We start from the raw sequence: 268,066 nt of genomic DNA, 5'->3' as shown, positions 1-268,066 counted from the left end.
CTATTAGAAAGTAACATATACAACTATTCCTCCTCCTGATACACCACACTTTCTTCTACAAACTTTAACTCAAACTGCTGGATTCAAGTTATGCTGATTTACATATTTTAAAGTAAATAAACTGAGCTCATGTGGCTTATCTTTATCTGTGGTTAAAACAAATGTTCAGGTGTGGATGAGGAACAATTGAGCTGCATGCTGAACATGACCCCACTAACGATTGTTTTTCTTTTTTAAATGATGATATTTAAGCAAACAGAAACAAAACAGACTAAAAGTAGACTACATCGTATTTGCAAACATCTTAAATCAACAATCATGACAAAATATCAACTAAAAGATTAAAACTAGGTGGAACCATGTTAAATGACAACTGCTATGGCACAGTTGAAGTATTGGTTGCTAGTAGCAACAAAATACTTAACTGAAACCAGGTGCCGGTGGCAGGACAGTCCCGGCAGCTGCTGAGAGATCTGAGCACATTTCTAGGTCATAGTCTATTGGAGAGAGACAGCTTATCACACAGACTGTACATACATTCCCCATTTAAATACATTATCAGGGCGCCACTCATTGTTTTATGATCAAATCAAATCAAGTTTGATTTATATAGCACATTTATAAACGATTTTTGGTCGAGCCAAAGTGCTGTACATATAATAAAATTAGCCTACAGTAGAGACACTTTACAGCAAATACAACAACACAGATTGTTCAGAATATCAGTATGAGAAAAACGACACCCTCTGTCCTTAGACCCTCACATCGTACAAGGAAAAACTTCCAGAGAAAACCCACAGTTTGAGGGGAAAAAATGGGAGAAACCTCAGGGAGAGCAACAGAGGAGGGATCCCTCTCCCAGGACGGACAGACGTGCTATAGATGCCGTGTGTAAATCGAAGAGATAATACATTTTACAGCATATAGACCGAATGTTAGGAAATGCATGTGTCTGCAATAAGAAGATGAATCCACGAGGATGTCAAAGGTCACTGCTCATGCAAGAAATAGTGTGTGGGTGCAAAACTGTGGTATATCTCAGAGTTTAATTTGAATAACGGAAGCAATAAGAAAATCTTTAAACTTCTTAATTCAATTTGTCTTCAAAATAAGTATTGTACAATGTGGAATTAAATCAAACACTCTCTCATGGCTGCGGGGTTTTACAGTGGCAGTGGCCATGTTTTTAAAGTAATAATGTGAGTAATGTGCTATTTTGGCACATAGTAATGAAGGCCAAATCTACCTTGATGGTGAAAAAATAGCTCTTATATATGCAACTTGTACTGCCCTCTACAGCAGTGGTTCCCAAACTTTTTGTGCCCAAGGCACACCAAAGGACAAGTAAAAATCTCAAGGCACACCTATTGTGCAAAAATAGCCCTTATAACACGTGTTATCACTCATATCATGTAAAATATCTATAAATGTGCATAATTATTTACTAATGCCAAATAAAATGTGACAAAGAAAACTATATTACTCATGAAATATTTATTAACGAAATATTTCAGAAATTATTTTGAAACTTTATCAAATTAGGCTTCATCAAAGCAGCAACACACTCATTTAAACCAGACAGATTAAAAATGAGGCAAAGGAAACTCAGCAGAAATTCAGCACAGAGAACTGTCAATGCAAGGAAGCTGCATTGTCCATGGTCCTGAACTACAAATTATAAATGTAACATTTCAGCAATCAGCATTGAAACATGTGCTATTGTAAATATGTTTGCCGACTTACAAATTAGTGAGATACATGTGCCTGTCGGGGCGCGCAGAATTCTGTAATCTTTGGTGGCACTGAGGAGAGGGCCACTCGCAAGTCCAGTTCAACAGAGAGCCGTGACCTCCTGTTGTTCTTCATGTAAACCAGAGTAGAGAACGCCAACTCCAGAGATGCGGTCGTTACTAAAAAAATGTAATATATTACATATTACTTTTTTTTAAAAGTAATATATTACACTACTTCGTTACTATCTACATAAAGTAACTCGTTACCTTACTCGTTACTTTACTCGCCGAGCACGTACGAACTGCGCATGCGTGAGTGGCAATAACTTTCCTTACCAGCAGGCGGCGGTAGTGTGTATTTGTCATTCAAAACAGGCAACAACCGGAAGACAGAGAAGAAGAACAGACTACGTGATATAAACAAAAAACAAATAGTGTGTGCGGTAGCTTCACCTTAGCATGTGTTCTTTGCAGGTGTTTGTTGAGGTTTGACGTGGTGTTTCCAGCAGTGGATAACAGCTTCTGGCCTGGACACAGTTTGCACCTCACCGTCACATTCCTGTCTATTCTTCGGACGAACTCAAAATAATGGGCATACCTCCACCCCTCGAAAGTTATCGCTGACTCAGCCATGTTTATGCAGTAGTGATGGGAATTCCGGCTCTTCTTGGTGAGCCGGATCATTTGGCTCGGCTCACCAAGAAGAGCCGGCTCTTTCGGCTCCCAAACGGCTCTTCAGTTTACCACTTATTATACCCATGGCCGTATCTACCATTGAGGTCACCGAGGTCCGGACCTCGGTAATATTTTTCGAGCTGTGTAACAAAACTTGTGAAATAATTACACTAAACGGGATTATTTGTAGTACTTCCATTTACTGACCTTGGGGGCGCTGCATAACTACGTAGCCTCGATTATAGCAAACAGAAGAAGATGACATGTATCAACAAACCACCGCAGCCCGGACTTGAACCGGAGCAGCGGAGGAGTGATGAGGTATCTAGAGATCTGAGTCCAGCGGGCTGCTTGTGTTTCTGTTCATCAGGACATCATATGACCAGCAGATCCTGTGTGAACGCTCTACGTTAGTCAGTGGACGTCCGACAACATGCACACTAACTTATATTGCAGCTATAGGCTATACTTTGGTTTAAATTGCGTGAATAAACTAGCTAGAGAGCTAAAGTTAATTACATTCATCCAATGTCAGAAGGATTACCTTTTAACAAATGTTGTAATAATTTTCTTTCATTTCAATTTGAGTAAAACATCGAAGATATAACATTGTATTGTTTTCTTTTTACACTGACTCAGATATAATGAAAAGACTACGTCAGTCGAAGCTCAGCTTGAGAGAGAGAGAGAGAGAGAGTAAGAGAGAGAGAGAGAGAGAGAGAGAGAGAGAGAGAGAGAGAGAGAGAGAGAGAGAGAGAGAGAGAGAGAGAGAGAGAGAGAAATGTATCTATAACAATAGTCTTGTCATAATAACATACAATTGTATAAAACACAATTTGCTTACATCTTTGTTCTCTTTTGAGAATCAAAAACAAAACAGATTTAAATAAAAAAAAGAATACAAACAAACAAGTGAAATGAACTAAATAGCTGAATTGCTTTTGATTCACTGGCAGGAGCGACAAGTGAGGAGGAGCAAAAAGTGAACAACGAGGGAGAGATTGAACAAAGAGAAAGCGTAGAGGACAGAGAGAGTAATGAACAGGAAGAAGACAGAGACTCAAGAAAATGGAAGAGAGGCTGTAGGTTAGCCGTCAGGGCCCTCTGTGAGGGCCTAAGATATTCTACAAAATAATATTTAAAAACATTAAAACAAATTATATATTTTTTAATATATTTTTTTAGTTATATTTTTCATTAGTTTTACCAAAATAACTTGATTTAATTGTATTTAAAATAACATTTCCAAAGAAATAAATCCTTCGAATCTACCTATTCAGTTTATGTTGGAATGTGAAGAGTTAAATGAAAGAAGCTCGTCTCTGCAAGTTACTGTGAAGACAGGAGCTGTTGGACGTCCAGGCGGTCCAGCTATGAATTCACAGAGGGCCCCGCTATAGTAACTGAACGAGAGAGTAATGTCAAATGACAGTACAATTGACCAATCATATCTTCCCGCTAAATGGGTGGGTGTTATTATCGCGGACTTTATGACAAGTTCTGCCCGCTGTGAAACAACTTCCTGTCAACAGCGTTAACTCGCCTTCAAAATAAAAGCATGCCAAATTACACTTAAGACATACAACTGCAACGAAAGTAACAAACACAATAGAATATCCTTTTCAATTTCAAATAACACAAATAGGGTTATTTACAGGTGTTGTTTTGTGTGGTAGAGGGTCGCTTTCATTGATGCGTTTTGCACCCCGGGCCGTTGTTTTGATATTCCGCTGAAGTATACGTATATGCTGTGACGTAATAACTCGAGGGAAGGGGTGGGGGTCAGAGGGCCTAGGTATTAAAAGTCACGGCTCGCCACTGATGTTGACAATGTTTTGTGATCATTTTAGCCTCTTCTGCATGTCCAGATCATTAATAGTAACAATCAACTGATTATTATTATGTATTACACTTTCAAAATAATTGATGCTGACATTGTCAGCCCACTGACATGGTTTGAAATCGATATATTATCCAATTTGTGACCCCCCATAGGACTTAAAAAGCACCATAACTAGATCATGAAAATCCCAAAAATCTCGGGGGGTATCCCCCGAACTCTCCTAGCATGTTTGGACCTCGGTATTTAGGAAATCCTGGATACGGCCCTGATTATACCTTTTAATTAAATCAAATGTAGCCCTGTTTTGACTAATGATTTATATGTGTACACATATATCACTTAAATTATTCAATACATCCTTTGTACTGAAGTATTCAAAAGTAAAAATGACATGTTTAATATAAATGATTTGCTGTGGCCAATTGTTTTCATTGCATTTACAGACCCATGCAACTCTCTGATACCACCCAATGAATGCATTGACTTGCTTGTAGAACCACGCTACACAAAACAGATAGCAACACCTATAAAAACTATTTTTAAAAAAAGGGGCTACTGTATCGACCTATATAAATATAGTTTTTTTTTCAAAATACCAAAAATATCCTGCATTTTAGCCATGCCTCATTTCGCTCCATTTGCTCTTTCCAGCGCTGTTTTTGCAGAGGGCTGATTCTGTGAGCTGCAGCTGACCACGCCCCCCTGCAGGAGAGGGGAGCGTGCTCTGAGATCAGCTGCTGGGCTGTCAGAAGACGGGGAGAAAAAGAGATCTCCGTCCTCCGTGCAGGGTCGGCTCTAGAACAAATCGAATGGGGGGGCAATCATTTACCAAGGGGGGGCACACACTGCCGTCAACAACCAACACACAAACACCAACGCAACTTCAATTAAAAAAAACATGCTGTAAAGTCTATTGTCTTTCACACACATTGAGGGGTGTATGTGCTATTTCCTAGCGCACCTATGACTTGTGCATACATGCACGGTTGTGGCACGACCACCAAAACAGAAACATATGGACATAGGCCACCATATAAAAAGTGTGCAAATGTATTTTGTATCCTATCCATGTGAACATGTTTTAGGTGGGGGTGGACCTAACCTCCTCTAGGAGGGTCTGGGGGCATGCTCCCCCGGGAAGATTATTTTTAAAATATTGAAGTTAAATGCATCAATCTGGTGCACTTTGAGAGCAAAATGAAGAGATCTATGGATAGCCTACATCTCTCAGCATTCATATGAAACAGAACTGTACACAGATTTACTTTTTCTTTATGGATATTTTACTAATCACTCCCCTTTTAAACTATTCTTGTGTTACTGTCCTATAGTATTTCATACCCGTTTTTCATGTATTCTCTTGTTTTTTTAATAACTAGGCTATAGGCTAATGATCATATACATGTGTTCCTCGCAAATACTTGTTTACATAAATGGTGACCAAACCGTTTGAGACCCACTGAGATAACTTACACTAAAGTGAACTATCTAAACACTGAGAGAGTCCTTACCTCACTGAGCTGAGGTTATACGATCCGCTCAGTCTGACAGGAGAGGACTCTCCTCCTCCTTGGTGTAGAAACAGCTCTTTATATCTGTTAGCATAGCTAGCTAACCGGATGCTAACAACAACATTCCACGTTACCGCTCGCGCACTCACAAAATGCGATCGTGCCACACACACAGAGAGCCGAGCTTGAATGAAACACAGAGACCCAGAAGTAGGCTACTTGTACTGTACTGTATATCATATTATTTTCGATGGCTTTACTGTATAATCAGTGTAACAGATGAACAGATTGCCACCGGCTTTCATCTAAAACACACAGCCATGTAATGATAACAAAACAAAAGTCGGGGGTCATTGGTCAAGCAACACACCAATCAGAGAGCAGCAGTGAGCACACCTCAGGCTGTGTTTTATATTTGTATTCTTTATTTCTGATGTATTTCACACAAAAAACCTTTAGTGGAAACGTTTTCACTTATATGATTTAAAAAAAAAAAAAAACGGCAAAGTGGCAAGGCTTTCCCACCCTGCGTTGGGGGGCCACAGTGACTCATTTGGGGGGGCATGGCCCTCGAATGACCCCCCATGACGCCGACCCTGCCTCCGTGTTTTATTCTTATAGAAGTAAGAAGAGAAGTAATGGGGCAGAAACCCTCCTTTTTACGCAGCGGTCCAGACATAGACATCAAACGGCGATATTCAGTTGCCAGTTACTTTGGCATTAGGGCAGGGATATCTAGATACTTTCCAAGGTTTGACATAATGAATTGTGCTACTTTTAAAACAAGCAACGATGTTTTCAAATCTGTAATCAAAAAGCTCCTCAAAAACACTATCGAAGCAGTTCCTGCCGTTGCTACGTTAGTTCAAACAGTAACAACAGACTACTTTTCTTAGCAGATGCATGTCAATTTAAATCAATACATACAACCAGGGGCGTCGCCTGGACCTGGAAACATTCGGGGCTTAGCCCACAGTGGCGGCGCTACAGTCAAATGTTCTACTGCAAGACTCCCCACACGCAATTGCGCCATCTGGTGTCACAAACGTATGCCTGCATTAGCTTTGTTACGGCAATGGATTGTGGGAGATTCTCATAGCATGTGAGGATCTCTTGAGGGTAAGGTGCCTGTATTATCTCGGTGGACAAAATGTATGTTTTTATTTTATAAGGACAATAACGTACTGTTGTGTTTGTTTAGTTTAATGTTAATTGTTTAATGCTCACAGTCACAGCAACATGTTTTTTGTGTGATTGGCTATTTGTTTTATATGATTTATCAACGTGATCATCAAGAGCTAATCTGAGCACCAGAACCCAGCTCAGAGTCCTTTTATGCTGTCCATTGAAATGCAGGTATGTGAGTTTTGTACACCAGTTTATTTATGTTTAATGTTTCACATTGCTCCACATGATGCCTTGACTACAAAGTCTTCCATGTTTCTACGCTTCTTCCTCTGTGTCACAGTTTCGGGAATATCAAGATCATTGCACAGGGCCTTGGTCTTGTCATAGACCTCATGTGCTTTCTCGTTACTTTGGTAACTTTTCAGTGTGTTCTCAACTGCTGTTTTGTAATCTACTGCCTGCACCAAGTCAATTGTTTCTTTCTGCAGGTATTCAAGCAGGCCCTGAGTGGTTGAGAGCAGTGTCTGGAACATGACAGCATGTAGATGGTACTGCATTTTCAAAGCTTGCTTTCCAGTCCCTTTACTAGAGGGGCTGAAAGGCTCCCTAAAGTCTTGATCAAAGCAGGGAGGTTTTTGACATGCCCAGCGAACAAGTTGTTTGTCCCCTACCTCTAGCTGTTTCTGAAATGTTTGCAATCTCTGATGGTGGACAAGAGATGTGGAGAAGAAAAAGTAGAGACACTCCAGGAGATCAACGCAGGTATGTGAGTTTTGTACCCCAGTTTGTATAAGTTTAATGTTTCACATTGCTTGTGAAAAATATACTACCACTATACGATCACTGATGTTTTGTTGTTGACTGGACACTTATTTTGTAAAAGAGATAGCATGAGAGGATCTCTTAAGCAATGCAGCTCACGTGTCCTTTTTATATGCTGTCCATTGAAATGCAGGAAAGTAATCACTAGCTTTGAGTGATCTGTTGCCAAGGGGACACTACACCGGAGTTACATAAGCAGAGATAAAGTGTTATTTTGGGGGGAACTCACCTCCTCTGGGGTCCCCCAGGAAGATTTAAAAAAAATATTGAAGTTAAAAGCATCAATCTTGTGCACTTTGAGAGCAACATTAAGAGATATGATACATCTCTCAACACCCATATGTCAAAAATAAATCAAAGAATCAGAAACGGGTTTATTATTTAAAAACACTTCATTTTCCAATTAAATCATAAACTATGTCAAATTATTAGAAGTTGTTAGTAATCAGATTAAACAGAAAAAAGGGATGGAAGGAGGAAATAATAATCCCTCATCTCTTGCTGTTTGCGGTTGAAATGATCTCTTTTGCTGGCCAAATGGAAAGCAGTGATGTCTTACTTGCCTTGGCCCTGTATCTGCAGTAGGGCTGTAGCGATACACTAATCTCACGATACGATACGATACGATACACGATATTCAGCTCACAATAAGATATATATCACGATATTCAGCCAACGATACGATTCGATACACTTATATCATTTTCTGAAAGATTTTAAAGGGACAGTGTGATTTTGGTGACATCTTGTGAGTGTTCCATTGACTTGGATTGAATTAATTCAACTGAAAACTGAAAGCATCAATTATACAATAGCCTATATGGCTCTGACAGAGAGTCTACAGCTTGCAAATGCTGGACAAAATGAATCAAAAGATGTGGTGAGAAAATTAGTTTCATTTATTGAAACAGTGCAAACTGTAGCTTACAATACTTTGAAACGTAAGTACATAAAGTGCAGTATCACAATGGAGAATGGAGAATTAAAAGGTGCAGCAGGTGGTGGAACACGGGGGATTTGAATGGGACTTGTTAGAAATTAAAATCAATGTTTTGATGGCATAAAGTACCTTAAACATACCGTCAGTTTAAATGCTGTTTTATACTGAAAAACCAGAAGTTCTTGTGCACAACCAGTTGTTAAGCTTTTATTCTGAAAATCCTTCATCTCCGGTTAGCATTTAGCATGTGGCTAATATACCATTTACTATAGAGGTGAATTTAGTAGCGATATGACACGGAGTGTTGCACACCGAAACCTACTGATTTCAACACTACAACTATAGACGTCGAGATATTATTATTGCTGAATATTAAATGAAGGTACAGTTTATTTGAATACGTTTGTTTACAGACGTGGGTAGCATGAGACAACATCCGGAACTACCGGAAATGATACCAGCCGTGAGGTATTTTTGGAGTATTGATTACAGCGTTTAAAATGTATTAAATGAAAAGTCATGAAAGAGATAAGGAGGAGAAAAGGCGTGTTTAGTTATATATTTTATGTACAATGTCTGAATCCTCTGTAATGCGCAACAACGAACATTGGAGACGTGGAGGGCCGGCCCCCAGCAGCGGAACACAGCTGTTTTTCTGACTGAACCATCTTCTGCTTGTAACATTACCGCGCTTTTTATTAATTAAAGTATACATTTGAACCTTCTCAGAGACTCAATTAGTCTCCTTTTTAAAGCTTCTCTCCTGGACGCGAGAATAACGAACACAGTTATCAGACTTAATGTATCGATACTTTCTCGGAAAACTAAATATCAATATATATCGCAGGATCGATTAAATTGCACAGCCCTAATCTGCAGTCCCTAAATCAGTCATGTTACCCATTGACTCTCGTCTGTTCTGGTGTTCCTGTTCATTGTTGTCCAGTGCTTGAATTGGAATGAAAAAGGTGCCAGTACTCTAAAATCAGCAACTTTTTCAAGTCAATTTTATATATACAGCCCACAAACAAGAATTTGGCTACTATAATGCTGGTGGGTTTGTCTCTTTACTACTGTATATTTTAGAAAGGTTCACTGTACTTACATTTTTTTATGATAGGCAGCGGATATGGCTAAAGCTCAGTAAGGTCAATATTAACTGAAAATATAGCAATCAAAGTCTAGATCTTCTGCTGAAGACACATGAAGCAGAGACCTTTCAGGTGAGAGCCCCTCTGGTGGTGTTCAACATTAATGACAAGGAAACAAAGCTCTGGTCAGAAGCATTTTTTATAAAAAGCTTTAACAAAATTAAGTATTTCTGTACATTTTGAATGCAATCTAACTTTCCAACTCAGAAAACGAAAAACGAAAAAGTGCCAAAAGTCTTCTCACATGGCTGAGCTGCTTTGCAATATACTTCACCACTGAAGAATACAAATATGTATAAAGTAAACTATGATGCAATCTAACTTTCCAACTCAGAAAAATGATAAAGAGCATGAACAAAGAACATGTAAAAACAAATGCAAAATTTGCACAATCTAAAATGAGAAACTGTAACTGCAAGTAACAAAGTCTGAGCCATGGTAAAGAGTTACATTGAACACCAAGCTGATCAGATAACTCCCTGGTTGGTCTGAAGTCCTTCTATCTCCAGGATCTGTACAAATCGGCACATTATGCCAAAAGTCTTCTCACTGGGTGAGCTGCTTTGCAATATACTTCACATTGTTAGAAAAGGCTCCAGAAGGCCTTGGGGACATCAGTATCAGGGGCTGGAGCTGGACAGGCTCTTTCATCAGCACTTCTCCTTCCCTTTGCCAGCCAGGACCTCACATACTGTTCCGGATTGAACTGTCCTAGTGATGGTCCATTACATTTAATGAAAACCAGGCTGGACAGTCGGCTGACAGAGAGAGCATTCCTTTTTGCAGTAAGGATATCGTTCATGCAGCTGAATGCCCGCTCACACTCACTAGTGGAGACAGCGATGGTTCGGACTGCTTTCAGTAGAGGCTCCATGGCAGCAGGTGTACGGGATGCCCTGGTTTCCTGGTTTCCTTGTATTCGCGAAAGCCCTGAACAGTCTCTCTTCTGTCCACTTTCAGCACTTCGCACAAACGTAGCACCTCTACGTCCCCATACTGTACGTCTAACTCCTCTTCAGGCCAACTTCCAGGATGGATAACTTTCATGTCCTGGATTAGCTGATTGTCCCGGGCCTCCCGGCCATGTAATGGGATTTCTCTTGTGCTGACATGAGAGGAGGTTGTGGAAGTCATTCTGTGTCTCAGATTATCTACCATACTGCGGAAAAACTGACCTGCATGAATCTGTACAAGCCTGCCATTCTCACGCAGGGCAACACCCTTGAAGGACTTCTCAGCTAGAGCTGTATGAACTGTAGTCATGTGTGGGCCAGGCATGGTGACCATGGATTCAAAAACTCGTATTTCTCGAGTTAAGAGCCTATCTGCTGTAGGCAGTGTCATCTCTCTTTTTTGGAGTTGCCGAGAGAGGTCGCTGAGCTCTGTGAGCGCATCGTACATCAGTCCCAGATTGCTGACAAACGTTGCAGATGTGAGCACATCATCCAGGCCCTTGTACTTTGCTCTGTCTCTGGAATCCCTGCTCGTGTCGTTTGCAGCATTTGTGAAGTGATCATGAAGCACTCGGTAGTTTTCCCAGACTGCTCTGACGCTCCTTTCACTTGAAGCCACCCAGCGGATGGACAAAACACGCCCTATCACCAGGAGACGCTGTCCGACTGCTTGCGCACACTGCGCTAACTGCCTCTGATTTTTGGGGGAGGCATGGAACAAGGAATAGAGTTTGTCAAAAAAGATCTGGAAATGATTGAGCCCTGAGACCTCCTTGACCACATCCCCAACTGCCAGCTCTAGACGATGATTGGAGCAGTGCCACACAAACAGGCTTCGGAATTTACTACACAACTGGGTAGCAACGCCTGTTCTCTTCCCTAGCATGACTGAAGCCCCATCACATGCAAAAGAAACGAAACACTGACCTAAAAAGTCCTCGTTAAAATCTCTTCCAAGACACTCCATTAACGCCTTTGTGATGTCATCAGCCGTTGTTCCATCCAACTCGATCAGCTCCCAAAAAAACGTTTCGGGCTCAGCATCAGCTAATGCTGAGCGTAGACACACAACAAGCACCGTTTTACCACTAATAGTGGTAGATTCATCGACCAAAACACAGAGTTTTCTTTGCTTTTCTGTAATGTCTTTTGCCATTTTTTTCTTTAGCTCATGAGCTATGTGGTCGATGATTTCGCCACAGGTTTTATTGGAGTGCAAAACCCTGCCCACGTTCAGCCCGTATCAGTTTCTGTACATTCAAATCAATTGGCATGTCTGTGAATGGCCGGCTATGTTTGCCAATTTTATATGCCGTTCGAAAAACTCTGATAGTGGTGTCTAATTCAGATGTATGCATAGACTGCACTTGATGTTGAATAGTTTCACGTGAAGCAGATGTAAGGATGTCAGCAGCTTTTACATGGGCTTGTGATTCTTTATGTTCTTTGATTTTTTTTTCTCAGGCTAGCTTGTTGTTTGCCCTTGTCAACACCGAAATGAGACACTGCACACTCACCCCATTCAGTTGACAGTTTCAGTCCTTGTCCAGTGTGTATTCCCAAAGATTTGACATCTCTGCATATCCGACATCCTAGCTTCTTATCTTTAAGAAGGAGCCATGCATTGGTCTTGCAAAAATATTGCACCTGGTCCGTTGTCCAGCAGTCAGGTGCATCGCTTTGCCCGGTGTTGGTGGTGGCAGTTGCGCCAGCAGCAGCTAACGTTAGAGGCTCTGGAGGAGGCGGCGGAGCTAGTGCTAATGCTAATGCACTAGAACTTGGAGCAGGAGGATCAACCAAAGAAAGCTCCCCATCAGACACAATTTCCAACACAGGCACAGCATTCTCTGTATTTGAAGTTTTCTTCCGGCGACAACCGCTGTCTTTTTGCACTTTTATTAATCCACGCTAACATTTTAGAAATGCTAATTTGTGACGTGACTTGCTTTCCTTCTCTCGGGGGCGTGCCTGCTCTGTTCTATCACTCTACATAGCCACCCACTGGGTGGGAGTTGCACTGCATAAACACAACACACGTGCATCTAGGTATGTAAATTGTAAAGCATTAAAACATGGTTTTACTAACAGTTTTCAGTATGTTGTTACTTCGGCATTATTATTATTATTATTATTATTTTGAAACGTGTATTACTATTAAATCACGGTCAAATAGGTTAATTTTGACATAGTCGTTTCCACCACAGTATTTACATGGAGAAGATAAGCCCCGCCCCCTCTCCAGCACGTTCTGTTTGAATGACAGGAGTAAACAGCTGACAGCCGCTGTGAAACTCCAGCGGTTAGAGCGATGAGAATGTCCGTTCGGCACCTCATGACGCATCTACTGAGTACCGGGCGGCTGTATATATATATATATGGATGTATAATAAGAACGGCGGGAGAGTGTTGAGTACTGGCACGGTGCATGAGTACCGGAGTACCGCCAGCATGCCGGTACTGAGCAAGAAGTGCCGGTACTCCATGGGTCAGAACCAGAAGTGCCGGTACTGCGTACCGGTGAGTACCGGCCCAATTCCAGCACTGTTGTTGTCTCCATTGTTGTTCTTGTCTGTTGTATCTCCTTCTTGTGTGTCCCTTTCTCCTGTTCCCCTTTCTTCATCCTCTACTCTGTTTGGCTCATCTGTGATGACTGTGTAGGTAAACATAAACAAGTATGTAAGTCAATCAGTTTCCAGCTCTGTCAAATAAATGAATTTCAAGATACACACATTTGTCTTCATTAAAATGAGTGTCACCACACTGTCACACAATGTAATACTAACCAATTGAAAATAGTTAAATTTACATTGGAAACCTCTTGTAGATATCACTGTTAAGAGTAGTTGTCTGCCAATAGGACAGAATCATTCCTATACAAATGCAGTTTGAGTAATTCACTTAATATATTTACTTAAAACTTTAATATAGTCATTTTCACTTAATACTCTAATATAGTCATCTTTCTGCATTCAACACTAAGGAAAGCTGTACAATTTGACATGATAATGAGGAAAAAAGGCCTCCGACAATGCAGATCATTTTTTTTATCATATCAATTTTAAGATGCGGGTCAAGGCTTAATATTTGGGAGCATAGTGTCCCTTGCTCCCTTTCAGGAGCCCCACTGGATTAGCTTTGATCTGAAATATTTGTATAACAAGCTTGTTAGCTGGCTGTCCATCTCATAATGTTCACATAGAAACTAGCTGTCAATAGGAAATATCAATCAGAAGAATTATATTTTCATGCAAAATCTGTCACAAAAAGAGGTTGCACATTTAAATGCAGGTGTTGTTATGGCAACGTCAGTGGCCAGACAGCCACATTTACTGCTGCAAATACGTTCAAACATGCTGTCGACACGTAAAGCAGTGGCAACTATGCCACCATTTCAGCTGACTTTTTCTCAGAAATACTGTCACATAACATCCATATATATTTCAGTGCTAGGTTGATGCTTAGCTAAGCTAACTATGAAACACTTTAACTGACAGCACTCAGGAATCAGGATCAACTGTGTACTACTGTAAGGTAGCTTCTAGCTTCATGTCGAACACAGACAGTAAGTCAACATTTCCCAGAGAGCTTTCTTTGAAATCACCAAGTAACGCTAAAAAAACACAACATTTAGATTGTATGACAAAGTGTTTATTTAATATATCTGGCTAGCTATAGCTACTTGCTAACGGTTTAGCTTACCCGCGCGATTCAAAGTAACGTCAACGTAGCTATAATTTATGCTTTGCTTACATGTTCGCATAACTTGTAAGTTTACTGACAGGTACATACCTTGTTCACCTGGCTCATGTGGTGGCTCTGGGGTTGTTGTGTGAGCCACCACTTGAGAATTGCCGTCTTTTTTATTAAAGAAATATCTAATGTCCATCTTCAGAATCTCCGCGTCCGGGGCTGACAGTTTAAAGTTTAAACATTGTCACAGAGGAGAGGTACGATAAAGAGCCAACAAAACACGTTTATTTCCATATAACTCCCTGATTGGTCTGGTGGCGTCGTCTTGCCTCTGTGTTGCATTCACTGAACATGGGAAATTACAATTATGCCGTCCGTCCTATAGGTAAAGTAGGTTAATGTATTATATTATTGAGGGAGAATTTGTCTGGGGCTAAAGAAAAAACATCCAGGGCTAAAGCCCCGGATGTCTACCCCAGGCGACGCCCCTGCATACAACTATTTTTTAAATCAATAAAATCATTTTCTAAATCCATAAAAGCATTTCCATTAATATTGGGAGTCATGTCGTTACTTTGTTGAGAATGTGGCCATGTAATAAGCGGGATAATGTGCACATTGCATAATGTGCCTTCATGCCGATCTAGATCCCTCCGCAAAAATGGCTCGTTCGCGGGCGAGAGCCGGCTCCCGTCGTTCACTTAAAAGAGCCGGCTCTTTGAGCCGGCTCGTTCGCGACCGACACATCACTATTATGCAGCACTGCACGTGGAGATGTGGACGCGCAAGTTGCGCAGATTACGTACATATAAACCTACAAAGTACTGATAGTAAATTAAAAAATAATAATTGTTGTGTAGTTGTATATTGCAATAATAACGTATGGTTGTCACAAAATCCCACGGCACACCCGGACTTGTCTCACGGCACACCGTTTGGGAACCACTGCTGTATATGAGCTGTCCGTTGCGTTTTGGCCAGGCCCAGTCAGTGATGTCCCAACAGATGTTTTGAAATCTGATGGAAAACACTTGGCTGGGGCTCTTTCAATCTGAAAACGGTGTGCAAACAACACCTTTTCTCCAAACTGCACATTTTAAAAAGATGTGCATTCGTTGCTGTTACTTTAAGGAAACAAAGTTACAAAGTGTAGTTTTTAATACACATTTTGCTGTGTTCGTCTCGGCTGAAACGTCCCCCTGCTTTAACATTACTGATTTTGGGAGCTCCTACACTTTATTCACTAGCAGTAGCTGCATGAAGACTCTATACTGGCCTACTGTGTTGTTAATGGATCAGGCTCTTCCTATTCCCAGAACATTGTTAAAGCATACTCTCCTGCCCACTGTCTTTGCTCCCCATCGACCAATAGGCCTGCTACTCCCTCATTGCAAATACACAAATCATAAATTACATCAAATAAAAGTGTCAGCTTAATCAAAATGAATACAATATTGGTAAATGTGTGTTGCGTAGGGTTGCGTCAACTATAGTTACATGTCCTAAGCACAACGATGATAACGTTAAATCCAAGGCTCCTTCAACAAGGCATCATAAGATATGCTTAAGACAAGAAAGGAAATAATGTTTTGAATAATGCAAGAAATGTGCAGGCATAACAAAAATATATATTGACACAGGTTTTACATTTTCATAAAAAAAATTACAATATGGATTTCATTGATACGTTTTCAGATTCAATCTTATTGTCGGATAGCAATGTTTTCAATATATTAATATGAAGGGATTAATTCATTTCCAGAAATACAGACTGAGCTAAATCATGTGGACAATCTGTATAAATTATTAACTTGAGTAGAATTGCCTTAAGCAGACCGACTCCCACAGCTGTCTAAACTAGGTCAGTGAAACTAGGATAGAGGAAGCTCATTGCTATCAGTAGCACATTCCTAAAATCTGTCATAATAAGTCGGTCAGGCCACGAGACTCATGACCACATTTATCTCTCGTATGCAAACAAGTGATTAAAGGCTATGGATGCTGATGTTGTTATAATAATAATAATAATAATAATAATAATAATAATAATAATGTATTCATAGCTGATCATTCTAATCCAAAAATATATTAATAATGTTTTATCAATGTAATTGCAATTTCTTGTTCAGAATCAATCACTTATAGATTCTTACTGAGCTTAACTAAAGCACAATGTAGTTTAATGAACATATGGACACTAGAGCAGGGGTCAATTTCATCTCGGGTCACATTAGCATCATGGTTGCACTCAAAGGGCCAGTTTTATATATAAGACTATATAAAAAGAGATATATAAATATTTAATATATATAAAATAATGCATTATATTACATTATTGCCTAAATACAATCCCAAATCCCCAAAAATAAGTGACATTTTGAAAAAAAAAAAAAAAACATTTTGAAAAAAAAGTCAGATTCTGAGAAAAAGGCAAATTCTGAGAAAAAAAGTCACATTTGAGATGCATTGTGGGACATGTAGTTTATGGGCAACGTGCTTCTGTAAATCGGCATGTAACCGTATAATTAACATATGATATTCTTTGCAAGCTCTTGTGGGCCACATAAAATGAAGTCACGGGCCGGATTTGGCCCGTTGTTGTTGACTCCACCAAAAATGACCTTTTCCAGTATTTACTGTTTGTCTGATTATATATTGTGTTAAATTAATTTCACACTGCCATGCCAAAACATCGGGATGTTGTTTCCTCTGCCTGGAGTAGCATGAACCTAACTGAACCGTGCCAGAGGGCTTCATTTGAGAGGAACAACTTCAGTTTGTATGTGTTGGCACAAACGTAATCCAGGTAAACTCACATTTCAGTCTGCAGCAATGGCAGAGTTAGATTTGGGTCCTTTCCCAGTGCTCATTTCCCAGTTACTTATGAGAAGTGGAATTATTGTCTGCTTAAAATTGTTTTAAGTTTGGCCTCAGGGTGATTTGGATAAATCTGATCCATCCTTACAACTTTAGCTGAATATTAAAAAAAAATTGATTCCTCTTTGCTTTAATAAGCAATTGTTCTGCATGTGTTCCTGCAGGTGCTATAACATTAGTAGTTGTATTGACAATAATACAGACTTTTGTTTAATGCAACATTTTCAGACCTGCTGTCTTTAATTCATTACAAAACAAAGATAACATTCTCATTTCCAACCAAATCAGGGGTAATAAAAGTTTCAGTGCATGCAAGTAACATTCGTTGTTAAATATATTTATTATATTAATATACTTTTTATATCCTGGATGCCTTTTATTTCCTGAGATTTGCAAAGACAATATTAGATAATCTTGCCATAATCATGGCCTATTATGACATAGTCCAGCTCCTTTATGTAATATGAAAGGCCAAAGATGGTTTCAGCAGGTTATCAAGTTCAGCAGCAAACAGCTCTTTGTTCGTTGTGGGGACTGAAATTCACACATTGTTGTGAGGCTAACCCTCAACATGGCTGTGTGAACCATCTATCTGTCGCTGAACGGATGGTTGATTGAGTTGTGTGATAGGAACAGGTGGGGATCTCCTGATGCTACCCGGGTCATCTGCCTCTAATGCTCCCTCAGAGTTTATCTTAATAACCCCAATATCGACCATATCCTGGACTGGGTTGTCGTCAGTCAATAAACATTAAATGTTTTAAAGGTCACCTATTATGCAAAATCCACTTTTTCATATCCCCTCTGCATTAAGAGAGTCTGAAAGTTTCAGGAAAAAAGATTCTCTCACTTTTTGTCCTGATCCATTTATATAAAAACCTGTCTCAAAATTAGCTGATCAGATTTTGACCATTTCATAACGATCACCAACCAAGTTAAGGTAAGGTTTTTTTGTCTGTCCATAATGTAAGTTAATCGACAATATTCCAAAACAAGTGTACTATAAACAAAGGTCTTTCTGCAACTGCAAAAAAGAAAAATTATATATATTTTTAAAGGTATCCCTCCTGGAAATCAGAAATGTGGCCAAGTTATTAGTCAACCTGTGTCTAATGGCGCATTTCCACTATAGCACAGAGCTCGCTTTAAGCGTGCCGTGCACGGCCCGTTTTTGGTTGCGTTTCCACTTGGCGTAGTTGCGGCTACCGGGTACTATTTCACAGTTTTCGAGGTTCTTTCCGGGCCAACAACCAGGCTGAGTCGGGCTGAGTATGCTAAACTAGAGAGAGAATCGCTGGCAAGGGGGCTACAACTACAACAAAATGAACATATTTGACCGTGATTTCATTGTAATACACGTTTCAAAATGATACCGAAGTAACAACATACTGATACCGGTTAGTAAAAACCATGAATTAATGCTTTGACAAGTCTGCAGACAGACGGCAGGTGAAACGCCTTTTAAAATGCGTGTTGTCTAAATGGAGATCGGCTAAGCTAACACAGTATGCTCCGACCGTCCACACTCACAACAACGGCCTATACAGACATAAAAAAAACAGCGACTGTATTCGCCATGACACAGGCAGTCTGTGGTTTGTACTTGTTTAACTTTTGTCTCGTTTCTGAACAGATATGAGGAGCTGTGAACTTGAGTGCTAACAGCTAACGGCTGATGTTGTTTTTCTGTGGTTCTCATTGAAGATGATGTCAGGGCTCCGCCTACACTGCGTTACTATAGTTACTGCCCCAGCTACTAAACTGTAATGGTAACGCAGCATAAAGTGAGCCAGTCCCAATAAGGCCTAAATAGGCCTAGCCATACCGAGCGAGGCCCTGTAGTGGAAATGCGCCATAAGTGTAGGGAACAGAGTCTCAATAAAATACCCATAAAATGAACTTTGATTTGTATTAGTGTTATCTTATCAGAGGCATACAAAATAAACCAATGTCATTACCTTTATCAATTCAGCTGTAGAGTTAGTGTTTCTGCACACCACAAGTTCAGCCAAAGTTAATAACATACTGTTACTCCAACCCAGTCACATGGCATTTCGTGTTCACCAACACGATTTTTAATCTATTGATTCGTGTTCACCAACACGATTTTCCTCTTTTTTTCGTGTTGCACAGCACGATTTTAAAAGCAATGTATTTCTACTGGTAATGTGTTTCGTGCCTGCAGCACGTCTTTTTCTCCGGTCGGGTCGTGGAAGACCGGAAGCTGTGTGGTTCATAAAACATGTTCTTACTTAATATCAAGCCACAATTATTGCTTTTATTTTAAATCGTATAATTTCTGACTTTTGTTGCCGTCTGTGAGGAAAATAAATGGGGCTCAGAGCCTCAGAATACTGAAATCTGTATTTTTTAAATCTTTTTTTCCTTCTAATTTGTTATTCTTTTCAAAATAACACACTGTTATTTATTCACCAATAACACACAATTATCCTTGATTTTATTTATTGGTTTAATTCCATAATCTCGGGCTTTTTTGGCGTCCGTCAGGAACTGAATTTCAAAATAAAGATAACCGGAAACAGACGTAGGCCTCTAGGAGTTTAAGATGGCCGAAGACACTACACTACCCATAATCCCCAGCTATCGTTTAGGACTACAGTCTCCGTGATTAATCTTCAAGCTCTGGGATTGGATATTGGAGTGGTAGTGCGCCAAGGTTACGCCGAGCGTCAAACAGCTCTTTGAAATGGAACGAAACCACGCCAGACTATCCAAAACTGGAATCGAACGCCCCCCCAGAACTACACATGCTGGCTATTGTGTTTCGCAAAATGTTCTATGGGACGTCTCTACTGAACGTTTTCGTTTTTCCCACAATTAGATGTTGTCAGTATTAAACACATTGGTGTTATCAAATGTAAAACACATAATTAATAAATGGGTGAAAATCGCTTGTGTCCATAATGCGCAGCATTAATATACCCACATGACAGCTCATTGTTACTTTGTAATTCTACTCCACTACAATTCAGAGGTTAACCTGGTATTTTTACTCCACTAAACTTATTTGAGTTACTTTGCAGATTCTGATTAATGACGTGAAATATAAACAACCCGACAATAAACAATATAAATAATAAACAATCAGACTTTAGTTATACCTGAGTAAAATTCAGGTAAGGTGATTGTCAAGTGCCAACAATCAGGAGAGATATTTGATAGTTGGCGCGTCGAAAGGAGCCAGTTGAGGTGGTTCGGGCACCTAGTTAGGATGCCACCTGGGCGCCTCCCTAGGGAGGTGTTCCAGGCACGTCCAGCTGGGAAGAGGCCAAGGATAGACCTAGGACCAGGTGGAGAGATTATATCTCTTCGCTGGCCTGGGAGCGCCTTGGGATCCCCCAGTCAGAGCTGGTTGATGTGGCCAGGGAAAATAAAGTTTGGGGCTCTCTGCTGGAACTGCTACCCCCGCGACCCGACCACGGATAAGCGGGAGAAGATGGATGGATGGATGGATGGATGGATGGATGGATGGATGGATGGATGGATGGATGGATGGATGGATGGATGGATGGATGGATGGATGGATGGATGGATGGATGGATGGATGGATGGATGGATGGATGGATGGATGGATGGATGGATGGATGGATGGATGGATGGATGGATGGATGGATGGATGCTTGAGAAGACTAAACATTTATCTGCAATTGACATGAATGGAAACGAGTAATAAAGTATATTCATTACTCGTTATTCTCTACTAATAGTTAATTAAAGACTGTATATTATGGCTATTTTGCACATCCCTTTCAAGATTTTCAAAGGTTTATTGACATATCATATACACAACTACGGTGTATGCAATTAATGAAAATCTTGGGTCACAGGTTCCTCAACAGCGCATTACAAGACATCTATCAATATGTGTGTACCTCCACCATTAAACTGTCATATTCTGCACATTTATTATACTATCTACATACATAAGAGTATAATTCATATGTATAATATCAGTTAAAATAAGTGCTTCAACATAGTTAACATAGCAGGAAAGCAATATATTAGACGTTAAGTACTTTGTCAGGCTTAATAATATTTATCTGTAGATAGATACCCCCCCCCCCGGTTTTTTTGTTATTTAAAAGAAGACCTTAATCTAAAGTATGTTTAATGTTTAAATAAAGGTTATTTCGTTTTTCTGTTTTGCACCTCCTCCTATTAATATCTTTGTACATCCTGCACTAAACTGTTTTATTGTAGAGATCGCTTATAGTATCGTCTTGATTTTTTATATTCTATATTTCTATCACAGACCTTCTACTTTCCCCCTATGAAAGTATGTACTCTTAATATTTTTTTAATCAAATATAACACATAAAAACAATAATTCAATAACGTGCTTTAACCACTATGCGGTGCACACAAGGTACACACAGCCCAGCCATAATAACTTTGTATTATTAGTGTAGGACACTTATGTATGTACAACATCTGAAGGTGTGTAGTTTTATTCATGCTTTCACCTAATTTTACAGCATATTGCTATACTATTTCAGACTCAGTATTTACATTCTTACATTCAAAAAAGTCCTTTTATATCAGCTGTGCACCGTTATGGTGTAAATATAACCTATCTATGAATTAGATCAAATGTAAAAGTCAGCCGAATTAGTGTTGATATTGCAAGGAGACGTATTGTGTGAAGAGAAATTGAAGATGTTGTTGATATATTTATGATCCACGTCAAGTATTCAGTTTCGGCGGTATTTCTTCCAGTTTTTCCAAAGGTCTTCTCATCAGGGCTCTATAAATAAAGAACTACGGCAGATCTGTAATATGTAATGCAGCCGAACCGTGTATTACAATGCCGTTATGTGATGACTTTCAAAGAGAAAAGCAAGAACACTCGGAATTAAGTATTATTTTATTCTTTTAAAATGTTTTTCGGATTACATATCATATAAACACCAAATCCCAGCATGCATTGCGGCTAAAACATCCAATCAGCGAGCTTAAACCATAGCTGAGGATCTTGGGTAATCGCTCGAAATGCCTACGTCTGTTTCCGGTTAATTTTATTTTGAAATTCAGTTCCTGACGGACGCCAAAAAAGCCCGAGATTATGGAATTAAACCAATAAATAAAAGCAAGGATAATTGTGTGTTATTGGTGAGTAAATAACAGTGTGTTATTTTGAAAAGAATATCAAATTAGAAGGAAAAAAGATTTAAAAAATACAGATTTCAGTATCCTGAGGCTCTGAGCCCCATTTATTTTCCTCACAGACGGCAACAAAAGTCCAAAATTATAGGATTTAAAATAAAAGCAATATTTGTGGCTTGATATTGAGTAAGAACATGTTTTTATGAACCACACAGCTTCCGGTCTTCCACGACCCGACCGGAGAAAAAGACGTGCTGCAGGAACGAAACACATTACCAGTAGAAATACATTGCTTTTAAAATCGTGCTGTGCAACACGAAAAAATGGGGAAAATCGTGTTGGTGAACACGAATCAATAGATTAAAAATCGTGTTGGTGAACACGAAATGCCATGAGACTGGGTTGGTTACTCCCAGTCTGTGGCCCACCAGTGAAACAACAGTAATGATCTTTGTAAAAAAAAATGAATGCATTGCCCGTAAGTTATGTAAGTCAGACTGTTATATTATTTACATGTTTATTTAGTTGACACTGGTACATAGAGATACTTACCTATAGGTCTGTCCAATGAAGAGAATGACAGACTAACATGGATATTGTTTTACAAATAGACAGAAGGCAGACCTTTTATTAAATAACTGTCAGTACATAAATCAATGTATGCATAATATTTTTTTTAAATATGCCGGAATATGGCATTACCGATGATATAATAATGTGACAATGAGACATGTTCAGTAGATTTCAAGTCATGCCAAAGTACTGCCACTAGAGTGCAGTGATGGCAAACAGAAGAGACCTACAACTAAGTGCTTGTAGCTTCATTAGAGGCCAGTCTGCGTCCTAATTTGATCTTGACACTGTTGTTTTTGTAGGTGTTGGTGTAGGTTTGTTTTGGGGTTCTGCAAGTTGAACCTATATTGTTTTTTTACTTGGTGTCCCGTTTTTCTGACATTTTATTTTGGTGAACTACAATGCCAATTAGAGCAATGTAGACACATGGTTTGCAAATAATGATGATGCAAAGCATGGTTTTCCTTTTCTTCCTTCCTCCCGAATGGGAAAAGGAAAACCTGTTTTGGGTTTTTGTTAATAGCACGGAAATAGAGTATTTCATTCTTTTTATTTATTCACACTTGTCTTCCAACAAGCCTAACAGATGAAAGCCATTATGCTTTGATGCCCAACATTGATTTGACAGACGCTGTCATGCTGAGGAAGTGAATCCAAGTGGGCACAAAATGTTCTAAATATGATATAAATATTTGATCAAACAATCCTATCAGCATCTTTAAAACTGACATGTTAGGAGTCTGTGGTGTAAAAATCCTCAACAACAACATGAAATTGATGATGATGATGGTGAAAATAGATTTTTCCTCAGGTAATGTTGTGTTCTGCATATCAGTGTTAAACCGCTCCTTTACATCCAGGCTATCATATTGCATAATTTCTTCACTGCTGCTTTTCCCCATGTGCATTTGATCCTCTGCCTGAGGCTGTGATTGGCCAAGACATTGGGGCCAGACAGGCTCAATTCCTCCAATTGGCTGGTGAGATACGGCACATAATCCTAATCTTCTCTCACCCCTCTCAGGATTAAATTTGCTGTCCAGTCATCTTTAAGAAGTGTGCCCCACTGGTTAGGCTTGGATTGTGTAAAAGTAAAGCACTCTTTACAGGCAATCTCTCATCACAGGAACATACAGTGCAGAACCCGAGAAGATTCAGGCCATGAGTTAAATCAGGGAAGTAATTACTGTTGTCATGAAACCACGGCCTCTCTTCCCTGCAACTGTCAAGGCTCGGTCTCACACACCACCATACTATCTCTCTCGCTATTCAACTTCCATGCTCTCTTCCTTTAACATGTCCTCTGCTCGGTCTCTTTCGGTCTGTTTTCCTGCCGTGTAACCGGTGTTTATTCAGTGCAAGTACCTACCATTTATTAGACCAAGATTTGTTTTTATCTTGCTTTTTATCAGAACCCTGACTTAAATTATCACGTCTCACATTTTCTCTTAGTGGTCAAACCCCCTAACATTAAAGACACTGATCTGTCACTCATATATTTATCCACGGGAACTTCCTTAGAGGACATTGAGCGTTATCTGCTGCTGCACCAATTTAAGACTTCAAGTGATTAAAGTCCTACTGCACATCCTTAGACAACGCTTTTTCATATTTAAATTCAGGGAAAGCCTTTTTGCTTCTCTTAGTCAGAAGTGGGGGTCGATTTTGAGCTCAGGTTATATATAGCCTTATGTGCTGTGCAGGAGTCATGCATTGAAACTGATTGATTGCACTAAATGGATCAAAATCTACATAAATCAATAATTTAGTGGAGTGTATTTTATTCAGACCAAAGCATCCATTTAGTTTAGCTTAAATGTTTTTAATTAAAAAGTCAAAACTATAGAGAACATTATCTCTATTCTGGAACAAAAACAAGACACGGAAACATTGAAGTGTTTCCACTCGTGATTAACTTGTCTCTGCAGCCAGTGTTTGAAGTGCTGCTGCTTTGATTTCTCTGCTTGATCTCTCCTTAATGTTTGTCTCCAGCTTATTTGAAGTTCAAACACATGTGTGGTGATGTACTTTCAACAGCAGCGTTATTGAAAATTGATATCTTCCAAAAAATAATATCCTTAACATAGAAGAAAGTAATTAAAGAAAAACTCATATTTGTTCTGACACTGAATTTATACTTTGGTGCCAGTAGAGCTTTTTAAAGTCATCCTTCCAGACTATTCACCTCATCCCTTTAAATATCATCTCTTTAAACAGTCTATAATACCATAATACAAACTTTTACCAAGGCTTTAGGCATTTCTGAAAGTAAAATTGGAGGTGTTGATTAATGTAAAAGCACATCGACATGAGCACAATATCACTCAGCTGTGAATCTGCTACCCGAATGGTCATGTGCAGAAACATAGCACAAAGTGGAGCAATCAATAGCAATCAATGGAGTATTGATTATCTTTAATGGAGGCAAAATAAATGAAACAGCCGCAGCTAAGACCATGCGACAAACGATCTTCCACATTCAAAACGTGTCTAATCTTGCACAGTTAAGATAGTTCAGCTCTAAACCAAGGGTCAGATATTTCAGACCTCAAATCTAATCTTCTTCATCGTCTGCTGCTTTCACATGCATCAACACGCAACACATTCACAGACAAAAACATTCAAATTCAAAGCATGCTCTGAAATACATGTTGTGTGTGTGTGGTCATACATTATGTATACTTGTTTTATATTTTCTTCCCTATAAAATGGACCATGTGACAGGAGCATACATTAGTGTCTTTGATGTTCACAGAAAAACAACCACACGAAGAAGACAATATGTGTAATGAGATGCAGAATGCATTTAAAATGGAAAGCACAGCGGAACTCTCCCTGATTGACCAGTCTCAGTGGCTTGTGTTAAAAATAAGAGCCCCCCTCCCCCCCTGCACACTGTCCTCCATGTGGATCAGCATTGATTGGCCTTCTCTGGCTTTTAAAGTCCTCCTCCTCTTGGTTGACGACTGCATATCCGTCCCTGTAGTAGAACAATGGATATGTTTATTTACAACTTTGCAATTTGTTTAGTTTTCTATGTGAGTGATGAGGGATATGTAGGTAAAAATAGATTTAAAAAACAATCTGTGGCTCCTGAAAGCTGTGGTGCGGTGACACTTTAGTGACTGATTGACACAGCTGATGAATGTTTCCTGTTTGTTCCTGTAGCACTCAGCATTTGTTTGGTCAGTCAGAGAGGATGTGTGTCCTCAGTGGTAGGTTGAGGGTGAAATACGCAAGAGTCCAGTTGAAATAAAGTCCACGCTTACTTTTTAGGTCATTAAGATGGTGACACAGCTACATTTGAGAGTAGCCTAATTAAGTCATGGAGTACTCAGTGCAACTGACTAAGCCCCTCACAGTGGAAGTACTAGGGTTAGCAGCTATGTCTACTTTGCGAAATTCTCTGACATAGTCCAACTTGAGCAAACTAGGCTGTTTCCTTTCTTACAGAAAGATTTTGCTTCTGTAATAAATCCCACAATCCCACAACTCAGATGAAACTCTCTGCACTGTGCAGCAGAGTTGGATCCTGCGTGACAGGATTAAGAAAAAATGCTGGGAGAACAGAGCGCCGCAGCTACCGTGCCCTGTCACTCACTGTTAATTAAATCCCATTGGTTGTTCCTTGGAGAGGTTCTAGTCTTTTTTGGACAAACACTATTAGACCAAGCACACAGGCAACAGAAGATTACACTCTAAAACTGCTTTTTCAAAGAGTCCTCCCAGTGAATTTTATTTTTTTGTCATGTGCTTTGTCTTCAATTAATTCTCAGGTCATCGTAAAAGAAGCAGCCTGTCTGGGGCTGTTTTTAATAGAGACAATCTTTTGTGTAATTTCCCTGCATTTTAAACGGTGTTGGGAAGACAACATTTAGGTAATTTGCTTTTTAACTTGTACTTTAAAGACTCCTCTATCCTTGGGTCTCCCTTGAGTCTGTTTGCCAAAATGATTGGTTACTCTAATCAAATCTTACCTCGGATGATTTACTTCAATTTGTAATTCAGTAAGTGAATTTGGAGAAGAAATGTTATGAGAGGGAAGACCAGTCTCTCTCGTGCACTCTTGGGGGATTTAGTTTGTATGGTGGCTATTGGATTTACTGTCTCAGGTGCAATAAACACACTTTGATTTATGTTTTTGTGCATTAGAACTAGTGCTCAGTCATACAACACACCGGAATAGGGAGTGTGTCCTAATAGGTGTCAGAAACAAAGTATACACTTGAGATGAGGTTTTAATTGAGATGCACTGGATACTTTGTGTTGTATTTTTCTTGTAAGTTGACACAGAGACAACTGGCATTTTCATGTATGAGTAGGCTATTTAAAGATAACCATGTATTCAGTTTGTATTTTATCCCTCAAGTGCTTTGAGTTAAAATTGTTACACTTTCTTAAATGACCTGAAAACCCTTTGAAAAGACAAAGCAAGAAAATGCCAAGCCTCTAAAAATGTGAAAACATCTTCACCTCTCTCCTCTCCCTGTGTGGCTCGACCTCTATCCCGCTAACTTAAGTAATGAAACAGACGGTGGGTATATCCTCAAATGCCGCACTGGGAAGGGGGCTGTATGGGGTTGCAGATGTCGGTGGGATAGTATGACTGAGGTCAAAGGTCAAGACAACTGTGACAGATTCCCAACTGTGATACTGTGTCTTGGTGCTGCCTTACATGACTGTGGAAGTAAATAAAATGCCACCTCTCAGCAAGCAGGATGATATAATAGAGATAAGGTGCTGAATGATTAGTGCATTCGTGTTATTTGTATCCGAGTGAGTATTAGTACATGCCTCGGTTTTGTGAATATGTGCTTGTTTGTGTACATATGGAGGAAGCGATGTGCCGCTGGGTCACTCAGTGTGAGGGAGAAACTATTTGAGGCCTTTGCCTTTGATGTCTGTCCAACAACACAGCAGGATCTTCTTCTGTGTGCTGTTGGTGTGGTGGCAAACAACATTCATGCTCGCTATGAATTTCTACTCTCTTTGTTTCGTTGTCTCTTCCACCAGCTCAATGACATTTTGAAATTGTGTCACGCCTCATTTCCTGTAAATTGATGGCAAAACCACAAAAGATGATGTTTTTTTGGAAAATGTTTTTTAAGCCAAGCATTCTTTGAAAAGGTTTAAGAGGAAAATGTTGATCAATTGATTCAAATCTCATGAAAACATTTGCATTATATCTAGTGCAGGATTGTGCATAGTATAATTTGCTCACATGTGATAAACCAAATTGTTCCCATGACAATATTTCTTAAACTGATGTACAGTAACGCAGTAATTCCTATTATAGTTGGGTCAGAGACCCCCCATTTGATATAATTTTGCTTTAGGACCTCAAATAAATAAATGTCTATGTGTCTATTTGCACCCGGGTGTAAATAGCATTGTTAGCTACAGACACCCAGGTGCAAATAGCATATGCCAATAAAAAAACATGTTGGTTGTTAGTAGGGCTGTCCCGAATACCATTTTTCGGGCTCCGGATATTCGGTAGTAATCAACAGCGAATATTCGAATATTCGGTGCGGAGAGATTTTATTTTTTTTTAATAAAAAAAATGTGTTTAAACATTTTTTCATAACACGCTCCGAGACACCTGACAACACGCTGTTAAGCAGAAGCGCAGAAAGAGCATACTATTACGATTTATATGTATTTATTGTCTCAGTACTCGCATACATTAAAACTAAATATGTCCTCTGCATGTAACCCAGCCGCAGTGCAGTGCAGCGCTCTGGGACCAAATCTGGTTCCAAATTTCGTCTAACGTTTTACAACCTGAAGATACAAAACACATATTTCTGTTATAACAACAATACTTTTAATAACATAGCCGTAACAGTAGGCCTAACAGTGTAATACTTGTTACCGATACAGTAAACAGTATTTAAATAAATGAAGAACGAAAAATAAATGAACGAACTGTAGCCAATAATTGCCTTAGCCCCAGATGTTCCCACATTGCTCCTATTATTTTCACTATTCGGATAAAATTGAAAAACTAATATAAAAAAACAATTCGGTTGCTTGCTTGCAACTATTTTCCAAGCAAAGTAAGTGCACGATTTTATCATGTGTAACGTTACTGTTTAAACGGCGGATAAAGCAGCTTCATCATGGCAACTTGACAACAGCTAAACTAAGCTAGGCTAGTACTTACAGCATCCGGTGACTTTTCAGAGTTGTTGTGCCACCATGGTAGGCCAGTTTCTTGTCGCATATTTGGCACACTGCCTTCTTCTTACCGTCGTCCAATTTAAAATAGTCCCACACAGCTGAAGTCTTCGGCATTTTGTGTTCAGGAGTGTGAAGCGAGGTGAAGCGTGCCGTTTGCGTTCGTGACTGAGTGAATGCGATGTCAGGAGCACAGGCTGATATTGTATATATTTCCGCATTTTAACAGTGCAATTCAAAAGTATAAATATAGTATAAGAATATGGCAATTCGCCTTTATTGATAGCATACATTTAGGGGGAAACAAATGTTTTTTGGAAAAAAAAAACAAAAACGAATATCCGAATAATGAAATTGAAACCCGAATAGTTGGCCAACGAACGAATATTCGAATAGTCGAATATTCGGGTACAGCCCTAGTTGTTAGATATGATTAGGAATTTAAGGTAGTAGTAAGGCCCTAATCACAAAAGTCCCTTTTATTACTCTTACTCACATTAGGCTCACTTCAATTGTAAATTAAATAGTGAAAATAAACTCCTCCCCTTTTCCCCCGAGACCTCAGAGTCCCCTGGGAATCCATGATTCAATGGTTGGGAACCACCGCTGTTGTGAAAGTGATATGTGGCCACAGAAATCAATACTAAAAAAAAAAATCCTACGGAATCTTATGTATACATTTGTTTGCAGAAGTTCTTACCATGAGGTTTGTACTTTACACTACCCATAGTAGTTTATAAACCATTATTCCTGTTTGTGCTTTTCTATGCAATGTATGTTTTGTAATGTCTTCCATCTTATCTGGGCCCTGAGAAAAGTATTTGATTTGGTACTTGTGTTTCCTCTTGCTTCCTTCCCTTTTTCTCATTCCCCAGGACAGCTGATCTGTGGCCAGCTGAATGCAGGCAGTTCCTACCTGGACTGACAGTTTAGGAGATTGTTTGGTAGCCACGACAACGAGAGGTCCTGACCCTCAGGTTTGGGCAGTGAGAGCCAGTCTCCTCTCCTCATGAAGAGCTTTGGGTCCGCAAAGTGGGAATGGCGTAGCAAAGAAGAGGGACAGTCCAGAGCAGAGGAGGCAAGGCACGGGGGAGTTGAAGTTAATGGGCTGTCACTTTGTACCTTCCTCTCTGGGGTCCCCAAACCAAACCACTAACAGCCGGGGCTCCAGCACTAAGCAACGTCCTACTGCAGTAGTGACTGTTTTGGTCCACACACACATTGCTCCTTTTCAAAAGCCCTTTATCACAGCACAATCTGGATATATTGATATTCTATAAGCTTGATGTTTCACTAGAAATTAGTGTGCAGCACTATTGAGTACATTTTCCCTCTTCCATTTCCTCCCCCACATTTTGCTTCATAGCATGAGGCACAAAAGCACAGATGACACTGGCCAGTTTGTATCTCTCCATTGATGGCAACTTTAATGTACAATGCCCGCAGAGCTTCCATGCGCACAGAAACCTGACATGTGTATGAAATTGATTTTCTTTGCCCTGAATCAAAAGCTATATTGTATTTATTTATTTTTTTCTCAGACAAATATAGTGTTTTTGAATAGGGAATGGGGTTTGTTTGGGAACACAGAAGAAAATCAAAGAGACAGATACTGTACAATGGATGTCAAAGTTGATCATGAATCAAGCAGCACAATAGGGCTACACATGCTTTTCCTTTCACATTAGGTTCTATGAAAAGGCCATCTAAAATGCAGACAGAATTTGAAGTCAGCTTTATGGAGTCAAAAGGGAGTTGATATGACATCTCTCTTATTCTGCTACAGGGTTACGGCGTTCCCACAAGACCGCATGCATTCAGTTTCTGAGGCTGAGATTATACTTTTTTCTCTTATTCAAGACAATACTTTTGCAATCTTTTCCTTTAAGTTCTTTTTTTACATAAGCACCACCATAACTTCGTAAATTTGCAATCACTCATTTTTTATTCAGCCTATAGGGCTGCAGGTTTTTCATTTAGTCAAAGTTTGGCACACTTGAGGTCGACAAAAACACTTATTCAGTGATGGAAATTATTCATGTTGATTAAATTCCATGAAGAAACTCCTGAAATGTGAATGTATTCAAAAAAAAAAAGTTTAATATAAATTGGCCTTCAGGTTGAAAAGTAGTCTTTAAAACCTGAATTTCATACTCGGTAATAGAAGGACAGGATAGAAATAAGCTGTTTGGAGTTACTGAAGCTTCTTACTGTCTCATTGTCAGTATAATGGAAACAGCATGAATAGCTTCAGGCTCTTTTGTCTGCTGTGAAACACCATGCTCCATCAACAGTATGGCAGATGTTTTATTATCAGTTTAGATGTTTCACGAATGGAATCTTTGTTTACAGAATTAACGCCACAGAGATACTAACCTAAAATAACCTCCTTCCCATCATTTGGTCTTAACTGTGTTCAATTCTTCGTCTTTATCTCCCTGTCTCTCTCACGTTGTGCTCCGCTGCCTAGCCTTCTGCCTGTCACAACTTCCTGGCGTTTCCCCCTCTATCTGATTCCATCACACTGAGAGCCAAGCCTTTAAACCCATTAAATCCTTCCCAATTCAATTTCAGGATGGCGACACTGCCTTGTGTGCCACTGCCAACAAGGACTCTTGTCGTAGACGGCCCCACGATAATCACAAAGCCCTCCAGGTTTCCTAATCTGGCGATGCTTTCCTGGGCAGGCAGGAGCAGATGCTCGGATATTCTGTTCAACTCTGCAGTGACATGAGACCACCCTCAGGCCCACTGCAGCTGGGAAAAGTTTGTATCCTGCCCAAACGAGGCTGCCGACAGGCACTGGACTGGGACATTTCATCAGCTTGAGAATTAAATGGGAACATGTTTGCCTCTACCTCCTGCTACACCCAGGTGCCTTTCATTTTTCAGATGAAAACAAAACACTCATGGCTTACTTTTGGAGTTTGGTACAAAATATTTAGCTCCCTGCATTCCTGAAATAAACAGCAACCTAAGTTTTTTTCAAGATGGCGCCTGTGTCTGCATGCCGCTCCCTCATCTCTCTGCCTTTAGCTATCCTGTTTTTGTTTTATGTTTGTCAGAATGTCCCTGCTCTGCTTGTCTATGATCGCCAAGCTCTCCTCCACCTAAGACCCTCACTGGAGTTTATACTAGTGTTAATTTCGTTGACTAAATCTATGACGAAATATGTTCGTCAACGACCTTTTTTTCCATGACGAAAACGAGACGATGACGAGACGGCACCAACGGCAGTAAACAATAACTGTAACGAAATCATCATGCAATATCGTTGACGAAAAGTGACGAGACGAAAATGTAGTTCACTAAATAAAAACTATGCCAAAATCTCTCTTTACTTTCGTTGACGAAAAATGAGGAGACGAAATATTATCAAAGATAACGTTACATCTCTGATAGTCAGTTTTTCTCCCAGCAGTTCCATTTCCGGGGCTGCGGCAGGGCAGCAGCTGTGTGTGTCTGCGGTGCGCGCGGCGGTAGATTTGAATTACACCGGGGAGCGGCACAATATGAACTGTCAGGAAGACTCTGGTCTAACTCATGGTCTAACGGCCCGTCCACACAGCGGCGTGCGTTGAAGCTTCCAACGCTTCTGCCGATTCACTTTGAATGGGGTGACGTCACTTTTAGCCGAAATGCATTTTGGGAAGCGACGTGGAGCGTTGCTGGCGTAGCTGGCGTCAAAAGTTGAGCAATGTTCAACTTTTGACGCCTCGACGGAGGCGTCAGCCAATGAAATCCCGTTTATTCAAATCTGCCAGTACAATCGCTAGCCAATCAAACCGTGTGTATGCTGGGAGAGACTACGCAGGTCATTTCCTCATATTCAAAAAAATTGAGGGAAAATTAATTGTAGCGGTAGTGAATCACCCGATGCTGTATGATCAGTCTCTGTTCATCTACCGGGATACAAACCGGAGGAGCGAGGCATGGAGGGAGGAGGCAGAGACAGTGGGTGAAACTGGTAGGTTTTCGCCTGTTTGGGAATTTTATATCCAGTTTACTTCGTTTTAACATTGCTATTGCTTTGTATGTCGGGGGCGGGAGATTCATGTGATTGGTTGTTGGTCGTGTTGCTCGCAAAAAATCCCCAAGCTTCAGATACGCACGCTGCTGTGTGGACGCTCCGTAACTAACCTTATTTAACAGAAAATGAAATGGCAACAGGCAGGGTCGGCGTCATGGGGGGTCATTCGCGGGCCATGCCCCCCCAAATGAGTCACTGTGGCCCCCCAACGCAGGGTGGGCAAGCCTAGCCACTTTGCCATTTAAAAAAAAAATCATATAAGTGAAAACGTTTCCACTAAAGGTTTTTTGTGTGAAATACGTCAGAAATAAAGAATACAAATATAAAACACAGCCTGAGCTGTGCTCACTGCTGCTCTCTGATTGGTGTGTTGCTTGACCAATGACCCCCGACCTTTGTTTTGTTATCATTACGTGGCTGTGTGTTTAGATGAAAGCCCGGTGGCGATCTGTTCATCTGTTACACTGATTAGTGATTATACAGTAAAGCCATCGAAAATAATATGATATACATATACAGTACAGTACAAGTATCCTACTTCTGGGTCTCTGTGTTTCATTCAAGCTCGGCTCTGTGTGTGTGTGGCACGAGCGCATTTTGTGAGTGCGCGAGCGGTAACGTGGAATGTTGATGTTAGCATCGGGTTAGCTCGCTATGCTAACGGATATAAAGAGCTGTTTCTACACCAAGGTGGAGGAGAGTCCTCTCCTGTCAGACTGAGAGGATCGTATAACCTCAGCTCAGTGAGGTAAAGGACTCTCAGTGTTTAGATAGTTCACTTTAGTGTAAGTTATCTCAGTGGGTCTCAAACGGGTTGGTCACCATTTATGTAAACAAGTATTTGCGAGGAATACCTTTATATGATCATTATAGTTATTAAAGAATAAGAGAATAAATTAAAAACGGGTATGAAATACTATAGGACAGTAACACAAGAATACAGTTTAAAAGGGGAGTGATTAGTAAAATATCCATAAAGAAAAAGTAAATCTGTGTACAGTTCTGTTTCATATGGATGTTGAGAGATGTATCCATAGATCTCTTCATGTTGCTCTCAAAGTGCACCAGATTGATGCATTTAACTTCAATATTTTAAAAATAATCTTCCCGGGGGAGCATGCCCCCAGACCCTCCTAGAGGAGGTTAGGTCCACACCCACCTAAAACATGTTCACATGGATAGGATACTAAATACATTTGCACCCTTTTTATATGGTGGCCTATGTCCTTATATGTTTCTGTTTTGGTGGTCGTGCCACAACCGTGCATGTATGCACAGGTCATAGGTGCGCTATACAATAGCACTACACTCTGCAATGTGTGTGAAAGACAATAGACTTTACAGCATGTTTTTTGAAGTTGCGTTGGTGTTTGTGTGTTGGTTGTTGACGGCAGTGTGTGCCCCCCCTTTGTAAATGATTTCCCCCCCATTCGATTTGTTCTAGAGCCGACCCTGGCAACAGGGCTTGGGAGCAGTGGTCGCACTCGCGTTAACCGAATACCCCCCCCCCCCCCGTCAGCGCGAGTGATTGATAAATTGTGCACTCGACGGATAATAATGGATTATGACGGAAATGTTACGATCCGTCAAAATGACTGACAACGAAAAAGTCTAAAGCCACCACTGCTTGGGAGAAAGAAACAACGTGATATTTGGGCCCATTTTCGCTACAATGAGGCGGAGAAAAAAAGCGAATGCATTGTTTTATCAGAAGGGAAGCAATGTGGCCATAACACAGCTGGTAAAAACACCACAAACCTGAGCAGATACTCTCTGCAAAGCTGCATTCTTAATCGTTCAACCTGTGTTTTTCATCAAATAAGGACAAGATATAATCTTATTTATTTATATATACTAAAATGACAAATTATTGGTTTTGGCTAGACTAGTTTGACTGAAATGTTCTATATAATCTGATGACTAAAAAATACTCAACCGTTTTTATTGACAAAAGTAGACTCAAATAATTAGTTTTCTTTGACTAAAATATGACTAAAATGCTCAGACTTTTAGTCGACTAAATCTTGACTAAAATGTTTACTGTTTTAGTCGACTAAAATAAGACTAAAATGCTCAGACTTTTAGTCGACTAAAACTTGACTAAATAAAAACAGGATGAAGGTGACTAAATATGACTAAAACTAAAAAGGAAATTTAACACAGGACTAAGATTAAAACTAAATTAAAAAATAGCTGACAATTAACACTAGTTTATACTGCTGCCCAAACCTATATATGGCAACCGTAAATCGACTCCCCCACCTCTACTGTCTGATATTCCCACCTACCTGCGCCGGTTGCCCTCCATCCTGCCTCATCGAAAGCGCTTTAGGCGACGGGGAAAGCGTGGTGGCGCGCTCGTCCATCAAAAAGCACACCTGACGGCTTCTTCCGTGACTTATCCACTCATTAGATGTCACGGCCCTCCCGCTGCACGCCATCCGAGGGTTCGGTGGATTCGCCCTGTTTTTCCGGAGCTGCGGCCTCTGCTGGGCCCGCTGACAGCTCCTCCTGCTCGACTGACTGCTCCTGGTCCGCGCGGCCTTTAACACGCACATCTTCGTCAGCTGAAACGCACTACACCTTCGGCCAGCCCGGAGAGAAAACTCTGCATGGCTTAGCTAAATGCTAGGTGAATAGCAAACGAGACGTTCCTGTTAAACGACTTATTCACCTCTCATGATCTGGATTTAATGTTCCTGACGGAGACCCGGGTCCACACCGGCGAGTATGTACCGTTTTCTGAACTTCTTCCTCCCGACTGTACTTTCTTCAGCTCCCCCCGTACCACTGGCCGTGGTGGGGGTATAGCTTCAGTGTTTAGAGCTAATCTCCAATGCCGTTTGCTTCACTCAGTAACTAGCTATGCTTGCTTCGAGTTGCAGCTTTTTTAGTTGAACCTGGCCTCACCTATACTATGCGCAGTCGTGTATCGCCCGCCAAAATACAATAATGATTTTATAACGGACTTTTCTGACTTTCTATCCGGGATCATAGTGAAATATGATCGTGTTTTGATCTGCGGAGACTTTAATGTCCATGTGTGCTGCGAGTCTAAACCTCTGGTTAGGGATTTTTTAAACCTCCTCGACTCTTTCGGTCTCATTCAGTCTGTGGCTGGCCCAACACATGATAAAGGACACACCTTAGACTTAGTATTATCGTTTGGATTGTCTATCTCTGTGGATGAAATATGTGCAGGAACGCGTATCTCAGACCATTTACCGGTTCTGTTTACAACCTCGATCCCTTCTGCGGGAGTCGAATCATGTGCCCCTGCGCGTTGTCTGCGTTCAATTAACCCCTTGACTGCCTCACAGTTTTCAGATGCTTTTAATACTTATCCGATTTGTAAATTAGAGGTGAACTGTGCTTTTAGTGCGGATGAGCTTATCTCTTTGTTTGATTCGACACGTATTGAAGCAAACAAGAGACAGAAGTATTTGAATTTTATTAGACACCGAATTTATAGCATTGAAAATCATGTATCTGAATGTTTTTGCTCCGAATTTACCTATGTGAAATAAAAATGTAAAAATTCGAATGTTCAAATTCAGATCCCAAAAATTCAAGTGAAAAAAATTCGGTGTATAAAATTCGATGTACGGCTTTGTCAGTCATGTGATCACAACAACCCGGGAGAAAAATGACGGAGAACAGCGGGGCTCGCCGCTCGGGTCAGTAGTCAGTTTGTGCTCTTTATTTTACTTGCTCGACAGCATTTGTATCTTACATTAGCTAGCTAAATGAGTGAAGTAGCCTTGTGCCTTGCTGTTAGCAAGCTCCGTAGTTATCATTAATTGAAGTGAATCACGTTACTGTTCCTGCAGAAGCCTCGAGATGTAATTGTTTTCTTTCCCAAAAACTCTAGGAGCATTTCTCAGTAATGCTAACTCTGTTGCTACAGTATAGTATATCTCGAGCTCTCCTTGCAGGGGAAAGTGCATTTTGAGATGGTTTCTGTAAGTTTATGTGTGGACTCGTGGATAATTGATAAGGCTTTACACGTATGTCTGTGTGTGCTCTGAGCAGGGAAGATATTTTTTTATGCACATTATACATTTCCTCCACTTTTGTCCTTTTCTCTTCACTGTGCGTGTCACTTTGTGTGTGTGTGTGTGTGTGTGTGTGTGTGTGTGTGTGTGTGTGTGTGTGTGTGTGTGTGTGTGTGTGTGTGTGTGTGTGTGTGTGGTGTGTGTGTGTGTGTGTGTGTGTGTGTGTGTGTGTGTGTGTGTGTGTGTGTGTGTGTGTGTGTGTGTGTGTGTGTGTGTGTGTGTGTGTGTGTGTGTGTGTGTGTGTGTGTGTGTGTGTGTGTGTGTGTGTGTGTGTGGTGACGGTTTGCAAAGTAACGTAACGATCACTTCGGTTAGATAAGTCAAGTAGACCATGCTACACTATACGAAATACACTCTTACAAAAGCCCTGCATTTAAACATGTTAATGTTACTTTAGTAAAAGTATGCTGGTATAATTAGGAAAGTGTTGTTAAAGTATTTAAAGTAGACACAAGTTATACTATTATATTATATCATTTGATTTATTGTTATTACCGATGCACGAGTTGACTTAACTGTTGTAGTTGGAGCTCATTTTGAACAATGAGCTAACTAATTATTAATTTCATAATGGTTTAATGTGCTGACTATTTTCTACATTAATAGATTAAGGTCTGGTTTGTTCAAAGTCTCAAACTAGTAGGACATGTTGTCATAATTACCCAGAGTCCGAAGTGACACCTTTACAATGTTAAAGCTGTTAGATAAATGTAGTGACGTAAAAACTAAAGTATTCAAGATAGTGTAGTGGAAAAGAGATAATGTTTTTTTTTTTAAATGTTACCAAAACAAAATCTCTTGTTTTGGACTGACAGTAATGATTCAAGAAATAGTAGATAAATAAATACACACATCAATGTGTTGTGGATGGAACACAACAAATGGTGCTCTTACCTGTGATGCCTCCTCCAAACATTATAACCAGACTGTATCATTAAAACTATAAGTAACAGTTCTAGCTACTTGACTTCAGACAAACAATTCAAAAGACAAAATCAACACAATTTATTGAAAGACCAATCTTTATTTCTCTCCTTTGTTTGTGTTATTAAACCCTGTCAATCTAAAAAAACTGAGCAACTCAACAGTTAACTTTATATTTCTTATCGTCCAAAGCATCTATTACACTATTTGTTCCCCTCTCATATTCACAGGATGGATGATTAGACTTTGGGGTAAACCTCAGCTTTATGAACGTCCTGTCTGTTGGTTTGGCCGGAGAGGGCTGAGGGTCTTTCCCTGCGAGGAGTCCTCCTCGCAGGCAAAGACCCTGCAGGCCTGAGGGAGGAGGACTTGCACCAGCTGCACCTACAGAACTTAGCCCATGCTGGGCATAGCTGTTACCACCTGCACAGGCCTAGCCTGTCAATTAACAGATTAACATTGAGTGTAACTTATGTATATTATTTCGTTTTTATTTAAAAAACATGGTGATGGTTTATGCTTGATAACTTTTAGTTCACATTTCAATAAATTGTATTTGCACTCCTTTTGTCCGTTATTCTTGCTGAAAATGTTAAATTACACATTCACATCTGACTGAAGATTGGCACCATTTATTTATGACGTTGCAAACTCGGCGGTACAAGGCACAAGTATTGTGAAGCTCATAAAGTGAGGCAAATGCATTTGATCAGCTGACTTTTATCACATCAGCTTCTCCTTTCCCTCTTGGATGTTCTTCTGGACCCTCAGAGAAAGAGAACATGGTGAAGCAGTCCTGTCTCTCAGGCATGTCCTTTCCTAACAGAAATATCAAGAAACATATTATTGCAGAGCAAGTGTGTTATTTAAGAAAGAGGTGTGTTTGTTTGTTCATAAATATAATGATTTTCTTATTTGAATGTGTTTTTTAAATCCAACAGTGTACTACAAAGATAATCAGATTATGAATAAACCGTTCTAAATTCATCAACATTGAAATAAATGTATTATTCAAATAATATGTAACTGTTATCAAAACTTAGTGCAACTGTAGAAGCTTGCTCTGTCCGGGTGGCTCACTGAAAGACAAAGGGTTGCAGCTCTCACTATGTTCAATAATATTTGCCTTAAATACATTGAAATGTGAAAGTTGAACAAAAAAGTGATGTTGCTTGGTAAAATGTAAATGTAACCTTTTTCTTAGAAAGTACACTCAACATCACTGATGTGTAGGTGATCTAGTATTCAGTCATGTTTAATGGCATTTATATCAGTATATTAGAGTCATTACTTTATGCATTATTTGCAAAGTATGAAAAAGGTGTACCTTGGAATCCGTGCTGAAGTTCTCTGCTGGTAGGAGTCCAGATCTGTCTCTCCTCCTCTGGTCCAGCCTGTCTGGATCACCTTGAGGACACTTTGAACAAACCGATGTAAAGTTACATGCGTGGCTTACAGACTTCTTTACATGCAAACTACTTTTTATCTTCTTTTAAAAACAGGTCATAATCTTATTGTTATACTTAAGAAATTGCTGGATATCAGTCCTTATACTGTATCAGTTTGATTGAGCATTATTGTGTAGGTCCTATTTATTTTACTGTTACTTTGGATGAGGTTTTCATGAGTCAGTCAAATTAATTTGTTTTCATATGCCATATTCATATGCATCACACACGTAAGGGTAAGACACAAACCTATTGAACAAATGCAATGCAATGGATAAGCTTCATTTCCACTGAAGTCACAGATAACGTCATATCTACTATTTAAACATAATTTCCTTGTCACTAAAGCATTGACTACGCTATTCATCGTCCTTAAATGCAGGAATTAAGTTACATGTTCCGTTGTACAGCCACGATAAGGCTGTTTCTCAAGTGTGATGATAATACAATTAAAAGAGGCATTGGTAATAATATTAAAAACAACAATGTTTGGGTCGTTCGTTGGATAGGCGGTTAGCTGCAATAAATAACTCCAGTTCAACAAACCATATTATAATATCTAAGGGAGCGTTATTTCTGGACCATCTTGAAATGTGACGTTCATATTTTAAAGATACACACATTTCATTGTGAGGTTGATTTAATATACACTAAGCCTCTCTTCAACAATACGTTGACGTTAGCTAGTCTATTTTATGCTATAGTAGAGCATAGCGAATTTAAATTAACCTTAACAATGCATACAGTAACCTAACTAGCAAACTAACTATCTAACGTACAAGGATGACCTTATTTTAGCAACCTCGCACAGAAGCCTTTTGGTATACAGTAACATCCCACTTAATGTTATACACTCTTGGATGCTACGCATAGCATCGTTAGCACAGATGGAGCTACGATTGCTCAAATGCTAACCCAACTCTAAACATTCATTAACGTTAGCTCAATAAAAACACCAGTAACATAACATAAAGTACGCAGGGTTGACTTACCGAAGAAACTGCATTCATGGACTATTGAAACAGACCGTCGTCTGTTTCAACCGCAGATAAATCCTATATTTGCATGACGAATAGTCCACCAGGAGCCAACACAACAAACACGGCCGAGTTCAAGTAGTGTTCTCCTCATGCGCTGAGCCCCTGTAGCATCACGGAGCTAACAGTGAGACAGAGGAGCTAGGAGCAGCAGTCCCGTTGTCATGAAGGGGGAATCTAACTATATACAGAATATGTTTTTGTGGATCCAGGCTAGAAACATGTTCATTTTCTGATGTTAAGTTGGACATTTTAACAAAGGGTCTACGGGAATTCCTCCCATCTGCATCCATCGCCTACAGTTTGCAGCATTGGGCTTCACCGCACTGTCCCGGGGTTTGCCGCTTGGCTCTGATAGGCCAGAAGTCGGTTTGATTGCATTCGGACTCGATTGCTTATCCTGTCTGAGTAGCCCGGATGAGGCTGCATCGCAATTTTTGACGTCGAATTTTATACACCGAATTTTTTGACATCGAATTTTAAACACCGAAATATTTGACGTCGAATTTTTTTCACTTGAATTTTTGGGATCTGAATTTGAACATTCGAATTTTTTTAACTTGATATTTTACATTTTTATTTCACATAGGTAAATTCGGAGCAAAACAAATTCAGATACATGATTTTCAAAGTAATTATTTTCGATGCTATAAATTCGGTGTCTGATAAAATTCAAATACTTCTGTCTCTTGTTTGCTTCCATAGACATGCACACTAATACTGGATTCCGTTGCTCCTTTTACGCTTAGACGCAACAAAGTTCTCTCAGAGCCGTGGCTCAACGATTGTACTCGCGCTTTTAGACGCGCTTGTAGGCATGCAGAGAGAAAATGGAAAAAGGATAAACTTCATGTCTCCTTAGAAATTCTTCGCGCTTGCCTTTCCGATTATCAGACGGCAGTCAAAGCAGCCAAAACAGTGTATATTTCTCTGTTAATCTCCAAAAACAGCCATAAACCTCAAGTTATTTTTAATGTCCTCAATTTGATCATTAATCCTTGTGATGCCTCTCCAATTGTGCCATCAACTACTCTCTGCGATACATTTCTTACATTTTTTATTGAAAAAGTCCCTCTCTTCTCTCTCGGAAGTAGTCAAGCACCTGCGGCCGACAAACTGTATCTTAGACAGCATTCCCTCTCGCCTCCTTAGAGATGTTTTTGAATCAGTTGGAGCAAGTGTTTTATTGCTTGTAAACACCTCTCTTAGCTCAGGATGTGTCCCAGCTGCCTTCAAACATGCCGTGGTTAAGCCACTACTTAAAAAGAAAAATCTCGATCCCTCCTTTCTCGCAAATTTCAGGCCCATCTCCCAGCTACCCTTTTTATCTAAAGCCTTGGAGCGAGTAGTCTACGCCCAGCTGCAGTCGTTTTTAACCACGCATGGCATCCATGAAAAATTTCAGTCTGGCTTTAAACCTATGCATAGCACTGAAACAGCCCTTTTAAGAGTTTTTAATTATCTGCTCTTAGCCGCCGATTCAGGCAGCCCAGCTGTCTTGGTGCTGTTAGACTTAACTGCTGCCTTTGACACTGTGGATCATAGTATCCTGTTGTCACGGCTTGAACAGTCTGCAGGCATTACAGGCTCTGCTCTTGCATGGTTTAAGTCTTACCTGACGGACCGTAGCTTCTCAGTGCAGTTGGGTGCCTTCTCCTCTGCCAAAGCCCCTCTTACCTGTGGGGTTCCCCAAGGCTCGATTCTGGGCCCCATCCTTTTCCTATTGTACATACTGCCCCTAGGTTCAATTCTCACAAAACATAATATCCCCTTCCATTGTTACGCTGATGATGTACAGATGTACCTGCCTCTTAATCAAAATGCCAACTCACTACAGCAGTTGAAGGACTGCTTAATGGAGATAAAATCCTGGCTGAGCCAAAACTTCCTTACCCTCAATGAGAGCAAGACCGAGGTCATCTTTTTTGGACCCCAACCAACAGTCTCCCCGGTTGATATTCTGGGCTCCCTCAATAAAAATATCCTCCCCTCTGTCATGAACCTTGGAGTGACCTTCAACAGCGCCTTTAAATTTGATAAGCAGGTTAGCACTGTAGTCAAGACCTGCTTTTTCAAAATACGACTATTGGCTAAGACCAAGTCGTTTTTATCTTTTAAAGACCTAGAAAGGGTTATTAACGCCTTTGTTACCTCGAGACTGGATTACTGCAATGCTCTGTATGTGGGTATGGATCAGGCCTCAATTAGACGCCTCCAGCTAGTTCAGAACGCAGCTGAACGTCTTCTTACTGGCCATAGAAAGCGTGACCATATCACCCCAATTCTGGCCTCACTGCACTGGCTTCCAGTTTGGTTCAGAATAGATTTTAAACTCCTTTTATTTGTTTTCAAAGCCCTAAATGGGCTGGCTCCTGCCTATATAGCCGAACTCCTCCATCGCTACACCCCAGGCAGAGCCTTAAGGTCGGCTGATCAGCTGCTGTTGATAGTGCCTAAGACCAGGCGTAAAACCCGAGGGCATCGAGCTTTCGCAGCGGCTGGCCCTAGGCTCTGGAATACTTTGCCCCTCCATGTGAGGTCGGCCCAGACCCTGTTTTTTTTTTTTTAAATCAACACTTAAAACTCACTTTTTCTCTCTGGCTTTTGTTTAATTATTTATTTATTTAGTTATCCTCAGAATTTATACTATTTTTAATATTATTAAATGTTATTAATATTATTGGGGTTTTATGGGGTTTCAGTTTTTTTATGATTAGTAGGTTGGGGGCGGGGAGACCTTAGAGAAGGTTCTGACTAGACTGACTGGTTGCTTGGAGCTGAGTTGGTATAACCCTGAATTAGATTAGAACATTTTAGAAATATGACGAATAACCTCTTGGTTTTATAAACCGTTTTGTAATTACTTCTTCATCCATTTTTGGATCTCTGCTGGGTTTTCTTTTAAAACCTTAAACCCCCCCTTGGGCTTGGTCCCTCCCCTCTCCCTCTGCGGATTTAAGGTCCGGTAGAGGGGGATGGGGCACAGAGTCGCTTATCCAGGCGGGGGAGTGCATCTGACGAAGAGATAGGTTGTTGTGCTCTCTATCTCTGTTTTCTTATCCTACTTTTTCACCCTGGACTAGAGGGAAAGCGTTCTTGGACGCCTTTTCAGCTCTGTTTCTCACTATATTCTTCCTACCCCGTTTACCTTGAACTATTCTAGGAGAGTGTGTTGACGTTGACTCGTTGGGCCTTTCCTCCTGTACTTGTTTGTTCCCCAGTTCTTTCCTTTAACTGAATCTAGGAGAGGGCATTTAGGCCTCTCTACTTCCTTCTTTTGATTAGTTTAGTTTTTCACCCCCTTTCCCTTGAACTAATTTACACGGGAGAGTGCATTTATGTAGTCACGTTGTGCCTCTCGGCGTATACTTTGACTTTCTGTCTCTTTGGAGAGTGCTAGTACGTTGGATACGTTGGGCTTTTTCATTGTTGTCCCTCTTCACTAGTATCCCATGTCCCCTCTTTATAATTTGGGTCTTCATAATTTCCACCCTATTCTAAGGGGAAGCATGATGGTGCCTTTTCTTTTCAATTTCTGGCTTTGTGTTTCTTCACCTCTTACTCGTTTAATATTTAGGAGAGTGCATTTACGTAGTCACGTTCTGCCTCTCTTCCTCTGTTTCTGGCTATTCTTTTCATACCCTTGTTTCTCTGAGAAGAGAATAAATTATATTCTAAAAGGAGCTGACACATGGTGTCTCTTCACTTGTACACTTGAGGGGTCAGAATTCATATGGTGAGGGATTCCATGAGTGATATGCGCCGGCCTGTGCCTTTACCTTGGACTTCTAATAGAACTGCTCGGGTCTTGATAGATTGAGTGGGGAAGTTCATGAGATCTTTCTAGAGGGTTATCAAGAATAACTTTTATCCAATGACCTTTTCCCTCTCTGTCTGTGTCTGTGTATTCTCTTGTTCCGATTAACCCAGCCAAATCTTTTTTCTTGTTTTGTATCTATATCTACGCCGGGATCCGGAAACGAGGCTGATCCTCTTGCTGTAGTCCTGTGTCTTGGATCCTCTATCCCGAGTTCTGGATTAAGTCGTGGACGTTTCGGGTCGTGGCTGAACCTGTCTCTGCGGTCCTGCCTTGGGTCTCGCCATGCTGCTTCCCTGATGGCTTCCTCAGGATTGTAGCTGACATCCTCGTGGACTCATCTTCTTATTACAGTCACATGCATTTCCTAACATTCAGTCTATATGCTGTAAAATGTATTATCTCTTCGATTTACACACGGCATCTATTGCACGTCTGTCCGTCCTGGGAGAGGGATCCCTCCTCTGTTGCTCTCCCTGAGGTTTCTCCCATTTTTTCCCCTCAAACTGTGGGTTTTCTCTGGAAGGTTTTCCTTGTACGATGTGAGGGTCTAAGGACAGAGGGTGTCGTTTTTCTCATACTGATATTCTGAACAATCTGTGTTGTTGTATTTGCTGTAAAGTGTCTCTACTGTAGGCTAATTTTATTATATGTACAGCACTTTGGCTCGACCAAAAATCGTTTATAAATGTGCTATATAAATAAAACTTGATTTGATTTGATGGGATCACCTGCTGCAGTTACAACATGTGTTTTAAAATGAAACGGGGATAGGACAAGACTAAAGATTTGTAAATCATGCAGACATTCAATGACATACTTACATCAATTTCCACCAAATATGTAAACAAAGTGTGCAGACAAACATTTTCTAGATGTGTGTATGTTAAATGAAAATAAGAAAATACAGTTGTATTATATTATCACAGTACACAGTACAGATCTACCCTAGCTCCTGTATACCTTGAAATACATCCATCATGTTCACAAGGTTAAAATGATAATACCGCTGCTGCGGCTAAAACAAACAAGTGCTTCAGGAATGATATCGGCTATGCACGCAGTGGAATAGTAAATGTGTACAGAAAGAAAGATAACACTTTTCCAGTTGACAACCCACATGGCAATCTGTTAAGCCTGCGTCACACTGTCCCAAAATTGACACCAGATGGACACACGAATATGGAATTGTGAATTTCGCACGAAGATGGCCCCGAACTTGGTCAACAGCCAAGCAACAGCCGATTGAGCCGAAGCAAGTACGATGCCTACAGAAGGCCACACGATGGCACCCGAACCACACACGAAAATATGGTCGTAGACTTTAATTACTGATGATTTAGAATGTATCCAGACTCAACGTAAGAGTGTGTGCCTCTTCGGGGGGTGCTAACATTTAAACATACACTTTATTCTTTACTTTCTCCGTCTTTATATGTAGATTAGAAGATATTACTTATCTCCGTCATGTTGTTTCCATAGCAACAACTTCCTGTCAACAGCGTAAACTCGCCTTCAAAATAAAAATCCTGGTGCTGAAGCACCCCCCAGGATAGCTATAGCACCCCCTAAGCACCCCCAAGAAATGTATGTCTTTTTTTTATGTGTGAAATTCATCATTTGAAAAATTATTGATTCGAAAGTAATATGCTACAGTACAGTACAAGTAGCTTACTTCTGGGTCTCTGTGTTTCATTCAAGCTCTGCTCTGTGTGTGTGTGGCACGAGCCATTTTGTGTGCGTGCGCGAGCGAGAGAGAGACCGGTGGGTATCTACCGGAGATCGTTGTGGTTAGCATCTGGTGCTAGCTAGGCAAGCTAACGGATATAAGGAGCTTTTTCAACAACAAGGTGGAGGGAGAACTCTCTCCTGTCAGACTGAGAGTCTCAGATAACCTCAGCTCAGGTGAAGTAAAGGACTCTCTCAGTGTTTAGATAATTAACTTTAGTCTAAGTTATCTCAGTGGGTCTCAAACGGTTTGGTCATGATTTATGTAAATAAGTATTTCCGAGGCACACGTTTATATGATCAGTATACAAAAATAAGAGCATGAATGAAAAACAGTTGTGAAATCCTATATGACAGTAAAACAAGAATACAGTTTAAAAGGGGAGTGATTTGTAAAATATCCATGAAGAAAAAGAAAATCTGTTTACAGTTCTGTTTCATATGGGTGTTGAGAGATGTATCCAGATCTCTTAATTTTACTCTCAAAGTGCACCAGATTGATGCTTTTAACTTCAATATTGGGAAGCTACCCCACAGCACCCCCTAGAGAAAATCTCTGGCGCCGCCACTGGTCGTGTTGCCTTCCTAAGACAATCGGGCAGCTTCTTGTTTCCTTCGTATTGTCTTCGTGAGGCGAAAAATGCCCGATGGCACCGATAATCCCACGAAGATGACACGATTTGACAAGATGCCCTCACGAGTGCCTTACGAAGGGCAAAATGGACACACGAATGCAACACAGAAGGGTGAGGGTCTAAGGATAGAGGGTGTCGTTTTTCTCATATATCTGATATTCTGAACAATCTGTGCTGTTGTATTTGCTGTAAAGTGTATCTACTGTAGGCTATTTTTATTATATGTACAGCACTTTGGCTCGACCAAAAATCGTTTATAAATGTGCTATATAAATAAAACTTGATTTGATTTGATTTGAACACGAAAATGAACCTTCGCAAGGTCCTTCGGCAATTTCTTGGCATGCCAAAGATTTTGCCATGCCAAAGATTTTGTTGCCGGAGCCTGAGAAACTCCACCGGCGGTCATACGATGGCTTAAGATGCCCTCACGAATGGCCCGATGTTGTTACGATCAGTGCCGAATTTGAAAATGTCCTTTATCGTGTGTCCATCTGATGTCAAATTCGGGACAGTGTGACAGGGGCTTTACAAAAAAAATCAACTCTCTAAATTCAATATCTTTTCAGTGTTTATCTTTAACCTGTGTTTAAGAATTCCCTCCCTAAAACACATGCTGAGGCAGTGACACAACATCTCACCGAAATCTGCAACAATTAAATAATTTATTTTAAATACATTCAGACAAGGGATTCACTAATAATGTTTTTTTACATTGACCTTAGCAAGATATATGTCTAAATTAATTAGATTTGTTTGCAGAAAATGTAATGTCTATACGAAAAAGGTTAAGTCTATCAGTAATTATTTTCATGATGTAAATGATGTTTCCATTTGGATAAAAGTAGGGTTTGCTTAGGGCGCGGTCACATTTTGATCGACAATTCGCTATAAATGTGTTTTCCATTCTGGGTGCTCTCCGTGTTCACGTCTTACAACTTTATCCCTTTCACAGTCAATTTAATCATTTGGCCAAAAACTACTTATTCAGTGTCTAGCTCTGAGCTGGTGTGATAGCAGGATTGTATTTGATGCTTCAGAAGCGAGGCAAAAATCCTTCCTAGCCTCGGAAAACGAAGAATGGTGGAACAGGCTAACAGGTGGGCGTCATTTCCGAGGCCCCGCCTTAAATGGAGCGCGATTTCTGCCAAAGATTTTGGAAATTGGTCCGTGCGCAAAGCATTGTGGGCCTCGGTAGAATTCCAAGCATCCTGGACATTGGAACAGTCCTTCGTAGGGCTGAACAGGTACCAGAAAGCCACAAGTGGGACAGAGAGAATGTTTGTGTGGGACATGTAAATGCAATGTCGACGCGTGAACTGTCAATCAAAATGAAATATGGGGGACATCGTCTCAATTCGCGGGACGCACCAAAAGTCCGCACAAAGCGGGACATCTGGTCACCCTAGTGTCCTTCGGCGGGACTCGATGACGTAGCATCCTTGAAATAGTGGCTCTGGAGCAGCCTTCCTCAACATTGAGAAATACCCTGAGAGAAGCGACTGGACAGTGAGCTAAACAGCTGCATCTGGCGGCTCCTTACATGAACACTGATCATCAGAAACCACAGACAACGAATACAGCAAAGTCCTTAGCTGCTTAAAAAGGGGGTATTTTCAAAACTTTAAATGCAAAAACATGCACAGTTGGAGAGAAGAGATTGAGCAACTGAGAAAGGTACATAATATATAATATCCAGTATGCTGTCCTTGGAAGCTTCCACTGCCATGATGTTGTTGTTTTATCCTGCAGGCACACAGATCAGAAGTTGCAAAATGTGTTTAGCTTTGTTTCATTGTTGTGACTCCTTGTGAAAATGTAAACTGACAACCATCCTTGTTTAAATAAAAACAAGCAATTTTTTTTATCAGGGTTGAAAGATTCCCAATAGTTTGCGTTGACGCTTGCCAGCGGGCGTGTCTGAAACTCGACCAACAACCAATCACATGAATCTCCCGCCCCTGACACACAAGCAGCGGTTTGATTGGCTAGAGCTTGTACTGGCATATGATTCGATTGGCTGACGCTTCTGCCGAGGCGTCAAAAGTTGAACATTGCTCAACTTTTGCAGCGAACCACGCCAGCAACGGTCCGCGTCGCTTCCCACGATGCAGTTCGGTGAAAAGTGACGTCACCCCATTCAAAGTGAATGGTGAAGCGTCAACGCACGCCGCTGTGTGGACGGGCCTTAGGCAAAAAGCTAACAATATACTCAATTTATGCCCAAGCAACATCATGCAACAAACATCTCTTTTGGTTTTACTTACTGTGTAAATTGCATTTCTACAAATTGTCTTTAAACATAGTCATATTTCAAACAACTTCAAAAAGGGGTCTTTCTTAGTGCCGAAATGTAATTAAGTATCCTCCCACTGTCCCATCGGCCACATTAATTATTACTTTTCCCCTGCTTCAGTTATCCCTCTCAAATTAACTATTCATAAACCCTGTAATTATTAACAATATGTTTTGGTCTAATCTCTCTGTATATTAAGGGACTATTGTAAGAGCCCTATTGAGGGTTTGTTGCTATGCTCCTTTGTACATTAGCAACACCAACTGTCTATCAGCAGAATAGATGGTAAAGGCGGCAGGAAGTGTATCCCAGCGCTGGGATGCTCATGCTTGTTAACTAACCTGTGCATTATATTTTATATAACAATACAGAGAACCACTCACAAATACCAAATGTATAGTGTTAAAAGTGTCCAGGGTGAAACTTAAAGCTTCTGCTTTATGTATAATTTGTTGTTTGAAACAGAGGAAATGTATTATAAAAGGGCCACAGAAATGCTTTCCATTCACACCTTCACACAAGCAAGACAGTGGAGGCAGTGGCTCAGTCAGTAGGGGCTTGGACTGTGAGCCGTATGGGTCGCCGGTTCAAGTCCCCGACCAGACCTAAATATGGAGTGTGGACTGCTACTTGGAGAGGTCCCAGTTCACCTCCTGCCGTGCCGTGGAGCCCTTGAGCAAGGCACCGGACAACCCCCTTCCCCCCTCACTCCCATTGCTCCCCGGGCGCTGTACAATAGCTGCCCACTGCTCCTAGTACTAGACTCCTGGTATTAGGATGGGTTAAATGCAGAGAACAAATGTCACTGTGTGTGCTGTGTGCTCTGCATGTGTGACCATTAAAGAGGGTTTCATCCCTCCCCTATTCTCTTCTAAAGAAGGACAAAGACATCCTAATGTATGCTCTTTGAAAGGATGAATACTTTGAAAGTCTTTTCAATTTAGAAAATGTGTCATTGAAACATAATGCAGCTAATACATATGGAAAAATAGTAGGGGTACATTATAAGTCAGTGTTACTTCTTGAAAGCAGTACAAATGAGGTCAGGGGTGACTTCTGCATCTGTCATTGTGTCCTGAATTGACCTTGACAGAGAGGTAACCTGCCTAGCTAGCAACACATGTCCTTGAGGGAGTTTTGCAGTCATCACACGCCAGCACAACAATTAATCTGCCACCTTTGATATTTAGCCTTTTGGACGCACTGAACCCTGGGATACTGTGTATCAAATTTCTGCATAAACATAAATGGTGGAAAAACTCCTATGCCCTCATCATCTGCCTTACCACACCTCAGAGTGGTCCCATTTCACAAATTGTTATGCAAATATTCATAATCTAGCATGCTGAGAAGAAGGTTGCTGGGTTTCATTAAGCCCCTTTGAAATACCGCTTCCCTATGTGCATCTCAGAACTGGGGACTTCCTTTTTATGATATATATTTCTATATATCCATGTGGAGATGGAGATAGATTTTGAAAATGCCAAAGTAAAAGGCACGTTGGAAAACAATGTGTTGTGTGTTGAACATGGCACATTCAGTGTACAAAATCCAATCAATAAGGATCTGTAAAACGGTAATTGTAACTGGCAACGTTTGGGAAAAAGAGACAGACAGAAAAAGAGACAAAGACCACCTGTCAGTTTCCCCTGCAGCATTAACTTGTCCTTCTTGTCAACACTGAATGAGCACCTTGTCACAGAGGAACTAATTAAGATGCCAACTTGCACTACTGTACAGCTCTGCTTCTGTTTCACTGTTTTTTCATTTGCATTTCAGAGAGGTAATTCAGTAATTCAGTTTGAAGGCAGTAATTCAGCAGACAAATCCCTGTTTCTCAGCAGCACGCCCACGTTAGCTTACCTACGGGCTTTGAAAAGACAGTTCCTCTCATCTTCATTTCAGGACCATAACCTCATTTCCACAGTGCTTCTGCAGTCAAGTAACTCAAATCTTAAAATGTATGTATACAGTATAAGATCCACACATTTATCCGCCCCCTTGTTTTTTAAGTCCACATCAGGGCCGCCTGAAAAGGCAATTACTTTATCCCCATGAAGACATCATGCAGTTTTTATGAAAAGAAAAGCTAAATATTATAGTATGGATCTTTCATCTTTTCAGGCTTACCTTCACCTTCACCTTCACCTTCAATATGTGTTGGACCTGACAATAATTATCGTGTTATACCACAGGGCCAAGGTTTCCATTTCTGAAGCAAGTTGTTTCCATTGTGCACGGAGAGCAGACTGACATCAGTAATGATGTGGCATTACCCTGCCTGCGTGTGCACAGCCGGCTACAAGCAATGCTGTTTCCATCCGCCCACCTTCAAAATCTGACCACAAGTAGTTGAAGAGGTGGGTTTAGCCTCACAGGTCTCAATTGTTGCCCTACTTTAACTGCATTAACTGACATCTGAGAAACACAGACTAAAATCCCAAATATACAAAAATAAGAAGGTTAAACATTACAAAATGTTATGCTGCTTTTCTGATTCTAAGAAAAACCAGTTTACACAAATGCTGAGCAGATTTACTTTAGCTTTTCATATATTTACACAGTTGAGCTTGACATTAACGTAATCTGTTTGAGACATTACTACATTCACTTCATTTTAAATATGTAATTTCCCAATGGTCAGAAGTTAACCAGGTCACAACTCAATCCTGTTGCAAATGCAAACTGTACACCAGGGACATTTTCTGTGGTGTTTGCCTGTTTGTAGCACTTCTAGTATTCCTCCATGGTCCAAACCAATAAACATTTGTTTTATGCAGAGACCAAATGGGGTTTATTAATATAACATGCACTGCTGAATGGAAAACCTAAACTTTGCATCCCTTTCTCAGAGTTGTTTACATTGCCTACAGTACATCTTTGAATAATTGTACATGTCTGGATTCTACACTTTGAAACTTTTGCACACTGACAGTTGAAAAAATAAACTCCTGCACTTATCATGTGAGATATTAAACCATCTGACTATGGTCACGTGCTACTGTATGTCAAAAAACATCAAAGGGGAGTGGAATGCATTTTAGTATTAGGTTTTCTCATAGCCTCAGACTGACTTCTATGAATCCCTCACTGATGCCTCAAACATAAATCAGGCAGGAGTCCCAGGTATGTCAGATAATTCCAGATATATCCTAAGGGAATTTCTGGCTCAAGTAAAAAAGGAGGTAAAAGCAAATCTCATTATATCTTATAATAAAATGTTGGGTAAGGTAAAATAGGATCATCGGTGGTTTTTCATGTGTGCTCTTTTGGTGGTGTTTTCTGAAGGCTATGTTACTTTTATTGTGTTAGCTAGCATAAAGAGTGTGCTTTTATTTTGAAAGAGTAATGCCGGTAAAAAACGGCAGGTGTGTCTTTCAATATAAAGTTTTGTTTTGTGTTGTTTAGCTCCAGGCCGATAAAGTCACAAGGTTTACCGATATTTCGTTACATATGGTGATCAATGTGGCTATCTATTTTAGGAGTTTGGCTTATTTGGGGGAGCGTGGCAGAGCTAGCAAGGATGCCATGTTGGCTTATGTAACGTTGCCTAATTTCATGCTAGCCCTCCTTGGTTTTGCTACATGGTCTGAAGAAATGCTACAATGAAGTTTATTGTCAAGAAAGAAGTGTTTATATTTGTTTTCCTTCTTTTAAGCCCTTCCGTTGGGTTCAAGGCATGATTTTGGAGTATTATCCAAAGGCTTTTCAGCCGAGGATGCTACATGGTTATCAATCATCAAGTGGCCAAAGATAAGGTGCCATATTGGTGGATCACCAAAACACAAGCTAATGATGTTAAAGGTAAGAGCAGACCTCCTTTTCGCTAACAAAACTGTCCAATTCTGTGAATGTGAGACTGACTGACTAAAAGGAATATATATATATATTGCATTATTGCTAATACCTAATACCTATACCTAACAGTACACACAGACACATTCATCTACCAGGAATCAGCCATAAATGTATTCTACAATTATACTAACGTTGTTCTTTTTAAAACTCTAAACTCTTTGTATGTAGTTATATGAACTATGGCATGAAATACTCGTAGCTAAATAAGCAACTATCAAAGTTAAAGTTTGTTGAAAGAAAATATTTGTATATCAAACAATACAAATTGTGAATCTCTTGATTATTTTGTTTTTGATTTTAAGGTACTGTGGCTTTGTTTAGAGTTAAACATAAGAAAGACAGAAGAAGAAAGAGATAGCTTGGAGCACTGCTTAAGAACAAGGTAAGTAATCAGAATAAATCTACACCAAATAACACTTTATAGCCTAATAAATGTATTTAATGTTAGGGTCTATACAGTATTATCACAACCACTCAATCTAGCTGTGTTACATCTGAATATTGACTCTAGACAGGTGCATTTCCACGTAGAAATCTTGCCTTCTGTCCATCTGAAGATGAAAATGAGAGCGACACCGTCAGGCCACTGGGGATGGGAGAGATGGAGGAGGAGTGTGGGTGCACACAGCTAGAGTTTGTTGCACGGGCAGTGGAGCAGCGGTAACCGATCCCAGCTGCTGCCGTGGGGGGGATTAGAGCTATTTCAGTCCCCCTTGGGTTGATCACGTGTCCTTGGGGAGCGTTTAGATTTGGCACCACGTTCGGAGAAGGAGGAAGCGCACCGTTGCGCACATCCGAGTTGGACAGCAACATCTTAAACACGCGTTAATGGTCCGGCGGCGAATCAAGCAGATCAGTTTTGTTTAGGGGCGTAGTCCTAATCACTCCACGGTGGTGTCTGAAACAGCATAGCACAGACACAACGTGTGTGTGATCGATCTGTCTCTGACTCCTCAAAAACTTCTACGCTTTCCAACTGTGATCCGCGGCACATTGTTGCCCGCCACTGCTACAAGTCGACGTGCGGAGCTGTCACGGTGAACCAAGGTAGGCTGAGCTTCTTTCTTTTGGGTTTTTAGGGAACAGGCAGAGTAACGTGCAAACTGTTTACATAAAAACACTGTTAGTTGCTTAATGTGCAAGGCTGTTGAATGGATACGGGATTTGCAAAATGATTATCAATCATATCACTTGAACGAGAAGCTTGCACGTGCAGAAAGAGGCATAATGAAAACAATAAGTGTGGACTGGGAATTTGGAAAACAAGTGAGAGAGCAAAGGTGGTCTGCAATTCTCGTGTGTACTACGTCAGCATTACATCATGAACTTAATATTAATTAATTAGTATTTCAAAATGGCACACACATGCATGGTGAAAACTGAAGAGCCCCAAAACTACACTATAGGCATATTTAATTGTTGTATCTGGATAATGTTGCTGTAATGTTGCTTTCTTGTGTGATATCTATTTTGTTAAACTGTGCTCTATAAGTTTGAAGCTTGCTGAAAGTATGTTTATGTTTCCAGCAACCATAAGTCCAAACTTAGTGTAGTAGCATACTGAAAGATCATATAGGGACTGACCTGAACTTCTCCCAACCACGCCCCTGATGCCAGCCAGAGTCAGGCACAGTATAGTAGATAGTATTCTAGGTGAAACAAATTTGAAACAGCCATTATAGGCAATTGACCTTCAAAGTTATGAATGTGTTTTTGTTTTTCATTCTTCGTTTGAGAAACAGAATATCACTGCTACAGTGTATAGGTATACTGAGCGAGATACAATATAGAGTGAAGCACATCACCACAAACTCACAAATACAATCCAATAGTGTCCCTGAAAAGTCCCCATAGCCATATTGCATGATTTTGGAGCACTGGCAGTATGTCCGTATGGTTATTGTGGAGACAGAGCTTCAGGTGACAGGCACTGTGTGTCCAGAAAGCAGAGTGTAAAGTGTCAGCTCCACATCAATAATGCAGGTTGCCTAAACAACGAGAGCAAGAAAGTGGACTCCAGTGTTGTGCCCTGCCTGTCCCTTTCTCTAATTTTGCTATTCAACACTACTAAATAACAAATTACGTGTTAAAATAAATAGTTATTACCAAAAAAAACGAATTTAGTCCAGATGATCATGACACACATATGTTGCCCTCTAAAGTGTTAGATTATATAGAATGAGCAGTGTGTGTAATGCATTGAAACAGCTATTACACTTCTGGTAGTTCACATATTAAAGAAAATTATGTACATGTCTCCACTCTATCCCTTTCTCTTGTTCTCTTGTTAATGCATGATCACTGTGTTTAATGAGATAGGTCTCAGAGCATGCGGTCAAACCCTCTCAGAGACTGTGCTGCTATAGTTGGGTGAAGACAGCTGACACCCTCATTCATCATGCATCTACAGGGTGCTGCCTGCTCTCTCTGTCTATATCTCTCACCCCCCAGTTACACCCTCAGATGATAATTATTAAGACATTATAAAAATGACAAGAGCAGTGCCTTTTTCGAAGGGAAAGCCAGGTCATCAGCCACCTGCTCGGATGATTATAGCTGTGACAGAGAGTTGGCGTTCCGTGTTGATGTTGCAGGTGCAAAGATATCCAAGAATAAATGCAAACACCTACTGCACAGTGGCGTTCCTGGTGGACTCTGCAGCTTGAAGCACATTTACGTCTCTGCGAGCAGATTGGTGAAGTTTTGCCTCGAGCAAACAAAAGCCCCAAAAGAGGGCCACCAAATTATTTAAAGAAGGGACTGAGGACTTATGTCAATAGTGAACTGTGTTTTAAATGTATTTATATTTAGATATTTACCATACATAATTATAAGCATTAACAATTTGAGCTTAAATTGTGGATCCCACTTCCACTACGCCACATCAAAGCCACCATTAAATATGAAAATGTCACAGATGTAACTGACCCACATATAGTGAAGCCATGCATAATAAGTGCTCTTTTGATTAAAATATGTTAGCTTTGTAATAAAAGGAAAGTACTCCTATGCGTCCTTTTTAGATTGACTCTATTAAACACTGAGTAAGAGATCCTAACGTTGCAGTGCAGTTTTACTTGAAGTTAAATATATCTTAATCTCGGTTTTGTTGTGCTGCCTGTCAGAGCAGTTCATCTTTAAAATATATTGGTCACGTTCTTTGTTTTCTTAGGGATGTACATTTTAATCACATTATACTCACAGAACAGTTAGCCTGAAAGGACGCCCGTCACAGGGATGTTTTTATTCTGGGCTGTCTGTCAAGATCTGATGCCAGTTTGAGTCTGAAAGAGGCATTTATCTAAGAGCCAGCCTACTGGCTGTGCTTCCATGGAGAGCCTCTTGAAACAGCAGGGGGCTCGACATGTTGTTTCAGCTTTGCTAAAGTTGGTGGAAGGATAACACTCCAGCTTCCTGTGAAATGTGTTTGATGTGGTCTGCTTTGCTTTGTTTTGTTTACATATTTCCATGATTGCCACAAGTACCAACGGCACTGCATACACGATGTTTAGTAAGTTCATGGTAACTCCAAAAGTTGACTTTAACTTTAAATCATAAAGGAAACCATTCAAAAATCATCTTACTTCTCACTCACATTTTAACTGTCACCCTGTGAATATGCTCAGGTGTAAAAAAAAACAATGTTCTCCCCTATAAACATTAAGGTTGTATCTCTGTTGCAAAAAATTATTTTTCATTCTTTTGAAGAACTGATTTGAAACGTTACACAAAGTATCCTTTTGAACTTTTCAAGAGTACCTTCCCACATCATAATCCAACTCGACATCCATTTCAGACGAGATCAGATTTTGTAGATAATAAAAACTTCTCTTTCAAATACCAGTCTCTCACCATTTAGCTTTGGTCTATGAGACATTACATTTGTTTGCAAGAGCCACAAGTCGCTGATTAATGTCTCGTTAAATATGTTGCAGTCTACAAATACCCTGCTTGTTATTCAGCCTGCTGCATTGAACAGGGACCAAAAAAACCACCTAAAGCCACGTTTATTTCTTGATTTAACTGAACAAAAGGCAATGTCTTCAGGCTTCCTTCAACAGCACCATGCGTGCAATGTACATTCAGCCTACTTGCATCTGGGGACCCGGTGTGAGTGTGGGTGTGCGTCTGTGGACATGTTGATGATGTTTCTTATCTCAAAGATTGAAATTATGACAGTGTGACAGAATAACCTCGGGGTTCGCAGGATGCCACTGACACTCTTTTACATGCATCTCAGCTAGCAACATATCACAGGCTCTAGTTGGCATCACAGCGGTTTGCCTTGCCACTCATCGGGGGTTTAATATTCAATTATGAGGGTCATCTAGTTCAAGCTGCGTTGGATTGCCTGTAAAACAGCCCCGCTGATTGATGAGTCAGCATCTTAGCTCTATAGGCTCACAGTTTTCTCCTGAAGAAACGAGGCAGATGGCTTGTGGGGGTGTTTCACTGACGTGGCAAGAGTTTCTTGTAGTTTTGCCTTATAAGTAGTAGAAACAACAACAACAGCATTACAAACATGAATCAGTATTTAGTCAGATCAAACTCTAAGTATCTGATTCAAAGTGTATTTCTTTTTTGAATATCATTATGTATATGAGCATTATTTTTCTGAAATAATATACCTTATTTTTCTTGTTTTTCCCTTTCAAGTATAATGCATACAACTTCAATGCATGTATGTCTAGGTTTGATACAAAGTATCAGGGGTGAAGGTTAAAGTTGTTTTGTTTTCAAATGCCTGCAGAAGGATACAGTGACAGTGTCATCCCACTGCCTTTTAGTTTGAGTCTGTCAAACTGAGCTGTGTCCAGAGAAGTGTAGGTCTTACAGTGTAGTGCTGAAAATAACATGTAAAAGGAAAGAGAAGCTGAGAGTGAGACAGGCAGCACTTGGGGACAATGTCTGCCTCTCCTCTGTCCTCTCATGGCAGATAAGATATCCTGCAGTCAGGTATTTGGACCTTGCTGGTGGGCTGTTTCCCGGCTGAATGCTGGTCCAAGCTGTCGTTCAGATTAGCGCTATGAGCCTTTGCTGGGAGCGCACTCCTGTCCTCGGGGGGCACAGCCGTTAGACAGATTTGCAAATCCCCAAGCATGTACACAGCAGTGCACGCACACACATGTGCACGCACAACCCCCACCGAAGAATGGGGCAAGATCAACCCAGGTCATGGGAGACTCTTTTCAAATAAATTCCTCCTTCGGGAGACATTTATCTTCGAAAACACACACAGACTCACACACACATACACAGTCAGATATCCTGACCCGTCCTCTAAAGACTGACAGCAAAAACACTGACAATCGGTTGGCTTTTCAATGTTTATGGGTCACTGATTCTAACTGCTGTTGGCTGTGTGTTGCACTAGCCAATGTGCCAACTGCCATTAGATACATTAAAGCTCAATTTTAGTAATACATTGTTTTTGCTGTATTCATATTAAAAGTATGTCTGGAATACGGATCATTGTACTGTAGGGCTGTCTCTTCATGCAATCAACTAATCATTCAAATACATCCATTGTTGTTCTGCTCCTATGCCATTAAAATATACTTCCATATTTGTAGATCTAAGCATTTTATTATAGGATATCTCTAATCTATATTGGAATATTTTAGATGAAATTTAATTTATTCAGCATTTTATAATGCAATTTATAAATGGTAGTATACTGTTGGCAATAATGTAAAATGTCATATTGGCACCGTTCTTATTGTCTATGCATTCACAGAACCAGCTAAAGCAGTGGTTCTCAAATGGGGGTGCGCGGACCCCTAGGGGTACGTTGGAGTACTGCAGGGGGTACGTGAGATTTATTTTATGTTAATGAAAAAACATAATGAATGCATTTAAACAAACTACTAATAGTAGATTAACTACTTTATTCAAAGGTATACAGTAATTCTGGATAATAAAAATGGGAAAAATAAACAGGGCGATCTCTTTTCCTCTCCCTCTCCTGACAGCCCGTCAGTCTCGTGCAACTCGCTGAACCTGTAATAAGTGACCCGACAGTAAAGAATAAATATATTTATAACTAGTTTAGCTAGTTCAAGAGTAGATATACCAGCTAAGTGTGTTAGGTCTAACTCTTAGTGTATTTTGGTCTGCTTACCGGTTCGTCAGCAGCAGCTGATCTGATCTCTGATCTCTCTCTCGCGTCCGGTTATACTTCACTCGCATTTTTGTCCAAATCTATCAGATCTAGCTAGTTCTAGCTAATGATATGACTGCCTGCTTATCGAAGGACCTAAACAATAAGCGTTGCTTGGCAACGGCGTGTGGCCGCAAAGTATAGCGCAGCATTATGCATATGTTTATATGAGGGGTCAAAATCCCATGCTCATAAAATGCTCATATATTTGTTTCTCTTCATTCCCCACGCCCCAAAATAAATAAATATACCAATTTTAGGAAAAGTATCTAAGTAAGTTTGAGCAGTGTGGGTATTATATGAACAGAGTTACACATATTTCAAAACGCGAAGTGTAATAACTGCAGTTTGCCTCCCTGTCATCGAGAATGACAAAGATCCTCAGTGAAGCACAAGCCCATGTTTCTCACTACATTCTAAGTACAACTTATTAAAAAGATCAGTTCAATGCAACTAATGTCGTCTTAGTGTTATTGCATGATGTTAAAATTGGTTTGCCATGAATTTAGTGATAGATTGTAAACATTTGAAATGTAGCCTATCATTTACGTTTTTCTCAGTTACAATGTTGTTGTTTTAATAAATCAGACACTGATGGTGCAGCGCTGTACTGTACCTCTTTATATAGGCATTTTGTCCCTAACAAATTGTTTTTGCGCTGATCAGGGGGTACTTGGCGGAATATTTTTTTCAAAGGGGGTACATTATTGAATTTTTTTTGAGAACCACTGAGCTAAAAGGACACAAAAAAAAGACCCATGATATTATCGCCCATCTCCTCAGAGGCAGATTGCATGACCTAGTCGACATTTCCTGCATTAAGAGCAGGGAGGCTGAAGCTCTGTATGACACAGGCGCAAATGTGCTGATGAGTGATGCTGTGATCCTCAGCAGGGACCTGCTTAAAATATTTCTAAACTATCTTAATTATGTTTCGTTGTCAGAACAGCTAACATAAATACCCTGTTGCTTTTGGATATATGTAAATATAAACCTGCACCTGTTCATTGCTTTACCTAATGACAGGGTTTTCTAGGCAAATGGCCTTTCATAGCTTTAGATTGAAATGTTCCATAGTGAGTTGTTATTTTTCTTACGACAACGTACAGAACTGGAACAAATCTCTAACATAGCCTGGATTAAGAGCTATCCAATTTTTCCACCTACTCTTCTTTAGCTATTTTTTTTGAGAAATCATTACCTATATTATATGGCATGATGTAATAAAATGTATTTGTAACGGTAAGCCTGTTATTTCATCCTGCACCTGTAGAAGAAAAGCTATTTCTTCATTATGCTTGATCAGAGCAGTCCTTTCTTGTGCTGCTATGATGGCACCTGATGATCACATGCTGTATTAGTGCATTTCTGTACAGAGTGTAGCCGCTACAGTAGTTTGAGCGAGAGCTAAATGGAAGATGACAGCGAGGGTTGTCCTCTGTCACCACTTGTTCTACTTATTATCACAGCAGGGGAGGAGACAGTTCAACAGTGAAATCTCCTTTCCCTAATCCACTGTGATAAATTACCCCTAACCTCTCACTGTTTTATTGACCTCTGCTGCCAAACTGCAATGTAAGGATTTCCACATACATGCACGAGCATACAGACATCCCCTTTCCTGCTCCTCTCTCTTTCTCCCTCCCCTCCCCCTGCCTTTCCCAGTGTACTTCTCATTCTTATTCTGATTAATTTGACACACATAAACACACAGACTCCGCCCACAAACATGATCTCAATCTTTCATTTGTAGTTTTGGAATCATCTCTCTTGCAGGCCCTATCCATTCTCCACGCAATGCTGGCAGTTTACATCCAGATTATCTGTTTCATGTTCTCTGCTGTGTTGAAAGGAATGTTAATTATTGGGCTTATTGAGAGAAAAAATAATATGTCTCTCTCTAGCATACGGTGCTGAATTAGAAGGTCAAGTCGTTTTTTTCGAGTGACCCCGTGCTAATTGCTTAACCTCATAGTCAGCCAATTCAACTGCCGGAACAACTGACCGACCAAACATCTCCGTTTAACTGACACTTTGAGTCCACGGAGGCAGCTCTAATCAACGTGTCTTGTAAATGAATAATGTCCTCTGCACTCAGTCTTTACAGGATAACGTAGCCATAAGTAAGGTGATAAACTGGGCTGTTGTGTGCCATATAATTGCCATATGCTATCTGAACCTCTGTATAGTCTGCATTCCACATAATCATTATGCTTGCATGATTATAGTAGCATACATATATTTGGAGGGACTCTAATTTCAAATTTATTTTTCACCGCTTTGCTATTTCCCTCGTCATTTTGAGATGTGAAGATGCTTGTTTAGTAAATTTGTGTCTTCAACATCATAAATTGTAGCTCCTAAATTGTTACATATTTAGACTGAAGAATGATTTGCAGGACCAACTACAAGTCATGTTGTGCCTAATTATTGGTGTTCAGTGGAATATTACCACTAATAGACTTTGTATGGGTAGCAATTTTGCATGGCGTGACTTGTGCCAACAAAAATAGAACTTTTACTTTAAAAATAGAGGGCATGAGAAACTCCCTCCCTAAACCTGATGTGACATCTTTTAACAGTAATTGCCAGGCTAAACCTGAGACTGCTGAAAGCTTTAATGCTGAGCTCTAGGATCATATGATCAGGTCAGATACAGTAACTCCATAAAACTCAATTGTTTGTAGCCTTTATTTAACCAGGTGAAAGCCCCTTGAGATCAAAAGATCTCTTTTTCAAGGGTGACCTGCAATAAGACTGGGGCTGTAGTAATGAGATTATCACTTTTATTTTAAGAATCCACTGAACCTGTAAATGAAAGGGTTGACCTCCTTAATTTACAGTAAGGCAGTTATAAGTGTAGATTGGATAAAAAAAGTTTATTTTACAAAGTTGAATTGAAAACCTTTGATCTGTGTTTAAACTTTAATTGAATGTTATAAATCAAAGATGACAGCACTTTCTAAAAGAGTCTCTGGAGGATCTAGTGAACTCACAGGCCGTCCCATAAAACCGCTCAGGTCAGCTGTGATCATACAGGCTTTTAGCACTCCTACTCTTAGGACAAGCTCCAGCTTTCTGACCCTCCTCCACACTGGGTTTTTGTATGCACAATATAAAGACTCGTTCTGTTGCATCATTTTCAGATCCCATGGTAAAATTCTTCGACCGATGATAGAGGAAACTTATCCTCAGAAATCCCTAACAAAAGCAAACTTGCATAATCCACCCAGCCTAGGCATCCTGGGAAAATGTATGCAGCCCAAAACCTCATATCTACAACCCCCCTCCAAGCACTGCGGCCTGTGTGAGTACATAATCTCACCATTTACAAATTCACATCTGAGTTGAAAGACCAAAGTGAATTGGTTAAAGGCTCTTTTCCTTTTGATACTCTTTCATATTCATATAGATTTTACACATTCCTGTTCTTCTCATTTCCTGGAGGCCCGGAGATACAAAAGCTCCTTATCATTTCTCTAAAACATGTTGGAACTGAGTTTTTGTAACTGGATCAAGAAAATGTTTGTCCTTGGAAAGTTTTGATGACAGATTGTGTCAGCATCTGACACATCTGGGCTTATCAGATTGCCGCATGATTCTAGTCTGTGATGCTTATCTTGGTTGCATCCTTAGTTTCTGATAATATCAATTTAAATAGTAAGAAAATGAAAAAACAGATTAGTCATTCACTTTTAAGTTTGTATCTTTATGGTTTATTGCCAAGCAGCAAACTCTGGGGCAGAGCCGGGAGGCCAATAAGGAAGTGCCACAAACTGCAGTTCATCTATTGGCCGATAGGTGATGACTGCAGAAAGGATGCATTCCCATGTTAAAATGCCCAACTTTACAGCAGAAATAAACATGTTTCTACCCCTGGATGCAATACAAATTATTCGGGATATAGTTAGATTCCACCTTAATGATTATTAATTATAGTGAATTGTTTTATAACGCAACCCTTTTATTTATATTAGGTCTTAAAAGTTTTTGCATAAATTAGGGCTTGGTCACTTTGATGGACGTGCCTCACTGTCAGCTAACAGCAACTTGTCCACTCTGCTAGGCTACAACGTTAGCTAGTTGTAGTTACTGTACTTGACCCTTTAGCCGTGTTCGTGGTGATTGTGCCTTTTAGGGTATGTTGTTGCAAATACCAGACAATTAAAATGGTGTGCTGTGCGGTTGAATGTACTAACAGAACTTCCAAGAAGTCTAAAATGATAATATTATACATGTTAACCCCGTTAGCAGGTGTTTGTGTGCTTGTTAGCTTAGCTTGGTATATAGCTTATTAGCCAGCTAAGGACGTAACCCTTTACACATGCATATATATAAATATACAGTTTAGTTTATGATTCAGCCTTGGGTAAGACTTTTACAGTCTATGGCTATGATGCTAATAATGCTAAATGCTCCATAATGCTAAACGGGAGCACATGTTAAAAGGGGCCCCAATTATCCCAGTGGTGGCCGCCGGGACGCTAACGGAGCCGCAGGGGGCTAGTTCCGGCCTGCGGCTCCGTTAGCGTCCCGGCGGCGGAGTCCGCCGTTATAACTGGAGATCAAGGAATGCAGCGAAACGCGAACTTGGTTCGCCTGCAGCCCGCTGTAGTATTAGCCAGCGCCATATAGATAGAAGAGTTACGACAACGGAAGTCCAAAAACGGTTATCGTCACGTGGTTCATGTAGACGAGGATCGTTCCCCGGAAGTTCATGGCGGGCAATGTGAATGCATTGATAACAGGAGATAGAACTACGATTTTTGGTAATTATTAGTGAATAAAGGTTTCGATTTGCAATATTTATACAACAAATCGATATGTGTATGTATTTACATCAATATGTTTTAAAAAATAAAATAGAATTTGCTAATATTAAGTGATAATATTAGGATTAGTGTGAACAAGGAGTTTACATGTTTAGGCTAACATGCCTTGGTTTAAAGAGCCTGTTGCTATTTATAGCTTTTAATTCTTTAAAACCAATATTATCTTCTTAAACTTGTATGGTAGTCAAGGAGACATCACGTTCTAATGGTATTGATATATTTAGAGGGAGGGGATCTAAAGTAATGCTTTAAAATTCAGATTAGATTAATTCAGTGGTTCTCAAAGTGTGGGGCGCGCCCCCCCAGGGGGGCGCAGAGGCATGATAGGGGGGGTGCGAGAGACCAGAGGGAAAAATGGTTATAAAAAAAAAAAATCATATTTTGAAAAATGATTGATTGAAAATAATATGATACAGGTGGTTGTGTGGGTGTGTGTGGTGTTGTGTTGTGGTGTTGTGTGGTGTGTGTTGTGGGTGTGTGTGTTGGTGTGTGTGTGTGTGTTGTGTGTGGGTGGTGGTGTGTGTGTGTGTGTGTGTGGTGTGTGTAGTGTGTGTGTGTGTTGTGTGTGTGATCGTGTGTGTGCTGTGTGTGTGTGTGTGTGTGTGTGTGTGTGTGTGTGTGTGTGTGTGTGTGTGTGTGTGTGTGTGTGTGTGTGTGTGTGTGTGTGTGTGTGTGTGTGTGTGTGTGTGTGTGTGTGTGTGTGTGTGTGTGTGTGTGTGTGTGTGTGTGTGTGTGTGTGTGTGTGTGTGTGTGTGTGTGTGTGTGTGTGTGTGTGTGTGTGTGTGTGTGTGTGTCCATTTTGTGTGTGTGCTCGAGCGAGAGAGAGCACCGGTACCGGAGATTGTTGTTGTCAGCTTCCGGTGCTAGCGAGCTACGCTAACGGATATACAGTAAGGAGTTTTTTCAACAACAAAGTGGAGGAGAGTCCTCTCCTGTCAGACTGAGAGACTCAGTGAGCTAAAGGACTCTCATGCGGCTTTCACACCAGCGCTTTTCCCTTTCTAGCTCCGAGCTAGAGCTTTTCTGGTTCAGCTCCGGTTTCCCTTTTCTGCTCCCGCTCTGTTCACACCGCCCAGCACCCGACTGGTGCTGCCGCTGCTGCGTCATGACGTCATCGTTTACATCCCCGATTTGCTCCCCAACGGCATTACGGCGCTCACAACAACAACGGGGAACTGCGTCGGGTCGATGATCGTGTTGCTTTTAATCACACGAAGCCAGATTAAATTGAATAACGACTTCTCCAACCTTATACTTTGCTCCAGAGTGCCGTGGTTCATTGTTTATTAATGTGTTTCTGCAGCATTTACCGACCGCTGCTCTTCCACGGGAGTTTATTCTCCTCCGTTAGCTCCCGGTTAGCTCACACTGCTGCGGCCGCTCTAAAGTATTCACTGTCCGACTCACACAAGCAGCTGATACATATCCCCAGTTCCCCTTAGCCTAAGTGAATGTGTGTCAGTCTGAATTGACGCTGTTTGGTATCACAACGCTGTTATGAAAGTTTCTCTGGTATAAAATGGGTGATGTTAGCATAGCAACCGAAGCTAAACTGACTACTTGCTATTGCTATCCTATTGTGGCATACACCGTTTTCTACAGGCACATTTTACCGGCTTATTTTTATTATGTTTCTACTTGTGATAGTCGGACACGACAACCTGTGCAGCCCATGTATTGATTCCATCCGATAGCTGCTATAATACAAAACAAAACGTCTGCCTCTCTCCACAATGATCAATAACAATGAACGGATGGTCAAAGTAAGGTACAAATAAACAGAATCACACGAAGCCTGGTTAGTGTTGCCTGACTTTATAAAGTGTGTTTATAAGCACTACTGCTTGTAGGCAGGCATGACAGTCGACCCATGTTCAGGGGAGGAGGGTTTAGTTTCCTGCACGCCTCGACGTAAGAGAGACGTAAGCGACGCCACCTCTTAGCTCCGAAGCTCTTGCCTGAACAGGAAAAACCGGCGCTTTTCAGGCTCCAGCTCCGAGCCGGAGCTGAAAAAGCGCTGGTGTGAAAGGGGCATCAGTGTTATCTCTGTGGGTCTCAAACGTTTTGGTCACCATTAATGTAAACAATTATCTCCGAGGCACACGTTTATATGATCATTATAGTTATAAAAAAATAAGAGAATCAATTAAAAACAGCTATGAAATACTATATGACAGTAAAACAAGAATAAAGTTTAAAAGGGGAGTGATTTGTAAAATATCCATAAAGAAAAAGTAATTCTGTTTACAATTCTGTTTTCAAATGGGTGTTGAGAGATGTATCAATAGATCTCTTCATTTTGCTCTCAAAGTGCACCAGATTGATGCTTTCAACTTCAATATGCCGTGAGCTGTATATCGAGCCTTCATTGTAACAGTCGCGGGTACATTGTGTATATGCGTGGGGAGTGTTGCAGTAGGACATTCCACTGTAGCGACCGGTACATTAATGGGAAACCCTAAATGTTTGAGCACCCTCTATGAAACGTCAAGCTACCCCACAGCACCCCCAAAATAAATCTCTGGCGCCGGCACTGAGCCTGACTATTTGTGTTGGGGGGGCCCGACTTTTTTTTTTCTCCAAAGGGGGGGGCCTGACAGAAAAAGTTTGAGAACCACTGGATTAATTGCTACCATTTTCTTAAATTCATGGTAGTTTCAGTAATCCCATGGTAATTGAGGACACAAGTTATCTAAATGACTAATTTCATCTTTATGGCTTTCAGAAAGGACAGGAGACCGACAGGTGACTATCAAAGGACTAGCAGCAGCAGCAGCAGCACGATGATGATGATGATGTTAAATGTGTTGTTTTAGGAACATCCATTGCAAATACATGGAATTCAATAAACATTGAATAGCATATCATGCGGTTTGTCTGTGCCTTTTCCTCCGTGTTGTCCTGGTTTGCTGTGCTGCCTCCTAGTCGCCACCATGGTTTGCTGTGCTGCCTGGGGATGCTCAAATCGCTCCGAGAAAGGAGTACGAATGTATGGCTTCCCCACTGACAGAGAGCGGAGGAAAAAATGGCTGGCTCAAGTCAGCAGGAGCAATTTCACGACCAACAGCAAAAACATATGTGATGTAATTATATACAAACACTGCATTTGCACTTTTTCACAAAACGAAAACCATACCATTGGGAAAGCTTAATGTTTTGTTTAATACAAAAAACAGGGAAAGGCTTGAAAAACACAGAGTTGAGACTCAGGGTGCAGGGTGAGGGTCTCAGTGCAGGTATTCAGGCTCCATTGAATCCCCCTCTGGTTCTTGTGCTGAAAGAGGGAGTAACAGACAGGAGAAAGGGTTATACACACCTATATAGCACACCTATTGGATGGGAAATTGCCTTGGGGAGATAAGGTGTTTACTTATATAAAACACTAGTATTAAACTTACCTTGTGTTTTCACTCTCACTTAAGTCCCTCTCCCTTTGCCATCAATCCAAAATCAGCTGAGCTGCAACATTATACAGACAGGTAATAATCAACATAATCACAAGGACACAATATGGCTCTGCTAAAAACACTCACTCTTACACGCACCAAAGTTATATTTATCTAATATTTAACTCCCTCCACCCCCACATACAATCCCGTTTAGAAGCCCCTCTTCTCTAATTCAACAACGTTGAACCAAATAGACATTAAGAGAAAGGAATTTACAATTAAAAGGCTGTTCAACGTGTGTTGCTAACTTGCTTCGGTATCCTAGCTTAATCTGTTATCTGTAAACGTTCCCTACATCTACTAATTTAGGGATAATCCACTGACATCCTTTAATAAACATGTTAATTTGAATCAGATGTACTGATAATATCCACAATATAAATCTTTAAACTTCTTCTTACCTTTAAAAGTCCGTCACGAACGGTCTATTATGCTGCAACTCTATAGCTCTGCTAGCTTTGGCGCTAACTTCCGGGGAACGATTGAGAGGCTCCACGATCCGCCATTGCTGTAAAAAAGTGATCCATTGGAGTGAACGGAGATGACATAACTCTCAGTCTATATGGCGCTGGTATTAGCTAAGTAAAATTATGTTGAACAAGGCTTATTAAGCTGAACACGCCACAATTGTTCTGCTATGTATCGGTACTAATTGTATTTTATTAACGTGTGAATGACAAGCATTAAGAATAACAAAAAATGGCTAATTCTCTTGCAGATTGTCTCGTTTGATTATGAATGTAACGTTTATATAGTGGAACTACACTGTTTTATCAAAACCAAAGTGCCACGCAGTAACTTGGTAGGCCTATATGTATTTCATGTTAACTTTGCTTCTTAGCTTGTGCTAGCTCTGTTACTTCCAGCTCGGTGGCATTAGGTCCCGCCTCCGCCTTGTTGCCCTTATTTGGATCAGGCTGGAGCAGGCGGGAGTTAGACTCTGACGTCACTGTCGAGCCGTTAGTGGCCGACTCCGCCTACTAAGGGCTTCTCGGCAACTCTGCAGAATCCTATGGGTGACGTCACGGACACTACGTCCATTTATATATACAGTCTATGTTTATTGCACTTATTTTAAGTTGCGTTGGATAAAAGTGTCAGCTAAATTAAATCTACTTACTTGTGTAACCGGTGTGGTTAAGCGGTCTCTGCGTTATGTTGTTAATGGACGAGACCCGAGCCAGCGTAAAGTTGAGACGATCTCTGTTTAATTACTGACAACAGATAAAACGATCAGTTTTACATCAATTTCCCTCACAGTGACTCCTCTCATTTGGAACATTTTCAAAAAGGGAAGAGGAAACGTGAGGGACATAATATATAGGGGGAAAAGTCCTCACAACAATAAACTCCTGAGCACAGCGACCACACTTCAGAGGTTCCGCCCACTGGCCGACCTAGCCAGGTATTTAACATTCAACACAATGAAGAACACAGAATAAAATAATATAAAACACAGAATTTGTGTGATTATACAAAATTTAATTAAATAAACCCCACTGCATATTTACATCTTTTACACTTTGTTGCTTTTTGCTAACTTTGCTTTCAAACATAAAATAAAGTTTAAGAATAGATCTGCAATAAAAGATTATTTTCATTATTGATTAATACATTTATAGCCAGACTAATTGAATCCCTGAATCTGAAATTGATTCCTTGTATAGTAATGTCGTAAATTGTACGTACAATCGTACAAAAGCAGCAAAACCCAACTTTTGTGTAGCAAAATGGCCAGGTACTTTTGGCCATTTGTCTTGATGAATGAGTTAATGATAAAGCCATTATCAAATTATTTTCATCATCCAACTAACCACTAAGTGTACCTGACCACACAACCTATTATACTGTGCATTAGACCTTTTGTGAGATTGACAAATGGACAGCTGCAGCGCACAATACTTGAACGTTTCCCTGTATGAAATGCAGCTGTTTGTGGCATACATGTTTTTAACAAATCCTAAAAGGAGATACTTACTGTACTGGTTTATTTAGATATTTTCTGTTTTAGATTCATGCCGAGCCATTTTCCAGTTTCATCTGTGAGAAACCCAATCTGATTTTGTATTAGTTTTTTCTGTTATTAAGAGTGTTTTATCTATATGCATAACAAGCCATCAATTCTGCTGGACAGGGAGTCTCTTCAGAATGACAACGTTTGAAAGAGATCCAATCCAATCCAATCCATTTTATTTATATAGCACATTTAAAAACAACAGAGTTGAACAAAGTGCTGTACATCAACAACTGTATAAAAACATAGCATAAATACATAAAAACAGACAGGACATGAAACAAATGTAATACGAGACAATGAAACCAGATCAGAAGCCACCGACTGAAAAAACTCTCCTATATGACGTAAAAACAATACAAAACACTAGTAAGGTAAAAATAAATAAATAAAAACCACATTTTACAGCACAAGTGTCATCTGGTCTGTACAGTAAAAGCCAAGCAAAATAAGTGGGTTTTTAAGCGAGATTTAAAAACAGGCAGAGTTGGAGCAAGTCTAACCTGGAGGGGTAATTTGTTCCATAACTAAGATGTGGACAGCATATCGAGCCGGAGTTTCTCTTGTCGTTCCCAAGGGGTCCTTGATCTGCTCCCTTCAAATGGAGCCTGGCATACAGTATCTGGCCTGCCTCTGCTTTGTAAATTGGATCCTCACTGCTTTACATTATACTGCAGCCCAGAGGCTTGGTCTCTCTGTCCCTTCATTGAGTTCTGCTGGTATATTTCTCACACAATGATGAGGCTTCACTGTGAGCCTTTGTCTTCAAAGGCTTGTTCCCATCCATCGCCACTGGTCATGTATCTCTCTCTTGCCAAATTAGTTGAGAGGAAAGATACTGCATTTCTATCGTAAATATTAAGCTATTTTAGGCAAATGGTTAGCTTAGCATAAAGACTGAAAATGGGGAAACTGATAGCATGGCTTTGACAATTATTTACTGATGTTCCAGCTCTGAAGCTCAATTTATTAGTTAACTCTTGTTTGTTCCATACAACAAGGTACCTGTAAAAAGAGCAAGTTGCAGGTTTATGTTTCTTGGCTGGGAGCAGTAATTTCTTTCAAGCTTCTGAGGTGCAGGTGGATTTTATTATGTTTGGATAAGGCCATGCTTGCTGTGTCTCCCTGTTATTCATTCTGTATGCTTGGCTAATCTGGCAGTCTTTTCATATTAAGCTCCTTACACACCAAGCCGATTTTCGGCGTCGATATATGTCGATAGATGTCAAAGAAGAAATCACTCTGATTGGCTGTTCAGCTTAGCGAATCAGTGCATGAGAAGCAAAACGGAAGTGAGGGACCCAAACAAACTATTAAGAAGGCAAATCTGAGATTTCATTTAACTCCAGCTCTCGACACAGGTTCGGGAAAGCCCCACGAGCTTCTTGTTGTAAAGTGAAAATGGAACGCACACGCTATTTGTTGTTTGTTTATATCATGCAGTCTGTTCTTCTTCTTTCGGTGAATCACGCAGTCTGTCCTCCGGTTGTTGCCTCTTTTGAATGATGAATACACACTACCGCCGCCTGCTGGTAAGGAGAGTTATTGCCACTCACGCATGCGCAGTTCGTACGTGCAACTTGGCCGTCGGCTGAAGTCTTTGCGGTGTGTTCCAGTGCGAAACATGGCCAAGACGCAGGAGACGTGAGGCGACGTTTCGTCGGGACGTGTTCTTTGGTGTCAGTTTGGTGTGTAAGAGGCTTTACACTCAACACCAAAGTGAATAAGCCTATAAAGAAACTGTTAATTATTCCTTTAGGAAGATTGACCATCTATATTAAATCAAGTTTCTTCTCAGTAAATGAGACTTTCCTGGGTTTAAATCTTAATGTTAAACCAATCATCAACTGAAGAGGATGCCATATCGGTGTCCATGTCTGCCTCCACATTTGCCTAATTAACAGAAACTGCTCACATCTAAGAGAACTGGACCTCAAAGGGTCAATGGAGAGTTCATTGCTTTTCTAAGCAGCCATCCAACAGCCTTAGCTAGCTTAACATTAGGAATACAACTACTGGATTTTTTCCTCCAACTACAATTGCTCAATAAATCCTCCTTTATATATACATTCCTTTATAAATATAGCATGCATTTCCTGGGAACAAAATAGTCATGTTGTCATGACGGAATTTGAAGTTTCAATACTCATCAAAGAGAATCAACCTTAATGGATCAAAACAGACTTTTCCATCATTTGTTTTCCCACAAATAGCTTTCTTTAGACAGTTTGAAGTATCCACTGGGCTGATGAGTTACTTTCATTCTTGAATCAGGGTAGGGTTTTACTGTTTGCCAATCACTGCAAACCCATTAGAGATATAGACCTTTCCTCTATCCCTCAAACAGAGCGCTCTCCTGACGAGAGAGATGCTAATAATTAATGACAATTTTGAAATTCCTTAAGATTCTCTAGGAAACTGCACAAGTGGGAAAAAAAGGAAGAACACAAAATGGCTTGGAGCTTATCGAAAGATAAAAATCAGCCAGAGATTTAACAGGTTTTTTTATTTTTGTAGATCCACTGGAAACATCTTTGTGACCCATTTCCTTTCCAGCTAATGATTGAGAACACAATTTAAAGAAAAAAAAAATCCATGAAAGATGTTCCTGCTGAGATGTCATAGCCTAAAAATGAATTCTAAAACACGCCCAAATCATTTGAATATATCTTTATAAATACAAAAACTAGAATAGTGATGCAAAAATAATCATTCCCCAATGTCATAAGAATAATTACTTTTCCAATTCTAATTTTCCAAATTCTTCTAAATCAGCCCTACCTCAAGGTCAAATACTACTGTGATGAAAAACAAGTCTTTAAAGAAGTGAGGTTTTATAATAAAGGATCAGAGCTCCCTGACATCTCATGATACTCAAAGACATTGTGTGCAAAATAACATTTAATTTAGCTGAAACCATCCATTGAAGTCATTTAAATCCTGAAGGGACTGATGAGGCGGAGCGGAGTAGACATGGGAGAGTGATGCAGCCTGGAGGACAGCGGAGAGATGAAACAGAGGGAGGAAGAAGCAGAGGAGCAGGGAGGACACTGATAGGAAGACAGAGAGGAGGGTGAGGGACAGTTTGGTACACAGTGTGTGCCCCCATAGGCTCAATATCCTCGGCAGCATTTACACTGTATTCACACTCGCAGAGCTGTGGCTTTTGCTCACCTAAGTAGATCCATTTTTCATAATGGATTTTGCAGAACATAACTCCTGCCACCCGGAATATATTAAATATCAGTAGCAGCAGAAACGGCTCCTATATCATGCTATTCACTGCTGCTGTGCATCAGAGCAGAACATGGCTGTGTTATCGATGCTTTTTATTTTACTTCAACAGATGACATGTTTATGTTTCTCTTCTGGTGAATGAACACTTTAATTTGCAACCTGTGTGTGTGTGTTTATGTGGGATTGCAGCATCAGAGGAAATGCTCTATTTTTGATGAATGCTTCGGAAATGTAGGTTGACGGGAACATTTTAGTCACGGTGACACAAATATTTCAAGGAGTAAGGATATCTGACGGTACCATGTCTGATTATAATTAGAACTGAATTTTTCATGTAGTTAAATGCAGCCACTTAATCTATCCTCAGTCTAATGACGTTTTATTTATCTGTACTTTTCCTGTTGCTTTAATAGTTTAAAATGTTTTTTTGTTGATAGGTTTATACTAGACATAATGCTCTAAAACTGTCGCACATTAGTACATTTGCTTGCCGTCTAACTGGTTGATTTGATCATCAAACATCAAATACATTTATACACCTCTTATTAAACCTTTTACTTAATGCGATTGCATCCTCAATGATCAACTAACGCGTGTCTCATATCCCGTTTGTCTAATTTTCTGTTTAAGGCAGACTCAAATATTTGAACATTGCCCATAACTAATTAAAATAAATCAGTTTAATTATAATTACCACACACAGATCAAATAACAAGACGTAACTCCTGAAAATAATTAGTGAATGTAGGATTTGATTCATAATTAAATAAATTATGAATAATTGCACTAATACATTTTTATTAATACAGAGTTAATCTCCTCTGAGAACTTCTGCAGATCTCCATATCTATTCTTCATTGCTTTCCTGCTCCTTTGATTTGAACCTCAATCCTGTCTAATTTACCTTACACATGTTACATATATGATATAATGTCAGCACTCTTAAAGCCTCAGCGTTCTTGTGGAAAATTAAGACTTTTAAAGGAAATGTCTACTATATAAATGGCTTTACTTCATTTTAACTCCTGTAATATGTTGCATGAAAAACCTTTACATCATAAAAGTCTACTTTATTTAGCATAATCACAGCTGCAATCTCGTGTTTGTGTGTGTTTTTCAAGGAGACACTAGATGGCACTATCGATGTATAATCCCTCTGAAATCTTAGTGCCGTTCTCAGCCTCCTCCTCTCCTCCTCCTCTCTTACTCGCACATAATGAAAATCATGATTTTGTTGTGTCATGTAAAGAGTGTGATTGGAAAACATTTTCATATGTTTTATAAATGGAAATTAGAATTGTTACCCATCTTTTTGAGTGATGTGTGCACGTTTTTGCTCTTTTTTAAATTTGCTCTAATGCAATGAACAAACGTTTTTTGTTTTGCTATTGCCGTCATGTATCAAATTATATTTGCTCAAGAAACAGCCTTATCTAATTGTTTTACTTTGGTATGATGTAACCAAATGTGAGGTTGTGTGATTGCATGCTACTGTAGGTGTTCCCGTCATCAAATCTGTGTGAGTTTGTGTCTTCTCTCGAACACTTTGTGTCGGTTGCTTCTCAGTTAGTAGCTGTCTCTTAAAAATGCATTTTGTGTCATGAACCTAATCTGCTCCATGTTTGGGATTAGCCCTCCCATCCACAGAGAGGATGCTCTCTCCTCTCCCCTCCACATCTCATCTATCTCTCCACGTATCTTCTTTCCTCCTCTCCTGTGTCGTCTTCTCTGCTGTTACACATAAATCTCACTTTCATCCCTATTGCTGCTCTCATTCATCGGCCCTATTTTCTCTTTTTTCCCTCCTCTTCCTTCTCCCATATGGTTCCCCTCAGTAATAATCAATGCAATCTAGCAGGCTCTGCTGTGATACAGCTGTAAGCATTCTGAGCTCCAGCGTGTAGAAAAAAAGAATTGTCAAATGCACTGAAAGACCCATCAGATGACAAATTGTGCTGCAATATGATCAAACGGTGCATTTTGGTAGGAATATATTTATCATGGAATATTTTTGCAGATCCTTGAAGCATTTACTCAGATCTCTAGCATTACAATTGCCCCTCTGAAAACCACCTGCCAATGGTGTGCTTTTACCAAACATCCCATTTCTATTCTATTGCTGATCCTGTCATGTGTGTGCGGTCTGCATTTACACAAGAAGATCCATGGCATGGGTTCTTGGTAGTCTACGACAACCTCAAAAACGTTGTTTTGTTTGGAATTTTTTGTTTTGCACCCCAAGAGATCATTGCGATGTGCCAGTCTGATAGTCAGTTCTGCATTCGTCTACCTAAAACTATGGGATCATTATTATATTAGATACAAATATATTCAATTTGAATTTTTTACTAAAATATACATTTAAATGTTTAAAATTGTTAGAGTAACCTCACCAGGTGCCGGTTGACATGATCTCACTGGGCGGCTGTATTTCTTATGAGTGATCAAGCAAAACTGCGGTTCTGGTGCATTCGATCCTTCAACACCAAAAATTGGGTAGACAAACAACATAATGTAGAACAAATATTATAAACGTGTTTAAGAACACGCATGATGTTTAGGAAGAATCAGCATTGTTGGAACCATTGAAGAAGCGTGAGAAACATCCTTCAGACAGCAATAAAACAAAACTGATAACAGAGAAAAAAAGAAGAGAAATCATGGATGACAAACCCTCTTTCCGTGGTTGAAAATGTAGTGTTTGAACTTTTAATTTAAATCTCAAGCCTCGTTACTAGCTGCCACACCAACAGGAAACGGCTGGGCAACATCTGTTCACTCGAGTCAGTCGATTCTGTCAGTGATCAGTAACAGTGTGCCAAGTAGTAGTATGCACTATGCAGTGTGCTATTGATGAGAGCTTACGCTAACAAATAGTTCAGTAGAATTTTCTGTAACTTACTTTACAACAAACTTACATACTCGGGTCTGGTGGTGACCTTTTATCTCAAACAGAGTTAACAGATCAATGAGAGAGGAATCTCTATTAGCTTTAAACAAGCACATAGTTATCAACTCCAATGTTTATCCACTAATTAGACCACTTCACATTCAAGAGAGTTGTCTGTCAGTGTTTGTGTTTGTGTCAGCGTGTGTGTGTGTGTGTGTGTGTGTGTGTGTGTGTGTGTGTGTGTGTGTGTTTGTGTGTAGACTGATGATTGTTGAGCCCACAACAAGGCCACTAGAACTGACTCAACAACAGAGGGGCAGCTTATCCACCTGATGCAGAAAGAAGGAACTCTAATAATAGATTTTAATCAATTTTGATCAAAATAATTAACCTTATTCTCAGATTTGCCACAGTGAGTCTTGTTGGTTAAGTTATTAAGGTTATAGTTAGTCTCATACTGTACATATTGCCATTGGAAGACGTGCACTCTTCAAGGTTTCTTGGATTTAAGTTGCCAGTCCAGCAATATTTTAAAGAGGAGAATATTGAGGAAGGGCCTTGAAGAAAAACACTGCACATCTCCCTTTCCAACAATAAATGGAAACAGCACAAAAAGCTTTACTAAGCAGGATTTGCTGATGCAACCATTGAAATGAATTCCTCCCTTACAGAAAATACATTGATCAGATGGAATAAATGAAGAAACGTTATCATATTCACCCACTCCAGAAAGTTAGATGAATGAAATGATAATATTTCACAGATTTCAAATGTTTACTGCAAATGCTTTGTATTCACGTTGTACCTCTGACGGTCTAAGATGGTCCGATCAATAGTTGTGATCATGAGCAAATCTCCCACATATCCAGACTCTAGAGAACTGAGATTAGACTGTGATCCAATCATTCTGTGTTTGAGATGGAATTATTTATGAACACAAACATTAATTCATTCCTTGTAGAAGATTTGAATTACACTGGATCTCAGGTAACTAGTAATCTCTATATTCATAGCAACTATACATTGTTTATTGATGTGTTTACAAAGTTGATATTATTATTTTGTTTGGCAGCATCTGATTTAAGTATACTTGATATACTCGGGTAACAGTTACAAGGTGTGGCTTTGTTTGTATATATGGAACAGGGTGTATTTACAGTTCAGTGACAGTAATGTAATCATAGTTTATGGCTCCTTACTGGCACTGTTTCATAGAAAATCTTCCTCTAGTGAAATGGCCAAAGTAATCCTAAACCATTGCACCTGTAGAGCAGTCTGACTGTCCCATTGCGTGATGTGGACGCCTAGTAAGCTCTTTGAAGCAGAGACACATTACTACTAATGGAGAGTAACTTTTCCAACATGCATGTCAGACGTTTTGGCAAAGAGACTGCTTTGGAAACAGTCCTTCGGGGGAAATGAATGAGAACATGTTCTTATATATTCTTTCATCCATTTGGTAGCCTATACACAATTTAGTCTCTCACATTTCATGCATTTAAGTCAAAGTGGGCAGATGGTTCTCGTGATATCTTCCTTTCTAGGCATACAAGCCGGCACTTTCTAAAAAGCGGCAGTGTTTGAATCAAATATTAATTTCCTGTTCTAAAAGGCACCTTTCCAATATCTCTTCATAGCTAAGGTCCTTGTTAGTGCCTATCTAGTTTCCTGTCATTTAGACGGACAGAAGGAACCTTTTTGTTGGATCCGACAAACAGGAATTTCTCTGTTTGTATAATACAGGACTTTGCATTTCCTGTGCGTGCATACACCAAATGCTCATGCAAATACATGGGGTTTTGGATATGTGTGTGAGTAAGTACCATTTCAAACGTGGCAGAGTTGTAGCTGAAGCCTGTTTCAAAAGGCCCTTTGATAATGGATGTAAGATGGGCTTGGGGTGTTTGGCTTCTCTCTTATGCTGCATTGAAGGACAGTCCATTTATTCATGTCCGTTCCCAGAGTCCCAGCAGCCTGGCTTCCCAGCGCTCCCTCAAAGAACATTAACAAAGGGCATATTCTGTCACAAGAGAGTGGAGAGGGGAGCCAAATGTGTGTGAGTGAGAGGACATTGAACTTGAAGTGTTGAGAAACTCATGCATGTATCTAGTTTAATGGGCCTTGTGTGTAAGTGTCTTTTCTCTGACACACAATCACACATACACCATCTCTGTGTATATGTGCTTCTGTCATGTGCATATATGGCCTCCCCTGACTCGAGGGGAAAACCCACCAGATATTATGCCACTGTTCTCAGTAAAACGTTGTTCTGCACAAAGAGCCCGTTTCATGCTCGGCTCTTTAGAAGCTTATACATCAAAAATGCGACTGGGTGGGACATGGCTTGCATTGTGACAGATTCTCTTGGGGCTTTTTGTCCTTGGTTTGACTCATGGGAACCAGGTACTGTGGTTTTGTGGGTCTCATGTTTCTGGTTTCGTATTATAGTGTTAAATCCCACAGTATATATATGAAGTCATTGCAGGTCATTTTTTGCTTCAGTCTCTGAGCATGTCTCAGAGGGGAGATCTCTTGAACCTCAGTCCTGACACCTGACACAGCTGAAACTCTAGTCAATGTCTTCCCACTCAGTAAATACTCTCACATTCTCCTAGGGCACTTTAAAGCATTTGTTGAACAACAACGTCTTCGAGTGTTGAAGCAGTCCTAAGAATACTAACATCTCAATACAGGAGTTTGTATTTATATAAATATTAAATATGTGCTGTCATGTCTGTTCTCAGAGCGCCCCGCAGAAATGGCATGCCCATTTCTCAGTTTTTTATTCTTTTATATTTATTGGAACAAGGATGTCAGAAATGTCAGGTTCCCACAGCCCAAGGTCTTAATGTAGCATCTTTTTTTTTGCTAAATAATCCAAAACCCGAAAATGTTTTACTTGCTATACATAAAACAAAGAAAAAAGGCAAATGTTGATATGAGTGCAACCAATGAGTTTGTGTCATTTCTACGTGACAATTATCCTATTGTCAAAATGTTTTCTGTTTAATTAGCTGTCCGATGACTAAAAGATGAATAGACTAATCTGCGTGCGTGGGATGCATAGCAGCTATTGAGTTGGCCGGATTCAAATGTTTCTTCTTTTTCGGGTTAGGAGATAACTTAAAGCAAATTGCAACAAAATAAAGGAGTACTCATATTGGATTGTGAGGAAACAAAGCCTTTATCGACTGCTTAAAGGGGACCTATCATGCAAAATGAACTTGTTGATGTCTTTTATACATAAATATGTGTCCCCGGTGTGTCGGGGAACTCACGCCGCGTCAGAAAATAAAACCCTCTCTTTTTTCCTCTGTACCCAAATCTCTAAAAACGGGGCTTCAACAGAGCTGATCCAGATTTGCGTCCGATATGACGTAATATCAGAAATGTAGGCTGGCTTTACACCCACGTCCCTATCAGAAACAATGCCGACTGTTTTGGACGTAATATGGTCAGTGCATGTTTACATTAGCATCGCTAACACTCAGAGCTAACCTGTACTGGAAAGCATGTGTGTGAAGAAGCAGGAAATAAAAAGGAACTCACCTTGTGGTATAACCGGCAAGAGAGAAAGCCTTTGAGCTCCATACTGTTTCAGAAATAATCCTTGATAATCCATGATATGGCGTTTCATCACGGCAGAATCTGCCGGTAGAATCTCCCGCATGAGCTTTTTTTAAATTATTTTGTGTTTTTACAGGCTTCATAATTCCCATCATACTGTATACTTTGGTGTGATTACAATCAATGGGTGGAATCCTACAGTGAACAATAAATCAATATCGATCCTGGAGGCATCTTGGTTCCTTGGCATAGAAGCATAAACCCAATTTATATCCTGGGGAATGATCCTTGGTTCTACCCCATTGCCTTAAAAATCTGTCTCTGTCTGTTGTTAACAGAGCAACTCTGAGCTTATCCTCAGGGGGACTTTACAAAAAAAAGAACCTGAACCTGAAATTTCAGTGAAAATATTCAATCTGTTTAGAGGGAGGATTTTAACTTAAAAGGCCTATCTAACATAATAATACCCTGCTGGGATCCCAACTCTACTGGGCAATATCAACTGAACTGCTAACACATTAAAGGAAATGGGGAGACTTGTAAAAAAAGTACTTGTCCCTATTAATTATGGGCTCTTTTAAAGGCAACATTACACTACAACTTTTACATTTCCTATTTTCTAAACCCCCCAACCCCTCTTTTGTCCATTTTTAAAAGTATATCTTTGCATACGAATTTAGCTTGTTCTGAATTTAAAACCACAACTCATTACAACTAATTTAAAAGTATACTTATTAATGTTCATATTGTGGGCACAATTTGGATGTCTAAAGCATTGTGACGTGCATAATTTTCTGCGTGCATGCAAACATGATGTTACTGTCTTTCGTGGTGCCAGGGACTAACGGTAACCTTTCCCGAACCCCATCAAGTGTTCTTTCTTCCTATATGTCTGCACTGTTCGGCCTTCCTTTTTCAATCCACCACGCGGCTCCATGCGTCATTGTGACCCTTCACAGGCTGCGTGCCCATGGATAAAGGGAGAAAATTACACTGAAATGAGCCTGAAAACATGCTCAAGCACCTCTCACAAAACCAGCCATCTGTAATCTTCTACTTGGCATTGTTCGGAACCCTAGCACCCGCTCCTTTTTTCCTCTCTCTTTTTTTGTCTCCCTTGTGCTGTTTTCGTAACACCACACTGAATACATTTAAAAGTGTGCCACTTATGACTGTGTTTCACACCAGTCGTTTTGCTGGAGGTTGGAGCAAGCCCTTTAAATGGTGGTCATGTTCCGGGAGAAGTGCAGGAAATGTTCACATCAGTCCCCCTGCCCCAAAGAGAGACTGAAAATTGGGGGGATTTTTCAAGGACACGCAGAACAGCATTCATATTCATGCATGGTGATCAAATGTAAACGATTACCCATAGGATTATGGCAGCAGCAACATTTCCTCTTACTCTCAGATTCAAGGCCCGTTTTTAGAACACTTTTTTCCTAGCTGTGCAGGACCGCAGTTTGAACATCAAAGCCAGAGCGACAGTTTTGGCTTGCTAATGCGATTTTGTAGTATTCAGCTTATCCTGCCTGACTCAGAAAACTATCCTTCTGTAATTACTGCTGCATTGGCTATAGCATTTTCAAAGAGCACCGTCAAGATGCTTAATGTAGTATTTTAAACCTTTTTTTACTACTTAAGAGTACACGTCTTACAAGAAAAATACAAGGAGCTATTTACAGCAGCACAACTAAAGTATTGGGCTTTTAATGATTAATAAAACAGCTGAAGACAGGCTGGTGATGCATTATTTATTTATTTGCTTTTCTTCAGTGAGCCTGTCTTCATCTCCTTTTCCTATGTGATGAAACAGTCAATGCCCTACTCTGCTCCAGCAACAAATCAATGACAGTCTGTCTGATCAAAGAGTGGGACACATCCCCAACATAACATCAGGCTACATATACAATATTTAGATGGCGCAGAGGAAGACAGTAGAGCAAGAACAGGAGCTGTAGGAAACACTGCAAAGGAGCGGGATGACTCCCACTCAGCAACCTTCTCCTCTTGGTGGTGTGTTTGATGTTGGCCCATATATGCAGTTTAAATGGGTTCCTACTAGCTTTTCTCTAATCTTCTTTTTGAACATATATCCATTTTCTTATATTTACCCTTGATCTTCTTCACTAATGTTAGACATCCATCCATCTCACTTGGCCTGAATATGACTCAGTGTGAAGTCCATGTGTTCTCTCTCTCTTGTCCTTTTTAAGTCCTGTGCTATTTTTTAAATATCACAATTAAACATTGAAGTTTTTCAGAAGATGAGAAACTGGTGATTTATTTTTTCGGCACAAAGTCTGGTTTGCACTTCAAAAAACTAAGGCTATTAGCTGTTCTTAACAAATAAGAAACGTATTAATAATGTAACAGAACTGAGCCAGTGTTAGCATGTTGTATTCAGGCTATGCTTTCATCTGTGATGAGATACTGTTCACTGAAGCTGTTTGCTCCCTTACTGAGGAAATAAACAATGAACCATTTCACACAACATTTACATGAAATTAATATCACCCCGAATGATATATGTGTTGGTCCAGATGGTGACATGAAGAGTTCTGTAAAAATCAGACAGTGAGATTATTTCTTTGTTGCATCTTATCGACCTGTACTTCACTAGAAGAGAAACAATAGCTTTGAGTACATTCTGTTTATTTTAAAAGATGAACCAGGAAGATGAGCCTGTGGCCTTTCTTTTGAGAACATTTCTATTTGAACGATACAAGATAAAACATGCTGTTTTGGCAGCCCAGCAGCTAAGAAGGCCGTTGCTCAGCTCCATCTTTAACTCTTGTCTGATTATCCAACACAGCAGAAGAATAAAAAAAGCCTGTGGCTCAAAGATGTTGATCCAGCTGTGTTACCTGCTAAATAAAACATTGGCTTATCCAGCAAGATTATTCGCTAAAATGTGTTGTCCTACACACCGTGATGGTTAAGCGTATCTGTTTTTTCGAATGAAACTGACCCAATTATTGAAGTGTAGTTTGGTTAGTGAGAGTGTAGATTAGTTTCAGATTAGGTTCACTTTTTAAAACACAATAAAAACATTTAGAGTGCAATCGCTTTTTGTTTCCTTCCCAACCTCCCACAGTATCATTATTGACATTGACAGGCTAGAAAGATCAAACCACAGAAGAAGACAGTTGAGATGAAGTAGTAAAAGTTGTTCATCAAATCAAGAGCCAGGGTAGTAAAGATAGTCCAATAAATTAATAATAAAGAAAGCAATACTCAAAATAACCAACCACTGACCACAGCAGGTACAATCATAAGTCATTTTTAGCAGTGTGTACTGTATTTTCCCATATCAATTATCTACTGTACAGTTGTTGCATAAAAGAGAAAATATCACAATTAATGATATTTTTTAATTATATGAATTTTTCATTGTTTACAGAAGTATTTATGTGTTGTGCATCGAGGAGTATGACTGTTGAAATAAGACTCATAGGAGAAGCAGTGATGATTAATTCAAAAGCTGATGGAAGAGAATGTGCTTTGCAATAATAGCGAGTTTCAGCAGGGAGAGAGAAACAGCTGCTTGGTGGAGAGCCATTGTTGCTGTCTGTTTGGTTGAACCGCAGAAGGAGGCAGAATATGTATGGGATTAGTTTTGTATCATAAAGATAAAGCAACACTTTCTCAGAATAAAGCAAAACTATAAGTTTAAAAGAAAAAAAAACGAAGTCACGCAAAATAAAATACATTTCAAAAATAAAACTATAAGTTGCAAACAAATCATTTGTGTAATCAAGTCTTTTTTCTTTGTTTTAACATAGGTTTTTGTTTGCAGTTCTTGTTTCTTCTTTCTCGATGCCCCGGCCACACGAGGACAAAAACGGTCGTTTGCGTTACTGTTTAGTGTCATATAGACGGTTCGGCCACACGAGGACGACCGAATACGGCACTAAACGACAGCGGAAACGATAACGGGTCCCAAGGTAGATAGAACGGCATACGCAACGCTCTGGGGGTTCCAACGGCTCCGTGTGTGCGCCCTATACGATCATTTTCTGATAATGATGAGGCAATAGCCCCGCCTCTGCTGCTCACCCCCGCGTCAAAGTAAACTGCACACTGAATTCAGATTATTTATCTTTCTCTCGATATGGACATAAACGCGAGTGAAGTCTAATCTGACAGGACGGAGACACCTCTCAAACTACCTAGTTATAAATATGTTTATTTTTACTGTCGGCCGGGTCACTCATTACTGGATCAGCTGCTGCATGAGACAGACACTGGCGCTGTCCGAAGAGAGGGAGGAAAAAGAGAGGCTCCGTGTATTTTATTATTATATTATATAGAGTCGTTATTCATTTGTTTTAAAGCTCAATAAATAACAAAGAAGACATTTGACCGGCACTTTTATAATTTTGTCGGAAGATTTAAACTTTAATACACGTTGACTGGCGAAAAACTCTGCCCGGTTCCCTCGGCCCCCACCGCGGAGAATAAACAGAAGGGCAACCATGACAACCATGCTTCTTTGCTGCTTTTGTGGAGGAAGTTACAGCGCCACGTACAGGCTCTTGCATATGTACTGCAGCTTCTTCAGCGGTTGGAGCTAAACGGAGCTGTCTCGTGTGGACAGACACTATCCGGTGAATATTGCGTGTGGACGGAAGCTTGTTTGCGATTGCGTTTGCGTTAATCCTATGCGTTTAGCCGTTTTCGTCCTTGTGTGGCCGGGGCATCAATGATCAGACTTTTGCTCTCGCTGCAGCTCTTCTCGTTTGCGCTCCCTCATTTTTTGTTTGAGATTTTGACACAAACATCCCAGGTGGGCGGGACTTTCAGGGGTGCGTCCTCATTGGCTACTCAGTTTTTGAGTGACAGCCCACTACACCACAGATCATACAGTGCAACTCATGCAGCAAACTCCGGAGTCCACTCGGCGACGTTAGTGCTGGTGTCTCCTGGGGGGTTTTCATGAACATATCGGACTTATCTTATGGATTGCAGTGCATTATACTTGTGATGTGTAGTTCATACTTTATTCCAGCTTTAAATATTTTAATACCTGAACACACTGCTGCTGTTAAATAATTTCCCAATTTGGGATTGATAAAGTGTCTGTCTATTTATTTTATAGATTAAAAAAACACATCTATGTATTTTTAAGCTAAAGGTGATGCACAATATAAACTGTATACTATTATTTGTCAAGACATGTTACATTTCAAAAGCATATATTGCTATGTTTAGGACAAACAATTAAAGACTGCTTTAATTGAACAAATTCTGCAATATAAAAGTGGCAGATTTGCTTTATTAAACAGACCAGACCTAGGCTGCATACCAACACAATTAGGAACATGCTCACATCTTACTATGTTGGTCTGAAGAGCTGAAGCATTCATACACAATGGATACAAACTGTGTTGTCTCATTCTCTATCCTGTGAGAAATTGATATACATTTAGCATTAAAAATTCGACATACTATTCCTAGCCTGAGGAAGATCTGAATAATCAACAGATTTGAATGGAATCTCTAACATTTTCATGTAGAATAAAGACAAAAGAGTGATTATACAAATTACATTTATTGAAATTTGAACCAGAAGATGAAGTCTCAAAGAATGTTTTAAATAAAAGGACATACAACAAAAAGGTGGATAATAATACAATCTATTAAATGTATATGTAAAGCCATTTGGTAGGGGTGTAACGGTTCACAAACATTTCGGTTTGGTACGTACCTCGGTTTTTTGGTCTCGGTTCGGTACAGCAGAATTTTTTTTCACAAAACAAAACATATATATATATATATATTTTGATTATTATTATTAAACTGTGAATAATGTATTCACTCAAATAAATACAAAATATAATAAAATAAACATTAAGGTGCAGCATTTCGATGAACTGAAATAATCTGTATTTGAACTTTACTGTACTAGTACTCACAAAACATAAACTATTAGTTTTGGGTTTTTAATTATTATTAAACTGTGAATATTCACTCAAATAAATACAAAATATAATAAAATAAACATTAAGGTGCAGCATTTCGATGAACTGAAATAATCTGTATTTGAACTTTACTGTACTAGTACTCACAAAACATAAACTATTAGTTTGGGGTTTTTAATTATTATTAAACTGTGAATATTCACTCAAATAAATACAAAATATAATAAAATGAACATTAAGGTGCAGCATTTCGATTAACTGAAATAATCTGTATTTGAACTGTACTGTACTAGCACCTAAGCAGCCAGTTTGACATTAGGACTTGCTTGTCATTGTATTTTTAAGTTTTTTTTAAAGAAAGATGAACTTGTCCACATTGCTTGCCGAAAGGGCAGATCTGCTGGCACTAACAATGTCTCCTGCTGTGGAGAACACCCTCTCGCTAGGGACAGAGGTAGCAGACACAGCCAGGTAGCGCTTTGCTAACATGGCAACATAAGGACATTTGGCGTTTGTAATAGCTTTGGCTCGGTCTGAACTTTTTGCGAGTGGTGGAGGCTTAAATGCTAGTGGGAGTCGGGTTTGCACTTCAGTCTTTTTTCTTTTGGTACCGGTGATATTCACGTTCGGGTGATGCCTTTTCAAGAGTGTGCAAATTGTATGTATTGCCAGCCGCGTAACCAATGTTAGTTGAACAATGCCGACAAACAGCTTTGGTTCGGTCCACCTGTCTTTGTCCGTCATCCTTGTACGTAACTGCGAAACCAAAATGTTACCAAACCGGAGACTTCAATGATGCTGGAGGATTTTCGAGCTCAACTTTATCTGCGTTCGCCATTAATTTTCGACAGTTCCTCAAATTACTGACTACATTTGAACGCATCCCTCTGACCAGCTCTCATAATATGCCTCTCATCCAATGAAATGACTTGCTCGCTCTATGACGCGTTGAACCCAATGTGACCAAATTACTCTGAATGCTGCGACGCAGCACCTGAGATTACTTCCAAAAAGTTGTTCACGTTCTCAATTTTTTACGTTTAACGTTATATTCGTTCGGTACACTTCGGTACACACCTGTACCGAACCGTTACACCCCTACCATTTGGTCAAATGAAATGACACTGAGCCAGTGATAACAGCAATGCCAGCGTGGATGAAGCTGGTGCAGGTCTTTCTTCATGCCCCCCTCCGTGCTGTCCCCTCAGAGGCAGGGGCGGATCTACCGGGGTGGCAACTGCCACCCTAAACAATAGCCTTGCCACCCCAGCTGCCACCCCAGTTGGCATCTTTGTTTTGAAAGAAAAGTTGTGGCTCATCGGACATTTATGAGAGAAAGTCTCTAATGTCCGAGTGCAAGTGAATGCAGCACAAGATGCACGTCATGTAACCCCTCCCCCGGTCCTGGCGCGAGAGTGGAAATATGATTGGTGGCGAATTCACTTGAAGGTGGGGACGGCGCAAAACGAGAAGCCTTTCGGACCCAAGCACTGAAGGAATGAGGTAGTTGCGGTCTACACTGACAGAGAAGATACTGTCAGTTTGGCTGTACTCAGCATTGAATCAAAACACACTACAGCTGTTGATCTTAATAAGTTTGTGAGGCGTTTTGCTGAACAAAATAGTAATCGCCGCATTCAGCTGTAATATACATGCCAACTTGATGCTCTGCTCACGGATGACTCGATGAGAATAACAAACTGTTAAGATGATGACCTTGTATGCGTGTATATATGTTTTTCTTTGAGGGGGTCTGCCCCCAAAAAACAGTTTTAAGTCCTGAGAAAGTAAAATAAGACGGTGTGTAAAACTACACTGCCCAGCCAACAGAAAGTAACCACTTTGATTGAACTAGGCCAGTAGGTAAGGACCTTCCACTGGATAATAACTGCAGCAATGTTTTAGCTGAATACACGTTTAACCCTAACTGATGCAGTTAGTCACTTCTTTAATGTTTGTTCTTTCTGATGTAAAGTCAAGGTTGTAACTGTATATCAATAATGATATAATTACTTGTTTTTCAAATTTGAAGGAGGGTGAGCAAGCATCTTGATGAACATTCATCATTAACTCCTCCAAAGAATATAGTTTATTCAATAATAAATGAATATGTGAATCATAACAGTTCTTCACTATATCTGTAAAGCGTCTTTGAGCACCTGTAAAAACGCTAACAAATTAAATCTATTATTATTATTATTTATTAACAGTGATTGACAGCTGATAGGAATAATATGATTGTTAATAGTATCATATTCATTCAGACAAACATCGATGAGACAGTTAATTAATGTACTTATTGCAGCAGTCTGCATACATTTGGTTCCCCTGCTGGTCTAAGAGTGAGACAAACTCATTCAGTTATATAAGTACAGTCCATTTATTCAGGGTTCTTACACCTTTTCAAAAGTCAAATTCAAGCACTTTTCAAGCATTTTCAAGGTGCATTTTCAAGCATCTTACAGCTGTTGTAAATTACATATTTATATACACATACTCAAATGATTATTTCCCTACCTCACATTAAATCAGATGTTCTTTATGCTATAAACAACCAAATGTGTGTTTCGTGATAGCATTCTACACGAGGATGACAAATTAAAGAAAAGAAAACTAAGTTTAATATTTCAAAATGAGTGACCTGTACGTAGACTGGGCATCCCATATAACCTGGCTGAGCCGATATAAAACAATCAGCCAAATAACTTTTCCATACATTATTGATTACTATTTTTGAGGTACTTTTAGGTTGGCAGTGAACATAAGTCAGAGGTAAATGGTGTACTTTTCCTCCACTACATGTATTTAATCCCTTTAGTTACTTCACAGATGTGGATGAATGATGTGAAATCTAATCAAGTGTTAAATCAGACTTTAGTTCCACCTGGAGTAAATCCACAAGCTACCCTGCAGTATACAAAGTCATTCAAACTAGCTGCACCTTCACCAGCTTTGAGAACACTTTCATGATCAATCATTATAAAACATATCATATATATTATTCTGAAATGGATCAATCTGCACAACGAATACTTTTACTGTCGCTACTTTCACTATATGTTGATGAGAATACTTTTCTACTTTCACTTGAGGAACATTTTGAATGCAGGACTTTTACTGTGACAGAGTATTCCTACAAACTGGTACTTGTACTTTTACTAAGTACAAGATCTGAGTACTTATAATTTCACTACAAGATCTGAGTACTTGTACTTTTACTCAAGTACAATATCTGAGTACTTATTCCACCTCTGGTAGCGTATTAGTCTGAATTGTAGCCACAAAATCACACAGAGCTGCATAAAAATAGACTCACAATGGTAACAAGTGGAAAATAATATTTACAAATGTGTACAATGATTTGTAGGTAATTTTGACCACTCAAGACACCTGACTTCTTCAAAGGAAGACTGTGTTCATTCTACAATTACATGGGATTAAAGCAAAATGTAGTTTTACTTGTATAATACTTCAATTTTATATAAAAGACAGTTTGTTTTCATCTGTTTTCAAATAAACAAAGTCTTGGCTTTCAGAATATTAAACTTGTTTCGGCAAATTCAGATGATAAATACAACTTTGAAGCTTCGGCATAATTACAAGCGGAGAACGGAGTAATTTAACGTCACTACAGGCATAACAACAGTCGGTGTTTCTTGCGAGCTTCCCCCAGACCAGTAATACAAACGAAAATGTGTCTTCGGGTCAATGTGACTGATTTCGATAGAGCAAGTCACATTTGGTTTAGGCACGAAACATACTACCAGTAGAAATACATTGCTTTCAAAATCGCTCGGTGTCGAATCAATAGATTATATTTCGTGACTATAACACGAAATGCCGTGAGTGCTTCATCCTCTGAACACCACACGATGGCGACTGTAATGCTCCTCTGAAATGATTGTCCCCTCCAATTATTATTATCCCTCATGGAGTTCGCTATTCAGCTCGCTAACGTTAGCTTAAACAAACGTAACATGCAACGTTAGCCTAATCTAAAATGCTCTTCTACGGCGTACCTTTCATGTGGCTCGTCAGCGCAGACTCTCGCATCGTTATTTTTGCAAACTTGCAGGAGGCTACTCGTGGGCTTGACCCTCGTCTTAGCCATGGCTTGTATTTGTCTTCTGCTAGCCAACGCTCGTTGAAACGGCAACCTCCTGGCACACAGTCATCTATCACTCTCATCAGAATGCCCAGGTCACACGTAACACAAACACTTGCAGGTCGCGCGCATAGCGCGGGAAGGTGCAGCGGAGCTGTTTTATGTAGAAGCAAAGCAATTATTTTCTTTTAATCTAAAAAGCGAACTATTCAGTCAGACAGCAATTTATTGTAAAAGTAAAGCATTTACATTTTCAAGCACTTTATCTCAATTTCAAGCACCATTCCCAAAATTCAAGCACTTTCCCAACCTTGAAAACACCACGTCAAATTTCAAGCATTTTCAAGGATTTCAAGCACCCGTACGAACCCTGGTTATTGTTCAGTTAAAATTCATTACATTACGTCTGCCACCTTATATGTAAGGCTTTACTGATGTGCCACAATAATATCACCTATGTGATTGAGTTAAAATATTAATATTGTGGCTTTCCAAGTTAACATTGATTGTAGGGGTGTAACGGTTCACAAACATTTCGGTTCGGTACGTACCTCGGTTTTTAGGTCACGGTTCGGTACGTTTTCGGTACAGCAGAAAAAATTATCACAAAACATTAAAAACATTTTTTAAATTATTATTAAACTGTGACTAATGTATTCAAATAAATACAAAATATAGTAAAATAAACATTAAGGTGCAGCATTTCGATGAACTGAAATAATCTGTATTTGAACTGTACTGTACCTAAGCAGCCAGCTTGACATTAGGACTTGCTTGTCATTGTATTTTCATGTTGTTTAAAGAAAGATTAACTTGTCCACATTGCTTGCTGAAAGGGCAGATCTGCTGGCACTAACAATGTCTCCTGCTGTGGAGAAAACCCTCTCGCTAGGGACAGAGGTAGCAGATACAGCCAGGTAGCGCTTTGCTAACATGGCAACATAAGGATATTTGGCGTTTGTAATAGCTTTGGCTCGGTCTGAACTTTTTGCGAGTGGTGGAGGCTTACATGCTAGTGGGAGTTGGGTTTGCACTTCAGTCTTTTTTCTTTTGGTACCGGTGATATTCACATTCGGTGATGCCTTTTCAAATGAGTGTGATGTATTGCCAGCCGCGTAACCAATGTTAGTTGAACAATGCCGACAAACAGCTTTGGTTCGGTCCACCTGTCTTTATCCGTCATCCTTGTACGTAACTGCGAAAACAAAATGTTCCCAAACCGGAGACTTCAATGATGCTGGAGGATTTTCAGCTCAACTTTATCTGCGTTCGCCATTTCGACAGTTCCTCAAATTACTGACTAGATTTGAACGCATCCCTCTGACCAGCTCTCATAGTATGCCTCTCGTCCAATGAAATGACTTGGTCGCTCTATGATATATACCTGAGATTACTTCCAGAAAGTTGTTCATGTTCTCAATTTTTTACTTTTAACGCTATATTGGTTCGGTACACACGTGTACCGAACCGAAGGGCCCGTACCGAATAATTTCAGTACGGGTATGTGTACCGTTACACCCCTAATTGATTCATATGATTGCGATTTAAATCAGCATATACTTCTGTCAGGGGATGCTACCCCTCAAAATCTCCTGCCACCCTCTTGCCACCCCATGAATATTTGTCTAGATCTGCCCCTGCTCAGAGGAAGTGGGAAAACGGGATAAGACTCTGGACGCCACGCTGTCTCAATGATCCACACTGTTAATATGAGAGGGAAATAAATGTTTTAGGAAATGAAAAATATGAAGTTAACAAATAAAACACAGCTCATGGATGGTAGGTTTTCCTACAAAGTTAACTCAGCCTCCATTGATTTTCATATCAAATTAGCGTGTTAATAAAATAAGCTATCATGGCTTATACTTGCATATCTAAACAGAATCATGAAAACCTGTAGGTAGAGTCAGGCACACGAGTCCGTTTGAGTGTGTGCGCCGGTGTCTGAATGCTCACTCACTGCTAGCTATGTAGCTAACTGTTAGGCTACTTAGCTTGCATTGTTATGGATCTAAAGGTAGCACAAGCTAACTTTCATAGCACAGCTTTACTTCTCACTTATTACAATAAAGAAACAGACCGTATAGCACAAATGATCAATACTTACATATATTTTCACTTGTAGTATTATAATAATTGAAATGCTGGTTCTTCTGGGGTCTTCTGTCCACGCGCAGGCAGCTACCGCGCCGCAGATGCCTGCACTGTACAATCGCTGGAGGACTGGGCTGTCACTCAAAAACTGAGTAGCCAATGGGGACGCACCCCTGAAAGTCCCGCCCACCTGGGAGGTTTGTGTCAAAATCTCAAACAAAAAATGAGGGAGCGCAAAAGAGAAAGCTGCAGCGAGAGCAAAAGTCTTATCATTGAGAAAGAAGAAACAAGAACTGCAAACAAAAACCTATGTTAAAACAAAGAAAAAAGACTTATAGTTTACATGATTACACAAATGATTTGTTTGCAATTTATAGTTTTATTTTTGAAATTTATTTTATTTTGCTTGACTCAGTTTTTTTTCTGTTAAACTCATAGTTTTGCTTTATTCTGAGAAAGTGTTGCTTTATCTTTATGATACAAAACTAATCTCATAAATATGCACATTCTGCGGTGGGTAAAAAACAACACGTTTGTGCAGCCTGATTAGGCTTCTGTTTGTTCCAAGGCCCCTCACATGACCAGTAGCGTGGCGTGGGGAAAAAATTAGGGGAAGCCAATAATACGTCCTTTCTTTTGGGTCGGGGGTGTGGTGGTCAATGTAATAACGTAACCACATGAGTGATTACAGCACCCGGTATCATTTTACACACATTTGTATCAGATGCAGGACTTACACACGCCTGTTATCTAACCGACAGGTCCGCACGCACTCTCCAGCCGAAACTCTAATAAGCATTCATTCACAAACTAAATCAGGAGACCTTTAACGTTTTACGTCCGATTCACTCCTTTTTTCCTCGCTGTACACAGCTCCAGTTTGGGCATTGGCCTGTCATCAGATTGTATTTGTTGTTGCTGCTGTAGCGGAAGTTTAGTACAATTATTTTTGATGAAATACTCCAAATCTCCACCCTCCATAATTGCACTTGCTTCAGTTGCTTGCTACTTTCTAACGGCGGTGAGAGTGGTGCAGTGGCGCTATCTATCTTCTATCGATTAGATTTATGATTAGAAAATGATAAAAGTAGGGTAGACATGTGGATATTATCCGACTGAACAAAACTTGCATTTATCTAACAGGTTCGTTTTCCACTGACCTTATTTCGAGCTATTTTCCTAAATCCTATGGAGAAATCCCATTGCGTTTTTGTCGAGGGAAGTCGAGCGCAGCTTACTTCCGGATTTTAGGACGCGTCACTGCAACACTAAGTTGATGCGATTTGATTGGATTGTGAGGGAAGCCAGCCGCCTCTTGCTTCCCTTCGGGAAGCCAGATTCGGCTGGCCTCCTCTCGCAACAGTGAGTGCAATCTACTGTTTCACCATAACATCTAGAGGGGCGCTGTTTGTTTCACTCTTTGTAAAATACTCAATGAGAATGGGGGAGAGACGGGCCAGCAGCAACACACAGCAAAGGAGAATTATCGAAACAAAACCAAGTGTTTTTATTTATTTATTTAAATTATAACTAGCCTACAATCCGAAAAAACAGGGGAAGCCTGGCTTCCCTTGGCCTCCGGGAGAAAACGCCACTGCACATGACTGACACATCCGATTCTGATGAGGTCTGTCACATCATTATCTCATTGTGGAAAAGGTCTAGTAAGACATGTGCAGTAAGAGAATATGATATAGTGTGTTGTAGGGAGGCTGATGCTGAAATGATTCATGATTTTTAGAGCAAATTTAGCATTAAAGCTGCTCTCCCAACTGACTCCTCAAGGTCATAGAGCTCTAACACGGAATAACAAATATGTTTGGTATTAAAAATGTGTAGACTTAAACCTAAAATGGGCATAATTCTCCATTAATTTAGATAATGGCTGTCAGTAGTTGTCAAATTACATATTTGTTAGCTTTGTCACGGCACGTTGCCGCTCAGAATGACCAGCTAAACTATAGCTCTGGATATTAGTGTAGCAGCCAGGATAAAGACGGCACTTCTATGAAGGGGTTACTGCAGTTCTGCTGCTCTGTGGCTAAATTCAGAAATGCTAACAGATTTTGAGCCTGACTTTGAGCCAACTCTGTAAACTTGGAGGTTCTTAGTTAAAAGCCAAGCCCTGTCCTCTGAGTACAGATGCTAGAGACGATTGGAGCTGATAATTAAAAGTGCATCCGACTGAGAAAAAAAGTTGACAGTCATTAAGGTGAGAGGTTCAGCCTTATTGAACCGTCTACATTGGGACTAAGACCCGGCTGTAGCTGGCACCCAATTAGAACAAGCTTGGTTATGAGCCACAAGTGCACATCACGGTCCAAGTTCATTAAATCAGGGAGTCATTCTCATTAATTGTCAAATGTCAAACTGCTCACTAATATACGGCACCACATTTTCAAAAATGCCCAGGAAAATACGCTGACCATCAGCAGTGTGTGTTACTACAGCAATAAGTCAGATATTCATTCGACTGTAAATTATGTTCCCTGTATTCCTGTATTCCGTATTTTGGGATGCCTATTTTACTTTTTAAAACATAGCTTGTTTACAACACAAGCATAGAGAACAAGGTAGTTCTGTTTTCAACAACAGCTAGAGCATGGCCCCTAGCTACCCTGAGGCTGGGACAAGAAATCCCAACATGTCTTCAATGTTCTACATTCTCTTCAATAGTTGTTCATTTCAGTCCCTATTGCTCATGTTTATATGTATGAGAGCATTTTAAGTGTCAAGGCAGGTTAAGAATGGAATGTCTTAAACTTCCATTTTGGTATTTTCTGTCCAAATAAACGTACATTTCTGAATATTGGGGCCTACTTAATTTCGGTTCAATAATATACTCATGCAAGCAATAAAATGAAAGAAAATATCAATATGCTATTTGTAACATGTATTCCGTAATTTCAGAATGTATTATATACTGTAAGGGAGTGCATTCAATAAAAAAACAGCAGTTAAGTTGTCCCCTATAAATTATTGAAAACATAAAAGTCCATAAAGGTTTTGGTAATGTCTTTCGAACACAATTCATTTTGGCCTTGTCTTACAAGCACGATTGAACACAAAAACAGTTTAGTGCTTTTAAAAAAAGACCAGTTACTGCATTTCTCATGCTGGGAAAAAATGTTGAGGCTTGACGTACAATGTTTGTATTCTGCTGTGAGTGAGGTCATCCCAGGAAACGTGGCTAGGATGTGTGAGTTTCCCTGGTGATACAAGTGGCTCCTGTGTGTTGTGGTTAAGCTGATAATGAGAATGGATGTGTGTGTGCTGAGCTAATTCTGGAAGAGGCAACCAACGCCCTTACTCATAAAGTTTCCGCCCCAAGACTTAGAGAGCCCTTTGTTACCCAAAAAGTTACTTACAGAACTTTTTCTAGCTACAATCTTCTGACTTTGTCACCCAAAAGATACATGTGGAATTGGTTTCTTGTAATTTGTGTGACACCACCATTACTATCTGGTATCAACCATATGTTAAAGGTGTACATTAAAACAGTCTCATAGGTGCTTAACCTGACAAATATGTACTCTCTTTGAGGCTTTTGGTCTGTTCTTTTCCATTAAAGCCTTGACAGTTAATCCACTCTCCCTGAAAAATATAAGATTCCCCACTGAAGGTTGAGTTCACTGAGCACAGCGACAGCCTCTGTTCAGTCCGGATAATTGAATGTAGTGAAGTCATCGCTCTTGTCCTCTTGTGTTGCATTTGAGCCAAACTATGTCAGCGGTGTTCAAAACTCATTAGCCGGTGTACATTGCACCACTGCCATTTATCTATGTGTTATACTCCCTTTTGGCATATTAATAGTTGATTTGTGATGGCCTAGAAAATGGAGCCATTTTAATTTGATCAAGACTAATAGTGTGTTGGTGGAATATTTAATGGCATTTGTCAAGTACTAAGTTAGGTTGTAACCACAAAGTCCAGCCCCTACAGCAGTTTACAGCGGATTGGAAGAAGTGAAGGACAGCTAATGTCAAGGTGCATTTTTGCAATTTGTGCTGCTGTTGATTTACCAAGGAGAGTAGAGAACTGTGAGTACTGGGGAGAAACAAGAATACTCAGCTGACTTGTCTTTAATAAGTTAAGATATAAATGAATATGTATCAGAACATCAGGGTTATACATTGTATGTAAAATAGTCTCTCTAAAAGGAGTTATGATGGTCTGTGTACTTGGTCCTATGAGACATACTTTCACTTTGGACTTCATAAATAAAAAAGTGGACATACTAGGGCTGTGCAATTAATCGTATTTTAATCGCGATTACGATTATGGCTTGCGACGATTATGAAAACAGCATAATTGACAAAATACGATTATTTTGCTGGGTGCGATTTCGCCCCTCCCTAAAAGCCCACTCGGCCACGTGGGAGTGACATGTGTTGTGAGTGTTCAGCGCGAGCGAAAATGTCAGAACAACTCGTTAAAAAGAAGGGTAAAACTATTTCCACTATTTGGAAGTACTTTGGCTTTCAGGAGTCCGACGTGGAGCAAAACAAAGTACAGTGCAGTATTTGTTACCAGGTTGTGTTGGCACCACACGCTAACACAACCAATCTCTTTAATCATCTGAAATACAACCACAAAGTGCAATACGACCGGGAAATAATCCTACAACAAAAAGCAGATGCCCGCTCGACTTCATCCACCACATCATCGATTCAGGACGCATTGTACAGAGCAACGGCCTACGCGACGAGCTCGCAGAGACACAGAGATATTACAGGTGCCATTACATTTCACATCGCTAAAGATATGTGCCCAGTTAGCACTGTTAGCAACCAGGGCTTTAAGCAACTTGTCAACACAAGCGTTGGACAAGCGTTACGCGATGCCGTCTCGGTATTATTTCAGCACCATGTGTCGGGGCGTGGCTGGTGGGCAGTGGGCACTATTTCGCTGACGTTGTCCGTGTCAACAGGAGTGACAGTCCGCACACACACAAGACCGCAATTATGGCAGAAGCAAAAAAGCCCAAAATATATAATTTTCACTCCGAGTGGGAGGATGATTATTTTTGTATCTATTCCAATTCAAAGTCCATCTGTCTCATCTGCAATGCGAGCGTGGCTTTATCGAAGAAGGGTAATTTAGGAGCGGCATTTAAAAACAAAATAAATGGTCAATGAATAATCGTCAAAATAATCGTGATATCAATTATTGACCCAAATAATCGTGATTATGATTTTTGCCATAATCGCACAGCCCTAGGACATACACACAGTATCAGGGTCAGAGATATCTCATTTGCAAAACACACTCTTGAAATGTGATGGTAAAGTCTTTTCAGTTTGCAAAACCCAGTTTATCCACATCAAAGGCTTGTTGCTGCACAAGGTTAGCTTTATTTTCTCTCAATAATAACCTACTTGAGTGATAAAAGCATCAATATGACACCAATTTAGAGTTTTACTTTTGAAGCAGTGCCTCTGCAAGACTGTGAATGATGTTGGAGAATTTCAAGTGTAACCTGTGGGCAAATAACCAAAAACAAGATGAAGAAAAGGTGCCTTATTTGTATGACCTCAATTATTACATCTGAGCTTTTAACCACATGAATCCCTTTTACTTTTTGTTATGCTCGTTCCCAGATCATCTTATTTTTCAGACCAGAACAAGGTCAGGGGGAAGAAAATTGTCGACTGGGAACATCATTTTTGTACCAGCTTAAAACAAAACTGAAAGAGTTGAATAAACGCATGTGTAAGAAGGGAGAGGCGTTTGAGTCAGAAAGCCTGGTTGTTATGCTGCACAGGGTTGATGACAATGCTGTTTCCAGGTTACACGCAGTATTTTCCTATTAAGTCAGAGCAACCTCTTTGACATCACCAGCCCTGTTAATGTATGACGTGCTGACCTCTGGATTTCACTGCCACACCTGTTTCTCTTCGGAGGATCCTAATGTTCCACTTTTTCTTTTTATATTGTGAAAATTAAAGGATGCATCCACTCTTTACATTGTTTAACTAGATGTCACTACTCCCTCTTTGGGTGACCTTGATTAGTGGAATATTTGCCTATCTGATCTAACGAGCCTGATTTGACTGCCAGTAGCGGAACAATGTACTACTGAAACAATGGATCATTATCTGTATGTTGTTTTAAATTATTGTTTTATTAGTTTACTCCTATTGTGTTATTCTATATTGAATTTCTTCCCTGTACAGCACTTTAGTCAACTGAGGTTGTTTTTAAATGTGCTATATAAATAAATAAATAAACATTGAGATTAGAATGGAAAATGCCAAATTATAGACGGCCCGTTAGCCCTATGTTTGCAGTAGGTTTAAATTATGAGTATTATGATAAGAGTATGTAACAACTGTCATTTAGGTAAATGTGTGCTTCAGTTTCACAACCATTCAAGGACTCAGACAGACTGGCAATATTGAAGGAAGTCAAACCTGTTTGCACTGAGCTTCACCAAGGGTGTGACCTTTTAAAAAAAAAAAACAGTATATCGAGGCAGGTGTCCCGTTGGGGACCTTAAGAAACATACTGACCGTGACCTCCAGCTCTGGTACAGTCAGAGGTTGAGGTCGTTTGTTCCTCTGATTAGAATGTCTCCCATGCACCCCTTGGTGGGTTTCCTGTCCAACTGATTGAAGACCCCAAGGTGGTTATTCTTCTCATCTGGCTTGAGGAGCTGGAAAATGTTGTTGGAGAGCGCCTGGACTACCTTGCTTAGCCTGCTGCCATAGCGACCCGACCTCAGATAAACACTGTCAAATAAATTGATGGATGAAAGTCATGAATCGGTTATACATTCCTGGGGTTACTTTGTGATGATATAAATTACCATATAGATTGTAGAGTAGAGAGGATTTCCTTGTAAATATTTGTATCCTGTCAGAGTCAACCCGTTTAACCTGGGTCCAGTTATGACAAGCCAGTGATGGAAATATTTGATCAAATTGGTACATTTTAGGGAAATCATGCTTATATATTCTTTTTATGTAACTCACTTCTGGTCAACCTTCTTAAGTCTGTTTTAGTTAGATTGTTCTTAATGTCAGTCCACATCGTCTAGAGCAGGGGTGGCCAACCAGTCAGAGGTTAAGAGCCAACATTTTGACTATGTTACTGCAAAGAGCCACATCAAACACACAGTCACAGATGCACGTGCACCCCCCCTCCCTCATTCTCTCTTTTGTTCTCAGCCTTTCTCTGTGCTCCTTCACTTTCTTCCTCCCTTCTCTCTCTCACAGATAAAATGAAAATATACAACTTCACACACACACACACACACACACACACACACACCGTATACATCACTTCAGGGGACATTACATTGACTTACATTCATTTCCTGGAGACTTATCCTAACCCTAACCAACACATGCCTAACCCTAACCCTTAACCTTACCCTAATCCTAAACCTAACCAAGTCTTCACCCTAAAATTAATGATTCCCCTCATGGGGACTTCCAATTTGTCCCCATAAGGGAGGCGAGTCCCCACACGTGACTGTGTAAACAGATTTAGGTCCCCACAAGTATAGTAATGCTAGGCCACACACACACACACACACACACACACACACACACACACACACACACACACACACACACACACACACACACACACACACACACACACAGAGAGACACACACAGCTCTGCTCAGACAGATTTATTGTAAATGGCACACACCATAATATTGACAGAAATTGAATTAAACCTCTCCTACCAGTATTCAGAGGCCAGTTAACATAACAACATAACAATGAACATTGTGTGCACTCACACACAAACTCTCAGTAAACAAAATTGAAAAGGTTTTTTATCTTACTTTAAATTAGTGAGACTTCTGACATTCCTTGCTTTGAACAATCCTCCTCAATTCTGGCTTGTATTCCGTTGTGGCCACTCGAAGCAATTCTCTCACATGTGTGTCAGTCAGAACAGATCGATGCTTGGATTTCACGTGTTTCAGGGTAGAAAACACAGACTCACAGACGTATGTTGACCCAAACATTGAAAGTAGCTTGAGCGCAGCCCGTTTGACATTTGGGTATTTTTCGATCGGCACAGTTTTCCAGAACTCAAGGGTCCCTTCCCTCAGAACAGGTTTCAGTCGGTCATCCTCTGAAAGTTCGATCATCTCCAACTCGGCCACCGCCTCGTCCTTGACTAGCGGGGCTTTCAAACAGTCCGTCTCAGCATTAAAAGGATCGACGAGGAACGTAATGTGTGGCCTTTTCACATGTAGATCATGGAACCGGGTCGCAAAGTTTTCCTGCAGGGTTTCAATCAATATTGCATAACGGGCTGTTTGCTTTTTCCGGGTGGCACCGGTGGCTTGTGCGCTTGCTTTTAGCAGAGAGGGAAAATGCGCTCATTCTCCCTTTTGAAGATGTGTCTTAAACAGTTTCAGTTTGTTAACAAACGCAAATAAACTTTGCACTAAGTCAGGCAGCATTTTTAACTTTCCCTGCAGATCCAGGTTCAGTCTGTCCAGATAACACAGCATGTCGACCAAAAAGGCCAGATCCATAATCCACTTGGGGTCTGAGAGCTCTGGATAATCCTTGTCCTTCTGTTCCATGAACAGTTTCACAGCATCCAACAGCTCAAAGAAGCGAGACAGCACTTTGCCTTTAGAAAGCCACCTCACAGTGCAGTGCAGCGGCAGGTCTCCTGGAAGCCCTTGGTCGAGTTCAGCGATGAGATTCTTAAATTGCCTGTGGTTAAGAGCATGCGTGCGGATGTAGTTTACGATTTCCATCACAGGCTTCATGACGTTGTCTAAATTCAGTGATTTGGACACAAGTTGCTCCCGGTGAATGATGCAGTGGAAATTCCAAAATTCGGGAAATGTGTTGTCAGCTTTGCACAGCCCCACAAGCCCGTTCACAGATCCGACCATTGATGGCGCTCCATCCGTGGCTATTGCAGTTAGTTTCTGCTTGGGCACATTTGCTTTCACAAACACATTTATCATTATTTATTTTACATCGATGCCACGGGTTCTGTCTTTTAATGGCACAATATCAAGGAGTTCTTATTTTATAACACAATCCTTTGAGACTGATGCAAATATTGCCAACTGAGGCTTGTCTTGTATGTCACAAGACCAGTGCTGGAATTGGGCCGGTACTCACCGGTACGCAGTACCGGCACTTCTGGTTCTGACCCATGGAGTACCGGCACTTCTTGCTCAGTACCGGCATGCTGGCGGTACTCCGGTACCCATGCACCGTGCCAGTACTCAACACTCTCCCGCCGTTCTTATTATACATCCATATATATATATACAGCCGCCCGGTACTCAGTAGATGCGTCATGAGGTGCCGAACGGACATTCTCATCGCTCTAACCGCTGGAGTTTCACAGCGGCTGTCAGCTGTGTACTCCTGTCATTCAAACAGAACGTGCTGGAAAGGGGGCGGGGCTTATCTTCTCCATGTAAATACTGTGGTGGAAACGACTATGTCAAAATTAACCTATTTGACCGTGATTTAATAGTAATACACGTTTCAAAATAATAATAATAATAATAATGCCGAAGTAACAACATACGGAAAACTGTTAGTAAAACCATGTTTTAATGCTTTACAATTTACATACCTAGATGCACGTGTGTTGTGTTTATGCAGGGCAACTCCCACCCAGTGGGTGGCTATGTAGAGTGATAGAACAGAGCAGGCACGCCCCCGAGAGAAGGAAAGTAAGTCACGTCACAAATTAGCATTTCTAAAATGTTAGGGTGGATTAATAAAAGTGCAAAAAGACAGCGGTTGTCGCCGGAAGAAACTTCAAATACAGAGAATGCTGTGCCTGTGTTGGAAATTGTGTCTGATGGGGAGCTTTCTTTGGTTGATCCTCCTGCTCCAAGTTCTAGTGCATTAGCATTAGCACTAGCTCCGCCGCCTCCTCCAGAGCCTCTAACGTTAGCTGCTGCTGGCGCAACTGCCACCACCAACACCGGGCAAAGCGATGCACCTGACTGCTGGACAACGGACAAGGTGCAATATTTTTGCAAGACCAATGCATGGCTCCTTCTTAAAGATAAGAAGCTAGGATGTCGGATATGCAGAGATGTCAAATCTTTGGGAATACACACTGGACAAGGACTGAAACTGTCAACTGAATGGGGTGAGTGTGCAGTGTCTCATTTCGGTGTTGACAAGGGCAAACAACAAGCTAGCCTGAGAAAAAAAATCAAAGAACATAAAGAATCACAAGCCCATGTAAAAGCTGCTGACATCCTTACATCTGCTTCATGTGAAACTATTCAACATCAAGTGCAGTCTATGCATAAATCTGAATTAGACACCACTATCAGAGTTTTTCGAACGGCATATAAAATTGGCAAACATAGCCGGCCATTCACAGACATGCCAATTGATTTGAATGTACAGAAACTGAATGGGCTGAACGTGGGCAGGGTTTTGCACTCCAATAAAACCTGTGGCGAAATCATCGACCACATAGCTCATGAGCTGAAGAAAAAAATGGCAAAAGACATTACAGAAAAGCAAAGAAAACTCTGTGTTTTGGTCGATGAATCTACCACTATTAGTGGTAAAACGGTGCTTGTTGTGTGTCTACGCTCAGCATTAGCTGATGCTGAGCCCGAAACGTTTTTTTGGGAGCTGATCGAGTTGGATGGAACAACGGCTGATGACATCACAAAGGCGTTAATGGAGTGTCTTGGAAGAGATTTTAACGAGGACTTTTTAGGTCAGTGTTTCGTTTCTTTTGCATGTGATGGGGCTTCAGTCATGCTAGGGAAGAGAACAGGCGTTGCTACCCAGTTGTGTAGTAAATTCCCAAGCCTGTTTGTGTGGCACTGCTCCAATCATCGTCTAGAGCTGGCAGTTGGGGATGTGGTCAAGGAGGTCTCAGGGCTCAATCATTTCCAGATCTTTTTTGACAAACTCTATTCCTTGTTCCATGCCTCCCCCAAAAATCAGAGGCAGTTAGCGCAGTGTGCGCAAGCAGTCGGACAGCGTCTCCTGGTGATAGGGCGTGTTTTGTCCATCCGCTGGGTGGCTTCAAGTGAAAGGAGCGTCAGAGCAGTCTGGGAAAACTACCGAGTGCTTCATGATCACTTCACAAATGCTGCAAACGACACGAGCAGGGGATTCCAGAGACAGAGCAAAGTACAAGGGCCTGGATGATGTGCTCACATCTGCAACGTTTGTCAGCAATCTGGGACTGATGTACGATGCGCTCACAGAGCTCAGCGACCTCTCTCGGCAACTCCAAAAAAGAGAGATGTCACTGCCTACAGCAGATAGGCTCTTAACTCGATAAATACGAGTTTTTGAATCCATGGTCACCATGCCTGGCCCACACATGACTACAGTTCATACAGCTCTAGCTGAGAAGTCCTTCAAGGGTGTTGCCCTGCGTGAGAATGGCAGGCTTGTACAGATTCATGCAGGTCAGTTTTTCCGCAGTATGGTAGAGAATCGGAGACACAGAATGACTTCCACAACCTCCTCTCATGTCAGCACAAGAGAAATCCCATTACATGGCCGGGAGGCCCGGGACAATCAGCTAATCCAGGACATGAAAGTTATCCATCCTGGAAGTTGGCCTAAAGAGGAGTTAGACGTACAGTATGGGGACGTAGAGGTGCTACGTTTGTGCGAAGTGCTGAAAGTGGACAGAAGAGAGACTGTTCAGGGCTTTCGCGAATACAAGGAAACCAGGGCATCCCGTACACCTGCTGCCATGGAGCCTCTACTGAAAGCAGTCCGAACCATCGCTGTCTCCACTAGTGAGTGTGAGCGGGCATTCAGCTGCATGAACGATATCCTTACTGCAAAAAGGAATGCTCTCTCTGTCAGCCGACTGTCCAGCCTGGTTTTCATTAAATGTAATGGACCATCACTAGGACAGTTCAATCCGGAACAGTATGTGAGGTCCTGGCTGGCAAAGGGAAGGAGAAGTGCTGATGAAAGAGCCTGTCCAGCTCCAGCCCCTGATACTGATGTCCCCAAGGCCTTCTGGAGCCTTTTCTAACAATGTGAAGTATATTGCAAAGCAGCTCACCCAGTGAGAAGACTTTTGGCATAATGTGCCGATTTGTACAGATCCTGGAGATAGAAGGACTTCAGACCAACCAGGGAGTTATCTGATCAGCTTGGTGTTCAATGTAACTCTTTACCATGGCTCAGACTTTGTTACTTGCAGTTACAGTTTCTCATTTTAGATTGTGCAAATTTTGCATTTGTTTTTACATGTTCTTTGTTCATGCTCTTTATCATTTTTCTGAGTTGGAAAGTTAGATTGCATCATAGTTTACTTTATACATATTTGTATTCTTCAGTGGTGAAGTATATTGCAAAGCAGCTCAGCCATGTGAGAAGACTTTTGGCACTTTTTCGTTTTTCGTTTTCTGAGTTGGAAAGTTAGATTGCATTCAAAATGTACAGAAATACTTAATTTTGTTAAAGCTTTTTATAAAAAATGCTTCTGACCAGAGCTTTGTTTCCTTGTCATTAATGTTGAACACCACCAGAGGGGCTCTCACCTGAAAGGTCTCTGCTTCATGTGTCTTCAGCAGAAGATCTAGACTTTGATTGCTATATTTTCAGTTAATATTGACCTTACTGAGCTTTAGCCATATCCGCTGCCTATCATAAAATATGTTAAGTACAGTGAACCTTTCTAAAATATACAGTAGTAAAGAGACAAACCCACCAGCATTATAGTAGCCAAATTCTTGTTTGTGGGCTGTATATATAAAATTGACTTGAAAAAGTTGCTGATTTTAGAGTACTGGCACCTTTTTCATTCCAATTCAAGCACTGCACAAGACTCATCCAATGCCACACTGAAAAACTCACATGTTTGAAGATCAGAGTGTAACTGCACTTCGATGGCGGTGTTAATGTCCGATATTCTGCGTTCAACAGTGTGGCGGGACAGTTGGACGTCTGATACCGCTTGTTTCATTTTTTTGTTTTCTGGAGACAAGATTTCAACCACGTCACTGAGGCATTTTTGAACAAACTCCCCTTCATTGTACGGCTTTTTAGCTTGTGCTATGTTCCAAGCAACTTGATAAGATGCAAGTGTTACAGTCTCCGAGTGCTTCGTTATTTTTTTGAAAAACTGTTGTCTGCTTTTCTGCCTGACTTTTCAAGGTGTTTATCTTCTGCTTGCGAAGTTCCGTACCTTTTGGGAAGTCATGGTCGATGTTAGCATGGAGTGAGGTGAAATGGCGCTGAAGATTTGAAGCCTTGAAATGGGTTAATGCTGTCTGGCATATAAGGCAAAATGGCTTGCAATTGCGTTCGATAAAAAAATATGAACTCTCCCACTCTACTAAAAACGTCCTATGTTCGTCTTCATATTTTCGCTTAGCTGTGCATTTCTTCCCTGCCATTTTAGGATCAAACTCAATTCATGGTCAGATAGTGTTTAATACTCGATTCTGATTGGTCAATTCAGAACACGTGACACGTTGTTAATCCAGAACAGACAGACCGCTGTCAAGCAGTTCCTGCCGTTGCTACGTTCAAACAGTAACAACGGACTATTTCTCTTAGCGGATGCATGTCATTTTAAATAAATAATAGCGTACTATTTTTTTTAATCAATAAAAACATTTTCTAAATCTATAAAAGCATTTCAATTAATATTGGGAGTCATATCGTTACTTTGTTGAGAATGTGGCCATGTAACAAGCGGGATAATGGGAAAATAACACCCTTCATGCAGATCTAGGCCCCTCCGCTTCGCTCCTGATCAAAATTAGACGGCGGCGCTGTCATCTTCTCATACTGACACCTGACACCACACATACAGTACACACGTAGGGAGAGCCGGGACGAAAGTAACGGAGCGATTTTATCCGTGCCCAAACAACTTTGACCGGCCAAATTACGTCAGAATTATCAGCATTCAATACTTAACAGACCTACTAAATATCAGGTCTAACTGTCAGGAGTCCGTGTCTCTCCCCCACACTCACACATATAAAATTCGATATGAATTGAAGAGCCGCATGAAACTGGCTTTCGAGCCGCGGGTTGGCCACCCCTGGTCTAGAGAAATGTCTGTGAATTTATAACATGTCTGAACATGTTGACGGATCTAAATAAAGCTTATTAGCCACATATACCGCATCATTGAAGACTTTTGCTTGCAAAGTCGTGTTTCGTGATTTGGTCTGATAAGCATTAATGACGTAGTTTACTCAAATAGGAATAGGTGCACATTTGGCTGCTCTGAAAATGACCCTTAACTTTATATTTCTCTTTAATTGTTGAGGGTCAGTTGTTTGTTTCTTTTTAGTCACTTGAATTCAGGGTTTAATTATGACATCAGATCCCTCATGTTTTTTTTAAATGTATGATAAACTGTGGTAAAACTGATATTGTTGTGTAAAAACAAAAGCACATCAGTCATAACTTGAGAGAGATAATAATATACTATATGCTGTCAACAAGTACTGTATAAGGGTTGTTGGAAAGATATAAAAATAAAAACATATTGTTTTATTGTGGCTGTAAAACTTATTGGAGCATTTCTGGATGATAACTTTTTCTGTATGCAACTGCTAATTGATATGGTACCTCAAATAGAGCGTTTAATGTCCGGGTATAGACCATTATCATATTTTTACATTTAGATGTTAGACATCAACTGCCACTACATCCACAGCATGCAAAAAAAACTGATGAGTATTGAAATGCAGAACGTTGTAAACAAAGCAATTGAAATAACACAATGAAAACAAGTATTTAACTCCGGATCAGTTAGAAACCCTTTTTGAAAAACACATGTTTGTATTTGCTGTATATGTTTATTTAATTGTTTTTTTCAAATGAAATGCTTTACCCTGTCTTCCTTATTCCTCTGTTGTACGTGATAAAGAGAATACTAACTTACTTGGCATTCAGAGAAGAAGAAAACTTGTTGCACCACTTTGTCATTCATTGACAGGCCTGTTCTCCTCTTATTGTCTCTTATTATGCAATCATTATGCTAAATTGTAGCACATCTATGCACATCAATAATTAAGAGACAGTAATGGTGGAAGACAAGAGGAGAGATTGGCAGCATGCAATCACATTGTTCATAATTAACCATGGCGTTGTTGGCACAACTCATTTAAATTAGTTGATATGCTAAATTAATGAGTGATTTATAAACATAATCCATTATTCAAAGTGCAGCCAATAGATCTAATTGAAAAATGGGAATTGAGTGATCACACAATGTATTTGGTTTATTGTTAAAATACCTTGCAACATTTTAGTGCCATAGTGGCTTTGAAAGCAAAGTTAAATATAAGCATAACATTGAAATCATGGTGGGTCATAAATAAAACATATATTCCAAAAAGTCAAAAAAATAGGTCAAGCATATAGGAAACATTTTCTTTTTTTTCTGAATAATACAAAATCCTACAGTATTGATGTATGAAGCTGAAGAATCTGGAGGTAACACAGTTGCTCGGGACAGTCTCTCCTGCCAAGTCTTCCTCTCCCTCTCTCTGTCGGCCTTGATTCACTGGAATCCCTCCTGAACCGGTTGGAACAATAGCCTATTAGGACCCAAATGATGGTCATGTGTTCTGTTTTCTCCGATTATTTCAAACAAAAAAAAGTAGCACCACACCTGGCTGGCCCTTGAGTAAACAATGCACTGATTGTCTATGTTGGCAACTTGGCACGTCTGCTGTTGACTGCCTCCTGTTGCCTCTGCTTGGCTGCATGGCTGCATGGTGACAATATTTTACAGTAGCCTTTTTGAGGCCAGATCTCACCTAAATTGTTGTTGTTCCCAATATTAAATCTGAGGAATGATATCTATGATAAGGCACCTGAAGTGGTGATCAAATCTGTAGTTGTCCCTCATTTTGAATACAGATGTGTAGTGTATGGTTTAGAGTTGGGATGTTGGAAGTGGATATGGGTAACTGTTAGAAAAATATCACTCGTCACCGGCTTGGTCTTCAATATCAGGATACATGTATTTATTATCCTTGCAAGAATGAAAGTATTCATCACACACAGGGCTGCGTGGAACAAATAGTTCCCAGAACAGTGTCCTTGACATGCTTGTATACAAGAGAGGGTGTTACAGTCACAAGATGCAGAATACTGGTTCAAAGCAGTATTCAATGTTTAGTTCAGATTAGATAAAATAAGCAATAAACATGAGTCATATTTCTATCTCCATAGAGGCTGAATCATCATGTTAATCGTTGTCACATAGATCATATGCCTAAAACAGTGTGTCCTGATGCTCTTCTAGCTAATCACCTGTTACACAGCTACGTAGGGCCTTTGTTATCATCTGCTACTATGATATTAGAAGAGTGCATTCAGTATTTTCCCAACAGTAACTGCAGAGTCAGTATGGCCAGAGCCTGTTTTCCTGTTCAAAGTAGACTACCAAAAATAAGCATCATGGTGTTAAAAATATGTAAACACTTCAAGTGAGAATAATCTATAGACGAGGAAGGAATAGACCATGACAGTACACTTTTCAGGATCACAGATTAATTTGAATTACATGTGGTGCAACGCTATGGGTGCAACACTAAAAGGTAGGTTGGCTGCCTTATTTATAAACGACTTGTTTATAGTTGGCAACATGAACTAGCATGGTGTGTTACTACATTTAGCTGTGTTGTGTCTATTTAGGCTTAGCTGGAAGAATTAATTATGGATTCCCTGGCTCTAGCACCTAAAATATAACACCCAGTGTTTGTGTGTCTGTTTGTGAAACATTTGTACGTTTTATGATGTGCATCTGTCGCGGACTATTGCCAGTCATTGCCATCCGCAGCCTACTGTGAAATAATTGTCTGTTAGACTCAAACATGGGGTTTCATGCTAATCTGCCTTGTTTTGTCATTATCCTCCCCGCAACCCTTCCCCTTCTCTCAATTTTCGCTCATTATCTGTCGTCTGGGTTTCACCTCACTTTATCCTTATCCTTTTTATCTAATTTGTCTCCATCCCTCTCTCTCTCTCTCTCTCGAACACCATATCTCTCTCTCTGTTTCATTCTCCAGCCCAGCGTTGTCCACAGTGGAGCTGTTCATCGCTAACTAGGCTGCCTCCAAGCCCACAGGTACGTCGGCTCCCCTCCTCCCCCCTCCACTTCATGCTCTATTTTTAACTCCACTCGGCAGGATCCTTCCCCATGATTCTTCTCTCTCTCAACCCAACTCACATCTCTGTCAACTCCTCTATACCCTCCCATCCAAGGGGGTAGGAATCTGTGGCCCAATACACGTTTATTAATTTATGACCATCCCTGCTCTTATTTTTAATCATAAAAACGCTGCTTCAACCATATTTTACCATCTATTAAATAGCATATTTTATTTCGATTAGATGCTCTTTAGCTGAGGATTTATATTATTTTACATCATATTATAAGATATACATTAAGTGTATTGGCAAGAAAACACATATAAAGTCTTTCTTTTACCCCTTCTGATGATATGACCATGATTATGATTAGGACACAGCCCCATCTAAAGCACATGTAGTGCATTGAAACCTGCTGAGAGCCACACTGATTTAAATGACTGGATAAGCAGTGGATATGTTCATTCATGTCTGAAGTGGTTTGCTTTGTTAAGCTGCTACCTAGCCTCGCATGGAGCCTGGCAGCCATCTCCGCCCCCCTGCTGGGTGGAAACATAATGCTCTTGTTGGACTGTATAGCTGGAATCCTGGGCCTCGTCAGCTCCCTCCTTTTAGCCTCTTGTCTTTCAAGACCGCTCTACTGGCTTTTCCCAATGCGTATCCTCCTGACAAGAGCTTACAGCACATAACCTCCTCCAGTGGATGAGTGCACGCGTGTGAAGTGGTCTTTGTTTTTGTGGGAAAACCATGTTGACTTTATTATATACTGGTTGAGTGTGTGTGCAGTTTTCTCACGTAAACAATTGTTGAAGTTATTTACGCTTCTGTGATGGTAAAGAATAGGTTGAAATCGATTGAACAGGATCAACTTCATAGCTTTTGAGTAACCCTCTCTTACAACATTTCCATACGACACAATGCATTCTCAATTACTGAAATGTCATTTTGACCGTATTACTGTTGCTGTTTCATTGATGCTTTAAACGTTGTAAACCTGTAAAAAACGTCTTTGTTAAGTTAAAAAATAGAATACTTGAGCATTAAATAAATGTGTTGTTACATCATTTAAGAAACAGGCGGCCCTCGAAACTATCTGACAAGGCAGTTTTGTCATGCAGTAAAATACCAGGCTGCCAGAAGATACCGTTGCTTGTGACTCAACTTATCCTATCGGAGGACATCCCATAATAAATATAATGTAACTAGATAAATTCATGCAACATTGATTCTCACTGATATACTTTCTACTTAGCTGCTGGCTTGTAAGGCTTATTGGAGGACTACAGACAAAATAACTAGGGCCGGGACTTTAACGCGTTAATTAAGATGAATTAATTACACAAAAATTAACGCGTTAAAAAAATTAACGCATTTTAATCGCACTTATTTTTGCACCGCGGAACGTTTCTCACTGGATGAGTTTCAGGCGTACCGATTATACTGGAGCACCAACTAACGTTCATGACTTCAGACAACAACAAACCACAGTGAACAACAGTGGGAAATGTTGTTTTAAAAAACGGACGGATGGAAGCGTCGATAAGAGCACGGTTGTGTACAAATTATGCAAAAAGGAATTCGCATATCACCGCAGCACATCAAGTATCACCTCAATGCAAAACATATAGCAGCTAGCGTGGAAGCTAGCGTGGACGTTAGCCTCTTTTATCTTGTTCACACCAAAAAGAGCCGGAACTAAAATTAGTTCATGAGAACCTTTTTACCCCCACGAGAGTCCCTGCTAGAGAGCAGAGAGCTGCTAGAGAGCAGGGACTTTCGTACGGCTCTCTTGTGAGAAAAGAGCTATATTTCTGATTGGCTGGGCGGATTGCAAACCACGCCCCGTAAAACTCCCAAAAAGTTTTGTGAAGCCGCCATTTTATTATCCTCGCATTAGCATTATTAGCATTAGCATTAGCCCAGCGCAGAAACGCAGAGAGACTAACTTATGGCAACACAAAATAAAACATGGGAGCGGTGGAGATGAGGAGGTGTCGGCGTTCTGGCGATTTACTCGGAAGGCTGCTGGGACTCCCAGCAGCTTCTACTGAAGCCAGTCCCCAACTCCGGGGACTTCCGGCCGGGGACTTCGGGTGGCAGTATACGCCGTGAAGTGGTTTGCGGCCTGCCAGTAAACCCAAAGCAGAAGAAGAAGAAGTGACGTCAGCGGCTTAATTTGCCTAATCCACCCCCAGGTTCAAAGAGTTCTCATGAACCTTTGTGGGAAAAGTACTGCGGTGTGAATGCGCCTAATGGTATACTAAAATCCATGTGAAAAAAATTGCTTCTCACTGTTCTCAGGTCAAATATTTATATGTGATTACAATTGCGATTAATTTCGATTAATTAATTACAAAGCCTCTAATTAATTAGATTAATTTTTTTAATCGAGTCCCGGCCCTAAAAATAACAATAACTTTTTCTTATGAATAGGGTTTTTGTTCCCATGGTTACACTGTTTGTCTGTGATGTGAACCATTTACATTTAATATGAACTTGATCAAGGTTATCTTTGATACAAAAGGAAGGAGGGATAGCGAGAAGAAAAGGCTAGATTGAGGCTCATTTAAAAGTAATTGAAGCCAGGCTTTTGCCCATCAGCAAACATTGTTTGATTTTACTGATGGCCTCTCAAGAACAGATTACAGTTTAAATAACTGCTGACTTAAATGATGAATTTCCATTTTCTGTTATGTGGTACAGACAATTCAAAGGGCTGGCCGTGTCTGGGGTAAACAACATTTTGTCCGCCTCTGCAACGCGCTCTGAGTCGGTAATGATCCTCGTCTGTGTTGTGTTCCCAGAATCTAGGACTATGGATAGACCTGCCTTGCATCATTCCTCCCTGATTTCCCCATGCGTAACCTGCACAGGTAGACGGCTACAGGAAAATCCATTCGTCAAACTCGCTATCCTTCACGCCTATAGACAGCCGGTGTCAATGGGAGACTTTTGAGTTATTATGTGCCTTACCAAAAGAATCATGCAACCAATTTTTATGTAGGTTTTTGAAGGATTTTGACACACACAGGCACTCAAATACACCCGCACATTATCTGTGTGCCTGCCTCCTGTCGTAGCACATCTCTCCCTCTCCACGTACTCAGTCGTTGCCTCTCAAAAGTGGCATGCTGAGATAATGCACGCAATAATGCTGCCAAAGTTGTGATGTTGCATGCTGCATGGCTTTGAATGAGTAGCAATCATGTCAGTGCACTCACAAATCTGCTTAGTTAAAGCAAATAATGTATACCCATGCCCTGAAAAACACGGTGTGGTATGTTTGTATCATGTCAACCCCCATTTTTTTCCTGTGTTGTTTCTCTATGCCTATAGCTCAATACTGTAGGACTGACACTTATAAGCAGACTTTAGATGATTGACTCATTCTATCTTGGACGTGAAAGCATGAGTATAACTGTGTTAGCTGCAGCTTGTACATTGGCTGTTTCCTATATGAGCCACAAGGGCCCCTCTGGCCCTGTTCATACCTGCTATTAATATGTGCCATTTGTGATTCGATCACATGTGGTGCAGGTGTAAATGCAAATATTATAATTCTGCTGCACTGGACAGATCGGACCCCTTCCTGCCTACTCTCATCCTTGGCTCTGTTTCTCACTCATTTGTAATCTAAGTCATAAATAGATTATTTTTACACTATATATATATATAAATAGTTTGCCCTTTTCTCTTTCCCACTCATGCATACCATTTCTCCTCCTCTATGCTTTTCTCATCCTTCCTTTCTCCTCTGGTCTATGCCTTCTGACAGCTGAGGTACCCTGCAGCCTGCCTTGGCCAGGTAGAGCACTAGATGAAAGGTTTGCAGCCAGAGATCTCTTTCAAAGAGGCCTTCTGTTGCATCCGTGCTCTCCATGGGCTCGGTTGACCCTGCCAGGCAGATGGAGAGAAAGAGGGTAAGGAAAGGTAAGGAAGGAAGGAAGGGTTTAAGATTGAAGGAAAGATATTGGAGACAAACAGCAGCAGAATAAAGAAAAAGAGAGAGTGAGGCCTTGAAATGTTGCCTTACTCCAGATCCAGAAGCTGCTGCACCTGACCTCTGTAGATGATCAAAAGGCTTGGCATCCAGGTTAGTGCAGCGAGAGGAAGTGATGTGCCCTTGCTTTCACTCTGAGTCAAGTTTAGAGCTCCTTTTACACATCCGCAGTTTGGAGGTCGCCACGGGACATGTAGAGATTTTGAAAGTGTTCCTGATCCTGACATGTTTTTATCATCTGATGTCTTAGAGTCACACTGAGGTCTGGGTTCAGTTGAAGAAGAAACATCTTGTGCCCATAACAAAATCCTGTGCACTTAACTCTTTCAGGTAAAATGTAATGGCTTATTTGGCTTCAGTCTGGATCTTGATGTCCTTTTTATATCTACTCTGGATTTGGTTTTGCAACAATGTAAGCAGGTTGCTCCCTCACGTTCAAATATATTTATCAAAGAGCCAAACTACAAACATATATGTCTCTGAAAGAAGTTTGATCTTGTGAAAATCAAGGTCTGGAAATTCACTTGTTTAACATCTTGTTTTGTGATAAATTATTTCTTCTCGAACAAATAAATAGAATCCTTATCCAATTGAAAAAGTCAGCTGCCTCCATTTTTAACAGTTGTACAATTTGTTAGATTAAACCAAAGCAGCTTCATGCTTGCAAGTTCAAACACATTTAAAAGCTTCTGTCAGAAAAGTCATTGCCTTTAGAACATTAAAAACATCCAAAAAGAGATATTGTCACAATATAATCGATTTGTTTCTTAAGATAACCATCTGGTCCGTGAAAGCATTCTGCTTGGTGATTGGACGGAGAACAAGCGGACTCTATGGTTTACCTACATAAATCTTCTCTGAAGACAAGCTAGATAATGCACTGTAGGTCCGAGCTGAGAGATTTAATCTCTGGATGCTGCGGTGACAGGAGATATTGAGGGGAGGCATGCGGGCAGTAAAACAACTGACAGTTGGTCATTACGAAAGACGCAGGTGGGCCAAAAATCAATCACACCGAGACTGGCCTGGACTCTGATGGATGCCTGACGTCTGCTTGATGAAGAGCTTGGCTGTTCCTCTGAGTGATGGAGAGGAGGAGAGGGGAATGGAAGGGGCTAGAGCAGCGAGGGAATTAGGTTGAGTTTGAGCATAAGAAAGAGGCATGGAGGAGGTGTGAAGACAATAATGAACCACTGAATCAGGGAAGGAGGAAAAAGGTTGAGGTACTGTATATGTTAATGAGCAGATATGTGGGTGAAATTCAAGGAAATGGGAAAAGGTCAGCATTTAAAAGAGTAGAGGGCAAAATGAGAAAAAAAGAAAAGAAAATATATAAGACAGGCCGGAGAACAAGGCTACAGTTACCGTAACAGCACTTTAACAGCAGTGGGTGCAGGCCGGAGTGTGTTCTGACAACACCTTTTATAGGCTATTTCATGGTGTCTGCTCTAACTATATGAGAAAATATATCAAGTGTGAAATGCCACTGCATTATTGGCCCACACTTAATAACAGCACATTATTTATTTATTTGTTGTTTTGTTTTTTTCAATGTTCTACTAGATCAATTGGAATTTTCTACTGAGGGTTATAAATGAACTTTTAAAGGTCTACAAGAGTCCAATAAGATTAATTTCACACAGTTTGTAGTGAACTTTAGAAATAACTTGAATCAAAGACATTATTTGTATCATACTGCACATTCAGCTTGGTCTGCTCAACATTTCAACTTTATGGCTTATGCCTGAAATAAAGCTGTAACTGGTAGCACACTTCTGTTGTTGCACTTTCTCATGTGTGTCTTAGTGTCGGTAGCACAATACAGAACACATCCTTGCTGATGCTAATATCCTTTGTTGCAATGTATCTCGGCAGATTGAAAATCTGTTTAATATACAGAATTCATTGTTCGGCTTGTGTCTGTGTGGGAAGACTTCCTTTTTCTGTAGTACAATGAAATGAAACTGCGGCAAGTAGAGGGGAGAGAGTTGTCGCAACAGGCAACAAACCTGTGGCAAATGGGAAAACATGTTTACAGAGCAAAAATAGTACTTATACAGTGAATCAATGTCAGCACAAGTATTCATAGCAAGGCCACCAATCAACATATGAACAAACAAGATTTGTCTAGGTCTGCAGGCTGGAACAATGTCCTGAAACAACATTAAAGTTTCACTTCTGCGTTCGTCAGAGTTGGCTCCAATGCTTTCCCAGGCACTGAAACTCACAGTTCATTTGCAGAATTATTGATTCTGACAGTCTTTATTCACACACGATATTGTCAAAGGAGCCTCCAGTCACCTCAGAACGCCCTCCTTTCAAAGTCCCCTAACTAGAAGTAATTTGGTGGGACCACAGCCCAGCCCGGTAGGTGCAGCCAAAGGGGTTGTTCAGGTCAAACAGGATCAGTGTTTTCACAGATCACGCATCACGGCACAGCACATGTGCACGTCAAGAGAATGTGCCTCAAACACAGAGTTGCCAAAAATAATGAGGTAATTTGCTGCTCAACCAAGAATTAAGCAATTTAAAGAAAGTGAGTAGGACATGCAATCAGTGTTGAATATAAATTATATATTACGGAAAAGATTGTGGGGAGTTTCAGTTGCTTATCCCTTAGGTCTAAAGTATGCATAAATCCTCCCTTTGCTACTACTACTACTTATTTTTGGCAGTTCTCTTCTTACAGAAATAAGTGTGCTGAAAAGCTTCCTTTTGAAACTATAAATGTGTAATGTTGATCATCACTAACCACGTAGTCCCTAGTAAATAGAAGAAATGAAAATCTGGAGTGAGAGGGGTAGATGAAATGCAGAGCCTACTCTGATTTGGATGCAACCATAGTATGCTTGACATATGCTTGTATATGAGAGACCATTACAAAACTGTTTGTTATGGTTTACTTTGCACTGTAGCTACAGTAGATAACAATTGATTTACAACAGTTGTTACATATTGTTAATGGTGCTGTTTTACACAATTTTCTTTTAAATTACGAGGACATTACTTACAATCTTGCATGTCATTAACCGTACTCTCATTCATATAGTGCACATGTACTTTTTACAATACACTATAGAGTCTTTAATGCACATGTTGGCTTCTCCATACTACCCCTTAATCTCTTTTTATTACTTCTCTATAGGATACTCAATCACCTTCCTCCCTCCTACCTCCGTGTTTGTCCTCTAACTCTTTTCTTTCATCTCCTGCTTTAATCAAGCGTCTGATCACAGGCCCAGGAGGACGAGGGATAATGAGATTAGGCCTGTACATGTTAACACACTCTGATTTACATTGAGCTCTGCCTGTCTTTCTCTGACTCATATTTTCTCTATCTGCCTCCTCCGTGTGCTTGTTTTTATGTCTCCAGTCTTCCTCACAGGTTTCAAATCTTCCCCGCTGCAGTAGCACACTCGTGCTTTGTTCACAAATAACCCGTTATGTTACCAGTGAGGTATAGTCCGTACACTGCAGTGTCATTTTAGGTGATTTCAGTTCAGTTGACAGTCTTATAACGTATCTAACTGTATTTTTTTTAATTGTTTTGCATTTGGTGGCAGTTGTGTTTTCATACAAATCACTGGATGACTTTTTATTGTGAAGCCACTGCCTTTAGAACGGTGTGTGTAATTGTACTTGTGTGTGTACTGTGTGTGCGTGCACATGCTCTATATACAGTGACTTATCGTGTTGAGCCCTTCTACTCCAGTCATCTTTCATCGAAACTGTCCTCAGTGTAGCCTATCATGTAACTCGAGAACCACTCAATCTGTACACAGTGAAGAGCAAAAGTTATTGAGGCTACATTTCCTGGTCTCAGGTTTTACTAGCCAAGCATCGAGGGGAAGCATAGGGTCTTTGCAATAGGGGAAATTACATTTGAAGTGCTTAGCAGGAGGGTCCTATTGATCCACTGTGACAGAGATAAGGTGAGTGAGCCACATCTTCATGTCTGTAATCCTTAACGACTTCCGTGGAACCCAGGAGATTTTGGATACTCATTTTACATAATTGACCATATCTGCATAATTGTCCAATACTAAGCAGCCTCTTTTTAAGGCCTGATCTCTGATCCAAATACAGTATAATCATGAGTGTCACACATCAAAACACTGACACCTGCCATCACTTTCATACAGACTGGACTTTTACATTTCTTCTCAATCAAGCTGTGATTTTAAAGTGATATTTCTAGACTGAAATGTAGATTTTCTATCAATGTAAAACTCTTCAATTGTACATTTGAAAATATGTGTAATTTATATGATAAAGGCTATGATGTATCAATGAAATTATACAGTTTACTGGAGTAGTACATGAACTATTTGTACTTCAATCTTCTGTTTGTTTTTTAAACTATTTAAATGTCTTATAAACAACAGGTATGTGCATGTTCACCAAATAAATCTTGTGATCTGGTTTGCAGACCTACTGTAGATCTGTAAACTCCCACGTCCTGCCTTCTACCTTATCCCTAAAGTCTGACAACACAAATGGGTTGTGTTCTGTACATTTTTGCATCACACAACTGTTTCTGTTGGCCATTTTAAATCCGCCCCTGCAGTTCATTATGAAGTACAATACATCATATTAATGGCTCTGTGACAGACACCAGTAATGTAGTAGCAGTGTAGGGACCCACTAACTCTTAACAGCTAATGCCTATGTGTCTCAGTTGGGCTGTATTTAAAGTCAACTGCAACACACACTCGCACACACACATAAACAAGTCACCATTTTGCCCCTGGAAACAGAGAACGCTGCTAACTGTGATACAGTCTTGTGCTACGACTCCCAGTGTTATCGTAAAACAAAATCCAACTTGTTGCATCATTAGAGAAAAAAGCAGCTGCCAAGATCCTAAAGATTCTGACAGCTGACAACAAGCTATTTGTTCCCAAGCGGGGCAGCTACTCAAGCAGAAAACACAAATGTGACATTAGGGAAACTCTGAATATGACTCCAGATTATTTTTAAGGGTTTCTGACAGACATGCTAATATATAATGCTATCGGATGAAGTTACTTGAGTGTTACAGTGTTGTCATCTAACAATAGTTTGGCTGACAAAGAGAATGCTTGTTGTTGATAGTGTTTCTGTTACGTGGTGGCTGTTGTGGATTTATGATTGATTATTTTTACTAATAACCTTTTCATCTAATTTTTACATATTCATTTTTGCATGTTCCCTTTTTATTGATCTTTTTATTTGAACTGTGGTCATAATAATAACTTGCACACAAATATCAAAGTGTATTTCCTGAAAGGCAAGGTAGATGTGATAACTCATGTTTCTAGGTTGTATCAGTGACATATTATAGCATATCTCAACAGTTTTCCATAAAATACATGTTCTCTATGGTAAGTTGCACTCAAAAGGTACAGATTGACTTAAAGTTCAAGATTTTTGGACATCTATTTTCAACACATTGGTTTTACATGTTTTACTTCAATTCATAATGAGGTGGCCTTAATTCATCTGAGTTGTATAATTCGCATATATATTATGTAATATAAATAATGGTGCAGAAACATCACTGACTAAGAGGCTATCAAATATTTTATCCATGTGTTTACAGGACTTACAGCTCAACTGCAAAGGTCAAACAGTTAAAAGGATAAATTAAATTCTAAATAATTAAATATAAATAATTAAATAATTGTAGAATAATAAAAGATTTCCATTGCTTGTGTTGCATGGCAGTGTAAAGTAGTGTCTGTCTTATTTCAAAACGTGATTTTTTTTAAATATATGTGAATGGCTGGAAATTGTACATTTTCTGTTAGTCATTTTGTGTTTGATTGTATTCCCTCTCGCTGTCAGTACAGTACAAACAAACACAGTTGTAGTCACCCTTTAGATTTGGCTCTGTCTGTGTTCGGCTCCAGGCTGTCTTGGTGTTGGGCCAGAGGGTGAAGAAGGCAATGTGGCTATGATAAGAAACCTGGGCATTCCCTCCACTGCGAACACACACACACACACGAGCAAATACACACACACCAAACACACACATTTGCCATTCAAAGGATACAGTGTTATTCCATCAGATGGGGTCACCATGTCTTCAGCTTAGTTTACACTGCCAGCTCCAATCTAGTTTTCTCATACCCAGCTTTAGATCTGATCCTGTCACCAATGTGACATCGATCTGGCCCTTTCCCTGTCTAAATATATGCACCACTCCACTGTAAGGAATTGCTTCAATGTGTTTCTAACTACTCTTACTAGGTCCTGGAGGAAGCAGTCATGTATAGATTATACTAAAGGTAGTTGACTACAATAGCAGAGATGACAGATTCAGCACTTGCACTGTAGCTACAGTAGATCATGTATACGTGCCCAATTTGATGTGCAGAATGTTTGACATTAGGACTTCGGAAAGTAAAGTACATCCTCTCTTTCTTTAAAAGTCAAAATGCCAAACTCTAACAATCCTTCCATCATCCACTTTTAGAAACAAACAAACAGATAGAACCTATGTGTTTTTTGTGTACTGTAGGTGGCAGTGAGAGCCGAATATCTGCCGTCTGACTATTGCTGAAAAATGTCAAATTCGAGGTGGCGACACTAATGGAAATTTGATGGAGCGATGCCACACCGAGCAACTTGTTTGTTTATCCCCTCTGAGTATTTTATTGATCTTTTTACGACCGCATGAATTTGGAATAAAGAAAAGGATGGACTAGAGGATGTCATCTTTATCCACATTAAAGGTGTTACTACTAACCTATGGCATTATATCACACTAAAATGATGAAGGAACAAATAAGTCGTTTGAGTTACAAGATGGTGAGACGGCTCAAAAATGTTCTTGCTATTTTACAACGTTAAGAATAATTAATTGTAATAGAGATATAATGTATAACAACATTTAACAACTCCAAATAATATTTGGAGTGAAATCAAATTAAACACAATTGCTTCTGAGCAGTGTATATAATATGGCACTATAATATTAAGAAAACCAGATCACATTTCTATATTTATAACAGAACAAAGTTTTGTCATGTCTCTGGCTCTGATGTGAATGTTTTTCCTATCACTTCATGTTGTGGAAGTACACAGACAGCCTGATGCTGTGTACAATAAGTCCCGGATGATCTGTGGGCTGGGAGAGGAAAGAGGAAGAGAGGAGCTGATGCATTTCCTCTGGACACACACTGTGTGGTGGTGTTGGTGATTTGTCATGCACTTCTTATTGCACACACACCAACATTAAGTACAGTGATGGTAATTTGATATGTAATATGCCCCTTCCTTTGGCCACAGTAGCACAATAGTGAGGCCAAGTCTCCAGTGGCCAGTTTGTTTACTGTTGACAGCAGTATCAGTCGTCCAGCCTGTCCTCATTCTGTCACCGGCACTTTGTCTTTATAGAAATTCATCACACTTTTCCATCATATTTTTTTTGTATTGTTGTTATAAGGCAACCTTTTTGAAATTGAAAATATTTTACAATATATTTAATTGTACAGTTACATGAGTTTAACATAAATATGTTGCAATCATAGACTGTATATATAAAGGTTGCAATATGCAATACGCTTTGCTTTTATTAAATAAAAAGCTGGTACTGTATTCAGTTGTATATTTGTCTTTGAACACATTGGACTATATGGTCAGCAAGTAATGTATTAGCAGTTGAATCTTAGAGGCTCGAGCTAGTGAGAGACTGAATACGAAATAACCTATCCCCTATCAAAATGATCAGTATAATCCTTCTAGCCAATCACAGCTCAGCACCAAGTGGTTGCTCAGCACAAACTGTAAGTAAACATAGGTCAGCACTGTCCAGCACTGCAAATTACTGAGTTCATTCAGAGTGCTGGACACCGGATCTGCCTTTAAACCAGAATACTGCCAGTCATAAAAATCCAACATCCACGTGGTCAGTGAGTGAAGACAGCACTCATGGATGCCTGGGCTAAAGGCTACATCTGTGCAGTCTGTCAAAAGTCCAAGCGTGATAGACTTAATAAAATCTATGTGTAAGAGGTCCCTGTAGTGAGTGTAAAGGAGGTTAAAAAACAAGTACAATTATACCAGTTTGTCTGGTACACCACCTTGGCGTCACAGTAACAAGATTGTCCACTATCTTGGTGGAAAAACAAGAGCAGCAGATAGCCAGACAACACCGTATGCAACGCAGAACAAATCATCAGAATGAGAGGCCGACATTGCTCCAGACAGGATGACGAGGTTCAGCCGAAATGATCTCCACAAACTGTTATTTAGACAAGACAAGGCATGACATCTGTGTTAATAGATATATTGAATATAGACAGACTGGTAAATACAGTAAACAGTACGCTCAAAGGGGCAGACAGGCTCTCAGACGCTTTGTGGTGGCTCGTGTTGACAGTCCTAGAACACACCTGCCTGTCCGGCCACACCTCGTCTAGCACTGTTTACTGCAGCAGCCTACTGTGTTACACCTTCATGCCACCGATTCTCTCGGCCCTGTAGGCTCATTTGCCTCACTGGTACATTTATTTTTTCATATATTTGACTGTATGACTTTGGTGTCAGCCAATGACACTGCCAACGTTTTATCTTTAGAATCGATAATATGTTTGAACTGTATGCAGTATTTTTATTGTAGACCTTTTAAAATGCAGAAAATTGTATCTCTGAAGATTCACAGTGCTTTTGATACAATATAAATAGTTTTACTTTTTAAAACTTTTATTGTTAAATGGACGATTATGTTTTCATGTGCTTGATCTCTAAATTAAAATATCAATGATGCCCCAAAAATGACTCCAGTGAAGCCCCCCCCCCCCCCCTTTAATAATAGAGGAACAATTATTTGTATTTGACGTGGGCAGTATTGACACTTTTGAAGGCAGTGTGACAACAACACTGTGAAAACAGGTGCTGCTAAACACACATACACACACACACACACACACACACACACACACACACACACACACCTGCAGACACAGACAAAACACCTGCTTGGATCAAGGTATTGTGATTTTGTTGTATTTTCGTAGTACGGTATGTCTCGAGTGTGTGTGTGATATTCTGTAAAAATTAAGGGAAAAAAAGGTGGCACATATGACAGACATCCGGTGTCATGTAGCAGTAGTACACACACAGTAAAACAAACAGGTAGTAGGCCTACTAAGCTCCCACACAGTAGCCTATCTTGTAATTAATTCAGGAAATTAAAGTGTGATATCACCATTATTATAAACCACTTTTGCCCAAGTGGAAATCTATGAATATTCTAATTGCCGCCGTTGGGCCTTTTTTCTTGCAATTGAACATATTACCTCCCTGTTTTACTTATTTATAGTTATGAACAACGCAGGACTTTTAATAACTGAGGCCTGCTTTATTACCCGGGCTTGCATCATTTTCCAGGATAGGAAAATTAAGAGTGATTGCGGCCATTAATTCATTCGTCATCCCGGCTACTGCCTGTTAAAGTGAACCATGTACCACCGGGCAGCAGCTGTTTGCCACGAGGTAACTTCACAAAGTCGATAGTTGTTGTCACCCACTTTGTCCTTAAATTACAATGTAATAATCCAATAAACTGTGTGTATCAGTGTGACGTGTTGTCCACTGCTTCGCAATAAATAAGTTAAGGGACTACTTTGACAGCGCGGAACAGTTTGGAGCACCCTGCCCGGCCGTGTGGAGCACTGGAGCTTCTCTATCTGCTGACTGCTGGTTTTGGCTTTTTGTATTGTATGGGTAGGAGGAGCCGCTTTCCTGTGATTGTCTGGCTGCTCTCTCTCCCTCTCTCTCTCCCTGCCTCGCTCTCAGCCTGTCTCTCCCCCTCTCTCATTTTCCCGAAGTTGAATATTCCGCTCGCCTGTGTGCTGTCGCCAGCGGAGCAGAGCACCGGGCTGCTGTTTGCGGAGCGTGGAGCAGACTTTTTGGGAGATAGGCTGTCGTCTACACACTATCCTGTCTGTCCACCTCTTTGGTGTTTCTTCTGACTTCATTCCGGGCTACTTTTCCAAGATGACAGAAGAAATGAGAGTTCGGCATGTAAAGCTGGTAGGTGTCTGAAACCCCTCCCTCCGGGCCTCAGAGAGTTGTCTGTCTGGGTCTTTGGCGGGCTGTGTGGGCTTCAGGTGCGGGGCAGCGCTTACTCTCGCCGGGGTGACAGGAACGGGAAGCGGGGGTTATTTTGTTTCCCACCATCCACTGGGATCGTCTTGATTTGTTGTCGTTATGATTTACTTTGAAAGGAATATATTCAAACGATGTCTAAAGTAGCCTGCTGGTATAATGCTCAAAGTTAGACACTTTGTTGACAGGGTTCCTTTGTGATGTTTTTCCATACATGGCATGTGTTGTAATTGGACAACACATGTGTAGTTAAGGCTGAGAGTGACACATACAACTAACATGTATTTTTCGCAATGGGATAATTCCCAATGTTTTACTTTTAAATTCAAGTCCCTTTAACTCCCATAATACCAAAATGCATCCAAGACCTGTTAGTTATCCCTGCTGCGCAGAGCATCACATACTGTTAGAATGATTCAGCAGTGAAATGCATGCGTATAGCTGTCAAACAAAAGCATGTAAAACCGTTCTAACAAGAACTTCGAGCCTATGCTTATGTATAGGGGTTTCGGCTCATTTAGGGCTGGTTATTTGTATGTGGTTTTTGTTTGGGATTACATAACAGTCCTCATTCTCAGTCACCTAATATGTTGTGTAACATTATTGTACACTATGTAGTGTGCGTGTTATACTCTATAGTACACTTGTGATTGTCCCTTTTAATTTTCTTCTAAAGCAGCACTGCAATATTCCTGTTATACTCTCATTCAGAGTTTAGATTTGGTTGTTCTGAAACCCCTTTTTCTAGCGTTAATTGAATGTTAATTATACTTTAGGATTTGGGATGAAGAGGAGATGTCAATCCAAATGAAAAATTACAGTTCCATATGTTATATTTACATATAAAGCCAAAGTCTCTCCCTTCTGATTTCAGCTGCTCTGAAGTAATGAACACTGACTTTAAAACCCAAAACAAATCTGACACCGGGTAGCGTTGCAGTAAGCTGCGCACCAGAATTAATAGCCTGTCAAATTTTGATGAAATCCCCAAAGTTGTCAGAAGAGTGTTGAAGTGTTGTGGCACATAATTCAGCTTGTGTAATGCTGAACTATGTTTGGATGATCCTGCTGAGTTCGGCTGACAGTATGAGCGAATGTGCCTGTTGTTAGGCTGCTTTGAGTGCTGAAGTATTAGGGCATCAACAGGGGAGGTCACCGCTCTTATTACAAGATAAACAAAGTACTTCTTGAGTAGTAAGCTGCTTTTTATTTGGCTCTAACCTTTACTTAAATCAGCGGCTCTTTGCTGACTCTTACTGAGCTCATCCTGTTTTTAGATTGATACTCCACCTCTCTCTCTGTCTCTGTGTCAAATGTCTGAGCAAAGCAAAACCATGATAAGGTGGACTGAGAAAAAAAACCTAATCAACACTATAGATGTTCTATAAGTGCACTGTTGTTGTAGTTTTCCAAGCTCCGTTATTTTTTTTGCCATGGAGCTTCAGAGCTGCCCCGTCTCGCACCATTACACAACATGTCTCATCAGGCCGATTACACACTCATGTTTGCTTCTAACTCATATAAAAACAGTCGATGATCTAGGCCAGGGGTGCCCAACCTTTTTTGAACCGAGAGCTACTTTTAAAGTTGCCAGTCTGCCGAGATCTACCAGTCCAAATAGAGAGACGTAGCCATTACTGACAGCCTACTACCAGGTAAATACACACTTCTACTTGTATAAAACTGACCTTTGTACAATTAATACTCCATAAAATACTGCAGATCCTTTATCTTACCTGCTCTTTCTAATCTACACACATACAATTATTTAACTGAAGTTACACAACAGTGTTGTTGATACAGAGTTGGAGTTTATTCACACGTCACATACTACAGTGGGTAATGTTTTCAAGAAACATTGAACAGTGCTGCCACATATGACCAATGTTGCGACTAACGCACTACAAGTAACGGCAGTAACTAGTACTCTAACGCATTACTTTGTAAATTCAGTAACTCAGTTACCGTTACTACATGGTGCGTTACTCCGTTAGTTTTTTTTATATAGTCAACAGCCAGGCGAACAGAGATGAGAACTGTACTTAAGTACAGAGTAAATGTACTTAGATACTTCCTGTGTCACATGCGGAGACGGGCTGTGGGCGTGTTTGTGTTGTTTACTAACAAGACTATCATGGCGGCGGCGGAGCTCAAGTCTAGTTTCTCCACCTGGAGATATTCTCACTATTTCACTTTTGTCGAGCACAAAGAAAAGAACGTTTTAGTTAAATGTAAGTTGTGTCTTGGCGGGTCAAAGATCCTATCTACTGCCCAAACCAGTAATTCAAATCTCTTAAAACATCTGCAAAAACAACATGCTGGGACGAAGCTAGTAGCTAAGACCACAGAGACTCAGCCGACGCCACTCCACCTCCACCTAAGCAACAGCGGCTGGATTTTAACCGAGGGACTGCTAGCCAGGGAAAAGTCGATAAAGCCATTGCACGGTATGTTGTAGAACACATGCAGGCTATTGCTACAGTGGAGTCACCCGCTTTCAGAGAGCTAGTTAGCATGATAGCATGTCCGGGCGGCACACGGCATATGGGACGGAAATCTTTTTCCAACTACCTGGAGAAAGAATATACAAAAATGGAAAGCCAGCTAATATCGATGCAATCCAGATTGCATATAATGCATGTCAAGTTGATCAACAGATTGTATTATTCTCCAATGCAATAACAGTACTGAAATGAAGGCTAAGGGCATTAATGGGACCCCTTTTGTAAAGTAACTAAAACGTTACTTTTCACAGTAACGCATTACTTTTGGGTTTAAGTAACTAGTAAAGTAACTGCGTTACTTTTGAAATGAAGTAACTAGTAATGGTAACTAGTTACTGGTTTTCAGTAACTAGCACAACACTGCATATGACACAGGAAAAAAGAAAATACTCTGAACCCTTTCTTTGCCATTAAAATTAGGCTTACTAATAAGACAACTCAGATCTGAAGCTACACAGGAATCTGTTGCCAAAGTGCAATAAAAAAGACACAATTAATAGAATCAAACCCTTTTTTTGTTGCATTTTAGTAGAGTATACAAATAAATGCCTTTAAAATAGGATGCAAGCAACACTAGTTTCTTAACCTGAATTGATAATAGACTATAATCAATTTTAAGTTTGCATTCTTATACCATTTTGTACAATAATTATAATGAATAAGTTCAAACAAACTAAATCTTACAGCTGATTAATAACGGTATCTAACTTGAGTTTTTATTATATCAAAAACCTGTTGAAATGCTACTGTTATTTTTACTGTCCCCCAAAAGCGCGTCGGCACGATAAGATGCTCTGGTAGCAGCCTTGCTCTTGTTGTTGGGCCTGGTGGAAATGGACTGCTGTGCATTTAGCTGTCCTTTCAGGCCCCTCCCCTTTTGGGAGCATAGGGCAGAATTAGGAGGGAATTCCGTCTCGTAGCGTTTGTGCACTGTTTTGAAATGCCGCTCCTAAATTACCCTTCTTCGATAAAGCCACGCTCGCATTGCAGATGAGACAGATGGACTTTGAATTGGAATAGATACAAAAATAATCATCCTCCCACTCGGAGTGAAAATTATATATTTTGGGCTTTTTTGCTTCTGCCATAATTGCGGTCTTGTGTGTGTGCGGACTGTCACTCCTGTTGACACGGACAACCTCAGCGAAATAATGCCCACTGCCGACCAGCCACGCCCCGACACATGGGGTCTAGCCGGCCAATCACAAAGCTTTGATGCGTTCAAGTGCATTATTCTGGCACAGGAAGATTATGTTATAGGACATTAACGATAAAACAGAATATTGTTGTTCTATTTTTAGACACATCTCGCGATCGACTGGGAATCTCCCCGCGATCGACCGGTCGATCGCGATCGACTGGTTGGGCACCCCTGATCTAGGCTGCCACTTATACCTTCAAAAGCCACACATCCTCTTCCCTGACTGTCTATCTTTAGGGTTGTTTTGCTGTGGTCTCTCTCTCTGTCTCTTATCCCTCCCTTTCATTTAAGTGTCTCTTATTTTTCTGTCTTTTAGTATTTCCATGCATCAATCATCTGTCTCCTTCTCTTCTCCTTTAAACCAACTCCCGGAGTCTCACTTCTGTCACTCTCAGGAATGATGGGTGTTGTTCCCTGTCAGTGCTTTTATGTATGCTTTACCTGCCATTAACTTATTTAGTTTGGTCTTTTGTACGTAAAGTTCTGTTGATTCACTGATGAAATTCAGAAGAAGAAGAGAAGGTGGTAATTTAAAGAAACATTGTGGCCCAACAAAATAAGGTATTGGGCCGATTGTAAAGGATCAATAGCCGCTTTCACACCAAGTACTTTGCCGTACTTGGTTCCCAGCACTTAGTTCCCCCATGGAACTAAAGAGCAGATCGCGTTCACACCGGAATAAGTCCCTGAGGGAAGATTACGCAAATGAAGCCGCTGAGGTCACTTCTTCTTCTTCTTCTGCTTTGGGTTTACTGGCCCGGAGTTGGGGTCTGGCTTCAGTAGAAGCTGCTGGGACTCCCAGCAGCTTCTACTGAAGCCTTCCGAGCCAGAATGCCGACACCTCATCACTCCACCGCTCCCATGTTTTTTTTTGTGTTGCCATAAGTTAGTCTCTCTGTGTTGGTGCGCTGGGCTAATGCTAATGCCAGCAAATATAATGGCAGCTTCACAAAACTTTTCAGAGTTTTATGGGCCGTGGTTTGCATTTCGCCCAGCCAATCATAAATTGGAACTTTTTTCTCCCCAGGATAGTACCTGCTCTCTAGCAGGGACAGAAAAGGGGGGAAAAGTTCTCATGAACTAAGTTCTCTTTTTGGTGTGAACGCAAAATCCCAGGAACTATCGGAACTAAAAAGGAAAAGTACGGGGAAAAGTACTCCGGTGTGAAAGCGCCTAATGGAGATACACTGAACATTGTTCATTTAGACCAGGGGTGCCCAACCTTTTTTGAACCGAGAGCTACTTTTAAAGTTGCCGGTCTGCCGAGATCTACCAGTCCAAATAGAGAGGCGTAGCCATTACTGACAGCCTACTACCAGGTAAATACACACTTGATACAGAGTTGGAGTTTATTCACACGTCACATACTACAGTGGGTAATGTTTTCAAGAAACATTGAACAGTGCTGCCACATATGACACAGGAAAAAAAGAAAAGACTGAACCCTTTCTTTGCTATTATATAAAAATAGTATTGCTACAAAAGTATAAATTAGGCTTACTAATAAGACAACTCAGGTCTGAAGCTACACAGGAATCTGCTGCCAAAGTGCAATAAAAAAGACAAAATTAATTTGTTGTTGCATTTTAGTAGAGTATAAAAAGAAATGCCTTTTTTAAAATAGTATGCAAGCAACACTAGTTTCTTAACCTGAATTGAGACTATAAACAATTTAAACAGAACAGATCTTAATGTTTGCATTCTTATACCATTGTGTACAATAATTATAATGAATAAGTTCAAGCAAACTAAAACTTACAGCTGATTAATAACGGTATCTAACTTGAGTTTTTATGATATCAAAAACCTGTTGAAATGCTACTGTTATTTTTTACTGTCCCCAAAAAGCGCGTCAGCAGCCTCCAGGAATGCTTCTTTCACAACTTCGCCGTCTTTGAAAGACTTCATGTGTTTCGCAAGAATTTGACTGACACGATAAGATGCTATGTTAGCAGCCTTGCTCTTGTTGTTGGGCCTGGTGAAAATGGACTGCTGTGCATTTAGCTGTCCTTTCAGGCCCCTCCCCTTTTGGGAGCGTAGGGCAGAATTAGGAGGGAATTCCGTCTCGTAGCGTTTGTGCACTGTTTTGAAATGCCGCTCCTAAATTACCCTTCTTCGATAAAGCCACGCTCGCATTGCAGATGAGACAGATGGACTTTGAATTGGATTAGATACAAAAATTATCATCCTCCCACTCGGAGTGAAAATTATATATTTTGGGCTTTTTTGCTTCTGCCATAATTGCGGTCTTGTGTGTGCGGACTGTCACTCCTGTTGACAATGTCAGCGAACTAGTGCACTCACTGCACTGCCCACCAGCCACGCCCGACACATGGGGTCACGCCGGCCAATCACAAAGCTTTGATGCGTTCAAGTGCATTATTCTGGCACAGGAAGATTATGTTATAGGACATTAACGATAAAACAGAATATTGTTGTTCTATTTTTAGACACATCTCGCGATCGACTGGGAATCTCCCCGGTCGATCGCGATCGACTGGTTGGGCACCCCTGATTTAGACAAAGCCTTAATGCTGAATGCTTTGTATGTAGGCATGGTTTGGATTGTAAAAACGCAGGTTAGGGAAAAAATGTTGCTCCTAGAACCTTTCCTTTTAATGCAAAAACTGCAAAAATGAACTGTGAAAATCATTTTAAACTTTGTGCAGTGAGTACAAAAACAAGTCTTTATTCTTTCAAGCTGATTAAAATATCTTTAAAAATAATCACTGATTGCCCTCTGCACATTTTTACATACACCAACTTGTGACATTCAGCTGCTCTATCAAGGTGTCTGCAGATACTTATCAGATCATAAATTATATTGTGTTCCTCACCTTTACTCAAGTCCTCAAAAGTCCTTGAATATACTTTTAAATGGAAGCCCAGCAGCTTAGAAATAAGCCCAGTTAGGCAGAACATTTTTCATCTTCATTTTGGAAGTGACATACATCTGACATCTAATTCCAAGTGGCTTTAAAAGGTCTTGAAAGTCTACCATTCACCTTGATGAAACTTTGAAATGTTCATAACTGTGGCATTGATTTTAAAAGCCTTTTACTTTGTTTGTATTATTCTGTAGGATTTTTTAGGATTTGTAGTCAATTGTCTTTAATGGTCGCAATACCCAAGGTCCTCTGGGCAACCATGGAAACCATGCTCGGGGGTCTTTCGGGGTCATTCGGTACAAAAAAAGACATTTTTGGAGCACTGAAGTCAGAAAAATCACAACATTGAACGCTCTTCGCATTGTTTTGTGTTTTATAAAACAGCATTAATGCATGTATTCTGCAGAATTCTCTTTTTTTAAAACATATCTGCATATGTCACTGCAACCAAACCAAAGGTGTAAAAGGCTTCATATTAATCACAAGAGTTGGCACAGCAAAGAAGAAAGCCTGCCTCTAGCGGTAATAACTGGGATTTGTCAAACCAGGTGGCAGAGCAATCCAATGGTAGGATACAAAATAATCTCTAATCTAAGATAATACTAACTTCAGAATGTGTTTCACAAATTGGCAATACCAACCTGAATTGCAAACAGTGGTGGGGATAAAGAAAGGCTTTTATCTAATTCATATCAATCCAATGCACACAATTCTCACTTTTTTAGCCACAGTTATGAGTGAAGTGTGATGGAGGTAAAATTGTGTAAAATGTGTATGCTGTGATGATTGGTTATGGAATGTACAAACACTGAATTCAACAATAATAAATCTCGAAACAGGGAGCATTCATTAGCAGAAGACATAGTTTCTATGTGATACAGAATGCATGAAAAAAATAGATGTGAGAGTTGAAACAAACAGCATGGATGGATGTATGGTGTGACAGATTTTCTCTTGTTTTTGTTTCTAGACTCCTTTGATCTCCTTATTGCAGTGCTGGCAGAGCCTGTCCCCCAGATACATTTCACACTGCACGTAGATCTGTTATAAGTAGTCACGGCACCATACTGCTTAACTCTTTCCTTTTTCCAACAACAATACTAATATTTTTTGGGAGATGCTGGTTTTTAGACCCCGTCCACACAGAGATGAAAACAAACCGAATTCGATATCAAAAAAGTCTTCCGTCCACACGGAATCGACTCAAGAAACGTGTCCGTCCACACGAGACCGCTCGACCCGCTGGAAACGCTGTAGTACATATGCCGGGCCTGTAAGTGGCGCTGTACTTCCGCCACAAAATACACCAAAAGCATTGAATAAGACCCCCGAGCATGGTTGCCATGGTTGTCTGGTTGCCCTTCTGTTTATTCTCCGCGGTGGATTTAGCAACATGTAGTTCTCCATTTCCACTTGTTGCTGATGGTTGTGGTAGAGGAGCTGTAGATTTTGCACTAACATCTGTAGCATGGTCAGTAGCGTCTGGAGCACGAAAGCAACCCTGTGATCTGCCATTGTTGTTGTTGTTGGCGAAACACCGAGCAGCAGAGGTGGGGAGAGGCGGGGCTATGGCATCATCGTTATCAGGAAATGATCGTATAGGGCATACACACGGAGCCGTTTGGCCCCCCAGAGCATTTCGTCCGCAGATCTACCCACCTTGGGAGCCGTTATCGTTATCCGTGCTTCCGTGTCGGCCTCGTGTGGACGAACCGTCTATACGGTAGAGAAATGTAGCGGATACAACCCGTTTCGTCTCCGTGTGGACGGGGTCTTAGTGTAACAGGTCTACCTCACTGCTGTTTGAATTGAACAGTTCAGACTGGGACTGAGCAGTTGAATCAACTAGCATGCAACGCTATCTGAGCAGTCAGACCATACATATAATCAGGGGTGCACATAAGGTACGCATGCGCTGCAAAAATCTGAAATGCGTACTGTCACTTGTGTCACTTAGCGCCTTTGTGTGGTGATGTACTTGTGAAGCATTTCCTGAAGGCACTTAGATCACTGGACGACAGAGTCGGTCGCCGTGTGCACAGACGGGGCTGCTGTTAACGTCGGTCTGTACAACGGAATTGTGCCAAAATTACGCCAACCGGCTGCAGAGGGAGACTCCCCTGTGCACATTCTGTGCCCCGCGCACATTATGTGCACCCCTGCATATAATAGGGAAAACTGAATACATTTGGGAGATGTGCTGCACCAAAGTGTATGCGCTTTGCTCTTAAAACAAAGCATTGCATGTATGCTTTGTTTAACATTTCTAATGTGTGTCCTCAAATGTAATGGCTTGTCTACTATCTCCCTCCTAAAGTTGGCCTATTAGTTTCACTTTGCTAACTGTTATCTGGCAAGGAAGAGCTGCTAACCAAAAGTGGTGATCATTCCTGTCATCATCTACTCCACATCCCATAGCTTGCTGATTGGTCTGGCCTCCAGCTGTATCTCAGCTGTTTCTCTATGGATTGTTAGTGGATGCTTTCCAGAAAAATATCTCGCAGCAAAAACTAAGGTTTCATGATTTTACATTTTGTTTTGAAGTGCATCAAATATATATGTGACGAACAACAAGCGATAATGGGTTAATTTAGAAACAGTCCAACTGCGGTACCACTTTGACCACTTGCAGGATAATGTGGACCTCAGGGTACTACTAATGCAAAAACATACTTTTGGCCAAATTCTGTATGATGTCCTCTGTAACATGGAGTGCCAGGAATGGACCACATGATAGGAACCATTGCTTATTAGGTTATTACTGTACATGTGTGGAGGCTGGGGTAGCTCAGATGACAAACTGGCAGAGGCAGAGAACATGTCATGGTCCAGTCTCTGAAGGAAGATCGGTGAAAGCCAATAAGCACCAGGCAGAGGCCCAGGCTTCCTCTCAGGGCTACAGGCTGCACTGATTCCAGATTCCACATCCCACTGACCTGGAAAAAAGAAGTTTGAAAACCATTAATCTGAAGTAGACAAAGACTGATATACTGTATGCTTAGTGATGATGTAGGGCAAATACCACAAATATTTCTCCTGTCCTGATACTGTCCATGCTTGTTTTCCTTTTTCCATCTCCCTATGTTACAGTATCACAAGTGCAAAACCTTTCAAGTGAAAAATAATGACAGTGTGATAAACGCAAATGGTGTGCACATGAATAATAGATTACATACACAGTTCCAACTGTATTCAATGACTTATCTTGGGGAGCATGTGTTGGACAGAGCACAAGCTTCACTCCAAAGATCTGTCTCAGTAAGTTGAGTTACTTCGTTAGGTAAAGATATACTGGCTGTGTTCCCCCCGGGGTAGAGGCTGCATATCCACAGAGTTTGGATAGCATTACGCAGTATCAGTGTGCATGGAATCCCATGAGACTAAAATGTAATTGCCTGCCATTGCTCCTGCTGCAGATTAAGACCACCGGTTTAAGATTGGTACAATTTGAAACTTAATCAGCCAGGAAGCTCACTTTATTGCACCTTGGATAGAAGCATTGGCAAGAATAACGATCTCTTATTTTAAATCTGCATTCACACAAAGAAAGTGAATTTTCTTAGGCATTTCCTCTAATGTATCAGTTTGGTTTTGAAGACTAGACTTTTTTTATTTGAGCTTGGATGACATTGAATGAATGTACTGAGATGAGTCAAAATGTGAGTCTCATTCAGATAGCAGGAGGGTAGACTTTGTAAAATAGTGCAGATGATTAGTTCAAGGAGTGATCAACCTCAAATGAACCAATTGAAAATGAGTTTCACTCTATTAACATATAGCCGCTTCATCAGTTGTTTGGTTAGATACTCTTATTTTGTGATAGATTAAATGTGTAATTGAGAGGAGCTTTCAAAGCATGGAAATTAGATAGAAGTTTGACAGAAGGAGGAAGAAAAGCAAATATTAAAATGTGCAAGTATGTAGAAATAAATCTTCCTTGTTGAGCTTCAGTAAAATCTCATCTTAATGTAGAGATTTTACTGTAGCTCAAGAGTCATTTTCAATAACCTTGCAATGCAATCTAGCAACTTAGTTATTTGGCAGCTTGAACCTTAAAGGTGGGGAATGTAATTTATTTCAGAAACACTTTTTGTTATATTCCATGGAATGCTCTTAACATCCCGATAGCAATGAATACATTAAATGCTTTGACAATAAATACATACAAAAATGTCATCTGTGGAAGCCGTGGCGCTGTACCAATCATTTTAGCTGGCCTGGCAAAAATAACTGAATGGCCTACCTGCCTGTCAGCCTTCCATCTGTGCACAAACTTATCTTGTGCCCTCATTGGTCATGTGCGCGTTTGTGTGTGTTGGAGGAGGGGCTCTGTAAGGAAGTCTGTAAGGAAGAGGCAGATTTGTTCCGGTTGTGTATTTTCAAATTCTAGCGCACTCGAGCTGGTTTCTCCAAAATTACCTACCCCACCTTTAACAATCAAGAACAAAAATGTAGTCCAAGCTATATTTGGGTTGTGGTTTGACTGGAAAAACTGGTGCGAGTATGGCCTAAGTATGTCCTGTTGCTATGAAGTGTGCAAAGCTCATAAAAGAAAGCGCAAAACTCTAGGGTCTTAATCCTAAGAATCCACCCAGACAGGAGGAAGTAGAGGTATTTTCCACCCCAACAGCAGCAGCTGATCTGAGGAGACGCCCACTCTCCCACTATGCTAGTTAACAGCCAGCTGCCTGTGTACACTCCTACAGCGACACACACGTTTCCCATGATCTCACCTGCTGGCACGGGAGCATTGGATCAAGTCCAGCTCTGCCCTCATGCTGCCCAACCTAGGTGTCTCTCTGTGGGTAGAGTGTAAGTACACCTCCTCTCTCTGGGATCCAGGAGCTGTGGAGGTCGGGGGGGGGGGATGGGGAGTACTTACCGGGGTATGGTGATGTAACACAGAGGCAGAGATGGCAAAAGTAAACACATCCTTTACTCAAGTACAAGTACAGATACTCGTGTTTAAAAATACTCTGGTAAAGGTAGAAGTACTGACTAAACTTCTTTACTCAAGTAAAAGTAAAGAAGTATGGGCTTTGAAATGTACTTAAGTAAAATGTACCCATAACTACCATCTGTTTTATAGAGTAACTGACCTCCCTTAACAATAATGTCATTGTTAGTTAATGAATGTTTCAATGCTGAACAACGGCAAAAATTACAACGTTTTCATTGGTCCCTCTTCTTTACCACCAGGAAAATGATGGATACACGAATCGTGTTAAAATCAATAGGCACGCAATGACTCTAAAAATAATAATGATCACACCACCGCATATTAAAACTAAAGTAACAAACCTGTTTTGAAAATGTAAGAAGTAAAAGTACAGGTATTTGTGTTAAAAATGTAAGAAGTAAAAGTAAAAAGTCGTCAGAAAAATAAGTAGTGGAGTAAAGTACTGATACCAGAAAAATGTACTTAAGTATAACGAAGTATTTGTACTCTGATACTTCCCACTTCTGCACAGGGGTAAATACTGTACATGTGTACTCCACGATGACAATCGAGCATGTTGTTGAGGTCAATCTGTTTTGTTTTTTTGTCAGAGGATATTATTTCAAGCTCCCTTCATTGCAATAAAGATAGGCCTAGTTCTCATTAAAATGTGTTACTATAGCGGAAACTTGTTACTAACTCTCACTCTCTTTATTTCGGGGCCATTTAACAGAGCTGTAATGAACAACTCTATACCAATGTCAGCACTGGAGGCAGTTGTGATAAAAGCAGTGGGCTAGGGCTCTGGAAACGGCGGCGGTGAGAGATAAATAACTATAAAGAGACAGTTCGAGAGGGTAGGTGTAAACAGGCGGAGGTGTGAAAGAAGATTTTGAGCTTCAAGGATTTTTGTAGGATTTCGTAGAGGGTTAATAGCTAACCAGAGCAAAGACAGAAATCCTGGCTGGAGGAGGGAAACATTTATTTTTCCTCAACCTACTGCTTGCATCTCCTTCCATCACACTGATCCCCCCAGCAGGCATCTTTTACGAACACTTTTTCTCTAAAAGCAGCTCTTTTCAATTATTACTGGTTGAATACAGTTGAAGCAATCTTAATTAATGTATTTCACTCTCGAAAGACTCTCTGCTAAACATAGATCATATGTCGGTGCCTTAAGGAAGTTGTAACACTATTAGTTTCGTAATTCATAAAATTACTCCATTGAAGTTGTCCATTTTATCCGGACTCGTCATTGCAATGAGTGGGAGATGTGGTGAACCTGCCTCCAGCAAAAACCCTTAGACTGAGCTCTATTATTAGGTCTCCAGGCCATCGGTTCAGTTCAATTTTCATATAGCAGTAGGCATTGTTAACCTTCACAAGTATTCTCTTCGGTTTTGCAGTGCCCTGGGGAATGGCTATTTTTAAAAATGCCGGCTATGTTGTGCAGCTATTGTTTAACTAACAATCTATTGATTGTGTCGGCTTCAGTTCAAGAGCTATACAGAGGGGAGTGTGTTTTTCACAAACCAATTATTTAAACAGTTTTAGAGTATTTGAAGGAACACATTCCATCCAAGCCTTCGCTTTAGACTTTTGGCTGCATATATTTACATATTTCTGTGATATTATATTGTCAGTGAGGTTGTCAGCACTTTAAGTGTGGAATGACTGCTCACCCCAGCAAATTACTATGTTTCCAGCGAATATGTGTTGCATTTCATTGCAACACCTTCGGTCTGTCGTGATGCAGCTGCCTCTCCCAGAATGTACACACCGGCAAACTACAACTTGTCTCATATCAATATTTCACAAAGGCCAGAAAGAGAAAAAGACAATCCATCAAATGGCTGTCTGAGCTCGGCGCGATGTCCCGTCTCGAGAAGGAACAAATGAATGTTTATCCGTGATGAATACAAATAATCGAACAAATAGAGCTACTAGCCTGTGACATTTGGGTGCATGGAGCCTGCTGAGCTAATCGAACAGCAGCCAAGGAAAACAATGGCTCATACTCTCCCCCTTCAAAGGAAATGCCAAACATTACAGTGCTGTATAAATAGAAGGCTCTGACTTTGTAGAGTGAGGGCGCGAGATAGAGGACAGGAACCCCCTCCCATGGGTCACACCGATGGCAAGGTCTCCCACCACTCTACTCTCTTTTACTTTATTGCCCTTTTTGTTGTTCTCACTCTGGGTGTGTGATCTATTTTCAAATGGATTTCTCTTGACCTTCCTTTGGTTGTTTTTCATCTCCTTCCATTTACTTTACTGTATTTTTCTTCTTTCTCTCTTCCTTGACACAGGGTTATGATGAATAACTGAACAGCCTAACGCTTCACAAACACCTCTTGCTTTATTAATGGCACCATCTACATCTACAGTAGAAGTGGCAAAGGGCCCCCCTGGATGTATTACGTTTGAGGCAGAGTGTACGCACTTTGATCCAAGGTGAATGCTGTACTTAGAGCAGGAAAGACGGTGTTTTATGGCTTTTGGTCAAGCAGCCTCTTCTCACAACTGACAGCTGCTCAGTGCAGTTCAGTTTAATCTAAGGGTTTTGAGATATTTCCTTCTGCATTTGGATAAATGGAACACATGGTCCTACAACGTGCAGAACGAGCTGCGTCTGGGAGGTTTTTCACACTGAGGGCATCAAGACTTGAACGGAAAATCCATCTAGGGTTTATTGAATTCCTTTCTTCATTTCATACTTGTTTTATTTTCCCCGGTGCTTCTTTTGAGAAAGGTAGGGAGTGAGACAGAGTTGTCCTCAAAAAGAGGTTAGTTGCTCATACTGTGTGTAATAATGTTGAGGAAGATTCTGCAGAGACAACCCCAACAAGTCTTTCATCTGTACTATACAAGTATTTCTCTCAGCTGGCAGGCAGTGCTGGAAGTTTGGAAGATTGAGCCCCTACTGTCTGAGTTGGCAGAATAAGGAAACAGTACGCACACATATATACAGGGACACACATTTGCCACTGAGGCATTCTGTCTTTGACTCTTTGTCTTCCTTTATCTCAATCTTATCACCACAAACACTACAGAATCTGTAGCTGCACCAATGGAGGCTCTTCTCTTCCTGGAACAGTTTTTGATTTTATCTTACTGCAGTGAGGAGGGAAAATATCCCAACTCAAATCCAATGTGGAAATGCAGCAGGCAATGTTTAAAAAAAAAAAAAAAGAACAGTTATCATATGCGCAAACAGCATTGTTGGTGATTTTGAGACATAATTATTGACCTCTAGAATCAATAACACTTGCTTGGACAACATCATTTGTCAATACAGTTTGGCAAGCTACTGAAGTGGCTAGGGCCCAACGGATCAGTTAGCTCCTTAAGAGAACAAAAACGATGCATTTAAAGACGTCAGCCTATGGGAAACTTTTCAGGAATATATCATCAATCTTCATACAGGGGGCTATTGTTTTCTTGACAGTCTTTTCAGTCTAATATAGGCATACAGGATACAATTTCCCACTGAAAATAACCTCTTTTCGGGAGCTTAAAGCGCCGTTTATGTGTTGCGTAGATTGCTTTTTTACACGATATGGAGTACATTTGCATATATATAGAAAATACCAGTAAAAGGTAAGCCATTAACTTGGCCCCATGCTGTTATACTGAACACATACCCACAGATCAAAATATGGAATAATTGAAGCTGAATTAGAGTCAACTGTAAACACAAGCAAGTGTGTTTTCTGCAAGGCAAACCAAAGGATTTCTCAAGTTCTGCAGTGTGCTTTTTCACTCATCACATTTGAAGTTGTTTTAGTTTCATCAATACTTGTAGTGAACTGGTTTTGCTTCAGAATACTAGTTGTTGAGGATTTCTGTAGAGCTTAGTCATTGAAAACAGAATCAATGTTGTAGCTTTTGGACAATATTCAAGGTGAACTGGCTTTGAGAATGTTAGTCAATATACTTTGTGTGGGAGAGCAAACTCAGGCAGACCAATTTGAGGGAAAATACATCTCAAAGTTTTAAACTGCAGGCAGCAAAGCAATGTAGACTGAGACCAGACGAGATGTAGAGATTGAAACAAATTTAAATTCATTCAAGAATATACATATGATACTGGATCCATTTCTTCTTGCCCTTGTCATTTCTAAATTAGTAGTGTAAAATAGTCCTCTAAGTAAAGTATTTGAAGAGAGGAACAAATTGATATTTGAACACAATCCATATACAAAACATATTTCCTGGGTCAACAGTTCACTGTATTAACACCAGTCAGTGGCCGTGCGCTTAATCCTGTTTACCGATTACACTTCTGCCTTTTGTTGACAGTGAGCGGTAACTCTGTTCCCCCTCGCTCTCCATTCTCCCTCCCTCCAGCACGCTCAGCTGCGTCTAAATATCTAATAAGCTGTTCTGCCAACTTCTGATCCCGGTTTGTTCTCACCTAGGCAAATGCACATGAATAATGGAATCAGCATGAAGTAAGGCAGGGGAAAGGTTGCTTCTCAGTGTTGTGTTGAAGCCTGATAACGCTCCCCTCTGCAGCAAAAGAGCCTCAGAGAGCTGATGAGACGCCGTCTGACAGTATTAACTTTATTACCCACAGGCTGCCAAGCTGTAACAGACAGAAGCGTTAAGTGGAGGGTGAAAGAGGAGGTGTGTTCTACTCACTGTCAGAACCCTGTGCAAATCTCATTTCCTTCTGCGTTCATGTATTAAACCAATTAGCAAGTCTGGCTTGGCCTTGCACTTGACAAGAATTGATTGTTTATTTTATTTGTAGTGTCTTGCATCAGCAAATGCCCTTCACACAATAGAGCCCTCATCAGCATTACTGACTGTCTGTGAAAAGAATAAAATACACAAATACAACTGCGAGAATGAGAGGGGGCGTTTGGTACCCATATACAAATTGTACACAGTGTGTGATGCAACTACATACCCAGCAACACTGATAATGACAAGCCTGGAGAGTCCTACTGTGACACACACCTGCTTGGAAACAAGACCAACCCTGGTCAAAGACAAAACACACACATGAACACACAGACTCACACACGCAAACACGCGCACTCTTGCATTTGTAATTATAGTGTCAAAGCACATTTTAAATTAAATCAGGGCATAGTGGCATCACTCAAAATCCAATTTAAATATAAGGTAGGCGGCAGAATATACATCTCTAAAAACAAACAGGATTCTATAGCAAGGAGCACACAACCACGCTTTCCTCTCTTTCATAGTTAAGTAACAAGAACACATTTTACACAAGGGTTGAATCTGATCTAAAGCCATGTGCTGTGTTAATGTTGAAAAAGATATATCAATACGTCTTCTCTATATGGTGGTTATATTTCAATACTTCCTGGATAACATTCTATACGTTAGTACATTAGCGGATAACCAACAGTTGAACATTTTTCTCACGCCGTTTTGTGTTGCATAATAATGTGAGTTTCCGTGAGATTTGCTGTGGCACGGTGAGGTGAACTGAGATACCTCGTCCCCAGAGTCCCAGCCCATGTTTTCCCCATCAAGAGTTCACATTGGTAACCAGGGAATGGAAAAGCTAGCTGGTAAAGTGACTCACAGCTCTGCGTTCTGCCTTTCTCACACTCTACTGATGTGGTGGAAGAGAGCAGGGTGACCTTGAATCCTGTCAGATGTTTGCTATGCGTTAAAAAAAGTGGCTTTTATTGAAAGTCTTATAAGGACTCTTGCAGGCAACTTTAGACTAAACTGTGAATCTAATGCAGCGTAGTGTTTGCAGATGTGTTGGTGGGTCCCTAAAACACCAACCCTGAATTAATAATAGGATTTAAGCAACGTCATACCTTGAGATGTGTCAAAATGCAACCCATCATTCTAGATTTATTTTGAAATTGGTTTTGAAATGGGAGCTATCGCCAGTGTAGCAGGGAGAGAGTTAAACTTAAGCCAGCCTGCACAACTGCACTGAATGTGAAATGGAAACACCGGCTTGGCTGCATTACTGTTTACATTCTATGAATAGGAATCACATGTTTGATGAAACCAGCCCGCTGCTGAAGGCTGCTGCAGAGAGAGAGGGAGAGAAAGGAAGGAAAAGAGAGTGAGAGGAAAGATTGGGCAAGTGGAGGCAGGAAGAAGAGTGAGAGGAGAGGAAAATATGAAGGGAGACAGCGAGAATCAAGGGGCTGACCAAAATAAATCTGGCCAGTTTATCATATGCTAAAGTATTCCTTTTTATCCCATAAACACATGGCTCCTGTCAAAGTCTGCGCGGAAATGTAACACAGCAAGTTTAATGTGCAGCTTGATCCCTCTTATATAATCTAATGTACAGTTTGGTGAGTTCTGGTCATTTTCAGGGCTGCCTCATTTCCTTTTTCCAAAACCATAGCAGGGAATTAACTGTAGTCTCTTGGTGTCTGGCAAAACTCAGCTGTGCAAGCTCCTGACATGCTTCTTATGCTTGCAGGTATTTTTAACCCCAATTGCTGAAATGAAACGCCATTCAAAAAAAGCCAGCATTTCAATCCCCCAATGTGACTGGATTCCATTCAATCCTCTCAAGCAATGTCCCATTTATTTTCGGTTGAAATGCTCAGCTGAGGTGATTAGGGTAAATGCCATGTTAAGGCCCAGAGCTTCACGGGTTATGTTTGCAAACACAGTCACTGATTTAAGTATTTAAACAGAACTGCTTCTTTGGGGTGTTTGTATGAGCCATCTTAATGTTTGCACCCATGATTAGTACCTTTCCCTCGTCAAAATCTGTGAAGGTCTTTGATAGACCTACTTTGCACAAACAGGCCAGTCATGCACCTTGGAAAGATGTGTGTTAGCTCCAGGTATGGTATTTTGTTACCTCAGTAATGACTGAAAGCTCCTTGTTTTAGAAAGACGAAGCATTAGGCAAAGAGAGAAATTAAGCCGCCATCTTGTCATGCCACATTTGAACAAATCCTGCTCCATAAACATTTAAAGCTTAATTGTTTTGTTTACATCCAGGCAGCTTTTCAATTAGTAATGGTTAACTGTTTCCCATAAGCAATATGACAGTCAGCATTACAATCTTTATAAGTATCCTTAACCCTGTGCCTGTATGGAGATATTTGTGGAATGCTCACTGCATAACAACAGGTCCACAGCAGACTGCAGGCTGGGCTTGTTTGTTGAATAGCATCTGTCTTTGTTGAGCCCCTCACCACTGTAGAGAATCAACCTGGCGGCTACCATGAATGCAGATGGCCTCTAGTAGCCCCTAGCAAACAACTTGTGCACACTGGGGTTAAAACGTTTAACCCAAACATTTTATGGAATTGCCCTCATGTCAGTTACAACACGAGTGGATTCAAACTAGCACTGCTTGTATTCCGGTTTCCCTTTTATTATTGATTTAAAGGTCCCATGTCATGCTTTTCCGGTTATTACCCGTCCCCTTGTGCGTTATGAAGGTTTTTCTGCATGTAAAACGGTCTGCAGAGTCACAAACCCTCAAAGTACAACCTGTAGCGAGTAAAACTCTAACACAGAAAATACCTGTCCATGCTGCCCCAGAACGCCTCGTTGGAGATTTCTCTTTTTCTTCCTGGGTACAGTGACGTGACCATACCCAAATGGACCCATTGGACCAATCCGTGGAGCTCCTCACACACACACACACACACACACACACACACACACACACACACACACACACACACACACACACACACACACACACCCACACACACCCACACACACACACACACACACACACACACACACACACACACACACACACACTCTCTCAGCAGAGAAACTGTGACGCGCTGGGGGGGGGTGTGCTAGTGGAGCCTTGCAGCGGCTAAACTGTAGCGCACTTACACTGTAGGTGCACCGCGTTTAGGGGTGCGGGGGGGGGTGCTCCTCGCAGCAGCGAGCCGCGCCATGTCCCGCCAACACGGCACCCAGACCCCACGCAGCATTCTCATCTGTTTTTCCTAACTGGTGTCATTTTCTGGTTGCTAACGCCATTGTAACACATAATCACTGATGTTCCGCTGTAACGGTGGTGGACTCATCAGAGCACAGTGGGCTCACAGGGGGGGGGGGGCAGGTGCTCCAACAAGCCGTTTAGGACAGAGAGTGAATACACATACTATGCAGAGATGCTTTTTGAGAAACCAATGTGAGTTTGGAAAATTGCACAATATAAATCTATTCTAGTAGACCTCAACAATGGAATTATGATCAGTAGAAATGGCCAAGACATGTGACCTTTTAAAGGAATAGTTACAACATTTTCAGGAAAATGCACAGCTCTCTTGCTTGGAGTTGGATAAAACGATTGATACCACTTGGTTGTTCTGTGGATGTTAACCTGCAGCTTACAGTTGTTTAGCTTAGCATAAAGATTGAAGACATGAAAACAGCTAGCCTATCTCTACCAGAAGATAACTACATTTACCTTACAGCCCCTCAAAGCTTATATCTATTGGTGTTAGACAAATATCAATGAAATGTTTGTGACATACGCTCAGCTAAAACGCAAAACAATTTGTTCAGCTTTTGATAAATATAAGTATTGGACAAATGGTCTATTAGACTTCTGACCTGCCCTTTATTCTTCAGTGTTGCATTCATTTGGGTTTTTCCCTCATAGTTTACCCACAGTATATAAGAAGGAATTGCCTCACTGCCAATAGTTTGCTTTATTTGTTCCAAAATAATTATAATTATAAGTAATTCTCACATACACGCACTACGCACATGACACGTGATAGCCTTTTCACATAACTACAACACAAATGTTTTTCCCCCTCTAACATCCTTTCATAGAGCCTGGTTTCTAAAGCCCTTGCAAAGTGAAGACCGCTGACCCCCCGCTGCTGTTGTTTACTGTCGCCTTGCTCTCTTGAGACTTTAATCCTTGACTACAGTATCTGATTGACATCCTCCAGCGTTATGGATTGATGGTTTCCAGGTAACCCTAAGCACGAGTATTGGTAGTGCAGATGGAGGGATTAGATGGAGGTCTTGAGGTCTTGAGGAGGATGACGGATACACTGTCAATCTGAGAATAAAAACTAGAGATTTACTGCAGATTCTCACAGTGTGCTATATTGAGTCATTGGCCACTCATGATCATGAACGTGTGTGTGTGTGTGTGTGTGTGTGTGTGTGTGTGTGTGTGTGTGTGTGTGTGTGTGTGTGTGTGTGTGTGTGTGTGTGTGTGTGTGTGTGTGTGTGTGTGTGTGTGTGTGTGTGTGTGTGTGTGTGTGTGTGTGTGTGTGTGTGTGTGTGTGTGTGTGTGTGTGTGTGTGTGTGTGTGTGTGTGTGTGTGTGTGTGTGTGTGTGTGTGTGTGTGTGTGTGTGTGTGTGTGTGTGTGGTGTGTGTGTGTGTGTGTGTGTGTGTGTGTGTGTGTGTGTGTGTGTGTGTGTGTGTGTGTGTGTGTGTGTGTGTGTGTGGAGGCAGGCATGTGCTTTGTTAATACACCTTGCGCTGACTGAAGCATAACCATTCCTGGAAGTAATCACTTATTCTGCTTTCCACCCAGGGAACACGTCTCTTTGATAGATGCCTAACATCTGGCTCTGGTTGCACCTCAGCATGTCCTTTGAAGTGAAATGTTTTGAGAAAAGAAAGTCGAATGTATTGCTTGTGTCCAGTCAGTATCGGCACATAACATGTTTCACATTTTCAGTTTAAGGGATAAAAGGAAAATATTTTTCTGTGTGTTTTTTGTTGTTGTGTGGATTGGATTAGTTTATATTAGATTACATTTGATGTTCATGATCCTATAGGAATAGAGCCTTTTTGGTAGTGAGTCATAATACACTTGATCAGGACATACTGTTCTGTATATAAACCACATGTATTGGAAATGGGATTTTTTAATAAAGCTTTTGAGCTCTTTAACACATGAAAAGGTACATTAAATACTGATTTCAGATTATACAAAGGGCAAATACAGTCAGCGTCATTACTGAACAGAAACATAACAAAATGGAACTGTTGTGCTCTTGACAAGGCTCCTGTACATTTAAAAGTAACTGCTGCAATGCGAGTGCACTTGTGTCCTTGGTTGAGAGTCGAGGTAGGGTTATTTGTTTATCCCACTATCATCAAATGTCCATTAAACTCTTGTGTTGACTCTGCAGCTGTGCGATTATAATTCAGAGGGGATTCATTTGGTTTTGACAAGTGGACTGTTTATACAAGGATAATCATCTTTGTTCCATAAATGCCTTTTCTTTTACTAATGCTTGCGTCAACAAAGTGAAGTCACACACATGCAAGAATAAACCCAGGAGACTGCCTCTTTTATTGTCTCCATGTTTGCAAGATTATGAAATGGCACAAACTGTGACATTAGTGTTTTTCTTTTGAGTCAAGTATCATACACTGGTAGAGGAATTCATTACTGCTGCCGCACTTATCTAATCTAACAGTGATTAATCAGATCAACTTCACATTTGGTGGATGTATTGCTAAGGATCTGAGTTACTTAGTGTCACTGCTCATTGCTCTCCACGGCACATTTAAGTCTTGTATATAAAACAAACATTTCAAGCATCAGCGATATAACTTTTGGAATGAACACTTTTATAGATCCTGGAAATAGCAGGGTCCCAAACAAATATAATGTCTGCTTTTTCTTTTACAATTCACATATATCTTCACATTTTGAATATACTGACAGCCCTTAAACTCGGGTATCTTTAAAAGAAGAAAAAGGATTATTTACTTTTCAAATAAAGGAGCCTACCGAGTGAGACAAACCACTTAATCAGTGTGCTACATTTGAATGTATTTACTGTCATCAAAGCCATTTGCTGAAATGGCTTTCTGCCTATGAATGTGGATTTGCACCTGATGTCAGACAAAAAGCATAAGCAGATTAGAATTCACTGAAGTGTGAGTTTGTGTATGTGTGTGTGCACCTCAGACACACTTATGATTCATCACTGATGTCCCTGTTTTTCTTTTCATTGGTTTGGCAAAAAAAGCTCTGAGTGAGACCTACAAATGTTTCTACATTAATCAGCACAACAAAAGATCAGAGTGAGTGCCGAGCAGTCTTATGTGTGTGTGTCCATTTGTGTCTCTGCTTGGGTTTGTGTGTGACTGTGTGTGTGTTCCTCGAGCAACCGCCCAATCTGCTCTCCATCCAGATGGGACATTTCACCTTCGCAAGAATGATAAAGAGAGACAAGGAGACTGAGAGAGTTTTTGCTTGTACATGTGCAGCTCTGGCTGTGTGTGTATTCTTTTTTTGTGAATGTCTGAGTGTGTGTGTCTGTTCCAGCCTGTCTGCAGAAGAAACTCCTTCACATTGAAGCTAGCGTTTTACACCCCAAGTGGCTCAGCCGCCGTTGTCTCCCCAGAGTGACATAGCTAAAGCTTAATAGGCCTGCTGATGGTGTGTTAAAGCGTGGTGTTAATTATAACACCACGCTCCATTACACACAGTCACATTAACATCAGCAGAAGCCGAACTGTTGAGCTCTGTCCCGGGGAGTAAAGTGAGACAGCTGATTCAGTCTGCATTTGAACAAATCAGGGATAAGGGTCATGAACTCGTCTGTATATGCTTAATATTGAAGGGTGTAATTCTGTTGAGGTGTCTCTATTTGTTTACTTATTATTATTCTGCTCTCTTGATGGATGTATAACCCCACAGCATATATGCTTAAATGACATGTGGTTTATGAAAAACGGTTTAAGTGGGACTTTCCTTGTTGTATTTGTCAAATACTGATAAACAAAGAGGAAGGATTGGTAGAAAAAGTATTTCTGAAGTGCAATAAGTACGTTTGGATTGACTTGAATTGTATTCCTTGTCTTTCATGCTACTGTGACAAACGTAATTGTTTTGTTTATAGGCTTTACGTGATTCCAGACAAGAGTTCACATTCTTGTAAATGACCTGATGATCTTTTATCAATGTGTATCCTGAGAGTGTGTCATGTTTCCTTTTGTTGACATTTTTCCCACTGACCCCACATTCATATGGCGCTAACCTAAAGCTGATCTTTGACAGGGAATTCATTTTTTGTGAAAAAATGTACTGTCTTTAAAATGTTCTACCTAATTTACTTGTTTAATCTTACAGATGATTTTAAATAGTAGTAGAAGCTACAGAAATCTGTGTTAGTAGTCTTTGTGGCTATTGAAAAGTATCCATTGTGAAACGGGCTGCAGATTGAATGAAATGAAAACCTTAAATAAAGTGTAAGGGCTAGAGGTTTATGTGAAATATGTCATAACCTAAGGTGCTAAGCCTCAGCGGCGCGTGGCCTTGCTTGTCATCAAAAGGTCATTAAGGTCGTCCTTGTGCCCCTTATCACCTCCCCCACATCCTGTTTATCTGGTTATTTCCATTCGTCTGCTCCTCGTTATCAACTATCTGATACGGTGGAGATAAATAAGACCTATTGTTGGCGTGATGAAGCAGAACCTCATGCTTGCTCGCTCTGTGGTGGCTCGCCTCTGACTCTGTATCTCTCTTTATCCCTGACACAGCCAGGCTGTGCGACAACAACAACGTAAAGCATCTGATAAATAGCAGCCAATGTAATTAGTAGTGGAGTAAATTATGTGCAGACAAAACCCAGCTCTTTCATCGACAAACACCTACAAATATATACTCGTATAGAGCCACACACAAACACACAATGCCCATTGCGTTTTATCAGGTTAAAATCTTCATGATAGGCTGTGAGAAGTTATTTGTTTCCTTTTTCAGATGATGCATTTTGTAAAGGAGCCACTGCATGCATGTAACTACTTTCTTCAGTTGGCTGCCTTTCCAAGCACTTAGCTGCTGTACAAATCATGTTTGCTTTGAACGCAGCTCGGTGTTGAGGCCCTGTTTGTGGTGCGGCAGAAGGGAGAAGACTTTGGTTTGTGCAAATGAGTTTGAGCCTTTAAGCTCTGTTTCTGTCTTCATATAGTTCTGTCAACAGCTTGTATTTAAATGCTCATAGAGATCATGGGAAGTTATCAATGCACCTAAATCCACACTAACAAGTGAGCATAAGGTCACGAAAATGTAGTCGTTAGAAATTGGATGGGAATTGAAGAGCTAAATGATATGAGTAGTTACATACAGTGCATTTAATAGAAGGACCAACTCATAGGTTCAAGGCTTTTATGGTTCAAGGCTTTTATTAGTCATACGTACATACAGTGTAGTTAAGATGTTGAAAATCTTAGCTCACAGGCTAAACACATTTCCATTCGGCCGATATTTTTGATCAACTTAAGTCTTTTGTTATCTTTCAAGGGGAAAAATAAATAAATCATAATTCAGCTACTGGAATGTAAGGCTTTTTTTTGTCATTTAAAAACAGTTAATGAATACATCAGCTTGTTGACACTCAAGCTAACATTTGTCATGATCAGCACTTCCACACTTTGAAATTGTACTTGTGTCCTTGTATTTGCTTCACTTTACTTGATTACACGTTTTTAACTTACCGCTGCAAGTTTAATATCATTTGTATCTACACAATGACCTCATATTAAGAGTTTACTGGCAGAAGTTGAAACCCTGTCCTAAAGGTGAAAATCACTTTTTGATTACTCACAACCTGTAACAGCCAGTCATCAGTCAATCCTGCATGACTGGCTCAGAGACAGACAAGGTCAGTATTTCAGGAACACCCTCAACTAATGAAATTGTCAGTGTCAGCTATCTGGGGCTGCCCACTTTAATACCGTCGTTTCACGGTGCCTGCTTTGTTTCTTTAAAGGATAGAGGGCCAATGCAAGCTGCGCTGCCATGCCACTGAATCAGAGAGTGTGTGGGGCGGAGGGGTTATTGGTGATTTCTCATGTCAGTGGTTTTAAGGCCACCCAGGGGAGACAGCTTGATATGCAGCCTACAAGGTGATGAGATTGGGAGGGCTTGGAGAAAGAGGTGGAGGTGAAATCAATCTTCTTGTTTAGCTCAGGCCCTTTTTTCACTGCCCCAGTTGAAATTGTTGTTGGGATCATGCTTTAAAAGTTGAAATGCCCTTGGAGTTAAGTGTTGAGTGCTTGAAAAGCCAAGCTATAGAGGCCACATAAAATAAACAAAGTCAGTGTTGAGCTGGAGAATGATTTTCAACGTGCCTTTATGTTTTTCCTCCCTGTTCGTGAGTCCCTGGATTTTCAGTCCTCAGTTTTGCAAGCTGAGCGGCTGATATATAATTGTTAAAAAAAAAAGTGTAAGTAAGGTTTTTGCTGAATCTGCAAAGTTATCTCTTGACTGGTTGAGTTAAATTCAGAAAGGTGTGAATGGACAAATTGTGTTGTGTATACTTCCTGCTGTTCTATTTAATAACAAATAATCCATGAACGAAAGTACAGTTTTGTTACTGTAATAAGAGATCTGTCAAGTGTGTAACTTTATAAACTGATACATGTTTTTTTCCTTTATGCAGGTAATTCGCCAGCTTTCGTGGGTTTTGATGTCACCTCTAGATTGGTTTCACTGAAGATGGAAACACTGGAGTCTGAGCTGACCTGCCCGATCTGCCTTGAGTTGTTTGAAGACCCCCTTCTCTTGCCCTGCGCCCACAGCCTGTGTTTTAACTGCGCCCACCGCATCCTGGTGTCTCACTGCTCCACCAGCAAGCCCCTCGAGTCCATATCGGCCTTTCAGTGCCCCACCTGTCGTTACGTCATCACGCTGAATCACCGCGGCCTGGAGGGCCTTAAGCGCAATGTGACGCTGCAGAACATCATTGACCGCTTTCAAAAGGCCTCCATCAGCAGCCCTAATTCTCCCACTGAGAGCCGGCGCCTGCAGCCGCCGCAGCGTCCCTACACCGCCACCATTAGCGGGACGATAGCTGGAACGATTGGCGGCGGGGGTGGTGGAACGAGTGGAAGCAGCGCCCGCAGCAGCCCGGCCACTTCCAGCCACTCCCACCCGCACGCCAACCACACCAACCACGCTAATCACGCCAACCACACCAACGCAAACCACAGCCCGGCTGTCGTTGCGAAAATGGATCCACGCATCAGCTGCCAGTTCTGTGAGCAGGATCCGCCGCGTGAGGCCGTGAAGACGTGTGTCACATGTGAGGTGTCGTACTGCGACCGCTGCCTCCGCGCAACGCACCCCAATAAGAAGCCGTTCACCAGCCATCGCCTGGTGGAGCCGGTGCTGGACACACACCTCCGCGGCCTGACCTGCCTGGAGCACGAGAACGAGAAGGTCAACATGTACTGCTTGGTGGACGACCAGCTCATTTGTGCCCTCTGCAAGCTGGTGGGGCGCCACCGGGAGCACCAGGTGTCCTCGCTCACCGAGCGATTCGATAAGCTTAAGGTTAGTCCTCTGTGCCGTTTCCAGTTTACAAAGCGTGTGATAATGTCAAATCGGCAAGCATTTCTGTGTACTGCTCCTATTTGATGTTGTTTGACTTTATTATGACTGAAGCAAGGTAAGTCACCATCTGGCACAACGTTTGATAGAAAAAGAGTTGAGACACAGTTGAGCTTGGAGCTTATTCTCCTTTATAGCCTGCAGCATTCAGTATGATATCTATGTTTACAGTTTGCCAAGAGCAAAGTCTTTAGTCCATTCCTACCATGGGGATGTTCATTCAGTGCATTTCTATTGACTGTGAACTTTCAGCACTGCCACAATTGCATCATACACACTCACGCCAGCCTTTGTTCAGCAATAAGGACAGAAAGACAGATGGCAAACAGAAAGAGTGACAGAGACAATTGGGATGGTGCGCTGGTGAGAAGGGCAGAGAGAGACGGAGAGCAATAGGGAGGACGTCATTATAATAGTCGATGAGCTGGCATTCCCCGTGGCCACTGAGCTTTCAGAGGCTCTGCGTAAAGTCCAGGACTGCTGAATCAGGCTGAAAAACAACAGAGAGGGGCACTAGCTGGAGCTAATTCCCCCACTAAAGACCTAAAGCAGCCAGCCGCATCAGCTGGCCAAAAAACTTTACCTCAATTGTGTCTGTCTTTAGTGTATTTACAAAATAAAAACATGTTTACAGTGTTTGCAGCGCAACACATTTTACACTAGCATAAGTAAAATGTCTGTAATGGTTCTGAGAGTAATATTCCACTCTCACAGACTCGTTCAGGATGGGAATCTGGGAACCCAATTGTACTCTGTAATTTGGTTTGGCCTTATGATGATCACTTTGCAAATTAACATCCCTATTGCTAAAATTAACCAATCAACAGAATAATGCTAACTGGTATACTGGGGGAAAATACTACATATCAGTAATAACAGCAAACACTTCTTGATTCTCTTTGTTTTTTTATAGTGTTTTCACAAACGGCAAATACACATGAATTGAAATTGGCTTCCAGGCTATGGTATATTTCCGGTGTTTAGGGGAAATTGCTTAACAGTTAACTGAAAATATAATATAACATCACATATGCCGTTTGATGTTGTGGATCATTTGATGGATTTTTTTACTTTTTAAAAAGGAAATATCCTAGTCAAAGATATGATCCTTTGATACTGTAAATCTGCAAAGTCATCTAGTTTGTGTAAATTCCAGGGATATATTCTGTCCCAGACTGCAAGGGTATTGGTTTGATTGCTATGGTGTCAATGAATGGTATTGTGTAGCACACAGACAAAAGTAGAGAAAGCACTACCATGGCACTTTAAGTCCTTTAGATGCGTGTTTAAAGGTTGATGTTCTTTTTCAAAGCAGAAGTAGATGTAATGGTCTCACATTCAGGCTTGTTTGTGCATGTGAGAAACATGACATTGTTAACATTGAAAGTAGAGCAAAATCCCATCTGATGTTCTGATTCAGTGAAAATGTCATCTCACATTCTGTATAATGAATGTTTTATGCTACCAAAACGTTGGCACACACTTTCAGATTTGCACCAACATTTTAGCAAAATTCCACCTTTTCAGCACCTCGCACAGACTGAACCCACTGGAGCGAGGTGTTTCTTTTCACTAGCATTTACTCTTTACACCGCTGTCTGGCAGTGCATTCTCCTCATACTGTGGGAGAGTTTACTCTAAGTAGCTATAGCTAGCTCTCCCCCTCCTTTCTTCTCTTTACTTCATGGCTGGCTGTGGTTCTTTTGAACGTTCCCCAGTCAAGCCTTTGAACTTGCTTGACTTTGAAATCCCCAATCCCCAAATCTGGGAGGAAACCAACCCGGTCCAGACTCCAGCTCTGCTCACCAGCCGCAGTGGCAGCTAACTTATAATCTTCTTCTCACTCATGGCAAGAGGAGGAGAGGAAGCCCAATGTATGAATATCCTATCATGGAAGATGTCAAAAATAGGGTTTGTCTTCCAATACACTCTCTGTTTCTCTGTCTTTGTATTAACGCTGTTTTTAACCAATGCCATTCTCAATTGGACACTTAGCTAAATAATTCGAATCAGTTTCCTCTGCTTGACCCCTGCCTCACTCCATGTGAACTTTGACCTTTGAATTACCCTTCCCATTATTTCCTCTGTCTGCTGTGTACGCTGGGAGCAACTCTGTCACAAAATGATTCCTCACACATTAAGGGAAAGGTAAGCTTCCCCTTGGGCTAGGAAGGTAGATATTTCAGGAGAGAAAAGGCCAACAAGTAACCAGCCGTGTTAAAGACAGAATGTACCTCAACTAAAATCGCAGGGAAGAGAGCTAATTCTGCAGGTAGCGGCTGGAAAGAGCTTGCTGTTCTTCAGTAAAGACATTTTTGTCTTGTAATTGTCAGACCTTGGGTATAGTGTTTTACTTTGATACTCTTAAAAGACTGCAGCTTAATTGCGTCACACTTTAGATTCGTGTTTGTTTTCACACAATTAGAATCACGGAAACCTTTTCCTGCTAAGATACATTTAGCTGTAGCAGTGAATGTTTCATCACCTGCCGCTTTAGAAAGTGTCTATGGCTCATTAGAGTCTTATTTTGTAGCGGCATGCCCTATCAGAGGCTGGGTGTAAAAAGCTGAAGTGTTATTTGTGCTCTTGGCACAGGCTTTTTAGTTTTAAGCGATGCTGTAAGGCTGGAAGATGGAAGTGTTAACACCAAATGCTGATGGTTCAGGAGTTCAAAATACATTCAGATTCATTTGCAAAGACAGGTTTTGAAGAAGTAATGAACATGGTGCTGTATAGGTAAATTGAGGTTTTCTACAGCAACCAGAGGTGAGAATAGTTAGTTGATTAGAGTGTTGCCATCAGATGAAATCTATTTATTTTGTCCCTTTTTAGATTCAAGATTTTCTTTTGTTTTTCTTTATGTTTCCATCTGTGTTAAAGGGCCTTTGGGGAGTACCATGAGACTCTGCAGCCTGTGTGCCTTGTGTACATCTGCTACCGTTTGTGTCTGTGTTTCACTCACTTTCTCCCAAGAACCCTAAGAGCACACATTTCTTGATTAAAAAAAAGACACCTGACTAAATAAGTGTTAAGGCAGAAACCTTAAGATGATGAGACAGGTGGCAAGATGAGGAAAAACTGTTCATAGGCTGAAGGAAATTTGGAGAAACGATGATAAATGGATCACTTCTCTGGGATAAGACGTCTTTCTCCTCTGTTCTCCATAACTGGCAGTTCATTTACTGACTGAGGCTCTTAAAGGTTTGAAGTGTGTGTTATTTAGCATTGAGTGCTGAGCAGGAAAGCCTATAGCAAGGGGACTGACATTTGTGACACTGAGCAGCACTTAAAATAAGCAGCAGATAAACTTAAGACTCTGGTTCTTCAACTCTGGTTGCATCTCATTGGCAATAACCACAGCCATGGGATGTGTTGTTCTCTGTGTGTGACTCCAAGGTCTTGACAGGTCTCAAGCATACTTGTACCAGATGATAGTCGGTTATGTGCATGAGAAAAAATGAAGAAATATGCAAAGCATTTTCCAAGCGATTATTGGATTAATTCCTGTTTTTGAAAGAGGCAAGTCATACCATACTGACAACCCCTCTCTTCTCCTCTCCTCCCGTTCGCTCTCTACCCTCTCTCCATTTCCTTCAGTCCCTCCAGCTCTGCGTCTCTCCCTTTATCCCCACCGTTTCTTCCTTCACCCCCCCAACCCCTCATGTATTTTACTTTCCCCCATCTAAGCTCCTTAAGGCACTGTCTAACTATTTTCCTGTGCGATGTGTGTATCACCCCTGCCCCTGCTGCTGACTCCACTCCTGCTGTATTTACACCCGATTGCTTTGCTAAATCCAGAGGCGAGCTTCTGCATGTGTGCATGCACACACAAATGCATTAAATCACATCAACACCCACAAACTTATTTGAACTTCAGAGTTTTCACACACACAGAGACAGGCAAATATTCAACAAATAGTTCAGCTCACATATTCTGACTGTATGCCAAACACTGACAGCAACGTTTTAAAGAGGAAATTAAAAGGCTGCAATGTCAAGCACTCAGCCAAGCTTCATTTTAAATGCCCACCAACCCTTTCTTTTATATACCCTCGGAAATTTCAGTTTTTTTCAACATGCAAATACTCCCCCCACTCCCTCCCTGCTGCTGTCCTCCCCTTCTGTCACTTTTCTTTTCACACAATTTCTCTGTTTTGCATGCAGCCACATAAACATCATCCTTCCCACCTTCTTTCTGTCACTGTTTCTCCCTCGCCTCCCTCTCCCTCATTTGGCCCCTGGCCAGTCTGCCTTGTTTTAGGTAACACCACTGCTCTCCTCTCGCAGTCGCCCACAAACCCACATGCGCTGCCACAGCAGCATATTGCTGGTGTAAGGGAGAATCACAGCCCTCCAGTGTGTTTGTGTGTAGGAAGGTATATGATTGCCTCCAAATATGTGTGCCTGTTTGAAGCATCTACAGGTGGGTGTGGGTGTGTGTTTGCATGTGCATGTGCGTCAAAGCAGATGCTATTAGCACTGACATGTGTGGAGTGATTGGGAGTCGAGTGTGTGAAGCCAAGGGAAATCATGGCTCTATCTGGAGAATAGTGTGAGATGGCGCACACTTAGTCACGCTGACGGCACCACCAAGGATGTAGTAGAAAGCTTTTAGTGTATGTGTGCTCCGGTGTGCATGGATTTGTGTGTGTGCACAAGCGAGTACCTATACTTCACTACTATCAATGCATCTTGCATGTGTTGTGAAAATATGTCACGCCAGCCCATCCTGAAATGTAGTAGGTCATGAAAATAGAAAAGGTTATCAAATCACTCCAGGCACTGTATCATCCATATGCACAATGTATGCAGTAAAGAAAGTGGAAAGCTTTTAGGAGCTTTGGTGTCAGCAGTGATGCAATGGCATGCAGGAAGACAGATATAATCAACATTACTCATCTGTGAGTTTGGTGTGTTTGTTTGAGGGTGATGCATGACTTTATTCATCCATTATCCAATCATGCCTCCCCTCACTTTGCTCCTATAACATGATAGCAGGGTTCCCTTGAGTAGCTGAATTCTTGTTATTCAGTCCATGCAGTTATTCAGTGTTACTGATGCACTGCTGTACGATGGTCCATGTGATGTATTATAGATTAAGTCATAGAACATTCTAAAGACATACAACACAAAATAAGTGTTGTTCTTCATCTTCAAAACTGAAGAACTTGCCTCAGTACAAGCGTAGAATTTTCTCCGAAACTTATACTTAATATTTTACTCACTCAATTCATTTTGAATAAATTGTTCATTTATAAGTCCAATGTATCTTTTAATAATATGAAATATGTGTGGTTGGTCTGCAAGCCTTAAAGAATGTCCTTATAACTTTAAAGTCTTTTTTCATGCTCCCAGGGATAACATTCCTGGGTTTTGATACATATACAGTCTATGGTTTTGACATGTAAAAACACTGAATATCAGCACATTTAGGACCATCATCCTCAGCCTGTATCCCATATATGCCCTCTAAATCCATGCTGTTGAACCCCGCTCGATCTTCCTTCCTTCTTGTCTTTCGTTTTCATCTCCTTTTTGGCACATATTTGTTTGCCTTTTTAAAGGCTTAAAACTCAGGCACTTGAAGGCTTCTGCTGTGTGTATTTTAGCATAAAGCTGTAAGAAGCTGACAACATAGCAAAGCTTAGCGGAGCCTCTGACTCTTTTGACACTCAAGGAAAATCGTTTAACTAAAGCAGCTGAAAAATGCAACTTTTGGATTGATGTGGTGTCTTTCTTGCAAACATTACTGTATGTAAAACTACCATGCATATAGCAATGCCAGAATGAGGTGTATGTCATATCTGTTCTTAAAATATGTGATACACCTTATTGTTTTACATTACATGGTTTGTCATAATTGATACCAGATCATAAACTCATGACTATGTATGTATTGTATTCATACATAGAGGATTTACACATTAATCAACACTGCAAACTCATCTTGCTATGCTCATGTCTTTTTTCCTGGCTTCCAAGCATTTCCTTTCCATCCCTTCATATACTGCCACATTATAGGGTGTAATATCTGATGAGTAAGCACTCTCTAATATTAATCTGTAACGTTCCCTGGCACAGATCACATTTATATGAGGGGAAGGGAGGTGCTCTGTTTGATGAAACTGATGACGCATGCACTCTATGAACCTGAATTAGAAGCTACATTTCAGTGTCTCTGGGAAATGTGTAAAACATGAAATCTACTAATATTATTCATAACAGGGATTTTTCAGTGAAAAGCATAAATCAGAGGTGCCTGAGTCTTTCAAAAGCTGTTTTAATTGGTGACTCAGGGACAGTGGATGAGACAATGAAGCATAACAGGAATATTTAGACTCAATCTGGAATGTCAGTGAGCATTCGTCTTCTGATTTATTTCATCCCATGCAGACGTGTGTTTGTGTTAAGGCTGAAGACACGTTGAGTTTGGTTGTCTGCGCACACACTTCCTCTCAGTGTGTGTGATGAGTCCTCCGTACTGTTGAGAGGCTGCCAGGCAGGAACAGTGTGTGGCCCCTCGTAAGACACTTAGTTTGAACTAATGACACCAGTGTGAGATGAACAGCACGTCTTCAGCGGCCTGAGGACACCGGGGACCTCTGATTCATCCCCTAACTCAAAATAGCCTGGTGGTTAGTGTTTTGTGAGCTGAACTCAGGGAACAGAAATCATCGGCTAATAATCATTTTCCGCATTGAATCATTTATATTCTGTTAATATTAAAGAGTACATTTCTATTAGTTTAATTGATATTGAGCCAATAACCATTGAGTTTAATGACACAATCATGTATTCTTGTAATGTTGTGCTTTATTGAATATTCACTTCTTGACTTTTTAAGTATATTTTTAAAGCTGCTTTATAAATATTTTTTAAGTAGCAATAAACAAAATTACGGAAAATGATCAACTAACCGAACACATTACATCGGCTCTTATTGAGTATTTTCCAGCTTATTTGTTTTGGATTGTATGGACCCCAATTTGTTTTGGCAGCTAATAAGATAGATGTATGTCTCTCAGGAGTTGGTTGCGACCAAAACCGAGCATTTTAAATGTATATTGTTTACTACTAAATGCATTAATGAGCATATGTTTGTAGACATCAAAACTTTATAAGGTGGTTATGTATCAGTTCAATGTGTCTTAGCTTCAATAATGCAGGTTTAAAGATTTAGACACGCTACATATGGTAGCACTAGAAGCTAGTTGACTCTACATTAATAACTAAACCTGTTTCACTGAATCAAGTGTGACAGGGCCTGTTAAATTGGAACATGAAAGCACCCATTGCATTTAATTCAACTATGTAGACTGCAGCTGATAACTGGTAGCTAAACGAACCCTGTTTGCATCAGTTTTGGCTCCAAGACTGATGAAGAACTCAATGACACTGAGCGTTAAGAGCAGCAAAGGACCAACAATGGATATAGGCCATAAAAGCATGGCTACTCAACCCTTAAGAAAAAACACAATAGTGCCAATCTGCTAGCAGATTGGCAATTGAGTTTTTTTTTTGTGGCTTTCATGTAATTGAAGCAGCATCATTTAAAGGTCACCTATTATGCAAAATCCACTTTTTCATGTCTTTTATACAAAAAAATGTGCTCACTTTTTGACCTGATCCATTTATATAACAACCTGTCTGAAAATGAGCTGATCAGATTTTGGCCACTTTATGATGTCACAACGATTTGTTTGGCTTGTGTAACCATTAGCCAATCACCAACCAAGGTAATTTTGATGATACAGTCATGTAACACAGGGGTTCCCAACCCCCGGTCCGCACCTATACCAGTCATATTATTTCATCCAGTAGCCTAGTTAATCTTTCACCAGCAAAGAATTGAAAATGGCTTTTATGATGTTCCGAGGGATTCGGCGGCTCAGCAGGTCTCAGCCTCTTGTGCAGGAGAAAGTTACCGGTGCGCCAAGTAGGAAGAGGAGCAGGAGACAACCGTTTCATTGCAGACTGTTATGTTTATGTGGAGAAATGCAGTGCATACTTTATTTGAGATATATTTCGGACTTCATTTTAAGGACATGTCGGCCAGGGGTGTAGAGCTATTTGTTTAAGCACCGGATTGGCAAAACAGGAGAGTAAACCAGTCTGCCTTGATCTATGAATTCATGTCCGGGACTCTCACGGTATCTGCTGCCCACAGCTGTTTTATAGAAAGAAAGCCTCCTTCACTTCATGAAATGGCTGCAGCATCAGGAGGCAGCGGGAGGTATACTCCGCCTCTGAGAAGTGCAGCACCAGCGCGCCGAGAGCTGTGCCTTTTTACGCACCGCCTTCGCTGTTTACCTTCATCAGAACAGCGAGTGACTGCAGGCTAACCACACACATCTCTACACACATCAAACTGCCCGATTACTCCCCCTTTTATTAGTTGTATGAAGGAGATGTCCGGTCACCAAGGCGCATGATGTGTGTGTGTGTGTGTGTGTGTGTGTGTGTGTGTGTGTGTGTGTGTGTGTGTGTGTGTGTGTGTGTGTGTGTGTGTGTGTGTGTGTGTGTGTGTGTGTGTGTGTGTGTGTGTGTGTGTGTGTGTGTGGGTGTGTGTGTGTGTGTGTGTGTGTGTGTGTGTGTGTGTGTGTGTGTGTGTGTGTGTGTGTGTGTGTGTGTGTGTGTGTGTGTGTGTGTGTGTGTGTGTGTGTGTGTGTGTGTGTGTGTGTGTGTGTGTGTGTGTGTGTGTGTGTGTGCTCTGCTCTGCTCTGCTCTGCTCTGCTCTGCTCTGCTCTGCTCTGCTCTGCTCTGCTCTGCTCTGCTCTGCTCTGCTCTGCTCTGCTCTGCTCTGCTCTGCTCTGCTCTGCTCTGCTCAGCTCAGCTCTGTGTGTTCGGTGTGTTTGTGTCTGTCCGACACCGGCATTTGTTTTCAAATGACCATGAACAGTAATTTACACACATCTGGCTAACTCCATAGGTATATGCGGGTGTTCCCATAAGAAGTTAGTTTAATCTTAATCTCGATGTAGTGCTAAATGCTGTCGGAGTGCACCGGAACGAACGACACTATCATAATATCTTCTGAAAACAAATGCCTGTGTCACACACACACACAAATACACACACACACACAGGCGACCGGACATCTCCTTCATAATGCGCCTTCTCCTCGTTTTCCCATCACTGGATTATCTGTAAATCATACAAACAAAACCAAAACGTTGATTTATCTGTTTTCCCGTTTTGGTTTAAAAACTGAATAACGTCGGTTCTTTGGTTTTCCGTTTTTCTGAAAAACCAAAAAACGACACCGGTTCTTTTTTAAACGTTGTTAATATGTTTTGGATGCATATTGTTATATTTATCCAGGCTGTTACATACAATTAGCCTCTGTTGCTACCTGCTGGTGGTGAGTAAATATTAAAATCAGTTGAAATTGACAACCGGTCCGCGATTTTTTTTTTAATGGATCTGCCGGTCCTTGGCACAATAAAGGTTGGGAACCCCTGATGTAACATACAGTATTTGTCTCACATAAAGTTATCCATTCCCCATCCTTACTTTTTTTGGAGCAAACCCTTATGAATGGATTTCTGTGTTGTTTTGGTTGGTTGGGGAGGCTTTCAGTCTCCCACACTGTTCTCAAGCATCTCCGCTCCCCTCAGAAACAGCTGCCTTGGACAGACATTTCCTCCATTCCATTCCCATGAATCTCTTGCTTCCTGAAACATGCACTTTCACTTTTTTAAAAACTGACATTCAACCGTGAACTCTGTTATCTAACAGAGTTGCACACATAGTGTAGGAAGAGCCGTTTATCAAATTCAAAAGAAGTCAACCGGGTAATCAGTGCAACATATTGTCACTCTAGATTCATTCTTAATGGAACATTTCCATTTGTATTGCTTCTAAGTAGTAATTTAAGAAACTGGAAAAAAGTTGGAAAGTTCATTTCCTTTTCTAATTACTCATCTACCATGAATATGATGTTCCAAAACGGAGCTGAACCAGAAAAAAAGGTCAATCTGTCCCAAAAACACAACCATTGTTTATAGTATAAAATATAAAATGGCTTTGTGATTTATACATTTAAAAAAGAGTCTCCTTGTTTCCCTGTATACAGCAGTTCAGGGCTGTTTTTCTCCACAGCATGGCCACAAGTGAACCCGAGTCTCTGGCGAGTGGCATCAGACATCTAATAGTGTCAGTCCAATATGTGCAAGTTATTTGGGTTTACAGGACCAGATTCTGCCTCCGGAGCCAAAGGAGAGACACAGCAGGACAAAATGACCGAGAATTGACTTTAGAAAATTGAGTTACCTGGGAGCTTGTTCATTTCCTGCGACAGAGGGATGGAGAACACAGGTTAATTGCACTTTGCTCTGACGTCCCCCTCTTAAAGCCAAAGGGGGCATGCATGTTTAATAGCATGCAGGACTTCTTTGATGGCTTCTAAAAAGGGACACATTACATATCCTCTCTGGTCCGCATGGTGGTGACAGCAGCAGCCAGCACCCTGTCTGCTAAAGCTCCACAGAGAAACACAAAGCCTTGTGTACATCTGAGGTCATGCATATGGTACAAACATGGAAACACCATCATCATATAGAAGCTATGGCAAAAATAGGATTTGAAACATGCATGATATAGTCAGGAACACAATGTATTTTTCCATTTGTAGAAATGGCATTTAAATAGATAAAAATGCAGTAAACTTAGTCACACAATCACATGATGGTACTGGCTGCAGCTCAGAACAGAAATAAATGTCCCCTTTCAAATAGTATAGGTAACATTGCTCGATAAAGCCATCAAACTAATGTATTTTAAATATGTAGTCCTTCACTTGTTGTAACCCAACCTCAGTGAAAAGATATCAGAGAGAAAACATATGTGTTGTTTTATCACTTTAATTCTGCACGTGAAAAAACAAATCTGAATTCAGTCAAACTTTTGATCGCATTGAATTATAGTTTATTCCCAACAGGTTCTCTTCACTAGGATGACAGGGGGAACTGATAGATTGATAACACAGTTGAACATTATTTTATATTTAAAAAAACATCAGATACTGACCTTCATCCTTCAAAATCCGATGTCAGTGATGTGCAGGAACATCCCTGGAAGTTTCTGTTTAGCTCGGGTTACCGACAGGAAGTCCAGCTCCCCAGGGAGTCGTACAGAGAGGAATGTCTGTTCAAGATCTCGACGCCAGAGAGCCCACCACGCTGACTCGCAGGAACGCAGAGAATGTGTCTTCTCGCTCTGCGGTTCACCCCGTTACCATCGCAGACTAACCCTTCCCCACAAAACAACAGAATGGCCACATCAGGGATGCACAGCATTGGGTTGGGCGATTCTGCACATGAGCTGTCTTTCCTTAAGATGTTTCTTTTCCTTAAGTAGAGATGGGATTCTCAGCATGTGAATCAATGCTGCTCTGTACGTCAGAGTCGAAGCAATTTGTCTGAGGATGTCATATTTATATGAGAGATGGTCATCCAATGATGTCTTCCTGCCATTCTTTTATCTGCCTTGTCAAATATGCTTGCTTTCTGCAAATGCTTTTCTAGCGTCAGTGTCCATTTCATTTTTTAGGCATCCTGCCAGCAGTTGACATGGTAACAGGTGTCATAAATGTATATTATGTAGCCGCCATCAGCACTAGAGTTACATGACCCCCTCTATAAATACATGATAGTGACATGATTTACTGTCCTGCTTCCAAGTCACGGCCGCTCCAATTAAATAAGGCAAAGTAGACTAGACATAGAGTAAATCACTTCGCCCACCTTGGTGGAAGCAAACCCATCTATTAGGTTGACAGATCCGCTTTGATACTAATAGAGTCGCTCTGTCTTGTCACTGACCACTGCTACTATGTGAGAACAGGAGGGGGGGGAGTGTGTGAAGTTCTTGTTATTGTGTTTTTACATTTGTTTGATTTGTGTGTGCATGTTGCCCGCTGCAGCCCAGGAAGATGAAAGTCTGTTTTCTTTTTCTCTTCTACATCTGAGTGCCTGCAGGGCTCTGTCGTGGGTCACAAGATAAATACGTTTCACAATGGAAATCTCACAGTTTTTCTCAAACTAGTCTCTGGTTGGCATTATCTACCATCCCATAATATCCCCCTGAAACAGCAGCAAACAAAACAGTTCCTTTATAAATCCAATGTTGCTGTGTTTTGCCTTTGCCCTCATGTACTCCAAGTACATTTAAGAAATATGTCCCTGGAGTGCTCAGGGAGGCCATTTATTAGTCGCATGGCTAAAAACTGCTGAAAGAAATCTGGTTTGTGCAAAATATAGGGTTTGTAATCCAAGAGGCAGGGAAGTGGAGAAGTATATTTGTGGCATATTGAGTTAAATCCGTGCGGAGATCTGTCTGGATGAGCAAAAGTCTTGGAGATGCTTTTTTTTTTTGGAAGCTAAAATTGAGTCTGCAGTGAAAGAGGTTTGAAAACACTGTTGCTTTACTTCAGAGCTTTCTGTGCTTCCTTTTTGACTGTTTGTTTTGCATGAAGATGCCCTTGAGCAGGCAGCACAACATCAGGATAAATTCCAACACGTATCATGACATGTGCTCCTCTGTGTGCTTTAAGTACATGTGTTAAATGAGTGTGTCAACCCTCCTGCTGGTTGCATTAGTGCTATATTCAGAAACGAAGCGTAAACTGCCTCTGAACCCCGTCACCTCAAAGGAAATTAACTAAATGTGTTGCTGAAAACCTTATCACACTCTCACAGAACCAGCCCACGTTTCTGTAGTCCATGAGCTCAGATGAACTCTTTTGGAGGTTTTACTTGAAGCTGACAAGTGTAAAGCTTTTAGCTTGGGAAGTGTCATTCACACCAGATTTCTGTTCCTGTTATGTGGCTGAACGGTTAAAAGAGGACGGGTACAGCAGCGTCAGGCAGTGAGGACAAAAAGAGTCCAGAGAGGGAGAGTAGATTCAATTGTAGAACTTCAATTATTTAAGATCAGATCAAACTTGTCTGTTCCAGTTGGGTTGCTACTTGCAATGGTAGGCAAAGTGTTACTGTTATGTCTGCTCTGTATCTTCAGACAACTGGGCCGATAAAACACGTATATTAAACCAAGGCGCAGGGATAGCACCCAATCTTAGAGACGGGACTCTTATTGCCAACGTTTTTTAGTTTGCCAGTTAAAAAAGACAGAATGAAGAAGAGAAGGACAAGAAGAGGAAGGTCAGGTATCAGGATGACATCTAGAAAAGCGAAGATGACGGATCAGAAGTGTCAGGGAAGCAGGAGCAAATAGTGGGGCGGGAGAGAGGAGCTACAGGGGGTCCATGATGTTTGACGTTTAGTGTGTTTCACTCATCATCGCTCAAGTTTGAAATGACAAGCCCTCCCTTCCACAACCTGCCTCCAGCAAACATACAAGTAAGGCTTTAGCTGTCGACAAACATTTAACAGGTAATAGTAAACAACTGAACTAACTATAATGTTAAGAATTTCTATTTCAAGTAATAGTCTGACATTTAAGGGAAATATGCTCATTCTCTTTTTCGCTGAGAACTAGATGAGAAAGAATCAATAGCACTCTCACGTCTGTGGAGCCAGCAGCCGGTCAGAAGTACCTCTAACGTTCACAAATAACATTATTTTTATGTTTGTGGATCCAATGCAATGTAATGGATCCATTAAAAAAACTGAAAGATACTAATGTCCAATAAATAGCCTAGTAGTAAATAGTCTGGTGAACGCCCCATAAAATGGTGAATTGTCATTTTTACGTTGCAGTTTTATGCATGTATTAAATATTGAGATTAATTGTGTTAATTAATGAGTTTAAGAGTTGCGGTTTGGTGAATGTATTTCTTCTTATTCAGAGCCAGGCTAGTTTCCTCCTGCTTCTATAAATGCTGAGCTAAGGCTGCTAAGCTCATCTGTTGCCGGCTACAGCTACATATATTTATATGTAGATAGTGATCCTCTTTACTGACTCTCCTCGAGAAAGTAAATAAGAATATTTCCCCTGAATGTGACACTATTGCTATAAACAGCAAAAAGTCTGCAGAAGTGGAATAAGCTGTTTTATGGAATACATTTTTTTATTTCCAATACCCAGTTTTGTAATGTAATTGTCACTCTTTTTATCCCAAATTAGCAAAATATATCTTACTGGGATGATAGACATTAAGTTCTTGTCCCCATCAAATGTTTTACAGGATTATGGGATATAGCTAAGTGTTATTATGAGTCTCAAAAGAGCTATAAGTAAAGTTCTAAACTAAATAGCATTATATTTGAGGAGAAGGGAAACAGAGAGGGGAGCTGGCAGTCAAGGTGTACATGTTGATGCATGAATCCAGGTGCACAGAGATAGAGATTAGAATGATGCAATAGAAGATGATGATAGTGATATCTTTCCTAGAAAACCACTTCATCTGCCTGAAGCAGTTTTCCAGGCAGCCTTGTCTCCAAATGGGAAAATGGGTTTGAGGTGTATGCACTAACTAGCTCAACCAGAAAGCTCTGCTTATCACGGGTCTGTGAAGTGCACATTCATTTTCCACAAGCGAAAATGTGCTGTGGTCTGTGTCGGAAGAGGGATCCTCTGGTTTGTCATTTTGCCACGAGTGGTAAAGTAAAACACCTTCAAGGACTCTGAAAGCTGTGGGGCCGTGATGAAAACTTCACAACTGTCATCTCAGTTATTCATTGCGTTGTGCAGGCATACGTACAGCTCTGAACGCAGCTTCTTTAGGGAATGCAACACTAACTGTTCTCTGTCAGTCTTTACCAATGGCTTTTAGTCATTACATGTAATGAGAGACAGCACGCATAGTGTGGAGGTGACAAGGCATATATTAAGACCTCATAAAAGGTTCCACTTGGTATATTACAGTTTTAATGGAAAGTATTTAAGTTCTGATAACCCAAAATCTGGAAATGTCTCAAGTTTTTATGACATCAAGTACTATCCTTTGTTATATTAACAACTGAAAGGGTGATAATGAAATGTTGTTTCATAGTTAAACACAATACAACTAATTTTGTGTTAAGAGTGTACATATATCACTATGCCTCTATAAGGTCACTGTTTTCAACATTTGCCACAGATTAGTATCAGCATTGTACGTACAGTATACAAATAGAGCCTAAAGTCGCCATTTGTCACCTCAAAATATATGTGAATTCCCTGACGTCTGTACAACCTTTACTTTCCCCCTTACTTTGTGTGGATGTCTTGGTGCTTAAAGGCTTAAGGGGAGATTAACTGAGAACAACACCTTGGTTTCAACAAGCATTCTTCCTGGATCAGCTAACCATGCGCCACAGACAGCTGTGCTTATCTCACTTCTGTGAAAACTTTTGCACAACGCTGGGTGCGGTAGAAATCACATGGGACTATGGTACTTAATCAGAAGCACATCCACAGCCATGTTGTTATTAAAGTGAAATATGTCTGTATGAGATTCATGCAGAGTGTATAGAATTGCATAGCTGATAGGAAATTGCCTCTAAAACCTCCGGCTCCAGTGAGCGAAAGACAACATGAGTTAGTTTTATGCTTGTGCACGCATCCATATTATTTACTAATACAAAACATACAAAGCTCCCCCACCTCATCTTGGGATTTTCTGGACTCTCTGCACCCAGCTAACCAATCAGGTTGCTTGTTTTTTCTCTTGGAAAACATCTTCTGCAGCACCGTCGTGTTGATGTGTGTCAGCGCCGGTCCTCATTACGCTGTTATATTTGTGAGGGTGTAAACGGCACGTCTCTGTGACCTCCTGTTGACTGACTGCAGCTCTGCGCCTCCACTGAAATATAACCTTTTTCACTTTTTAACCATCAAACCTTGATTAATGTCCCAGTCAAATGTAGTCTTGCTTCCACGCACCATTTTGCTGATTGGTACTATATATTCTAATTTCTTCTTAGTACCGTGTGTGCACAGTTGAACATATGTGACAAAGGAATGCTTTATACAAATTGTCTACACAGACCTTGGACTTAACTAAGTGATCATATGAAGCCATTCTTTTCGCTCTTCTGTGGACATCATTTTAGGATTTCATAGCAGTTATTTTCAAAAAGACGTTGGTATTTTGTTTTTCTGTGTAGCAGTGAGTCACAAGGTTTTAATGACACGGAGCCAAACAACGGCCTCTGGATTCCCATCAGCCAGGATGACTCAGACCCAGGACACTACTCTCTCCCATTTGGCTCATTTTAGAAAATAAGGCAAAATGAATAAATGCGCTTTCACTTAATGTGTTTGTGTATATCAAATCTATTTGCAATGACAACCAATTGGTAGGAGCAGAGGACGGCGAGGCCCGTCATGCTGCACCCTGCCACTTAGAGCTGGTGCTGAGGGAGGTGAACGTAGAGGACAGGCGGTTAGTAATAAGCCATGGAAATACTACATAATGAACTGGGTCCTGTCCTGACTGCCACACAAGGATGGCATCTTTTTAAAATCCATACACAAAAATATCTACAGTTTATGGCCACTATATTTATTGGTTTATTTTATAATGACTGTGCACATTAGTAGAACAACAATTACAGTTATAAAAGTGTTCCCATTGGCTTGTTTCTATATCCTCTTAAATCCTAAAAAAAGGAAAGTCTGCTGATTAAATATCAGAAATGTGTGGGTTAAACGAGATTTTGATAAGTACAACAATGTCCTGTTGTATATCATAGAACCAATTTGGCAATTGGACAGTCGAGAAAATAACAAGCCAGACTTGTGTAGATGCTCTGGGAGCAGAACTGTGCACATGGTGCCAGACTGTTCATTTCTCTTGTTATTTTTTTAAAAGAAAGAATGAAAGAAAGTAAGAAAAACACAAAGAACCACCAAAGGACCATCTCTCTTTCTGTGTTCCAGAGATGTAAGAGGTTCAAATCAGCTAGAGCAGTGTGTTCTTGGAATCAGCAGGAATTCATTGCATTACTGAAGGACACTTCAGCGGGGATGCTCATTGACTCCAGTGATTTAACCTGGATTATTTGATTGGAGGGCAGCCTCCCTGCTGATCAGGACGCTCTCCAATATGCCTTTTTCCCAGCAGCCATTTTGACATGTCATTACAGGGAAACACAGGTGTAATTGATAACATTCATTATGGTCCTGTACCATTGAGGTGGGCCAGGGCCCTGGTATTGTGCCTGCTGGCTCACTGGAATGGCTCACTACATAGAAAAAGAAAATCATAAATTGTTTCAATTTTACCTGTGTTTACCCTGAGGTTATATGTCAAAATGGTTGCTATAAAAGTGGCCTATTAAAGCCTAAGATGTGAATCACTGTTGTAGCCCTTTTTCTTCCTTAAAATTATTCAAAAAATGTTAAAAATAATAATTTAACTAAACTAATTTGCCATTTTAGCTACAGAGCTTTGGTCTTTGGGTGTGTATACAGATGTTGTGACCCTTGAGTATCTTGATATGATTTAACATTGTTTGGATGGTTATCTGTGGTTAAGGCATACCAAGCAGCAAATCATATCTGTATATGGCACGTCCTGCGCAGTTGTTTGGGACCGTGTTCATTTTACTTGTATCTTGAAATCTAGGCCTTTTTCAGGCCTACAGGCTGTGCACTTTAGATGCAGTTACAGATGAACATGACCTTGCCGTATCTGATCAGTTAGCTACAGAGCTGTACTCGCTGTTTCTCTGGACTTTACTACCAATATTGAATATAAGCTTGTACACACTATAAATTACTTTTAATAAATGATGTTTTATCCAGAAGCCAGTTACCACTCTATAGGACCTCTGCTTTATTCTCCAAACCGAGCCCCATTGATAGTAATGTCTTTGGTCAGGAGTCACAGTGGGTTGTTAGAGAGGACAGTTATATTCCTTATGCAGCAAACAGCTAGCAGCACCAGCTTAATGATATCATCTACTATGGATAAGGATGGACGTGGATAACAAGGATTTGTTATGAGCTGCACAGCGTACAACTCAGATGATGAAACTACTTAAAGATCCACTCGTGCCTGCTTATAATACTGTACGCTCTGGTGTCTGTGGGATGCAAGTGATGCACAAATCATACATATTAGGACAGCATACTGACGCTGAGCTTGAATAAGAAAAACAGCTTCAGAAAGATTCAGTATACTTTACATCAGGAAGACTGCACTTTAGACTTGGACATATTCTTTGTAAATGTCTGACAAGCTTCTAATTCCATTTTGTTCACGACCTGTAAATATACATAAATATATTATGTCATCTTGAGGACCATTGGTAAAATAGTGGTGCTTTTCTACACTAAATCACAAAATAGGTAATTTCCCAGTCAGGTGTTCAAATGGCCTCAGTGCTTTCCATCTGCTTAACATTTCAGAGCCAAATAAATTCCCTCCCTTTTATTCTGTTGCGCTGGTCGTCCAAAACATTCCTGAGACCATTTCAACGTACTCTTAAACCGTAATAAAACACTGGGTCATTGAGTTTTGCACTGCATGCGTGCTATGGGGGTCAGTAGTTACATCAACCATGTGTGTCAAACAGTAAAAAACCTGGACATAAAAAAACATAAATCTTTGAGGAATTTCAAACAGTGTAGGTTTATTTTAACGATACATTAATATGTTTTAAGCCCATTCAACCATGTAATTGAAATAGACATAAGGATAAGGTTTTTCCTCAGGTAGCATCCCTTTTAGTTTGTTAATCTTACTATCTCTAGCTTTCTTCTACTTTTAGTAGTCCTCCTAGGTCAGCCTGTTCCTCACCCAAACAAATAATTGGGAAGCCAAAAGCACACTGGGACCTTTGGGATATCCGACAGTCTTATAAACAAAATCAAATGCCAACTTGTGCCTGAACTCCTTGCTGCTATTTGGTAGTCATGACGATTCATTATTTGCTTTGAAACCTACAGAGAAATGTCTTGATCCTAATCCCCTCGTGTGGCTAAAAATCTAAATTACTATTGGATTTGTGTCCATTTAAGATGGCTTTTTCTCATAATAAGCCTTAAGGGGTAAAAGCTATTGGGATTCATATTGCTGAGCACTGAAAGAAGTTAACTATAGCAGTACAGAAGTGTCCTTCCGTACCCTTCCCTGCTTCCTTTTCCTGCAACTTGTTTTAAAATCCCCCACCAGCCTTATAAATGAAAGTAAGCATCTTGTAGCTGTCTGCTCCCATTTAACGCTGCACCCCCACTGTTTCTGGATCCCTTGAAGATTTGAGCGGTCGCTTATAGCTTGAAGGTCACAGGAGTTCATGTGTAGCAGTTTATTGAGCTAACACTTTGAGAGCATATACCTTACAACCACTATTAAACTTGACATGTATGATTTATAGCTATTTATTCAATTGGTAGGTGAACTATTTTACCTTGCAAAACAGGCAAAGCAAAAACACACAAATGAACAGATTTAGGCAGTGAGATACAAACAAAAAAGTGTTAATGTAGTTTTAAGCATCCCTATAAGTCTCATTAATTGGGCTTCAGCCAGCAGGTTATGAGACAAGCATGACTCTCCGTTTGTTATACCCTGCTACAATTGGTTGGTCCCAGGAGCTCTGACCTATGGAATATTATCCTCAGACAAAAAGCCTGCTTCCCAGAAGGATTGTGTTACTTACACATCCAGACTTTGAAAAGGCTCTTGTTAACAACAGCTGTAAAGTGAGCTTGTTCTATTATATTGCTCTTTCTGGAGTTTATACTCTCCCACTTTCATTTCTGTTACTCTTACTTTCTCAATGTTCACAGGGAAGGATCTTGAATTAATTCAAATCAAAAGACTTTGAAGTTGGATACTTAGCCTCAGAGCACACTGTGCGAATGTGTGAATTTGTGTTGTTACGTTGATGGCCCCGTGGTTCCACCGAAGGACATTTGTCATTTTGTGAGCCAAGCAATGCAGTGATGCATACAAATCCTGTGTTTTTTATTTTCTTCCTATAACCAAGCACTTCTAAATATTTAGAAGGCAGTATTTTCCTGATATGTCGAACATCTCTTACTTTTTTATACTCCTTCTTAGTTTTTCTACCTTTGAATTTGATCTCAGATAAAAGTCCTTAATAATCTGTAGCAGAGAGTTACAGTGAGAATCGAGTGAGAGTCTTCGGCTGGTTAATTTCACAGAAAAAATAGTATTTCATTGCCTGATAGAGAAAAATAATTGTATTTTTTTATTCTGATACTCCATGATGTAATTCTGTGTAATTGTATGGTTTAGAAATGTGAATTTATATACAGACTGTGAACAGTGATGGCTGGAGATTAAACTGCGACAGCTGTCTCAAACTTGATTGAAACGTGTGTTCAGTAAAACCTTTATCATACACATGATCATTTTTCCCCCACAATCCATTTCTCCAATCTCCTTATAGCTACTGTATTATAAATAGGGTTCTGTCCTTTATTTGTTTCAAAGAGAAATGGGATCATCTTTAAAGGCATGAGACCCCTCAACACAATGAAGTCATATGAGGGGGTGGTGATCTAACCCAAGATGATGGGCTTTCAGCAGCTGCGGTTGTAACTGTGCCAAGACGGACAGAATAAGGACTGAAGAAGGGCGACACGTAGAGGGGGGGGAGAGACAGAAAGCTAGGATAGGGCAAGAGAAGACCTTCTATATAGAGAGAGAGAAAGGTAGAGAGTGACAGATAACGAGGGGAAAGAGAGCAACAGAAGACTGAATTAGAGGGCTGGCCAGACTCTGCCAAGCTGCCCGTCTCAGCACGGGACTCATGCCTATTTCCATCCCATCATCCCCCTCCATCTCTGTCACACTCTCTGTTCCCTCTCATGACATGCCATGTCCAAAGCTGAGTCAGTGAATGAATGATATTACCTTACGCTATGGGCCGGCCTACCCAGCCTGCCTCATCATGTGCCTCAAGCAACTGAGATGTAATTTGTCACTAAATTCTGCGTGGCTTTTATTTTCCTCCTCCCTCCATTCGTGTCTTCCTCTACCTTACGTTCTTGCATTCAAATGTTCTCTTTCTCTGTCGTTGTGTGCCGCTTTTGTATTTATCTGTATAGATTGAACAGTAGCCAAAAACACTTAAATGAGTGTTGTGGAGGTGTTATCATTTAGCATCCGAAACATGTTCTTTTTGGAAGTTATGTTACAGTTTATATTGCCACAATCACTTTTTTACACATTACTGTTAGTGTTTTTTTTACTATTCTTTTCTAAAACACTTTCACAATCAGTTTTAACGACCCAGCCTGATTCAGAAAATCACTGATTTGAGACTAGCTAACAAAGTAAGTTATACATCTAGCTGGTGCAAACTAATCTGTATATATGTTCAAGTTCCCTAACTACAGTAACTAACTAACATAGCTGCTCTAAAACATTTTTGACAGAATAAGCCGTCATAGCAATTTATAAAAATGTTTTCCTTGTTTAGCTTGACGTTTAATTTTGCCACCGCCTTCATGTCGCCATCTATCCAACTCTGGCAGGCACCTTTTGCCACCCATCACACCCTTCTGTGCCCCCATTCCTCTCTCAATCCATGTGTTCCTCCACTCCCTCTCGCTATCTGAGTAGTTCTAGCCGTCTTTCATGTCTGTTGTGTGTTTTAATGAGTTTGTTGTTGACGGTTGCTGTGCCTCCCTCTCTCTCTCTGCCGCTCGTCCTGCCTGCTGGGCTGAAGCCACAGGAGTGCCAACACAAGTCAAGCACAAACCTACACACACTCAAAAAAAATAAATCGCTTTTTTTGTGGCCATTTATAGAGCAGATAAACACAGACAAAGTTTAGTGCTTTTTTTCAATAACAGGTACAAGCAGATGTCATACACATACACAGCGACACAATCATGTGATGTAACTATACAAATGCAGATATGCCTACTGATCCACACACATAAAGACAGGCAGAAACACACACACACACACACACACACACACACACACACACACACACACACACACACACACACACACACACAGATGCATGTATGTAGAGGACAGAGGAGTTTGTTTCAATTCTGTCTCGAGGGCGGCAGCTGTGTTCTGATGTATTAATCATCTTCGTCTCCAGCTTGCTAATTAATGACCCATCTGTCCCCTCTCACTGATGTTCCACTTCAAACTCCCTCATACACAAACACACACTCGCAGGGCTGCAACACAACAACTGAATGCAAGTTCCAGTGATGAAACTCCAGTTACAGGGAAATATTCCCAGACACTGTGAGCCACTCTCTCATCTGCTTTCATGTAGAAGACCAAAAGAAGAGTGTTTGTGGCAAATTTACCAGGGAGTCGTTCTCTTCTTCAGTGGTGTTTAGATGACAGACATTGTGCGTTTGGGTTTGCCTGCGTGTGTGTTTATGTGTGCACTTATGTGGGTGTCTGTGTGTGTTTGTAGGCTTATCAAGTGAGCCCGGGCAGAGTGTCAGATGCGGTAATGGAGGCTTCAAAGACAAGTGCTGCGGTGAGTTCCCTGGTTGCCTTTTTCAAACCCTCCCCATCCTCCCCTATCCCTCCATAGAGGCACACAGGTAGATGGGTAAAGAGTGGAGGCAGGGAAGAAGATAAGCAGCAGAGAGATCAATACTTAAGTGGGTGCAAAGTCAAATACACAACATCCAGGCAGAGTAAATCAGGCAAAGAAGATATTGGGAAGCAGGGAAGCTGCCTGACAAACAGGACAGACGGACAGTCAGACAGTCAGACAATCCAGGTGCTTGCCCAGCCCCCCACCCCCACACCCTCCTCCCCCCCTTCACTTGCATGCGTAGAGCTACTTCAAACACCCGCCGCTTGTCTGCTGCTTTGTTCGCATGTTCTCTTTGCAGCTGTGGTTGTTGTTTTTGTTGTGTTGATGTTCACCGTCGTCACCGCCATCGAGGAGTTGCTTCCTTTTCAACTGCAGTTCTATTTCTGACTTACTATCTGCTCATTTCCATTTTCATCTTTTGTACTGTATATGTGTTTGAGTGCATTTATTTATGTGTGTGTGTCTTTTGTTTTGCATTTGATAAACAGACACAGTAAAGGGATAGTAATTGAGTGTTTGATCATTTAGATCACTAGGAGGTGGAGGTGTTTGTTTTTATTCTTTAGGGATCAAATGTTTTTTTTTCTGGCTTTTAAGTAAAGTATGACAAGAGCAGGCAGTTCAACTATTACATTACAGGCCATATGTTAGCTAATATGAGCATTTGTAGCTGTTAAAAAGCAATTATGGGATTGTATATGTTGTCATCTACATTTGCAGCAATTTATAGTTTATTTTTGCTTTAGGTATTGTAGGTATTAACCTGTCAGTGTAACCTGATATTTCTCAGCTTTAGAATTCATTTTAATGTATAGCTCCCTTCTCTGTATTTGCATGGATTTCATATGTTATTAAGCAACCCTCATGCCATGATCAAAAAGAAAATAACTGAACAACACAAGGCAAAATTAGTACAGAAATATTTCCCGTTGATGTCACCGAAAGCATGTCTTTGTATTAACAATGTATTTAGTATCACTGTATTTTACATAATCACTGTGTTTGGGCTAACCCCAAGATATGTGTGTATTGATAGCCTTTAATTGCTCTATATCTGTCAGATCATATTAATGCAGTATTAAAGTAACACATAGGCTTAAGCACAACCTAACAGTGCAGGACTTAAACAAATGCCTTTTGATTTTCAATAGAAATTAATAAAGTAATGAATAACAAATAATAAAACATCACATACTGGGGCATTCTGCAGCAAGATATATATATTTATAATAGAGAACAATTTAGTCTTATTTAGTTTTGGTTTGTAATGAAAAGATCACACATATATATAATTTTAGAAATTATAATAGTATCAGGCTTTTAACTGAATAATAAAACACAATCACGTTTTGGCTTCAACAACCTGTGTTGTCCTGTGGATGCACCTTCTGAACCCTGTACATGTGTTAATGTGTGGCTTTATCTCCCTGTCCCTGCTTCCTCCTCCTCCTCCTCCTCCTCCCTCCCAACAGCAAACCCTGGAGAACAACCTGACCAACCTGGTGAAGAGGAACAGCGAGCTGGAGAACCAAATGGCAAAGCTCATCCAGATCTGTCAACAGGTTGAGGTATGCAAACATCTATATGTTTGTGTGTGGAAGTTTCTAGTACGCTTAGTTATTGTGACAGTAATTTAATCCATAGCGAGATTTTTTAGGGGGTAGTTTGAGGACATGAACAAGATGAGAGATGCTTCCATACGCTGGATGGATATTTGAGCAATACTAAAATCTTAGTTTTAAATGTAAGTGGGTCACTTGGAATCACTTAGCTCCCTGCAACCCCACAAGAGCTACCCTGGATTTGATGTGCACGTTGTCAGACTTTCTGTGCTAAAGCCTTCATCCAGCACTTTGCAATGTGTCAAGCTTCAAAAACAATCACAAAACAAGCCAGGGTTTCAGTTTTATGGTAGCTGACCCGTGCCAAAAAGTTTTGAGGGTTGAGGCTTTAACCTTCTTCCCTCTCTTTTGAACAGACCAACCATAAACACCCCCAAGCCTGTCACTGTTATTGATTATATACAGTATACAGCCTTTGCTATTGGTGACTGCTCTCTTGCCACGCTCTTTACACTTTGTCTATTACTCTGGAACGTTTCTGATTGAAGAAGTACGGGGGTGGAAATGGGACTTTTTTTTTCTATCCCTCCTCCTCGATCGTGGTAGCGGTTGTGCTGGCAATACAATCAGTGCCCTATTCTTCAGTTCCCTTCACTAGCTTGCTTCTGATCAGATATTGATTTGTGTCAAGACTTAGAGTGAATTTCAGTTCTCTTTCATGGTGTCATATAAGGTCAGCATTGCAACGCTGTTTTAAAAGTGATTATAGTGAAACATTTGAAGCCATGGACTAGAGAAAACTATACCCAAGAAACATAGAAGAATAATGACCTAAATGTAATTTTAACTCTTTAATATTTTACCTATGTTTTTTGTCATTAAAAATGAACACACTCTCTGTGACCTTTTGTACTTTGCCAATGGTAGCTCTCCCAACAACTTCAAACCGTGACTCAAGAACAAAGGATGAGCTGGAGTAGCTCTCAGCAAACATCCACCCTCAAGCTGTTGACAGGGGCTGTTATGTAATTCAGACAACTTCCAACATGGGAATGACCACTTCATTGTGAAAGATACTACCGAAAGCAATATCCTCTACTTTCAAAATATAACGAATAACCGAATGTAATGCTTTTAATGTGTGTGTCTCTTCAAGGTCATACTTTCAATGTTGTTATCTATTGCTACAGTATAGGGTCTTGTTCTCTTACATCTTACTGTGCTGAATATGATTTTGTTATGAACACTCATGAACAATCCAGCTGGAGCCACTCATACAGGAAATGTAAACTCTCCATTTAAAATCAGATAAGATTATCTCTCAAATAGCACATGTCTTCCAAGAATAAAACTCTCTTTGATTTGTCACATGCTTGAAATGTTTTAAAGTGTATCACGCTTCAATTTGGTGACAACATTGGAGAATGTGTCCCTCTCAAGTCCTGGTGTGAACCCATACCTGCTGCAGAAATATTATTCCTCAGCCAGTCTGATCACTGCTGACCTCTTCCATTTGTGCTGTGTTTTAAACGAGGTGGAATGTAAATCCAGCCGGAGATTACTAATGCCTAGCTACTGAGTGTTGTCTGCACTGCAGTGCTTCCACGTGCATGGACACACACACACACACTCTCTCAAGAGCATACTTTCCGTCTTAACACACTCACTCTTAATAAATGCCATAATTTCTCTGTGAGAATTGACATTATTGGCCACAGAGGGCAAATGCACTTTGGTGCCGCCATCAGTCTGCATGTGGTTCATTTCTTATTAGCCGGGCCTGACTACATTTTCTCGAAGTCACTCCGAGGCCCATGAGCAACAACTCATGCAGCCGCTCACCCAATCAAAATGAATTGATCACTGCTTGATTTATTAAGTGCAGACAAACTGTTCATCAGCAACGCATAGAGAGAGGGAAAAAAAGTTGGTCTACATATTGTCTCAGTCTGCATACAAATGCTGCGGAAAGGCCAATAAAAACAGCAGCGTCTCATCACTTATTCATCAACAAAGGAATTAAAAGCAAAAGCATGGGGGGAAACATGCTCCAATGACTCTGAATCAAATTATGAAAAGGAACTATGTGTTTTCACGCCCTGTTTGTATCCGTACCGAGCTATTCTCCTGTGTCATGTCAATGTCATGAGGCTAGGTTAATTAAGGACGTGAGGAATGAAGGGGAAGTAATTTTTTCAGGTGAGTTCACATTAATGTGGCTCTTTAGAGAAGAGGAGAGGGGAAAAGAGGACAAATGAGGAAAGAAGATGGAGAAATGTTGAGAAAGTAGAGAAGAGGGAAATGGTAGACGGAGAAAAAAGGAAGAAAACTGCAGTGCAGGCAGGGGAAGTGGGAACGAGGAGTGTTAGCATGACATCAAATGATCTCTTTGACCAAAACAGTTACAGGCACTGCTTGGAAGAAAAAACGCTCGGCAATAATGCAATACAACAAAGACAGGGAATTTACAGCGGAAAAAGAGGAGATTTGGTGGAGTGAGGGGAGTGTGTGCACAAAGTAAGAAATCTCTGAAGGGCTTTGAGCATGACCTGGTTTCCTCTCCTCCATGTTTGCATCATATTGTATTGGTGCCAAAGATATGATCAAACACAGCGTGAGTCAGCTTTCAGAGTTTCAGTGCACACAGAAGCGATGCAGCCCTGCTCTCCTGGGGCTGTCTTCGGGGAGTTATCTTCCCTTCAGTCTCAGGAAAGATGACTTGATGATGTGTAGGAGCCGGCATCTCCCCTTGTCGCAATATTTGCTGTGGTGTGGTTAAATCTGTAACTGTGTTTAATGACATCCGTAATAATGTTCTTGAAAACATTGAGAGAATTGCATGATTCTTGAGTATTTGCTAAGACTGTTTATTCAACTTAAACGGACTCTTCTCTATTCAATGCCAGATAGCTGGCTGGATATTAATAGGCAGCAGGGAAGAGACACTCAGTGAGGCTGTTTGGCACGGAGCATTTCCCCCCAAAACCACTTTGTTATTGAATACATGTTGTTGCAATGGCCACTGTTTCTAAGTTTAGAGTCAAAGCAAAAGCTGAGATGATTCTCACAGTCTTGCAAATGTATGGCATGTTACCTGCACATGGTTTTACTTTACAAAACATTTGTTTTAAGCTGTTTTAATGGGCCAAAATATGTCTGTTAAGCTCAGCTATCCTTTTTTTGTGTGCATCTGTTGCCTTGTGTTCATTGCCTCACTGCTTATATTTAAAAGTATGTTACCCTTTTTAAGCAGAAACCTAGCAAAGTTTTAAATTAGTTTTAAAGTTGATTTGATTTTCCCCTTCTTGTTCCAATGGACATCTGGAAAGATGCACTTTTTTTGTGTGTTTCCATTGTACACTTTTAGAGCAGATTTTAATTTTCCTACTCTTTTATACTTACATTATACCTCCTTAGAGACTGGCGAACTTTGATAGTGTTGTGAAGTGCCTAATCACCTTTCTCCAATTAATTCTTATTGCATTGGGATGCTGATTTAGATATGTTTTGTCTGTCTGATAGCCAACCCAAGTTGACCGACGAGGTTCTGTTGTAGAAGTAGCTAAAATGGCCCCTAGCTGAAAGGCTAACCTGATGCTTAAATCCATCATTTACCCCAATGCAGTTTGTTTGCAAAACCGGACACTGAGACTCCAGTTAACCTCTCCAGGAGAGTTGGGAGCCACAATTGAATGTGCATTGTTGTGGACACATCCAGAACAGAAGCAGTCATTTGTTAAGCTGCGAGGTATTCAGTTGTCTGCCTGGCATACTCAGTCAGAGTTTCTGCCATGTATTGCTAGCCTGGTGGCCTGCCGTGAGTGTGTTGTTGAGTAACAATATAAGTTTAGCAGCACTGTGAACGTATCAATGCAGTGCGTGTACAGCTTCTTTCTCAGTGAATAAAAGCTATAACACAAGCTTTGTTTATTCCTACCTGCCAGCTGCTAAAGTGCAAAGGGTAAGCCCAGCAGTTGGCAAGTCCGCTTTTCGAGCATTTCAGAGCAGCAGTTAAACGTTTATTTATCCACATCTGTGCTGCAGCATGTTCTAGTCTGTCCCACTTGTTCTTACTCTTATGCCCTGTGTTAGTTGTTCAGCACATCCTCCTGAAACACAGAATGTATTGTGACGCTGCGTGTTCTTTGGCAGCTTTTTAACGAGGGCTGTCCCTAATAAGCGCACAGTGCCATACTCCAACCCAGTCTCATGGCATTTCGTGTTCACCAACACGATTTTTAATCTATTGATTCGTGTTCACCAACACGATTTTCCCCTTTTTTTCGTGTTGCACAGCACGATTTTAAAAGCAATGTATTTCTACTGGTAATGACGCTCATGGAAGCACGGCATTCGTTTGTGTCGGCTGCCCTTAAAGGCAATGTGAGCGTCCATTCTCATTGGATAACGGAGAATTGTACACCCGGAAGTAAGTATTCCCCTTACTGTCGATTGATTTTACAGTGATATCTGCACTACTCATCGACTAAAAAACACCAGATTATCCTTGTTAATTACACAACATTGATTGGTTTAAATTGTGTGCAATGCTTTTGTATTTTTCCCTTCGATTCGGAGAAACAAATATTTTTTCGGAGTAAAGGATGGCAGAAGACACTACACTACCCAGAATCCCCAGCTATCGTTTGGACTACACCATGTGCTCTGTTTGACAAACCCCGTTTTTGTTCACCATTCATTCCAATGGCTGTCACGTGATCTTCAAATTTCTCCCTGCAGAAAAAAAAAACATGGCCGAACTTCGTTTTATTCTCGGTGGAAAATGCCTATTTTAAAGTTAGTTTGGCCATTAAAATGCGTTTTGATGTCATTTGATGCGAGAAATATGAGTTGTTATTTCAGATTATGTGTGCAGTGGATATACATGATCTTTAGTTTGCTAGTTATTACGAAGATTACTTCAGGAAATTGCGTCCAGAGAACGTTTTCATTGTTACCAAGGTGGTTGCTAGGGACGCTGCTATCGATATTATTTCTGTTATGTTGTGTAACTGTTTAATGGTGTTATCTTTATTGCTACCCCCTTCCATGAGCGTCATTACCAGTAGAAATACATTGCTTTTAAAATCGTGCTGTGCAACACGAAAAAAAGGGGGAAATTGTGTTGGTGAACACGAATCAATAGATTAAAAATCGTGTTGGTGAACACGAAATGCCATGAGACTGGGTTGCATACTCATATGCTGTATCTAATGGTAAGGAACTAATGTGGAGTAAGCTATGTTTGAGGAAGCAGTCAAAGCAGCAGCCATTTTTTCCAACCCCTGAAATTGTTTTGCCAGCTGGGAGGAAGCTAAATTAGCTCCTTGATGAGGTTGTAAGTGTGTGCGTATTAGGACTGATGGAAAAAGGAAATCATCGGATCAAACAGAAGCCCAATGGGTTATACTGCCCAGACATGTATGTGTACTGATTAAACATTGAGCTCTAGGTAATAAGCCAGACCTGTCTAGGTTTATGTACACTGAAGCTGATGCCACTGTGTGCAGAATATGAATCATCTGGGTTGAGATGACTGTAATGCTCCCTAGTCCTTTGTATCAGGTCTCATCTTGCCCGTCTTAGTCTCAGAGCAGAGCATCAGTAAGATCGATAAAGTTTGATGCTGTTGTTTGTCTTTTGTATGTTTCTAAAGCCATGTGTGGTTCCACTTGCAGCAAATATATACAAACACATATATTGTATTATCTATTGGAATATCAATCATAATTAATCATAAATCCAAGTGAATGTGGTTAACACATACAAGTTAACATGAACACTGTGTGGGTTTAAAAACTCGTACTTCAGATTCATTGCCAGTGGTGCATTTCTAATTATCTCTTTCTGATCTAATATGCAGGATATATGTCCTACAGTTATTAAATAGTATACAGTATAGCCACTCTTTCCTGTTCTAGGGCTAGGTGCCACTCTGGTGTCATACATCTCGGGGAACTGTCCCAGAATCTGTGGACAGCCTCAGAGATAAAGCTGTCAGACTAAACTTGAATCTATTTGGGAATATCGTCTTGAGACAGAGGTAGGGAGGGGGACTGAGAGAGACATTGAAGTTGTCAGGGAGGCGTGTGGTGCAGTGGGTTGTGCATTGGTGTTCGTATTAGGAGGTCACAGGTTCAAACCCCACTGCAGTCAGCATGTCGTTGTGTCCCTGGGCAAGACACTTCACCCCAAATTGCTCCTGTATGTCGCTTTGGATAAAAGCGTCTAACAAGTGACATGTAATGTAATAATGTAAGCAGACAGAATGATGACCAGAAGCATTATAGGAATAAGTGGAAACAAGTGAAGCGTGATTGGAAGCAGTTGAGGATGATATGAGGGGAAAGAGCACAGCATTGATTCAAGATGTGAAGGTTTTGGTGTTAGCAAGAGGCTAACAGCTGCTCCAAACCTGGTGGCTTGAAAAGGTTATTCTGGCAGCCATATATTGTTCAGTTGACTTGTTAGTGCTTTTTGCTAATAGATAACCCTGGATGTCTTGCACGGCAGGGGAATATATTTTGAATGCAAAATCCCATTTGAATAAATTATGTTTAGTGCATTAAAAGCTTAACAGTTTGCTTATAATCATAAATTGGCCAGTATAACAATCTTTTGTAAAACATGTCATAATGACACACTTTCACTAGCCAGTAACTGCTACAGTTAACTAGAGTTATCTCCTAGACCCAGCTCAATCATGGATTGCTAGTTAATAAAGTTCTCTACTGTACCTTGGGCACTCTGGTAGTCTCGAGGTTAAGGGGCCAACCTCGCTTAAAATTCCTTCATTTTAGAAAATGTATCAAAATATTACAAACTGTATTTTGGTTCCTTCCTATTCCAACATTGCCTTGCACCTTCATTACGTCGTAAACACTTCATGTAAATATTCAAAGTTGATGTTTAAGTTCTTGCTTGCAGATGTATATGTCATGACGGTTTCTTGTAAATAGTTGTACACATTTAGAAAACTTAAGAAACGTTGGGATTTCCACAAAATAAAGTTGTGAGAGTTTAAACAACACTTGTAAACATGGAATGAGTTTGTAAATTGATTCACAGCTTATGAAAAGGGAATTGTCATGTCAGGGTGGGCGGGCGGGTTAGTAAGCATTGTTTGCCAGGGTTTGTGATGTTATTATGGTGTTGCAGCTGTGAGAAATAAACAAAGCTTCATCAAGACTGAATGAGAATTGCAAAATCAGTAAAACTCACATTTACAATTCAGTTCATTTGTCTAGAGTCAACAGATGTTCTCAAACAAAGTAGTGAAAGATTGCGATGTTAAATCACAATATCGGGACTTGCCTCCTCATTTAGATGCTGCCACCTCAGTGTGATTGACAGCAGCTTGGCCGAAACACATCAGACATGGCATTATTTGCTGAAACAGCACTTAGTGGGTGTTAAATAATGGCTGTCACTTGAAGCCAGAACAGAAAGTGTAGCTGAATAGTAAGTAATACATGACTCATTTCCACAGTTTAAAAATATGGATGATAAATGTAATCTTGACATAATACGGTGGCAGCTCAACCTAATGATGTATGGCAGCATATGTTCTCAATGTAACCCTCCTGTGGTGAAGTTATTCTTCCCAATGTAGGTTTTAATAGACAACTATTTTCCTTTAATGATTCTTCAGAATGCACTCTGTGGGCTACTTTGGGATCATAATGATCTGCATGGGTATATTTAATATTAATATGTTGCTGATTATGTCTGTGTCTCCTTGTATAGATTAATTATAGCTGCAGATACTTACAAATGGCTGTGATATTTTTGTATTTACTCCATTTAATTTGTTTGGCCTTATGTGATAATAGATGGATGGCACTGAATGTTACATTTCAGCTGCTTTACCGTAAATGAGCAGCGAAATGTGGATATTTGTGATTAAAAGGATGAATAACTACATATTAAAAATCTTGTGTGCTTAAATAAAGTACAGTAATATCATAAATGAAAAGGTAATCACCATTAGTTTACAAAAATATAATAAACATTCTCAAAGAATAAGCTCACTATATTTTACTTTTGTAAAACGATTTCAAATAAGCACACAGTCTGTTTTTAGCCTTCAGTCCCACTCGGAAGTGTTTTCACAGATTCTCACAACCTTTTTGGTAGCAGGGAAAGACTTGCTTTGTTTGTTCTTCACCTATTCCAATTATAGAGCTATACCCTACCGTGGAGTGGGCATTACGATTTCAGAGGACCCTGCATTATGAAGAGGATAAGCCCAGTCGGTGAGTTTGTGTATCAGGGAGTAGATAAGGTCATGAGCTGGCAGAGGAAGAGGAGGTGGAAGTTTAGAGTGAGGTGAAAGAGGAGGAGGACAGAGATGATGATTGTTTCCGTAACCCTGTCTCTGCCAAGTAGCTCAGTTGTTCATTCAAAGTGATCCTGGACTGCATTCATCCTGCTTAATTACTAAGCTCCAGTCATAAGATTGCTCTTTGCAGAATGAATTGTGTTTGTGAGTGTGTTGAGTGTGTATGTGTATGTGTATGTATGTGTGAATAATGAGGCTTAAGTGGATTTGCGCTTGTAATGAGCTTTGTGAAGTGATGAGTGGAACTTTGTTGTTGAGTAAGTCGTTCGACAGGCTGCAGCACGACATAAAGTCACAACCCTGTCCAACGTAAAGACAGGGAACTAATCAAAAGGAGATAGATCACCGAGTGGATGACATTAGCTTTATACTGTAGGAGTTAGGGAATGCACAAAACTTTGTTGAATTACTTTTTTATCGGTAAAGAGTTTAGACACAACATTTACTGGTGATCAAACTATTTGTATTCATGTGAAAAAAAACGAATTGGAGACAAGCAATGAGATATTATAAAGACAAAAAACTCAAATCAATACTCTTTTTAATTACATTTAGATTTGTTCTCTCCTTCTCCAGTCTCATAATTGGCCATTACGTTCTCTTTCCAATCCTCCGTTATACATCTTTCAGTAAACTGTAGCCTTTTAATGTGATTCAACCTCCTCCCATGGCCTTAAAGACCATGCTTGATGGTGAGCCTATATGTGTGTGTACGTGGAAAATCTCCCCTCTAGCGTGACTTATCTGGATACTTTTGAGCTGTGAGTTTGATTGAAAGCTTCCCACAGTCTTTGTGCTGGTTGTTTTTCCTTAAATAGTAAATCTGTGATTTTTGTGATGTTAGCGTTAGGCTCAACTCACTCCCACGGACAAAGTAATGGTGATGCCTGCCACCACTATGGCAGTACAACTATGTCTGAGAATAACTTAATGGCAACTTTATCTTATAGGTAACTTCAGAACTCCTTTTCCTTTAATATTGTGACAACAGTGTTTGTATGTCAAAATCCTGATAAGGTACAGCAGATAATGCATTGTTAATGTCTTTCACTGTGCGATGTGTGTTGGCCAGTCAGAACATGCTGTAACGTTTTTTGCCTCACTCGGAGGAGCAATGAAGTCTCTTCCTTACAAGTTTGTGTTTGTAGGGCTTAAAGCTACATTTGCTGGCAAAACAGCAACCAAAGCTGTGGTAAAGCATCAGTTCCTAATTGATGAGGGGTCAGTGTCCCTCAGTAGTGAAGCAGCATCTGTGCATCTGAACTTTTATATTTGGTGTATTTATAATTGTATTTTACAAATGGCTGTTACTGTTGGCAGCAGTGTAGTGTTCCAGTTCAGCAAAAATCTTCTGACTAACAGCCCCCCACCCACATGAGTTTTAATTTGCTGGCTGTTCATTTAGTGTACGCCTGAGTATGTAAAACTGATGAGTTGCCTCTGCAAATGTGGTCCTAAAATAATCACAGAATCAATTTAATGGGTGCGGTGTAAGCACATTTTGTCAGTGACTTAATGAGGGTCTACACAGACACTTTTATTCGGGAGTTTTTTTTATGTAGATTGGAATATTTTAACAATCCTTAAAATATTTTCTTGTACATAATGAGATAATTTAACAAGATGCTAGTGTTACGTATAAGAACAAGTTGTGCTTTGAATCCAGCACTAATGTAGTATTGTTTAGGAGTTGGGAGTTTCCTACAGCAAGAAACGGAACATTTTAGAGAACGTAAAATGTTATTTCATATCACGTTCAATGCCCGGCGTTAATTTGAACCGATCTGTTTCCACTGTATGCATTCCAAGGATTCCTGGATCAATGTATGCTCTTGTCTTCCCAGTGACAATTAAATCGTTTCTCATTTCATTACAAGTCGATTCTAATCCAGGAGCACATCCTGCCGTTTTTCTTTGTGTGTATAATGAAATGGAAAAACAAATGATGTGCTCTGCATGTAAGTAACGATATGAGTCGTCGTGTCTGCCAATCTAGAAATCTTGTTAATCTCCCTGCAAACAGAGAGGAAGAAAAAAGTGGCAAATCTTATTTCTTGATTAAAAACAAGAACAAAATGGCAGTTTATTGGGATTTAGCATGCGTGTAAGCACATAAACCTCATGTTCACATGTGTACTTGCTTCTGTTTCCAGGTGAACACAGCCATGCATGAGGCCAAGCTGGTGGAGGAGTGTGATGAGCTGGTGGAGATCATCCGCCAGAGGAAACAGGTCATTGCCGTGAAGATCAAAGAATCCAAGGTAAAGTCTAACCAGGAAGCCTTCAGACCCTTTTTCAGCTCATAGTATGTACATTATATTATAGACTGTTTTTATTAAATTCCTATCGTTTTATAAGTACAGCTATTCCAACAATTACGTCACACTGACAATTAAAGCAGCCAAATTGGCCACAACATATTTAAGGAACTCAACTCGAGGTCATCCTCCACTTGTGCAGAATCAGTGTTTTTGTACCAGACAATAAATATGACAGCAGCAGCACTGTGGGCAGAATATATTCATTATAATATCTGTTATTTGTTGGCTGTCTCTGTAGTTCTCCACTTGTTATCCCAAACAAACATCACATGCAGGCGAGGAAAAAGAGAGCAGTAACGACCTCTTCTATGTAAACAGACCATCTGAATGTGTGTAAGTAAAAGCCTTCATGGCAGCAAAGACTGTTTTGAAGTTGCTGCAGGAAATACTGTCCAGACATTTACAGCACGTGTGTGTGGACATACACTTTATGGGTGGTTCGTTGACGTTTAAGGGCTTCAAGACAGAGGCAAACTCTTAATCTCACCCTCCCAGAGGTGAAGCTTTAAGTGCTTGTGGAAGATCCTCTGAGGCAGCAAAAGAGCTTTGTCGAGAGATGAAAGATTTCCAAACACTGAACCCAAGGACCGCAGTAGGTGTGTGTACGGGTGAGAGAGAGAACAAGTGTGTCAGAGTGTGTCCGTAGTGATAGCAGACAAAAGGAGCGAGGCTTGTTCTCCTGAGAGTCTTGCTCTGTAAAAAGGCCGTCTGGTCGAGGAGGGAGATGCAGGAATCACAGGAAAGAAGGAAGTGCACAGGAAACACCAGAGGGGCGCTTGATTGATGCCAGCCTGCAGGGTACTATTTGAGTCTTTTTAGAGGTCAGGAAAGATGAATGAAATGCACCATGAGTATTTCAATTAATCAGAAGTGTGTTGAAATATTTGAGAGGAGAGGAGAAAAAAGTAGAACACTACAGGTCAAGTAAGGGAAGGTTGGCATTTTAGCTCAAAGTGTTGCAAAGGAAATGTTGACAGGTGAGACGCAGCAGGATAACAGGATTATGAAGGTGTGATGATGGCGAGCTGAGCACGCTGCTCCTATTTTCTCCCTAAGGAGACTCAGCAGACATGCCTAATCTCTCCCTGCCCAAACAAAACACACACTATTCCCAACTTCTGGTGAGCATCTTTATCATGTGACTGTGCTTGGCTTCTCTCTGTTAACTATTTAACTCTTCTGGAGCCTTGAGGATTAACAACTCAAATCTGTTTAGGGTGTTTAGACAAATCACTTGATTTCTAAAAACAGCAGAGTCGTTGTTACCTTCAGTTTACAAGGTTATGGCTAGTAGATGTAAAAAACAACAGCATTAGACGTTTATTTAAATAAAAACCTGTCTGATTACATTTACCTAACAATAATCTCTCGTTGCTTTGCCAAAAAAGATGCAGAAGTAGTGTGTATTGTCTCAGCACCGAAATCCTCTTAATGTGAAGGTCACACTGGATTGTTTGGTGTACAAAGCATGTGACTTCTGTTCGCATCCAGCTTCCTGCGCACAGCCCAAGTTGGTTTCTACTTATAAGTATCTTTCAAGAAAATGGCAAACATGAATAGTTAATATAATAGACCATTTGGGAAGGGTAATTGTTTTCTTTCCAGTCAGAAGTATAATAATAATTAATGGTATTTATTTTAGCGCTTTTCCAAGGGCTCAGAGTGCTTTAGATTAGATATATTAGAGATCTAATACACTCAATACGGTGGACAATACACACAGGAGCAATTTAGAGTGAAGTGTCTTGCCCAAGGACACACGGCATGTTGACTGCAGTGGTGGGGAAGGTGGGATTGAACCTGTTCTTCCCCGGTCCCCCGATCTGATGATCAGCGCTCTCAAACACTGCTCTAGGATGAGAAGATACCACTCTCACTGTCTATACAATAAAATATACATTATAGCTGGAGCTAGCAGCTGGTTGGATTTGCATAACATAAAATAAGCATAGTGTTTAGAAAGAGTGGAAAGAGAGGGAGATAGAAAGCACGGCTAACCAAGTTAACCAACTCACTTAATAAGATACTGCTTATCTGTCCAAAATGAGATGCAAATATATATTGAGCACAGAACAGACCTTTGTTTGCTCAAACTAACTTGTTTCTTGTGCAACAATAATTACATTTTACAACATGTAATTGATGTACTTGTAAAATATATTTTTTGTGCTCAAAATGTCCCATTATCCTGAACATATTAGTTATGATTATACATTTATATTTCAGCTTCAGACAAGATTGTCTTTATACAACATTAAATACTCACACACACACACACACACACACACACACACACACACACACACACACACACACACACACACACACACACACACACACACACACACACACACACACACACACACACACACACACACACCATGTCATATTGGCCATTATTCTTAGAGAGAGGGAGTAATCATCTCTACAATTGTTTGTTGCAGCACATGTTACCAAATAATAACCCGTCCATTAAGCCTGTCTCGCCTCTCTTTGTTCAGACATCATGCTGCTCAAATGTGTTTTATAGTGACAACAGATAACAGTGGACTTGTTTGAAGAGCAGCTAAAACATCATATGCATTAAGACACCAACTTAGAGTGGCTTCTGAGCACACCAGCTCCAGCGGTAGAAAGCGAGTGCACATTAGATGCTGTTTTGATTCTTTAAGAGCTTTTGATGACAAGCTTTTAACCAAATGCCACCCAGTCATTTTTTTGAGTTATTGTTTGCATAATTCAAGCCTTTCAAGCAAAGCATTTGCTGCTGAAAATATAAATGACTAAGCCTTTCAAGGTACTCATCATTTTAAATGTTTTTATTTATTTCTTTTGTGTTTATGGATTCAAGTTTTTAGCTGTTACTGAAAATATGCTTTTTTCAGACAATAAAGCAACTTTAATGACCGACTGGCATTTAAAGTTCACCGAGGTTTCATTTAATCATCATTGCAGACAGGCTCCACATACTAAAGCTGGTATTTATTTCTCCAGCCCAGTTCTTGTTGACTTTCTCTGGGCTCACGAGCAGCCACTGTTGTTTCCTGTGGAGCGTTACATCAAACTAAGTTCATTTGAGGAATCAGGATATGAGCCGAGATGAAGATAAATGGATTACTTTAATGTGAAATAACCATTGAATGGTTTCCTTATGCTGAGTCGGAAATTGAGTTACAGAACAGCCACTGAACATTACAGTATAAACAGAATGAATGGCAGGAGCCTGTTTGTGTGTTGGTCTAACGTCTGAACTCTGACCTGACTGATGACCTGTCTCTTGATGTGCACAGCTTGCTTGTTTGTGGTGAAGATGAAGCAAGTCAATATGAGCATCTGTGGGCCGAAACCCCCATTTCTTGTCTGAGTACAAATAGTTTACAAGTAAATTTTGCAAGTACTTTGCTAGTTTATAGACAAACAAGGACACATACAAATTATAATCCTGTATGGTTTCCTTAATGTTATTATATCACAATTTCAGCTGTGACCTGTAAACATGTTAATGAGGTCGATGTGAGCATGAAGAGCCAATGGCCTCGCTTCAACTCTCAAATCATAACCAGGGCTCTGTCCTCTGTCCTCCATTCTTGTTGCATATGTCCACATCACTGCGTCTATAAGCATGCTTGCGTGGAATATAAAGCGTGTTTGGTAGTGTATGACAGCCATCCGTCAACATGTGGATTTTTTAAGTTTTTGGGATGGGTTATAGTGTAGAATGGCCTCCTAATGCTGACTGTTTTCTTTCGTTCATCAGCTCTACACATAAGCTTTCAATAATGCCCTGCACTCACTGCTTTAACAAGTTAAATGAATTACATTTTATGTAAAGATTCCTCTGGCAAGATAGTGTTCCCATAGAGGTTTTTTTTATTAGTATTGTAATAAAACGTCAGCTATATTGAAAGTCTGCAATATGACAACTTATTGGTTTCAAACACATGGTGTGATAGGAATGCTGTCCCTCTATCAGTATTTAGCAGTTTGCCAGCAAAGCTTGATGATATTTTCTAAGTGTTCAACATATGTTTGGATTAGCGAGTGTCACAATGATGAATGCCTCATACTGAGGGACCAGGAGCAAAAGTGATGTATTTCATAAGGCTTTTCTGAGCTAATGGAAATATATCAGTGTTTCACCGCATAACCACACATCTGTATTTGTGTTTGTTCCAGGTGATGAAACTGCGTAAATTGGCCCAGCAGATTGCAAACTGTCGCCAGTGTCTGGAGCGCTCCAGCGCCCTCATCACACAAGCCGAACAGAGCCTGAAGGAAAACGACCATGCCCGCTTCCTCCAGACCGCTCGCAATGTAGCAGAAAGGTGTGTGATTAAACTTTGCTGTTATCAGTGTTTGTTTGGAGGTGATATTGTAGTTTGTTTGTAATATTTGACAATGTACATCAGTGGTGAGAGACATCAGCAACACATCAATAGGCTATTCAGAAGAAAAAAGACACAAAACACCCGACCCGTGGTTAAATGCACAACATGTGGTAAGACAGATAGATATTAAAAACCCTATCCTGCAATTTTCCTCTCTTCTGGAAATATGATGTTGGAAAAAAAGTAATGAAATATGCATTATATAACATTTCTTTAACTCCTCCAATCAATACCAGGCCTGTGGTAAAAAACACCTAAGTGCCGAGCTCTGCGGTTTCACTTTCCACCTGCGTACTCTAATTCTAATATCTTCCTACCACCACAGCTTTCTCTCACAGACAAAGGTCTCTGCAAAATCTGCTGCTGGCATAGCATCTTTTTATTTGGCCTACACTCTGCTTTTTCCCATTACCTGGCTGGGTACTTTATTGAGCGCCTTGTTCCTCAGGGGGAGAGAAAGCAGAGTCTCCGGCCCGCTCTGTAACCCTGCCAGCTCCTGCCTCAGACTGAGGCTGAGAGCAGAAGTAGGCACAAGTCTCTTCAGAGCAGCACAGACTGTGTAGTCAGTGTGTGTCTCCGTTTGAGTTTTGATGGCTCTCTTGGTTAACACAAAACTCTGAGGTAGTGATTGTTTATAGGGCATGTTGCAGACTTGTTTTTTTATTATACATTTTATTGCTTTAAATTTCCATTCCGCCTTCTAACTCTCGCCCTTATCATTTTCTCACTATCTTCCTCCTCTCTTCCTTTTATCACAACACTTCCTCCCCCTCTCTCCTTACATTTGTCCACCTCTTCATCGCATTTCATATTTGACTACCCCTCTCCTCTTTGACTCTCTTCACCTCAACTGACGTCTCGGCCCTCCACCCCCCCCCCCACACCCCCACCCCCACCCCCCCTCTTCGCTCTAACTCTCCCCGGACATTTCTATTTCCTCACTCCCATGTCCCGCTCTATAGGGTTGCCATGGCGACGACCTCCTCCCAGGTACTCATCCCTGACGTCAACCTGAACGAGGCGTTTGACAACTTTGCCCTGGACTTTTCCAGAGAGAAGAAGATCCTGGAAGGACTGGATTACCTAACTGGTAGGAGCTGTGTGTTTACAGTATCAGCATTAAAACATGTATGCACTGAAGCTAAAGCAGCCTTTCTATCACTTAGTTTAAAACGTTTTAAACAAATGATTTATTTATATATTTTATCTCATGTCCTGCGCGTTACCCAACCAGTATAGGTTTTAAAAGACACCAAAAATACAGTTGCAGTGGTCAAAACATTTAATTGTATTAGATTTAATTACAAAATGTAGGGTTTGTTATCTTGAAGAGTCAAACTAAATATTCAGTTTTCATCCAAACTTGCCAAACTGTTCCTTTAACTATATTTTGTCAGTTGTTGATTCTCCAGTGCATTTAAATGTGGACTTTATGCTTATCTTAACACAGGACCCAGTTCTCTCCTAGTGAATACTACTAACCCTAACCCTATTATTTAAACCAGTTTATTGACACCATTTTAACTTGTTTTTACTATAAATCATGTTGTTTTTTCCATGCCTAGCTCCCACCCCTCCATCCATCAGAGACGAGCTGTGCACCGCCTCTCACGACACCATCACTGTTCACTGGACGTCCGAGGACGAGTTCAGCGTCACCTCCTACGAGCTGCAGTACACCATTTACACCGGCCAGACAAATTTCATCAGTGAGTCTTTGCACACTCAGAACATGTCATCAGTACTGCAGATCACATGCACTCATTATCTGAGCATGTACGGAATTTCATGTTTAATTGGGTTTCATGAACAGCCAGGGGATTACTCTGGGATTGTTTTAATCAAGGTTTGGCCAAGAGGGATCAGATACTTTGTTGACCTGTGTTTAAATACCATACAAATTTAATTTGTCAGGGAAATGGGAGACGGGCTGAAATATTAGATTTTCTTTTCATGTCATTTTCAAAGTAAGAAGTTCCTTTAAATATCAAACTGGCTATTTAGAGCTTTTGAAGAAAGAGCCGCCCTTAAGTTGCATAAAAATAGCTGGAAATACATGATTCAAAATGCACTCTGCTAACATGGAGGCTCCTTGTATATGATAAGAGCAGAATGACTGCATGGTTCCTCGATATAGAGATCAATGGACAGTGAATCAATCGAGTTTTAATCATTTTTATCGAATACTTTCAAATTGAAAGAGCTTTTTAAGTAAGACAATTTTACTTTTGAAAGAAGAAATAACACAAATATTCCTCTTAAAATAGATAATATAGAATTTTCCCTGTAAACACTTTTCTTACTGCTTCAGCTTAACTGACGAAGTTAAGCTAATTTGAGTAAGGTGTTGCTTTATAACGGACATTGCTGGGGTAATTTATCTGACTTCCTTTTCCTTATTTGTGTTTCAGTTTACAGTATCCTATAATCTTGGCCTGTTAAGCAAAAGTAAAAAAAAACCTCCCTGTCAATCAATGAAAATCGGATTATTTTGACGCACACAAAATACAGTTTAAGCACATTTATAAGACGCATAGGATACGTATCTACACCCACACTTATGCACAAGCCCAAAGGAAACCCACAGTTCACACTGACCTCTCTGCTGTTACAAAGAGAAATAAACTGGAGCACCACAATACTTTCAGCATTGCTCAGTCTTATTTTCATATGTTCAATATTTTCTACCAACTGTGTTGCATAACCTAGTTTTTCGGTCAAACTTTACTCTTTGTTGTCCTCCATGCTCGTTTTAAGGGATTTAGAGCTGAATTATCAAGTATTTTTCTTATAAAAGCAGGACGTGCAGTACATATCACAAGGGGATGCTTCAATAGATTCACTATTTAGTATCTGGTTTTGGTTTAAGCTGTGTGTGGGAAAAAAAGATGAGAATGCAGAACCCCTGCTGCCCTCTTTTGTCCTCTCACATTTCTCCCTATACAGAAGCTTATTTTTGTTTCAGGCTCGTAAAATGTCATGATTTATATTTGGGATATTATGCAAGCATTTCGGCAGCAGAGTTTAAGTCTCTCAAATGTTTCCTTACATTGTATAATTTCCCTCACTACACTGTCTCTTTTTAGGCCATTGCAAAGTTATTTGAATCAGTGCTTATCTTGTTACCAGTGTAATTAGGAAAGTTTCATCATGTAGAGCTGCAATCACAATGTAGTTATCAGGAGAAAGTCATTTGTTTTTGCATCCAGTTTCCCCCCTATGGTGGTCTCGATTAAATCCCTTAATGTTAAACTCATAATTCCAAATCATGACACTAGGAGCATGTCCTTAATTCATTTGTTAAAGTATAGTTGAATCCACCAAAATGGTCACAAATAGTTGTGCCTACTTAGATTGTTGCCTTTTGGACTATCACCCCTTGAAAATGTTATTCAATCCATGTCAGAACAGAATGTCAGAATGTGTGCAATTGTAGCCATTTAAAGGTGGGGTAGGTCATTCACTTCAAGTACACTTTTTGTTATATTCCATGGAACGCTCTTAACATCCTGATAGAAATTAATATCTTAAGTGCTTTGACAAAAAATCCATTAAAAAATGTCATCTGTGGAAGCCGTGGCGCTGTAAAAAGCACGACCAATCATTTTAGCGCTAAAATGATTGGATGGCCTACCTGCCTGTCAGCCTTCCATCTGTGCACAAACTTATCTCGTGCCCTCATTGGTCATGTGCGCGTTCGTGTGTGTTGGAGGAGGGGCTCTGTAAGGAAGTCTGAAGGAAGAGGCAGATTTTTTCCGGTTGCGTACTTTCAAATTCTAGCGCACTCGAGCTGGTTTCTCCATTCTTACCTACCCTACCTTTAAATGACACATCAGCATATCATAGCTGAACAAAGTAGACATTACTCTCTTGAAATCCTTGTATGAAGTCCTTATAATCCTGGACAGTCCCCATTAGTTCACAATAATTGAAGGGAAAGAAAGAGCACGGTGGAGGAGAACAGGTGAGTGGATAATGGTTACATAGGGGAGGTGAAAATTACCACTTGCTGATATGAGTAGGATTATTGTACATAACGGTGCATGTGCACACACACACATCTTTGCAGCTCCACTTTCCCTCCCCTCTTAGATTCTTTCACCGTCTCATCTTCTCTCGTCCTCTCCGTGTAACCTGACATCTCCCTGTCCAACCAGACAACTCAAGTGCCCCAGCCATTTGAGACTCAGGATACATTTCAGCTGTGAAAGAGCGAGTGGCTCAGATATTCAGCAGTGTGCTGCCACAGAGTCCTCAGAGATTCACAGGAGAAATGGAGAAAGAGAGAAACCCATTTAGCCTGCCACTTGAATTTTTACCATAGCAGTTTGCTCAAACTTTCCTAGTGGTTAAATGCTCCCACTTGAGTGCCATCCTTTCCCCTCTAGTTTTCTCCTGGCCTCATCCTCAGCCTTGGCCCTCCCATGAGGAGCAGGGTCTCGTGAACCCTGCCTCTGCAGGATCATCCAAGCACAGCAGCAGAAAATAGAATCAGCAAGTGAAATCAAATACCATGGAGAAAAGTAAGCAGTGTCAGAAAGCCAAACATGACTGCAAGTAAAGATGTCTGCACTGTCATAGTGTAGCTACATCCTCCGCCCCTTTACAAGTTTTACATTTTAAGTCTCATTCGTTTACATGCCAAATTACATCGTCAATTATCCACTAATAATGTGCATCAGCGATGAGGATTATGTTCATTCTTACAATGAACATCTATGAAGATGTCAGGGTTTAAGAGAACAAGAGTGAAACTAATTTCCTTTGAGCCTTAATGTTGATTTACTTACTTGATGTTGTTCCTTTATGTCGTACAGTGATGCAAACCTAATTAAGTGATAGATCCTAATCTTTTATCAATAACACAACACTGAATAATATAATGATATATCGCTTTTTGATGTAACACATTAAATATACTTCTGAAACTAATATGTTTAGCATCAGCTTTCCGCCTTTGATGGTCCTAATGTATGTCCATTACAATATACTTATTTAAAATGTAAATATTATCAGTCTCCACTAGTTGCATAACCTTTTGAAACTTTTTTATTTTTGTTTAGTTGAAACAAATAAGATATAATCTGATAATGAGTGAGCTTTAGAGAGGATGGTTGGAGGATTGTGTAATCTCTGGATAAAGTCAGACTAGCTGTTTCCAGTTGCAATGCTAATGTAATGCTAAACTAAGCTAACCATCTCTCTCTGCTGTAGCTTTTTTACTCAGCATTTATGAAAGTGCTATCAATCTTCTCATCTAATTATTGGTATTGACGGCAATGGCAAAGAGGATACATCTAAAAATACCTATGCTTATTTTTTACTTACTGAGTAAAAATACTTAATTGACTGCTTTCAAAACATTTTGACTACCTGAAGATAGTCAAAATCTATCTTCTGTGACTGTTTCAGATGGAGAAACAAGAGATTATCGTTATCATGGCACCATTGTTGGCACTTATTTTCTTTACATGTCTCAAGCCACTGCCTACAGCTGTCAAGAAATAAACTCATTAGTTGATTTTACTGTGTCTGTCCGGACTGATAGAAGTCAATACCTCTGTTCCCACCGCCGCATTACTTTTTCCCAGTTTCTGCTCATGTGTACACTTTCATGTTAACGAAACCAGCAATACCTACCTGCTGGTTTGATCAGCTTTCATGTGTATTCATAAGCACCAACCTGTGGTGATGTATTAATATGGTTATCACAGGTAAAAAGCTGTGTCACAGTGGGCGTTAGGAGAGCTCAGAGTTTGGTTCAACCCTTTGTATCTCAACAGGGCATCTTTCAGAGTATCAGCAGGATCCTTCTGTGTGGCAGAGTGTGATGAAATGTTGATGAGGGTTCAGACTGCAGGAAACTAGCGAGGGTATGCGTGTTAAAGTTATGTGGAGGCACCAAGAGATAGATGCAGGTGAGGCATTGTATTGCTTTTGTTGATGCACAGCTACTCACAGAAACACACACACAGTCTCCATCAACTTTATATTGCATCATCAAAGACAAAAACAGCTGCAGTCTGTTTCCTCCTCATATTGACTCCGACACAGACACACACATATGCTGCACATACTGTGTGTGTACACACACACACACACACACTCTTGATGTCTGAATGCGAGACACAAGTCGATCTTTATCCCCCTGTTTCATTTCAGTCTCTTTTTACAATGGCTTATTCAGCTACTGCCCCCCACACTTTGAAGTCACAATGCTCTCCAAAGGCAGCAGCACTCTGCTAGTATCAGCAAGCCTCTTTTCAGTGGTAAAAGTAGAAATAGCAGTATCGCTGTGTACTGACCTAATTTGATATTGCAAAAAGGGAGAGGTGCTACGGAGATCAAAAGCTTTAAAAATGGAAAGCAGCATGAAGTCGTTCTCGCTCGTCTCTCCCCTGTATCTCTTTTCGGCAGCTCACATAACATTGGAGCCTACCTAATTTCGACAGGAACGGCTAAACTGACAGGTGGGATCATTTCGCTGTGGGGACAGCTGTCCTAGTAGAACAACATAATTGCTTTTTGCAGGGATCTTATTGACAGTTGAGAGCAAGCTGAAAGAAATGCAGATATTACTGCCAATCCCGAGATACCAAATGGATTGTGTACGTGCACGGTGTCAAGAAGCTTCTATTAAAATCCCTCACTTTTTCTACTCCCTCCTTTTAAAGGAAGAGTCCTCTGCAGTGATTTCTTTGTCAGAGAAAATCTGGTGGAAGTCGGCAGATGTGTAAAGATGCAGCCTTCACTCTTAACAGTCCCCTCCCCTCATTTATTCTTAAAGCCGCCTCACTTTTAAAGGCCTTATTTGCGTCCTGTGAAGTATTTATATTTACAAGCAGACTCTTGGCTATTACTTATGCATGCTGTTGCCATCTTGTTCAATAATTCACAAGAAGGGACAAGGCACGCATGGCCCTGAGAGCTCTCTCCCTTTCAGGATTTTTATTTCCCTGCAAATCTGGGGCAGGGGCGAGGAAAGATAAGACAAAGACAAGGATTGTTATTCTACCTTCAACTCTGAAATATGAACTGCAGCTGTAGTGATTCTAAACAAGATGCTGCGCTAGTTATTGCAGAGGTTTAATTGAATGCATTCGTATATTTTTTGATGGCTGAAAGAAATGTTAACCCTGGCTCTTACAGTTTGCTTATAAGGTATATATTGTGTGTCTGTTCATGAAGGAATTTGTTTGTCAAATTGTTGCTGAAGCTAAACATTTTTAATAGCTCTGAAATTAATAATGCAATCATTTTATTTCAGTAGTAAAGTAGCAACTGTCAGCCATTCCAAAAGTGTTAAATATGATGCCAACAACATCTGCCCTCTGCAACTACATATTAAATGCACACCTCTCACCTTGAAGGTTCATATTTAAAATCAGACAAACACTACTTTATGAAATCATATGTTGTGGGTTAGGGAAGGGGTGTGATTCAGTCACTGTAAGTGTAAATTACTCGACGTTATGAAACACTACAGGACGGAAAAAGCTCTCTTTTGTAGACGCGGGTTTCCTCACCTGAGCTGAGAATCTGCTGTAGTCGGCTGCAGCTGACAGACTGTAAATACTTTGTTTTGAAGCAGGTGACTGCAGAGCTAACTCAGCCATTGCTAAGCCTCAACTGCAAGCTGCTCTAAATCAAAGAGCCCACCTACTGGGGTCATGTAGGTTTGACTCACATTTCCTTACATTTGAACATTAAAGGTATCGCAGTCGTTTGCCCTAAGGCGCTTACTACACATAGTCTGTCATGGAAGTACCTTGTTCTCAATGGGGATTCAGCTTAGTGAACACACAATATGTCCTCAGGGGAGAAAGCCAAGGTAATCGTGATGGAAAGGTAATGGGGTGGATCAGTATGTTCACATAAATGTTGCATAACATCGCAGATTGTATGGTCTCTGAGCTTCCTACTGTGTGATGGATCACTATGTGTTTGGAGAAAAGATAACATCTGGTTGGATGTAGAGAATAGTGTTTTTCTCTTTTGAACATCAACGTAACGTTTTCAGTAGGACGGTGCTTAGCCCTAAAGACATAAGCAGAACATGGTTACTCATGCTCTGTGTGTGTGTGTTTGTGTGTGTTTCTGCCAGGCTTGTACAACTCTGCAGACAGCTGGATGATCGTACCTAACATCAAGCAGAACCACTACACGGTGCACGGCCTGCAGAGTGGCACCCGTTACATCTTCTTTGTCAAGGCTATCAACCAGGCAGGAAGCCGCAACAGTGAGCCAGCCCGCCTGAAAACCAACAGTAAGTGAAGGCTGCTCTGCCTCTGAATATTTACAAGCCTTGTTAATTAGTTTTTTTTATATTTAGTACACACTTTTTACCGTCTGCATCATTTGTGCAACATAACATACAGACTGTCCCTAATCAAGGTTTTCTTTTACTTATAAATGATGAACAAATAAGTAGCAGAATCAGACCTAACTTAGATTAGATTATTATCAATATGTATGGCTTGCTTTTGGTTTTCAGCCTGAATGTAACAGGATATATATGAAACACTTATTTGTAGTCATGAAAGTAATGTCTCATTGCCCAATGTGTGATGTACCCAAAATGAGACAACCTGCATGAAAACACACCTTTTGCTTCTATATTAAGAGCGATAGTTTGAGTTGAGACATTTTCTTAGCAAAGAAATTCCATCTTACATAAAAGTCATCAACATATCTTTGGGTTTGGCATAGATCACACACAATAAAAATGTGTTAGTGCTTTAATTTTGGATGCATTCATTATGTTTTTATAGGAGAGTTAAGAAAACGGGGCTTTTAAGTGCTTCTTTCTTTTCATCTCTCCTAAAATCCTGTCGACTTGTAGTTGTTCAAATGCTTAAATTATACTCACCAGACTCACATTTTCAAGTATGATCAAGTGGAGAAAGTTAAAATCTAGCAATATATACCCCTTTCAGTGTTTCCCCTAGGTTTACTGCTTTGGGGGGTGCTGCCTGAGCGTGGGGGGGGCATTGGGATATTATCTTTTTTAAATCCTCTGGAGCAGAGAGAGGAGCTGTGGATTATTGTTTTTGATTAATCAGTGTTTCTTAGGGTCAAAAACACTAAACTCACAACTTAAAATGAAAGCGTTTAGTTTATTTAATAAAAGAGCACATGTTCAATGTGAAAAGTGACAGTAGATATAGATTAGTTGCAATTTGGTGCTATATATACAGTATATATATTTAAAAAAAATTATATATTTTTTTAAACACCTTGAATTTCAGGGGGGGCGTGGGGCTCCGTTGGCGGGGCACAGCCCCCCTCCAAGACAATGGTAGGGGAAACACTGCCTTTAATCACTTACTTTCATTTTTCCGTTTGTTTTTTGGGGGACTATACAAGTATCTCTCTCTCTGTCTCTCAGGGACGTTTCTCAGTTTCTGTCACGGTGTGTGAAGCAGGTAGGACCCAAATGCAGATTAAAGTGAGAATTCCTTTATTTCAAGGCTAGGTGAACAACAAAGACAAAACAGAACACTCACCGACGAACTAGTCATGACAAAAGACGAACCGACAAAGACAGACAGAAAAACCAGAACTTAAATACACACAAGACTAATCACAGAAACAAGACGCAGGTGAGGAGGGAGGAGAAAACACAGGGACACCAGGTGAACACAATCGGGTAATCAGACACACCAGGGAAACTAACGACAGGGAACCACAGACAGATCCAAACAAGACAAAACACAACGCAGACAGAAAACCAAAAACAGATATAGACAAGACAAAACACCACAAAGACAGATCGTGACAGTTTCATGTTTAGCAGAGAGTTTCTTAACTTGTGTTTTTGACATCTTCTCTGCCTCTCAGTCGTACACTCCTTGTCCCTTGCACATCGCTGTTTCTGTCTCTTTTTGTTTTGTTTATTCTCTGCTGTGGAAACTTGTCCTGCACTTGAACTCCCTCTTATTGAATTTTCCTTTCCCTTAACAGTACACAGTAGCTGAATATAAATAAGAAAGACAATTAAAGGTAGGGTAGGTAATTCACTTCAGAAACACTTTTTGTTATTGTCATGGAATGCTCTTAACATCCCGATAGCAATGAATACATTAAATGCTTTGACAATAAATACATACAAATATTTAATCTGTGGAAGCCGTAGTACTGTAAAAAGCACGACCAATCCTTTTAGCCGGCCCGGCTAAAATAATTGGATGGCCTACCTGCCTGTCAGCCTTCCACCTGTGCACAAACTTATCTCGTGCCCTCATTGGTCATGTGCGCGTTCGTGTATTGGAGGAGGGGCTCTGTAAGGAATGTTTTTTCGGCTGCGTACTTTCAAATTCTAGCGCACTCGAGCTGGTTTCTCCATTCTTACCTACCCTACCTTTAAGCAAACGTTACCAAATTGTCAGTAAATAAAATGAAAATATGCAATACATTATTAAAGCTAGTACACTAAGCACATATTCTAAAAAGTGCTTAGTAAAGCATAACCAACAGATCTCAAGTGAAGTCACATTACTAAATATTCCACACCCCAATCTCCGGCTCAACTGTAGCATATAAAAGGTTAAAACCTCAGCAAAAAGTTAATTTAGAATTTGCCTCAAGGGAGTTCAATGAAATTGTAACATCAGTCCTACATTGGAACAGCAGTACAGTGAAGCTAAAGAGGAGTTTATATGCCAGCTGTCAGGAGTCTGGCTGTGGCATTTAGGATTAACTGTAATCTAGATTCACTGTGTGGGTAAAATAGGTGTTTGAGAAACTGCAGTAGTCAGAGGATGATCCCTCTCTCTCTCTCTGTCACCGACACAAACAAACACCAACTCTCTCTCACACTTTACCGTTACTCACTCTTGCCCTCTAATCAGTCCAGAGGCCACAAATAATCCAACCTGCCAGCATCAATACTAATGACTAAGAACTAGGGCTGCACGATATTGGAAAAAACTGACATTGCGATTTTTTTCCCCCCTGCGATATGAAAACATACAGGAATTGAAGAAAAGACCGTTTTTTCCCGCAAACCATCCTTTCTTGAACTTTAATGCTACTGTATACAATTGGTATTTTTTTAACTATATTTAACCGGATGAAGGATTTTAGTCACGGACGTCTGGATCTTAAGTTATCAGAGCAACAAGCTGAGCTAGCTCGGTTAGCAGCGCCGAACTGCCCTGGAGAAACACATGAAACGACTTTATTCAGTGTTTTTACCTTTAATCACGGGGTCCGTTTGCTTTGGAGATTTGATTGTGATTGGTGGTTTGCTGTGCATGCAGAGCCTGCATGTCACTCACTCAAGTACCCCTGACATGAGAGCCGCACAAGTTTTCCTTTTGTAGCAAGCAGCTAAATAATTGTAACATGACGTGTTTGAGTTAATGTACCTACTTAATATCGCACGTCCTAACAACATTTTTTTTAAATCGCAAGTCCTGCGATATTGCGATTATCGTCACGACATGATATATCGTGCAGCCCTACTAAGAACAGACAAGAAGAAATCTCAGTTTATTTTGCTTGACATTACCTTAAAAAAGGTGTGCCTTTTTTTATTAAAGAGATAAGAGAAACCATACTTTGGTAATGTCTCAGCTACATATATGTTTGGGGGAAACTGCCATGTGCCTGAATCCGCAGCTCCTCAGCTTCATAAAGCTTTATAGGCAGCTTCAGCTAATTGGCTCTCCATATCGCAGCTTTACTGTTCCCTCTTACCGCTCTCAAAGGGTCATTTTTGGCTTCGACAGGCAGCTGCTTATTGGTTAAAAAGCTCTTTGAACCCGATGTACATAACCTGCTCAGGATCAAAGGGCAGACAGACACAGAAAGTGACAGTAGTCGGTGAACAAAGTGGAACCATCAGCAGCTAAAGAGCCAGAAATGTCTTTCAGTGGTTCTGAGACCCAAAATATAAAGGTAAAGGATGTGAATCAATCAGCTGATCACAAACGTGTTGTGTGTGTCCAAATGGTAACTTCCAGAGATTTCAGATCTAGGCTAAGACACATTTATGGCCATCCTTCAATCTGTTGTCGTTTCTACAGTTTTCTTCTATGTTGCTTTTTATATTGTACTTGGTATGTTCTCTTAGTTTTTTCCACTTTTTACTTTAATTTTCATTCATGCAGCACTCTGATAAGCTCATGCTGTGTTTAAATGCGCTCCAGAAATAAACTATACTTACTTTATTGTATGCTGCCCTTATAAAAAGGACCATTATTGTGGGAATGTTCTCGAAGTTGGTTCCAGGCTAATAGGACACATCGAGAACACTTTTAATTGTCTACCCTTTTAACGTTCATATTCCCAATTAAAAATACTTTATAGTTAGGAGTGATAAGGGTCCTCTAATGAGAGCTCCACCACTACACCTGTCCTGTATTTGATACTGCCATCTGGCACTTTAAAGTAAACTCCAATCGCTCTGTTTCCAACAAGCAAACGCTCCACATGGCCTCGTCCCAAACGGGCACTGCAGCGGTCCATCAAATAAATCCAAGCCCTCCCATCTGAATCTCTGCCCCCCCAAGTCAGAATCTTCCAGACACACCCTGCCTGCGGGACATGGAGCGTGTCAGAACTGTAACTCTTTTCTTATGGCATTAAAGTGGATTACTGCCTCCGTGTGATGTGGGCACGACGTGTACCCTGAGAGGGTTTAGAGGTGAAGTGCAGGGTATCTGGAGCTCGCTGTAACTGAGGCTCATGGCTCTTACTGGGCACGATATAAATAACACTAAGAAGCATTTCAATATATAATGTGCTCCCTTGACACAGATAAGCGATGAGCGTGGATAGATGTTTTTTTCCATCGTTAATATCACATCTGTCATGTGTCTCTCACTTCAGTGATATAAAGTGACACACAATGAACACTTTGAGAGTTATGCCACGTTAAAGTTCCACCAAAGAGAATCGGAATAATCTCTTCTTTTGGAAATGGAAATTAGATATTATCTTACTCTCCTTTTTTTACACTTTTCAATTATAATTGGCTTTATTAGCAAGACAATAGAATGTGTGTTTCCAAAGCATATAGAGAAAGCAAAAATGGATTGCAGGGCTGAAACAATCAGGGTTATATTAAGGGTTGAATACAAAATAATTATGAAAAGTGGACAAAGAAATATTTGTTCTTTCTTAGCTCTCATTAAATTCATGTCGGAAGCTCCAAGTATATTTGATTTTCACATCACACAAAACTAAATCTGTATCATATTTGTACAAAGCACAGAGACCATGAAGTTGAGTTTGTTAGAGGTTGAATATCATTGAAACCATGAAAAATTAATCGGCAGTTTGACCCAACATCTCTCTGCCTGTTAGCAATATACATAAATGTATTCTGTAGGGGGGCGGAGTCTATTTAACAGCAGCAACGTGAAGTTTTTTTTAGTACAGTTAAAGTTTAGTAGTTAAGTTTTAGTGCTATACACTGCTATTAAATAACCCCCCCCCCCCCCCTCTCCTCTGAGACTCCCACTGTCTGTCATCTTCTTCTCTGACATCCACATGTATCGGGGGAAAACTTGTCCACCCACTGAAGTTTGGTTTTAGATTTCGAGCTGCGATTGGCACCCGGCATTTCTCTTTGCTATAATGACTTTGACAAGTCATCAAAATAGCAAACAAAACATTCAATAATTGTACTCATTATTGAGGTTTTGTGGTGTTCATCGTGTCACCTACATCATGTGTTTTAGCTTCAGTCTGTTCATTTCTTTCTCTTTTCTCCCACTCTCTACTCACAGAGGAATTGGTATTCAGATGAAAGTGCCTCACTCATCTGTTCTGGTGAAGCCAAGCAGTGTTTTTTGGATTCAAAATGGGTCACAACGAAACTGATCACAAATATCTCTGTTTGACAGGCTAATTAGGTTTGTCTCTCGAGTCTGTTGGTGAACGAGTTGGAGTAGCGAGCTTTTGAGCTGAGAACCACAAGTTCTTTCCATGGCACTTGAAGTCTCTCTCTCTGTCTGTGCCTAGATTGGATGGTTTAGCTTTCACATCTTTTAAGATGATAGGCTCTGGAGGCTTTTAGCCTAAGCTCATCATATATTTCAGGCAGAGGCTTGCTAAGCAAAGCAGGCAGTGACAAGTTGCACAGATACTGGAAAGTCGTGCATCAGTACACTCATAAAAGCTGCACTGTATGTGTGTAAAACAAATCTGAATGCAGTGAACTGTGCCAATATGGTATGCAGAAGGCAAGCACAAGGGTGAACTGCCAGAATTGTTTTAACTGAATAATGTGAATGAAAGTAAACAGTAGAAATCTGAACTCTCTGTAATCAAAGATGTTGCAAGAGAATACTTGTTCTACTTCAACCTCAGAGAACATCATCAAAGCACTCAATGCTTAAGAAGAGCTGATTTTGAAGAGGCATTGTTAAAGTCTGTTGTTTCAGTTTCCTTGGCCTCAAACTCTCTGTGTTCCCATTCCATGTCCCTGTCCAACCCCTCTTGGCACTCTGTCCTCCCTTACCCCTGGCTATGGCATATGATCCCTTCTTCTGGTGACCTCTCGTCAATCTTGCCATCTGTCAATTGGTCCCAGAGGTAAATCTTTTCATCCAAAGATGTCACAGCTTTTGGTCTCATGGCGAGGAAAGGCCAAATATGCTTTCCTGTAATCGCACACAAACCCAGGGTTTGTGTACAGATTTGTGGGTATGTAAATGTGTGTGTGTTTGTCTGTTGGAGAGGCAGAGGAGAAACAAGACAATGTTTTGGCTGTCTGCCTCCAAGGAGCAAACTCAGCATCACTATGAAGACACCCGGAGTATCTTTACTTGTAGCTATTCATGCAATTGTAGGAGAAAGGTCAAATGCTACAACTTACACTACATACATATAACGTTTTGATACTTTCAGTTTTATAGTTAAATAGAACTTACTCTAGACCAGTGGTTCTCAAATGGGGGTACGCGGACCCCTAGGGGTACGTTGGAGTACTGCAGGGGGTACGTGAGATTTATTTTATGTTAATAAAAAACAAAACGTAATTAATGCATTTAAACAAACTACTAATAGTAGATTAACTACTTTCTTCAAAAGTGTACAGTAATTCTGGATAATAAAATGGGAACAATGAACGGGGTGCTCTCTTTTCCTCTCCCTCTCCTGACAGCTCGTGCAGCTCGCTGAACCTATAATAAGTGACCCGACAGTAAAAAATAAATATATGTATAACTACACTGAACAAAAATATAAACGCAACACTTTTGTTTTTGCTCCCATTTTTCATGAGATGAACTCAAAGATCTAAAACATTTTCTATACACAAAATAACCATTTCTCTCAAATATTGTTCACAAATCTGAAAAAATCTGTGATAGTGAGCACTTCTCCTTTGCCGAGATAATCCATCCCACCTCACAGGTGTGGCATATCAAGATTCTGATTAGACAGCATGATTATTGCACAGGTGTGCCTTAGGCTGGCCACAATAAAAGGCCACTCTGAAACGTGCATTTTTGCTTTATTGGGGGGGGGTCTGGGGGGGTCCGAAAACCAGGTAGTATCTGGTGTGAGGGGTAGGGTTAGGGTTAGGGTAATGTTGTGAATCGAGTGGCCCATGGTGGTGGTGGGGTTATGGTATGGGTAGGCGTATGTAATGGACGACGAACACAGGCCACTCGATTCACAACATTACCCTAACCCTAACCTAACGCAACGGCGTGTGGCCGCAAAGTATATGTTTATATGAGGGGTCAAAATCCCATGCTCATAACATGCTCATATATCTTTTTCTGTTCATTCCCCACGCCCCAAAATAAATAAATATACTAATTTTAGGAAAAGTAACGAAGTTTGAGCAGTGTGGGTTTTATATTAACAGAGTTACACATTTCAAAACGCAAAGTGTAATAACCGCAGTTTGCCTCCCTGTCAGAATGACAAAGATCCTCAGTGAAGCACAAGCCCATGTTTCTCACTATATTGTAAGTACAACTTATTAAAAAGATCAGTTCAATGCAACTAATGTCGTCTTAGTGTTATTGCATGATATTCAAATTGGTTTTCCATGAATTTAGTGATGGATTGTAAACATTTGAAATGTAGCATTTAAGTGTTTCTCAGTTACAATGTTGTGTTTCCCTAACCATTGTTTTTGCGCTGATCAGGGGGTACTTGGCTGAATCTTTTTTTCAAAGGGGGTACATTATTGAAAAAGGTTTGAGAACCACTGCTCTAGACCTGCTTTATTATAATAAAAAAAGACATGAACATCCAACTTTTTCCAACATTGGAGCTTTAAATAATTTTAAAAAAAACTTTTAAATGATGTCCAAAATACATTTGAAATCATGAACAAATGAAGGTAAAGGATAAAAAAAGTAGAATATCTCATGGCAGCCATAAACAGAGGAAGTCTGTTCCAAGTCATGTGGAGCACTTCTACTGTGTGAAAAAAGTTATACAATTATTTTGTGGCTTCAGAGAGAGCGGCACAAAGAAAAGGAATAAAAGAAAATGTCTTTGGCTCTGCTTTTTTTATCCTTTTGTTTAACTCTCCACTCCGGCAATGTAACAGGAGTGGGATGCTAAATCTGAGGAGTGTTTTTCTAATGGCTTCCACCTTTTGCTGTGTCTCGTGCAATTCATTCGGCTTAATGGAGACAACATTTAAAATCATGTTGTGAAGTCTTAACGCTTCCAAAAGCTTTTAAGGTCATTCTAACGTCCCTCCAGTGAAACCGTTCATCAAACGCTGAGTAGCTCCCAGCGAACAGTGGCACTGATGCTGTAGTATTCACCGTGCCGGTAGTTTCTCACGTGTGAAGTAACCCACAGCTCCTTGAAACACCTATGAATTAAGTATGATGAAAAAGATGGCAGTTAAGAAGAGTGGGTGTGTGTATCTATTAGTGTGTGTGCGCTTGTGTGTGACCATACTTCTGCATTTACCTCAGAGCGAACTGTGACCAGGTTTCTACATGCCTGTCCTATAAAGTGAAGGGAGAAACCTAAAAAGAGACTGAGAGTGTATGAAAGTGGAGTAAAAGTGACAGATTGAGAGTGAGAGAAGGAGAGCGTTCAGTGAAAAGAAGACACCAAATAGCTCTTTGCAGATATGAGTGTCTGCAGACATGAGTGCCCTCAATCTACTGTTTTTTACCCATTAATACAGTCCATGCTTAGTGATGCACACAGCAGAATAACACTATGCCAGTCCAGCTACAGCTTCTGTACCTTAAGTCAACAGTCAACGCGTGATGGTATTAAAACACGGATAAAAACATTTAATTTTGGTAGTAAAAATGTGGTTTTTAAATGTTTTTCTCTCATTTACCCTTTTTACAACTTGCAACTACTATACTGAAAACAAAATGAATGTGGCCTTTCTAATTAATTCAAATCCAAGGATCCAGTTATTTAACATTAAAAAGTGAAAGCCGCATCTTCTGTCCAAAGCAACTTATTTTAGGCTTTTATAAGCATACAATTGAATTAGGGTTGCATCCAAGTTTGGTTACAATTCATTAGAGTGGCGGCTGACAGAACAATAGACCCACGTTAATAAAGACGGCTCTTATTAGACTGTGCCCCGTTTGTGCTTTTGAATTGGCTGTCTGTCTCAGTAATTCATTTATACCATCAAGAAACAAATATGCAGTGGGAGAGAAAAGCAGTTTGTTAACTGAGGAGGGGGGGGAAAGGGTTCAAACGTAAACGTTGTCATATCAGCAGCTTTTAGACTGCTACAGTTGTTTGTCAGTATTAGCATGCAGGAGGTGTCCATCTGTGGTGTCTCTCCTCTGGTGTTTAGTATTCTGACTGCAGGCCAGTGACAGGTCTGGTTAGAGGAAGCCGTCTGTACTGTTCATAGTGTCTGAAATGATTGCGTGCACAGGTGGAAGTTTAACTACAATATGTGTTTTCCTTAATTATAAATTCAGCACATGTATCCATGCCAGGAACAACTGTTATTATAGATGTTCTGGAGTTTCAGTAAAGCCTGTGAAAGGTTGTTTTTACTTGTTGATTATATGCACTGCTGTTTGGTTTTCAAATGTCATTTAACAGCGAGGTAAAACCTCGATTAATCTACCTAAAATGTGAATGATACATTTAAAAAGGGGCCAAATCGGGCTCGGCTGAGGTATGATTGTGTGCTTTCACTAGGACCAGCTGCCTCCTCGTAGCACCTGTCCCACAGTGTAAAGCCTGCCAACATCAATCATCTAGTTGTGTCATGTTGTTGTACAAAGCTGCAGGATGGTGTGAAGTAGGAGTACCAACCACATCAATTCAGGCTTAAATTAGTCTTTTTTTGAGCAGCTCTATTGTTTACAAGAGAAGTATTTTGAGTGAACATATTGTGAGTGTCAAAACAAAAGGCTAATCTGAAAATGTACGATGCTGACAGTCAAACACTGGACTGTTGACTTTATAACGGCCGTCATCCTGTTGGATAACTATTCTGGGCGTCCATATTGTGTGTACGAAACAGGGAGTCGGCAAACAGCCTAGAGTGTGTTTGTGCGTGTGTGAAAATGAGTCCCTGCATTGTGTAGGCAGCTCAAATCCAGACAGAGAACATCACTTGTCAAGGTGCCCCAGGGGTTTGTGTACCTCTTTACTTCCTGTTAAAGAACCTGCAATAATATTTACCCAGCACGCATCTCTGATGACAGTCCTCAAGCTGCCACACAGCCCTAAAGCAAATATTAGGAGGTGGAGACGAGTCGAAGGTAGATGAGAGAAAGGACGAGGAGAGGGGTGTCTCATGAAATAGTGGTATATGATGCACACTGTGTCATCACAAGGCATGTCACTCCCTTTGCTGTCTTCTTGTGTTTCCTGACTTTGTTTACTGTCAAATGGAGGACATTGATGTTGACAAACTGTATTTCAAAAGGAGCAAGAGTGGAGAAGTAAAGATAAACTGGTTATAAAATGTTCGTTTGTCAAGCATAGATAGGTCCTGCTGTACTAATTTAAAAAAAACAGCTCCTTTTGGTTTCATAATCTCAATAATGTAGGAACTCTTGGATTTTCTGATTTGTTGAATGGCCCAAAGTGCCTTCCTTCATCTACCGAGCGGGTGAAAATGCCAGTTGGCGGGGAGGTTGTTGTTTTCATTCAATATTTTTGTATTTGTTCATTTTTCTCCAAGACAGATTGTGGGCAGTGCACCTCACCAAGCTACCCTTGATATTATTTTATAATGCATTAAAGCCCTTTTTATCTGCAAAACAGTAAGAACACGTGTAATGATAAAGGAGTACAAAAAGACATGTGTCATTAAAAAACAAGCAGAGTTTTAGTGAATGATTGATCATTAATCCAGATCTGTAAAGTAACTAAAAGGTATTAAATACATGTAATGGAGTAAAAGTACACCTTTTACCTCTGAACTGTAGTGGAGTAGATGTACAAAGTAGCATCAAACTTTCCTTCCAAAAACGGCTCCTTAATCACTGAGTGAATTTCTTAGCAGACCCAGAAGCCTTACTGAACTTTTTATTTTCTAGCACTGGTCTCTGAAGACTCTGCCGAGTTCATTAAAGGGTGAAGTCGGAGAAGATCAGTGATTGCTGTTTGTCTATGCTCTTTACCACACAAAGACAATTGCAGTTGTTATGGTTGTGTTAAACCAAGTAAAACACACTGTCATGAATGCCTGCTGTGCTATAGCCATGTTACATGGTGGATTAATTTGTAATCTCACCAGTGTAAATCTGTGTTTTTGTACAGTAGTCAGCACTGTAGGATTAAATACCACATTACATATGATTCAGTCAATTAGAAGCCAAGTGACGTGCAGCCATGCATTTTAATGCCGGGAAGGATCTGTAAGTTCAACAGAGATGTTGAGACCTGTGAAAAGTTATAAGGTTGTTTTGGAGCTTTAGAGAAGTCCCTGATGCTGCTGCTTCTACTGCAGTAATTGTTTAGTTATGCAGTAAAATGGGATCCCTTTTTTCTATCTCCCTCATTACAGAGGCAGCTCAATCTCTCCCAGCTAAAATGTGGGAGCCAGGGAAAAAAGAAAAGCAGTGAAATTGACTGAATTGAAATAAAGTCGATTAGCCAGATGCTATCCCAGTATTCCAACAAGGACTCTGAGAAATGAAGTTGGAATGAAATTGCTTTATATCAATGTCCTCCAGACGGTACTTCCTTTTATTTCCCCCCTCTTCTTTTCTTTCTTTTTTTGTGTTTTACAAGTTTCCATTAAAGACTTCCCATTTCGTAACAATGCCCAGCTTCAAGGCAGTTAAACAGGGAGCACTTATCACCTTAGCAGACATTTGGATACATCTCTAATTGCTACTTTATTGCAGAGTCTGAACAGACTAAAGACAGTCACTGCCAAGGAATCCATTCTGTGAGATATATTCTTTTGTTATCTTGTTGTGTCTTTATTTTCTGTAGTCTACAATCTGACAGTACGGGATTGAGCATGTATATATGTGCAGTTGCAGACAATTATGCATTCAAGGTTGTAAGAAAGTTTGAAAAAAGGTAATTTTCCATCTTTCCAACACTATGGCAATTTAAACCGAGTGCAAGAGTTCTTTTAGCAGTCCACTTGCCATTTTTCCTGTGCAAACCTCCAAATTCAGTTTCATTTTTGAGCACCCTACCAGCCTCGTACCAACAAATGTATTCTGTCATACGGAAAATGAATATTTTAAATCTGAGCTTCCTGCTGGCATTCAAAACATTTCCACTTGGACTCTTACTGTATTTCTGCTTGTGTGTAGGTCGGAGTTGATGCTCTGTGTATGCCCCCTTGTCCTCTACCGTCACGTGTGTCTCCCCTTCCCCAACCTCGGGCCCGGCCCCGGCTCTCAGGAGTCATCCCCTGGAAAGGCATGACAGAGCCCCAGTGTTTGGAAATGGCTGCGCTGGCAGCGATAAGCAGTTCAAAGAAGAGAGCGCATTAATGTAATTGGCTGCCAGCAGCACATTGGCCTCGTCGTCTCATATCCACACGCGGTAACACACACTCACCACACAGATTATTGGAGGAGAGTGTGTGAGAGAGGAGAGAGGATAGAGAGGATGAAATGAGAGAATGGGGGAAGAGATGAAGGGAAGGACAGATAGAGGGAAGAGAGGAGGAGTCGGGGTCCTCATTGTGTCGCTCATTAAGCTGTGGGAGGCTCGGGGGGGGCTGAGAGATGAGATGAGAGGTGTCACAGTGAAATGTCAGGCCTGGATGGGACGTGGCTGACCTCCATGAAGCCCACATTCACACAGATTACGGACATGGAGAGGAGGAGAGGTGTGCCCAATCTTTGGCCTCATATTATCCCCTCAACTTCTCCTCTCCTTCTCACTCCCTAACTCCTCTCTCTCCCTCTGCCACTCACCTACTTTTGCCCTCTCAATTTTCCACCCATTACATCCAAATTACTGGTGTCAGTGCAAATTGAATAGTTGCAACCAGTTATCAGCATTTCCACTGAATAGCCACGACGGCTCCTTACTGCAGTGGAAGTGAAGGCTATTTCCTTCAGCTAATTTCCAAGTCTGTGTGATGGTAGGCACAAAGGAGAATGCCGGGTGGCTTCCTCTGCTGTTATGAAATGTTTTCACCAAAGGCTGCAATAGGCTTTGAAGTTTAGACTCTCGCCGTTGTATTTCGAACATTCTCTACTTCTGTCTCTCTCTCCCTTTGTGAGTTCTCTGCAAGCACTACTTTCTATTTATTTTTGTCTTTTGCTGTCTCTCTCAGTTAATATGCTGTTCTAATTTGTATTCTTTCTTTCTGCTCACCTTTTGACCTTGTTGTATCTTGACGATATTGGCGGGGAACAACATTTTTTAATCATGTTAGATTTCACATTTTTGCATTGGGTTTTTGTTAAATAATTAAAAAAGTTTTGTAGCTAAAAATATTTCTAGAGCCAAGGCAACTTAAAACTTAAACTTGCATAACAATGCCAGATGCTAACTTCTTCTGTACTGGGATATCCCATAACGCGATTCAAAAGAATGGAAACTACTTGTGTCTAAGCGAAGGCATGGAGTTGTATTAGCCTGGATCTAAGTAACTCATTTCCTTTTGATATATTATTCTTAATGTAGTGATTGTTAATCACTTTTGGTCTCCATGTATGTTCATGTTATTTTTTGTGAACTCTGACTCTAGATGTAGGTTGCCATTTTGCCCAAAAATAATTACATTTAGGATCTTAGGTAATCAGGTTAATGTGATCACTATCATTATAACAGGCGACATTAAACACCCACACACAATAATAATAATAATAATAATAATAGACCATTTAAAGCTCAAAATGATTGTCTTTTCACAGGTCAACCCTTCAAGTTGGACCCAAAGACTGCCCACAAGAAGCTGCGTCTGTCCAACGACTGTCTGACCATGGAGAAGGACGAGAGCTCGCTGAAGAAGAGCCACACCCCGGAGCGCTTCAGCAGCACAGGCTCCTATGGGGCAGCTGGTAATGTCTTCATTGACAGCGGGTGCCACTACTGGGAGGTGCTGCTTGGAGCGTCCACATGGTAAGAAAAAAAGCCTGCAATGAGACTCAATAAACCGAAATATTTTTCTTATGGGAGTTTAAATCTAGGCTGTTATGCAAACCCACTTTCAACAGACACACTCACCACACACAGTGTATACTCTTAGCCTATTTGTGTTCTTTCACTAATTGGCTCTGAAGTAGACCTCTTCATGCAGGAAACACCCAAAGGGCCTGTGCCGATCTTGTGTGTCCTCAGCATGAGGTAGCTTGACTGTGCAAGTAGAGTCATTAAGGAGGACACTAGTTTCAGATCACTAATGCATTCCAAAATGTTCCTTCCCTGCAGGTATGCCATCGGCGTAGCTTACAAATCAGCTCCGAAAAACGAGTGGAGCGGCAAGAACTCATCCTCATGGGTGTTCTCGCGCTGCAACAACAACTTTATGGTGCGCCACGATGGCAAGGAGATGCTGGTGGAGGCAAGCCTGCAGCTGAGGCGGCTGGGTGTCCTGCTGGACTACGACAACAATTCACTGTCCTTCCATGATGCCATGAACTCCCAGCACATTCACACCTTTGAGGTCTCCTTCCTCCTGCCCGTTGTTCCCAGTTTCATGATCTGGAACAAGTCAGTCATGATTCTCTCAGGGCTACCCGTCCCCGACTTTGTCGATGGTTTGGCCTCCGATCTTCAAGAGCAGCAACAGCAGCAGATGGGCCTGTGCCGACAAGAGTCACCATACTTGACTGGGCTGAAGAGCTGCCACTGAGAAAAGCCCATGAATGGCCGAGCAGAAAGTCCACTCAGGCCTAGGGACATTGACAGTGCTCTGCTGTATCCTCTGCTTTAAGAGAGGACCAGTTACTTTCTTATGAGTTTAGAAAGTGTTGGAGATATGCACACCAGTCTGGAAAAATGTCAGTCCTGTTAGTTTGTGGCTATCCAAAGCTTTGCAAATCCATCAGTGAATAGGAACAAGGTCTCTTGACTACAAATGCTAGTAGAACTACAATTCACAAGATGCCCTGGAATAGGTGAGGGCAGGGATGGACATCTGGGTTTATGACCATTTAAGGTCTCCCTTTTTGATCTATCTTCCTCCCGATGCGACCCTTAGGCAGATGATCAAGGAGGGACGGTTCACATCAGCCATTTAAAGTTACAACATGTGAATAGTGAAATAATGTCTCCTATGCATTAAATTACAAAAAAGGAAGCTCAACAATGCAGAGGTAAAAAAATGTGATTGAGTGATTCTTCCTCTGACTACAGATATTAAATCTTTATTCCAAATGTCAATTTTTGTTTCTTAAAGGTGGGGTAAGTAATTTTGGAGAAACCAGCTCGAGTGCGCTAGAATTAGAAAATACACAGCCGGAAAAAATCTGCCACTTCCTTAGAGAGCCCCTCCTCCAACACACACAAACGCGCACATGACCAATGAGGGCACGAGATAAGTTTGTGCACAGATGGAAGGCTGACAGGCAGGTAGGCCATCCAGTTATTTTAGCCGGGCCGGCTCAAATGATTGGTCGTGCTTTTTACAGTACTACGGCTTCCACAGATGACGTTTTTGTATGGATTTTTTGTCAAAGCACTTAAGATATTCATTGCTATCGGGATGTTAAGAGCGTTCCATGGAATATAACAAAAAGTGTATCTCGAGCCGGTTTCTCAAACTTACCTACCCCACCTTTAACAAGGTGATGTGACCTATGGATGTGACATGTCATGTGAACTAAATTTGACAAAAAGATATATTTAATTTTAAACAAATAAGTGGCTTTAGGAGTCGTTTGAAGTTTTCTTGCTCAAGAGTTAGATCTAAAAGATCACAACCACTCATCTGTGTATTTATGAGGCTAGACCTAGCAGTTTTCTTAGTTTAGCGTAGCATAAAGGCTGTTCCTGTCTAGTAATTCCAGCACATAGCTTTGTGTAAAACTACAGTGAAAAATTTACAAAAGTAAAAAAAAATTCATAGAACATATTAATTCCCAAGCTTTGCACGTGCTGCAGTACGGGGGTTATTGCCTTTGGACAGAGCTAAGCTACTTGTTATTCCATCTTTGTTCTAGGCTAAGCTAACAGCTTGTTGGCCTTAGCTTCATATTTAGCATAATGAAACATGAGTGGTATTATCTAACTTTCAACAAGAAAGCTTATAAGCATTTTTCTGAAACATTTCTTCCTTTAGATGTTGATGTGCCTTTTTGAGTCAGCTTTATTGTGTGAAGTATATGCTACCATCATGCTAACACAACTACAAGCTAGCTGGGCACGTTTTGAGATGCACCGCATCACTGTTTATGTGTTGTACCCCTTAGTAGCTTTAAGTGGTCATTGCTTAAGTCTTTTCCTTGATCTTTCTCCTATATTTGACACCGCAGTCTGGTTTGTGTTGCCGGCTGTAGCTTCCTAAGTTTCAGGAAGTATTAACGTTGTTCCCAGACATTGATATGATCGTAGGGGGCAGATTTGCATCATGTGACTACTCATCTTGTAAAATAAGAGGTTTATTGAATATTAGAGGAAAAAGTGTTATTTATGACAAAAAATATGGTTTATAATTAATCTCAACATATTAATGATGCACTTTTTCATTGACACTATTTCCCCTCTATGATTGTTAAAGTAGATGGAACTGCGTGACAGGGATGTAATGGGGAGGGAAAGAAACAACTTTCACATCTGCTGGTTGTGTTCACTATGAAAAAATCAACATCATCCATTTTTTTCATTTAATATCATATTTAAAAAATACATATATTTATGATCAAGAGTTATTGATGGTTATTGAATATTACCCATAAATAAGTGTATTCTAATAAAGCACTTTTCAAAATATTATATTAACCTTGATGTCCTTAAACAGAAACCCCTTAAATGTTTTTTCACTGTGCTTTGAACACTTTAAACACAACCCGTGACTTTCCCTCCCCATGGCTCTTTTGGATAGCATATACTAACTTTATCTTGTTTAGAAAAGGGATATGATTATGGTGATGTTTATGCTTTTTTATCATGATGAAATGATAAACTAATAACTGTTAAAAAAAAAAACGTCACTTTGTTTTTGACTATTCAGGGAAGGATGGGGTTAACACTTAACTTGCTGTCTGTCGCAATGTCATGGCATGATTGTGTTTTCCTCTGTGATTTGTTAACACACATGCACACACAATCCTACACGTCATGTTTCGTTTAGGTTGGCTTTATTGTGATAAATGCATGAAACATTGTAGGATCCTACACCACTTCACTGGGTAACTTAAGGAGCTTAAAGTCCACTAAATCTTGTTTTTCATCAGTCATGACTTGTCGCTTACAATAGACTTGACCTCTTTTGGTTATTGTTCACTTTTCAGATAGCAGCTGAAGTTGGAACATACTTTTTATTTGGATTCAAAGGCACAGTGTGGTTTCTTTCTGGCTTGGCATTCAGGTAGTGTCTTTGATTCAGACAATCAAATGTGTACCACAGTTAATGCAGATGTAAGTGATTGTGTAGCATGAAACAGGATTGAGACAATTGAGGTTGGGTTGACAAAAAGCAGGTGTGTTACATATTGTACCAGCGTCTCAAAGATTTGACACCTACTGGCCATTTACACTGTTTTATGCATCACTACATACATGCTGTCTAAAGTCATGTAACATTTGTGTTGACAGAATATGATTTGTTCAACTTGAAAAAACAGGCAAACACACTGATTTCAATCATATGCTAGTTACCATATGATACGTTCAAGCAAAAGACCAAGTGATGTAAAACTCAAAGCAATAGAAAAGTAGTGAAAATCTGACATGTCATAGTGCAGCTTTTATTCTGCAGTGGTCATTTAAGGTTACTGTGTGATGGAGGTATTGATGTTATAAGCGCTACAGGCAACAGAGATAATCCACTGGTCAAAGGCAGGAAGAGCTCCAGTATGAAAAGAGAGTTCTTTTTTTCTGTCAGGGAGATTAGTAGATGTTACCTGACTTCCAAATATCCACCCATTGTGTTGAATAATGTCGGTCACAGACTCGAAACGGCCAAATGCTGATTTGTGATCCAGACAAGCTCAACTAATCTGTGCAAGTGTGTTTGGCTGGGTCACTGCATGATTATGTGACCTTGCTGCAGGTTCATCAATCTTTCCTTATCTTCATGATGGGGTTTCTTATCTTGCGTACAGCATACGTTTTCTTTTATTTTTCAAAAAATAAACCATGACAAGAACACTCAAAAACGAAATGTTCATTGCCATGCATCTCAGATATTTTGCAGTGCTCTTTCTTTCTTTGTGTCACAAGTCAATACAGTAAAAATATATACGGTGAATGATTTTCAATAGCTACCCACTCCTTGTAGTGCAGTGTAATACCCTAGAGACAATACAATAGATTCTCCTTTTTGCTTTTTGTCTGTGTAACTTGGGTAATTATTTTTTACAACTCATGAGAAACACGCTCCTCTCCTTTTGGCACTTGGACCTTGATAAACAGCACAAAAATAGCAGCGTTGCATTTATGCAAGGCTGTCTGTTTCCGTAGATATGAGAGATACTTTTAGCCAGAGAGGAATGTAAATCATAGGGGGAAATATATATTATATAAAGTTGTATAATATACAAAATATATATGAACCAATGTTATTTATGTGAATTTAAGTCCAATTAAAAGTCTGATCCCAAATGTGTTGGAGTCCCGATTGTCTTTATGTCAGCTGTGTTGCTTTACTTCTCTTTTTTTATGTCATTTTTTGTAATTGCTAACACATTCGAAAATATAACTATTTTTAAAGGTTTGCGGACAGTATATACTCACACAAATGCATTGACATACTTATATACGGCCACACGCCTGCACCTACAAATATGAACTTAAATAAGATGGTAAGGGAAGGCATTGCCAAGAGCTCTTGATTTTAGATATTGATGGTTTAATGCCTCTCAACTTGCGACCTGGCTCATGAAAATATAAAGATCTGTTGCAAATCTCCTTTTGAGAGTCATATCATGCATGCAGAGTGTTTCTAAACTCTGGTGAGTATATGGATACCAATTTAAAAATGAATGGTTAAAGGCAGAGTAGGCTGGGGGGGTCATATAGAGCTCAGGGAGGGGATAGTTATACTACGCCCTCTCCCTGGCACGAGAGCCTCATTACTAAAACATAGCACTATAGTGCATGGGGCCCTACACTGTCTGTAAGCACGGCACACACACACCTACGCACACTGACCCATAAACAAAAGGCTTTATTATTTTGTAGATTATTTTCTTCTGAGGCAGTCAAATGTTAAAATGTTCAAGTGAGACCAGGGGGATCTTCATCATAAAAACTGTTCAAGGTGTTGATATGCATATCAATTATTTTTTAAGAACAAATGTATTTTGTAAATATAGAAACATACCAATAATATGGTGCTATCAAGCTGACCCTACACTAACTCTGGCTGAAGCGATGATTGCACATATTGCATCACACACATACAGCATACCCATAACCTGGATAGTTTGCACCAAATCTGTTGAAATATTCAACTTAAAACTAGAAAATATGATGAAGCAAAAGTGTATGTCCAAAAACAGTCGAGGACCTAGGGGTGGTTTATTAATTTGAAGTTTTTTTATATATTTTACTCAAAGCTGGTCAACAATGATCTACACAGAAGCATTGGAACCGCACTATACAGGCTTTGATTTGTATTCCCCAAAGATTCTGAAAACGTTGATGTTGACATCATCAGTAACATCACTAGTGAAAAGGCAGGATGTTTTAAAATTATAAATATCAAAACTTACAAAATAAAAGGCACAATTGAGTAATAAATTAACGTTACAACATTTTTGTTTAATTGCACTTTAAGTATACTGTACTGTACTGGATTGTCAGGGAAATTATTGTAATTTGTATCTTATTATTGGTAAAGAAAGACAGAGTTCAGACATGACACTTCCAATGCATTAAATCCAATAAATGAAAAGAGAGCATTTAATTGATTCTTTCAGTCAGTACACAGTAAGTCGGGGGAACATGCAAAATCTGAAATTAATCTACGGGTAATCACACAAAATGAATGAGGAAAATATTGACTTGGGTCCTGTCTTAAGGAAACTCCATTGTAACTCAACACAGGTTTATTGTAGGGTTACAAACAGCAACAATATTGATAAATGACTTTTGAAGGAACTGTTGCTGCAGGACAGATTAACACGCCCTCTGACTGCACTTCTCTTACATGATCATATTGGTTTGATGTTAAATAAAAGCCCATGGTATCCTCTCATTCTTACCTTCTCTAGACCTCAATGAGCTGATCTTAAAGTACCTATTGTACATTTGTGCAGCAACTTAATAAGGTATATTTCTCTTAAGGGGCTGAGGGGATTACAATTATAAACCATTACCTGCTGGACTGGTGTTTAAGAACAGCAGAGGTCTGGACACTGGTTGTAATTTGTTTTAGGTACACAGTGATGGATTAGAAACTCAGAGCCTTAACTCCATCCAGTCTGGCCCTTAAACTAAGAAGTGAGGCTGTGATCAGAGGTCTTTGCAACTCCATGTGTGACAGATTAGCTGCCATCTAATTGTGATGCTTACTTTGTCTCTGCACCCTTGCACTGCTAGCCAACTAGCAAGCCAGCCATTGGAGTAACCCATAATTACTTTTCTAATTGGAGAATAATTAGGACTCCCTGTGTAGCTCGTTAAGTCATTTGTCACCAAAGCCTCTAATGTGGCGTACAACAACTCTCTAATTACACCCAATGAAAAGTCTACACGGTTAGGGAGCATTTCAGCACTACCTGCAGCTTTAGTTTCACCTGACAGAGCATCTTCCATCATTTCACATCCTGATATGTGTTGTTTAAGTAATCATTATTATCATTAATATTATTACTTACTAGAAGGTGTACTTTGTCCAACAGTGAAGTTTAAATCTGCTGATGCTTCGTATCGTAAAAAACTGGGTTATTGATGTGAGGTCAGAGCAATACAGACGTCGCCAAACTGCTTTCTCTCACATTTGAAATACACCAAGGTCAGGTAATGTCTCTCTCCAGAGAACTGTGAAAGACTAATGGATGCTGTCATCACCAACAGGCAGTAGATTATTGTGATGTACTCCCCTCTGGTGCTCCCAAAAAAGACAGTAGCTACAAATCTACAACTCAGAGTGCTGCTTTAGCTGAACCAATTTTCTCTGTTCTCACTAAGCATTAAGCAACACACCAATGTTCAGAAAATGCTTGATGGACACATTGTTTTCAGCTCTTCTGATGAATCTCTTTACCACAAAGACACGATTGTAGGTCATACATGTGGCTGCAGAAAAGCCCTCAAGAGGACCTCTGAAAATAAATCCATAACAACTAAGAAGGCTAACTATTTGTTCAAACTTATTATTGTGTGTTCTTTTTATTGATTGTCTCATGAGTTCCTGCTCCAATAAAGAGAACTTAAATGAGGCAAATTAGTCGAGAAAAGGCTCCAAAGAGGAAAACGCATGAAACTCTGGAAATAATACTAGTTAAATATCTCAGCCGTAAAGGTCAGGGAGCGTTGGCTGGGCTAGCAGTTAATAAACAAAGCTCACAACAATGCAACAAAACTAAATATCACATCATCATGATATGTTCTTATGGTACACTGAAAAAACTGAAACATTGACTTTAATTAAATGTATTATGCCAACAGATTTGACATAAGGTTATATTATTGCTTTAATAATTATGCAATAATATTAAGTTTAAATAAAAAATATTAGGTTCAACTTAATTTGTTGATATAATACATTTAATTAAATCATCGTTTCAGTATTTTCAGTGTAGGCAAACTCAACTCAATAGAGTGCATTCTGGTGTTGCATCTATCTACCACAGATTTCATAGTGCCCCACCCAGGCAGATACTATTGCCCCTTTCACACCAGCGCTTTTTCAGCTCCGGCTCGGAGCTGGAGCCTGAAAAGCGCCGGTTTTTCCTGTTCACACCGCAGCGGCGCCGGCTCTTAGCTCCGGAATCCGGTTCACTTCCAGCTCCAAAAAATTGTCGGTCTGCAGGGGTCGGCAACAGGCGTTCCGCGGTCCGGATCCGGACCCAGACGCCGACCTATACGGACCCGGAGCTATAATCAATAAATTAATAGGGGATTTTTCGGCGCCTCCCGCTTTTTTAACGCTGATTTGGGTGACTTGTGTAATTCGTGGAGAACCGAAGAGTTTTGGGGGGGGGGGGGGGGGGGAGTCCGTCCGTCCGTCAGTCCGTCAGTCCGATTGACGGATAACTTCTCATTTCAAAAAAGAAGAAGAAATCTAGACCGCAAAAATAATTAAACAAGCAACCTGTTTTTCCTGGCCAAGGACAGGTTCCTTGAACACAACACGAGCGTAACGTGTCTTCACGTGGTATATGTCTCGTCTGAAAGGAGTGCTCAGAGAGCACCGGAACCCCGCTCCAGCCCTTCAAATATTGCAATACCCATAAGGAGCCGCTGCAACAAGTCCTCCAACTCATACGACCAAATGGGTCGATTGTTTAAGCCCTTATTACGACCAAATATGTCGTTTGTTCAAGCGCTTAATACGACCTATAATTACGTTTTAAAGTTGTCGGCCTCTAGTGCTCCCGTTGAATGCAAACGTTACAGATGGTCGTTTATTCACAAATAACCATCTCTGTAAAATCCTAAATTGTAGGATAGTTTGGCCATTAAAACGCTTTATGATTAGATTTCTAGCGAGAAGTATATATTGTACTTTTAGAATCCACGTCCAGTCGTTATGTAGGATCTATAGTTTGATAGATATTACGAAGATGATTTGAGGTTTCGTCAGGAGAACGTGTATATGCGGCAAGCTTCCATGTAAAGTTACGGGTTGAAAACAGTATTTCCGGTCTCGACGTTTTCATAATAAAACCAATGATCAAATGATTTAACAGTGATATCTGCAGTACTCATCCACTAAAAAACATCAGTTTATCCTAGTTAATTATACGACATTAATTGGTTTAAATTGTGTACAATGCTTTTGTGTTTTTCTCATAGGGTTTTCTCTTTCGATTCTGAGAGACACATTTCTTTTTTCAGAGGTTTTGATAGGCTAAAATCACGCCGCAATGCACGTCGGGAAATCGGAAAACATTTAAAAAAAAAATAATAATACTTTATTCCGAGTGTTCTTACTTTTCTCTTTGAAAGTCATCACATAACGGCATTGTAATACACGGTTCGACTGCATTAAATATTACATATCTGCCGTAGATATGTATTTATAGAGCCCTGATCAGAAGACCTTTTGACAAACTGGAAGAGATGCCGCCAAAACTGAATACGTGACGTGGACCATAAAATATCAACAATTAAACAACACCTTCCATTTATTTTCATACAATACGTCTCCTTGCAGTATCAACACTAATTCGGCTGACTTTTATATTTGATCCAATAAGTAGATAGTCTGTATTTACACCATAACGGTGCACAGCTGATAGAAAGTGATTTTTTTGTAGTTTTTAAAGATATTACTGATTTTCTGAACTACCTTTCCAACTCCTCGTGCAGTTGACTGTTACAGGTCTATACAAGTTTATGGTACAATGCATAAGCTTCACATTGAGAGACTGAAACTGTATTTTCCTTTACCGTTTTGTTTTAATTTCACAATAAAGTGAATAGTCATATTATGTTTGATATTATTATGTTTTATTAACTAGACCACTGGTCTAAACTGTACCTCCTAGTGGTTAAAGCACGTTATTGAATTTAGTTGTTGAATAAGTTTAATTTTTATGAAAACATTTAAACATTAAGAGTAGCCTACATACAAAATAGGGGTCAATGATAGAAATATAGAATAGAAAATATCAAGAAGATACTGTAGTGATCTCTACAATAAAACAGTTTAGTGCAGGACGTCCAAAGATATTAACAGGTGGATGTGCAAAACAGACAAACTGATAAGGCTGAATTTTACTCAGGTGTAATACCAGGTTGACCTCTGAATTGTAGTGGAGTAGAACAAAGTAGTACATGCTGCTGTAACAAAAACATTTCCCAAATTGGGATCAATAAAGTATCTTATCTTAAGATGATCGATGGCTACTGCCATATTTGCTAAATGTGCATCTGAACCTTGACAAGTGCATGTTTCAGGCTTATCAATTAACAACAGGAGGGGTCACAGGCATAAGACCAGCTGTTAAATAAAGCTCTTCTGACCTTAGCTGTCATGTGGGTATATTAATGCTGCCCATTATGGGCACAAGCCATTTTCACCCATGTATTAATTATATGTTTTAAATTTGATAACACCAATGTGTTTCGTATCCCCTAAACCTCCAGGGATGTATACAGTTTAATACTGGCAACTTCTAATTGTGGGAAATACGAAAACGTCTTATAAAACTACAATTCCCAGTAGAGACGTGCCATAGAACATATTGCGAAACACACAATAGCCAGCATGTGTAATTCTGTGGGGGAGGGCTGGGCTGGACCCGTCCAAGTCCAGTTTTGGATAGTCTGGCGTGGTTCCATTCCATTTCAAAGAGCTGTTTGACATTCGGCGTAACCTTGTCGCACTGCCACTCCAACATCCAATCACAGAGCTTGAGGGCTAATCACGGGGTTTGTAAAGCAAGGCGGATGTTGTAGTCCCAAACGATAGCTGGGGATTCTGGGTAGTGTAGTGTCTTCGGAAACTCTGTAGTGTCTAAACTCCGAAAAAACTATTTGTTTCTCCGAATCGAAGGTTAAAAACACAAAAGCATTGTACACAATTTAAACCAATAAATATTGTGTAATTAACAAGGATAAACTGATGTTTTTAAGTGGATGAGTAATGGAGATCATTTGACAGTGTGGGGAATACTTCCGGTTTTATTATGAAAACTTCGAGACCGGAAATACTGTTTTCACCCATGCTAACTTTACATGGAAGCTGCCCCATATACAGTACACGTTCTCCTGGCGAGACCTCAAATTATCTTCGTATATCTATCAAACTGTAGATCCTACACATCCACTGGACGTAGATTATAAAAGTACAATATACACTTCTCGCTAGAAATCTAATAAAAAAGCATTTTAATGGCCAAACTATTCCACAATTTAGGATTTTCCAGAGGGTAATTTGTGAATAAACGACCCTCCGGAGCGTTTGCAATCGACAGGAGCATGTTGTTTCTTACACGACCACTAGAGGTGCTACACTTTAAAACGTGACTCTGGGTCGTATTTAGCTGCTGAACAATCGACCTATATGGTCGTTTTTTGTAGGAGGACAGGCTGAGCCGTACACATGCCGCAGTGTTTGCGTGGCTGTGTCTTTAGTTGTAAGCACAGTGGCGATCTGTTGTTATTAGCATCTGGTTAGCTAGCTATGCTAACACATTTAAAGAGCTTTTCTACAACCAGGTGGAAGAGAGCTCTCTCCTGAGAGGCTCAAATAACCTCAGCTCAGTGAGGTTAAGGCACAACTTTATATGATCATTATAGTTATTAATGAGACTAAATGAAAAACAGGTATAAAATACTATATGACAGTAACAAAAAAAGTTGTTAAAAATAACAAGAATAGAATTTAAAAGGGGAGTGATTTGTAAAATATCCAAAAAGAAAAATATGCTTACAGTTCTGTTTCATATGGGTGTTGAGAGATGTATCCATAGATCTCTTAATGTTGCTCTCAAAGTGTACCAGATTGATGCTTTTAACTTCAATATTTTTAAAAAAAATCTTCCCGGGGGAGCATGCCCCCGGACCCCCCTAGAGGAGGTTAGGTCCCCCCCCCACTTAAATCATGTTCACATGGATAGGATACTAAATACATTTGCACACATCTTGTGTCCATATCTTTCTGTTTTGGTGGTCATGCCACACCGTGCATGCATGCATACGTGAGTCATGGTGAGATATCTGGATTCAGAGGTTGCTTTTTCTTTGCACAGCATGAAAGAAAGGCCAAATGAATGGGCTGTGATTTTAGTTTTTTTAAGCAGAGGTTGAGTTCAATAATTTGTACGACCCTCGGAGGATGTTGTAAACATTGAAAGGAAAAAGGTTCCCCACCCCTGCTGTAAATAATAATAAAAACCCTTGATTTTTAACTTAACATTTCTGTCTCCTATTGATCAGAGTATTTTATAAAGAATAGCAGTTAATTGAAGCATTATAGCACAGGCCTTTGTCAGATGGTATATTACGCTGTTTTTTTTCTGCTTCGAATAGTTCTCTCTTTTGGTCTGTGTTTGCATCCCTGTAACCAATGAGCACCTGCATGTGTATGAGAATAGCCCTGACTCCATGTCAGCCCAGATTTACAAACTCCTGGCAGGACAAGCTCGAGCTCAATTCTCACACTGAATTTAAAAAAAGTGAGTGAGGGACTGCAATATAAGAGGGAAAGAAAGAGAAACTTTAAAACTGTTCAATTGTTATGATGTGTAAAGACTGATATTGTTCTATAATCAGCTGAAACTGTTAAGTCGTGATGTGAAACGGTTAACAGAGAAAAAGGGACACTCAAGCTGCTGCTACACTTTATTTTATTTATCTAAAATTAAGCACTTTTAAGATGCACATATTTTCAAAAGCTATTTTATTTATTTTAAATGCAGCCCGAGAGGAACATTACACATATCCACAGTATTTACTGTATATCTGTATAGTTCAATGTTAATTGACAATAAATATTGTTGTTTATGAATGGTACTTTCTTTATTTGATTGGCAGTCAGTTGTTGATTACATGCAGACATTGATAAAGCTACAGGTCACTTCAATATCACACTAATTCATGAAGCAACTTAGACATTTTGATGTTCCGGACCTTTGCATGGGGAGATTTTCTCAAACTGGACTTCGTTGAATTTTAGTTGAAGACCCCTGGTCTAGAGGCAAGAGCTTCGGAGCTAAGAGGTGGCGTCGCTTACGTCTCTCTTACGTCGAGGCGTGCAGGAAACTAAACCCACCTCCCTTGAACATAGGTCGACTGTCATGCCTGCCTACAAGCAGTAGTGCTTATAAACACACTTTATAAAGTCAGGCAACACTAACCAGGCTTCGTGTGATTCTGTTTATTTGTACCTTACTTAGACCATCCGTTCACTGTTATTGATCATTGTGTAGAGAGGCAGACGTTTTGTTTTGTATTGTAGCAGCTATCGGATGGAATCAATACATGGGCTGCACAGGTTGTCGTGTCCGACTATCACAAGTAGAATCATAATAAAAATACGCCAGTAAAATGTGCCTGTAGAAAACGGTTTATGCCACAATAGGATAGCAATAGCAAGTTGTCAGTTTATCTTCGGTTGCTATGCTAACATCACCCATTTTATACCAGAGAAACTTTCATAACAGTGTTGTGATGCCAAACAGCGTCAATGTAGACTGACATACGGACTGCTAGACCATTTGGTACGGCCCTCGAGGTAATTTATAAACAAAGTGGCCTGTGCCTGGTGGTGGGGCCCAATGTGATATATTTTCAGGGGGCCCAAAATCCCTGGCGGCGCCCCTGCTTGTGTGAGTCGGACAGTGAATACTTTAGAGCGGCCGCTGCAGTGTGAGCTAACCGGGAGCTAACGGGAGAATAAACTCCCGTGGAAGAGCAGCCAACACTGCAGCGGTCGGTAAATGCTGCAGAAACACATTAATAAACAATGAACCACGGCACTCTGGAGAAAAGCATAAGGTTGGAGAAGTCGTTATTTAATTTAATCTGGCTTCGTGTGATTAAAATCAACACGATCATCGACCCGACGCAGTTGTTGTTGTTGTGAGCGCCGTAACGCCGTTTTGGAGCAAATCAGCGATGTAAACGGTGACGTCATGACGCAGCAGCGGCAGCACCAGTCGGGTGCTGGGCGGTGTGAACAGAGCAGGAGCAGAAAAGGCAAACCGGAGCTGAACCAGAAAAGCTCCCGCTCGGAGCTAGAAAGGGAAAAGCGCTGGTGTGAAAGCCGCATGTGAGACCTAAATCAAACACACCCACGACGGTGGTAACCACCACAAGGTGCAAGGTGGTTGTTTGGCTAACATGCTAAATGCTAAATTGCTCGTGTTGGGCCCATGGATGTATAATAAGAACTCTGTTGTTGGTTGTGGTTGGGCCCCTGTGGGACTTTTTGCTCAAGTAAGGAGGGAGGCTTTCCCGCTTTTTGTGACGGTAATCTCCAATGTGTCTGCAGCATAGACTGTATATATAAAGGTCTGCAGTCATTAAATCCAGCATGTTTGAACACTTTGAGACTTGGACAGAGGGGCTGAATGGAATGGTTGTAATTATGTACAGGGAATAAACGAGCAAAGAAGCTAACTTGGAGCAAATTGAGGAGGACTACAAGGCTCACAGAATGAAGATCAGACCAGTGAGTAGGCTTCACTAACACATGTATTTATTGATTTATTTGCTGTAACGCGATATCGTCTCTCATTACTGTCTGTGGTTGCAGCTGCGTCATAGTCGTGTTTGCTTTGGTAATATATTTCATTGTGCTGTTGATTCTTTAAAAAGCTTCAGTTTGGGTTATGTATGTCCATTGCTCTTTTTATTTGTTGTCGATTATTGTCTAAATGTTGTCCTCTTTTTAGGTTAATTCTGATAAGGCTATCTAGAGAAACGTGGTTGTATATTTACAATTGATAGTCAGTTGTACACACAGGCTGCAGTGTTTTCTTTTGAAATGGCTTTTCTTGTTGGTTTGTACATCAAGACTGAGAGATGTGATGTTGTGTACTCTGTCTTTGACTGTTATTGCAATATAATTTGTAGCCTAAAGGTGTTATTTATTTAAGCCTCATGCATTATCACATTGGAACATGAAATTACTGTGTTTTTTTTTTGCTGCAGACTTTCAGGCTTTGTTGGTATAAAATGATAGCCTACTCATGGTTGCTCATTCAAAACAGTTAATTTGACAGCTCTGTAATATAGCCTACACACTGACACCCTCCCAAACTGACTCAGTTGTTATGTCCACAGCATTAAGTTTGATAGCATTACCTCTAAACTCATCAACATCATAAAATATGCTAACAATTCTTGGCAGGTTAATACAAAGCCACCATTTCACATTTAATCACTACCTTATGTTGATGCATAACTTATGTTACTTAATTCAAGTCTGGGGTGAACCATTTTAGAACACGCCAGGGTTTTCTATCCAACATTAAAATGGCTCATCAATACTATTGCCATCACAGTAGTACATACAATCTAGCCAGGTTTGTCTTCAGCTTCGTGCGGGCATCTGTGTTTGTCAGCGAGGTGCCGTTTCAGTGAAGGTCTGTCAGAGCTACAAATACACAGCTGGAAATAATGAACTGCAAATCTGCATCGAGTCCCTTGCCCTGTATCACCAATACACACCTGCTGCAGCTGCACCCACCTGCCCACAGTGGAGTGAAATCCAAGAAAAGCCTCATGTTATTACCATCTGCTTTGGGGGAAGTTATTTAAAAGCTGATCTGCTTTCGAATAGCGTTTAATAGCGTGTGTTGGAGTGCAAGTGTTCACAATCCTGCATGTATTTTCTGTCTATTTACGCCTGCTTGCCCGTGGGTGAGTGGACGTGTCTTTTAATGAGGTTGTTGTCTTCCCTTGGCTACACTTCTGCCTATTTAACCTTTAGCTTGAAGTAAGTATTCAGCAAGAGGCTACTTTTGTATTTTTTCCGCTGTGCACAAGCAGCAGAAAACATAAAAAGAGCAGCATCACACAATCTACACCATAGATCAAATATAAGAAATACAGAGAAGTTCTCTGTATTTCTTATATTACTCATTTATATTACTCATTACTCATTTTTATTATCTCTCTTAGAGATAATAAAAATGAGTTGCCTTTGGACCTGTTGAGGCAGACATAGGCACCCTTTACCTTTCCTAAGTGAGGACTACCAGACTACCATGGAGAGGAGGGCAAAGGCTTGGCTCCCTGCCTGCGGGTTGATGGAAGAGAGCTATGAACTCTGGGAAATGAGGATCTAAACAGGCAGTCGATCACCCGGCCCACCGGCTCCGTCTCTATCAGACACTCTGACACTGTCTCTCTCTCTCTCTCTCTGACTGAAACACCCAGACACACACTTACGCTCACACCGCATACCTTCAATATCTAGATTAATCTCTGAGGGTGGAATCAATCAACTGGCCCTGGAGGCTTGAAGGTGCGGCTGAAAGAGAGAGATATGTCCAGGTGCTTTGGAGAGATCTCAGCTAAACATCTATACTCCTCCATCTTTCCTTATGGATATGACAGGGTGTAAGTTTCATAGAGATATTGTCGCCGTTGCTGACGCATTGATGAACAGTTTTGGGACAAACTGTAAGAATGGTGTTACATGGATGGGTGATACTTGTAGGGGGGGAGGGTAATTGTCTATTCCCTTGACCTTTAGCTAAACCCCTCACCATGAACAGTAATCCAATCATAGCTCCAGTGGTGTCGATTTGTAGTATTTCCAAAACCAAATACACTTGAGAAAACCGTAAGGCAGTGTAAGAATGTCGGGCTAACTAGCTTACGTGTAAAAGAGTACTTTAAAGGTCAACAGCTGTATTATTAATTGTGGAGCCTTTGGGGTTTTGCTGGTACACTATAGGTACAGCTGATTAAAAACCAGCCAGTTACAAAATCTGTGACAAAATGTGTGGCTAAATAAGGAGCCTACTTTGGGCTAAAATAGTCTGTATTCTTGGACAGTTTAAAAACGTTAAAAGCCTACAGATTTTGACAGTAAATCTAGCACTTTTATGATTGTAACCTGCATTACGTTTTTATGGGCTCTATTGTTTTATACAAGATTTCTGAAAAAGATATAATAAAAATGTATAAGTTCCACATCATTCTGACACCTCCTTTCTGTAAATCTGTATCTAAAGCAGTTATAGGTGACCCTGCGCTTAGAGTACAGTCAGTGTGCTGCATCGCTTTTGACCAAGCTGTCCTTAAGATTGAGTGCTTCGATTTGAATGAAACCATCCAGAAGAGGTTTTGCTTCAGCCAGAGGGGAAAGTGTCTCGGAGGAGCTCTCCATCATCCCTACAGCCACTTTCTCAGGTTAATGGATTAAGAAAATACTCTTTTCTCTCTGAGAGGCCAGAGGTTGTGGTTTCAGTACATCTAACAATTGAAGGTTGGAGAAAAAGATTGGGGAGGCCAGTAGTTGTGCATGTTTCTGTACATCTTTGCAGATAGACTGTGACAGAACATTGAAGCACCTTTGGAGAAATGGCTTTTACACAGACAGCCAAATTAAACTGTCAGAAATGTACTGACAGTCGTGAACAAACTCTTTCTGATGCATAAATTCCCCTTGAGACACTGACGCGGAGAATCAGTGTGGACTGACATCAGAGGTTTAGTGCAGGGAAGTTGTTTTTTACAGCATAACAATGGAGGAGGAGGTCCCCTTTTTTGGACCAGTGAAGCCAACAAGCTCATAAACACAGCATTAGTGACTAAACTATGATTGATTTATCTAGACTCTCAAAATAATGTATACTCTCTGGGGAGAGATCATAATCAAAAGTAAACAAAGCTTGGTAATTTTGTCTAGTGAACCATGCTGACACTTTGATCCACGCATATCTAATCCGTGCTCCAAAACAGCCATCTCCATCTAAATGATCCCCTGTATTATCATCAATATTAAGCTGTCTCATCTCTTGTCTGTCCGCATCTTTGATATTTATCAAGCTTTATTTCATGCAGACGGAAGCCCATTAGCTGCAGACAGTTTCAGGTTCACGTGTTGACATAATTGGATGCAGCTCACGATATAAATAACTGTCCTTGACCCGTGTGTGTGCCTTTTTAGAGATGTTCACTAATGGGGATGTGCTGTGAGGGCAGTGGAATAATGATAAAGCACCACCGGCATACAGTGATGCCACCAGAATAATATATTTCTCCTCATGGTGTTATCACATTGTGTTCATTTTTAAATGTTTTTCCTTGTACCTACATCTAGAATCCAGATTTTGAAAGCTTTGATAACAGCCCACTATGCAACTAAGTCTTATAACACATGGGAAATAAAATGATTCTTTTAAAGCTCCTTTAATTAATATTTTAGACCATCAGAAAAGACTCAGCCAACTCTGCAGTTCCCCTCTTTCAGTTTATAGTTTTCGCAACTTTTCTTTTAGTTTGCTCTCACTGCTGGTTGATTTTAAGGAAATGCTATGATAAACCTACGTACATTATTAACTGTCTTCTCGCGGTGTTGAGGCAATGGTTTGGTAAAACATAAGCAATGGTCTGCATACTGTGGCTCCCTTAATTCCAATGTATAGGCTGTAGCTAACATTGGCCCAATGATTGTGTTGTGTATGGCTCCTGGTAAATAAACAAAAATCATGTAAGAAAATAGAATAAGGTATTTTGTAGTCCATAATGAAGATTGTGAAGTTGAGCGGCCCAGACCAAGCAAGGAGGCAGAGGCAGAACATCCAAAAATATAACCCGACGTGGGCATTTATTAAAATCCTGGGCACAAAGTTCACAGCCTCAATCTTGCTGTTCTCCTTCCACCCATCCTGCAGCCACAAAGATCTCAAAAACACTATCAGCCTCCCAACAGACAGGGAAACAGAGCCTAAATACACACACTAATCAGCACAACAAGACACAGGTGAGGGGGGGAGGAGACAACACAGGACACCAGGTGCACACAATTACCCGGCCTGAAGCAGTCAGTCCATAGTGACGAAGTTACCTTAATTTACATTTGTATGCATTGAGATTGAGTGCTGCACATTTTATTGAGTAGATGGTTAAAATGTGGTTTTGTATGTTTCATAATAGGGTCTGCTCTACTGGTCTAACTGCTTTGTGTGCTTTCTCTCACATGCCATGATAGAAAGGGATTTGTGCTGCAGCAGAAAGAAATCTTAGATGTAGATTTTCTGGTAGTGGGATGTTTTGCCAGGATTTTAATAATACAATTCAAAATTAGGCCATCTATTTTTACATGTCTTTCTAGAGGATAAGCATTTCAGCTGCTTCTTTCCACAAAGTTTGTGTTTTCTTCGGTTGCATATGCACTCAACAGCTTCAACATGACATCAAAAGTCATAGTCTACAAGTGCTGGCAACATTAAAGTAGAATATAATTCAGTGATCACACAAAACCATCATTTTTATTTTGCATTAATAGTCTTTTCTCTCCCTCTCTCTCCCTTCCAAGACACTCACAGCAGGATCCCTCAGAGAGTGGATCATGTTGTTATCCGCAGGCCCCACACAGCTTCACATTAATAACCCCCCACCACCACCCATACCTTTGATGTCCTATAAATTGCAAAACCCCTCATTTTGATTAAAATGAACCTGGTCCTGAAGATTATTCCCGTCTGCTGTATTTCTGATTCTATTGACTCTGAGTTAAATAAGTCTGTAGAGATTTCTCACAGCAGTGTGCAGCCGCTTGTGGACAGCTCCTGTCCCCTCTCCAGCTCTACAGTACCGCTCTGATGAAATAATATCACAGTGTAATGTAAACTGTGTGGAGAAAAGGCCATCGGGTCACATGTGGTTCAGCTGGCTTTGAACCAGTTCTAAATCTTCTGTCCGCTCCACTTGCAAGCACATCCACAGGGTGGAGAGCTGGCCTCTTTCATCAGCAAGCTGACATTTCACCACAGCCAACATTAAAATGTCATGTATCTAATAACACTCTGGGTCTGGTAAAACTGTGTACACTGTTAGATTGCTTTTAGATAGTAAAGGTACAGAGGAAGGAGGAGGTTGCATGGTGTTCTTTCTACTAATGAGGGACATTCAGGGCTTTGATCAGACCGCTGTGCGGTGTGGATGATGTTTTCGGGGTCTAATTTTCAGATTGACTGAATATGTTCAACATCAGAGTATGCGAGGGAGTACAAAAAATGCCTCAGTGAAGATTTCATTGATTCAAAACATCACAACTAAAACTCGAACCAGAGACAAGTTGAAGGACTCAAAAATGAATACATTTGCTGAAAAATGTAAGTTTTTCTTTCTTTCTTCAGCAAATCATTCATCAGTGAAAATGCAAGGACTCTTGACCATGTGTAATCTGTATCTGTCCTCTTCTATACACAATAGCCTTTGATTCACAGCACCACCTCATGACTAGTCAAAACCAAGCAGCAACCTCTAGTGCTAACATTTCCCCTATATACTGAAGTGGCAAAAATGCAATTTCCTCAAATGGCCACTTGACTTCAAAAGAAACTCTATCCACAAAGACTCCCTCGTGTAAATGCCCAACCTTACAGCCTAGTAAAAAGAAACTGCTCTGGTCTCTAAAGCTTATTTCCACATTCATGACAACTATGTGATGACACATTTGATATATCGTTTGCATGATTAGGGGTGAAGGGGGGGTGCAGTCGCTGGTCGCTCACCAGGTGTCTGCTCTGCTGTATCTCTTTGGGAAACTTACCTCCGTGAACGATCCACCTCTTTGCCTATTTTTGGATTACCTGGGAGTTTAGCGGAGGTACATTTTAAACACAATTTAAAATGTAAATTGACACCTATGGGTGATTTCATAGTGACTATACAGTCATGTTTTACATAGTCTTTGGTCAAAACGCTTTAAAATGTGCTCTTAACCGTTCAGGTAGTGCTCCCTCTGATATCCCTCTTCTTCCCCGAGGTCTAACAGTTTGTTCTCACAGCTCTAGGCTGTTAATCCCAGCTGCCTCCCATCTCTTCGCTGCGCTGTTTGCTTGTCTTGTCAGACCTTCTCCTCTTCTGCTCAGCACTCTGGAGCTCTTAAATTCTCCTTTGTTCCACCCAAACTGCAGATGGGTGATTGAAAACTCTGTTGGTCGGATTGTCCACATTCCACACAGCTGGTAGAGGAGGCGCTAGACAAGTGCACCAAATCAAAGGCTGGCTTCATTTTTAAACTGGACACACACTCATTTACATATATGCACACTGAAGATGCAAATGTGAAGAAGAAAGAAGAAACTGAAGTCCTAGTTGATTCAGTGACAACCTTTTTATTGGTGGTAACATTTAACTAGGTCAAATACTGCAGGTCCAAAAAACAGTTGGGCCAGCAAAACAAAGTATTTTCTTTAAATAAAAAAGACATCCAATCACTGGCCTCTTGTAAAAAGGTGATCTAATTGATATGCCCCATAAGGCATCAGTCTGCAAACATTGAAACTGAGTGTCATTGGTTTTCTTGTTGAGAATTTGGAGGTATGCAGTCGGTCGCCTTCAGCTCTTCATCTAAAGGCCCGATTTCGGCCGTTGATAGATGTCTGGCCGCCGATGAGCGTCCTGTCGAAAAATCGCGATTTAAAAACATTTCTAGACTCCGCAGATTTGTTTTGCTTTAAGGGATTCCGTAGTAGCTTACTCTCTCACTTTCCAAAACGTGCACAAAACTCAACACGACACAACAATCGGGTTCGTCGGGACGTGTTCTTTGGTGTCAGTTTGGTGTGTCAGGGCCTTAACAGCTCAGTCTGGCTTCTCCTGACTCTTACATCACTGCCTGACTCTTCTGCTGTCAAAAAATACCAAAAATGACTTGTTTTGTGGGCCATCCAACACCTTTGTGTTACCTACCTTTTCAAACAATAACACTTGTGGTTTATTTGACTTGATGCTTGATAGATGCTGACATTTATTGATAATCCTGTGGGATTATTGTAGGATGAGATGACTCTCAGTGTGACGCTGTTATTGGCAGTTGGCCAATTAGGGTTAGAACTGAGCTGTTCAAGTGAAGGAAGTAGCATTCAGAAACTTAAATATAATCCCTTTTAGTTTAAGTAAAAGTTTATTTTATTATGATTAGACCTACCAAATATCTTGATTAGACATTTTTATCTTGTTTGTGTCAAAGGGCCCATTATCAATAGAACCATAATTTCAGTTGAGTTTATTTGTTGAATTTCGTGATGCTGCAAGTTAAGTACATTTTGCCTATACAGTAGATCATTGGTTCCAGTATCTTATTACTTTAGCGTGGTGTAAATTGACTGTGAGTCAGTCAGTCAAAGATGAGTGTGTGACTCAGTTTATCAGTACGCCTGTCTGTGTGCCTTTTCTGTAAGTGAATTCATGTGTGCATAAATATGACTTTCTCTGCAACTTTTATGCTCTTCTTAAGGACAGGCGACAGTAATTGACTACATTTCCACTGTAAAGCAGCCTTCAATTCTCTGATTAACACAATGCATAATGCAAACTGTATATTTTTCCCCCATAGCTGAGCAAACCACAGATAGCGTGAGCATAAATCAAATCCCAAAGGATGCAGAGGCTATTTCTAGAGGGAGGTTAAAGGCGAGTCCTCTAAGAGACAGATGTCCTGTAGGAATACGGGAAGATCAAGCATACATAAAAGCTAAAGATGGAATTAAATATTTACTTGTCCTTCACATGAGAAAATTAAGCTTCCTCTAAAAAATTAAAATTGTACATTTTTTACCCCAAGTAATCAATTTAGCAGCACACCATTCAACCTTTGAAATTAAAATACATTTAAATTCCCCAAAAAGAATAAAGAGAAGTGATGCTTTTAGCACTGTATTCAAGCTCGTATCATAAATATAAAATAAGTAAAACATTGCTTTAAATACATTCTTATTAGAGACTATATTTCACATAAATGTAATTCCTGACCAGTCAAGGAACATTAGCTTTATTATTGCATTAATGAGGGCAACATGTGCTGTTAGCGCCGCAGAGAGAACAGCTTGGGGTGAGGTCAGTTTAGATTCACTTACTCCCAGGGCCATGCTGAGAGGTCATGTTTGTTCAGTGCTGTTGGTGTGTGTACTCATGTAGTCGTGACTTGTGTGTGCATGTACCTGTTTATGTAATACTCCAATAATCAAATTTGATGTTAGCCCATGTATACGCCTGAGGGATGAAGCCCTATTTTCACGTTTCTGTAGATTAGACGCAGTGTATACATCCTCCTTCTTCTTCCTCCTCCTCCTCCTCCTCCTCCTCCTCCTCCTCCTCCTCCTCCTCCTCCTCCTCCTCCTCCTCCTCCTCCTCCTCCTCCTCCTCCTGCTTGCACACATTTAAAGGCAGCTGTAGGAATTGAAGCCTGTAAAAGGATTCCCAACCTGATGCCTCGAGGTCACAGCCCTGTCGTACATGTCTAGCTCATGCCTGACACTCACCTGCTACCTGGGTTTAGCTCCATGGCGACTCTAAGGTGGAAAGACTTCTCCCCACTGTATTCTATCTAAATCCCCTGTTGCCTACCTTATTTTCCTCAGTAAATCATATATCATGACAGTTCCCTACCTCTCAAAAGTATGTTGTTTATTTTATGCCGAACGCTCTTTTATTACATATTTCTATGCAAGCATGCTGATGTTGTAAAACAACTGGAACTCGGTTATTGTCATTTGGCTCTCTGATTTGGCGCACTCAGCATCCCTGCCAACATGTGCAGCTGCAGCAGTGGCCGTGGCACACATCTCGAGGAGGCAATTAAGGTTCCTATGATTAGGGTTGGGAACCGAAACTCGGTCGAGATGAGAACCGATAAGAAAATGCCGGGTACCCATACAAAATACACAATTTCGGTTCTGCTTAATGGTTCCTAAACGCGGTAGACCCTGTATTCCACCGGGTCACCGCGGCGCTGCGTGACCCGGTGGAATACAGGGTAGGCGGACTGGCCATCTGTGTGTTCTGGAGAATCACAGAACGGCCGGTCGTCAGCGGGTCGTCAGCGGGTCGTTGACGGCCGGCACCGCCCTTAATTATTTTTAAACTGCATCATGTAAAGGCCCTGACACACCAAGCAGTCACCAGAGGACTCGCCGACGCCGACGCCGGCTGTTGCGTCGCCGTGTTCTCCTGCGTCTTGGCCATGTGTCGCACGGGAACACACCGCAAAGACTTCAGTGCGTGAGTGGCAATAACTCTCCTTACCAGCAACGGCAACAGCAATGTGCTAACGGCGGTAGTGTGTATTCGTCATTCAAAAGAGGCAACCACCGGAAGACAGAGAAGAAGAACAGACCGTGATATAAACAAACAACAAATAGTGCGTTCCATTTTCACTCTCGTCCATCGAAAACTTGTTTCGTGCGGCACTGGAGCTAGATTTGGGTTCTGCCCGCTCTGTATTAATGTCATGTTGACAGGTTATCATCATGTAGGCGTTAATAAAAGCTCATTCTAATGGTGTGTTATGTGTGTATGAAGGTACGAAATAAAGTTTTGCATTGCCTATCCTGCTATTTGTGTTTATTATTTTAATCACACAGCGATAAGAAACAATAACAATGTGCCTATATAACTGTCAGTTGCAGCCCTAGCATTAGTATTGGTTATAGTAACAGCTACAACATTAAAATACTTCTAGGCAGATTGAGGAGGATAATGGGAGAATGAACAGAGGGGCAGAAACATCCATCTGAATAATAATAATAACTATTTGTATCGCACCTTTCATACAGGGGATTGCAGTTCAAAGTGCTTTACATCAGTAAGAAATAAGATATAAAATCAGTGTAAAAATAAGCAGCAAGAGCAAAGCATAAAGTAGGATAAAATAATGCAGATATATATATATATAGTAATCTCAACAGGCCACCTTGTTTATGGTTTGATTCAGTTTTACATTACATTTATTTGATAACTTCAGCTAACTTTGAAGATTCCAAACACTACAAAATATAATCAAGACATATTTTATCATGTATTATAGTAGAAAGTAGAAATAGTTTGAGTAGTTTTTAGTAGAAATATCCCTTTCAATAAAGGCAGTATAGTAGCCTATGCCCGTGTGTCATCTCCAATAAATGGCTTCAACCATCCTTTAAACTCAGGGTTTGATTCCCACTCCTTTCTGTACTTTTGTGAATACAGTTTACACTGTGACATGATGACCTACGTGGATGTTTAGCTTGTCACAGAGAGGCACACACACAGTGGACGAGGTGATTAAGTGACTGAAGCTGTCTCGACGCGGGAGAGTGTGGCTGTCTCCTCTCTACTCTGACTGCAGCTGAGCTTCTGCGGGAGGCAACTGTGAGTCTGCGCGCCTGTGAGGAGGGCTGAGGGGCTCACGGCAGCTCGTTAACTGCAGAACAATATGTGAGTCTCCAAACACCAGAAAAGTCCCTAATAACACCATTACAAGTCGTTAGATTAGTCGTTAGTCGCTTTTTACAAAAATAAGTAGCCGGAGGGTTTGAAAAGCCGCCGAATTTAACGACAAAGTCGCCAAGTTGGCAACACTGGTCTGTGTGTGACTTCTTAAATCGTTTGTTTACGTCCCTCACTTCCGTTTCGCTTCTGATTCGCTAGCTGAACAGCCAATCAGAGTGATTGCTTGGTCCGACTGCCTGACCCGATGCATGGCAGATTCAACATGTTGAATCGGCCATGCATCGGGTCAGGCAGTCCAAATAAGGCGTGTCACGGCAGACGGTGCGGGACACACCAACCTGACTACGGCGCCGCGAATGCCCGACAGCCTCTGACGGCCTCTGACTCCCAAAATCGGGTTGGTGTGTCAGGGCCTTAAGTTGCGCTGACAGGCGACAGAGGTCCACAGTTGTCCCGCAGCGAGGCTCCCCCGCCCTCCCGTAGACAGTTCACGAGCTCAGTCACTTCATAACATCAAAGATGGGTCGCGGTAAACGCTCTAAAGTGAGGCTCCACTACACTAAGAAAGAAAAAAACAAGGCACAGTGTAATGCCTGTTAATAGCTTGCCACAGGCATAGCAGTTAAAATAAAGCAAAGCTATTGTGCAATACATTTGTATTGCATGTATATTTTTTTATTTGTAAAAATGTCAGTTAAAGCTTAAAAGAATAAAGATATTTTTGTTATCTAAACGTTTGACCTCTTTCTTTTACAATTTTGGAATCGAAACGGGGAATAGATAAGAACCGGAATCGATAAGCAGAACCGGAACCGGAACCGGAATCGGAATCGGAATCGATACATTTCAAACGATACCCATCCCTACCTATGATGCCATTTATTTTTTTATTTCCTTCAGATCAGTTTAGATGGCTTGTTCTCTAGATATCCTGACTCCCCACACTTCAAGGAGTGTATTCTGCTGCCGAAAACTGTAAACTGTTGAGGGAAGTAAAAGCAACAGTAAAAAGTGTCGCAGGGAAATTTTCAAAAGGCAGTTCAACTGGGAAGAAAAATACAAGTTATTATTACCAAAAAATACCCCAAAAATGTATCTGTGTACACCTGCCGACTTTTGTACCAAATCTTCAAATGTGATATAAACTGCCTTATGAAAACCCGTGGTGAATGGGATTTATTACAACTTTTAATTACAGTTGGTAACTACCCCAAAATGAGACAAACAATGTCCTAAACTCCCCTGCACGCAAAAATGATGCGACTGATAAATGAGTCTTGCAAACACAGATGCCACGCAACATTAGTTCGGAGCACAACTGTTTACTTTTCTCAAAAAGCCTCAAATCATGATGTATTGAATAGCTCCGTAGCATCTGCAAGCATGACTGAGGATCTGGGATGAAACTGATTTCTTGTAATCAGAGGAAATGATTTTCCTTCATTTCAATGAAGTCGGGCAGTCAATGTAATTTATGACACAATTTCTAACATACTGTAATCTGTGTGTGTTTGTGTGTACGTGGTATGTTGTGTGTCCGTGCATTAGTTCTAGTTGCTTCTGACCAGCATGTGTCAGCGAGGAAAAGCCTGTTTATAACTAATCCTGTCGACCGTGGAATTTCTCACGGGCCAGAAGATGCTCTGAGCATCACCAATGAGCTCATACTGATGTTAAGCTGCTTTTCCTTCCGGGAAAAGATTGTCCCACTCTTGACCTAACAATCAACATCGGCACCTCAGTTGTTTCCCCGACTCAGACTGCAAGGAATCTGGGTGTGACCCTAGATAACAACCTGTCCTTCACTGCAAACATTGCTGCTACAACCCGTTGCTGCAGATACACGCTTTACAACATCAGGAAGATACGTCCCCAGCTGACACAGAAAGTGACGCAGGTTCTGGTCCAGGCTCTCGTCATCTCACGCCTAGACTACTGCAACTCCCTCCTGGCTGGTCTACCTGCATGTGCCATCCGACCTCTGCAGCTCACCCAGAATGCAGCGGCTCGTCTGGTCTTCAACCTTCCTAAATGTTCCCCCGCTCCTCCGCTCCCTTCACTGGCTTCCGGTAACTGCTAGAATCCACTTCAAGACAATGGTACTTGCGTATCATGCTGCGAATGGATCTGGCCCTTCCTACATCCAGGACATGGTTAAACCGTACACCCCAGCGCGTGCACTACGCTCTGTATCGGCCAAACGACTCGCTGCACCCGCGCTGCGAGGGGGACCCAAGTTCCCATCAGCAAAAACCCGTGGGTTTGCTATCCTGGCTCCAAGATGGTGGAATGAGCTCCACATTGACATCAGGACGGCAGATAGCTTGCACATCTTCCGGCGCAAACTGAAAACTCATCTCTTTCGACTCCACTTCGAGCGATATAATTATTAACAAAGCACTTATATACTATTAAAGGACTGGCTTATCTAAAGCCAGTTGAGTAGCACTTGAAATGTTTGGCTCTATGAAACCTGATGTACTTATATGATTCTGTTTTCTTCAAGGTTGTGTCTTCCTGGTCGAATGTACTTATTGTAAGTCGCTTTGGATAAAAGTGTCAGCTAAATGCAATGTAATGTTAATGTGCAGTTCAGGATAGATGATGGCACTGTATGAAAAAGGGTGTCACAGGGAGTGTGATGGTTACAAACGTAAGTGGCAGTCTAAAATATATAAGCAAAGTGCAAGGAAATATTGAGTAAAAGAGAGAAACGCAAATGTTTCCATGGCTTAAAGACGGGGAGTGGCTGAAAAATAGGAAAAAGTGACACACAAAATCCTCACAGCTTATCCTGCATAAGCAAAATGTAGAGTTTAAATATGTCTCTGTGTTTACAACTCCTGTCACTATTATATTGTGCTTCATAAAGCAATGATTGCAAGAATTATGCGTGGACTATTTCCTCCAGAATGCATTTCAGTTCAGGCTTTTTGAGGATTGGTGAGAAAAAGTGTGTTGTTTGTTTGCATAATATACAGAAAGGCAAACTGCTGTCTTTGTTAAACTGTGAGCGTGTCAGGTTTACACATAACAAAGACAAGATTTCATGTGGGGATTAAAAAGTCGGAGGTCAGTTTCTTTAGTGTGCTCTTTATTCAACATTTCTATTTTATCCCAAATGTTCTCTTCATTATCTGCGGCTGCCTCTAACCGTAAGCCGCCGCATTAAGTTAATTGAGTTTACTCTGTGTCATGCATAGAAAAATGTGCTCAGACGGCTTTAAAGGTCATGTTGTTTGCTTCACTTGTTTTTGCATAATGTTGCTTTCAATTTGCTCAAATCCCTCAAACAAACATCTCTACAGACAGACAGTCCATAGAAACATATAAACATGGCACATTCGAGAGAATACGCTCATGGAGGATCATGCTGTTGTTCAGTACTACATTGCTGGACAACCTTGATTTTTCCATTAAGCCATTTGTTCTCATTTAAGTAGCCAAGTAAATGGAGGATCAATATGAAACCAGTCCTTCTATTTGAAGCCTATATTCTTTCTCCTCTTCTTTACTATAACCTAACATTCGCAATCAGTAATCTGCTTTATTTCTAAAACACAGAAAACCCTTTTTATGATCCACACTCATTTTTTTAATGACAGGAAGGCTTAGAGAGAAAAGATGATTGTCATTACTGGCATCATTTTCCGGTATAATCATAATATGTGTTACATGTAGGTTTATGGACTGTGTTGGGGTTGCATGGAAAATGGCTTCATCATTAAAAAAAATGAGAGGAAATGTTGTGTGATGTTGTTGTTTGCTTATTAGTGCTTATTATGGAGCTGTCCAATTAAGATGTATCATAAAAGAGGTCAAACTGACTCGCAGACTGTCAAGGAGAGACTCTGAGGCATGAACTCAATTGCACGACACAGATAGTGTTCTCAAAAAATAAAGACTTTACTGGAATTTTGTACAGTAATCAAAACAAGGAAAACAAATATACTCTTTCGAGGAAAACTAGCAAGTGATCAATGAGGTAGATCCGTGGGAAGTCCGTGAGGTAATCAGGAACGTGGGTCATAGTAAGACAACGAACTGACAATGAACAGGAGGAAGCTACCACAATATATACACAGGTAAAGGGGACACAGGTGGAAACAATCAGGGCGGGGAAACAATCAAGGACGCAGGAGACAGAAGGGGGCGGGGAGCGTGGAGGCCTGAAATGAGAGGGATGATTAATTAAGGGAATAAACATAAAGCACAGGGCAAAGGGACATGACAAACTAACATAAAGAATACACTTTCACTATTAGTTTCCTAGACATGACACAGACGCTGCAGAAATGTTGCTTTGCTGTTGGGGTTTAGATGGAGAGGACAGTATGTTGATCACCTGGGTAGCAGACAGAAGGTATTTTGAAACAACCTTTAAGTAGGCCAAAGGGAACCAAACTCAATTTGTATTGTTTTGTTTCTTTGGGTTTTAAAGGCTACATAAGTTGCAACCAAATACACAAACTGTCTATTGTGCATGGGTTTAGGAATCAACACAAAAAGGTGTTATACTCACAACTTGGGATTTCACAAGAATGAATGTTTCTGTACCAACCCGAAGCTAAACCGTGGCAAAACGTGATGACACAACAGTACCACAGGGCTCGAGAATAACGCTGTCCTGGAGGAAATGGAAAATGTGTGTGGGAATAATCTCTATTTAGTAAGATTTGAACATTTAGTAGAATTGAATTATAAAGCTATCATGATGTGTATAAATATACTTTTGTAAAAAAAGATATACTTAGTAAATACAGTAGTTTTAAAAGAGATGTTTTCACAGCAACATAATATAGATTTAAGAGATATTTTCGAGCAATCAAACGGTAATAAAGTGTATGTTAAAGTGGATTTATTTTTTTACCGTGGTGTTCGATTGGGTATTGAGAAAAAAATGTGTGGAATTTTCTTGGTTTCGATATCGTCTTCTTAATTGATGGTATTGTGACATCTCTACTCCCATGGCACCAGCACACATGCTGTTTCCACACTGACACGGAGTCAGCTGTTATCCTAAACTTTCTAAGATGCTCTAAGATCCCCCAGCGTGCCAGCTCAAATCCTGCCTAAGCTGACTTATTGACCTTAGTGCCAACAGGACTTTGATTCTAGTGGACGCTTTATTTGTTTTGGCAGGATTTTGTTCCCCTCCTTTTCTCTCTGCCTCATTTACCATCCGTTCTTTCTGCCTGTCTCTCTCTCGCGCTCTGATACATCCTTTTCCAATGTAGTAAAAACAACTATCTCCACCAACCGGAGGGGTTTTTTTTTCGAAGGGATTAGATGCTTAAACTGTCAGAGGGAAGAGGATGCTGGGGGTGAAGGGGTGGAAACTGCCTCTAGGTTCTGATCCTGAGTCTGCAGGTGTCTGTTTAAGCAGGAGGAAAAGCTCCGCCTCATGCTGTTAGAGAGGTGAAGAGAGGCAGCTGCCCTCCAGGCCCTGGAAATCAGAAACAGCTTTTAAATGTCAGACCTCCATGCCCTGGCTTTGCTTTTTAATCCAAAATGAATCATAAAAAGGTTATGTAGAAATACCACAGAGTGAAGAACTGCTGTACCAGTGTGTTGGCCGACATAAGATGACTCTGCCTGAGCAGCAGAACTGTAATTCCCCTTTGTTTTAATAGTAAGACGCATTGAAATTCAATTAGACCCAAACTGCCTCTTTAGTCCGAGCTTAATGAGGCGTCACAGCCCAGTGGCTTCAGCTATCAGACGCTCTTTGGTTTGTGCTACTGAGATGTTTGTGGTTTCTGTTCAATCCCTAATAGAATGTTGGTCCAATGATCCCTTTATGCACTGTTACAACTCTCATACCCACACTGCTGTCTCTTGCCATTTGAATGATCGTAGCAGCTATTAAATTGCCTAAGTATGCGTGTCAGAGAGCAAAAGAGAGAGTCACTTTTAACTTTTTGTTTCCACTATTCGCCGTTTTAAATAACTTTCTGGACCAATGAGAAGTCGACACCACAGAGTGAGTCTGTAGCAGCTCCTTTTTGTCGGGACAGAAGTTTCTCAGCAGCTATACCTTGTCATAAAACACAAATATTCATGAGCCTGATGGGAGGGAATGTGATTTGAAAGTTGCAGCTTAATAAATCACCAACGATTTCATACACTTACTCTAAAAATGGATTTTCACATAATAGCAGAGAAGCCATCAAGCCAGTGGTCCAAAGCTGCTGTAAAGTTGGGAAATCAATCAAATCCTTCACTCCTACATGTTTGAGTACTCTACCGTTCTGTGCTTGTAGGCTACTTGATAAGATGTATGTAGTTATTTTACCTTTGTTATTTTTCAATTTGCAAATGGGAGGAAAATGTATCATTCCGGACAGGAAACCACATACTTAACTCTAGATTCATCATTCAAAAGGCTTTAACTAATAGGGCAGTACCCAGCCATATTATTTTGTATTATTATTGGCTAAATTAAAGCGAACCTTTTATATTGTATTTATGCCGGCAGATTCATCTTCATGCAAGTTATTTAATTATCTAATTGAGACCAAACCATCAACCTTTCCCAAAATAAATTCTAAATCAGGGAAGAGTGAAATATCTGAAATCTGAAAGATCTGAAATATACTTGTGGTTGTAGCCGAGAACGGGGGGGGGGGATCATTGTTCACTAGTTAATCGATCGCAGATGGCGTCATGCTCGCGGACAGATAAACAAAAATGAAACCTAAATGGGTCGCAAAATATACTTTGGCGGACGTTAATATGACTGGGCGGCCCGCCCAAGTAAAGTCTATGTGTGGGAAACCCTGAAGGATGTAGATTTTTTGCAGCCGATAAGCAATCACTAACTGTTTCTAATGGCCAAGCAAAGGTTTTACACTCTGTATTTGAAAAAAAGAGTTCATACTGTAACGTGAATGTATAAAATGATAAGATGTGTGTAAATCGAATTGGCATCACTATTTTTTAAACGCCTCTATTGTTTTCTTTGACAAAGTACATAAAAAAACGTGTATAGCAAATGACTGTCTTCCTCTGAAACTGAAAAATTATCCAACCGGCAGATAATTGTAGCAGTAGTTTATTTTAGTGCTAGTTTTTTCCCCGCATATGTAGAGACTTCTTCAGTCCAAAACACGATCTTTAGTAATTCTCACGTCTTATCCTCTCCACCATCGCTCTCTCCTCATCAGAGACTCCTGTTGATTGTTTGCAAGGGCATCTGAAATCAATAAAAGTTAGAACAGCGTCTCTTATTACTTATTACGTTTCCACAACATGACAGCAGCTCGCCCGATAAGACACACACACACACACACACACACACACACACACACACACACACACACACACACACACACACACACACACACACACACACACACACACACCTCAAGGTCTCCTTCATGTTTGAGCGACCACAGAAATTATGTGCTGATGACACCTAAACAGATTGTGTAATTACTTTTGCCCTGGTGGCCCTGGCCTGCAACAGAGAATTCTGAGTCCTAAAGCACGTTATTATATCCAGAATGTTCCTGGTTGGTGCGTGTTTGGAAGCCGCTGACATTTATGATCCTGCAGTGCAACGTAAATGTAAGTTCAGCTTCCAGAAGTGGGGGGCCTGACAGGGTCAAAGATTGCAGGTGGAGCTGGGAACGTAGCCTTCCTCACTCTGTGACCCATCCTGGGCTCATTTGTTATTTTGAAAGCCGGCAGCCAAAGGTCACCTTTTTGTTATCTGGGGACTACATGTTTAACATCATGCCATGTACAAAATGCATTCCACTGACAAGGTGGTACATTCAGGGAACCCTCAGGGGAGGTTGGACTCTATGGCTAAAATGATTAATGTTGACATGCTTAAATAAACTCATTTCTAATTTGCTCGTATTGTTCCTTCAGGCTTAGGGCACTTCGGGACAACAATACTGCATTTTGTCCTCACCTGCTAAAGAGAAGAGAAAGGGAAGAAGTAAAAGATTGAAAAGGTAAAGAATGGCTCTTAATGCTGTCCTTTTTAGTATTGATATAAGGCTTTTTAAACAACAGGTCAGACTTGTTTTTAATAAGTGTCATATCAACTGTAGTTACTGAGCAATGAGTCCTCTGACATGGACAGCTAATCATTGCACTGCTGCTGTTCTCTTAAGAAGACGACTTTATTGTAATTGTGTAGCAAATCTCAAATGTTGTGATCTCCTATAGTGAGCAGGTGGTATTAGTGGCACAATCCCACCTGAGGAGAGAAATGAGAAATAGATGGCTGCAAACAGTTTCATATCAAACAGTTTGTCACATGTTGGAAATGTGATTTATCAGAAACCCAAAACTGATAGAAAGCAGCCTTTTGCCTACAGCTGCAAAGTCAAGGTGCATACTGCCACCTACTGTACGTTTTATGATGTTTACATTTGATGTAAACAATTCCAATATGATTTAATGGAAGTTTATTAGAGTAGTAAATGCAAGCATTCAACATTATATTTTTCGTAAAAGTAAAGCGTTATTACTGCAACAAAAATATAATGTTGACAACTTGTAGGTAATATTTTAATGTTATAGCTGTTCCCAGTTTTGTTGAAGTTATACATTTTTGTATCATGCTGTATTTTGTTAGTAAAACCCACAAAATAATTAATAACAGCTTATATGTTTAATCTGTTAAATTGAAGTTTAAAGTGTTCATAGATTCACATACAAAAAGGACAAGAATTAAATACACGATGTACAAACCTCTGATATCACAAATGTGAAGCCAATCATGTTCCAGTATTATGGAGCTAATTTCCTGCCATAACTCCACAAACAAACTAAACAGGTTTTACAAATGCCTCATGATTCACTAACAAACACAATGTGGTTTGCAAATACAAAACACCATCTACAAACTAATGCATTTAGTTTTGCAAAGAAAAAACGTATCTATCAAATAAACACATACCATTTTTCTAATAAATCATGTTTCAGAGACAAATTCAGCATAGGTTTTACAAGTACACAACTTTTTTTTACAACTACAACACTTTTTTTTACAAGTAAAAAAGTTGTTTTTACAACTACAACACTTTTTTACAAGTACAAAACTATAGGTTACTTACGTAACCCCAGTTCTCAGAGTAACATGAAGTGAGATGTCTCACTATGGGATGCGCCTCATCGCGGAGCAAACAGAAGCATCAATCTCATTACGCCAATCCTGATTGGCTGGTGATCTTGACGTCAGCGTCAAGGAATTCACCCCCTATAAGTAGCTTGCGCCACGACGCATGCGTCATTCAAAATAAGCACCTCTTCTCGCTTCACCATAGCAAGGAGGGCCGTCTGGTGAGACATCTCACTTCATGTTACTCTGAGAACTGGGGTTACGTAAGTAACCTATAGTTCTCATTCATAACACTCCGTTCGATGTCTCACTATGGGAAATTGTAGCTCCCGTATTGTCAGACGAGCTTATCTCGAAAATCACCAAACCAACCAGAACTTAACAGGTAGAGCTCTGACTCAACCAGGTGCCCAGCACTGCTTGAGTCACACTGGGAGCAGAACGTCCAGCCTGTTAAGAGGTGGACAAAAGTGAGCGGCGAGGACCAGCTCGCCGCTGCACCAATGTCTTGGATGGGAGACATCCTGGACAGAGCCCAGGATGCAGCCAGACCCTGAGTCGAAAGAGCTCGCGGACCCGAGGGTACCTGCGAACTCTGACTCGTATGAGCCCCAAAGCAATTGCTTCCACAAACCAGTGGGAGAGCCGTTGCTTAGTAACAGGCTTGCCCTTATAAGGGTTAGCCCAGGCTTGCCCTTATAAGGGTTGGTCATTATGACGAAGCACCCTTGATCTGTCCCTGTACGTGCGTAAAGCACGGGCTGGACACGGCAAATCCGGCCGCTGTTCCCCGGAGGAATACAGTGGCGGGGAGGATGCCTCAATGTCAAATGTGGTACCTGAACCAACCGCCTTAAGATAAAGGCAGGGTTGGGCTTCAACCACACTCTGTTTGCCCTGGGGCGAACTGAGTGCATGAAGACTGTACAGATAGTGCATGAGTGCCACTGGCTCGCTTGGCAGCTGCCAGGGTCAGCTTCATGTCACACTGTATTCAGATTGTACCACTCACGGGCCAGGCCCATAGAGCCAAGCGCTCTGGGTGTGGGTGAAAGATCACCCCCCCCCCGCTTGGGACAGTATGTCCCTGCGTAGTGGGAGCTGCCATGGCTGCCCGCACAGCAGCTGATATATCTCCGCTAGCCAGTACGTAGCTGGCCAGTGCGGAGCTATCAGGATAAGTGTGTGGCGTTGCTCTCTCACTCTGAGTTGGGGTATCAGAGCCAGGGGTGGGAATGCGTACAGAAGGCCCGGGGGCCAATCGTGCGCGAGTGCATCCACGCCTAACGGTGCATTTAGATCGTGCATCGAAAAGAACAGCTGACACTGAGCATTGTCTTTCGATGCGAACAGATCCACCGCGGCTCTGCCGTAACGCACCCACAGCTGGCTCACAATCCTTGGATGTAGAGTCCAGTCTGCATAAAGTGGTATACCTCTTGACAGTAGATCTGCCCCGAGGTTCATCACTCCCGGTACGTGCGTCGCTCTCAGAGAGAGGAGACGTCTACCGCTCCATAGGATCAGTTTGCGCGCCAGTGTGTGTAACTGGAGAGAACGCAAAACCCCTTGGCGGTTAATATACGATATTGTGGTCGTATTGTCTGTCCTCACGAGGACGTGATGTCCCCTGAGGAAAGGCAGAAAGCGTTTTAGGGTGAGAAACACCGCTAAAAGCTCCAGGTAATTTATGTGCGCCCGCTGGAGGTCTCTGCTCCAGAGACCCCTCACCGGGCGACCTTCATAAATACCTCCCCAACCTGTCAGACATGCGTCCGTGATGACCACTTTCCGTGAAAGGACAGCACCCATAGGCACACCTCGTACTAGAAAAGTCGGGTGCAGCCAGTGGCGCAGTGCCATTACGCATTTCACAGTAACCATCACTCTCCGCGCGCCATGGCGCACAGGGTTTAGTTTTAGGGCGGCCACCCAGCGCTGAAACTCCCTCATGTGTAAGCGTCCCAGTCGTACGACCAGGATGGCTGACGCCATGAGCCCCAGCAATCGCAGGCATGATCTGAAGAGAACATGTTTGCGCAGCTGGAAAAGAGCGAGACAAGCTCTGAAAGCTTTCACTCTATCCGCTGACAAGCGAGCTGAAAAGGGCACCGAGTTCAGGTGTAAACCCAGGAAGAGTATAGTCTGCGCGGGGCACAACATGCTCTTCTCTGTGTTTATTATGAAACCCAGGTTGAGCAGGTGCTTTACGAGGACATTTGTCTGCGTAACAGCCTCCTGCTCCGACTGTGCGAGAAGCAGCCAGTCGTCCAGGTAGGTCGCCAGGCGAATACCCTGTTGTCTTAACGGGGTTATCGCAGCTTCCGTACATCGTACAAACACCCTTGGACTGAGAGACAGACCGAAGGGGAGTACTCTGTATTCATAACAGATCCCCTGAAATGCGAATCTCAGATATTTCCTGTGTGGGTAATATACTGGGATGTGAAAATACGCATCTTTCAGGTCGACTGATGTAAACCAGTCGTCTTGTCGCACGAGCCGCAGCAGAGATGTGTGAGTGAGCATTCTGAACTTATATCTTTTTAGATATTTGTTCAGAGCCCTCAAATCAAGTATTGGCCGAATTCCGTTCCCTCCCCGTTGGGAACGAGGAAGTACTTGGAATAGAAGCCGCCCTGACTCTGCTCGGCGGGGTACAATAGATATAGCCCTCTTTTCTAGGAGTGAGAGAATCTCTCTCTCCAGAATATGGGCTGACTCTCCTCGGGCCTGCGAATGCAGAATGCCTGAGAAGCGAGGGGGGGTGACGGTGACTTGCAGTCTGTAGCTCCGTATAACTGTCTTGAGAAACCCAAGCAGATGTCGTGAGCATCTCCCGCTGTATGCTCCTTAGAGCCAGCTGAGATGTCACGTCTCTTCCCCTCTGAGTCTCTATTTGTTGTGTTATGGGGCCCTCCAGTGTCTGAGCACTGTGGTGCCCCATTTCGACAATCCCCACCGACACAGCGCATGCGTGTGGCGGTGGTGCCCTTACGGCTCCAGCCGGCACTGCGCATGTGCGTGACGGTGGTGCTTTCACAACCCCAGCCGGCACTGCGCATGCGCGTGACGGTGGTGCCTTCACGACCCCAGCCGGCACTGCGCATGCGCGTGACGGTGGTGCCTTCACGACCCCAGCCGGCACTGCGCATGCGCGTGACGGTGGTGCCTTTACAGCCCCAGCCGGCACTGCGCATGCGAAGTGACGGTGGTGCCTTTACAGCCCCAGCCGACACTGCGCATGCGCGTGACGGTGGTGCCTTTACAGCCCCAGCCGGCACTGCGCATGCGCGTGACGGTGGTGCCTTCACAGACCCGTCAATTGTCCGCCCTTTGAGAGAGGCCGTAGCTGCTCTCAGAAGGGGAACAGTTGACGGACTGTTTATTGTTTTTATTGTTTTTCTTTTCATTTTTTCGAGCTGCGCCCTTGGCTCGAAGCCTGGATGCGTCAGCGGAAAATGTTTTATGACAGAAAAATCAATAAGTGTGTGACATGTGTTTATGCGGACTTGAGGATGGTGTTGAGGCATCTCTCGAGGCGGCGGGAACACATTTAGAGCTGGGGAACCGTAGACTTCCAGCTCTGTCACAGAGGGGAGAAGGAGGGGCTGTCACGCCGCTCGCTTCTTCTTCCTCGACTGCTGGCCGAAATTCTGGGTTGGCTGCGCCTGGGCTGCAGCCGGAACCGGAGATCTTCTAGGCCAGCTCGCCCTCGTCCCCTGCCTGGGCTGGGGACTCGGGGCGGACTGCGACCTCTGCGTTTTCGGTATTTTGAACCGAGCAGGGTTCGGGGCAGCGTGGACGAAGGGCTGCCGCTGCGAAGGCAGCGGCTGGGCCCTTCGAGGGAGGCAGAGGTGGAGGGCCTCGTCCTCCTTCTTTTTCGACTCGCATCTCCTCTGCATGGAGGCAAGAGCGGAGCCTAAAATCCCCTCGGGAACGATGGGCATGTCAAGCACATCCTCATTTTCCCGGTCTGGGAGGTTGGTGAGGTTGAGCCATCTAGCTCTTTCCTGCACCACCATGATCCCCATTGTTTTACCCGTGGCCTGGACGGCGCAGTGTTGGACACAGAGACAAATGTCTGTGACCGCGGCCAACTCATCCAGAACGGCCGGTCCAGGATTACTCAACATATCCTCACAGAGCTCCGCTTGGTTAGCAGTGAGGAAACGTTCAGAGCCCTGGCGGACAACGCTGCGGCTCTGTAGGACCGTTCAGTCATGGTCGACTGGAAACGGTCCACCTTCGCTGGCAGCGTGGGGTTCCTGCTTGGTGACGGGCCCATCCTCGGTAGGAGGTGGGCTGCCACCAGCAGTTCCATTGGCGGTATGCGGAGCAGGCCGAGCCTCTGCAGGCGAGACCATGGTGAGGTCTCGCCGGGAGCTCCCGCCTGGTGAGGCGTGGGGCTCCGTTCCCGCGTCTCTTGCCGCCACCGGGTCCCGGCCTGACACGGCGTGGGATCCCGGTTCCGCAGCTGCCGCTGTTAGTGAGCCCCAGACCGACACAGTGAGGGGCTCAGTCTCTGCGGCGGACGCCCCCGTGTCTTGATTGCCAAACGGTGAATCAGTGGACATGAGGGAGTCCTGTTCCAACAAGCTAGCTTGGTGTGCTAGCCGTCGGTGGAGGCTCTTTCGGGTGAAACGGGCACAATGCCCGCACGAGCCGGGGTTGTCGATAGCCTCCTGGGCGTGTTCCAGCCCGAGGCAGGACGAGCAGACCTGGTGTGAGTCTGTGCCTGCTATCTTCAACCCGCAGCCGCATGACCGAGCCTCCGAGTCCCTGACTCCTCTGGTGTGAGGGGGAGAGGCATCCATCTTGTTCGCCTCGTGGCGTGGAGAGGACCCGCTCGTAACAGGTATGTCGTTGAGAGAAAAAGTGTTACCAACCCGTCCTTAATCCGGAGAAAAAGGGACGGTGTGGGTCCTTTGTTCTCAAAGAATATTGACTGGTGTGTCAATATACTTCTAATCCTTTTCTCCTCCGTGAGAGAGAAAAAGAAAAGCGTCCTCGCTACCGTGGTGTCGGTAGTAAGGGGAAGCTAGCTAGCAACAGGTGCGTAGCTAGCTTGAGAAAAATCAAAACCTTACCATACTTTTCGGGGAAAGAAACGGCGAGGTCGATTTGAATACTAACTGGCGTTAGTATTACCGTCTTCTTGCGAAGCAGAAGGAGTAGCCGGCGAGCGCCCATCGACCGAAATGGTTATATTTGGGTTCAGTCTGTGGACCGTTACTACTATATCTACTATATCTACTATAGAGATGTGCTCTGAAGCGAGAAGAGGTGTTTGAATGACGCATGCGTCGTGGCGCAAGCTACTTATAGGGGGTGAATTCCCTGACGCTGACGTCAAGATCACCAGCCAATCAGGATTGGCGTAATGAGATTGATGCTTCTGTTTGCTCCGCGATGAGGCGCATCCCATAGTGAGACATCGAACGGAGTGTTATGAATGAGAACTCTTTCTTCTCACGGCGGAATATTACTGCCAAAAGTCACGTGAGTGAGTCACGTGACTTTTGGCAGTAATATTCCGCCGTGGCTGGCACATGCTCCACGGCAGCAGGGGGCGCTACTGAGTCCATTGGGGAAGGCGGGAGCCTCCCGCCGGGAGGTTGAGCAGAGCATGGAACAGCCCTTGCCAGCCTGATGACAGCAGTGTTTCTAGTGATCCAGCGATCTGGGTCGGTGTTATAGTGATAATAAACAAGGTGAATTTAGCGATCACAACGAAAACAGCCAAGACACATATTGAGCCCAGAAAATCAATGTTATTAGGGCTGTAAATATAATAAGCCTTTGTCTAAAATGGACAACATTGTAACTAAGGAGATTTAAACCATACAGCGATTCTGCACTCTTCATTTTCTTTCCTGCTATATTCAATGAGTGATACAAATATTTGTTACCACAAGATCTTAATAAAACTGACACTGTTGGACTATAGGCTACTAGTTGACTGCTCCCAGAAATAAAATGAAGTACTTTACTGTGTACTTTGTAAGTAATCCTCTGTCAGAGTCCCCTCCATAGTACATAATGCATGTTTTCTGCTATCTTTGATGAATGATAAAAATAAAATGTTACCATTAGTTCTCAATGAAATTGATACTGTTTGACTTTGTATTAGTTAGCCTACTACTTACAATACATTGAAGTACTTTTACTGTGTATTTTTTGAGAAATCCTCTGTCAAAGTCCCCTGCTGAGAACAAAATCAAGCCACTTCTGCTAAGTTTGATGAGCGAATTATTTTTTGTTGCCATTAGTTCTTCGTGAGATTGATCCTGTTGGACTCAGTACTACTGAAACTACCCCCACAAGTACTATGAAGTACTTATTGTGTACTTTTCCAGTAATCCTCTGTCAATTTCCCATCCCGACTACAAGAATCCATGTTTTTCTTTTAATAAGCGTTAAAAAACATTTCTTCCTGAGACTGATATTGTTGGACGGAGTTTTTTTAGAGGATGGTGCATATGATATCAGCAATACTTCCAGTCAGTACTCCGGCAGCAGCATTTTTACACCTTGGAAAGTCTTTAGAGTCTGGCCTGGATAGCTGGTCACAAATATCCTTCAGCAAAGTGACAAACCCTTGTGACTCTTGTTGGCCTCTTATGGGGCTGCTTTTAATATATAATTATTCCTCTGCCGCTAGTTCGTACCTCGCAGATTCTTCAGTCTCATCAGCCTCATCCTTCCATCAGTCCCAGTCAACGCCTCCAGCACACTTCCAGTGTCTGACTCCATATGATATTGTCCTGATGCTGTAAGGGTGATGCCCCATGATCACAAAATGACCCCTCTAAAGTCTGAGCGCCAAGGACCTCATATTATGTCTGTCATTAATGTTACATCACCCATTATAACAATTTGCTTTCCTTTTTGCTCTTCTCTTAACTGAATAGCCCTGTCTTTAAGTATAACCCAATGTAAAGTCCTGCACCATTTTAAGGCTTCATAACAGGCATTTTTACTGTATGTGTTTGGAGAAATAACACACTCAATGGCCCAGAATTGTACTTTATAAACTATGAATCTTGTGGTGCTTGAAGAAATACAGACGGGTTAAGCCGGCCAAGTTATATATGCCTTTTTTGCAATATGTATTCAAATGTCACTAGTTATTTAAACAAACCACTATGTGAGGATAAGAAGCAACCATAAAACGCCCTTTATCTAGAGAGCCATTGAAGCCCATGAAGAATTTTTCTTTCCACAAATCTTTTCAACTGCTGTATTAATAAAGTTGCCACGTGTTTTCAAATTCAAGTTAAGCCACTATCTGTGCAGAACATTACAAATATTCTTGATTTGCAGTATTTTAAAAGTGTTCAGAAAGACTGCATCAATTATATGCTATATATCTATATAATATCAATATTGTTATTAACTTCAACCAAAGTCAATTTAAATAGCGGGCAAAAGTGGGTTAATTGCCATGGATGTGGTGTTTGATATAGTTTACGTTCAATTATAACTATTTTAGGCAGAAAAACGTATATTGACGAAACCTTTTTTAATAATTTACTATAATTTAGAAAGGTTTTTATGAGAAATCATTTCAAAAGTAAACTTATTTTTCATTTTATATTTCAATTTGAAATGTTTGCACACAACATTATTAATTTATACATTTTTATAAAAAATGTAAATTATAGTAAGTCACGTAAGTATATGTACAACATGGAAAAGTAAATAAAATAAGTTTAATAGGATGTGGATTTATTTTCTCTCACCTTGTAATTACACAATCAAACAATCTATAATTTAGCTCTGACCTTCCCAAAAACATTTAGTTGAATTGGACACATTTTACAAAGCTCTATCGACAGACATGCAATGACTGGGACTGATGGAAGAATCTGAGAGGAATGAACTAGGAGCAGAAAAATAATCATATTTAAAAGACAGCATTGTCATAAGAGGCCAACAAGAGTCACATGGGTTTGTCACTTTGCTGAAGGATATTTGTGACCAGCTATCCAGGCCAGACTCTAAAGACTTTCCAAGGTGTAAAATGCTGCTGCTGGAGTACTGACTGGAAGTATTGCTGATATCATGTCTACCATCCTCTTAAAGTACTCTGTCCAACAATATCAGTCTCATAATAAAGGTGTTTTAACGCTTATTCAAAATGCATTATTGTACTCAGGAGGGGACATTGACAGAGGATTACTCAAAAAGTACACCGTAAAAGTACTTCATACAGTAGTACTTGTGGGACTAGTACTGAGTCTAACAGTGTCAATCTCACGAAGAACTAATGGCAACAACAAAAAAAGTTCCCTCATCAAACTTCGCAGAAGTGGCTTGATTAGGTTCTCAAGAGGGGACTTTGACAGAGGATTAAAACAAAACACACACACACACTAGAAGTACTTCAATGTATTGTGATAGTAGGTGTAAGAATACTGAGTCCAGCAGTCTCAATATCATTAAGAACTTATGGTAAAATTGTCTTTTTATCACTCATCAAAGATAGCAGAAAACATGCATTATACGGAGGGGACTCTGACGGAGTACTCACAAAGTACACAGTAAAGTACTTCCTTTTATTTCTGGTAGCAGTCAACTGGTACCGAGTCCAACAGTGTCAGTTTTATTCAGAATTAATGATAACAAATATTTGTATCACTCATTGAATATAGCAGGGAAGAAAATGAAGAGCAGCTGATTGACCAAGTGCAGAATCGCTGTAGGCTACAGTTTAAATCTCCTTACAATGTTGTCCATTTTAGACAAAGGCTTATTATATTTACAGCCCTAATAACATTCATTTTCCGGGCTCAATATGTGTCTTGGCTGTTTTCGTTGTGATCGCTAAATTCACCTTGTTTATTATCACTATAACACTGACCCAGATCGCTGGATCACTAGAAACACTGCTGTCATCAGGCTGGCAAGGGCTGTTCCATGCTCTGCTCAACCTCCCGGCGGGAGGCTCCCGCCTTCCCCAATGGACTCAGTAGCGGCCCCCTGTGATCAACAGGTGCTAATCACCTGGGTCTAAGCAGTACACACACAAATGCTGATCTGCAGGCGCTAATCACCTGGGTCTAAGCAATACACACACAAATGCTAAACACAGAACACTAACAACACACTGCTGATCAGTGTAACTAACACAGGAACCGTGTCTAACAAAGCACAGAGTATGGCGGCAATACATTACATTACATTACATTACATTGCATTTAGCTGACGCTTTTGTCCAAAGCGACTTACAATAAGTACATTCGACCAGGAAGACACAACCTTGAAGAAAACAGAATCATATAAGTATATCAGGTTTCATAGAGCCAAACATTTCAAGTGCTACTCAACTGGCTTTAGGTAATCCAGTCCTTTATTAGTATAAAAGTGCTTCGTTAATCGTTCTAACGCTCGAAGTGGAGTCGAAAGAGATGAGTTTTCAGTTTGCGCCGGAAGATGTGCAAGCTATCTGCCGTCCTGATGTCAATGGGGAGCTCATTCCACCATCTTGGAGCCAGGATAGCAAACCCACGTGTTTTCGCCGATGGGAACTTGGGTCCCCCTCGCAGCGAGGGCGCAACGAGTCGTTTGGCTGATGCAGAGCGTAGTGCACGCGCTGGGGTGTACGGTTTAACCATGTCCTGGATGTAGGAAGGGCCAGATCCATTCGCAGCACGATAAGCAAGTACCAGTGTCTTGAAGTGGATTCTAGCAGTTACCGGAAGCCAGTGAAGGGAGCGGAGGAGCGGAGTGGTGTGGGAGAATTTAGGAAGGTTGAAAACCAGACGAGCCGCTGCATTCTGGATGAGCTGCAGAGGTCGGACGGCACATGCAGGTAGACCAGCCAGGAGGGAGTTGCAGTAGTCTAGGCGTGAGATGACGAGAGCCTGGACCAGAACCTGAGTCGCTTTCTGAGTCAGCTGGGGACGTATCTTCCTGATGTTGTAAAGCGTGTATCTGCAGCAGCGGGTTGTAGCAGCGATGTTTGCAGTGAAGGACAGGTTGTTATCTAGGGTCACACCCAGATTCCTTGCAGTCTGAGTCGGGGAAACAACTGAGGTGCCGATGTTGATTGTCAGGTCAAGAGTTGGACAATCTTTTCCCGGGAGGAAGAGCAGCTCAGTCTTGTCAAGGTTGAGCTTGAGGTGGTGAGCAGACATCCACTGAGAGATGTCAGCTAGACAAGCAGAGATGCGTGCGACGACCTGGGTCTCTGAGCGGGGAAAGGACAGAATTAATTGGGTGTCGTCAGCGTAGCAGTGGTAAGAAAAACCATGCGGGCTAATGACTGATCCGAGCGAGTTTGTGTACAAGGAGAAGAGGAGGGGGACCAAGAACAGAGCCCTGAGGGACCCCCGTAGTTAATTGACAAGGGTCGGACTCAGACCCTCTCCAAGTCACCCTGTAGGTACGGTCTTTCAGGTATGAGGTGAGGAGGGAAAGTGCAGAGCCTGAAACTCCAAGTTTTTGGAGAGTGCGAAGGAGGATCTGATGATTCACCGTGTCGAATGCAGCAGACAGGTCCAACAGGATGATGACAGAGGAGAGGGATGCAGTTTTGGCAGTGTGCAGTTCCTCCGTGACAGCAATGAGAGCAGTTTCTGTGGAGTGACCTGCCTTGAAACCAGACTGGTGCGGATCCAGAAGGTTGTTCTGATTGAGATAACAGGAGAGTTGTTTAAAGACAGCGCGTTCAAGTGATTTAGACAGGAACGGGAGGAGAGAGACAGGCCTGTAGTTTATAACATCAGACGGGTTGAGAGTGGGTTTCTTTAGGAGAGGGTTTACTCTTGCCTCCTTGAGACTGTTTGGAAAGTGACCAGAAGTTAGAGAAGTGTTGATGAAATGGGTGAGAAACGGTAGAATATCAGGAGCGATAGTCTGAAGGAGGTTTGAAGGGATAGGGTCCAGAGGACAGGTGGTAGGGCGGGCAGAGGTAATGAGGGTAAGAACCTCACTTGGAGAGAGAGGGGAAAAGGAGGTTAGTGTGTTGGTGGAAGGAGGGTCTGGTGACCCAGCGGTGAGTAAAGGTGAGTCAGAAAAAGAAGAGCGAATATAATTAACCTTTTTTTCAAAGTGGGTAACAAAGTCGCTTGACAGAAGTGAGGAGGGGGGAGGAGCTTTTGGAGGGTCCAAGAGGGTGGAGAAGATGGAAAATAGTTTTTTAGGATTGGAATAGGAAGATTGGATCTTATCTTGAAAGAATACAACGAGAGGCTTGAGGCGTCAGTCCCACAATACAGAGCCTCCTGAATGATGTCCGTGCCCGGCCTTTGTACTCCTCCCCCGGATGACGTGGCAGAAGCGGGCGGGGATTGGAGGACGTCCGTCCAATCACCGCGGATGTTGCGAGGACGGGACGGCCAATGACAGCAGAGGAACTGCACAGCTTATTTACATATGCACACACAAACAGAGTTAACGGCATAACGAAAGTAGCGGCTGTAACAGTTACCCTCACGTTCCTCTCCCCTGTTCCTCTTCACTTTCCCAAGATTGTTCGTGTCTCAGCCTCACACCGTCTCTGGTTTAAGTCGCTCAGTGAAGGATTAGTCAGGTGAGGATTTGCCATAAAATGTAGACTTCTTTCACGCATCAAATCATGTTCACAAAGCATGCCGGCCTCTGAGGAATGTTGCTCCGTCCTGACGGTTTATTGAGCTGGGAAACACATGTCTCCTGTCTCTGTATTTCCCTCCAGGCATTATACTCTGACGAGACCTCTCTGGTGACTTCACTGCGTTCATTTTTCTGATGTAGCCTAACTAGCATCAAACGCACAAAAATTGCAACAAGGAAACATTTATGACAAGTGCCATATTTATGTCAATCATGCAATACAAAAGTCACATGCATACATGTAAAGTAAAAGTGTTATAAGAAAAGTTATTCCTGGTGAAACAGCCTTTGTTCTGGGAAATGGCTTTGTGGGTTTAGTTAAGCTAATCAAGGCTTCAGCAGTCTGAGACGGGTGTTTAATGAGACTCTTCTAAGCTACAGTTCATTTTAGTACAAAATGCTCTTTCCCGTGCTGAGCTTCATGGAAAGATAGTCAATTGTACCTGTATTTGAAACTGTATTGTCTAAGCAATGCAAGTTTATTTAAATAGCACATTTGCATGAAAGGGAAGGTGTTATGGAAATCTTAGACCTAGTCAATACTCTGGAGATATACAATTAGAATGATCAATCAATAAACTGGTGAAACAAACAGAGTTGTCTTTCTGGTTCTTTATTCGAGGCGCCTCGAAGGCACAGGTCTCACAGAGTATAGGATAGTCTGCAGGAGTGTGCGCAATAGTCACAGAATAGCAAAGCTTATACAAGATAGGGCGGGCAGACAGTTGTATGTGTAGCTGTCGAAAGTATAACGGTTATCAGCATATGGAAGTTCAAACTTAGTGTGAAGAGGAGTATCAGCATAGTCTGCCAACTCAGCCCTGTGGCCTTGAAGCGCTTGAGATTAATGACCCTCTTTAGAGTATGCAGAGAAAACAGCACATAAGAAGAAATGGTACAGTAGTGTTAGACAATGCTTTTAGAAGCATTTGGTTTTAAAGGTCACATGTCATGGCCATTTCCACTGATCATAATTCCATTGTTGAGGTCTACTAGAATAGATTTATACTGTGCAATTTTCCAAACTCGCATTGGTTTCGCATACAGCATCTCTGTAAAGTATGTGTATTCAGCAGTATTCACTCTCTCCACTAAACGGCTCGTTGCAGCTCTTGCCCCCCCCCCTCCCCCCTCCCTGTGAGCCCAGTGTGCTCCGATTGGTCGGGACCAGTCGGGACGTTGTGAATCGCGCTAAGCTCCGTGGAGGTGTGATTTCCTTGTTTAGCGATACACAGCGAAACACAGCCAAACTCACCCTGAGCACACACAAAGTCACAGCCGAAGTCAAAACAATAAGTGTGGCTTGATATTGAGTAAGAAAAAGGTTGATAAACGCTGTGAAAATGGGTCTGCAGAGAGAATTTCGCCGCGATCCCAACTGTCTGTTATCAGCCTGCAGCCAGGGAGGAGAGATCAGCAGAGCTGCATGCACTGAGTGTGTGAGGAAGTCTGTGGATTGGTCAATTTGGACCAATCAGCGGGGGCTTAACGTAACGGCTCCGCAGACGTAACGTAACGGCTCCACGGATTGGTCCATTTCGTTCCGGGGACGACATGACATCATGATGTCCCCGGAAGAATCAAATGGACAGTGACGTATCTCCAACGAGGCGTTTTGGGGAGGTATTTTCTGTTTTAGAGTTTTACTCCCTCCATGGTGTACTTTGAGGGGTTTGACTCTGCACACCGTTTACATGCATAAAAACCTTCATAACACACAAGGGGACGGGTAATAACCGGAAAAGCATGACATGTCACCTTTAACATATAAGGTAACATAAGAAATTGCCACTACATTCCGCCCTTTTGATCATACTTGAACAATCATGAAAATAAAACAAATGAGAGGATAGACTGATATAACACATCAATTAATACACTCCATCGCTGGTTTAAGTAAACACATCATAAACATATCATGGAAAGTGGCTGTTTTTGTGGAGGACAGACTCCGTATGTGGAAAGCAAAAGAATACTGAAACGAGGGAATGGCAGTCTTTACACACAATTTTACAGTTCGGTGTCCGACTCTTCAGTGTCGGAATCAGTGGGGGCTGAATCTGGGTTGGCTGTAACATTGTCAGTGGTTTGAGGGAGAGCGGTGTATTGTACAAATGCAGAGGAGATCATACTAGAAAAACATTTCTTCATGAGGGGAACTACACAGCATGTACAGCAGAAGAGCAAGGCTATGATGGTGAGGAGTGGCGTGACTATTCTGGCCAGTCAGCCTTCCCACTCTCCCGATGTGAGCCAGGACCACCAGTCCCAGCCTACAGGGTCGTAGTCCACGTCGTCAGCCTTCATGTCTGCCAGAAGTGCGTTATGGTGTTTTATGGTGCGAGTCATGTTCTCTGATATGTCTGGAATGTATGTGCAACAAGAGTCTCCGATAAAGTGACATAGGCCCCCCCTTGAGGCAAACAGGATGTCTAGAGCAAATTGATGTTGCATTAGCATGTTTCTAGTCCAGGTGGGCAATAACTAATTCTTATCCGAGGGGCTCCATCTTCAATCACTCGCCAGTGATCAGGCACAAAGTTTATGTTCTTGGTGTCGTCGTCTCCTTAGTGGATGTGTCTAGTTTGACTGAGCCCGTGCCTTCATGACCATATCAATTCAACCCCACACCATGACGGCACAGGCAAGGAACCAGAGGCATATGAATTTTGCTAGCTTGTTTTTGATTGTACCATTCTCTCTTTCCACCGCACCATCACTCTGTGGTTGGTAAGCACAATGCTTTCTGATGTCCATGCCAAGGTATTCTCCTATCTATGCAATGGCCTTATTAGCAAAATGTGAACCATTGTCGCTGGAGATCTTGCTTGGTATCCCCCATCTAGGAATAATTTCCCTTAGTAAAGCTTTAGCCACAGCATTTGGACGCGGTGGACCCCTTCAAATCCAGTTTTGGACAGTCTGCCGTGCATGGTTCCATCCCATTTCACGTGCTGTTCGAGAATCGGCGTAACCCTCGGAGCACACTCTCCAATCACAGAGCTTGAGGACTATCACAGGGTTTGTCAAACAGAGCACATGGTGTAGTCCAAACGATAGCTGGGGATTCTGGGTAGTGTAGTGTCTTCTGCCATCCTTTACTCAGAAAAAACATTTGTTTCTCCGAATCGAAGGGGAAAAATACAAAAGCATTGCACACAATTTAAACCAATCAATGTTGTGTAATTAACAAGGATAATCTGGTGTTTTTTAGTTGATGAGTAGTGCAGATATCACTGTAAAATCAATCGACAGTAAGAGGAATACTTACTTCCGGGTGTACAATTCTCCGTTATCCAATGGGAATGGATGCTCACATTGCCTTTAAGGGCAGCCGACACAAACGAATGCCGTGCTTCCATGAACGTCAAATCCCGCCGCAGATGGGAATACATTGCAATCAGTTGAAAGCTATTTGCGTCCCTTTATGACGCTGAAGGAGCCTAGGAGCGTCACAACTGGACGCCACAGACACTGACCAAACGTCGCTCCTGGACGCTTAGGGAGTGAGAGTGTGTTGCAATAAATATGTCAAATAAATACATTTGACATACATCATGCAGGCTCTCACCGCTGATGGTTTATTCCACCTTTCAACTTCCCTCCTGGGCCGTGGTTCCCAACCTTTTTTTCCAAGAGCCCCCCCAAATGACTCCTGTTGGAAGTTGCGCCCCCCCCCCCCACACTCTAGTTTAAAAGTCTCAAAAGCTACAACTACTGTCACAAACTGGATGAATGTGAAGTATTTTGTTAAAGGAGGATGAAAGCATAATTAAGGAGCACTATTGGAGTGACTTTGATGGTTATATCTCTCACAGGCTCCGCCCTCTACTGGACTCTATGGGTACTACCGTACCCTGCGAGCATTCTCCCACTGAGACTTCTATAGACGTAGCCGGCCTTGGGCGGGCCTACCTGAATGCGCGCGCATCACACCGTATAAAAGGAGGCCTCACCTCCTGACTATCATCCTTTTCTCTTCAGCGGCGGAAGTGTTTTCACGGAGCTTAAAAAGACGAGAGAATAGAGAGTTATGGAGTCAGTTCTTGACCACAGGACCTGTCCGAAATGTCCTAACCTGATCGCGGGAGCGGATCCACACCCCTTCTGCTTCCTATGTATGGGGCCTGACCACGCCGTGAGCTGTATGGGCCCGACACCGGCATGCTCAGCCTGCCAGATGCTTCCTCGGCTCACACGTGAGCATCGTGGGCAGCATTTCCTGTCGGCGGAGGCCCCGCAGGAGGAGGTGGAGGATTTGGAGCTCGACGTCGTCGAGATGGGCGAGTCAGGAGAGGAGGAAGTGCCATTCCGGTTCTCCCTTCCGTGGGGCCAGTCAACCCCGATTCCGGAGGAGGAGGACGAGGACGCCTGGGTGTCTGGAGGTCCGACTCTCAGGTCTGCGCGGAGGGATTTCCCAGCGGTGATGAACCTGGCGGCGGAGCGTGTAGGCCTACAGCTCCCCCCACCGCTGCCACCGAGGCCTATAAGCCGCCTGAGACAGGGGTATTACGGCCCGGTGCATCCAGCGCAGCCGACCTTCGTTTCGCCCCAGCTGCCTGATATATGGCGGTGTGTGGAGGCGACATGGCAGCAGCCATTTCAAACGAAGGCCCCAGTAGCCGCTATGGCAGGCATCATCAAGGTGGAGGGCCGCGCGGACACAGCGTGTTCGGGTGTGCCCCCCCTTGATGAGAGCCTGGCGGCCCATCTGCTTCCGGGGGCGGCTGGTTGGGCGGAGGGTAAGCGACCCCTGCCCCCGCTGCCCCGGGACCGAGACATACTGGAATATCTGGACAAGATGTTCAAGCTCGGTACGCAGATGGCGGCTGCAGCAAACAATCTCGGCGTGTTGGGCCCTGATCACCCCTCAGGCAGTCGCCCCCGCCCTCCTCTCTCAAGAGGGGAGCGATTATTTGGACCGCGCTATAGGTCAGATGAACAATCTGATTCATGGCGTGGCCGCTGCAGCAGGGTGGGTGATTTCCTTGGCCACAGTGGTGTCTCGTCACGTGTGGTTGGGACTCACTGCCCTATCTAAGAAGGACAGAGAAGATCTCCTCGGAGCCCCCGTGTCTACGGAGGGGCTCTTTGGGTCAATATCCTCGGTCACCCAGCGCTTCAGCCGCCTGGAGGAGGAAAGGGTCCAGCTTAGCCGGATGCTACCGCTGGCCCCTCCTCCGGCCCCGCTACGTGCTCCTCCATGCATTTCCATGCAGGCGAGGGAGCGCAGCGCGACAATGAAGCGGAGGGAGAGGCGCCGGCACGGGGGTCCGTTGCTGCGGCGCCCTCCACCTCTACGGCCCATCCCGTGGTGCCGACATATCGGCAGCCACGGGGACGGGCTGCCCAACCTCGGCAGGCTCCTCAGCAGCAGAGAGCGGCCGGGTGGAGTGCGCCGTCTGCCCGGAGCTGACTGGCGGGGGGAGGTAGCGTCTCGGCGGGGGGAGAACAACTCTTCGCCCAGGACGCAAGGGTGAATCCCGCCTCCTCCCTATTTAATGCACAGATTCCGAGAAAAACTTTCAAAAATAAAGAAAGGGTTAATCTGTATCCAAGTCTAAGTGTCCTTTGTTTCCATAATGCTACACTTACACATGATGTCTGTACAAATTCCCCACTCGCCGCCCCAGTCATAACTCCTGTAAGAGAGGAGGCTAGTGGGAGTGCGCAGATGAGAGTGATAAAACGCAAGCAAAACTATTGTAGTGCTATACGTGTACAGGCAGGGCCGGCCCTGACCAATTTGCCGCCCTAGGCGAGTATTTTAGATGGCGCCGCAGCCACTGTAACAGGAAGAGTGGCAGAGATTCTCAGAGCAACCCACAAATTGGGGTACATTTCTGTCAGCTTCTTCTCATGAAGGAAGGTCAATAGTTCCATGTTTGTCATCTTCTTTGATGGCAAATGTGGAACATTTTGCATTTCTGCAGCAAGTTCCCTGCCATCAATGTCTGGTTGTCCATCATGGGTCAGAGCAGAGCTCAGGGTTTGACAGTGCTTTGGCAGTTCTTCGTTTGATGTGGTGGGAAAGTTGATGAGCACTCCAAACTTGTCATTTACCTCTTCAAGGTGCTGAAATCTCTCATCAAGTGAAGAGAGGGCTATATCCACAACCACATTAAAAAATGTGATTTCCATTTTTTTAAGTGCATCATCAATAGGCTCATCTGGAGACTCATAACCAAACTGCCGTTTTGTGGATCTCAACCGCTTTTGCTTGAGAACAGACTCCACGTTCATCTCCTCACACATCTCCTTTGCAGTTGTCTGTGCATCAGAAAATCCAGTCCTTCTGTAGCAGGTGAGGGAATCTCCTGTTTTCTTCAGCAGGTCGACAGCCACATCTAACGGCATGGAGGGTGACTGCATCAGTTTGCTCACATGCTGGATCTTGTAGAGGATGTCATACCATATGATTGTGCAAATGATAAAACGGTAAGATCCAATCTCCTCAGCCAAAGACTGGGCTTCAACTCTCACCACAGGGTCTGCAGTTGTTTCCCTCACCTCCAGAAGAGCCTCTCTGATTTGCCCAGCCTGGTACATTACTGCCTCAACGCTTTTTATCCTGCTTTCCCATCTGGTCTCTGACCACGATTTCAGGGTTGTTTTGACATGTTTCAGCAGGATGTCCCATCTATGCGTGGAGGCAGAGAAGAGTTTGTACAACTTTGTTAAATAGCCAAAGTAGCCTATCTGGTGAGCTCTTTGCAGCATCAGCTACCACCAGATTTAAGGTGTGAGCACCACAAGGGACAAAAAAAGCTCTTGGGTTCTGCTGAAGCAACCTAGCCTGAACACCTTTATTCTTACCCTTCATGTTGGCACCGTTGTCATACGACTGTCCTCTGCAGTCCTCAAAGGGGATGTTAAGTTCCTCCAGCCTTTTGAGAATGAGCAATGTCAAACTTTCCCCTGTTGACTGCTCTGCCACAAGAAAGCCCAGGAAATGTTCTTTAACCTGTGGTTTGTCTACTAGTGATACTATCCTGACAATAACAGAGAGTTGTTCTTTATGACTCAGATCAGGAGTGCAATCCAAAATGATGGAGAAATACTTACACGTTTTTATCTCTTCCACAATTGTGTCCAGTATTTTAGAGCTGATTGAGTCAATCAGTTCATTTTGAATTATTTTGCCCATATAATGTGTGTGACTGCCAGCTCCACTTGCCACCCTACCAACATGCTGCTTTATGACTGGATCGAATTTGGCCATAAGCTCCACTTCTTTTAAAAAGTTGCCATTGTCTGGTTGGTTTAATGTGTCTGTGGACCCCCTCAGAGCCAGGTTTCTCTCTGCTAAGGACTGAATTATTGCCACGAATCGGGTGAGAACGTCGCGCCACCTATTTCTCTCAGCCTGAGCAAGGGCCATCTCTTGCATATCTATTGTAAGCTCCCTGGCAAGACGGACGTCTAACTCCTTCCATGTTGCCATGTTTGTGTTGTGCTCCTTGCTTTCTTCATGTACCTTGAGCAAGTGACTTGCATTTTTCCAGTCCTTTAGTCCTTCCCTATTGAGTATGTAATTTCTCTGTGAAAACATTTTGCAGCAGAAGCAGTGCAAGCTATCATTCTTTTTTGAATACATCAACCAGCTTCTTTTGATTTTTTCTCCGTTGATTAAGACTCTGTTAAAATAGTCTTGCTGACACCTTCTCCCGTCTTTTTGTTTGGGAAAGATAAAACTAGGTTTCATTTGATATGGTCCACTCTGAACAAACTCTGTCCTGTCATTATCAGTAAGAACAGATGGCCAGTCGGCAGGGTCTATTGGTGAAGCCTTTATCCCTGATGCTGTATAACTTGGCTCTGCTGAGGTGGAGGGGACAGGAGCGCTTGATGCTGTATCACTGGGCTCTGCTGAGGTGGAGGGGACAGGAGCGCTTGATGCTGTATCACTGGGCTCTGCTGAGGTGGAGGGGACAGGAGCGCTTGATGCTGTATCACTGGGCTCTGCTGAGGTGGAGGGGACAGGAGCGCTTGATGCTGTATCACTGGGCTCTGCTGAGGTGGAGGGGACAGGAGCGCTTGATGCTGTATCACTGGGCTCTGCTGAGGTGGAAGGGACAGGAGCGCTTGATGCTGTATCACTGGGCTCTGCTGAGGTGGAGGGGACAGGAGCGCTTGATGCTGCAGGGCTGGGCTCTGCTGAGGTGGTATGAGGCCCAAAAAATGTCAATAGTGCATCTGGAGAGAGAAGAGAAGTATATGTGACCATCAAGAGATGTATTATATTTGCTAGACCAAATTATATTATAGAAATCAGAAAACAGGAGCAGCTCACAAAATAATTAGAATATCATGGAATATATTGCCTCCATGTAGAATTGATGCATTTATCTCTGCAAAAGGAGCCCCGACCAAGTACTGAGTACATATTTGAATAAACTTTTCAGAAGATCGAAATATCTGTATTATAAATCCTTATCTAATATTATACTAGATACAGGATTATTGATTTTCATGATCTGTAAGCTGTAATAATCACAATTAAAACAAAAAAGGTTTGAAATATTTCACCTCATGCATAATGAATCTAGAATATATGATTAATTTGTTTTATTAAATTAAAGAAAACAGTTCTATGATATAGTTATTCTTTTAGATGCACCTGCATATTCTGCGACTTACCAGATGGCAAAGAAGCAGCTACATACATTGTAATATAGCATATTAAAGATAAAGGCTAAGGTATGCAGTATTTACAGTAGTGACAAGCATTTTAACACTGATGTAAACGTTACACTATTGATTATTGAACATACTTTAGACAGCATAAACTGTAAGGCAATACAATTAAAGGCCTACAACTATAAATTATTGAGGGCATGTAAAAGGAATAGCATTTTAATGACTATCATTATTAGCCTATTACTACAAGCAGGGCAAACATTGGCTCACCTCAACAGATATAGTAGATGATATATAGCAGGTGATGTAACTCTTTCCAAATGTCCCTGAATTTAAGGTGGGAGTAACGGTAATAATTGACGTTAACTCTAAATGTAACTATTGACTAGCAAACAAACGACCTTGCTATCGTCTAAAAGTAAGCTAGCAAGTTTAAACTGTTCCATCAACGGTAACTACAATCAATTTTTTGACTTTGTTTAATCATCATCACATTAACGTTACCGTACCTTTGTCTTTCTCCCGTTTGTCCTCCTCCTCTTTTCTTTTCTTTCTTCCCTGGGCACCAGATAACTTTGTTATTTTCGACATGCTAATTACCGTCTTTGTTTTCTTCTCCCGAGTCAAAGCAGGTCAAAGGCGGCGGGTCAAGTGTCAGTCAGTGACACTTGACCCGCCCCCCTCGCTCCTTGAGGACATAAACAGCCTGCGGGGCTGGGGCAGTTCAATTTACCTGAATTAGGGGGGGGGCGCCATAGTGTATGGGCTCTGTACGCAATATAGACGTAGTTCTGTTAAGATAAGATAATAAGATGTACTTTGTTGATCCAAAATCGGGAAATTGTTTTATTTAAAAATAAAAATAAATCACAATTACATTTTTTTTTTTTTAATAAAATATATATTTTCCCCAATTCTCGGCGCCCCCCTGGCTTGATGCGCCCTTAGCATTCGCCTATACTGCCTATGCCAAGAACCGGCCCTGTGTACAGGGGCATTATGGCCGGCGTATTGCTGTTAGGGAACACACTAAGCCTGGGGCTCAGAGGAGCGCGTGGCGGTGCGTTCAGGGGCCTTAGTAGAAAGCACCACTCCTATAGGGACTCCAATTAATGAGGTCCACCGTAAAAGTGAGAACAGCATTATAAGGGAGCGCGCGCTCACACATGAGCGTGCGGCGGTGCGTTCAAGGTCCTCAGTAAATAATCGGCCCTTTCTGTGTCGACCCTCCATGGGCAAATCTTCCCTTCACGGGGAGTTTTGCGGCGGGACGGGTCGCCAGAGAGTACCACAGCTTTATAGCTGCGGCTCCACAGCTGAGGGCATGCCCTTTAACACAGTGTTATGGGGAATGGAAACTCAGCTGTGTACTATCAAAGTGGATGGACAGGACGCTGAGACGGGGTTATTCACTCCAGTTTTGCAGCGTCCCACCCCCTTTTATGGGCATGCGAGAAGTGAATCTAGTCTCTCAGGAGGAGATGGGTTTCCTCGCAGCAGAGATTCAGGCTCTGGTGCAAAAACAGGCGGTATCTGTTGTGCACCCTCAGCGCATGGAAGAGGGTCTTTATTCCATGTACTTCCTGGTTCTCAAGAAGACAGGGGAATTCAGACCCATTATAGATCTCCGCGGCCTGAATCGCCACATTTCCCGCAGGAAATTCTGCATGTTGACTGTGAAACAGTTACTGGGGCTTGTGCAGCCGGGCGATTGGTTCACCACCATCGACCTGAAAGACGCGTACTTTCATGTAGAAATTGCTCCAGAGCACAGGAAGTATCTGTGTGTTGCCTTCCAGGGAATAGCCTACGAGTACAACAGGCTGCCGTTCGGCTATTCCCTATCCCCACGCACATTCAGCAAATGTGTGGCCACAGCGCTTCAACCGCTGCGCGCACACGGCATGAGAGTTTTCTTTTACATAGACGACCTCATAGTCATGGCTGGGTCACGGGAACAGGCAATGTTTTGCACAGCACAATTGATCACACACCTGACCAAATTGGGCTTTGCGATCAATTGGAAAAAGAGCACCCCCATACCTCACCAACGGGCGCTGTATTTGGGTGTGGTGCTCGATGCAGGCGCGTCGCGCGCCACCCTGTCAGAGAGCAGACGTGCGTCCCTTCTTCAGGGGGTGCGCAGGCTGCGACAGGGGGTAACAGTGACAGCTTTTACTGTCATGCAGACATTGGGTCTCATGGCGGCTGCTCACATGGTGGTCCCGTTAGGTTTACTACATATGCGCCGCCTGCAGAGGTGGTTCTCCAGCCTGCGCTTGGATCCCAAGAGGCACAGGCGGCGGCTGGTGACCATCCCCCCCCTCAGTGGAGGGCAACCTCCGGTTTTGGGGGTCTCCACTGGGACGGGTGACCTCCTACATCACAGTGTTCACGGATGCATCCAGAACAGGATGGGGAGGGACCTGCCTGAAGAGGGCTATAGGTGGGCGCTGGGCTCTAACAGAGTCTCGACACAGCAACCTCCTAGAGCTACGGGCGGTAGTGTTAGTCCTCCAGCATTTCAGGCCCCTAATTCAAGGGAGGCATGTAATGGTCAGGAGCGACAACAGCACCACAGTGGCTTACATCAAAAGGCAGGGCGGAGTTCGATCTGCCGCCTTGTTGACCACAGCAGAGGAACTGTGGTTATGGGCTTCAGAGGTGGTGTTATCTCTGAGAGCCCTCCATATCCCGGGACTGGAGAACAGAGGGGCCGACCTCATGTCGAGGAGCGGCCCCCCTGCCAGGCGAGTGGGGTGCTTCACCCGAGGGTGGTGAAGCAAATCTGGGCCCAGTTCGGGAGAGCGGAAGTGGATCTGTTCGCCAGCCGGCGAAAC

At 41.1% G+C, this 268,066-nt stretch overlaps 1 protein-coding gene across 4 annotated transcripts; it reads left to right on the top strand.

Moving 5' to 3' along the window:
- Window positions 1–53,698: 53,698 nt before the first annotated feature.
- mid2 (midline 2) lies at window positions 53,699–215,491 on the top strand. Of its 4 annotated transcripts, XM_034230963.1 has the most exons (12): window positions 53,699–54,075; window positions 108,295–108,353; window positions 148,374–149,266; window positions 171,634–171,699; window positions 173,238–173,333; window positions 183,822–183,929; window positions 188,166–188,314; window positions 189,340–189,467; window positions 189,943–190,086; window positions 196,482–196,643; window positions 210,640–210,847; window positions 211,157–215,491. In XM_034230963.1, exons 3-12 carry the CDS (start codon window positions 148,430–148,432, stop codon window positions 211,578–211,580), a joined length of 2,322 nt encoding a protein of 773 aa, XP_034086854.1. In that variant the 5' UTR covers window positions 53,699–54,075; window positions 108,295–108,353; window positions 148,374–148,429; the 3' UTR covers window positions 211,581–215,491. The 4 variants fall into 4 exon arrangements, with proteins under 4 accessions (XP_034086854.1, XP_034086855.1, XP_034086853.1 ...); XM_034230964.1 differs by lacking the exon at window positions 108,295–108,353; XM_034230962.1 differs by lacking the exons at window positions 53,699–54,075; window positions 108,295–108,353 and adding an exon at window positions 122,155–122,396.
- Window positions 215,492–268,066: the final 52,575 nt, after the last annotated feature.

This window comes from Gymnodraco acuticeps, unplaced genomic scaffold (assembly GCF_902827175.1).
Source record: "Gymnodraco acuticeps unplaced genomic scaffold, fGymAcu1.1, whole genome shotgun sequence".
Classification (NCBI taxonomy): domain Eukaryota; kingdom Metazoa; phylum Chordata; class Actinopteri; order Perciformes; family Bathydraconidae; genus Gymnodraco; species Gymnodraco acuticeps.
Note: the sequence above shows the minus strand (reverse complement) of the source record. Positions and strands in the feature narration are given on the sequence as shown.

Excerpts from the sequence above, each read along its gene's own strand:
- mid2 (XM_034230964.1), top strand. The coding sequence starts at position 148,430 with ATGGAAACACTGGAGTCTGAGCTGACCTGCCCGATCTGCCTTGAGTTG. Across the intron at positions 171,700-173,237 it reads CTTCAAAGACAAGTGCTGCG|CAAACCCTGGAGAACAACCT; the intron begins GTGAGTTCCCTG and ends CCCTCCCAACAG. Across the intron at positions 183,930-188,165 it reads TGAAGATCAAAGAATCCAAG|GTGATGAAACTGCGTAAATT; the intron begins GTAAAGTCTAAC and ends TGTTTGTTCCAG.